This window comes from Marmota monax, unplaced genomic scaffold (genome assembly GCF_021218885.2).
Source record: "Marmota monax isolate L192 unplaced genomic scaffold, Marmota_monax_Labrador192_F-V1.1 WCK01_AAM20220418_F8-fsc00151, whole genome shotgun sequence".
Taxonomy (NCBI): domain Eukaryota; kingdom Metazoa; phylum Chordata; class Mammalia; order Rodentia; family Sciuridae; genus Marmota; species Marmota monax.
In genome coordinates, this window is record NW_026694226.1 from 1,692,207 (window position 1) to 1,934,975 (window position 242,769).

The 242,769-nt window shown below is 44.0% G+C and overlaps 11 protein-coding genes, 2 long non-coding RNA genes and 1 pseudogene across 27 annotated transcripts; 8 read left to right on the forward strand and 6 right to left on the reverse strand.

The window, feature by feature from the left end:
- Positions 1–31,734: 31,734 nt before the first annotated feature.
- Positions 31,735–56,355, forward strand: Ctdsp2 (CTD small phosphatase 2). Its single transcript, XM_046466752.2, has 8 exons — positions 31,735–32,099; positions 45,663–45,811; positions 48,757–48,795; positions 49,174–49,275; positions 49,809–49,865; positions 52,073–52,165; positions 52,305–52,490; positions 52,669–56,355. Exons 1-8 carry the CDS (start codon positions 32,036–32,038, stop codon positions 52,792–52,794), a joined length of 816 nt encoding a protein of 271 aa, XP_046322708.1. The 5' UTR covers positions 31,735–32,035; the 3' UTR covers positions 52,795–56,355.
- Positions 56,356–56,412: 57 nt separating this feature from the next.
- Positions 56,413–77,792, forward strand: Avil (advillin). Of its 3 annotated transcripts, XM_046466743.2 has the most exons (21): positions 56,413–56,533; positions 57,140–57,239; positions 59,405–59,489; positions 61,068–61,142; positions 62,266–62,462; positions 63,894–64,002; positions 64,095–64,205; positions 64,607–64,809; positions 65,258–65,336; positions 65,685–65,783; positions 66,521–66,674; positions 66,765–66,865; positions 67,631–67,768; positions 67,863–68,021; positions 69,266–69,445; positions 70,413–70,558; positions 70,697–70,841; positions 72,214–72,402; positions 73,016–73,084; positions 74,854–74,979; positions 77,199–77,792. In XM_046466743.2, exons 3-21 carry the CDS (start codon positions 59,424–59,426, stop codon positions 77,310–77,312), a joined length of 2,460 nt encoding a protein of 819 aa, XP_046322699.1. In that variant the 5' UTR covers positions 56,413–56,533; positions 57,140–57,239; positions 59,405–59,423; the 3' UTR covers positions 77,313–77,792. The 3 variants fall into 3 exon arrangements, with proteins under 3 accessions (XP_046322699.1, XP_058442091.1, XP_058442092.1); XM_058586108.1 differs by having other exon boundaries at positions 56,510–59,489; positions 67,863–67,949; XM_058586109.1 differs by lacking the exons at positions 73,016–73,084; positions 74,854–74,979; positions 77,199–77,792 and having other exon boundaries at positions 56,510–59,489; positions 71,106–72,354.
- An 826-nt stretch (positions 77,793–78,618) lies between these two features.
- On the reverse strand, positions 78,619–89,160 carry Tsfm (Ts translation elongation factor, mitochondrial). 2 transcript variants are annotated; one of them, XM_046466751.2, is made up of 6 exons: positions 89,021–89,160; positions 88,589–88,762; positions 87,745–87,873; positions 86,869–86,991; positions 81,097–81,184; positions 78,619–79,205 (listed from the first exon to the last, which is right to left on the reverse strand). In XM_046466751.2, the coding sequence occupies exons 1-6, from the start codon at positions 89,075–89,077 to the stop codon at positions 78,799–78,801; spliced, it is 978 nt and encodes a 325-aa protein (XP_046322707.1). In that variant the 5' UTR covers positions 89,078–89,160; the 3' UTR covers positions 78,619–78,798. The 2 variants fall into 2 exon arrangements, with proteins under 2 accessions (XP_046322707.1, XP_058442093.1); XM_058586110.1 differs by lacking the exons at positions 78,619–79,205; positions 81,097–81,184 and adding an exon at positions 81,200–81,752.
- Eef1akmt3 (EEF1A lysine methyltransferase 3) lies at positions 89,083–98,797 on the reverse strand. 3 transcript variants are annotated; one of them, XM_058586112.1, is made up of 4 exons: positions 98,621–98,797; positions 98,392–98,503; positions 91,463–91,554; positions 89,083–89,191 (listed from the first exon to the last, which is right to left on the reverse strand). In XM_058586112.1, the coding sequence occupies exons 1-4, from the start codon at positions 98,795–98,797 to the stop codon at positions 89,093–89,095; spliced, it is 480 nt and encodes a 159-aa protein (XP_058442095.1). In that variant the 3' UTR covers positions 89,083–89,092. The 3 variants fall into 3 exon arrangements, with proteins under 3 accessions (XP_058442095.1, XP_058442094.1, XP_046322712.1); XM_058586111.1 differs by having other exon boundaries at positions 89,083–89,194; XM_046466756.2 differs by lacking the exon at positions 89,083–89,191 and having other exon boundaries at positions 89,344–91,554.
- A 624-nt stretch (positions 98,798–99,421) lies between these two features.
- Positions 99,422–102,592, forward strand: Mettl1 (methyltransferase 1, tRNA methylguanosine). 2 transcript variants are annotated; one of them, XM_046466753.2, is made up of 6 exons: positions 99,422–99,560; positions 100,237–100,400; positions 101,292–101,476; positions 101,566–101,679; positions 101,830–101,931; positions 102,080–102,592. In XM_046466753.2, the coding sequence occupies exons 1-6, from the start codon at positions 99,448–99,450 to the stop codon at positions 102,197–102,199; spliced, it is 798 nt and encodes a 265-aa protein (XP_046322709.1). In that variant the 5' UTR covers positions 99,422–99,447; the 3' UTR covers positions 102,200–102,592. The 2 variants fall into 2 exon arrangements, with proteins under 2 accessions (XP_046322709.1, XP_046322710.1); XM_046466754.2 differs by having other exon boundaries at positions 101,608–101,679.
- Positions 102,593–102,719: 127 nt separating this feature from the next.
- LOC124108295 (25-hydroxyvitamin D-1 alpha hydroxylase, mitochondrial) lies at positions 102,720–108,593 on the forward strand. Of its 2 annotated transcripts, none has more exons than XM_046466747.2 (9): positions 102,720–104,085; positions 104,692–104,882; positions 105,367–105,569; positions 105,655–105,855; positions 105,941–106,113; positions 106,330–106,502; positions 106,677–106,755; positions 107,043–107,240; positions 107,576–108,593. In XM_046466747.2, exons 1-9 carry the CDS (start codon positions 103,900–103,902, stop codon positions 107,687–107,689), a joined length of 1,518 nt encoding a protein of 505 aa, XP_046322703.1. In that variant the 5' UTR covers positions 102,720–103,899; the 3' UTR covers positions 107,690–108,593. The 2 variants fall into 2 exon arrangements, with proteins under 2 accessions (XP_046322703.1, XP_046322704.1); XM_046466748.2 differs by having other exon boundaries at positions 105,742–105,855.
- A 2,803-nt stretch (positions 108,594–111,396) lies between these two features.
- On the reverse strand, positions 111,397–115,416 carry Marchf9 (membrane associated ring-CH-type finger 9). Its single transcript, XM_046466749.2, has 4 exons — positions 114,602–115,416; positions 113,388–113,543; positions 112,515–112,707; positions 111,397–112,256 (listed from the first exon to the last, which is right to left on the reverse strand). Exons 1-4 carry the CDS (start codon positions 114,956–114,958, stop codon positions 111,922–111,924), a joined length of 1,041 nt encoding a protein of 346 aa, XP_046322705.1. The 5' UTR covers positions 114,959–115,416; the 3' UTR covers positions 111,397–111,921.
- Positions 115,417–118,682: 3,266 nt separating this feature from the next.
- Positions 118,683–121,547, forward strand: Cdk4 (cyclin dependent kinase 4). Its single transcript, XM_046466757.2, has 8 exons — positions 118,683–118,897; positions 119,324–119,560; positions 119,719–119,854; positions 119,967–120,134; positions 120,282–120,391; positions 120,749–120,799; positions 120,929–121,064; positions 121,277–121,547. Exons 2-8 carry the CDS (start codon positions 119,343–119,345, stop codon positions 121,364–121,366), a joined length of 909 nt encoding a protein of 302 aa, XP_046322713.1. The 5' UTR covers positions 118,683–118,897; positions 119,324–119,342; the 3' UTR covers positions 121,367–121,547.
- A 131-nt stretch (positions 121,548–121,678) lies between these two features.
- Tspan31 (tetraspanin 31) lies at positions 121,679–124,580 on the reverse strand. 4 transcript variants are annotated; one of them, XM_046466758.2, is made up of 6 exons: positions 124,371–124,579; positions 123,692–123,859; positions 123,202–123,282; positions 122,738–122,866; positions 122,395–122,508; positions 121,679–122,300 (listed from the first exon to the last, which is right to left on the reverse strand). In XM_046466758.2, the coding sequence occupies exons 1-6, from the start codon at positions 124,431–124,433 to the stop codon at positions 122,226–122,228; spliced, it is 630 nt and encodes a 209-aa protein (XP_046322714.1). In that variant the 5' UTR covers positions 124,434–124,579; the 3' UTR covers positions 121,679–122,225. The 4 variants fall into 4 exon arrangements, with proteins under 4 accessions (XP_046322714.1, XP_046322717.1, XP_046322716.1 ...); XM_046466761.2 differs by lacking the exon at positions 123,692–123,859 and adding an exon at positions 123,885–124,042 and having other exon boundaries at positions 124,371–124,566; XM_046466760.2 differs by lacking the exon at positions 123,692–123,859 and having other exon boundaries at positions 124,371–124,580.
- Positions 124,581–126,824: 2,244 nt separating this feature from the next.
- Agap2 (ArfGAP with GTPase domain, ankyrin repeat and PH domain 2) lies at positions 126,825–143,478 on the forward strand. Of its 4 annotated transcripts, none has more exons than XM_058586114.1 (19): positions 126,825–127,082; positions 134,149–134,207; positions 134,749–134,836; positions 135,021–135,106; positions 135,255–135,402; positions 136,422–136,556; positions 136,889–136,998; positions 137,409–137,567; positions 137,725–137,811; positions 137,897–138,001; positions 138,391–138,553; positions 138,737–138,856; positions 140,017–140,145; positions 141,026–141,085; positions 141,315–141,463; positions 141,563–141,653; positions 141,770–141,992; positions 142,121–142,376; positions 142,562–143,478. In XM_058586114.1, the coding sequence occupies exons 1-19, from the start codon at positions 126,923–126,925 to the stop codon at positions 142,802–142,804; spliced, it is 2,571 nt and encodes an 856-aa protein (XP_058442097.1). In that variant the 5' UTR covers positions 126,825–126,922; the 3' UTR covers positions 142,805–143,478. The 4 variants fall into 4 exon arrangements, with proteins under 4 accessions (XP_058442097.1, XP_046322720.1, XP_058442096.1 ...); XM_058586113.1 differs by lacking the exon at positions 126,825–127,082 and adding an exon at positions 131,147–132,439; XM_046466764.2 differs by lacking the exon at positions 141,026–141,085.
- A 2,365-nt stretch (positions 143,479–145,843) lies between these two features.
- On the reverse strand, positions 145,844–173,463 carry Os9 (OS9 endoplasmic reticulum lectin). Of its 2 annotated transcripts, XM_046466765.2 has the most exons (15): positions 173,271–173,463; positions 172,670–172,840; positions 171,808–171,871; positions 171,317–171,393; positions 170,999–171,097; positions 152,733–152,943; positions 152,539–152,640; positions 152,229–152,329; positions 151,990–152,044; positions 151,242–151,330; positions 150,767–151,036; positions 150,318–150,507; positions 149,255–149,419; positions 148,974–149,086; positions 145,844–148,652 (listed from the first exon to the last, which is right to left on the reverse strand). In XM_046466765.2, the coding sequence occupies exons 1-15, from the start codon at positions 173,430–173,432 to the stop codon at positions 148,527–148,529; spliced, it is 1,995 nt and encodes a 664-aa protein (XP_046322721.1). In that variant the 5' UTR covers positions 173,433–173,463; the 3' UTR covers positions 145,844–148,526. The 2 variants fall into 2 exon arrangements, with proteins under 2 accessions (XP_046322721.1, XP_046322722.1); XM_046466766.2 differs by lacking the exon at positions 149,255–149,419.
- A 13,280-nt stretch (positions 173,464–186,743) lies between these two features.
- LOC131425023 (uncharacterized) lies at positions 186,744–192,463 on the reverse strand. The gene is made up of 2 exons (XR_009228807.1): positions 191,737–192,463; positions 186,744–187,982 (listed from the first exon to the last, which is right to left on the reverse strand). It is a non-coding gene; the product is annotated as an uncharacterized LOC131425023 (long non-coding RNA).
- Positions 192,464–200,031: 7,568 nt separating this feature from the next.
- On the forward strand, positions 200,032–202,313 carry LOC124108243 (tubulin beta chain-like; annotated as a pseudogene).
- A 10,056-nt stretch (positions 202,314–212,369) lies between these two features.
- On the forward strand, positions 212,370–219,286 carry LOC124108160 (uncharacterized). The gene is made up of 4 exons (XR_006856626.2): positions 212,370–212,644; positions 212,984–213,190; positions 215,421–215,518; positions 216,127–219,286. It is a non-coding gene; the product is annotated as an uncharacterized LOC124108160 (long non-coding RNA).
- The last annotated feature ends 23,483 nt before the right edge of the window (positions 219,287–242,769 follow it).

Sequence of the window (242,769 nt, forward strand, 5' to 3'; positions counted from 1 at the left end):
CCTTCATCTTACTTCTTTGGTTGAGCCAATTCCCTTTTTAGGGTCTGTATCTTGAAACATCCTACTCAGGGAACTAGCTTCCATATCAGTCAAGAATTTTAGCTTGGAAAAAAAACTGATTCAACTGGCTTAAACATTAGAGAATTTATTGACTCATTACTATAAAGTCCAGGGGAAGAGAGGTGGCTCTGAGCAAGTCTAGATCCAACAGTTCATACAATGTCACCAAGGACTCATTTTTCCCCCCTCTCCAAATCTTCCTTTCATGGTGACTTAATCATCATGTTTCACAAAGGTCCAGGCTCCTTCCTGATATTCAAAAAATGACCACTGCCAATCAGACCTTATATCTTCATACCATGAGCAGCTATTCAAGCCCTCAGATGTATTGTCTCACTGATTCAGAATGGGTCAAATGCTGGACTTTAACCCAGCCCCTGTGCTAATTTATTCCACCCAAATTATATAGTTGAGGATGTGAAACCTTAAAAATGGAAAACTGTATGCAATGGCAGGAACTAGGGAATAGATACTGAGTAGGAAACCAACCAGATTGTAACCAAATAGCCAGATATTAGTGTGATCTACTAATTTTTTTCCCATTCCTTAGCCAAAATGATTTTACAAAAAATGAGATTCCAGCCATTCATTGTCCTGTTTAGAGTCCTTTATGGCTTCCCATTTCCTTTAGAGGAAAGGCAATATTTAGACTTACACGGTCCTGCATGATCTGACCACTGTTTATCTCCAATTTCTCTTCTCTTCCTCTTTTATACTTCAGATTAACTGACTTTGTGTCTTAAATTTGCCATGTCCTTGCTGAGTTTTCATGCATGCTTATCCCTCTTACTGAACCATTGCATTGCATTGCACCCCTTTGTATGGCTAATTCCTACTCAATCCTCAGAGGTCAGCTCGGATGTCACTTCTTCCTGGAAGTTTTCCCTGATCAGCCGATACTGAGTAAGGCATCCATCTATTGACTCCTTAGCTCCTTGAACTTCCCATACACGTCATTTTTTCCATATCACTGATAATAAGAGACAAGAAGGTCATCACAAGTGTCCTCAAGATATGACCATCTGTATTCGTCAACTTTTCATCAAAAGTTGATGTGACTGAAATATCTGACAAGAACAACTTAGAGGAGGAAAGATTTCTTTTGGCTCATGGTTTCAGAGGTTTCAGTCCATCTTTGGCTGACTCTGTTGCAGAAATATCGTGGCTGAAGCAAACGGCAAAGGAAAGCTGCTCAGCTCATGGCAGTTGGGAATCAGAGAGAGAAAATGCTATAGGAAGGGGATAGGGGAAGATATAGTCCCCAAGTCCGTGCCCCCAGGGACTAGTCCTCTACTCATGCCCCACTGGCTTATAGTTTTCACCACTCCCAGTGAGGTCATTCACACTGTTAATCTATCAAATGGACTAATCTACTAATGAAGTTATAGCCCTCATGATCCAGTCATCTCCTAAAAGCCCCACCCCTGAACCTTGCTGCATGGGGACAAGGCTTTCAACATCAGCTTTTGAGATGACATTACAGATCCTAACCATAATACCACTGAGCTAAGGGGGTGGCTGCGAGATAAATAAGGGAGAAGAGTAGTTAGAGAAGCATTTAGAATGACAGGCCTGGGTAGTAGACAGACTCTAGTGTCATAAGGAGTTGAGGTTCAGCTTCAGGTGTGCACCTCAGATCCAACAGCAGCTGTAGTTGACTGCCCTACCCACTTGCCCATCCACTGGCAGAGTCCCTCCTTAGTGGCCACTACATGGCTAGTTTCTTCAGTTAGCATGCAGGGAGCCCAGAAACACGATTGTGCATGAGAGATCCAATGAATAAGTGCCCCAACCTCCCGTTCTGTGGGACAATCTGAAATGCATTCCACCCGGTTCCTTAGACCTCCAGCCAGGGTGAGCTGCAGCTGTTCCCAGTAGCAACCAGCTCCATGACATATACTTCAAGGCTTTTCTTCCTAGCCTGCCCCATTCCTCTTTCTCCCTTACTTCTGCTTTCCAGGATCACCTCCCAAAGAGACCCCCCTGAACCCAAGCCTAAGTTTTGGGTTCTGCCTTCATCCTACATAGGAACCATTGAAGTCACATTGATAGCATGCCCTTGACCTGCGTTTTATGTTCTCTATCAAGTAACACTGGCACCTTTGCTGCCCATCTTTCTTATAAGAAGCCCCTGGCTACCAGACCTCTGCACAACATACAGAACCTTTGGCCTGTATTTGTCCCTGTTGACCTCGCTCTCTTTGACATGCTTTATCGACACAATCTTTCCCTGGTTTCCCTCCCACGTTCCTGGCTACTATTTTCAGTTTCCTTTGTAAAATATAGTTGTTGGTGTTGAAGCTGGGTGATGGGTACATGGGAGGTTGTGGTAGTACTTTATACTTTTGTGTTTTAGACTTTCCAAAATACTTTTTAAGAATAACTTTTAAATGGGATTTCTCTTCTCATCTCTTCTCTTCTCCATCTACCTAGTGGCTCTCAAATGTGTGCAAAAGCTTACATAAGGATCACCTGGGGATCTTGTTAGAAGCATGCTCACCTCACCCCAGTTGACCTGGTCCCTGCTATTTTTCTGACTTTATCTCCCACTACATTCCCTCATGCCTACATCGCTCCAGCCACACAGGTCCTCCTTCTCTTTCTCAAACACACTAGAAAGTTCTCTATGCCCCTGTGACCTTTGCGTTTGCACAGTCACAATTGACAAAAGCAACTGCATGATCTCTGTTCAAATGTCACCCCCTCAAAGCAGTCACTCTAAAATAATATGCACACACACATGCAAACTTTCCATCACACTGACCTGTTTTAGTAGGTGCCTAATACTTATCACTATCTAAAAATACCTGAGAAAAAAAAATTTAAAGCCAGGTGTGGTGGCGCACACCTGTAATCCCAGAGGCTCAGGAATCTGAGGCAGAATTGTGAGTTCAAAGCCAGCCTCAGCAACTTAGAGAGGCCCTAAGCAACTTAGCAAGACCCTCTCTCTAAATGAAATATAAAAAGGGGATGTCTTTAAGTACCCTGGGTTTAATTCCTGGTAGCAAAACAAACAAATGAACAAACAAATAAATAAAATTATCTGGTTTACTTGTATCCTTGGATTTTGTCCACTAGCTTCATCTTGACAGGCACCCTCAAAAGGCAAGTTCCTATTCACTATTCTATCCCAACTCCCAACAGATTAAAACTGCTTCATCAATATTTGTTGGATGGGTGGATAGATATATAGAACTCAGGAGAGAAAGAGAGAGAGAGAGAGAGAGCGCTGGGCGGGGAGATTTGGGAGCTGGAATCCCAACAGTAACAATGGAAACCATTTGATGGAATCATTTGCCCAGTGAGGAAGGAAAGAAGTGAGGAAGACCAGAATAGAATCTAGAAGATCATCTAGAAGGGGGAAAGGAAAAGGATACTGGAAAGGAAACAAAAAGGAGTGGCCAGAGAGCCCAGGAAAGCATGGGAGGGAGAATTATCACAGAAAATAGAAGAGAACACAAAGGAAGAAGCAGTGGACAAATTCAGCAAAGAAGAAATTGGACAAGAAAGCACCCATTCAATTCCTGTCACGACAAAGCCACCAGTGAACATCCAGTTCCGTCAAAATCGGGGGGAAACAGGCTTCTAAATGGTAACCAATGAAAGTCATTGGATAAATGTCCCACCTTCTGCCATGTGGAAAGATAATGCTGATGCCCTTGGGAAGGTGTAACAAGCTCTAAAGTACACCTTCTCTGGGCCTTTCTTCTTTTCCTGATTCATTCTTCTTCCTCCCTTCTTTCTACTTCCTCTTCCCTGCTCCCCGGAATTCCCTCTCACATAAACAGTTAGCCTTTGAATCCTGTCTCCCGCTCTGCTCTCAGGGAAATCCAAGCCAGAACAGACTAGCTACTATTTCTTCATCTGTAGTTCTGTTTTTCATGGAAGGAACAAGACTTTTCCTTATATCCCACTGTCCAGAACTTGTGCCATGTCTAAATTCATCATAACCACAAGAGAAATGGATTATTATGATTGTTTAGACCAGTCAGACTTTGTTCCCTGGGGCTGGCATGCCATTCATTGAGAAGATCAAGCCCTAGATTATCTCCAAACCATCATGTTTACCATGATTAATGAGTGTGTGGTCTCTCATAAGAATGTCACAGCTCAACCCATGCATGTTTGTCCACCTGCACAAACAGCTATGGATTGCTGCACGTTCAGTTTACACCTCCACTCTGCAAGGCACCATGCTAGGTGCTGGAAGTCTAGAATGCAAGACCATAACCTAGAATTCCTAACCTGAAGGAGGTATCATCAAGATATATTTCATGTACATGCAAAGGCACAAAGGACAGCACAGTTGATTCCAACTCAGAGAAGGACGACCTAGTCAGGATAGACTAGGTTATGCTGAAAAACAAAAAACTGATCAGATTTATTTACCCCATATGGCCTAGCTTTCACAGATGCACAGGAGGTTCTATGCCCTGGCCTCATGCTCTTTCCAGAACCAGCTTAATGGAACAGCCTTTATCTGGATATTGCCCATCGCTGAGTCAGAGGGAAAGAGAAGTCAGAAGCGTTTTGAATTAGCAATTAGATTCTTGGCCCAGAAGTGAAATGTATGACCATCAACTCACAACCTATTGGCTAAAATTGGTAGTATGGCCCTATCTAACCAGAGAGAGCCAGGAAGACAGATCCTACCATATGCTAGAATGCAGGGAGACAGAGATATTTGGTGGACAGCAAAAAGACTTCTGGGCCAGCATGGTGGTGCACACCTATAATTCCAGTGGCTTGGGAGGCTGAAATAGGAAGATCACAAGTTCAAGGCCAGCCTCAGCAACTCAGCAAGGCTCTAAGCAACTTAGTGAGACCTTGTCTCAAAAAACAAAAAGGGTTGGGGCACTATACCAGATCTTAAACTATACCACAGAGCAATAGTAACAAAAATAGCATGGTTTGGCACGAAAATATACTTGTAGACCAATGGTACAGAATAGAAGACACAGAGACAAACCCACATAAATACAGTTATCTTACATTAGACAAAGGCATCAAAAACATATATTAGAGAAAAGATAGTCTCTTCAACAAATGGTGCTGGGAGAACCAGAAATCCCTATGCAACAAAATGCAATTAAGCCCTAATCTCTCACCATGCACAAAACTCAAGTGGATCAAGGACCTAGGAATGAGACCAAAGACCCTATATCTAATTCAAGAAAAAAGTAGGCCCAAATCTTCATCATGTTGGATCAGGCCCCAACTTCCATAACAAGACTCCTATAGCACAAGAAATAAAACCAAGAACCAATAAATGGGATAGATTCAAACTGAAAAGCTTCTTCTCAGCAAAAGAAACAATCGGTGAGGTAAAGAGAGAGCCTACAGAATGGGAGCAAATTTTTACCGCACGCACATCAGATAGAGCACTAATCTCTAGGATATATAAAGAACTCAAATAAACTTAACACCAAAAAAAAAAAAACAACCTAAATAACCTAATCAATAAATAGACCAAGGATCTGAACAGACAATTCTCAGAAGATAATATACAATCATGGAAAATATATGAAAAAAAGTTCAACATCTCTAGCAATTAGAGAAATGCAAATCAAAACTACTAAGATTTCATCTCACTATAGTCAAAACGGTAGCTATTAAGAATACAAACAACAATAACTATTGGCAAGGATTTGGGGGGGGAAGTCACACTCATACACTGCTGGTGGGACTGCAAAATGGTACAGCCAATATGGAAAGCAGTATGGAGATTCCTTGGAAAACTGGGAATGGAACCACCATCTGACCCAGCTATCCCTCTCCTGATCTATACCCAAAGGACTTAAAAACAGCATACTACAGGGACACAGCCATATCAATGTTTATAGCAGCATAATTCACAATAGCTAAACTGTGGAACCAACCTAGATGTCCTTCAGTAGATGAATGGATAAAGAAAATGTGATATACATATATATATATATATATATATATATATATATATATATATACACACACACACACACACACACAATGGAATATTATTCAACATTAAAAGAGAATAAAATCATGGCATTTGCAGGTAAATGGATGGAGTTGGAGAATATCATGCTAAGTGAAGTAAGCCAATCCCAAAAAATCAGACGCCAAATGTTTTCTCTGATGCTGATGCTGATCCATAATGGGCATCAGGAGAGCATGGGAAGAATGGAGGAACTTTAGATAGGGCAAAGGGGAGAGAGGGGAAGGGAGGGGGCATGAGTGTAGGAAAGATGGTGGAATGAGATGGACATCATTACCCTAAGTACATGCTTGAATACACGAAAAAAAAATAAAAATGAATTTTAAAAAAGGGGTGGAGATGTGGTTCAGTGGTGAAGTACCCCTGGGGGTTAAATCTCCAATACAAAAAAAAAAAAAAAGTACTTCTGGAAACCTTTGAGGAAGAATGACATTTGAACAAAGGTTTGAAAAGTATTTGTCTTCAGTAAATACAGTTAAGGGCCAGGAAGGAGGACCTGCCAGAGAATTATATAAGAGAAGACATGGCCATGTGCAAGGGCCTGGCTAGTATGACCAAGCCTCTTCCTGAGGGGTGGGCACAGGGCTGGGATCAGGACTGGACAGGAATGCTGAGCTTCAACTGGATTCTGAATCACAGAACAAGGACTTTATATGCTAATGTATTTGGGGCAGTAGGAAGCTACTAAAGGGTTTTTAAGCAGGGAAGTGACATGGTCTGACTTGTATTTTGGGAACATAACTTTGGCAGCAAAATGGGAAGAAGATTGAGAGGAGAGAGACCAAAGGCTGGGAGACTATAAGAGGCTGTCGCAATAGTCCAGGCAAGTGATAAGAAGGGAGAGGCTGGGAGGATGCCGAGAGGAGACAGATGGGAGAGCCACTTCCAATCAAGAAAGGACCACTGCCTTTTTTTCTTCTTTTTTTTTTTTTTCACTTTTATAGAGATATTCAAACATATATGAGAGTAGAGAGAATAATTTAACAAACCTCCCATATACCATCACCCAACTTTGCTATCTACACATGGCCAGTTTTGCTTTGTCTACACCCCATTTCACCCCACTGAATTATCGAAAAGCAAATCCCAATTACCATGGCATTTAGTATATAATTTCTTTAGGAAATATCCTAAAATATTTTTTAAAAACTCTTTTGGGGGCCTGGGGCTGTAGTTCAGTGGCAGAACACTTGCCTAGTATGCATGAGGCACAGGGTTCGATTCTCGGCACCACATAAAAATAAACAAATAAATAAAGGCATTCTGTCCATCTACAAAAAAAAATTAAACTCTTTTGTAACATAACCACATTACCATTATCACACCTAAATGTTCACAATAATTGCTTAATGTTATCAGATATCCAATCAATATAAAAATTTTCCTGGTTGTCTCATTTTTGCCCAGTTGGTTTGTTTAAATTAGTATCCAAACAAGGTCCTCATATTTCACTTGATTCACCCTCTCTCATTCTTTATCACAACTTCTTGTCATTACTTGCTAAAAGTTCTGGATCATTTTCCTAAAGAATTTCCCCAATTCTGGATCTTGCTGATAGACTCCCCTGCCACCATTCACCATGCTTGTCGTCATTTTGCATTTACCATAAACTGGCACCAGGACCTAAAACTTCCCTCCTTTTAACAAAGCAGAGGAGAACAAGACAGTAGGGAAGGAAATAATTATTTATCAACACCAACTGCATCTCATTTAATACTCATTACAACCTTCAAGAAATGTATGTAGGGGCTGGGGATGTGGCTCAAGTGGTAGTGCGCTCGCCTGGCATGCGTGCAGCCCGGGTTCGATCCTCAGCACCACATACAAACAAAGATGTTGTGTCCACCGAAAAATAAATAAATAAATATTTAAAAAAAAAAAAGAAATGTATGTATGTATATATGTATGTATTTTTGGAGTGCTGGGAATGGACCCAGGGTCACTCATCTATCTCATCAAACCAGAAAATGAAGTAGTTAGGATTGGAATCTGGTGATTTCACTGCACCTCAGTGAGGGGGAGGACTTGGCACAGGAATACCAGGGAAAGGAAGCCTAGCTATCCTGAGTCCAGGGACAAGTCGCTATTAATAACAGACATTGTATATGTCAGGTACTCTACACCCATCGCAAGGACCTATTATTATACCCATTTTTCAGGTGGGGAAACCAAAGTCCAGAAAGGCTAACTGGTAAGCAGGTTTCACATGCAGGTCTCTGTTGGCAGAACCTATGCTTTACCCACCACCCTGGATGGTTTCTACTCATAGATGACTGCAATCTTCTAAGTGGCCTTGGATAGAGCTGGGTAAGGAGATGGAAATCAGCAAGACAGCTTTCCTAGCTAGAATACTGGAGAGAATGCTCACTATTGGCTCAGAGTGGATTTACTCCTTCCTACCCCATTGTCCAACCAAGGACAGAATACACCCAACATGCATTTTGGTGGCAAGGACTCCCTCCTAATGCCTCCTCAGGAGGCCCCATATCCTGCTGCAGCAGGGCAAGAATCCAAGAGGGGCCCACTCAAAGGGAGAGAGAGGCAATGCTCCCTGTGAACGGTTCTTCCTCCCCAGAACTGTCAGGGACAATTGGAGAGAAAAACGGGGACATTCTCCCCCACCAGGATATTTTGTATGCTTTGCACTTGCTGCTGCGTTTCCTTCATCTAAAAGCTCTAAAATTTCAAATAAAAAGGTACAATGAAAGCAGCAGCAGGATAAATAGCCACAGTGATCTGAGCTGAAACCCTGGAAGCTTTATTCACATCTTTAGAAAAACTCTGAAGGCTCCTAGTAGCAGCTGCAGTACAAAGCCTCACACTTTAATTCTAAGGCTGCCAGAAATAGGTCTGTCAGGCCTGAAATATCACTGCATTTCATTACTCTTAAATGTGCATTACCATCTCTGCTTCATTACCAGCTGGGGGGTATTCTCCAGATCCATTCCGGAGAGTAGTGGGAATATGGGACTTGTTGGAAGGGGCAGAGGATTGAGTTGGGGCTGGAACAGGGATAGGAAAGAGGGGAGATCTAGCAGTCTTAGAGGCTAGACTGAGGCAACAGTCTTGGAGGATGCTGTTATTAACAAGTCCCCATCAGTGGAAAGTAGGGTACTGGAAGAGGCTGATTTCACTGACTGGGGTGAGAAAAGACAGGAGGAGACAGTATAAGGCAGAGACAGGATGCCTGGGGTACAATGAGGACAGGGTTTGAGCAAAGAATGAGGCCTGAACATGCTCTGGGTAAAGGGAGCAGAGGATTCCTGCTTACCCAGCAGGTAGGAATCAGTCAAAGGCAAATTAGGCCATCCAAGCCAAGGGAAATCAGAGGCCCAAAGCGGCCATCGCAAAATCCTGGAGGGAGATGACCACTAGAGGTTTGGAAGTTTGAAGCCTGGAGCAATCTGCATGTTTATAATAAAACTGGCACTCAGGGAAGCTCTGAATAATTCAGTAGGCACTGTGATCTCGTTTCAGTGCCTGTCCCTGGGGTACAAAGGGAAAGGGGATGGCTCGGCCCAAGCCGGCTGCCGTTGCCTGGCTCTCTGAAAGGGCGTGACAGATGGGCCAACACTGGCCACCACCCAGTCACGCTTCACATGGTGATTGGTTTTCAAAGGAGGACAGGGTTTGTGAATGGAGCCAGTTTGTTGCTTACTGCCTTCAAATGAATGCTGCTGGGTCGCGTGGCTAGTCAGGCCTTTTGTGAATGAGGCATCTCCAGTGGGTGGTGAACAGGCCAGAGGTGACTTGCCTCTCCTCCATCACTGATGAAGCAGAGTGGGGGAAAAGGGGAGAAGGACCCTTTTCTCTGCTGATGAGTTTAATCCTTGCTTGGTCCTCCTCTGCTCTAGCTCTCTATCAACTAGGATTAAGTTTAGGCATATATATCAAAAAATTAAAAGTTAAAAAGAAGATGGGAGTTTCTTTTTTCTCAAGAAATCCAAAGGTTATCAGCCTGTACCTAATTTGTCACTTCCACCACTATTAGAAACGCAGGCCTCTTGCATCTCACTGCTCTGCCCTCCTTAGTCCTTAGCATGTTGTTCCTGGTCCAGTATCATCTGCTGCTCAAGCGCCACATTCCAGGCATCAGGGAAAATAAAGATGGGAAGAGAGTGCCCAGGGATCATGAAGCCATTGAGATTTCCCAGAAGCTGCCACACAAAAGGTTATACTGAATAGATGACAGTTTAACTACATGGTTACTCCTAGCTGCAAGAGGGGCTGGGCAATGTAATGTTGGTTTTGTATGACCATGTGTTTGTTGGCAGAGAATTCTTCATAGTTCTGTTCCATTTCTGTACATCTTGCAAGGGAGGCGTTGACCATCCTTTGTTTCAGATTACCATTCCAGGATATACCAAACAGCCTTGGAAGCTATATAGTGTCTCTCTCCAGAGGAAAGGGCAGGCATGGTGCCCATTATCAGACTCACACAGAACCAGGCGCAGTGGTGCGTGCCTGTAATCCCAGCAGTTTGGGAGGCTGACGCAGGAGGATGGAGAGTTCAAAGCCAGCTTCAGCAATTTAGTGAGGCCCTAAGCAACTTGGCGAAACACTGTCTCTAAATAAAATACGAAAAAGGGCTGAGGATGTGGCTCAGTGGTTAAAGTGCTTCTGGGTTCAACCCCTGGTACAAAAAAAAAAAAATTTGGTTCCCTACATTCAGGGCTCCTCTCCTGAAATACAATCCACTATGTGTCACCTGACCCTCTCTGCAAATCCCTGTGAGAATGGGAGCTGACACTCTTACTACTATTATTGCTGTGAGTAATAAACTGTCTTTTGTCTCTGATCCAGGAGTCTTGGCTTCTATCAGAAGCCATGACACTTGTCAGCTACTTTGTTAGCATACAAGTAAAATTTCAGGCCCTTCACATTACTTGTCACTGTTTGGCTATGAATCACGATTTCTATAAGGGTAGTTATTAGAAATCTGCCATTGACCACTTCCTAGCTACTGAATTTCTCACAAGGATGCTTCCAGGCACCTAGATCCCTCTCACCACCAAACAGAGAAGATGACTTCCAATGAATTCCAGCCATCCAGAATTCTAGCAGGTCTTGAAATGCCTAAAGACAGGGACGTGCCTGCTCACCTCCTCAGCTCTGAGTGTTTTCTTGGGAACCCAAGAGACTTCCTTGTCTTCAGCCAGCTTAGAGGATGCTGAATTCTGCTCTGCCTTATGCACCTTGAATGATTCAGTGTCTTTCCTTGGTTCCCTAAGACCAAACTCCCTCTTTCTCCAGTCCCCAACTTTATCTCTCCTAGGTGCTTCCTCCCCACTCTCCTCGCCTCCCAGTCCCAATGCCTCCCAATCAGACACCTCTGGAGCCACGAGTCTCAGTGGGTCTGTTCTGCCTCCCTACCTCCCAGCAACTACCTCCCTCCTCTGAACAGTGAAGGTGGGGCCCAGCCAGCCAATTTGTGCCACACATTGTCCCCATGCCCTACTCAAGGAGTTCCTCTATGTAGTGGTGGGGGAGACTGAATAATTCCACCTCATTCCACTTCCCCTTCAGACTCTCCATCTTCTTTCTGCAAGTCAGACACCCCACCACTATTCAATCTCTAAGCACTGTCTCATGCATTCCTTGAGTTTTTCCTCTGCACCCTAATCCCATGGCCCTAGTCCAGATCACCTGGATTCTCATGTATGCAACTACCAGGTGCCTAACCCCCAGTCCACACTTCACAGAGCTGCCCAAGTAGGGAATTCTAGGGGGAAAAAATGGCTCATAGTTCTCAGTGGCTTCCCACCACCTGCTGAATAAAGTGCAGGCTCCTTACTATGGCACCTAAGTCATGATGATCACCTGTTCAATTCTTTTCTCTCCTGCCACATGCTCAAGCTGCCTGGGCTACTCTGTGTGTCCCTCACATGTCCTGCCTTCAAATGCTCCTATACCTGCTATTTATTAAGTCAGAAATACCCATCTCTCCTCATCCTGGTCCCTTCTTGTGCACCTGCCACCCCCTATCTATCTTGCAAGTTCTGAATCATCTGAGAAGTAGTTCCTGTGCTCTTCCACAATCCCAGCAGCAAGCTCTGCACTCTGTGTGGCCACTCAACTGTGCACACACATCACCTCCATTACAGCATATCCCACCATGTATGCAATTATTTGTATGCACTATTTGTGACTCCATCTAGACCATGAACTCCTAGAGAACAGAGGCCATAATTGTTCATCTTTGAGAGTGACAAAATGAATTGTCCTTCACTTCATTCATCTCCAGTTTCAAGGCTAACTCAATTGTGATCTGTGACCAAGAAACCTAGTCCAACATAGAGATTGTTTCCCTGAGGGTTTCAGGGAAGGATGATGATTCCAGGACAGAAAAAAAGAAGCAGTAATGCTGGGGAGAGGTGAATGAGGTTTGTCTCTTATGAAGATCAAAGAATATGACACAGGTGATGAGGGGCACTGAGGAATCAGGTCCCAAAGGAAATGCAGACTGGAGTTGCATCACCAGGAGCAGCATCTTGGTCTCATTTCCGGTCTGCATATGTATGGAGGAAGGGGACAGGGAGGAAGACCCAGTGCAAGCCTCAAGTTCTAGATTTGAACACCAAGGGCTACCAGGGCCATCAGGTAGACCCAGCAGGAATCCCTTAATAGAAGTAGCAGGAAATCCAGGGCTCCAGGGTTTCCTAGGACCCCTGGACAAGGAGCTCAGTCAGTGCCAAGGACTCTGCTTCCTGCCTCACCTCTGAGGAGAAAGACTCTGCACAATGAGATCTGGATTACATGATAATGTTTCAAGCCCTGAATAAAATGCGGTCTCCCAGATTGGATCCTGAGCTTTCTCCCAGAGATATGTTGAAATTCAGTAGGCATGAGAGTGTGCTGAAAGGATAAAAGTGCTTGTATTAATATAATTAGGGTAAATATTTAGATTTAGTTAGGAACCCCCTTCTGGAGTTATTACAAACCCTCCTCTGTTCCTTCTCAAAGAATCCCAAAGATCAGAGTTAAAAAAAATAAGGACATAGTGGAAAAACATGAAATCCAAATAGTCTGTAGTTTGGTTAATAGTATTGTACCACCGGGTGCAGTGACACAAACTTGTAATCCCAGCAACTCAGAAAGCTAAGGCAGGAGAATCACAAGTTCAAGGCCAGCCTCAGCAACTTAATGAGTCCCTGAGCAATTCAGCAAGATCCTGCTTCAAAATAAAAAAGAACTGGGGTTGCAGTTCAGTGGTAAAGCACCTCTGAACTCCCTCTAGACCACGAGCTTCTAGAGAGCAAAGGCCATAATTGTTCATCTTTGTGAATGATAACAGTTATCTCCGGGTTCAATTCCCAGTACCAAAAGGGGGGGGGGGGGGAAGTATGGTACCAATGTTGACTTCTCCATTTTGGCAAACGTACCATGGTTAGATAAGAAGTCACCTTAAGAGGAAGATATATGTAGGGAATATGGGAACTCTCTATATTACCCTTTCTACTCTCATGTAAATCTAAAATTTTTACATTAAAATAAAACTTTAAAAAAACCTTTCAAAATTTAAACTTAAAATTTTAAGAGCCAGGAAGAGAAAGAAGGTTTAAACAGAAGGTAAAGGAAGAAAAAAGAGAGGTTACAGTTCTAATTCTTGGTTAAGAATGTGAAGACTTATTGTATTCATTCAAGAAATATTTATTGAGCAACAGATATTTATTGAGCATCTGTTATGTGCCAAATATTGTTTTCAGAGCAGTGGATACAGCCATGAACAAAGGAGTGCTGAAGGGATAAAAGTGCTTGTATTAATAAAATTGGAGTAAAAACTTAGATTTAGGCAGGAACCCCTTCTGGAGTTATTACAACCTTCCTCTGTTCCTTCTCAAATAATCCCCAGGGGAGTTAGGGATGTGACTTAGTGGTAAAGCACTTGCCCCGCATGTGTGAGGCCCTGAGCTTGATCCCCAGCATCACCTAAAAAAATAAAAATAAAAATAAAAGGATTTGACACCAGGAACCAAATTCCTTCTTTTCTGGAACTTACATTTTGGTGGATCTGGAACTTAGTCTGCTTATCTAACCCCACTCTGCCCTACAGGATCAGGCACCCATCTCTCAGGACTGGAAGTGGGACCAGTTTTTTCAGGGTCACATCAGGGTCCAGGAAGGACTATTACTGACCCAAGAGAATCAGAAGACTTGAGGTGACTCCAGAGGATGCCAGGTTAACTCCTTCTTGTCTTCTAAGTCCTCATGGAACTCTGTGTCTGAGCTTATTCAATTATAAAATGAGCAAAATAATTAGAAATGAACTTTCTCCCAGAGATATGTTGAAATTCAGTAGGCATGAGAGTGTGCTGAAAGGATAAAAGTGCTTGTATTAATATGATTAGGGTAAATATTTAGATTTAGTTAGGAACCCCCTTCTGGAGTTACTACAAACCCTCCTCTGTTCCTTCTCAAAGAATCCCAAAGATCAGAGTTTAAAAAAAAAAAAAAAAAAAAATTCTTTTTTTTTTTTTTTAAGCAAACACTGTGTGCTCACCCAGTGCAGGGCGTCAGACTGGTCCGTCTGCGTGGACCAGCTCCAAGATCAAGATCAGAGTTAGGCCCACACACCCATTTGGTCTTTCGGCAATTCTGCTTCTACTACAGGATGGAACCTGGACCCTCAGTCCCCAGCACGCCAACGTGTCTCGTGGCTCCGGAGACAGGGGCTCTCGACTGCTCTCCTCTTTGGCCAGCAGTGCCACTGGAACCACCCGAGACCCTGTGCGCGCCCCCAAGAGGCCCTGCGCCGGCGACCCGCCGCACCCCGCGAGGGGCCTAGCGCAAATGACTGGGTCTGGCCGCGACCCAGCCTCCCTCGGAGGGAAAGTTGTTGCTCAACACTGAGGAATGCGGAGCCAAAGCAACGGCTGGAGGAAACGCGGGAGATCGCAGCGGCCGGCAGGCGGGACCGCGCGGGGGCCGCGCGCTGCACACTTCGCCCTCACGTAAACAGTAGCTCCGGGCGGTGGCAGCGGGGCGACCGACGACCCCAGGCCTGGCTCACAGCCCGGAGTGCAGCCCCGCGGCCTGGGGTGCGGCGTGCGGCTAGGACAGGCAAGCCAAGGCTCCTGCCTCCTGGCCATTTAGGAAGGGCAGGGAGGCAGGCCCAAAGATGGGGGTAGCAGCGTCCGACGGAAAACTCCAAGAAAACAGTTTTGTCCCTTCCTACCCTCCATACCGGGATACTCTACCACTGAGCTACACCCCCAGCCTTTTTTATTTTTGACACAGGATCTCGCTAAATTGCTGAGGCTGTCCTCGAACTTGCGATCCTCCTTCCTCAGTCTACCGACTCGCTGGAATTACAGGAGTGCCCGGGGAGTTTTTGTCTCTAATGTTAATAATTACTTCTGGCAATCAGTGTGTACCTTGAACGTAGTAGGCTTTCAATAAACCTTTTTGAAAGAATGACCTAATCCCCGCTGGCCTCAGTTTCCTCCTGTGTACAAGAACAGGTTTGATCTCTGAGGCCCCTAGCCTCTCTGAAATTCTAGGATCCTGAGATTAAGTCCCATGTGTACTGCTGTGGTTTTGCTTTTAGTTTTTCAGGGACATTTTTAGTGCTACCCTTTATGATGTGCCAGGAGTGAATTTGACACCAGATGGCTTTTTTTTTTTTTTTTAATAAGAAAGAAGACAAAGGGAGGGAGAAAAATATTTTCCAACTGGCAGTGCTGACAGCATTTTGGAAGAGAATCCAGGGAAGCAAGGAAGAGCTGCTTCAGCCTGATTCTTCCTCCTCCTGCACACTGCCACCCTGGCCTCTCCAGAAATGGGGAGGATCATATTGGAGCTTTTTCTGGATGAAGCACAGGGAGCATCATCCCAGGAAACTCCACCCCAGGAGTACTCTCACCATTCTTTTTGGCCAGCAGAGGATTGAGCCACAGGTTTATGAATTCCAGCTATAGGCAGGGTTCTGGCTAAAGGCTGACTCTGGTATTAATTAGAAGAACAGAAAGACACCTGGCAAATCAAAAGATCGAGCTGTCTGTCCAAGGAACATTCAGGAAAAATAGCCAAAGTGGCAGTGTCTCTTCTGGAATTCCTCTTCTTTCAGATCCCACCTCTCTCTCACTGGCCTCAGGGTGGGGTTGGGGGACTGGTTCTTGCTCAAAATGGCCTCTAGCTCAATTTTTAACACATTGTGGCATGGAAAAAGGAAGTTCCTAGAATAAGCAATTTGGCAGTGTCACAGTGGTGTCAATAGGAGATGGTGTCATCAGTCTGCTTGGGTTCAATCAGATCTTGGCTCTGCCACTTAGTTGTTTGACTAGGCCAAGGGACTTTACCTCTTTGTGCCTTAGCTTTCTCAGCTGTAAAAATGGAATATTTAAAATTCCTACCATCAGCCGGGCATGGTGGCGCACACTTTTAATCCCAGTGACTCCAGAGGCTAAGGCAGAAGGATCACAAGTTAAAGCCCATCCTCAGCAACTTATGACCCTGTCTCAAAATAAAAAATAAGAAAGGTCTGCGGATGTGGTTCAGTGATAGTGTGCTAAGTTCGAATCCCCAGGATTGCAAATAAATAAATAATAAAATAAAACAAAATTCCCACCATAAAAGATCATTACATGGATTGAATGAGATAATACAAGAAAAATGCCTTTGGTCTGCCTCTTCAACAGACCCTGGCACAAGGTAAGCCCTCAGTATTTTCTTATCTGTTCAGCTACAGGACCCTTGAAATTAAGACTTCATTCTGGGCAGGTTCTCAAAAAGACTGTCTTTGAAGAGTCCCATCGTGGTACTGTCACCCTTGGCAAAGGAGTTTCAGTCCATCTGACTGGTTCCTTCCCACTTCTCCTTCACATCCCCAGGAGAGCGAAGGAAGACCACATACAAGATGAGCAAAAAATTTGCATTAAATTTCAACTTCCTCTTAGATACTGGGGATTAGAAGGGAAGAATGGGTGAGCCCAGGAGTACTGTGGTGGCCACTGGGAGGTTGTGACCAATGCATTATATGTCACAGGTGGCTTGTGATGGCCATCCATGGTCTATAATTCTGCTGATGTCTTTGATCTTCTACTGACAAACTGTTTCCTGTTTTAGTTGCAGTGTTGTGGAACCTTGACCAGAGTGCTACTGGAGGTGAATTCTTGTCTTTCTCTCATAGCATCCACTGTACACCAACACCCAACAGAAGCTGCTCACAAAGCAGACTTCAAAAGTGCTGGCTGAGTCGGGCATGGTGGCTCAGACCTATAATCCCAGTGGCTTGGGAGGCTGAGGCAGGAGAATCTTGAGTTCAAAGCCAGCCTCAACAACTATCAAGGCCCTAAATAATTCAGTGAGACCCCTGATTCTAAATAAAATATTTTAAAAGGGCTCAGGATGTGGATGTGGCCCATTGGTTAAGTGCCACTGAATTCAATCTCTGGTACCAAAAAAAAAAAAAAAAAAAAAAAAGAAGAAGAAGGAGGAGGAGGAGGAAGAGGAAGAAGAGGAGAATGAGGATGATAATAGTAGTAGTAGTTATTGTTATTGTTCATTTGATTGGACTATTAAAAGGAAGAAGCTTGAAACTCCAAACTTGGATGAACAGGAAGAGGCAGGATGCATCTGAGCACTTGGGGGCCAGAGGTGTGGGTCATCTACTGGCCCCAAGTTATCTGCCCTGCAACCCTCCAAATACTCCATTCAAAATTTTTCAGCCTCTAGAAAAGTCAGTGATTCCAGAAAGTCAGGGAGGGTTCCCAGCATGCCCTATCACAGGAGAGGTGATTTCCATGCAAGTCCTAGGAAATACAGTATCTTCAACTGCTCTGTCACTCCTGGCTACAGAAGCCTCCAAACTGTGGTATCCTCTCTTTCCCTTCCCTGAATGAACACTGGCCTCTCTTGTGCTAGCCAGACATAGCAACTGCTGCCCTGAACCGTCTTCTGCAGTCTTCTTATGATTCTTCTTGTGCTGGCTCATGAAGCCTTGGGTCTCCTTTTCAGAGGGGACTTACTTTATTTTTTTTATTTTTCTTTCTTTCTTTTTTCCCCCCATGGGTACCAGGAATTGAACTCAGGGCCACTCAACCACTGAGCCACATCCATACCCCTATTTTGTATTTTATTTAGAGACAGGGTCTCACTCAGTTGCTTAGCATCTCGCCATTGTTGAGGCTGGTTTGAACTCGCAATCCTCCTGCCTCATCCTCCTGAGCTGCTGGGATTACAGGTATGCACCACCATGCCTGGCCAGAGAGGTCTTTCTTGACCACCATCTATCAAAATTAACCACCCCCTAAAATTGCCTTCCATTATCTTATTCTGTTTAAGTACATGTCTATCATCTCTCTACCCTACCCAGATTGACCTTGTCTCTCCAACTATCACTGTATCTCAGCACCTTTCATGGTGTCTGATGTAGAGCAGGTGTCTGCTTACTGATTAGTGGCTTTCTTCTCCCTGATTCAACCAACTCTTTTCTATTAGGGAATTCTTCTGTTTCAACAACAACAACAAATAAGTCTCCTTTTTTTGCAAACTATTTGTTTTTAATTTTTATATTACTTTTACCTATTTTATTGTTTTTGCTTTTTCATAGGCAGACAGGGTTAATTCCATCAGTTTATTTTCCTCTCCTTTACCCCCCAGGTTGCCCAAGAAAGAGAACTGGCATTTACACATGAGTTAGAACTTTTCAATTATAAAAACAGCTGAAAAAATGAGCAAATCTATCATTTTTCATAGGCCAAGGGTTAATTCCACCCTTCAATAAAGTCAAATTCTCTTTGATTCTTTCCCAAATCCCTGACCTAGTGGGCTTCCCCTTAGGATTCCCTGGCCAGGGTTGCATCATATGCCAAGGCCTAAACCTATCACTAGCCAGGAGGCAGGAAGCACCCTGGTTGGTCATTCCCTGTGGCTGAGGATAGGGCCTCCTTCCCTGAGAAATAGGCAAGTAAATTCCAGAACAAAAACCAAGGCTTTATCAGAACGAAGGTGTGCATGCACAGAGGGAGTGGCTGTTGAATCCAGAAGCAGCCCAATAATCTTCCAATAAATTGTTTTTCTACTTCAGTTACCCAGAGTTGGTTTCTGTGGCCTGTAACCACAGAACTCTGGCTGATCTTCACTCTCAGGCTGTGCAATAAGAAAGACAGGGGCATCAGTCATGACCAGGAGGATCTATGTCAGCACATATCCATGAGATAAGATGGAAAATAGCCACACAGACAGAGATGCCAAACAACCCAAGGACCTCAGGAGTCTCTGTGCTTGACAGCTGGTTTGTTAGGTCTTAGAGACCTAAGGCTGTGTAGGTCAGGGAACTTTACTATGATTCTACCCACAGGCTGGATAACCAAGGGCAGGCAATCCAGGAGGATGTTCATAAATACTGAAGTGGACTGAAGTGACTACCCTTTCTTTTAGTTTTTTTAATTTTGTTTGTGCAGTATTGGGAATTGAATCCATGTGGGGCAAGTGCTCTACCACTGAACTACATCCCCATCCCCTCACCTTCCCTTTTAAAAATTCTACCATGATGCCCAAGAAGCCAACTACCTAGATAATAGGCCCCTCCCACCTCCCACCTTTCCAGCAGAAGACTTGAACAATTACACCACCATTTTCCCCACTTCACCTGTCACCCTCCTTGGGGCTCTGCACAGGGTTCTGCACTTGAGTAGAACTCTGAAGAAGAGATTTCATCATCACTCAGACCTACCCCTCTCACCCCTGAAACCTGAGACTCTGCCCTTCCTTCTCTGACCTGGAGTCCCATCCATTCCTCTTCCTGGCTCCCCACTCACACTCAGCCAGCTCTGAAGAGGCTGATTCAGTGCCTGGTAAGGAATCAACATTGGATCAGCGAGTGTCAATAGTGTCCCATCCTCTCCTGCCTCATGGCACATGGCCTACCCCAAAGCCAGTCACTTCACTGCCCCCTCACTGTGGCTCTAGAACAGTCCCCACCCTCTAAGCTGGAGGCCAGCACTCACAGCTCATTGCCTCCACCAATGTTCCCTGCAGTGCTCACCACTGATTCTGTCTCACCTCCACTAAGCCTCACTGGCACTTGTCCTCTTTAGGAGGGTTCCCACAGTGGTTTTTCTAAGTTTCAGAGGTTCCTTTCCTCCCCTGCCCACTTCCCAACTTCTTCCTGATAGATAACCTGCTCCCTGCAACTTTATAAGCAAGATTATCTGTCATGTGACTCGACACTTCCACAAGAAAACACATCTGACTTCTGGGTACAAGAGGGTAGAGCAAAGCTCCCTGTCTCAAAAACTGCCCTCAAAAGGATAAGAAAAATAAACATAAACCTTAAATCTATCTTAAACAAAATTGTGAGATGTTTAGAACCCTGATCCCCAGGACATGAAAACAGAAAGCGGATGAGAGAGTGACAAATGACCTCTGAGAACTCAGGATCAGAAGTAGCAATTAAGCCAAGAAGTCAGGGGTGAAACAGGGTCTGAAATCTGGGATTTGCTTGAAAAAATCTCCTTAAAAAGCAATCAGACTGTTAGGAAACTCAGCTATACCCAGCACAATCAGGGGACTTACTATGTCCCCTTCCCCACTCACACAGGAGACAGAAAGATCCATTCTGGAGATATTGAAACAGAAGGATTCTGGACTTTTCTTGGGGAGGGGGTGAGGGTGGAGAAAAAGGAGTGGGATCAAGAACTGAGTGAAAGTCAGCATCTTGAACTGGATCATCCAGTCTCCCTGCCATGCACCTCTTCCCTTCCAACACTATACCTGGCCCTGGAACTCAGGGCAGGTTGGCTTACAATCTTGGAGCAGGAAGACTGCGCTAGAGGGTCTTTGTTTTAGAAAACCCAAGCTGTGCCAGAGAAAAAGGGCTCTTGACAGGGCTGGGGTTGTAGCTCAGTGGTAGAGCGCTTGCCTAGCATGTGAGAGGCACTGGGTTAGATCCTCAGCACCACATAAAAATAAATAAATAAAATAAAGGTATTGTGTCCAGTCACTTCACTGCCCCTCACTCTAGCTCTACAACTACAACTTCATTTACATATATATATATATATATATATATATATATATATATTTTTTTTTTTTTTAAGGCTATTGACATGGATAATGGTGTTCCCCAGTGACAGTCCAGTTCCCCCCACCCCATCCCCATCACTTGATCCTGAGCCCACATAGAGAACACTTCCACCTGACTCTCTAGTGCCTTCCTCTCAAAGATGAATGGATAGAATGATGGATATCCCAGGCACACCACCCAGCTGAGGAAAGTCTCCAACATGATACAAATCCAAGCCACAGAAAACATGGAATCAGAGGACACCGGGAGAAGAAATTTTCAAAGTAATATCCTCAGAGAGATAAGATATTGCATGTATCCAAAGAATGTGAAAACTACCTAAAAAAAAAAAAAGAAGAAAGAAAGAAAAAAGAAAAATCAGAGAACATGAAAACACAGATTCTGAAATTTTAAGGAAAGAAAAAAAAGAAAAAGGGCTATTACCAATATACTTAGGGAACAGATTAGGGTACAACAGAGAGGCTATTTTCCAGAAAACAACACAAAAAGATGGTTTATAAGAGAAATAATAGGAAAATTAAAAGGCCAACCCAAGGAGTCAGTACCAAAATAATAGAAGTTGCAGAAAGAATGGAAGAGAAAATGGTGGTGAAAGAAATTTCAAAGGAATAATAAAGAAATCCCCCAGAATAAAGGACATAAATTGTTAGAACAGAGGTTCTTTTGTGTACTGGGGACTGAAACCAGGGGTTTGCCCATGCTATACAAGTATCCTACCACTGAGCTACATCCCCAACATTTTTAAATTTTGAGACAGAGTCTCACTAAATTGCCCAGGCTGATCCTAAACTTGTGATCCTCCTGCCTCAGACTCCCAGGTAGCTGGAATTATAGTACAAACCTGTGCCATAGTTCCTGCCTAGAACCCAGAGGTTCTTTAAGAATTAGCATAAGTGGTGGGGCATATTTTTATTAAAGCACAGATTGGGATAGGGTCCCAGAATTTGCATTTCTAACATGTTCCCATACGTGACAGTAATGCTGTGGGGCTACATTTTGAGAATCACTGTTTTAGATTAAAAGGACCTATCAAATGTCCAGAAAATGAATGAAAAAAATGACCCATGCCACTATATTGTGACATTTCAATAGAGATAAAAGGAAAAAAAAATTCCTAAAAGTGGGGGCAAGCAGGGAGAGATGAATTCAAAGTCTCAGGAATCAAAATGGAAAAATCTTTTCAACTTAAAATGAGAAGCTGGAAAACAGGGGAGCAATGTCTTTAAATTTTTGAATAGATTGGCAGTGGTGCACACCTGTAATCCCAGTGACTCAGGCAGCTAAAGCAGGAGGATTGCACATCTGAAGACAGCCTGGGCAATTTAGCAAGACCCTGTCTCAAAATAAAGAGTGCTGTGGATGTAGCTCAGTGGTAGAGCACCTCTGGTTTCAATCCCTAATACCCCCCCCCCCGACACACACACACACACACACACTCTCTCTCTCTCTCTCTCTCTCTCTCTCTCTCTCTCTCTCACACACACACACACACACACACACACACACACACAAAACTACATAAAGGATGCTGGGACAGCAAGTGAGTAGGTTCTTGGGTACAATCAAAAAAAAATGTGTGTGTGTGTGTGTGTTTAAAAATTCTGAAGGAAGATGATTTTCAACCTAAAATTCCTTACCTAGACAAATTATCAATTTTGTGTGAGGATGGAAAAAAAGTGGGAGGATGAAATAAAACCATTTTAAGTGTGGAAAAGTCTGCAAAATGTTATCCCACTCCCCACCCCAGCACTCTTTTGCAGGAAATTATTGAAGGATAAGGTTCATCAAAATAAGGGAGTTGGGGCTGGAATTGTGGTTCAGCGGTATCCTCAGCACCATAAAAAAATAAATAAAGGCATTGTGTTATGTCCATCTACACCTAAAAAATAAATATTTTTTAAAAAAGTAGTAAACTAAGAAAGAAGAAAACAGTGGGTCCTGGAAAGGGAAAAAAAGCAAAGGGATGGACTGAGGGTGTAGTGCAGTAGTAGAGCTCTTGTTCAGCTGCATACATAAGAACCCAGATTCAATCTCCAATACAAGAAGGACAGTCTGCACAGGGAATTTTTCACTACTAGCAATGAGAAGTCCAGAATGACAGAAATACCACAGGCCTAGTGAGCAACACAACCAGATAAAAATGCCAGGATGCAACACCTTGGGACAAAGGCCTCCAAGGGGGAAAATGTAGTAGCAATAAAACTGTATGATAGGTCAGGCACAGTGGTACATGCTTATAATCCAAGCAACTCAGAGAGGCTGAAGCAGGAGGATTTTAAGTTCTGGAATATTCCAAGGTCAAGGCCAGCCTTAGCAAAGCCCTAAGCAACTTAGCAAGACTCTGTCTCAAAATAAAAAATAAAAAGGGTTGGGGATGTGGTAGAGCAACCCTGGGTTCAATTCTCAGTACCAAAATAAAAAACAAAAACAGGGCTGAGATTGTGGCTCAGCGGTAGAGCGCTCGCCTAGCACAGGCGAGGCCCTGGGTTCAATCCTCAGCACCACATAAAAATAAATAAATATGGGGCTGGGAATGTGGCTCAAGCGGTAGCGCGCTCGCCTGGCATGTGTGCGGCGCAGGTTCAATCCTCATCACCACATACAAACAAAGATGTTGTGTCCGCCGAAAACTAAAAAATAAAAAAATATATATATTAAAAAAAATTCTCTCTCTCTCTCTTTCTCTCAAAAATTTTTTTTAAAAAATAAATATTGTGTCCAACTACAACTAAAAAATAAATATATATTTAAAGAAAAAAACAGGTTTAGCCATATGCAAAATTGTACTGACGAGAGGGTATTTTGCAGAACTGTTAAAGGGTATGAGAAATAGAGTCAGATATTCAAAAAAACCCACACGAATAAAAAAAATGAAGTAATTAACGGGGGGGCATATAAGAAAGGAAATATAAACAGAGTAGACAATAAAAAGTTAATATTAGAAAAGGAAATGTAACCAGAATATTTGCCTGAAGAATGAACAGTATTTACAAAGTCAATAATGAAATCATCAAACACAGATGCAACCCTAAATTATGATAAAAACTAATGGGATGAGGGCAGGGAAAGAGAGACGAGCAGAGAATCAAAACCCTCCTGTTCCAAAACAATAAGTCAACAAATTAGATAGATGAATCCAGATTGGCAGTATGTATATTATTTAGAAATAAGAAAGGAAACACCAGGAGAAACAGCTAAGAGTTGAAAGTGGTGGCCCCTAGGGACTAGAATAAGGGATGGGAAAAGGACCAGGGGGGACTTGTTTTTGTTACGACCCTTTTAGTACTATATGATTTTTTAAAATCTATGTGCATTATCTCAATGATACAAATATTAATTTTATAACAAAACTCTAGCTGGTGCCACATCCTTATAGCATGCCTGCAGGACTTAGTGTGTGGATTCAGAGGGACAGGGGCTTTCCCCACCCTCATCCCCTTCAGGGTGGGCCCTATTCATCAGCTCACCTTTTTTTCCCTCTCAAGTACAATTTCCCTCACCTCCTCCTGTTCCTCTGGCAGTCATACTACTAACTGTACTAACATGCTTGTTTCCATAAGATGCCTCTGGGTCTACATGCGCTGTCCCTTCTATGTGAAAGGCTATCCTTCCCAACTGATAAACTCTGTTTTCTACCTCATGCCTCAATTTAGATAAATTTCCTCCCCAGCTGTCCCTTTCTCCTCTAATTTGGGCTAAATACTCCACTGTGTGTCCCCTCCTCACTTCTAGCTGTAGCCTTCAGCAAACTGTATTGTAAATTGCTCCTCAGTCTGGCTTTCCTACTGGATGGTAGTAGCCCCAAGAGGGCTAAAAGAGTCAGTAATCACACAATCACACAAATGAATCCATGACTCACTTTTAGTAAAGGCTCAACAAACATTCAAATGAATGTTTCATGAAAAAAAATGCAGACCGCCATCCCATCCTGACTGTTGTCTTTGTCTCCCTTCTTCATTCTACTGTCTACTCTTACTCCTTTCTATAATGTCATACTTCTCAGACAAGTTAGCTGTGGCCAGTACTCAATTCCCAGTCCCTGCACTCCAGCCTCAACCCCATATGGAAGTGAGAGCCCCTTCCTGTGACCTGAATCAGCTCCAGTACAGGGCTGAGTTTGCACTAGATTGGAATGAGCTGCTTGTGGGTGTTTGTCGGTCCAGCTAGGAAGAAAATCAACTCCCTCTCAGTTTCCCTGTGCCCAAGCCCAAAGTACATCTCCAGAGGTCTAGGACCCGGGCTTAACAGGGGGGACCAGATTCAGCTCTGGCCTTTGCCTGACAAGGATGGATCTTGGCCTAAACTAAGCCGCTGGCCCTACCCAGTGTTCTCACTTCCCTGTCCATTTTTTTGCAGGCCATCAGCCAAGGTTCCGGCCCTTTCAGCTGGCATGCCCTCCTGACTCGTGACTAGCTAGCGGTCAGTGTCTTGAGTGGGAAAGTATGAGGGCAGAGCCCGGGGTGCTGGGAGGTGTGGAGGTAAGGAGCGGGCGTGCTTAGCTCCGGCTGGCCACACACACTGTAGGCGCTGGAGGGTAAAAACCTGCTGCGGCTCTCCTGGAGGTTCTCGAGGCCAGTACAAAGCTGGCCTCTGGGTGGTCAGAGGGAGAAGGGACCAGAATCTACTTCCCGGGAACGCCTCAAGGTCGCCTGCCCGGGTCAGGGGCGTCCTGCCTCCCCACCCCCACAGCGCCACGTGACCTCAAAGAGCCGCCAGGGCTTTGGAATGCAGCGACCTAAATGGTGCCCCTAGAGGGGCCGGCCGAGCGGCCCGGGAAGGAGAGGCCTCACTGGGGGCTCGCGGGACTGGAGGGGTGGGGGTAGGGCGCAAAAGGGGCCCCTTCTCTTCCTTTCACCACCGCGTGAGCAGGGAGGAGCACGGGAAGAGGGAGGTTTGGCTTCGCCCAGGGAACCTGTAAATACCGACTGGGAAACTCGATCTGCGCCTGTCGCTGCCTTATTTAGGAGAAGGGCTGGAGCCCCGCGTTTAGTGGCTGCCTGGGGCTCGGGTCACATGACTTACCAGGACCAAGGAATTTGAGCTCCCAGAGAGAGGAGATCTGGAAGCGGGCTGGCCCCAGTCCCAAATAGTTCTGTCTTTATCTCTCTCTCTCACACACACACCCCCATACTGAATGTCGGGGTGGGTAGGTCCGGGATCTGCCCGGCTTAGGGTTTCTCCACTCCACGCACCCTTTCTGAATGTTCAGGCGAGGTGTGTCTGTCCGATTCCCCAAGTCTCAGTTGGCTTGAGTCTTGTTTTGGAAGCCCAGTGTCTTGTTTTGGAAGTTGGGGGGCGGCCCAGCCTCCTGTGCCTGAGGTATTGGGCCGGGTATGGGCAGCTGGGGCTGGGGCTTCCCTGGCCTTGGTGGAGAGGCGTTGTCCAAGGAGCGGGCATCCTGTCTCCCACCCTCCCTGGTTCAATGTCCCAGGTTCACCAGCAGTGCCCAGAGAGAAAGGTGCCCTCTGGCACTGGCTTCCAACAGAGCAATGGGTGCCAGGTTATTTGAGAGGCATCAGGGGTGTGTGGGGAAAACAAGGTAGTGTCCACCCTGAAGAAGCTTATGCAGTAAAAACCAGATGAAGATACAGTGTGGGAACTCAGAGAAGCTCTAAGTCAGCATCTGAGAAGGTTTGAGGAAGTGGCACTTGAGTTGTACCTCACAGAGAAGGGAAATAGTATCCAGGCAGAGAGAACTGCCTGTGTAAAAGTGTGGAGGCACAGGATGTCAGGAGCAGAGCCCCCAGGTACTTAGTTCTTTCTTCCTGACACCAGCACAAGTGATTGTAGGGAAAGAGCAGGAGAGAGAGTGGGCAAAGCAACAGAAGCTAGATCTCAGAGCCATGTGTACCCAGCGAGGCATCTGAGCTTCATCCAGATAGGCTTGGGGAACTGCTGAATCATTCCATCTAGAGGAATGAATCAGATTTTCATTTTCTAAGAGAGCTAGGGATGGATTTGGATTTGGAACCTAGAGAATGAAAAATGTTGATCAGGAGCCTATTGCCAGCTTCCCCTGAGAGAGCATGAGTGGGATAGGAAGAAAGTAAGGACCTGACAAATGCTTGGAGAAGCTGCCTGGGTTCCAAACTCATTGAGGGTGGGCACAAGTAGGGGGGAGACACTGGGGTAACTTTAGATTCTGGCTTGGGGAAGTGGGCAGATGATGATGCACAAAGAACAGGTTTGATAACAATGAGAATAATATTTATGGAGCCCTTACAGCATGTCAGGCACTAAACACTCACTTCCCCCCCACACACACACCCCCAGTACTGGGAGCAAAACCCAGGGGCACTCTAACATTGAGCGGCTTTTTAAAAATAGTGTCTAAATTGCCCAGTCTGGCCTGGAACTGGTGATCCTCCTGCCTCAGCCTCCCAAGTAGCTGGAATTATAGACGTGTGCCACCACACCTGGCAACACTTTACTAACATTTTAAATAAGGTTAAGTTTTTTTTAATTCTCACAATAATCTATGAAGTAGGTACTACTGTTATCTGAACCTTAATATAGGGCAAATGAGTAAGGAGTCAGGTTGGGATGATGGGCATATGCCTGAACTTTGCAGAACGAATTGTGCAGAATCTGAAGACCCTGCGAGATTTTCCCAGGCTGCTCTACCAAAAATCTGTGCTCCCTACCACTAACTCCTCCCTTCTTCCCAGCCTTCAGTATCCAGTGTCCTCTCTTCCCCCACAGTTTCAGTCACTGTCACTGGTCTCCTCTCTCCCTCCCTCACCTACCCCACCTCAGCCAAGGACCTTGTGGAAGCTAAGCCTTGTGACAGGAAGACACAGGGCTCCAGAACCCTGGTACTGAGACCCCACCTTCCCAGTTACAATACAGGATCAAACTGAGACTGCAGGAACAATCAGAAAAACCAAGAAAATGGATGTCTTCCGTTTGTAATTGAAATAAATGAAACAAACCAAAAATAAAAGTTACATTTGGATGACATCAGAGAGAGGGTCATGAAAGGTCTCCCTCAGTACACTCCCTGATTACTTTCTTTCAGAAAAGGGCATGGTCCTAAAGCAAGCATGCATGGCCCTAGAGGAAGCTCCTCCAGCTCCATTTCCCTTTCCGCAGCCTAGGTTCTGGAACACTCAGTCTGACTTCAATAGCCATAGGAGACAACAGGACAGCCACTACATGTGAGCCCCACCCACCTGTTCCCAGTCCCAGCACTGGGGGCAGGGCTGTTCTGGGATTTCCAAGTTGCCTCTCACCAATCTTGCAGACTGATAGGCTAGGGAGGAAAGGGATGGAGTGAGTAGGTATGCGGGAGAGAGCCAGTGGGTTTTCTCTGGAGAGTTTTAGGCATAGAGAGCCTGGCTTGAACCAGGTTAAATGGACTATCCAAGTTACACAGAGCAAGTGGCCCAGGACATAAGCTGTTTTAGGCAGAATTTAGAATGACCACTTGTTTCCCACCTCCCTTACCACTTTTTTTTTTTTTTTTTTTTTTTTTTAAACCCAAGGGCATTTTGAGACAGGGACTTGCTACATTGCTGGAGGTCTCACTAAATTGTTGAGACTGGCCTTGAACTTATAACCTTTCTGCCTCAGCCTTCAGAGTAGTTAGAATTAGAGACCTGCTCCACCATGCCTGGCCCTCAGCACCTTAAACATAGGAAAAAGGCCCACTAAATCCCAAAGAGCTTTCTGGAATGGTGACATATTCCCAGTAATCTAAGGGCAGAGCAGTGAGAAGCCCTGACTTCTGACATCAAGAGGTGGGATATTGTCTGTCTGTATTTTGGGGTTCCAGGCTCCAGTAAGCTGCCATTACCTTTGTAGGGTCTAGGGACAGGAGGGCCTTTACGAGGCCTCTCCTTCACTCATCCTTCTTTGCTGGATTCTCTTCACAGGGTTGTGCTTCTGTCTTTGATAGGATTTCTGCCTGTTATATGGGAATCTTTCTTTGGTCTCAGAGCAAGAGGTGCTTGAGGCCATCTCTGCATTGTTCAGGACCTGCCAGAGCCCTACAAACATACAGGAGGCACCACAACATACAAGAGGTGAAAGCAGTGTTGTGCCAGTACCGAGTCACAGCCAAAAAGTGGAGAGATCAATTTAGAGAACACCTTAAAAAATGAAAAAGACTACAATATATGCAATAAAAAATATAAGAATATATGCACATAGCAGGGATAAGTATTGTTCTGTGAAACTTTTCTTTCAGTTATCTCACAATATAAAATGTGTTTTTTGCTATGGGCCACTGAATCCCTGGACAAAAGAACACTGGTTAAGACAGTAAAGTCAAGATGCATAAAGTGAACACATATAGGCTGTTCTGTGTCTGGCACTATGCTAGGCACAAGAGATCCATTAGTAAACAGGATAGCCCGTAATCTCAATGTGCCTTCTAGTTGGGAAGGCAAAAGGCAAACAGTTCCAGAAAAGGTGCTAAATACCCCAAGAGAGTATGTAGGAGGCTATAAATTCCTCCTGTGATAGTGGAATCCGGGGAGGGCTTCCCAGAGGAGGTGGTGTAGAATTCTTAGCAAGACTATGACTAGTTCTAGTACTGCCTCCATATTATAGGTAGAAAGAAAACAATGTAAAGTGCCAAGAGTTCAGGTTTAAAAGTCTAAAGACAACTCTAGTCCTGCCTTCTCAACAAGCTGTGTGGCTGTGGATGAGTCGGTTAACCTTTCCAGACAGTTTTTCTTCACCTTCAAAATTGGCATGATATTTGCTCTGTTATCTCAGGGAAGAGAGAGATCAAATCAAGTAGAAAATGTATATGAAAGTATGTTGTAAGCTATAAAAAGGGATGGATTGTATGTCTATATGTATGAAGAAGGAGAAGCAGAAAAGTGAAGAGACCTACTCAACATTATTGATAATGGGATAGCAGGTCCCCCTCAGTCCTCAGTCCTCCACTCTTATCTATACAGTCCCCGCTCTAACTGAACTGACCTTGCAAGAGAGCAGAGGCAGGGTCCAAAAAAGCCTCCTGGCAACCTGACTACTGAAGATTACCTTAAGGATCCTATTGTTTTAAACGGTGGGAGGTAAATATGTCATAACTCCTCCGTTTTCCCTTCTGTTAATGAATTAGAATCTACCCAAACTCAGTGTTTAAAGTTACATAAGCATCATTCAGATCTTCTGTAACAGCCACTTTCATTTTGGAAAAGCAGCATTTCCATTAAAATGGTGTTATATAAAAAGGTTTTGTGTATGTGCTCAGGAACAGCAGGAACAGGCAAGCATGAGCACTGTTAAGGCACACAGGCACATACATATTATGACAATGTCAAATTAAGTTTTGACTACCATGGCAAATTAAGTTTTGACTACTTGTCCTCTGACCACTAGTAAGACCCTATGCATGTTGGGCAATAAGAACTTCAGCATGAAAGTCATCAAACATACCCAATTCCCAGAGAATAGAGAAGTTCCAACTCTTCTGGAAGCCCCTTAACTGGCAGAATGAGTTCCACTGAATTAGGCACATTAGGGCTTGAAGTAGGTCAGAAGTCACTCATTGTAAGCTTACTCTATCCCAGACTTGCCCACCTTGAACAGCTAGCTCCCTTCCTTCCAAGACAGTCCATGTCACCTGTGGAGAGATGTAGGTAACTGAAAAAGACCTGATATTGAGCTGAAACCTGCCTTTTTGGAGCTACCACCTCTTGGAGACCAATGGAAATCCCTTGCTACAATCTTAGGCAAGGATCTCCTGAGAGTTTAAAGTCCAAGAGAGTGCCCTAGGAGGGTATCCTGGGGTCTGAAAAGCAAGGAGATTGGGCAGCCTGAGCCCACAGGGTTGAAGCTCCTCCTTTAAGAGACCTCTATTCAGCTGAGGATAAAGCAATTGGGAAGGGGAATAGATTGGGAGGATGGGGTGCCTGAATAGGAATAAGTGAATGGCTGAGTAAAGCCCTGCACTTCAGGTCTCATTTTAAATGTGGAGGTCACACAGTCCTAAGGCCAGTTCCAGCTATGACACTCTAGAGTACTAGGTCCTCACCTGCTCCCCATCCCTTTCTGAATTTGATGGTTGTACTCTTTTGTGTGAATCAGTGGGTACTAAGCAGGGCTAAGCAGGAAGTAGGTTAACTGCTCCAGACCTCTGCCACCATAGCCATCCGAGGTTAGGCTTCTCGTCTAGCCCTTCTTCTTCTTGAGAGAACAGCAGTGACAACAACACCCCAGCACCTAGCAGGGAAACGTGAGCTTTGGAGTGGCCTTTTAAGTAGTTGGCAAGGGGGTGTGGCCGAGGAGACTGGGAGGCCGCTGCCGGGAGAGGGGGGAGTGGCCCGGGGGCGTGGCCGTAGCGATTGGAATGTTGTTGGGTCTTCGCACCGCATAGTAAAGAGGGGCCACGCCTCTTTTCTCCGAGAGGACCAATCGGAACGCCGGAGCGGTTTCAAGTCTCCCCCGCCAGCCTGCCCGCCCGCCACCCCACCCCCCTCGGGGATTCGCTTTTTCGGTAACAAAATAGCAAAGCTCCGGACCGTCTGCAGTCCAGGCCGCTTACAGGTGGAGGGTCCCCGGGCCTAGGACTCTGGCCTGGAGTGGGAAGCGCCGGCAGGCCGTGGAGAGACCGGGTCAAGATCCGGGAGTCGCGCGGGGGTGGGCGCTGCAGCCGCGGGTTGTTTATCTGGAGTACGGAGGGGAGGGGGGAGCCTGGAAACCGCCCCGTGTCCCATTTCCTCCTCTTGTTTTCGCTCCGGATTCTCCATGTTGGACCCAAACTGAGGAGCCCGGAGCTGCCACCGGGGGATCGGGGCCGGGGGCACCCGGGGGAGCCACTGCCCGGGCCGCCCGCCCTCGGTACAGGCCTCCTCCCTTCCCGGCCCGGGGAGGAAACGAGAGGGGGGATGTGAACAGCTGTGGGAGTCGGAGTCTCGGGAGCCGGAGCGGGCCCCCGCCCAGGCCCCCCAGCCCTGCCCAGCCTGCGCGCCCGCCGGTCCTCCCGCCCAGCCAGCCCGGGCCCGCGGAATTGTTAGATGGAACACGGCTCCATCATCACCCAGGCGCGGAGGGAAGACGCCCTGGTGCTCACCAAGCAAGGTAGGGGTAGCAACTTCCCAAAACTTTGAGTCGCCCCCGGGCGGGGAGGGGGCTAGCACATCCCGGAATCCGCGTCTCGGCCCCTGACCTCTTGGGGCTCAGGACGGGTGATTCCAACCTGACACCCGGGTTCATCTGCCCCCGCGTCCTGGTCCGCACTCATACCGGGTGGGGGCCACGCAGGGCCCGAGCTCCCCGCACCCAAGGGGGAGGGGTGTCATCGCGCAGCTGTCACCGCGTCCTGCAACCCTCCCCCAGGGGCAGAGACGGAGAGGTAGAGCTCCAAGCTCTAGCCCACCGCGTCCGCCCCCTCCAGAGTTGAGGCGGAGGAGGGGGGCGGGTAGTCACTTTCCTGCAGCGCTGCGCGCAGCTGCCCCAGCACCAAAGGAAAGGGTGAGGAGGGATAGAGGGGTCCCAAGCTGGAATGGAGCCGGCACTCTAGTTCATCACTTTCCAGGTCCCCCAAGCTTTAGGTCGCTCGGACAGCAGGCGTTGACTGCGTCCGGTGGGACTTGGGACCAAGTTCACCGTCTGGAGGCGGGGGCGGCCGTGATGGGGGAGGGGCCCGGGCCCTGGTGGACCAGACTTAGCCAGCTCACGGCTCTGCGCCGGGCCCGGGACCAAGGTGGCCCAGGGCTCTTGCACGGCTGCCCCCTCCGGTTTTGCTGAGCAAACAAGCCCGACCCGAGGCCCGGCCGAAGCCCCTCCCTGCCCCGGTGCGCTCCCCCGGGGCCGCCGCTGCACACACAGAGCCGCGTTTGTTTAGCCCGGGAGCGGTGTCCCTGGTTACATAATTCGCCGGATGGCATCAGACCCGGCGTGTTTCTGAATCGCGCAGCGAAAAAGTGCGAGTTCTCTGTGGGCTCTCTACCTTTGCCTTCCTGAGGGTCAAGTGGAGAAGCAAGGGGGATTTTGAGGGGTGGGCTTGGGGACGCGAGCAGAGTGAGGCCTCGTCGGCCTTTTGCGGGGGCGAGGTGAGGGTTGGGACGCGAGGATGGACTAGCTGTTTGGTCACAGTGAGAGTCCTGAAACTCTCCCCTTCCCCCATGTTGTTCTGGCCTCGAGGAATGTGTCCAAAATAATGGGCAGAATTTCCGTGGGGAGTAAGAATTAGTGTCGCCTTTTTCTGGAGAACTCCAAGGACTGGGGCCACCTGGCCCTGAGAATGAGGAGAGAGCACGCTCTAGGGACCTGATCGGAGCATTCCTGCCCTCCAACCCCCCTCCAACAGGGCATGAAGGACCCGTGCTAAAATGAGGCCTAGAGGCTGGTGGGCAGCCAGGTGCAGGGCCTTGGTGGTGTCGCTCCACATCCCTGTTTGGCAATGGTAATCAGCAGTTCACCTATTCTCGGGGTTCGTGTTCCCATGGAGCTCCCCCCAACTTGCCTAAAGGCAGAGCAGCTGGGATGGTGTGTCAGCCTCTTGGAATTCCCTTAGTGGAGGGGGAGGGGCACTGTTTGCTTCTCGCCTCTCTGGCCCTTTAAATAAGCCTATCCCGAGAACGGAGCCTTGCCTACTCGGATCCCCAACCCCAAGAAGGCCCCTGCCTCCCTGACCTTGGCGTTGCCAGGATCCCTGCTCTCCTGGATGTATCACAGATCTGGCTGTGTGACCCAGACAGCAAATTCACCGTTTCTGCTGGCTGCTCTGCTGTGCTGAGCCTACAAGGGGAGGCTTCCTGTGTTTATAATTCACTGCCAGACTCTTCCCACTCTCCCCAGCTTCATCCCCAGGAAAGGACCCTAAGCACTAGCCAGCAGTGAAGAAAGCTGGATGTGGAAGGATACAAAATGGGGCTGTGGTGAGAAGCCAGGAAGAACAACCCTGTGCTTCCTCCTTGATCCTTCTCTCCTGGATGGTGGGGCCACACCAAGAGGAGGGAAAGCTGAACTGTGAAGTGGGATCTTACAAAGCAGAGCTGGAAGTTTCATCCACCAGGGCAAGTGGCAGGCCAGATAACAGCAGAAAGCAAAGCAGCTGGCTCCTTGACAGTGTCAAGTTGCTGGTGTTGGTTGGATTTTCTTAGAGTTACGTATTTGTTTTCTTTGTGTGTGTGTGTGTGGTTTGTCCTTCAGACTTATCCCTGGAAGAATCTGAATTCTGAAGCCAACACTGGGTCTCACCCTCCCCTCCCAATGAAATTTGACTGCATTCCAGAGAAGGCATACCTCTTTTCTGAACTGCTTGGGCACCCAGAAACCACCAAGCCAACTTTGTTGAGTCCCACATCATTTACAAACAGTACTGCATCTTAAAACCAAAACTAGGCTGAGGGGGCAAATGTTTTAATTAGCTCCTTGAAGAGTTCCTACCCTCCTCCCTCTCCCCCATATCCCATCCCCAAGCCCTGCTTAGAAGGAGTGTGAGGCAGTTTATTAAGTAAATTTCTGGAAAGAAAGAAATTGCTCTTAGCTTGAGTAGCTTTTTAGTGAAGTTGTTTTCCATTGCAGTTTTTTCCCCCCTTCATTTTTAGCATTCTCCTCTCTGAGCTTTAAGGCTGTCTGGGTGTGTTGATGATTCAAAGGTAATTACAGTAGGGGAAGTAGAACAAAGTTGCTGAAAGCTTCGATGATAAAAGCACCAAAATTGGATCATCTTCCCAGACAGATGGATGAAATGGCTTCCTGGTACAGCAAGGACAGGATTGTGTGTAACATCAAAAATAAAAGAGAAAAGTTAATATCAGTTTGGCAAGAATGGCCACTTATTGCAGCCCCATAGGAGTGTGTCACCCCCTTACTGGGAGGTTGTGCTGTAGGTTTTGTGCTTTGATGGGGAAAAGCCAAGGGATTGGGGCCCATGCTGTGACCTACCAGTGTGAAATAAAAGGTAGGCAGCCTCTTCCCCAGCTCGTGACCTGCCCCCCTGGGGAGGGGGGTGGAGTCAGAGATACTTTCTTGTGGGAGAGACCTGATGATGCCCCTTCCCAGGGAGGGATGATGAACCTTTGGATTCTCGCATGTGAAACTATGCATGTTCTGATAGATAATGGTAAGACTTCCTCTCAGACTCTCTGACATCCCTAAAAATTAGGATGGCAGCAAGTTTTTCTAGCTCCTGCTTTCTCCACAGAAGGGAGAAATTCTGCCTTATTCACTCAAGAAACTGTCCAAACACCTTTTGCTATAGAGGTAGCTAAGCCCTTAATTTGGAAAGCCGAAAAAGAAGTCTTGCTGGCCCTTCTTCCTCAGCTGGCTCTGTGGGTGGGGTGCTCCTTGGCTGAGCTGCAGGGCCAGGGTGTATGCTTATGCTTTCTCCTCTCTCCAGTCCAGCCTTGGTCTTTTCTAAAGACCAGAGACCACTGAGGCTTACCCCTGTTTCTCCTTTGGAGCTTTTTCTCCACTTTGGTGTGGGGCCTTTGTGGCTATTTCAGCTTGTGTCTGCTGAGTTAGGAGAGTGTTCCTAACTCAGCAACAAAGTTTATAAGTTTGTAAATGCTCAGCATTCAAAGCTGGAGCTTCCCAGGTAATTTAGAGTCACTGAGCAGGACTTGGGAATTTCTGTGAAAAATTCCTCAGGGGGTTGGCAGAGGTGGTAGTATTCCTGTCTCCTCCCTCTGAGCTAGAGATAACTTGAGAAAAGTTAAAAAAAAAAAAAATGAAGTGGTTGTTTCTTTTTTGTGGACCTCCCAAATACTTTAGTGTGGATTTGTTAAAATGGTACATACTATAGAAGTCACATTCCTAGCCCAGGTGGAATCCATGTTCCCAACCTCTCTGTGAAGAATTAATAGAAATGCTCTTAAATATGGGAAAGACAATATACAAATATACAGGCATTGTGTGTGTGGTGTGTGTGTGTGTGTACACAGTTTCTCTTCACTTTTCTTCCTCAACTCTCTTCCTCCTAGCTTTTGGGTAATTGTTTCTTATTTACACCCTGGGAAGTTTGAGTCTTGGATTGGGCAAAATGGTATCAAGGTAATATGCAGAGGCAGTAAAAAAAATGTTCACTGTTATTGGGAATAATTGTCCCAGTTGGTTCAGGCCTGGGTTCAAATACTGTTCTACCTATTCACAGTGAGATTTGACAAATTACTTTAGTATTCCAAGCAACTTATCTGTAAAATAGGAATAATAATATCTACCTTTCTATAATGCCAGCACTTAGTAAATGATTAATAAATGTTAATACCTTTTTTTTAATGTAGCTAGACTGCCACACTATTCTCCTTCCATTCCAAGGACACATAGGTTGAACAGCAGTCAAACAGGGGGGTTTGGGCCTTCTGGAAGAATCAACCTCTAAGGCTTACACATAGCCTTCCTGCACAGACCCCTTCTTTATACCACTGTGACTCGGAATGGGATTTTATCTGCACGTGCCTTGAGTAGCACTTATACCTTGGAGCTTCAGCCATTCTGTCTGGTGCCTGGGCATCTGGGAGGAGGCCAGGGAGTAATATGCCTCATATAAGTCTCTGAAGTCTTAACTAAACCTTCATGGCAGTTGTGGGACCTCCCAAAGATGGCTATAACAATACTCAAGAGGACAATGTGCCACATTCTCTTACAGTTTGCATTTGCTTTGAGAGTTAATGAGCTCTGAGAAATTCAGATTATTTTAAGGAATCTTAATAACAAGATGGGAAAAGAAACAGGTTTTGAAGAGAAATAGATATTCTTAAACTATGCCTTCGCAGCCTTGGTTTGGAGGTAGAACATTGAGAGAGCACAAAGTAGCATTAAATTGCTTTTCATTCTGTCTCAGCCTGGCCAGATCTGGGAAGCTTGGTAATTAATTCACTTGTGGGGGGTGGGTAAATATAGGGTGTGGCTCTGACATAATTCTTTCCCTCTTCTGAAGGGGGGATAGTTCCCAATTGGGACACAGATGAGCATGTTAACATGCAAATCTTATGAAAGAACTAGTAGATTTCTTAGAACTGGAAGCCTCTCTGGACCAGAAATCAACTAAAATGCAGTTTCTTTGTCAGCAAAGTGCCTAACTCTTAAGGTCTGGATGTGCCTGCACCAGGATCTGTTATTGCACAATGAGTATTCTAGTGGGCACCACAGTCTCCCTCTGGGCTGGAGGTGTGCATGTCTTGTTTTATTGGTTAGCTGATGTGTCCTTTCTCTCCCAGGAGCTCTTAAGCCCATCCCCTCTCCCACCCCCCAAACAGGCTTTGCTCTTAATCTGTATCTTCCTCTTCCCCCCCTCTCTTTCTCTCTACTGGAGATTGAACCCAGGGCACTCTACCACTGAGCTATATCCCTAGACCCTTTAAAATTTTTTTTGAAACAGTCTCTAACTTGTGATCCTCCTGCCTCAACCTCCCAAGTGACTGGCATTACAGGTATGCACACTCCTCTTAGTCCTACAGAGGCCTACCACACTTGACTCTCTTCTTTCTCTTGACATAGCTCTTCCATCCTCTCAAATTTTCTCTTTCCCACCTGCCCTGTTTCCAGGGAACAGACATGGTCCCAACCCCAGTGAAATACCAAGCAGACTTATGGAGAGTCATAAATTGCATAACACAAGCTTATGGGAAGGGACAGTGTAAGCCAGCTCTTCTGTTTCCATAGCAGAATAGGGTGGGGTCCTTCCCACAGCAACAGGGACCTGCAGGGAGAGCGGGCTCAGATCTTTTGATTTGTGTATGGAATAGAACAAGCGACCCTAGAAAGGCAAACCAGACCCTGGACATGGGTTCTTTGAGACCTGAAGATACTCTAAGCCCTCAGATATGGTGGAGAGGGGCCAACAGGACTTCAGCTGAATCATGTTCCAGTCCTGGAAGGGCTGGTTGAAGACCCTTGGCAACTTTTAGACCCTGACACTTATCCAGGGACATACATCAGAGACTCTTGTGACACTTGCTAAAATTACTGACCCCCACCTGAGACTTACTGAATCATCAGAGCATGACAGGTGGGCCAGGCATGCATGTGTTCCAAATGCTCCCTGTGATTCTGACAGGTGTCCTCGGAGAAGAGCCAGGTAAGCACAGCAGTAGCTCCAACTGCCTGTTCAACCCTGAGGAGGAAGATTCCCCTTGGGGGCTGAGTTTTACTGTTTGTTAAAGATCCTGTGTTCCTCAAAGAGAGTCCTAAAGTTTTCTGAGTGAATAGATAGTATAATGATCCTTACTTACCCAGTAATGGTCACAGCCAATATTTATAGAGTATTTACCATGGGCAAGACACTGAATTTTCTAGAATTTTGTATCTAGTACCTCACTTAATCCTTGTAACAACCTTATGAGGTAGCAATTACTTGACAGATGAAGGGAAGACCTTTGCCTGAGGACACAACCCTGCAGTCACCCAGACTCTTCACTAAGGAGTCCAACCTTAACCAGCCCCATAAGCCTTTCATTTATATTGGCATTTCACTTTTTGAAGTGCCCTTGACTTCACACCCCAGGTGATCTGAAGCCACCTTATAAAGGACCAGGTAGGGGAGACCTCTTCCCATTGGCCTGTGCAGGAACAACCCTAGAGCAGCTTAGAAGCCACACTGGGGCATAAGCCAGGTTTCCGGACTTCCAGCTCAGTGCTCTCTCAAGTGGACACAGCTTTACTGGTTGTCTAGACCTAGGTGAAGCTGAGGATTATTGGGAGGAGCAGGTGAGTGTCCATGGAGGTAGATGCTTCCTTGGCACACTCCTAGCATGGCACACTCCTCTTAGTCCTACAGAGGCCTACCACATGAAGAAGGAATTTGTTGGCCAATCTCAGTGTCTGTGTGCATGAGAGAGAAGGAGAGAGAGAAAATGATTTTGGTGGAGGCTCATTTCCCACACTTGGTCCTGTCACTACTTCTGCATGACCTCTGAAATGAGCTAGAAAAAAATCTCTATGGTCCCTTTAAGTGTGAACATTTTGAGATTGAAATTGAGATAAGAGCATGAAAGTGCTTTGCTCTTAATACTAGCAGCTGACACTGAGGAGGAAGATTTTTATTAGTGCCAGGACACTCCCTGAGTTCCTGTAACTCTCATGCTCTGAGATACAGGCATCTTCATTTTACAGATAAAGAAACTGAGGCCCTGGCTACATTGCTTATGCATGGCAGAGCTGAGGGGTTTTTTGTTTGTTTTGTGTGTGTTTCGGTGCTGGGTGGGGATGGATGTCACACTTGCTAGTCAAGTGCCCTACTTCTGAGCGGCGCCCACAGAGCCACTGTTTTGTTTACCAGTCAGAGGGTTCCCTTACTTTCCTGTGTCTGTTCTCTTTCCATCTCACCATCGTGCAACCTAGAGTAGGTGTATAGCTGGAGGAGAAAGAGGCACTGGTTTCTTCTTGGTTTTTGACTAAAGCATTCCAAGAGTCAGGGGCAGAGAGTCAAGGCAGGAATTGAAACAGCCACCATAAGGGTGTTTGTTGTGCCCTATGTAACAGGTTTCTGTTAGTCCCCAGGAACCTGCTTAGCACCTCCTCAGGAGAAGACAGGCTCAAGATGGCTGATTCTAATCCCTTACGATATTGCCCCTGCTCTAGCTGGTGCTACGTGGGCTGGGGTGTCCCCAGAGGCAGAGGTAAGATCTAACCCTTGGAGTTTTCTTTTTTTCTCACCCCCTTCTCCCCCTCCGTGAGAACTACATCTCCCACCCTTTTTTAGATTTTGAAATAAGGCCTCACTGAGTTGCCCAGGCTCACCTTGATTGGGATCCTCCTGCCTCAGCCTTCCACGTAGCTGGAATTACAGGCATACACCACCATGCCCACCCTACCAGCCCTTAAAGTTTTCTTGGGTGACATCTTAGAACACTCCTTAGGATTCCTCTGAATCGGAGCTAGAAGGCTGAGCCTGCTGTTGACATATCTGTGAGAAAATTCCTCCTCTGTTGAGGGTCCCCTACTTTCTGGGGACTCTACACCAGTACATTTTCAAAGAATGTTGAAGCTGCCCAAGAGACTGTTTTGCCAGTAAATCATTTTGAGCCAATTCTGAAATCAACAGAATATGTTGATCATGCTTTAGAAGTTGCCAGGGTCCCCTCCTCCCAAAACTAAATCTTTGAGAGAAGGTCCCTAAAGAAGATCAGAGACCAGATTGCTAAAGGGTACAGGAAAAAGACAAGAGGCATGGTAGCATGTGACCTGTGACCCCAGCCTCATTCCACAGATAGCATTAAGGATCCAGGTCTCAAAGAAGTCCTTTCTTAGAAAGGAGACATTCAGGGAGCAGGTCTATCCCAAATGCTGACTGCAGGGAAGGCACTAGTGTAGAATGTGCTGGTAAGAACCAAACAGTATAGCTTAAACTGCTTTAAAAAAAAAAGAAAGAAAGAAAGAAAAAGAAAAAAAAGTCCATGCAGTCGGTCACAGCTACTTTTTTAGAACTTTGGGAGCTAGTCCTGAGTTGGGTGAGGCCCTGCTTGCCTGTTAGCTGAGGAGTGCTTGGGGGAAAGAGGTCATCCATCTTCCCTGTTGTTTCCAGGCTTTTCTCTGTGTGGGATGACTATACCTACCATCTTTTGTCCCTCTGCCCACTCACCTGCTGGTCTAAGAAGCCCTTCCATCCACCTGGCACTTTAGCTCCTGCCTTTAGCCAAGGCACAGATGTCCTTTGCCAAGAACTTGGGAGGACTCCTCTCCATGGGGAGCCCCAATCAGATGTGTCTTGGCCGCAGGGCCCAGGCAGCTGGCCAAGAAGGGCCGGAAATGCTCCAAATGCTTCCTCCAATAGCTAAGGAGAGAGGCCCCTCAGAGAGGCCATTTTATAGCAATAGCCAGACTAAACCTTTCACTGTGGAGGGATGGGAAGTAGTGGGGAAGGAAATACTTCAGGGGGGTAAACCAAGAAAGTATACTTGGATGTGAATGGGCTTGCTAAAATCCAGTATAGCTTGAGAGGTTTCCTTCTGCCCAGTCCTGAGTGGATTTCCTGTGAGGAGTTCCTTTGCTGGGATACCAGGCTGTGTTGTTGGCAACAGTGATATGTGGACTTGGACCTGACCTTCAAAAGAAGGTTAAAAATAGTGTTGTCCTATTAAGGCTGGTATTCATCTGTGTGTGTGTTTATGTGTGCACGCACGCGCATGTACTGGTGCACCACACACATTCTTCTTTGAGGCAGAGATCAGTAGTGTTCTTATCTGGTGCTTCTTGAAGCAATGAAGGGGATATATAGGGAGAGAGCAGTGTTCACAATAAATGGGACAGCCTTTCCTCTCATTCGTGGAGTACTAGTCAGGGGCTTATATACTGGGACACAAATTGTGGTGGATTTGGGAGAACGTATAGAAATTGTTTTGACTTTTTGAAACCTGCTCATAATGAGTGTTTCCAAGTGTTCTCCCTCATCTTGTATTCTTGGGCTTCAACCACACAATGGATTGGGAGGGCTCCTAGTTCACTGTCGCTGGTCTCCTGAAATAAGACCCATGATGTCACCCATTAGTGATCCATGAATGAGGCGCAGGATGTTGCCAATTAGATAATAATTAAACCAAACATAGCATTTGGTCTTAGAGTTTGCACAGTGCCTCACTCTTGTTTTGTTTATCCTTTCAGTCCTGAGTGAGGTTCTTGCTGTTATCCCAGTTTATGGATGAGGAAACTTGGCTCCAAGAGGCTGTATGGTTGAGTTAGTAACTGGCAGAGCCTGGACCTCAGCCCAGGCAGTCATCAGAGTAGAGGGAGAACTCTTGCATCCCCCTGTTTTCCACATCCTGCCTCCGTAGGGAGGCTCCAGCAGTAAGCTTGTGGCTTGGTTTCCATGTCTTCAGCAACAGTGCCCACTTTCTTCTTGCATCAGAGGTGGCTCCTTCATCAAGTCGGTGATGCTCCTTTTAGACATCTAGCCCTAAACCAGATATTTGGAGCAGTGAGAACAGATGCACATTATCAGCTGGGCAGGAGAAGGACTGAATGTCCACAAAGAGGGTAGCAACAGGGAGATGAAGGAGGGAGAACAGCTGACTGGAGTTTCATGATACCCACTGGATCCTGCCTTCCCTCATTGGGAAAGCCATATGGAATAAAACCCCTTCAGGCCTGTAAATCCTTGTGTCCAATGTTTCCCTTCTGGGTAGAGAGGCTGGTGCCTCTCCTCATCATACAGAGAGGTTAGGGAGTGAGTGGCCTGCATGCACCTAGATGTTAGAGATACAATGCTGAGTGTTGGCTGAAAGGAGCCATTGAAAGGCTCTTTGACACAACTTTCAGATCCCACTCTGTGGGTGAGTGGTTCCAAACCCACTGAACAAAGTGGGTCTTGGGCCAAAGCTCCTGGTTCCACCTTCCCACATCCCCACCTCAGTATTTGCTGGTCAAAGCAGGTACAGAAAAGGGATGGGAATGGATTCCCTTGGAGTGGAATCCCAGAGCCTTGTACCATTATCCCTGTTCCTTTGATGGGCTGCCCAAGAGAATGCAAGAAAGTAGGGGACTGGACCTCAAACTGATTTTTCACCAAGCCAGCCCATCCTAGAGAGGAATAGAGCAAAAGTTCCCAAGAAAAGATCTTGAGAGTGCTCCCAAATTTCCCAATTGTTGCATGAGTAAATGTGCACAATGGTCTTGGAACTGTCAAAGGCCCTACAGGGTAATGGTTAAGAGTCTTAGCTACATTTATGATTTCAAATCCTGGCTCTGCTGTTAGACCACCTCATGACCTTGAGCTGGTTACTTAACCTGTCAGTGCTTCAGCTTTCCTTCTGTAAATTGGGGCATTAGTGCCTCTAAATGAACTTGTAGTGATATCAGGTGTCCAGCAGAGGCCTGGCACATCATGAGTGCTCAGTTAACATGACTGAGGCCCAGAAAAACCCAGCAGTTTGACTTAGGTACTCAGCTCCTTCAGTGCCGCTTTGCTCAAGGCGTTTTTGTTTCCAGCTCTTTGGGGCTATTGCAAACTAGTAGGTTTCCCAAGTCCTAGCTCTGTAGACTTGACAGAGACCCCTGAGTTATTCACACAGCCAATCAAAAAGTTTTTGCACACCTGCTACATAGAGGTCAGAGACTCACAAATGTACTGGGCTGAGGCTCTTGCAGGCCCTATGGGGAGGCAGCCATATTGTGGGAGGCTGAAGCAAGCCTGGATGAATTCTCAGGAGTGGTGTTTGTAAAGGTAAGGAGGACAGACAGCCTGGAGAAAGGAGGGGAGAGAGGCCCACAGCAGAGGGGGAGTGAGGGACGATGGGAGTATTGACCTTGCTGTTGTGGGCCTGGGGTATTCTGCTTTGAGCGCCTGCCCCCAGGGTCAGAACATTTGTGATCTCTGAGGCACAGGGGCTCCCAGTCATATTGTGTTTTTGAGAAGACCCTCATTCTCCACAGAATCCAAGCTCCCTGTATAAGACCAAGGCACTTGTGCCTGTTGGGCCTCCCGCAACGGGCACAGGCGAAGCCTCTGCATGGCCCCAGCCAGCTGGCCCTTTCACCCTGCTGCCTCTCAGGATTACTCAGTCTTCACAGTGTCTGTCACTAAGATGCTGAGTGCATTCCTGACAGCCTCTCTTCAGGAAAGACCCAGGCTGTGTGGCCTCTTAAGAAAGGCTACGTGCCGGGTTAAGCCTTCAATTGTGGTTCTGCATGAAGAAACCATAAACCAAAGGAAAAGCAACCGCTCAGCTTTGGTCTTGGAGCTTTGTGTTGGTGTCTGCCTGAGTTCCTGGACTTGGAGTTTAATGTGGGCCAACAGGCAGGTGTGGAAGCTGCCCTTTCCTTCTGATTTCTACATAGATTTATAAGAATAGTATGTGTATGGGGGTGGGGTCCAAGGAATCTCACATGTCTGTAAGTACTGGGCTCTGCTCTGAATTTGGTCTCTGAATCAGAGGAGTTTTGAAGAATTCTCCAGCACATCTTTATAAAAAAATCCCTTACTAGCCCTAACCCCTCCCCCTGCCCCCGGACCAAAATCTTGGTTTTTCAGGGCCAGGAGCTTAAGCATGACAGCTAGGCTTTGGGGCTAATTGCTAGAAAGACTGTCGTTTTCTAAAAGGTTCCCAATGGTATTACTAGTGTCAAGGGCTCTGGCTTAACCAGGGAAGAGGAAGGAGAGACCTCTGGACCCAACTGGAGAGGCCTGGGCTGCACCTGTGGAAAGTATCTGCCTTTCTCTTGAGTTGGAGCTGAATCTGTTGTCTTTTGAGTGGTGTTGATTTACCTTGACTGTTACATAAGGACCACTTCCTCCCCTTGGTCCTGGAAAGTTTGGTTTTCTCTCATCCTCTCCAGGGTCACTGGCTCTCCCATTACCCATGTGTGCAAGGACTACCTCAGTGAGGGCTCTGAGGACTGAACTGTGCTGCAGGAGCTCCAGGTGTCTCCTGAGTGGCCTCCACCACATTACCTTCCCAACGAATAATACATGGAAACCTCACTGGTGTATTCTCTTTGCTTTTCTTTCCCCCACAAAGACTTATAGGCATTTGCCCTCTGTTTAAACTGGAATGGCTTGGGCTTAATTTCTTAGGCCAGTCTCCACTCAGGCTCTGGGAAAGACCTGTGGTGGGGACCATTCTGAGAGTGGTTGTGCAGCGCCACCTCCTGACCACAGAACCCATTGTGTCTCCCCAATGTTGCACAATAGTTGTCTGAACAATTCATCTAAAGAAAAATGAACTTGCAAAAGATATTTTGAAGTCCAATTCTGATCAATCCTATAATGCCATATCTTTTAAAATGTCTCTGCTTTGCCTTTCTGGGACTGCTTTGCCAAGCCTTATTTCCAAAGCCCAAATTGCCAAAGTAGGGCTAAGCAGCTGCAGTCTAGAAGCAAAGGCCTCACCCTAGGACTAGGGGTTGGGTGCACTTGTCCCATGGGCTTAATCCACCTATGTTTTACCAATAGGGTCCTTATCTCTGAAGGGAGGGAGCATTAAAAAAAATGTGTCTGTGGGGCTGGGGTTGTGATTCAGGGGTGGAGTACTTGCTTAGCACATGTGAGGCCCTAGATTCGATCTTCAGCACCACATAAAAAATAAATAAAGGTATTATGTCCAACTACAATTAAAAAATATATATTTTTTAAAAAGTGTCTGTAATGTTGGACAGAGATAAGAGTGTAAACAAAAAAAAATGTACCTTCTTCCTTGGGGCTCTGGCCATTTGTGAGTTTCTACTCTGGAGTTTCTATGCAAATTGGACTCAGTTCTGCTGCCGTGTACCCAGCATCTAGGGAAGATGACACTGAACTGAATGTAGCTCCACTAACTCAAAGGGAACTAGGTTACTTCCTTGTCTAAGATGGTACTGCTGGGACCTGCTGTTAGCCAGGGAGGATTTATATCTTCGAGAATTAAATTTGAGGACACCTTCGTGTGTTGTCACCAGAGCAACAGAACATCTAGGCTGTATACCTGGCTTATCTCCCTCCACCTCCACTGCTGCCCATAGAATGAATAACAAATCTTCTGCAGCTCAGGGTCTCCTGTTGTCCAAACTAAACAGGTTTCCTGCCATTTCTGCTTTAAAGAGAAAATGGTAGGAAGAAAAAAAGAAAGAAAGTGATGAAATAAAAATATGCATGTTCCACTGTTAACTCTATGTGGTTGTTCAGCAGGCATATACTGTGTGCCTTGGTAGGGCATACAGACTGGAAGGGATGCAGGTAAAGACTATGTTGTATAGCTGATGCCTCTGTCATTCTTTCTTCTTTAGGCCTGGTCTCCAAGTCTTCTCCTAAGAAGCCTCGAGGACGTAGCGTCTTCAACGCCCTTTTCTGTTGTTTTCGTGCCCAGCATGTTGGCCAGTCAAGCTCCTCAACTGAGCTTGCTGCATACAAGGAGGAAGCCAACACCATTGCCAAGGTAGCTAGATAGGGTGGTGTGATGAAGTAAAGCAGGGTCTGCTGGTGGAGACTCCTGTAGACCACAGCAAGTGGACAAAGTAGCCTTGCCTGAGTTTACAAAGATCTCTGATTCAGAGACTCCCCCTCTTTCCATCTCCTTGCTCTTACTTCCTGTTTGTGTCATGAGCCATCCAGATGCCCCTTTGGTTTCCGAGGGCCCCTGCAAGGTGCTTTGCATATATTGTCTCCTGTGATCCACACAGCAACTCTGGAGAATTCATGGGATTCCTACTTTGAAAATACAGAAACTGAGACCTAGAGGGTATGCAGTGCCAGAAGAGTTTATAGCTAATCAGTGGTAATGCCAGAATTCAAACTCAGATCTCTCTGACTGTAAAGCCCATGTTTGTTGTTTTCTACTATGCAAAGCTGCCTTCCAAGTTTTACCTGATTTGCAGGGAACAAAGGAATTGAAATTCTGCCATGCTCTCTTTTTTTGTTACTGTTGTGTTTTTTTAAAATAGTTTAGTGTATTTTAATAACAACTTAGAGGAACGGCACAGAAGACATACAATATTAGAAATGTATTTGCATGTTGGACCACTCACTTAGAAAAGCATAGAAAATGAATGGAATCTTCTTTATGATAAAAATGATACAACATTTAGTTGCCATCAATTAGCATCTTACTTGTTTTAAAATAATCCAAATGCTAGCATTGCCCAGAAAAAAATCTAACAGGTTTATTTATAATTGTTATAATGTTGAGCTACTGAAACTTATTCACTGGAACATTTTGACTTGATTTAATCTTTTACATCCCTTTGTTAAAAATTCACACAAATGAAAATGGAAAAACTGCCAATACTTGATTTCTGTTCCCCATTTCTCCACTTGCAATCATATATGTGGGTGCTTTTTGACCCCATTGCGGGTGGGGGTGGGAGATGGGGGTTTCTATTACAGGAAGAAGGTGAGAAAAATACTATTTTTTTTTTATTTTTTAATAAGAGAGGGGAGAGAGAGAATTTTTTTTAATATTTATTTTTTAGTTATTGGCAGACACTACATCTTTGTTTGTATGTGGTGCTGAGGATCGAACCCGGGCCGCACGCATGCCAGGCGCACGCGCTACCGCTTGAGCCACATCCCCAGCCCCTATTTTATTTTTTTGAGAATGAAATTTCACATCACAGTGGATTCTTAAACACACTCCCCATGTATATAGCATGCTACTTGGATATCTTTTGGCATAATTGTCACACATTTGGCATGGATAGCACACAGATTGGTGTCTTCAAAAAATCCAACCAGATAAGCCTCACTTGCCTCCTGCAAATTACTAGTAGTTGTACTCTGGAAGCACAGATCTGTTTTGAAGTCTGAGCATTTTATCAGATATAGGAAGGGGAGTTTACAAATCAGAAGTTCAGTGGACTTCTGATAATGTCTAATTTCATGGAATGCCACCTTACCACCCTGTAACAATGAGGTTTCTTTGCCTCTCCTGTAAAGGGTATACTCTTGGGAGTGGCTCTTATAACCAGTTGTTGCCTAGGTGCTTTACTACCAGTCGACTTGTAGGCAGTCGGCTTCATACAAACCATAGTAGATAGGCCTCCTTAATTTACCCGCCCCTTGTCCTTCAGCTGGAGCTCATCGACCTCTAGGTGGTGCTGTCATTAAAGAGTGATGGCTCTGCCATGCTCTTAATAACCCTTTCTGATATGTGTACAATTTGGCAGGGGTCGGGTGGGGTACTGGGGATTGAACTCAAGGGCACTCAATCACTAAGCCACATCCCCACATCCCTAGTTAGACAGGGTCTCACTGAGTTGCTTAGCACCTGCTTTTGCTGAGGCTGGCTTTGAACTCGTGATCCTCCTGCCTCAGCCTCCCAAGCCACTGGATTACAGGCATGCATCTCAGTGACAAGCATTGTGTCTACAATTTTGAAGGTGAAGCCAGCCCTGACGAATAAATATTATTTTGCCAGTGGCACCTCTGTGAAACACCAAGGTCTAGCTGTTCTATCTCTCAAAATCACACTAAAGGGCTGGGGATATAGCTCAGTTGGTAGAGAGCTTGCCTTGCATACACAAGGCCCTGGGTTTGATCCCTGCACCCAAAAAAAAAATCAAAACCATATTAAAGGACATGTTTATCAGTGAAAAATCATTTCATTATCCAATGGCGAGAAATGGTTACATGAAGTGCAACATGACAGTATTACTAAGCAATTAATTTTTTTTGGAGAGTCTCACAACATGGAAAACTATTGAGTCGCAACACTAAATGAAAAAGTAGGTTGTGAAATTGTATAGTATTAATATTATGGAAAAAAGACTGCTAAAACACACTTGAAGAAAACATACTAAAATGCCAATACTTGATTTTTGTAAATGCTGGGATTTTAATTTTTTTCTTCAAGGTTTTCATTAAGAATAGTTATAACAATTTTTACATCATAATGTTTTTATTAAGCAAAAGGTGGGAGGGGGTATCTTTTTGATCTCTGTATTCCACCTCCCTTCACTCACATTTTGGGTACCCATAATTGCTTCACAGTGGCTTATTTGATGTTTTGTGGCACCTGATGTGCCCCCTGTCTCTCCATGGAAGGCATAGAAACTGTTTTCGAAGAGAGGCTGGGTTTAAGGACTAAGCAAGAGGCTAAACAGCCACAGTAGGAGTTCAGGATTTGGTTCTGCCTCTAACTTTATGTCTCTGAATCAGCCATTCAAGTTCCTTGTTTCTTACTTTGTCAGCTGAGAGGCAGTGACAGCCAAGAACAGGGACACTGTCTTCTCTATCCTTTATCAGGTTTAATGTGGAAAGAAAGCTCTGGCCTTGACAAGATCCTTGTAAAAAGGCACTGTTATTATGTGACTGGTTCTTTAGGAGGCAGAAGCAGTGGTTTGGATGTGGGTGAGTTGGCACTGACCACCTTCTTCTCTCCCCTAGTCGGATCTGCTTCAGTGTCTACAGTACCAGTTTTATCAGGTATGTGACTCTGGCCAGGCCTCTGATCCCTGGCTAGTGGTGGGCGGGGCAATGCCCTTATTCCCTATGCTGAGAAACCATTCATTCTAAATATTTGATGAGAGCCCACCATTAAGTTTGGGTGATAGCTGGTGCTACACATCCTCTTCTTGCAGTTTTTAGCCCTAGTTGCCACCTCCAATGTCAAACACTAGGCCCCCTGGGAGGCTAAAACCAAGGACTCAACTCTACCTCCTTTGTTCTCTGCCTTTAAGTGGTGCCTGTCCTGGGTTGGTGATTCCAGTTCCACAAACAGCCCTGCTTTTCCCACAGTTCTGCAGCAGGGAACTTTTGGGCTTTGCTGGTGGGTACATCTCAGCATCCTGGCTCTGGTTTTAGATCCCTGGCACCTGCCTGCTCCCAGAGGTGACAGAGGAAGATCAAGGAAGGATCTGTGTGGTCATTGACCTAGATGAAACCCTTGTGCATAGCTCCTTTAAGGTAAGTTGACATCTAAAGCTCTTCCTATACCATCTTGGGCCTGTCCATGAGTCTAACAACAATTGCTGTGAGGCAGCCTAAAGGTGAGGATAGAAGTGAGCAGAAGGGAGAGGCCAGGCCCACTCTGGTGTCACAGATATCTAAGGATGTTATTCCCCCTAATCACTGCCAACAGGCTAGATCTGCCCCCAGCCACATAGCACAGATAGCTGCTAGGACTCCACACAGGGGAGACATAAAAGCATGGTTCAATCAGCTCTGGCCTTGCCCCTGTATTTATTATCTGGATATTTGTTAACCCAGGGAAGCCATGTAACTCTCAGCTCAGGTAAAATTTGGCTGAGGAGGGAACTGAGTAGTAGGGAAAACCCGAAGGGGATGTGGCATCCAGTACTGTGGCAGGAACCCTTTGTGGGCTGGCAGTAGTTTCCTGGAGTCTTCCAAGATCTGCTTCTCCCCACCCGCCCCAAGAATATGGTGGGGCTTCCTGTCTCTTTCACCATGCTGATATTATTAATTTTTCTACCTTCCAGCCAATCAATAATGCTGACTTCATAGTGCCTGTAGAGATTGAGGGGACCACTCACCAGGTAAGTTGCCTGCCTGGTCACACCCAACCCAGACAGTAGGGAATCTGCCTTCTGCTCCACCTGAACTGAGGTCCTCTGCCCCACTCAGGGTTTTATTCTATCAATTGATCTCTTTTCTATAATTTTAGCTACTCCTATTTTATTGGTATCTTTGACACTCAAGTCTTTGTCCTCTTAAAAACAAACAAACAAACAACCCTTCAGCCCCTAGCTGTCACCCTTTTTTGTCTTTGTAGCCAGGATATTTGAAAGAACAACTTACATTATTTAGTATAGTAACTATTGTTTATTAATCACCACTTCTCACGTGGCCAACACTTAGGGATTTATTGCATTTGTGTCTATTCCTGAATAGTTGGTGTGTCTGCCTCATAAAGGCAAGGAAACAGTAGTGGTTCTCTGCCTGGAAGGCCCATATCACCATGCCACCTGTGAGGAGCTAGTAAATTTCTTCCTCCCCAATCCAGGCATCTCTTGGAAACCTTGTCTTATTTCCCTCCCCTTAGGTCCCTATACTGGATGCTGCCCAAGTAACTGCTCTGTAGACATTTGTCAAAGAACACATGACTCTAAATAGAACTAGGCTCCAGCCCTATATAACCTGCTCTATATGGGGTTGAGGATCATGTGAAGTTTGTAGGGAAAGACCTTATGCTTGCTCAGAAGGCCTGCCAGTTGGCCTCACATCAGAGGCCATTGGAACCTGGTAGCCTATATATAGTTGTTTTCATGACCTGGTCAAACAGTAGAGGAGGTTTGAGGCTTCCATAGGTTGTCACATGTCCCACCTCCATTAGAAGGAGGTTTCTGCATCACCCCAACTAAGAGGCTCTTTCAAACCCAGCAACCCTTTACAGTCTAATTGAGGATATGGAGATGGCCTTCCTCTTTTCTCCATGGATTTTGCATACTTTGAAACAAGTATATATATATATATACATATATATATATATATATATATATATATATATATACACACACACACACACACACACACACATATACACACACACACACATACTGTGACCTCCTGATTAATGAGGAGGTCATGAATAATAAAAAAGGGATGAGATTAGGTTGAGTTTGTGGCTCAGTGGTAGAACACTAGCACGTGTGATGCCCTGGGTTTGATCTTCAGTATCACATAAAAAAATAAATAAATAAAGAGTGGTAAGGAGAGATCAAGCTTGATAAAAAAGCCAGGAAGAGGGAGGGGCTTGCTGTGGAGGTTGAAAAATTGGCAGACTAATGGGAATAAAATTGTGGCTTCTTGAAAGAGAGTGGTTCTTGCAGAGTTAAAAGGAGCCAAATTAGTTGGTGGCCAAATTGGATCGGCTCTAGAAGGGAGTTAGGGTAGGTATGCACTGTTTAAGCTAAGGAGTGGTATGGATAAGAGGACTTTGAGGATTTAGTTCTAGAAGCACCTATGTAGGCTGATAGCAGGAAGCAGTAGGACACAGACTGTAATCAAAGAACCTTTTAGAGCAAAATCTGCAAGATTGGGGCTGGGGTTGTGGCTCGGTGGTAGAGCGCTCGCCTGGCATGCGGGAGGCACTGGGTTCAATCCTCAGCACCACATAAATGTAAAATAAAGATATTGTGTCCACCAAAAACTAAAAAAATAAATATTAAAAAAACCCTGCAAGATCATTAAAGGTGGACACTGGTGTTTGCGATGGCTGGTAGGTGTGAGTTTAAAAGGGGGCAGTAGGGTGCTATAGCATGACACAGTATCTGTGGTCATCAGGGAGAAAAAAGTTCAGAGAAGCCAAGTGAAGGCAGAGGTTTGCCTGATGGGGACCTGGATGGACTGTCCTGCTGGAGCCAACGACAGAAAGCTCCCACAGAGGCTGTGGCTGGATTCAAGTAATCCAGGATAGGCTGTTTCCATCCGTGAGGCCTATTCTTGATTACTTGTTTCTGGAGGCAGCTGATAGTCTACCGCTGGAATCAGAGATGGCTCCTGGGACATGGTGTATGCATTTCTTCCTGAGCTGGGTTAAGGTTGGGACCACTGAACCAGCACAATACTGATGAGGGAATGATGCTAGCCTGGGCTGGAGCAAAAGGTTCCAGCCCACTGGCCTAAGAAACTGGGATGGGAAGTTGACCTGTTTGCTACTTTCTGTATCCATGGCAAAGGAGACCAACACATGCAGCTTCTGCCTCAGAGGGCATCTCCAACAAGCCCGTCTGCTTCTCCTCAGGTATATGTGCTCAAGAGGCCTTACGTGGATGAGTTCCTGAGACGAATGGGGGAACTCTTTGAATGTGTTCTCTTCACTGCCAGCCTGGCCAAGGTACCTGTGGGCAGAAGGGGAGGAAAGAACAGGAACAGGTGTGGCAGCCACAGGTGTGGTCCAGCAGCTGCTTCCTGGCCCTTAGGATACCATAGGGGTACCATAACTGCATCCAAACCAAGGCATCCTCTCCTTCCAGTATGCCGACCCTGTGACTGACCTGCTAGACCGGTGTGGGGTGTTCCGGGCCCGCCTGTTCCGGGAGTCCTGTGTGTTCCATCAGGGCTGCTATGTCAAGGACCTCAGCCGCCTGGGGCGGGACCTGAGGAAAACTCTGATCCTGGACAATTCGCCTGCTTCTTACATCTTCCACCCAGAGAATGCAGTGAGTGGTCCAGACAGGCGTACAAAGTAGGGCTTGAGAGAGGGTGTGGGCTGGGGGACCAAAGCCTTCACCAAAGGAGCACACTACCCCAGGTCAACCCAATAGCCTGCAGGGGATCGAGGGTGAGAAAGGGAAGAAGCGGTAGCCAGGAGATTGACATTCCCTTTTTCCTGCCCAGGTGCCTGTGCAGTCCTGGTTTGATGACATGGCAGATACTGAGTTGCTGAACCTGATCCCAATCTTTGAGGAATTGAGTGGAGCAGATGATGTCTACACCAGCCTTGGGCAACTACGGGCCCCTTAGCCTTCCTGCTTCCAAGCAACGGCCATCCCAGTAGGGGACTTTGCTACACTGTGCCTTTCTGATCAGCCTGACAGACTGAGCGGAAGCTGGGGCACCTCACCAAATGGGGCCTGGAAATAGGGAAAATTGATTGGAAAGCTTTAGGGCAGGTTAGGTGCCCAGTGGGCAGATCAGACCAACGATATCCAGAGCTATCTGCTTCCTGAGTTGGGTTTCCAAGATGAGTGTGTGTGAGTGTGGTGAGTGTGAGTGAGTGTATGTATGCAGGTGTGTATTGCGGTGAATTGTGGCCTTGGGATAATTCAGTGTTTCAGTGGGGGAGAAGCTGAAAGATCAAGACTCTTCCCAAGTTAGTTCATCTCTTCTCCTGTCACCATATGAGCCACTGAGCTTTACAGGGATGAAGACTATCACAGGCTCCATTGCCAAACCACAGCCTTCCCTTAGTGTTGTAAGGCCCATGCCAAGGAGAAAGGAAGGGCCAGAGGCTGCCTTTGGATGCCCCAGGCACACTCCTTCCTAAAAACTTTCTCCAACCAGCTGCTGCAGACAAAAAGATGCCATTTCTGGGAAGATGAGAACTTGTTTCCAGAACCAGTATCCCCGCGACCATCAGGTCCTGTGGCCCACCAGCTGCTTCCCTCCAACTGACTGTCTGCCGTGGGCCCTTTCTATCTCCCCAAGGCTCAAGCACTGGGCTTGCCTTCCTCACCACCTAGCCATAGTCTTGATCCTCTGGGGAAGGAGGTCTTCTCGTTGCCCTGGAAGAGGACAGATAACTTATTTCCGTTCTTGACGCCATTTTAAAATTCTCTTTCTAAACATGGAGAGTTGGGCCTGGTTTGTTTCTGGCAAAGCTGCAGTTCTGGGCCTGAGGTGAATGTAGGCAGTGCTGGAGGCGCAGGAAAGATAAACCCCCAAAGCATGAATGTGCATCCCCTTGGCTTTGTAGATCAGCTGAGCTGCTTTCCTAAGTCTGCTCTTCAGGGATTCTCTTTGGTGCTGGCCAAAGCACTTCTATTTCAAAAGCTGGGAAGGACTCTCTAAGCTGTCCCAGCCCCTCCCATTGCTTGGGCAGCGCTCTTTCCTGTTGTCCTCTCTTGGGGCCTGTCTTATGCCAAGCTTTGTCTGTTCCAACCTTCATCTTTCCTAGCTGTCATCTTTCTCTCCTGGGCCTAGAACTCCTGCGTCTCCAGGACTGAGGGGAAAGGGTCGTCTTATCATTTGGTTTGTCATCTTCCTGAACTTTGGGTGTCTCTTGTTTTCAAAGGTTCTTAATCATGAATGCTTTCAAGGTCACAAAATGGAAGTTTCCCCATGGCAGAAAAGGGGAAGTGCTGCTGTAATTGGGAGCACAGGGGGCCCCCCAAAAGGGCCTCACCTCAGCATCACTGCCTTAATCATGGCCTCCCCAGGGGCTGGGTGGGGTTCTCTCCTCTCTTCCCTCCTCCCTGGAGTGGGAATGAGTTTCTTTCCCCATCTCTGTTTTCCCTGGAGGCAGGTGTCATAAATCATTAGTGAATTGCTTCAGGTGCAGGGACACCGCCCACTCAGGACTCATCCTATTTTCCTTTTTAGTTTCCCCACACTGGTTCTACCCTGAGAAACTAACCAATCTGAAGAAAGCCAGGTGGTGGAGTAGCAGCTCAGGGTTCTGAGTGGTAGCTGGCTGGCTAGCTTCTTTTTGCAGTATTCCAGTGCAGCCACTGTCCCTCCTTGTCCCAAGTTTGTGAGGCTTTGTCTTTTAGCATCACAGAATGGAACAGAGCCCCCAAAGCTCATGTGGTCATTTCCCCCAGCAGCATTCCCAGATCCCTGTGGGGTCCTGGCACAACTGAGGGGGAAGAGTGTTCCAGGTGCTAGTAAGGAACGCCATCTTCTGATGGAAAGTAGAAGCTTGGACTCTTAAGGCCAGCTGTGGCTTCAGATCCAGGCCCTGGCCTCAGTGCCTCCTGCCTGGTGTCAGGAGAGGCCTCTTTCCGAAACCCTACCCTGAGGGTTAACCGGTGGCCAGGTCTTCTGCCATTTGACCCAGCCACGCTTTTCTTATTTAAGCAATAAGAGGCTCAAAGCCGATTGAATTTTAAGAAACTTTTCTGCCCTCCTTTGAATCTTCCTGTTTTTCCACATGGAGGAAGAGGCTGTGCCACTCCCCACCCCCTTTTCTCTCAGACTTAGCTGAGTGCTTAGAGCATTATCCATGACCAAAGCCCAGGCTGGCTTGGGGAGAGTGTCCTGCATGAAGCCTTGCTTTATAGAACTTTCTTGCCCACACACAGTTCTTCCACAGAAATGCCATCTCCACTTACCCGTCTTTATTTTCCCAGAAAAGCAACTTGAACAGACCTAAACAGAACATCGGTGTGAACCAGAGCCAGCCTGAAGCCATCATTGCCATCCACTTTCTAGTTTCACAGTGCGTTAAGAGCAAGTGATTGCAATTCCTCAGAGGAATCAGGCAGACTCATTTTTTGAAAGAGGGCAAGATTGGAAGGGAGCCAGTTCATCCCACTATCTGTCGAAACTGGATTTGGGAGTCAGGCCACCGTGCCTGGTGTCAGCACCAACTCAAGCCATGCCAGGAATCTGCCCCCTGCCAGGTTCAGTTCTTTAAGGTGCCTCTTCAGGGACACAGTGTGTCTCTCTGATTGGGCTTCTAAATCAAAAGCCTGATGTTCGTGTCCCTCTTATAGGGGGAGCTTTGGACACAGGACCAGTTTGGTAAAGGGTCAGGTAAGGGTTTTCACTCTGCACATTGTAGAGGGGACACTCTGTAGGCCCATGGGTCCCTTAATAGAGAGGTTGAGTGAATTTGCCTTCAGTTAACTTGGGACCTTCTATTTAGCTCCCTCTCCTGCCTCCCAAAGATTTTTTTTTTTTTTTTGTATGTTTAAATGTGTAAACTCACCTCTTAACAGTGGCCCAGAAGCTTCTTTATACTAAAGCATGGGAGTCTGAAGGCAGTCATTCCCTGGGAAATGGATCCCATGCAATTCTGCTTTCCCTTTCTTATTGGGAGGCCTCATTAGTAGGGCAGCCCCACGAATGGCTGTTTATGTAGTTTTCCTGCCAGGCCAAGTGTATGAGAAAGGTAAGCCTATTTTCCCTTCAGATCTTCAGTTGGTTATTTAACCACTGTGGCCCTTAAGTCACCTTTTTTGTGAAACGGGGACTTAGTTTTGTCTTTTTCCTTTTTCTTTTTTAATGCCAGTAAATATCTGCATATTCAACTGTGGGAGAGGTCAAAGGTCTAGCCATCTGCCCCCCTCCTTTAATGTTGTGGGGCCTGTTCCTGGAACAGACCCTTCTCTTTGGCCCATGAGCTTCTTTGCTTGTAATTACCCTAAGTTTGCCACATTCCCCTTTCAAGATGCCATTTGAAGGGGAAGTCTGCTTCCCACTGTGACTGGGCTATGGGATTCTGACTACCTTGCTTCATGATTTGATAAATTTGTTGTATTCAAAAACTTGAAATGTAGGACGCCATTAAGTGTCTGTTTATATTTTTGGAATATTTGTATTACTTACAGTTAATTAATAAAAGCAGGTTTAAAAAACCTACCTGGGAATGGGAGCTGCCTCCTTAACTTGCCATTGTTCATTGGGCACTCAGAGGGCATTACTCTTCTCACAACCCCTTCAATCATGATGAAGTGGAACAAGCACTGGGCTCCAGACAAGGTTACGGCAGTAGGATCTTCCTGGGCCCCTCTTTGGCACCAACTCCATTTCCATCCAGGTACTTGACAAACGTGTGCTTGGTGTCCTATCGATTGCTGGGCTCAAACCAGAAACCCTGAGGAAAATGAAGTCTGGATTTTCCTATTGCCCCTCCCACATGCTACCAAACTGGAAGCTTTGAAATTTCCTGGCAACACAGTAGGCACTCAAATACTGATTGGACTGATGGAGATTGCAAGGAGCAAAATGTTACTGACCCCTCTCCTAAACTGTCCCTTCCTTTGAGAAATGCCAGAAGCTTCTCAGGCTCTGCCAGTCTGGACTTCCAGGTACATACCAGGCAGCTCCAGCCCCTGCCTCCTGTCATCAGTGTAATGCATTCATATCTACAATATGGCAAATTTCATATCCTCCCTCCCTCTTCCCTGCATTATTGATGGGCTGTGCACTTTAAAAAAATCAATAGATCAGGGCGTGGAGCTGGAGTTAAAAAGAAGCCTTTAAAAGTCTGCTCTTGTTTTTACTGTTTTGAATAGGAACAGATAAAGCTTTCCCTCTGGTTTGAATAAGTCAAGCCCAGGGCTAGGTTGGCTGTGATTGGCCAGGACTAGGAAAATGTGGTTAAGATGCAAACACAAGCAAATATAACCCAGTGTCTCTGCAGCCATTGCTAAGTCCTCCGGACCTGAAGCCTCCTGCATTGGGGTAGCTCTTCAATACTACTGCTGCTAATTCACCAAAAAACTAGGAATTCACCAGGCAAGGTAAGATCTCTGGCTTATATAAGGGTACTCATTAGTGAAACAATCCTACTAAATGAGGCAGAAAGGAGAAAAATTCCTTTCGCTTTTTCTTCTGGGATAAGAATTTTTAAGTGTTGAATCAGGTGTTTGTGACCAGTTTTACAAACTTCTGTTGAGGTGAACAGGCCTTTTTAAAAGACCACTGAACAAATAGGGCACATTTTCAAAGCAGGGAAAGATGAAGACCGTGTGTTTTATCTTTTTGAGGAAAGTGGCATGGGGCAAGGCAGAAGTAAACCAGCTTCCTCTACTTGGGGTCCATCCATAAAGGTATCTCTGTGAGATTCAGGACCACTGACTTTTAATCTGGAATTTCAAAACTCGAATCCCATTTCAGAAATCTCTGCAGTCCTCTCAAAGGATAGTGAATTATAAATTAGAATTTGGGAAGGGTGAAAGGGAGGGATCCAGCTTTTTTGGAACTTTGTTGTTGCAGATGAAATTAGATTTTGGGGGGTGTTCCAGTGTAGTGAGAAGTCCCTTTTTGGAGTATATCATCACCTGCATTCAGGGTCTCCAGTTGAGTGAGCACCTTCCCAGTTCTGAAGTCCCTGCTGGGAAATAGGACTGCTTTGGGGATCTGAAACTCAGCTCAAAATAATGCCAGTTAGCTTGGCATTTACCAGGTTGATACGTATCCATCTCCAAGGAATGGATTTGGCCTTGGTCCCTTTCCCCTTGCTGGGTCATGTATTTGCCTTTAATAACTGAAATCCAGGGTCTGAAGAAAGCTCACACAAATATTTCCTGGCAATTCTGAGCAGCAGAGGGTGGGGCAGCATAAGTTATCAAATTAAATCCTCAAACACTGGCTGCTCCGCATCATTGCTCTGCTTTAGTCCTGCTCTAGCAGTACACAAAACAAGTTTGCTCTTAGTTTCTTCTTTTAGTTTTGCTTTGCCAAAGTCTATACTAGATAATGGCACATATTCTCCAAACCTAGCTTCATCCATCAAAGCTGAAGTATCCTTAGACATGTTTTTTGTTGCGGGGACGGGGCATGTAGGGGTTTGTGTGTATGTGTGTGAGTGAGAGAGAGAGAGCTAGAGCCTAGGCAACTGGTCTAATACTGAGCGACACTCCAGCCCTGACATGTTCCTCGTAACAAACACAATATGCCTCCAAATAGCAAAAACCCACATAGTCCTTCCTGGATGATTTTTTTTTCCTATGTAAATCCACTAATCTCATCCTTTTTCCTTAGAAACTAATCTAACATTCATTAGTTGTCATGCTGTCAGACTGCAATCTCCTTGAGAGCAGCAACTACCCAGGGAGGCACTTAAATTATTTAAAGCCTCTAAGTGACCTTGGACATGTGCAGGTGCTTAATAACACAAGCCATGCCTGGACTTCAGAAAACCTGCGATCCACATGGACACATGGACTACTGTTTACCACTTCCTCCTTTTGCTCAGGCCTGAAGGAACTGAAGACCTCAGGGCTGGGGGTGAAAGAACTCTTCCAGAGTTCTAAAAAGGTTGAGTTTTAAAGTAGTTTATTTAAAAAAAAAAAAAAAAGGTAAAAACAGAAAGATGGAATCAAAGAGGTGACTATGAAGAGAACCTTCAAGCAGAGAATCTGGGAAGAGTTAAAGAGTAAAAGAAGAAAACCTTGGGGGAAAAAAATTTTTTTAAAACCAGGTTTTCTTTCCACAAGCCAGTGAACTTCGATAAATTTAGGAAGGGTTGCTGTATGTCAAAATAGCTAAAAGCACAGATTTTAAAATCGATATGGATCTCATTCTAGTATATATCTTTGGGCAAGTCATTTAACCTCTAAACCTCAGCTATACTACAAGATGAAGAAAATATGCTCACCTTCTGAGAATTAAATGAGATAATGTATGCAAAGTGACTCAACATAAGACTTAAAATATTCATCACTCCTTTAGAAAATAATCATAGCTAATACCAGAGCTCTTAACAAAGGAAGTGGCAGGTGGATAGCAGGACTTGTGGGTAGGGACTAGGCCAGCCAGACTCACCACATAATGATGAAATAGTGTGAGGATGCACCACAAGGACGTGGCAGGATAACTGTTCAAGATTGGGATGTGATTTACAAGAAAAACTGGATTGATGCCCAGTTCAAGGGGTATCATCTCTTGCTCTATGATGTTTCAGTCCTGGGAAGACAAGCACCATGTCTCTGAGCAGCGCCTTCAGGGCTGTGGGCAACGACCCTGGGATCATCACCTGGAGAATAGAGGTGAGCAGGGTGGGAGGCACATCCTACTCCTGATTGCTGGGATCTATTAGCCAACTGCCCAGGTCTGCTAGATGACAGCCCTTCAATCCTCCTGATCCTATGGTTTGAGAACAGTGTATATTTTCCCATCCTTGTTCCTTCCCTGATGCTTAAAGCAGATAGGTGGCAGGAGGGAAAAATGTTTTTTAGTTCTGGAAAATGGGACTCCTAACAAAAATTAGCTTGTCCTTTTCCCAGCCATTTCCTAGGAGTCTGCACTTCCAATAAATGCTCTGGAAAGATGGATGGAACTTTCCCAGGAGACTCCTGGTTGCTCCAGTCAGATAAATGGAACATGTCTTCTACAGGGCACTCTAGTTCTACAAAGAGTTGAAGGATGGTGGTGAGGGCACTGCACGGAGGAGGCATTGCTCATCTCTTCTCCCCCTGCGTTTGTACCCCTCTGGGTGACTAAGCTCCAAGCTCTGGCCTGGGTGGCTCTGCCTGCCAGATGTGAGGATAACCCTCCCCAAATCCAGTCAGTTACTACTGCATAAAATCCAGAGGTGCCAGTCATGGTGGTGCATACCTGTCATCACAGCTACTTGGGAGGCAGAGGCAGGAGAATTACAAATTCAAGGCCAGCCTGAATGACTTACTTAGACCTTGCCTCAAAATAAAATTTTAAGAGGTTGGGGATGTAGGTCAGTGATAGAGTGCTTACTTAACATGTGCAAGGCCCTGGGTTCAATCCTCAGCACCACAAACAAAAATCCAAGAGATGATGCCTCCTTTCACTCTCCTTAATCAGGAAGGAGTGATAGCAAGCCTCTCAGAGTTTGTGAAAGACCCAGACCATTTCCATTGTTTTAAGGCTCCCGGTTTACTTAAAATATAAATTAGTACTAAAATGGAGTTTTAAGAATTATGATATACTTCTTTTTGAGATTTAACAGACACATCTCACATAGAATACAAACATGCCTACAGATTTACCTCACTTGAAGAGACTGAAAATTTACATCAGAGGCTATGTGAATGGCCCTCTGGGGACAAGCAATGCATGCAGTGACAAATCAAGGCCCCAACCCAGATATGGGACTCAGCTTGGAGTTCAGCTCCCCAATGGCACTTCCAACTGCCGTTAGCCTCCTCCTCACCTCCACAAAGTTCCAGCACCCTTTCTACATGGCAGGCCTGCTGGCTTTGGGTGATCAGAGAATGGGACAAGAGTACTGGAGGCATTGGTACAACTGAGAATTTTTGCTTCACAGTCTATATCCAACTCTGCCCTGCAAAGGGCAGCATGTGACTCACAAGGTTCCTCACAGTATGGCGAGATGAGACCAAGCAGGACATGGGGATAACAGGGTCAGGGAAACCAGTACTGGGCCCAACTTCAGATCCAAGGTGATGCAGGTAGAACTCACAGAAGCCAGAGGGGTGACCACATAAATCTTGTGCTGGCCACCTGGCCCTGTAAGGTCATGGAAACACTTCTCATTTCTCCCCTACCACCTGTGTCAAAGGAAAGAGAAAGAGGCTGTGGGTAAGGAAGGAGGAGGGAATGCAGATTATCTATACCCCTTGTCCTTCCAGAAAATGGAGCTGGCACTGGTGCCCCTGAGTGCCCATGGCAACTTCTATGAGGGGGACTGCTACATCATCCTCTCGGTGAGCGCCATACTCCCCATTCCTGTGAACATCTCCCCTGAGAGCCAGTTCCTGGGGTTTGTTGAGAGATCTGCTGGTTAGGGAAGGAAATAGGGTTTCTTGGTATCCATCTTACTTCTTCCTCAGTGCTGTGGGAGCAGGCCTCCAGTTTGAGGCCACTGATAGGCCTGGGTTTAAAATTTTACATCCAAAGGCAGGTATGAAGCCCTCAGTCTAAACCCACAAGCAGCACTTCTCCCTCCAGAGACCCAGGCCTCATACTAAAGTGGTGAGGCAGAAGGCCAGACATAGAAAAAGGCCTAACTCTTCCCATTCTAATGAAGGACAGAACATCCTACATGAACAGCACAAACAGGTCAGCTGTGCATGATCAGAGGTTAGGTGCAGGTCACAAGGAGGACCTGCAAGGTAAGTCTGCAATCTGTGTTAGTCAGCTTTGTGTTGTTGTGACCAAAATACCTGATAAAAACAACTTAGAAAAGAAAAAGTTTATAATGGCTCAGAGTCCCAGAGGTTTAGTCCATGGTCACCCAAGTCCATTGCTCCAGGCCCAAGGTGAGGAAGAAATAGGGCAGAAGGGCATGGTGGAGGAGTCTGCTCTATTTGTAGTGGCCAGGAAGCTGCAAGAGGAAGGACCTGCAGGAAAAATGATCCCTGGAAGGATGCCTCCCCCTGAGCAACCCACCTCCTCCAGCCACACCCTACCCAGTCAGTCTATTCAAAGTAGGATGGACTGATTAGGTCACAGCTCTCATAATCCAATCATTTCACCTCTGAACATCTCTGCATTAACACAAGAGTTTTGGGGGAACACATATATATCCAAACCATAATAATCCAACTGAGAAAAGATCCCCAACGGTATCCATTTATTTTGGGAGCAAAAAGTTGTCAGTGTTCCCAAATGTGGGGAGGAATTTGGGCTGTCAAAGCTTGGGCCACAATAGCTGGTCTTCAAAAAGGACACGGCAACCCTAGTACACTGCAGGGATAGGGGAGGAATTCTACTCTGCCAAGGGCAGAGCACAAACAACTTTATGCCACATTCTTCCCATGCCAGAGGAGCCAGCAGCAAAGGGGAGGTAAGCTGGCCCCTGACCTGCTCTCTTTGGCTACATCCCAGACCCGGAGATTGGGCAGTCTTCTCTCCCAGAACATCCACTTCTGGATCGGGAAGGACTCCTCCCAGGATGAGCAGAGCTGTGCAGCTATCTACACCACACAGCTGGACGACTACCTGGGAGGTAGCCCTGTGCAGCACCGAGAGGTCCAGTTCCATGAGTCTGACACCTTCCGAGGCTACTTCAAACAGGGCATCGTGTAAGTAGTAATATCAGCACTGAACAAGGACAGAGACAGCCATTAACAGAAGAAACCCATAGGGCCAATTCACATGCTGGACCTTGGGGCTCAGTGGTAGAGAACTTGCCTCGCATGTGTGAAGCTCTGGGTTTCTTCCCGAGTACCACAAAAAGAAAAAAAAAAAAAAAAAGAAAGAAGTAATCTGAGAAACACAAAGCAAAACAAAGCTGCCATTGACACTTATTAAATTAGCACAAATTAGAGAGCTGGGTGGTGCCAACTGCTGGTGAGGCCGCAAGGAAATGGAGCTTCATGCCTGCTGATGGCAGTGTGGACTGACACTGCATTCTGGAAAATAGTCAATGCCACCAATGCAATTTTTCACTTGGGGGTATACACCTCAAAGAGAGTTTTACATACTCAGGACCATAAAGGCACACAAACCAGAATGTTCATAGTTGTGTCAGTGGTGGTAGGAAGCTGTGGGCAGATTGACTGGGAGACTGAACATGTGCACCAGAAGCAACAGATTAGATTACGTACCTAGCACATGGACACATCTCACAGACATGGTGCTTACAGAACACAGTATGAAATAGACTACTACATAACAGAATCCAACTTCTGTTTTATTAAAAAAAAAAAAAAGCACATAAGCAACAGGACACATCTTACTGAAATGAAAATGAAAAGAGATGTTAAACTGGGCTGGGGTTATAGCTCAGTAGTACAGCACTGGCCTAGCATGTGCAAGGCCCTAGTTTCGACCCTCAGCATCACATAAAAATAAATAGATAAAATAAAGGCATTGTGTCCAACTACAACTAAAAAATAAATATTAAAAAAAAAGAATGAAAGAGTGTGGTGGGAGGAAGAAGGGGAATGGGGCACACAGATAAGAAGAGGTACATAGACACTTAACACAAGAGGGGCTTATAAGGCCAATGATGATGTTCCATAAACTGAGGAGTTACATTAATTTAAACTTTGTACCTAAAATTAAAAACAAAAAATTCCAATGAAGTTTCCCTCTGTCTGGAACACTATTCCTTGTGTTGTTGGCTCCTTCTAATTGTAATATTCCAGCTCAAATGCCAGTTCTTTTTTGTGGGGGAGAGGGTTCCAGGGATTCAACTCAGGGGCACTCAACCACTAAGCACTTCCCCAGCCCTATTTTGTATTTTATTTAGAGACAGGGTCTGAGTTGTTTAGTATCTCGCCATTGCTGAAGCTGTCAAATGCTAGTTCTTCAGAGACATTTCCCTTGACCCATCAGAAAGTCAGTCACCAAGTCTACTTGTAGGAAAACAGCTACTGCCATCTGTATTTACCTAGTTCATTTGTTGTCGTCACTCATCCGGGCAGAGGATGCATCTGTATAATTCACAGCAGTCTTCTCAGAACCTTAGCACAGATGCTCAATAAATAACTACATGGATGTCCCCTCAGTTATAAAAAGGGAGGTGTAGCCTCTGGGATGAAGCATGTGGAGACCAACACATATGATGTGAAGCGGCTGCTACACGTGAAGGGGAAGAGAAATATCAGGGCCACCGAGGTGAGTCCTGCCTACTGACTACCCTGGGCCCAGGGCTTCCCTACCTGGCACCTAAGAATATCTCCTCAACAACGTTTACCTCTCACCTGCAGGTGGAAATGAGCTGGGACAGTTTTAACCAAGGTGATGTCTTCTTGCTGGACCTTGGGAAGGTCATCATCCAATGGAATGGTCCGGAGAGCAACAGTGGAGAGCGCCTGAAGGTATGGTATGGCCTTTCAGTCTTAGAGCTCTCTCCTCTCAGGCCTGGTTATGAGTCTGGGCCCTCTCAGACAGTTTTACCCTTTTCCTTCCATGTTGTTTGTTCTCTAAGATTCAAAGTGGACCCTGCGTTTTTTTTTTTTTTTTTTTTTCCTTGAGACAGGGTCTCACTAAGTTGCTGAGGCTGGATTTAAACTTATGATTCTCCTGCCTCAGCCTCCTGAGTATCTAGGATTACAGGTATGCCTAGCTGGGTCCCTGTCTTTGAGTAGTCTAGGCAAAATGCAGGACTCCTCGGCATCAGAATAACTCCTGTGTCTAGAATTAAGTTTGCTCCCCCTGAGCCTATCAGGCAGAAAGGGGTTCCAGATGAGCTGAGTGCTTCCTTGGGCTTCTTTAACAGGCTATGCTTCTGGCAAAGGACATTCGAGACAGGGAGCGAGGGGGCCGTGCTGAAATAGGAGTGATCGAAGGAGACAAGGAGGCAGCCAGCCCAGAGCTGATGAAGGTTCTTCAGGACACCCTTGGTCAACGCTCAATTATCAAGCCTGCAGTCCCCGATGAGATCATAGATCAGCAGCAGAAATCAAATATCATGCTATATCAGTGAGTAGATAAACTCGGCTGCTGGTTAGAGGCTGGGTAGTGGAAGGTGTCCCCTGAAAAGCCAGGCACTCACCTTGGCTCCTTGTTCTGGGTGCAGGCACCTGTTTTTTTTCTCTGTCCTTTTCAAATGCAACAACTCCCATTAAGAGCTCAGAGACTCCCCTCTCAAGGAGGCAGCTATCTTCTGTTCTTGTTAGCAACTCAGTCCTGCTCTCTTAGGGAGACCTTGCCTGTACGCTGGTCTATATGTGCTCAGTGATGTGGAAAGAATAAAGTCTGGGACAAAAGTCTCCTCCAGAGAACAGAGTCTGTATATTCCTGACTGCATCTAAGTCATGTCTATCTTAAGAAGTCAAACTCCTCCCAGATACACCCAACTGAAACATCAAATTGACTACAGGATTCTTTGTAGAAGAGAAGGTGCAAGCTAACCTCTCCCCTTCTCCAGTGTCTCAGATTCGGTCGGGCAGTTGGTGGTCACAGAGGTAGCAACGAGGCCTCTAGTCCAGGACTTACTGAACCATGATGTAAGTACAGCTTGAAGGGGCTTAGCTCAGGGCAGCCAGACCTGGCTTCAAAAATGAACCTTGGAGCCAGGTATGGTGGCACATGCCTGTAATCCCAGAGACTTGGGAGGCCAAGGCAGGAGGATCAGAAGTTCAAGGCCAGCCTCAATGAGGCCCTAAGCAATTTAGCAAGACCTTGTCTCTAAATAAAATGTAAAAAGAGGCTGGGGATGTGGTTCAGTGGTTAAATGCCTCTGGATTCAATCACTGGTACCCCAAATAAATAAACAAATAAAAAACAGAGCCTAGGCAAAGTCCTTCCTTCTGATCTTGAACAGCAGTAACCACATTTGTTCCTGACTGCTTCAGGACTGCTACATTGTGGACCAAAGTGGAACCAAGATCTACGTGTGGAAAGGAAAAGGAGCCACAAAGGTTGAGAAACAGGCAGCCATGTCTAAAGCCCTGGTAGGAGCTACAGATATGTGGTAATACATCTACTAATATCACTTCAGATATGTGCAGAGAGCCATGCTAAGCACTTGCACATATAATACTGAGGTAACATACATGAACTTCAAAGTCAGACAGACAAACCAAGATTCAAATCCAGGTTTTACTTTTTCCTGTTGAATATTCTGGGGCAAGACACTGAATACTACCAAGCCTCAGTTTCTCCACATCTAACACAGGGGTAATAACTATCTCCTAGGTTGTTGTGAGGGTTAAATACCATATGTAAAACATTCAGAACAGTAGTTGGCACACAGCACCTGCTCCATAATAGGTGACTGATGTTATTGAAGGAGATATCGCATGTCAAGGTTAATGGTCCTTTCCTCAAGGAGCTTATGATATTCATGCAGACCCAGCAAATAAGATGTACTTACAAAGCAATAAATGAGCAAATGACAGTAATACAAAGTCAGTAGAGCTATATAAGTGCTGAAGGAACACAGCATACAGGGTCTTACAAAAACAGTAATCATCATAATCATGATAGGCCTATGAAGAGATGCTAAGATGTTCCACACAGGCAATTTTTGAGGTAGGTAATTTGGTCCTTAGACAGAAGTGAGTTAGAATTTTGACTCTCAGAGAAGAGGGATCCTACCAACTAACTTCAAAGGGGTTAATTATCAGAGAAGCAAAGAGCTCGATATATTCCCCAACTGACCTGCCTTTGTATTCGGGTGCGTCTACAGGGCTTCATCAGAATGAAGGGCTACCCTAGCAGCACTAACGTGGAGACCGTCAATGATGGTGCTGAGTCAGCCATGTTCAAGCAGCTGTTCCAGAAGTGGTCAGTGAAGGACCAGACCACAGGCCTGGGGAAAATGTTCAACATTGGTAAAATTGGTGAGATTGCCCCCAGAGAATCCTGTCACTACTAGACAGCCAGGCATAGGTGCTCCTCACTCACCGCTCTTCCCAACTCTTCCTATGCAGCTAAAGTTTCCCAGGACAAGTTTGATGTGACTCTGCTACACACAAAGCCAGAGGTAGCTGCCCAGGAAAGAATGGTGGATGATGGCAGTGGGAAAGTTGAGGTGAGCCCAGTGAGGGCAACACTGGTCCTCTTGCCTGCTATAGAGGAGGCAGGTGATTCTGTCTGCTCTCCTTTCCCTTTCCTCTCTGGTTCCTCAGTATTCTATAAGAGGCTTGCAGGTTGACAGTTTCCCCACAATGCTTCAGGGAAGTGAAAGACACATCCCCAAATCTGCTACCAGTAACTCACCTGACAGATATATTCAAATCATTGCTTGCCTAGCCTACAAAAACCCAGCTGGACAGGATACACCCAATAAGGATAACTCAGCTTTTTGTTTGTGGTTCAGGGAATTTTTTTCTTATTTTTTTTTAAACTGGGAATTGGACCTAAGGGCAATTTACCACTGAGCTATATCCCCAGTCCTTTTTTATTTTGAGACAGGGTCTTGCTAAGTGGCTGAGGCTGGCCTCAAACTTGCAACTTTTCTGCCTCAGCCTCCTGAGTCACTGGAATTATAGGTGTGTACCACCATACCTGGCCGATGCTGGGGATGGAACCCTAAGGCTTCACACATGTAAGGCAAGCACTCTACCACTGAGCACACACCTCTAGCCCCATGACCTAGTTCTCAGGATTCAAATCATGCATATGTGACAAGCCCTCACCACTGGCAGAGAAGAACCAGAGAGGAAAGGGGTACATGGAGTGAATGTTAGCACCTCACCCACCTGGTACTCCACTAAGCATGGCCCAGTTCCCTTTGGGTAATGCTCTCTGAACAGGATACCTATCTCTAAGGAACTGTGCTTCCTTCTGTTCACAGGTCTGGAGAATTGAAAACCTGGAGCTGGTCCCTGTGGAACATCAGTGGCACGGCTTCTTCTATGGAGGAGACTGCTATCTGGTTCTTTATACATATGAGGTGAACGGGAAGCCAAATTACATCTTATACATCTGGCAGGTACAGGCTCTCAGCTTTGGATCCAGACGTGCTTCCTCTGGCCACTGGGCTGGGGCAGGAAGCAGGGCCCATGGCTCCCCTCTCACTGCTGCAGGGCCGCCACACCTCACAGGATGAGCTGGCAGCCTCAGCATACCAGGCAGTGCAGCTGGATCAGCAGTTGGACGGGGCTCCTGTGCAGGTTCGTGTCAGCATGGGGAAGGAGCCACGCCACTTCATGGCCATCTTCAAAGGGAAGCTGGTTATCTATGAGGTGAGGGGCTGTTTTAGTCAGGTTTTTCACTGCTGTGATTAAAAGACCTGACCAGCACAATTGTAGAGGAGGAAAAGGTTATTTAAGAGCTCCTAGTTTCAGAGGTCTCCATCCATAGACAGCCGGCTCCATTCCTAGAGGCTCGAGATGAGGCTGAACATCACAGCGGAAGAGTGTGGCAGAGGGAAGCAACTCACATGATGATTAGGAAGCAGACAGAGACTCCACTCTCCAGATACAAAATATATACCCCAAAGCTATGCACCCAATGCCCCACCTCCTCCAGTAACACCCCACCTGCCTCCAGTTACCACTCAGTTAATCCCTATCAGGGGATTAATTTACTGATTGGGTTAAGACTCTTACAATCCAATCTTTTCTCCTCTGAATCTTCTTGCTTTTCTCACACTTGAGCTTTTGGGGAACACCTCACATTCAAACCATAACAGAAACTTGACTAAAGCACTACCAGGCCACATTCTAGATATCACATCTGTCTGGGGTCAAGTCCTAGTCTTTTATCAGCCAGGTTTCTAAATCTCAGTTTCCTTATTGGCACCATGGAATAATAACACCTACTTCATTACTACTTCATAGAGTTAAGAGTTATCATGAAAATCAGGATCAGCAAAGTATTAGTAAGGCCCGAATCACAGAGCCTGGTACAAAATACAACTCCTCTTCTTCTCCTTCTCCCCTCCTCCTCTTTTTTTTTTTTTTTTTTTTGTGTGTGTGTGTATGGTACTGGGGATTGAACCAAGGGCTCTCAACAACTGAGCTGCATCCCCTACCCCTTTTTATTTTATTTTTGTCAGTATTGGGGATTGAGCCCAAGGTATACTATACCACTGAGCTACATCTTCAGCCCTTTTATTTTTTATTTTGAGACAGGGTCTCACTAACCACAACCAGCGACAAAGCCTTATTCTTTTATTTTTTTTAACATTTATTTATACCTTTATTTTATTTATTCATTTTTATGTGGTGCCAAGGATCAAACTCAATGCCTCACACATGCAAGGCAAGTGCTCTACCACTGAGCCACAACCACAGCCCCCAAAGCCTTATGCTTTATAAAAAAAAAACAATGAAAGCTAATATTATTGTGCCACAGCCCCAGCTCACCCTAACCCTTTCCTATTAGTCTAGAAGTTCTAGAAAGACTAGCATCAAATACATCCACATTTCCCACAACAGCCAGCCTAATGCAAAATTCCGGACTTTCCCTTTCCTCTTTGCTCTAGGGTGGGACTTCCAGGAAAGGAAATACCGAGCCTGACCCTCCAGTAAGACTCTTCCAGATTCGAGGAAATGACAAATCTAACACCAAAGCAGTGGAGGTTCCAGCCTTCGCCTCCTCCTTAAACTCCAATGATGTCTTTCTGCTAAAGACCCAGGCAGAGCACTACCTATGGTATGGCAAGGTAGGATGGCTGGGCCCAGTGGTCAGGCCAGTCCCTTGGAGCCCAGCCTTGCTGTGGCCTTGATCCTAGGTCAGCAAGGTCAAAGGAACTAAAAAGTCGACTGGTGTGGTGCTCAAAAGGGGGATCCTTTTCCCTAAAGAAACTTCAAAGGAAGCACCAACATTCCCCATAGTCAGGCCTTCACCAGAAAATCACAGATAGCCCGGCTTACATCCAAGAGACATTCCGTAACTACAAACATGATGAAGACTAGATAAGTCAATCTTCCCACACGAGTTTGCTGACCTATAACAGGAAAGATGCTAACAGAACAACAACAAAAAATGATGTTGTCATAATTCATATTGCATTAGTTCCTTAAAAAGCACTGAAATTGGGGCTGGGGATGTAGTCTAGGTAGAGTGCTTGCCTAGCATGCATAAAACCTTAGGTTTGATTCCCAGCTCCACCAGAAAAAAAAAAAAAAAACTGTAATCGTTTTACACAGAAATGAAGTTGGGTATGGTGGCAAGCATCTGTAATCCCAGCTATCATGGCTACTTGGGAGGCCATGGCAGAAGCATCACAGAGGAAGTGGAAGTTGGAAATCAATCTGGGTAACTTAAGGATACCCTGTCTCAAAAAAAAAGGCTGGGGCTATGGCTCAGTGATAAAGTATCCTTGGGTTCAATCCCTAGCACCAAAAAAAAAGTAGGTGCTAAAAATTCCAGCTGAAGCTGAAATAAAGGTGACTGTTACTCTTGTCTATATCCACTGCAGGTTTCAGAGTGCAGCCCTGTTCTTTGCCCGCACATTCTGTCTTCCTTCTTCTCTTCCCACCACTAGAACAAACCTGTCTTCCCTTATCCTGAGGCACTGTGTCTTGGCATCTAATCCTGATTACACCGAGTTAGTCTTGAAACTTCTCTGTCCACATCAATGTGTCCACATGTGACTAACATCTGTGCCTTCCTTGCCCGACTCTCAGGGATCTAGTGGAGATGAGCGGGCAATGGCTAAAGAGCTGGCCAGTCTTCTCTGTGATGGCACCGAGGAAACTGTGGCAGAGGGCCAGGAATCAGCTGAGTTCTGGGACCTACTGGGAGGTAAAACTCCCTATGCCAATGACAAAAGGTATGGGAATACAGTATTCTCCTCTTCTTGGCTCCCCCTGCCTCCAAGCTTGTGAACTGCACACTCTTAAGATCTCTTTCAGATTTAAAAACATGATTTCTATGTTACATCAGTGCCTCTAAATGGACTGTGTTGTAGACTACAGCAGGAAACCCTAGATGTCCAATCCCGTCTCTTTGAATGTTCTAATAAGACTGGCCGGTTCATTGTCACTGAAATCACAGACTTCACCCAGGATGACCTGAACCCAGGTGATGTGATGCTCCTGGATACCTGGGATCAGGTAAGACACAGCTACAGAACTCTGAACAAATAACAAGGATGCCCACAGTTTAGGTTATTTTTGTATATGTCGACACTCAGAATAGGCCCTGGATAACCCTATATCATCCCCAAGTCAACATGTGTTAGTAGAAACCAAAGAAAGAGCCTGCTTTTTGCCATGGTCACAAAGTACAGAAAGATGGTTAAAATCACCTTGGAAATTTTCCCACCTTGCTTTGGGAAAATCTGGTCATCACATCATCCTGCCCTTCTTTAATCTTAGGATCAATAGCAACAGATTCCAAATCCAGATAATGTGGACCTTTTAGGGAACCAAAGGGTATGGATGGATATTTTCAAGGCAACCCCTCCTCCACATACCATGTTCTTCTGTTCAGCTCAGCAAACACTTTGAGCACCTCCTCCATGCCTAGTCATTGTACCAGGTGGGTGTCATCAAGATAAAGGGTTCCACTCTCAGAGTTTACAAGCTGGTGGGAGGAGCCAGAGAAATATCATTGAGCCATGATGAGGAGCCACAGAAACACAAATTAAGGGCACTAAATACAGTTTAAGGGTGCTAAGAAGACTTCCTAGAAGAGATGACTCTCAGGATGAAACTCAACGGATGAGCAGGCAAAGGATGGAGAAGCCTTGTGGGAAAAGAAAATTGCACATGTAAAAGCAAGACATGAAATATTATCAGAACATAAGCTAGAGTTAAGGACCACCTTAGAAATGAAGCTGAAAAAGTAGGTATGGGCCTGACCTACCATGTCAAGAAGTTTATCCTGAAGTTTAAGCAGGTAAGTGACATAGTCAAATTACACTTTAGAGAGCTCACTCCTGTAAGTTCCAGTTAGAAGTAGATGAGGGTCAAGTAAGAACTACTGTGGGTCTGCAGAGGGCAATGGAGTAGGGATAGAGGAATGACAAATTTGACAAAGGCAGAGGAAGTCTAGTTGACCAGCACTGGTGACTCACTGGATATGGAGTATTTTTTGGACATGCCTCCCAGAATTCTGCCCTAGATGAATGGATGAATACCATTTACTTAGAGTGGAGATACACATTTAAAAAAGAGGAACTATATTTTAGGAGGGTTTTATTTGAGATAGTTGGAGACGGCCAAGAGGAGAAGTTTTGCAAGTTAGATTTAGGAAGCTGAGGTTCAGAGAGAGCTCAGATTTGGTGATGTAGATTTGGGAGATACACATAGCAATTAAAACCAAAAATATCAAGCTGATTCTGGGAAAACCTTTCTCTCTGCTGAACAAATCAGGCTGAGACATTTTCTGAGGCTGTAAATTACTGAGGGGGATAGATACATGATCTAGTACTTAGTCCTTGGTCTGACCTCATTAACAAATGTTAAATCTGTACCACAACAGGTGTTCTTGTGGATTGGAGCTGAGGCCAATGCCATAGAGAAGGAGAGGGCCCTTGCTACTGCCCAGGAGTACCTGCACACTCACCCCAGTGGCCGAGACATCCATACACCCATCCTGATCATCAAACAGGGTTCTGAGCCTCCCACCTTTACAGGCTGGTTCCTGGCCTGGGACCCTCACATTTGGAGCGTAAGAACAGAGATTGGGGAAGTTATTTTGTTCTTACAGTTAGAGAGCTCAGAAATAAGAGGAGATGGGGTATACAGATTTAGGAGCCAAGTAAAACCAAGGACCTTATTTCTCCCATTCCCACTCCAATCCCTGCTTTTTACTTTTCTTCTCTTCCCCTTCACCACCATAGCAGTAAGTTCCGTTAGAGCATTCACAGCTTGACTCGGCAGTAGGCACTGTGAAGTAATACAGTTTATAAAGTGTATTTACACACATCAACTTTCTGATCTTTATAAACTATTCTGATAGAGCAGGTATTGTGTTTCCTATGTTACAGATGAAGGCACTCAGAGGACAAGTTCAAAGTCATAGTCAATAAGAAGAAGTCAGGCTTACTAACTCATTCAACTGCTCTTTCTTAAATCTTACAGGGGGCATTGAAGGAATACTTTCAAAGAATGTAAATTAAAGAATCTTTGTAGCCTGCACGGATCCAAACCAAAATTTTTGGTCTTACTTATGTATTATCTGATTCTTCAGACTTTTTGCTTTTCCTGAAGGTACAGACCAGGCCTAAGATGTTTCTCCCCTATCAGCAATATTGCTTCCTGTGTTTTCTCTCTCTTCTCAGGCTGGAAAATCATATGAACAGTTAAAGGAGGAGCTGGGAGATGCTGCTACTATCATGCAAATCACTTCTGTGAGTTGGGTTTGCTCTTGAAGAAGCCCCAGAGCCAAAGAAAAAAGCAAATGCTAGTGGTCAAAGCTCTACCATGTCTTTCTTAGTATTGCCCTAGTTGTCTATCCTTGACCAAGAGTGTTTTGTTTTGTTTTATTTCAATAGTGGGGTTTGGACTCAGGGCTTGATACATGCCAGGCAAGTGCTCTACCAGGAGCAACCCCAAGATATTTATTTATTTATTTATTTATTTATGCAGTACTGGGGATTGAACCTAGGGATACTTCACCACTGAGCTAAATACCCAGCCCTTTTCATTTTTTTAAATTTTGAGACAGAGTCTTACTGAGTTGCTGAGGTTGGCCTTGAACTTGCAATCCTCCTACCTCAAGCCTCCTGAGTTGCTTGGGATTACAGGCCTTTGCCTCTGAGCCTGGCGCCAAGATTTTTTCAGTTGACTGAAAAACAGATCTCAGACCTAAGTTCTTTATCTTTCTGCCTTCCAGAACTTCGAATAGACTTGCTGTTTAAAAAAGAACAATTAAAAAAAAAAACTAATTTTATTTTATTATTTGCCTCTCTGCCATTTAGGAGAGATTAAAGTTATTGGCAGTTTTGGTGAATAAATTTCTCATTCAAATTATATTTTTATCAGTTTCTGACAGTTAAGCCCACAGAATCGCAGGTCATTTACCACTGTTTTAACAGATAAAAGAAGTGGAGCCTCTAGTCAGGAATCCAACAGCTCTTTAATATCAGGATGATTGGTTGGGCAAGTAGATGCACACCTATAATCCAAGGAAGTCGGGAGGCTAAGGCAGGAAGATCAGAAGTTCAAGGCCAGCCTAGGCAACTTAGTAAGACCATGTCTCAAAGTAAAAAATAAAAACAACTGAGAGGAAAATAATGAAAGAAAAAAAAAACAAAACTGGGGATGCAGCTCAAGGGTAATGTGCCCTTAGGTTCAATCCCCAGTACAACACACACATCTACACACACAAAATTAGGACAAGTGTTGTATGGTACCAGGAGTTCAAATCATCTGGCAATGTTCTTTGTGCTCTACAAAGTCAAATTCCAAAGATAATGGTTATGTAGAGTCTTTTAAATTGTTTTTAAGAAAAATAAGACTTCCATCTGAAGGCATTTAAGCCAGGCACACCGAAGCAAGCCTATAAATTCCAGAAGCTCAGGAAGCTGAGACAAGAGCATCACAAGTTTGAGGCCAGCCTCAGCAACTTATCAAGGCTCCATGCAACTTAGTGAGTCCCTATCTCAAAATAAAAAAATAAAAAGGACTGGGGATGTGATTAAGTCCCCTGGGTTCAATTCCCAGTACAAAAAAAAAAAAATTACTGGAAATGTAGGACCTAAATAAAAGAGTCAAGGGAAGGTATGTTACCATAATATTTAAAAGAGCCTTAGGGCCGGAGTTTTAAATCAGTGGTAAAGTATTTGCCTAGCACACACTAGGCTCTGGGTAGGATCTCATTATTATTTTTAGGTACCTAAAAATAATAATAAAAGAGACTTAAAATACAGCATGTATTCCAAACTGGCTATGAGGACTCACCTTAGGCTTAGTGAATCAACTTTCCCAAGAAGAATCCAAACTCTGAGTATTTTTGATTCCCAGATGACTTTGACATGCAGCCAAGTTTGAGAACAAAGATGACTATGAAGGATGAAGTGGTATAAAACAAAATGTTAAATATTATATACATGCAAAACTGTGATTGCCAGACACTGTACTGAATAGTCTTTTCCCATGTCTATACTTTTATACCTAGGACATGAAAAATGCAACCCTTTCCCTGAATTCTGCTGGCAGTGAGCCAAAATATTACCCTATAGAAGTTCTATTGAAAAATCAGAATCAGGAGCTTCCTGAGGATGTGAACCCTGCCAAAAAGGAGGTGAGTGGCTAAAGGAACTGGGATAAGTGGAGCTGTCAGTAAAGCACCCATCTCAGTAATGGCCTAGGACATTGTGCACATTGTAGGCACTCAGTGGACACTGGAGCTACCCAGTGGCTCAAACCAAGAGCTCCTTCTTGATTGTTTTTCTCACCTCTCACATGAATCCATCAGTTAGCCTCTGTTACTCCTCTCCATCTATCTGCCACTGATTTAATCTAGCCATCATGTACTACTGTAATCCAAATGATTTCTACCTCATCCCTATAATTTGTTCTCCACATGGCCATTATAGTAGCCAAAGGGATCTTTTTTGCAATATTGAGAATTAAACCCAGGGCATCACTCATGCTAGGTGAGTGTTTTACCACTGAGCAATATCCCTGGTAGTTTTTTAAATTTTATTTTTGAGACAAAGCCTTGCTAAATTGCCCAGGCTGGCCTGGAACTTGTCATCTTTCTGCCTTAGCCTCCTGGGTAGTTGGGATTACAGGAGTGTACCATTGTACTTGGCTATCAAAGGGACCTTTTAAAGCAGATGCCTACTGTCCTGTTTGAAACAGCTCAAATAGCTCCTCACTGAAGGTCTACATAATCCAGGCTCCATCACCCTCTGGGATTTTCATCACTACCCTCTTATTACCCTTAAACATGCTCATCCCAGCCTTGGAGACTTTACACTTCCTAGTGCTCCTGCCTAAACAAATGTTCTCTCAGACAGTCACAAAGCCAGCTCCTTCCCACTGGCTCAGCTCAAACATCACCACCCCAGGAAAGCCTTCCTTAACCACCCCATCAAACACTGCTTCCCTCATCCCCTCCAGTCCCCTTAAATTTGTTCATTGTCTATATTCCCCACTAGTAATATCCTTAGGAGGAAGGACCTTCTCTGTCCTGTTTGCCATCATATTTTCATTGTTTTGTGTAGTTCTGGTACAGGGGATTGAATTCAGGGTTGTTTAACCACTGAGACACATCCTTAGCCTTTTTTAATATTTTATTTTGAGACAGGATCTCATTGATTTGCTTAGAGCCTCGCTAAGTTTCTGAGACTGGCTTTGAACTTGTGATCCTCCTGTCTCAGCCTCCTGAGCCACTAGGATTACAAGTGTACATCACCATGCCCAGTCATATTCCCATCTTTTCAACCCCTAAAAAGATGCCTATGAGATAGGATACAGTTTTGGATGAATGAATTAACATGTTCATGTTGAATTAATTAAATACCCCTTGGAAGAGTTGATTTGGGAAAGGGCTTTGGATTTATTACAATGTCCTAACTAAGTCTTAAGTATCTGGACTACAACATTTTTGAAAGTAGAGGCCGCATATTAATAAGCTTTACTTGGATACAAAATAATCATTACATCAATAAATAAATGTTAGGAGAACTATAGGGTCTCAGTAAGATCCCCTTGAAATATTCTGGGAGTCTGAGGATGTAGCTTACCGGTAGAGCACACGCTTAGCATGCATCAGGCCCTGAGTTCAATCCCCAGCACCAAAAACCAAAGTTGATTAAGTCTGGGCCTAGTGGTGTACTACTGTAATCCCAGGGACTTGAAAGGCTGAGGCAGGAAGATCACCAGGATGAAGGCCAGCCTAAGCCACTTAATAAGACCCTATCTCAAAAATATGCCTGGGGCTATAGCTCAATGGTAAAACACCCTTGGGTTCAATCCCTAGTAAGCCCCTCCCTCCCAAAAAAGGGTAGTTAAGGACATTAGTATAAGGAAAAGCACCACTCAGTTTAGTTGTCCATTCCTCCAAAATCTAATCTCTATAATTTATCCATTTTTTAAAAATATTTATTTTGTAGTTTTCAGTGGACACAACATCTTTATTTTTATGTGGTGCTGAGGACCGAACCCAGTGTCCCATGCATGCCAGGCGAGCGCATTACCGCTTGAGCCACATCCCCAGCCCCTATAATTTATCCATTTTATATAATCCATTTACTGTCTTTCAGGAAAGAAACTGGGATCATGAGAGCAGGGAATCCAGTCAGTTTCTTCCACAGGCCACCTTGGGGATCCACTACCTGAAGAACAATTTGACCTTGAATAATTTAAGTCTAGTATAGCCTTCCTAACAATTCATTCTACTTCTCCCTCCAAGGATCTACATAGGCCTCCCTCTTGCCCCTACTCTTCCCCCTCTGTTGGCACCAGTAGGTACCATATCTTCCTACTAATCAGAAACTTTGTTTTCTCTCTTAGAATTACCTCTCTGAACAGGACTTTGTGTCTGTGTTTGGCATTACAAGAGGGCAATTTACTGCTCTGCCTGGCTGGAAACAGCTCCAACTGAAGAAAGAAAAGGGGCTTTTCTAAAGCAAGAAGACCTATTAGAAGAACACAGAAGACAGTAGATAGTGCCAATGTTGGGAAAGAATTTACCTACCAACTTTTGCCTGCTACTGATTTAGACACATTTATAGAATCTGAAAATCACAGCATGTTCTCCATTTTTTTCTCATGTATCTCTTGTTTATTATATATCTAAAACATTAACTTATACACTTTTTGGCTTTTGTGGTCTTCTGGCTAAAGTCTTAGCAGAAAATACTAAAACTGCATGAATTTAGAGAAGCCAAGAGAAAGAGAATCAAAAACTAATCTTAAAATATATAACACCATGCAAAGCCCTACATTTGCTTTAAATTTTAAGATCAGTACTTCTGAAGTCTACTCAACCCACAAAGCATTGAAGTTATTTGCACATATATCTCAGGGTCAAAATCCAAAGGCTCAGATCCATTACATGCCACAGCATTTTTAACTTTTCAAATAAAAATAACCTGTATAAGCAAATGGAGTTCTTTTCTGTATTTGGGTGCTTGTTATGGTAATTTTATATTATGTTGGGAAAATGTTTTAGTACTGGGAAAGTAAAGAGACAGTGTTGATTGAACTCTCTCAACAACTGGACCACTGTAATAACTGTCATTAGTACAAGAATGTCAAAATCTGACTTGCATGCAGATGTGTAGCACACACTGTAATCCCACTAACTAAGGAGGTTTGAGGATAACAACTTTGAGGCCAGACTGGACAATTTAGGAAGATCATGTCTCAAAATATAATAATTTTTTAAAAGAACTGGGATGTAGCTCAGTGGCAGAGTGCTTGCCTAGCATGTGTAAGGCCCTGTGTTTAATCCCCATTACCACATCCAAAATAATATTAAAATTAAAATAAAAAAATAAGCCAGGTGTGGTGGCACACGCCTGTAATCCCAGTGGCTTGGGAGACTGAGGCAGGAGGATAGCGAGTTCAAAGCCAGCAATGGCAAGGCATTAAGCAACTCAGTAGACACTGTCTCTAAATAAAATACAAAAAAAAATAGGGCTGGGGATGTGGCTCACTGGTCAAGTGCCCTGAATTCAATCCCAATACCCCCCAAAATAAAATAATAAACAGCTAAACCCAGCAGGGAGTGGTGGCACACGCCTGATCCCAGTGGTTCAGAAGATGGATCACAAGTTTAAGGCCAGCCTTAGCAATTTAGCAAGACTTTAAGCAACTTAGACCTTGTCTCAAAATTAAAAAAAAAAAAAAAAGGGCTGGGGATGTGGCCCAGTGGTTAAGTGTTCCTGGGTCCAATCCCCCAAGTATTATGCAAACAAGGAAAATCCAGTAGCATGCAAACAAGGAAAAAATATTTTATTTATTAACTTTACCCCATGAACTATATAATTTCATTAAAAATTCAGTTGACAAATTCTGGGTTTAAAGAGGCTTGGGCAATTTCTTCTTTTTGCTATGATGTCCAGAAATAAAAATAAACATTTTCTCCTAAGCCAAAAGTGTCTAGAACCTATTCAGCCTCTGTTGCCTCTTCAAGTTCTCCACATTCAAACCGCACAAAGTCTACTACAGAAACCCCATGGGGCTGCACGTACTGTCCCAATGTGATGGAGGGATCCAGCAAGTATGGTTGGGACAGCATCTTGGTCTCTGCCTCTCCCCCAGGTTCATCATCCAGGGAGCCAACAGAGAGAGGAGCCATGCCCACCACATGCTGCCCAAGGCGGCGGCCAAGGTCTTCAAGGTTTGCTTTCTGTTCAGATGTCTCACAGATGACCAGGGCCCCATACTTCCCCAGCACCAGGTTGTGGAGCGAGGGACTGTGCATTGCTCCATGGACATAAGAGCCAACGTAGAACCCAGATGGCACCTTCACCCACGCAGCTCGTTTAAGAGTCATGTTTTCTCCAAGTTTCCCTATTAAAAACAAACAAACAAACAAACAAACAAAAAACAACACATCACCAGAATATGATACCTGTGGTGATACTAATGTTTATGCACAAAGAGTCTAAATTTGGAAGGTGATCCTTCCTCAAAGATATATAATTTTCAGTTTTGTTTAAAGAGGAACAGGGGCATGGTAGGGGCGTACTTGAAGATGCATTATGTGATAGGTATTCTAGTATTTAAAACAGAGGCTATGGTGTCACAGACACAGGTCTTAGTTCTATCTCTTGCTAGCTATATGACCTTGGGCAAGAGACTTAACGACATACCCCTATTTACTAATTTATCAAGCCTTAGTTTCCTGGTCTATAAACCTTCAGGGTTATAGAGAGAAATAAATAAGGTGATATATGTAAAAGTATTTTATTATTGTAACTGGCACATAGTGAGCACTTAAAGGCTAGCTATTATTAATACATTAAACTTAGGTTTAGACTAGTGCTTAAGTAACCCACCCAACAGTACATGGCAGAGCTGGAATTAAAACTGAGATCTGGGCTGTGGATATAGTTCAGTTGGTAGAGTGCTTCCCACGTATGCACAAGGTCCTGGATTGAATCCCCAGCACCACAAAAAATCAAACAAACAAAAAAAAACACCTCAGATCTGACTCCAAAGCAAATAAGTGATTTTTCCCACTGAATTACCATCTCTACCCTATAACCATAACTGACATCAACAACTCCTCATCATTCACTGTATCAGGAAAAGGTCTACAACTAAAAGTCCCAAAAAATCCAAAAGCCATGTCATCTGATAGTTTTGACTTCCTCTCCTTAAAAACAAAAGGATGACATTATCAGAGTTATGAGAACCAAAAACAGATAGCAGTTTTCTCCTTTCTCTCAGATGCCATTCTCAGAAGTCCAAATAAACCAAAAAGTAGGAAGGAGCAGGAGGATAAACAAAGTGGTCTGGATAAATATGTCTGGATTAACCACAACTAAAGCTAAAAGTTATGAAAAGGGAAAATCCAGAAACCAAAACAAATTTTAAAATATCTTAAAACATCTACCCAATTGTTAATTCTCTGAAATTGACAAGGCTGATGCACCCAGTTCTTCCAGAATTTCTTAATAAGCCCTATTTCTTAATATGTAACAGTCTGCTGGTTTCTCATCTAGGACTCACTGGAATATCAAAAATACTATGATCTGATAAAAACAGAACTAACGTCTTGACTGGAAACTGCAGAGGAGCAGAAAAATCCCAGTAATTCCAATCCCAGCCCTCTTTCTTTCCTCCACTAAGGATACAGAAAACAAGCAAATCCCTGCTACTCCCACCATAATGATCTAGATTTGATTCCCAACATCAGTGAGCTCTAAAAGAACATACCTTTACAAATTCAGAACCAGATACCTTGAGATCAAATTCCTAAAAACAATGACCCTAAAAATTCCTAGAACTGTTTATAATGAAGAAAAACTTACCTTTGAAGTACTATTTTCCCTATGTTATATAAAGAGGTAGTCAATTGGAACTTAGCCACACTTTGTTTGGCTGGCACAATGATGAAAATAATTTTAGTTTGCAAACAGTTAAAAACTGAGATTTCTGCCTATAATTCTGAATTCTTTTAAGGAATCCAGTAATCACTGGAACTCCATTTACCCTAAAATATAACAGGTGGCTAGAGTTTGGTGCTAGTGCTAGCTTCAGCAGAGAAGCTCTTCAATTCAAACTGCCTATTGCTCCCTAACACCTAACACAACCTATTTCTTACATTCATATCATCTGGCTCCTGATGAAAGGCACAGGAGCTTGCAATTCTCCATGGAAATATTGGAGGAACAGCAAAGATACCAAAAGATCTAGTCATTAATTTCCAGTTTCCAGAATCCTTACAAATACTCACCTATTGCTAAGGCCAATTGATCCTTGAGAGAGTGTTCTCTGTCAGGCCCAGCTGGAAGTCCAGAAAGCTCAGAGGAATTCAGGAAGCCCTAAGTGCACAAGAAAACAAACATGAATCAGTTTTGCACTATTAAAATTATTAATAGGCACCAGGCAAGGTGCGCATACCTATAATCCCAGCAGCTTGAGAGGCTGAGGCAGGAGGATTGCAAGTTCAAAGCCAGCCTCAGCAAAAGCAACACACTAAGCAACTCAGTAAGACCCTGTCTCTAAATAAAATACAAAACAGGGTTGGGGATGTGGCTCAATGGTCTAGTGCCCCTGAATTCAATCATTGGTACCCCCCACCAAAAAAAATTATTAATAGGCAAAAATAGTCTATTTCTAAGAAAATGGTTAAGATAACTAAGCAGAAACAGATAATATTTTCATTAAGCCAAAAATGTTAAAAATTGATAACAGTTCAGGCGTGATGGCACATATCTGTAATCCCTTTTTTCGGCTTGGGAGGCGGAGGCAGGAGGATTGCGAGTTCAAAGTCAGCCTTAGCAACTTAGTGAGGCCCTGAGCAATGTAGAGAGGCCATGCTTCAAAATAAAAAATAAAAAGGAGGACTTGGGCTGTGGCTCAGTGGGTAAGTTCCCCTGGGTTCAATCCCTAGTACAAAAAAAAAAAAAAAAAAAAAGTTAACAGTCTTGTTTTTATGAATTATTTTATCACTATACTATCCCCAATTCCATTCCACTCCCATCCCCTAACCTAACTTCTTAAAATATAAATTACTAAAAACCAGGCACAATATTTTCACACAAACATTAAACCTAGGAGAATTACAAATTGTTGGTGGGAATACAAAATATTCCAAATCCAATGGAAGAAAATTAGATAATAATTAACAAAATTACATATATGTTTACCTTTTGACACTGCAGTTCAGTTTCTGACATTTTTCCCCCTTTTGGTACTGGGGATTGAATCCAAGAACACTTTACCACTGAGCTACATTTCCAGCCCTTTCTTAATTTTTTAGTTTTCAGACAGAGTCTGAGTTGCTGATGCTGGCCTCAAACTTGTGATGCTCCTGCCTCTTCCTCCTGAATACATGGGATTACAGGCATGTACTGCCATGCGTGGCTGTTTCTAGGAATTTTATGATACACTTAAAACTAGACATAAGGGTTAGGAATATAGCTCAGTTGGTAGAGTGCTTGCCTAGCAGGCACAAGTCTCTGGGTCAGCACCACCCCAGCACCACCAAAAAGAAAAAAAAAACCAAAATACCTAGATATAAGTACATATGTACAAGATTACTCATTAAGCAATTATTTCTAATCATGTGGGATTTTCTTTGTTTGTTTGTTTTTTGCAATATGTAGTACTGGGAATTAAACCTGGAGTGCTCTATTACTAAGCTACATTCTAAGCCCTTTTTATTTTTATTTCGAGACAAGGTCTCACTAAGTTGCCCAAGTTGACCTCAAACTAATGATCCTCCTGGCTCAGTCTGAATTACTGGGATTATAGGCATGTGCCACCACACCCAGCTCTAATCATAAAATTTTGAAATCAGAGCTAGGTCTGATGGTGCATGACTGTAATCCCAGCAACTTTGGTGGCTGAGGCAGGAGAATAGCAGATTCCAGGCCAATTCCATCAACTTCTCAAGGCCCTAAGCAACTTAGCAAGACCCTATCTCAAAAAGGGCAGGGATCTAGTTCAGTGGTAAAGCACTCTGGGTTTAGTCCCCAGTACCAAAAAGAAAAAAAGGAGTATTTTGGAATCAGCCTCAATGCCCACAGAAGAATTGGTTAAATAAACTATGGCATATCCATACAACAAACTGCTATGCAGTTGGAAAAAAAAAGAAACAGAAAGATCTCCAGAAGCTGCTATAGAGTATTTCTAGGATATATTATTAGTGATAAAAGCAGATTAAAAGTATATATAATTCCAGGATTACACTTATAATCCCAATGATTCAGGAGGCTGAGGCAGAAGGATCACAAATTCAAGGCCAAGACTAGGGATGTAACTGGGTGGTAGAGCACTTGCCTACCATGCATATGGCCCTGAGTTCAATTCCTAGCACTGCAAAAACAAACAAAAAAACAGGAAAACCAGTTCAAGGCCAGCTTCAGCAACTTAGAGAGGCCCTAAACAATCTAGCAAGACCCTGTCTCAAAATAATTTTTTAAAAAGCACCAGGGCTATAGCTCAGTGATAAAGTACCACTGGGTTCAATCCCCAAGTACCAATAAACAAATAAAAGTATACATAGATGGGCCTGGTGGTGCATGTCTGTAATCCCAGCAACTCGGGAGGCTAAAACAGAAGGATCACAAATTCAAGGTCAGCCTAAGCAACTTAGCAAGGCCCTCAGCAACCTAGTGAGAGCCTATCTCAGAATTAAAAATAAAAAGGGTTGAGCTCAGTGGTAAAGCACCCCTGGTTCAATCCCCAGTACCAAAAAAGGAAAGGATATATACACATTATATCATCATTGTAAGAAATATCTGTGGGGGGGGGAAATATATATATATATATATATATATATATATGCATGTGTGTGTACATATATATACACACATGTTTAACTTTGCAAAAAAAAAATACTGAAAGCATAACCATAACCCAGTGAAGTTGGTTATTTATAGGAATAATGAGAATTGGATAGAATGGGGAGTAGGACTTCTGGGTATACTTCTTTTCTTTAAATAATTTTAAGCTTTTGGAACTTTGTTAACGTTTTCCATAGTCAAAAATCAAATCAAATTAACAAAGATCTGGGATGAAAACAAAAACTGACTAAACAAACAGAAAACCCCAACTGTATTTCAAATGACTAACATAACCTCAAAGAATGGGGGAAGAGGACAACACTGTAGCACACACTTATAATCCCAGCTACTTGGGAAGCTAAGGCAGAAGGATCACAAGCTCCAGGCCAGCCTAGGCAACTTAGTGAAATTCTGTCTCAAAGGAGAATTTTTAAAAAGTTTGGGACATAGTTTGGTGGGTAGAACTTTCCTGGACACAATCCCTGGTACCACTAAACAAAAATCATGGGCTGGGGTTGTGGCTTAGTGGTAGAGCACTTGCCTAGCATGTGTGAGGCACTGGGTTCAATCCTCGACACCACATAAAGCAAAATAAAGATATTGTGTCCACCTAGAAAAGAAAAGGACTCCTTGGAGAAGTGGCCAATTCCATGGGTGGGGCAGGGAAATAAACTCAGAATATTTTGTTATGCCAAAAAGAAGGTAATACTCAGAAAATAATAAAGACATCTCAAAAAGACATTAAAGCCAGCTTGTACAGGTTTGACTTGCACTGGTCAAATTCATAGATTATTATAGCTCAGTGTAGAGAGCTTGCCAACCCCCAGTAATCAAAAAATAATTAAAATTAAAATAAGAATCCATGAGTCAATGTTGGTACTAAGTAAATCATTAAATAAGGGAAAAGGGGGAAATTCTAATGGTAGAATGCAACTAATTAGTGCATACAGAAGAAATTATAAAAGAAAAATAACCATTAAATGACCATTGTAGTAAAAACTGATCCTGGCAAGAATAATCAATGAATGCTAAAACTAGCATTATCCAAAAGTCTTCTGAGGAACAATTGAGTCTCAAAGAATCTCTCATACACATTATTTGTCAATTAAAAAGAGGAATGTGGCAACTACAGTGGAGAAATCTGGCAAATACTACCTTAACCAAGGGATCAAAGTTAACATCACCAATAATGAACCCAACAGTCACTATGTGCCTTGTCATGTGATGATCTGAAAAAAATACTATTTGATATTCCTACAAAAAGGAACGATAATATGTATATAAAGAGATAAAGCAAATGCAGTAAAATACTAACAAATGGTGTATCTGAACAAAGAGTACACTGGAATTTATTGCAGAACACTGGCAACTTTTATACAAGTTTGAATTTTTTCAAAATACAAATTAAAAAAAAAAATTAGACCAAAAGAAAAAAATAGATATAGAATTTAGGGGGACGCCCATGGTTAGTGGTGCACACCTGTAACGCTAGCAAACTTGAGAGGCTAAAGTAGGAGGATCCCAAGTTGGAGGCCAGCCTTGGGAACTTAGTGAGATCCTCAGCAACTTAGCAAAACTCTATCTCAAAATAAAAAGTAAAAAGACTAGAGATGAAGTTCAGTGTTAAAGCATCCCTGGGTCAATCTCCAGTACCGCCTTCAAAAATAAAAAGAATTCATGGGGATGGACGTACAGCTCATAGCATAGCTCAGTGGTAGAGCACATGCCTAGTATTTGTGAGATCCTGGATTTGATCCCTAAGCACTTGTGTCTCTAAAAAGGATGAGAATTTATACTCCAAGTGATCCATCTATGCATACAATTGGAAAAAAAAAAAAAAAAGAGTGTTGTTAGCCAGGCACAGTAGCACACGCCTATAATCCTACCTACTTGGGAGTCTGAGGCAGGAGGATCTAGTCCAAGGCCAGCCTTAGCAACTTAGCAAGACCCTGTCTCAAAACGTAAAAAAGTTAAAAAAAAAAAAAAAAAGCTGGAGATATAGCTCAGTTGTAGAACACCCCTGGATTCAATCCTAGTATGAAAAAAAAAAAAAAAGGTGGTGGGGACCACTTACCCTTTATAATGTCCTGGGTTCAATCCCCAGCACCCAAATAATAATAAATGCAACACAGTTTTCATATAATATACATTTTTTTTTGGTACCAGGGATTGAACCCAGAGGTGTTTAACCACTAAGCCACATCTCTAGCCCTTTTTTATTTATTTTGAGATAGGATCTCACTAAGTTGCTTAAGGCCTCACTAAGTTTCTGAGACAAGGTTTGAATTTATGATCATCTTGTTTCAGCCTCCTGAGCCACTGGATTACAGGTATGCATCACTAAGACTGGCTAAATGACATTTTTTTTTTTTTGGTGGTGCTGACGATTGAACCCAGGGCCTTGTGCCTGCAAGGCAAGCACTCTACCAACTGAGCTATATCTTCAGCCCAAATAGGACTTTTTAATTAGTGCTGTAACAATTAATATTTACCACACAATCTCAAGAGAAGGAAAAATAAGAAAGAAATGATAATGAACACACAAAAAAATGTAATTGAATGGTTGGGTCATTTTTGTCTTGATAATAATACTGAATCAAAGGCAGACTGATTAATTCATTCCTTTACCCGTCTATGAATCAGAATATGCTTACTCTCCCAAATTGTGCTTCTTCCAATCTCCCCACTTGGAAACACTTTCCTCAGGGCATTCCAGATTTCTGAATAGGAAGCCTCAGATGGTTTTGCTTAATTTGAGTGATCCCATCCAATGGACATTCATTCATTCATTCAACAAAGGTTTACTAAGCTCCAATTGAATGCTGCCCCCACTTCTCTTTCACCAAAGATATAGCAGTGAAAAAACAAATTCATGAAGCTTACATTCTATGGGGGGAGACAGACAATATATAAGTAGATAAATGTAACATATGGGCACTATAATAAAAAAATTTTAAATAAGGCAGATAAGGAGAAAGAAAAACAAAAGGGAAATACACCTCCCCCAAAGAGATAACATATAAGCAGCAATGTGAAGCAAGAGAGTGAAATCAGAGAGTTTGGGGTAGTGGGGGTAAAAAAACAGAAAAACAGCAGGGGCTGGAGGATTAGTACAGTGGTAGAGCACATACTTAGCATGCACAAGACCCTAAATTCCATCCCCAACACCAAAACAGGAACAAATGCAGCATGCTGAAGACAACCTCCAAACTCACTTTACTGTACGTGGAGAGTTGATCCTTTAGGCTCTGACAATGCAACATGGTTCCCAGGGCTACCTGCTGGACCAACTGTTGAAATTTTAAATTTCTGGAAACAAAATCTGTCTCACAGTTTACCTGTAAGGATAAATGATGTTGTATAAATTGTTTACTGATTGTTTCTAAAAGTGCCCTAAGGTTGTGCAGTAAACCAAGATGTTGATAGAATCAGCTTCAGACTCAACAAAAATAAATGACTCCAGAGTTTTAAAGCTTCAGTTCCTCTTTTGCTTGAGGCCAGAAACTAATGAAGTGATTCTTTCTGTTCCAATGAATTAGCACGAACATACACATTCAGAGGGGGTTCCATATGTTGTGAAGGGCTCACTACAAGTTGACCACTTGCCTATGGCTGCACACCATAAACACCTCATTTCTCCAGCCTCCTTCAATTCCAAACCACATTTGCTATCACCCTGCTTATCCCCTTCTCTTACTCTAAACTAATTACACCTACTTCTTTTCACTAGGTAAGGCCCCCAAACCTCCTCTAAAACAGATACTCTCTACTATCAACTAATTAATATAGTTACTACTTTAAAATATAAATTTTCAGGAAATAATGACAAGGTACAGACTGCACTAGACTCACAGTTAGGACTAATATTCTAGACTAATATTCTAGAATATTAGGACTAATATTCTAGACCACACCTGTGCATTTCTATACTTAAATGAGTCCATAGCTAATAACTAAGGTCTCTAAAGTTTAATTCCAACTACCCTTTATGATTCTCAAACAAGTTTCTTATTTTAGAATGCAAAAGGTCAACTATAAGCCTTACACTGAAGGACCATCTATTCTTGATATGTGAAATTCCAACAACTTACCTCTACTAATACAGTAGTATTTCCTTCTTGCAGCAGCCCAATCAGTCCTTCTTTAGTCTTTCTCCCACTGAGCTTGGTAGCTTTGCTCCAGCCCTCCTTCTGGGCCTGCTTGTGAAGCCAGATCTCTGCCTATAAATTGGAAAGAAGAAGGGCAGATGATGAAGTCACAGAATTTATACTGAATGATGTTCTAAAATATGTTCAAGTTCCCTGATGCTTTCTGCTTCCCCTAAATTCTATAATTCTAGTGGCAGTACACCACTAAATGCTGAGTATAGATTGCAGAAACTGGTGCTCTGGACAACTTTAATCTTCACAACAACCCTATGGAGGAAATGGTATTATTTTCATTATATAGACAAGAATGACTCAACTATGGGGGCTGTGCCAGTGACTCAGTGATAGAGTGCTCATCTAGCATGCTTGAGGCATTGAGTTCGATCCTCAGCACCACATAAATGTAAAATAAAGACATTGTGTCCATTTAAAAAACTAAAAATTGAATATTTTTTAAAAGAATGATTCAACAATGAAAGATTAATTTAAATGTCCACAAAGTATTGATGTGAAGGCACCATAATTTGAGTCCTAGAGGGTCTGACTCCTGAGTGCACACAGGTCCCTGCGGCAGAAAACACCAAGCAGTTTCGCATGATATAGGGTTCGTTAACCCTGGGTCAATTTCTCCCCACTAACACAGGCTGAGGTGGTTGTTTAAGCCAGAATTCCATCTAGGTTTCTGCCGTTATGGGCCACTGGTCATCAGGTCTCACCTACGCTCCCCAGTATCACCTCTCCAGACTAAAGTTGGACCCTAGTACCCTACACTGCATCCCCTTCCAACCTTTTTGAGATCTCCACCACAAGTTTCCAGAGCTTTCTTGCAATTTACAAAGGAGTAGCCTGTTTTCTGCCGCAGCTTCATAAGGAGCTCCTTGCTGGAAGAAGAGGCAGACAACCAGGACGCAGCGTGAATGGTGTGCCATGGCTGGGGCGACTGAAGCTGAAGGGACCCGGCCTGGAGAGGGTAAGAAGACAGGGATGAGAAGCCAGAAGCAGCTAAGAGACGGGGAGGGGAGCACTTCAGCTCCGAGGCAGCCTTAGGGCTGGGGAGACGAGGACAGGGCAGCGACTGAAGCTGGACACAGAAGAGTCAATGCCAATGGAGGAGGTGGAACCGAGTTGAATGCGGGTCGGGATAAGGGAAGGGGTGCGCTCGGGACGCACAGGAAAACTACAAGGAAGGCAATGTGAGCATCGGGCCAGGTGTCCTCACCGGGAAACTCCCGGTCCGCACGTCCAGGAACAAGCGCAGCGACCGCAGCAGGGACATCTCGCCAGCTACGGCTCACTCCCGCCAGCTGACGTACGAGCCAAACGACCGACTACGACGTGGCGGGAGGGTCAAAATTCTTCCCCAGAACGTGGCAAACAAGAGTGGCTCCACCTGCTGGCAAGAGGAACACAGTCGCCTCCATTCAGCTTAAATTCATGGAGACAGCATAGATTCAGACACTTCACAGGGAGTTACCCGCGACAGGAAAAATAAGAAAAATCAAAGGATAAAGTTGTCACAAAATAATAATGTAAGACGAATGGTTGACACTTGTTTTTTCTTTTTTTATTTCCAATGTAGCTTCACATTCATTATCCACTTATGACTCAAGACAAACTCCCTGAGGCAGGTAGATGGGTAGAGTCCCTCCAATAAACTTAGCAAGTATTTGTTAAATCAGCAAAATATCTGTGGAACACTTGTGTGCCAGGAACTGTGCTAACCTTCGGGGAATTAGACATGAATAAACGAACCACAGCTCTACCCTCCCAGGAAATCCCACAGTGAGAAAACAAGGATAAGACAAATGTTCACACAAGTCAAAGTAAGGTCCCATAAGAGGTTAAAGGATCTCAGAGGGAAAAAATCGCATTCAAACAGGAGCTGAAAAGCTTTTTTTCAGGAAAGAGGCAAAAAGCAAGATTTTTTTGACAGGTAGCAATAGCCCTTCCAGGCAGGGAATCATCATAAAGATAGAAGAAGTCAGGAACTCTTATATGGATTTAGAGAACAAAGAGTAGACCTTTTACAATCTGGTCAGAGGCCCAATACGTGTAGGAAAAGAATGGAAAATGAAAGAGAGAGGTAATTTGGGATTAGATGGAAGTACTAAGCAGCTTGTTCTTGCTTCTACAAGCAGTGGAAGCTAATCAGAGCTGATTTGGAAGATTCCAAGTTTGCAGACTGGCTCCAAGGCGAGAGAAGGTGGCAGAGGGTCCAGAAGAGGTGACTATGTGCCTAAGCAATAAGAGATCCTGGACCAGAGAAGCTAGCATGAGAGGAGACAAAAACTGAAGCAAACACATTAGAAAAGAATGACTAATGGAGCTTAGAAAGGAAAACCAAAGGTGAGAAGAATCTAGCACTTAGTCCATGTTCTGCACTGCACTATGTTCTGATATCAGGAATCCAGCTCTGAAAAGGAAAAAGAAGCTATAGCCCAAAAGACAGCTCTGCTGCTTTTCCCCAGCTTCAGGATTGGGAGGACCTGACCCAGTTAGAGCCATGACCCTACCAGATTATTGTTGGGGTGTGAGGGGGTACTCCATAAATTTTAGATTTGGGGGTTTGGGGTTTTTTTTTAGTTGTAGATGGACACAATATCTTTCCTTATTTATATTTATGTGGTACTGAGTTTTGAACCCAGTGCCTCATGCATGCAAGGCAAATGATCTACCATTGAGCTATAAACCCAGTCCCAAAGATTTGGGGTTTTGTTTTTGGTACTGGGGCACTTTACCACTGAGCTACATCCCCAGCCCTTTCTATTTTTTATTATTTTTTAAAATTATTATTCTTTTTTTGGGTGTACCAGGGATTGAACTCAGAGGCACTGAGCCACATCCCCAGGCCTATTTTGTATTTTATTTAGAGACAGGGTCTCATTGAGTTGCTTAGTTCCTCGATTTTGCTGAGGCTGGCTTTGAACCTGCGATACCCCTGCCTCAGCCTCCCCAGTTGCTTGGATTACAGGCTTGCACCACCATGCCTGACTAGATCTTGGTTTTTTAAAAAGTCCATTCTGTATAAACAGGACTGGAAGTCATCCGTGACAGTCTCACTGCAGCCACTGTTCTCATATCTTATTTACCTTCTTTACTTCTAAATATCCCAGGGACCCTTCCAACCTCCTTTGTGCAAAACCCCTTTATGCTCTAAAAGCCAATCCTTCTAGGACTCCAGAATTCTTAGCAAACAAACACCTCCCTTCATCTGTTCAAGCATAACTGCGGGAACAAAGAAGGAAGGGGGAGAGAGACACCAAGGAAATCCTTTTTTTTTTTTTTTCGTTAGTCCTTGTGTTTGTGACTCTGGAGATACAGCTTTGGAGAAATGCAGTTCCTTTACTGGAATGGAATGACGTCAAGCAGGTCTTGGTTCCCTGTGCCTGGCCCTATAGATGTTGACATTCTTATCCTCATCCCGCTGGGCCAGCTCAAGTTGGAAGTGCTGGGGAAGAAGGTGCTGAAAGAAGTTCTCTGTCCCATGTTCCTCTCTCATCTTGGAGGCCAGGTAGATGGTGCCATGATGCCCACACAGATGTTGGAGGGTTCCCAGTAGCAGTGGGAAGGTGGGCTCCATGTACACGATATCAGCCCCCAGCACTATGTCATAGTCTCCAGGGAAGACATGCTGATCAATCCCCCAGGACAAGGCACAAACCTGGGCCCGGCCTCCGGCTGGCACGTTAGCCTGGACATTGCCCTTGATCTGCTCTAGGGCCACTGGCAGGTCAGTGATGGTAACATCCCCCCCTGAGAGAGAGCAAGGAGGAGAAATGCAAGTCAGAGGGACCAACCACCGGCTCCTGGTTGGAAGGTCCAGAGACCTCAATGCCTAGAGGGCAATGTCTTCACAGCCCAAAGTCCACACTTTGACTTTTAGTTGCCCTAACATCCATCTCATCGACTGCTATTCTCATTACTCCACATTCTACAACATCAACATTCCCTCTGAGCTAATCTTCAACCTCTCTGCCAAACACAACAATCAGATGTCAGCAGAAGCCTGGGCACAACTGAGCTGGAGACGGGCTATGCACCCACCCCCACTGACACAAGCCTGCCTTCAGGGATCTGGAAAGCTTCCCAGAAGACATGACCTCAGCTGAGTTCTAAAGGGCAAGCAGGAGTTAGTCAGGTGTTGCTTTTCAAGCAGAGGATAGTGAGTATGAAGGCCTGGCAAGAGAAAAGTATGACATGTTCAAAGAAGGCTGTAACTTAAAGGTTGTAGAACAGAAAAGTGTCAAGACATGAGAAAAGAGGACCATAACATGCTAAGGAGATTCAAGTTTCATAGAGGGCAATAGGATTTAAGATGAGAAGCAGGGCTGGGCATGGGGGTGCACACCTGTAACCTCAGCGGCTTGGGAGGTTGAGGCAGAAGGATCGAAAGTTCAAAGCTAGCCTAAGCAACTTAGCAAGACCCTGTCTCTGAATAAAAATATTTTTAAAGGGCTGGTGATGTGGCTCAGTGGTTAAGTGTCCCTAGGTTCAATCCCCAGTACCAAAAAAAAAAAAAAGCAGGGTGAAGACCAGATTAGCATTTCAGAAAGCATTCATGCAATAAATTGAGCACCCAGAAGTGCTAAGGATACAGTGGTGAGCAAAACAAAACCTCAGCTTTCCTTGAGTTTTATTCTAGAGGTAGAAATGCACTATGTACTGCAAAATTAACTATTTAACTATAAATTAAAAATCATTATTTAACTATAATCATGATGAGTATTATGGAAAGAGATGTAGGAAGTACTAAGGATGCATTTATTCATTTTTATCATGTGCTTATATGCCAGGTGTTGAGACTACAGCAGTGAACCAGCCAGACAAGTGTCCCCTCCCTATGGAGCTTACAGTCTAGTAGCAAGAAACAGATGACAACAATTAAAAAAAAAGGAAATGCAATATACCATATGTCAAATGGTAATAAGTGTTATGGTGAAATGTCAAGCAAGAAAAGAAATAAGAAATGCTTAAGGGTCAGGACAGGGAGTGTTATTTTAAATTGGATAATTGGGGAAAGTCTCCATAAGCAGGTTATGTTTGGGCAAAGACCTGAAGGCAGCATAAAGCAAATCACGTGGATCTCTCAGGCTAAAGTCTACCAAGTGACAGAACAGCGAGCAAAAAGACCTTGACGTAGGACTCTGCTGCCTGATTCGAGTGAGGAACAGCGTGTCAATAGCTAGAGCAGAGAGTAAAGGGGACAATAGTAGGCACTGGATCATAGTAAGGGTCTTATAAGAAGATTGAGAAATCTGGCTCTCAAATTTCTGGGATACTGTGGAAGAATTTTAAATGGAAGAAAGGCATAAACTGATTTAATGTTTTAAGAGATGCATTTTGGTTGCTGCAATTAGAGGGCATTGGGGGATTTGAACCTGGGGTACTTTACCACTGATCTACATCCCCATCCCATTTTATTTTTTATTTTGAGACAAGTCTTGCTAAGTTGCTCAGGCTGGCCTCAAACTTAGTCCTCAAATTTAATCCTCCTGCTTTGGTCTCCCAAGTTGCTGGGATTACAGTCATGTACCATCAAATGTATTTTTAATATATTCAAATATCAAAAGAATATATTTCTGAATATATTTTGGAGATAGAGTCCACAGTATTTGCCAACAGATTGAATATGAAATATGACAGAGAAAGAGGGAAAGTTCGGATAGTTTTCAGACATTTGACCTAACTAGAAAACCAAATTGCCATTCATCTGAACAAGCAGTGCTACAGCAGGTGGTATGAATAGGAAATTACAATGTTGTTTCTGGACACTGCATAAAGATAGAGTAGATAGTCACAAACATGAAAAGGACATTCAAAGCCACAAAGTGTTGAGAGTGCTCAGGAGGGAATGTAGTCAGAAAAAAGAAAAGGTCAAAAGATTACTACCTGAGCTCTGGGGCACTCAAATTTTTAGTTGCGAAGATGAATAGGCACTGACAAAAGAGAAGGGAAAAGTGTGCCAGTGAGGCAGGCAGAAACAGGTGTGGCACTCCAGAAAACAAAGAAAGTTTCAAGGAGGAAGTGGCAATGTCAAATGCAGAGTCGACTGAGGTGGGCTGAGAACAGACTCCTGGGTTTAACAACACAAAGTTGAAAGGGAAGCTCATAACCTTAACTAGAGCCATTGGAGTGAAAGGCATGGTGCAGTCTGAATTGGAATGGATGGAGAAAAAACATAGAAGGAGAAGAAGCAGAGACAGTGGACAATAACTCTTTTGAGGAATTTTTTTTTAAAGCAGAGCAGAAAAAATGGCTTGGTATCTGGAGGAAGCTGTAGGATCAGAGTATTTTTTTCTGAGATAGGAGAAATTACAGTATATTTATGTATGTATGTGTATATAATAACATAAAATATGTGTAGACAGTAGACATAATTATACATAGACATAATCACATATAGAGAGAGGGGAGGAGAATAAAACCCAAAGAGAAGGAAAAATCAACAATACAGAAGATGCTTGGGGGCTGTTGCTGGAACGGTGTCTTTGAGCTGGTGGGAAAATTTAGAATCTTTAGACAAATGGAGGGTTTGACTATAGCTAGCACAGTGTGTTGATCCATGATAACAAGGCAAAAGGCAGCCAGGTGTGGTGGTGGACACCTGTAATTTCAGCCACTTGGGAGCCTGATGCAGAAGGATCACAAGTTTAAGGCCAGCCTCAGCAACTCAGTGAGACCCTGTCTCAAAATAAAATAAAAAGGGCTGAGGGTATAGTTCATTGGTAGAGGGTCCCTGAGTTCTAGCCCTAATACCACCAAAAACAACAACAAAGCAGAAGGCAATGTATCAGACTCAGACATAGAGAATAGATGTTGCAACAGGAACATGTGGACATTTTTTGAGAAAATACAAGCAATCAGGAGATGGGAAACAAAGTCATCAGCTGAGGGTGATGATAGTGGAAGAGGCACTCACAGTTTTGAAGAACAAGAAGGGAAGAAACAGATGTTTAAGGGAGTGGAAGAATAAGCAGAAAAGGGGAAGTGTAACAGACTAGCATTTAAGACCCACCTGTCAGTGATAGCAAATTTAAAATGAGACCAATGAGTACAGATGGATATGTACTAGAAAGGCCTAAACTGGCCTGGGGTGGAATTATCAAAGAAGCTTTTCCTTGGAAGTGATAGTTGAGCTGAGCAATGAGGAATGCATATGCATTAACCAGGTAGCAAAAGGGTTTCAGACAGAAAGTGCAGCCTGTGTAAAGTCCCCAAGGAAGGGAACATCAAAGTAGGTTTGTGGAACCAACAAAAGGGCAATAGCATAAAGAGGACAGGAGGGAAAGAGAGAAACAAAAAGAAGTTGAGAGCTAGGTGCACATCTGTAATCCCAGCTCTCAGGAGGCTAAGGCAGAAGGATCACAAGTTCAAGGCCCTGTCTCAAAATAAAATAAGAGTTGGAGATTTAGCTCAGTGGTAGAACTCTTGTTCAGTACATGCAAAGCCCTGGATTCAATCACTAGTACCTCCCTGCTGAAAAAAGAAAAAAAATATGAAGAAAAAAGAGGAAGAAAGAAAAAGGCTAGAGAGAGAGGTAAGGCATCGGAGGCCATACTAAACGTATTTGTTCTATCCTGAAAACAAAAAGAACCCACTAAAAGTTTTGGCATGGGGTGGGGTGTGATTACATCTGCATTTTTTTGGTATTGGGGACTGAACTCAGGGACACTTTGTTAGAGTCTGTAAACAAGTCAAAAATAACACCTGGCATTTTGCCAGGGGAATGTTAGAGTTTGTAAACAAGTCTGGATGGTACCTGGCAAAATGCCAGAGGGAGTGGTTTGAGAAGTAACAAAAGCGAGCCATTAAGTGTGGAGATTCCTTATTGGTTGACTGATGTATCTAGTTTATGCTAATTAGATAAGCTGTGTGGAATGTATAAATACTGCTCCTGTCCTGCAATAAACGGCTCCTACTCCTGCTGTATCAACGTTCACAAGTTGTTCGTCACCCCCCGGTTATTTTGCTGCAGCCGGACTGCGGCACACTTGACCACTGAGCCACCTCCCTAGCCCTATTTTGTATTTTATTTAGAGACAGGGTCTCACTGAGTTGTTTAGTGCCTTGCTTTTGCTGAGGCTGGCTTTGAACTCATGATACTCCTGCCTCAGCCTCCCAGACTGCTGGGATTACAGGCATGCACCACGGTGCCCAGTTCCACATTTGCATTTTGAAAGTCATTCTGACTGCTGAGTGGAGTGGGCAGAAGTCTAAGTAGGGGCAAAAAGTCAAGGTAGGAAGACTAGTATGACTATGTTGCAGTCCAAACAAGTGGTGATGGTGGCTTGGACTGGGAAGCTATCAGTGGATATGACAATACATGAAAAAATCCAGGAGATTTTTCAGGAGATAAAATCAATAGGACTTGAATAATGATATAGGGGTGATAAACAATGACATGTGAAAGGTGATGTCTAGGTACATTGGGTGGATGGTGGTTTGATTCACCAAAATGAGGAAGCCTGAGGGAGGATCACAGAATCTAGGTTGGGTATGCCAAACTTTCGCATAGGGAAGCATGAAGGCTCTTGTGAAAAACCAGGCAAGAAATGGTAATGGCCTGAACTCAACATGGTGGGAAGTAGAGCAGACAACTGTGGAAGAGCTAAGGACATATAATGCAAGGACTGGCTGATTACCAGGAATTCGAGGGAAAGGGAAAGAGACAAAATGACACTCATAGCTGGGTGTGGTGGCATACACTTGTAATCCCAGTGGCAACGAAGACTGAGGCAGGAGGATTGTAAATTTAAGGCCAGACTCATCAATTTAGAGAGGCCCTAGCAATTTAGTAAGACCTGCTCTCAAGATAAAAAAATAAAAAATATATATATAAATATATATATTTATATTTATTTATTGATTATTATGTAGTGCTGAGGATCGAACCTGGGGCCTCGCGCATGCTATGCTGAGCCACAATCCCAGCCCAAAAAGCATCCATATAATGGGAACACTTACCTTCACTTGCTACCAGACTAGCTTCTTTTCCTTTGCTCCCTGTTAAGTTGCCAAGTTAGAAATCTGAGTGTTATCTATCTTTCCATCTATTTATCTATATCTTCTATCTATCTCTCTTTTCTTGGTATGGGAGATTGTACCCAGAGGCACTTAACCACTGAGCCACATCCTCAGTCCTTTTTTGTATTTTATTTAGAGACAGGAGTTGCTTAGGGCCTCACTAAATTGCTCAAGCTGATCTTTAACTTGCAATCCTGCCTCAGCTTCCCAGTCACTGGGAAGTCACTGGGATTACAGGCATGTACCACTGCTCCCTGCAGTTTCTATCTTTTTGCTTTCTGTGATTTCATGGGGGATTTGTCAATTAAAATTCCCTTTGGCATTTGGGAGGCTGAGGCAGGAGGATTGCAAATTCAAGGCTAGCCTCAGCAAGGCCCTAAGCAACTCAGTGAGACCCTGCCTCAAAATAAAAAATAAAAAAGGGCCAGGGATGTAGCTCAGTGGTTAAGTGCCCCTGGGTTCAACCCCTGATACCACTCCAAAAAAAAAAAAGTTTTTAGATAATTGCTTTCAGTGTAGGCTTTTCTGTTCCTTAGATTATAAGAGACTTTTGTTTTTGGTTTTTGGTTCTTGATACAAGCAAACTTTTCCTTACCCTTTCCTTTTCCAAGTCTGCCATGCTTAATTCCTACCCCCACTTCCCAAAAACCCAAGGAATCTAACATATATTAATACATCATGAAGTCTAAAGCAGTCACAAGGTTTAATACCCACAGGTCACTTTTCTACATGATACCCCCACATATGCATTTTGACAGAAGACCACCTCCAAGCCAAAGAGGATTTTTTTTTTTTTTTTTTTGGTCTTGTTTTTGTAATGGAGATTTAACTCAGGGGTGCTTTATTACTAAACCACATCCCCAGCCCTTTTTATTTTTATTTTTTGAGATAAGGTCTGGCTAAGTTGCTTAGGGCTTTGCTAAATTGCTAAGGCTGGCCTTACACTTGCAATCCTTCTGTCTCAGCCTCCCCAGTCACTGGGATTATAGTCATGGGCCACTATGCCATGCCCAAAGGGGATTTTAATTGACAAACTCCCGCATGAAATCACAGAGAGCAAAAAGATAGAAACTATCTGGATTGGTGGCACATATCTGTTACCCCAATGACTAGGGAGGCTGAGTCAGGAGGACTGCAAATTCAAGGTCAGCCTCAACAATTGAGCGAGGCCCTAAGCAACTTTAGCAAGACCATGTCTCAGAATTCAAGATAAAAAACAGAAAGGATTGAGGATGTGACTCAGTGATTAAGCACTCCTGGGTTCAATCACTGATACGCCTCCCCACCACCACCACCACCAAAAGTAGAAACTACTTCTACAAGACCTGCCCAATTTTTATTTCTTGCCCTCAAATCAACCATCCTGGGTGCTCTGACAGCTAATTAGCGCTTTCTGTCACAGAAGAAGGCGGCAGGGGTGTGGGTGGGGGTGTCGGGTGGGAGGTTGTTAAAGAGAGGGACTGGGCTGAACCCAAAGCACTGCCCTCTCCCAAGAGTCCACGGAGTAACAATTTCTCCACATTCCCGTTCCCCTAACCCCTCCCTCCGCAATGCCAGCTCACACACCCTGCAGCGCTGCCAAGATTCCCACGATGCCGGTCCCTGCGCCCAGTTCGATCACCTTCTTGCCTCGAAAATCGACATTTTGACTCTCGAAATAGTTGCACAAGCTCAGAGCCTATGAGGGGTGGGGGAGAAAAAAGAGAGTGGCAGAGATGACTCCATAGGGAAGACTAGGAATCGAGGGTCGGTGGTACCTCCCAGGGACCCTCAACTGGCATAGCCCTTTTCTCACCGAATCCCACACGCCTGCAGCCACCCCGAGTCGTGAACCAAAATTCTGCGTGATGTTCAGTACATGCCCACAGAAACAGAACCGGCTTTTCTCGGAGTAAGAGTCGGTAAAGAGGCCGACTTCGTGAGGGAACACTGACTCCGGCTCTGATTCAGGATCCCGGCGGCAGTTCGCCATCCGGCAAGAGAGTACCCCGGAGCCACCGCGGGTGCTCGGATCCCGGGTCCGTGGCGGAGTAGAGGTTGAGGGCCGCCCCCGCACCCCCGTCTCGGTTTCCCCGTGGCATCGAGCCCCGCCTCCCCGAGTCAGCACTCCTTTCTCCAGATGGACTTCCTGGAGGTGGAATGAGGAGCTGCCCCTCCTGCCTTGGTAACCTAGTACATACCCAACAGGACCTACTTAGGAACAGACAGATGTGTGTGTGTGTGTGTGTGTGTGTGTGTGTGTGTCTCCTCGCCAGAGGGCTCGGGATCTGGGAGAGGAAAGAGAAACGTGCTTGATTCCACTGTAGGAGGCGAGGCCCCCAGATCCCTCCTACCTGTGGGGTGCACAGGTACCTGCAGCCAGGAATGGTAGTCAGACCGTGCAGAAACAACCTAAGAGAAGAGGTTGGTGTCCGGACTGGCCTTTGCCAAACGGCTTAGAAACTAGCGGTGCGGAGGCCAGCTCCGGCACTCGACCCCTGAGCTCCTCCCAGCTCAGCCCAGTCGAATCTGCTCTTGGGTCTTTAAGGGGGCGGGACCTGCTTGCAGCATGCTTATGCGTCATTACCTTGCGCCTCGGCCTCGGTCTCCACGTGGATGCTGTGAAACCCGTGACCCGGCATCATGGCGGGAATCGAGACTGGAAACCCAGTGGGAGCTGAGGCCCCGCAGCCTCAGAAGCGCTACTACCGGCAACGCGCCCACTCCAACCCTATGGCGGACCACACGCTGCGCTAGTGAGGAGCCGGGCAGGGGGAGCGGAAAGAGGGCTGGAGCCTCCGAGCAGCCAGGGAGAGCAATTGTGCTGGGACTGTAGGGAGGATTGGGATGGACCCGGGAGAATCGACTGGGTGACGTCAGTTAGGGGGTGGATTGGAGAGATTTGGCTGAGGGCAGAGCTGGCCAGTTGGAAGGGGGCGTGGCGTCCTAGTAGCGGTGCCAAATCTGGGAAGAGAGTTACTGAAACTAGAGTTAAGAAGCAGGTTGTCGTTTCCATCTTTCACTTTTGTTTGCTGGGTTTAACAAAAACAAAACAAAAAACCACAAACATATACACAATCCTACACTCCTTATCTTACTCTCTCCTCGCAGAGCACACAAAATAGGAGGATCTCAGTGCCTTAGGCAGTCCCTAGGAGAAGGGGAACTTGTGTCCCAGAAATGAGAGCTGCCCAGTCAGAGTCATATCAACCCCAGAAGTGGAGATGGGCAGATCAACAATTGTGGGCCTCATAATGGGCCTGTGGTTCACACTGAGAGCGAGGGGGCTTTCCATTGTGCCTCCTAGGGTCTAGTGTTACAGAATTTTGAGAAATCCTCCTCTGTATACCTCCCACCCATACACATGCAATACCACTTCTGAAAAATTGTATAACCAATCTTCTTACATGTCTTATGTCTTCTTTCCAATAGCCCTGTGAAGCCAGAGGAGATGGACTGGTCTGAGCTATATCCAGAGTTCTTCGCCCCACTCACTCAAAATCAGAGCCATGATGACCCAAAGGATAAGAAAGAAAATCGAGCTCAGGCCCAAGTGGAATTTGCAGACATAGGCTGTGGCTATGGTGGCCTGTTAGGTAACACTGGCTCTTTCTCTGGAGTGAGGAGGGGCCTAGGTTTTGCTACCTCAGCAGGTTTGATGGGGGCTACAGGTGACCTTTCCCCTTAAGACATTGGTGACATCAGTGTGGAAAGCCTCCCACCTCCCTTCTACTGTGGATGTGTGGCCTTTGCCTTGGAGAAGGGAGGGGGTTGCCTCAAATTCCTCTTAGAACCTCATTTGTTCTGTCTGGCCTCAGTCCCTACATGAGCCCCATTTTGCCTGCCAGGTGCTGGGTCATTGAACCGGTCAGCACAAGCGTCAGAGATTAGCTGCTGTGGTCAGTGATCCTGAACTGTCTTTCTTAGGGATTCCACCACTTTCCCTAACCCCCACCACACCTTCAACTAGTCACATTTTTTCTTCTCCACTCTTATGTTTTTGGGTTCCTATTATACTGTCTGTGTTGTTTCAGGTATGCATATCAAGCCACTTCCCTAGTTTTAGATCTTCCCATACAGATAACAGCCTGATAGGGAGAAGAACATGGTACTTAGAGGTAGAAAACCTTGGTTTAAGTTCCAGCTCTACCCCTTGTTAGCTCTATGATCTTGAACATTTCTGGCCCTTAGAGTCCTCATCTTCTCAGTCTACCGTAGAATCTTATAGAAATTAAATAAGACCATGTATGAAATCACTGTGAAAATTGTAAAGGAAATTGTATATGTAACTCAGCCTTCCCATTGTAATCCTGGTGACAATTTTTGTATCTCCCCCAACTCATCCCCAGCAGAGAATAATTCATATAGGTATATCATACCCATTCCTGATTTTGGTAGTTGCAGATTGAGTCCTCCTTTCTTGTGTTGACCCCTTTGAATTTCCACAAGTATGAGGTTGATGATCCCATTGCTATTTCTGTTTCCAGTGGAACTATCACCACTGTTTCCAGACACTCTGATTCTGGGTCTGGAGATACGTGTGAAGGTCTCAGACTATGTACAAGACCGGATTCGGGCACTTCGCACAGCCCCTGGAGGTGGCTTCCAGAACATTGCCTGTCTCCGTAGTAATGCCATGAAGCACCTTCCTAACTTCTTCCGCAAAGGCCAGGTGGGGAGGGGACCTGGTGGGTTAGGCTGGTAAGCAGGCCAGGCCTAGAGGCCAGGTCTCAACCTTGTTGGTGCCTATCTGTCTCACAGTTGACAAAGATGTTCTTCCTCTTTCCTGATCCACACTTCAAGCGAACAAAGCACAAGTGGCGAATCATCAGTCCCACACTGCTGGCAGAATATGCCTATGTACTAAGAGTTGGGGTGAGTTGGGAAGGAGGAGGGGTGAGTGGCTTACTTGGAATCTTCACTAAGAATTAGTTGGAAATGTATTTAGGAACTTCCATCATCACTCCCATCATTTTGCTTCTCAGTTGCATACAGCCCTTACCTAGGCTGATTTTGCCTATGCAGGGGCTGGTATATACCATAACTGATGTGCTGGAGCTACACCACTGGATGTGCACCCATTTTGAAGGGCACCCCTTGTTTGAGCGTGTGCCTCTGGAAGAGCTGGTAAGTAAAGGGCCTAGGGGAAATGTAAGGATGCAGGTCCTTTCCAGAGTGCTTCTGTACTCTTTGAACCAGGAGGATGGGATGGCAGTCTAGGGGTTGGGGAGTCTGAAAAGTGGGCAAGGACTTATTGGACTATTCCTTCTTCCAGAGTGAAGATCCCATTATAGGACATCTAGGCACCTCAACAGAGGAGGGAAAGAAAGTTCTACGTAATGGAGGAAAGAATTTCCCAGCTATCTTCCGAAGAATACAGGATCCTGCCCTCTAGGCATTGACCTCCAATTCTACCCTGCCTGGTTACTGACTGCCTACCCTACCTTAGCTGATCCCCATCTTCCAGGGACAGGAAAGAAGATCAGGCCTCTTCCAAAGAGATTGGGGCTTCCCACCTGAGCCTGGTGGGGCTGGGAGACTGCATTCTCTCCAAAAGTTGGGGAGGTGCTGGTGTTCACAACTACCCTTCTCACTTTCTCATTCCTCCAATGCCAGCAGAAAGCACAAGTAGATAACTGGGAAGGACAAAGGACCTTGGCCAGAGGAGACATTAGGAAGGGTGTGGGGTCTTGTCCTCCTGTAGTACTCCCTGCTCCTTGTGGGGACTCTCCTTATCTGGGATGCAGAATGCAATGTCCCACTGTCTAAACTCTCTACTCAACTCAAATCATTTGTCCACTTGTGTTTTCTTTGCAGTCCTGGGGAATAATGTGTGTGCATGCTCATGCATGCCCGTGCTGCTATTTCTCGGGAAAGATTGGTGGGGGGTGTATCAGGAGCCTCCTCTCATCTTCTCCCTGCCTAAGACTTGACTGGGGCAATCTCTGCTCCCTTTATTGTTGCTGTCTCTGGAGAATCCCTGGTGGTGAGGGGGTGGAGACCCTCTCTTTTTCCATGTAAACCTTTGATTCCAGAACTTCAGAGCTGGCTGACACAGTGCCAGACATGGATAGTGAGGGGAGTGAGATGTAAGGAGCAGAGATCTAAACTATGGAGAATTCTCTTAAAAAAAAAAATAGATGTTGATGGATCTTTATTTTATTCGTTTATTTATATGTGGTGCTGAGGATCAAACCCGGTGCCTCACACATACTAGGCAAGTGCTCTACCATTGAGCCACAATTCCAGCCCTAAACTATGGAGAATTTTAAAGCTAAAAGTGGAAAGGAGCAATTGACCAGACAGCTACTCAAAAGGAGACTGAGTCCGCTAGCAATTCGGAGCATGCACTCACCCCTTGCTCATCCAACAGTCCAGAGAATTTCCAAACTTTTCTACTTTGCAAAAAGTTCTTTCATTTCTGTTCCTCAAACTCCAGATTCCCATGGGTAGAAAGAGAGCACTTACTGACCTAAGAGACCCCTCCTGAAGAAACAGATAAGGTGCCTGAAGCCATTTTAACTCATTAACCCACCTGCCTAGTATGAGTATGATACAATAGGAAAGGTAGACTTGGCTAGTGCAGGAAAATCCTGCTCATCTGCACAGAGAACATGCACCCCAACAAGGCAAAAATGTGGGGACAGTTACAGCCTTCTTTTCCTTTATGGAGAAGCTGGAGGTTGAGGAATTCCTAATGATGGCTCAATAGGGGCTTGGTTCCCTGGGGAAGTGGGAATTACCCCCAAGGTTGTCTCCTGTAATTTAAATAAATACTAAATAACCTTTCCCCAGAAAAGACCTTTAGCTGTTGGATTAGGGCACTAACGACCAAGGAGAAACTGAGACAGGCCTCCCCTTCCACAAGGGTCATTGCAGCTTGAGATCCAAAAAAAGCCACAAAATTAATCCCAGACCTGCTTACTGATCTTGAGTGCTAATCTTGAACATAGACCACTCAGGAACACGGGATTGGCTAAGAAGCTCTGAGAAGGGGTGTTGTCACTGCCTTGTCAGGGCTTAAATAGGGGTTCAGGCAAGTAGTCCAAATGCGCCAGAGAAGGGCTCTCTTTCTCGGGTTCTCTGAACTGCACCATGACCCAAACCCTCAAGTTCACCTCCGGAGTGTTCCATCGCGTCCGCTGGGCTCCTGAGTTGGGCGCCTCCGGAGGCTCCAACTCAACGCCCCGGAGCTTGGCGGACATCCCTGGCCCCTCTGTGCCTGCCTTCTTAGCTGAACTTTTCTGCAAAGGGGGACTGTCGAGACTACACGAACTGCAGGTAGGAAGGGACAAGTCTCTGTTCCTGGGGCTGGGGGAACTGGCTTTGATAACGCCAGCAAGGACGGAACATAGGACAGTTGGTGAGAATGGATGCCCATGAATTATTTAAAAAAAAAAAAAGGCTCGATGGGACTGGGGTCGGGGAAGGTATTTCGAGTGCAGAATCAAGGGGTTGCCCTCAGAGCTTTCTCTCTGTACAAACGTTTCCTGACCCTGTAAGATAAGAATGCCGGAAAGGTAGTGCTGGGGATCCTCCGTGCACATTTGGCTGTAAATCTACGCGTTCACTTTCATTCGCTAGGGACTCTTTCTGAGATAGACAGCTCAGGTGGGGGAAGCTTTAGGGATTTCTCCTTGGTTTTGCCCAGATGACCAAAAAGAGGTCCTGAATGTCTGCATGACACAAAATTCCTCCGTTTGGCCCACCACATTCAAACTTTCCAAGACGGTAGAGAAGGAGTTTCAAGCATTGGGGCCATATACTTAGCTGGGCACTCAAGAAGCTCGTGGGTCCCAAGCCTAGTTAAGTGCCCTTGGCATTGGCACAAGCCAAACTCAGTGCCCGTCCAGGGTATCCTAGTGTCTGCTGCATGGGTTTTCCCAGGTGCAGGGCGCTGCGCGCTTCGGCCCCATGTGGCTGGCCAGATTCGGGACCCTGCGCACAGTGTATTTGGCCTCCCCTGCACTCGTCGAGCAGCTCCTGAGACAAGAGGGTCCTCGGCCAGAGCGTTGCAGCTTCTCGTCCTGGGCGGAGCACCGTCGCCGCCACCAGAGGGCTTGCGGACTACTTACCGCGTGAGTCCTCTCTGCCCTCAAAGCTCATACTCCTGACAGCGAGTCCTAGTGAGTTGCAACCCAATATATGCAGAGGCTTAGAGAAAGCTCCGCTGTTTCTTGCAACCTTCCAGCATCTCGGGGTTCTCCAGTCTGTTCCATCCAAAACTCAGGTTGAACCCTGCCCTCGATCTCCACTCACTTCCTTATACTTAGAGACCAGAATCCTGGGAACCGAGGTAACAGCCGGAAAAGGCGAGGGTACAGAATCTGGATAGAATGTAAGATTATTTTGCTCAGGTTACCCGGGAACTCAGTCCTCCCCGCCCCCGGAGGAGGGGCGGGCAGAAAATGAGTAAAGAAGGTAGAAACATGGAAGATGGGCACAGGCAGGGGTAGCTTTTTTTTTATCTGGAAGGAGGAGACACAATACTTGGCCACCCCAGTCAAGCCATCTTCAGATATCCCCACCTCCCTTGTGCGCCCTCTCTCTGCACCCCTGCAGGGAAGGTGGAGAATGGCAGAAGCTCCGTAGTCTCTTGGCGCCGCTTCTCCTCCGGCCTCAAGCGGCTGCTGGCTATGCCGAAACCCTGGACAAAGTGGTCTGTGATCTTGTGCGACGACTAAGGCGCCAGAGGGGACGTGGCACCGGGCCGCCCGCCCTGGTTCGGGATGTGGCGGGAGAGTTTTACAAGTTTGGACTGGAAGGTGAGTGCCAAAACAAAATTAGGGGTAGGTGTGGGAGACACCCGGGAGATCTCCCAGTGCCCTTACAGCGCCCCCTCCTGGCCAGGCATAGCCGCGGTGCTACTGGGTTCTCGCCTGGGCTGCCTGGAGGCTGAAGTGCCCCCGGATACCGAGACTTTCATCCGCGCGGTAGGCTCGGTGTTTGCGTCTACGCTGTTAACCATGGCGATGCCCAGCTGGCTGCATCGCCTAGTGCCGGGACCTTGGGCCCGCCTCTGCCGAGACTGGGACCAGATGTTTGCGTTTGGTAAGGCACAGAAGAGGGTTGGGAATGGGGAAAAGTACAACTTCTCAGAGGTAGTGAGGCATCAGGGTGTCTTTTCCCCATGTAGCCCAGCAGCTCGTGGAGCGGCAAGAGGCCGAGGTAGCCACGATGAACCAGGGAAACCCTGAAAAGAACATGCCATCTGGGGCACACCTGACCTACTTCCTTTTCCGGGAGAAAGTGTCTGCCCAGTCCATCCTGGGGAATGTGACAGAGCTGCTACTGGCTGGAGTGGACACGGTGAGGTTCACCCTCTACCCTGAGAGACCCACTTCCGGAGTTTATCCTCCCCAATCTCTGGTGCCACTTTTCTGTTTCAGGGAATCCCCTATGGTCACGAAGGGGCTCAACTAATCCCTTGATTTAGCACATCCTTGGCCCCAGACTGCTTCATATTCTGCTGCCTCTACTAGGCCCCATATCTAACACCTAAGATGCTCTCTCCTGCCCCTTCAGGTGTCCAACACACTCTCCTGGGCTCTCTATGAGCTCTCCCGGCATCCTGAAGTCCAGAAGGCACTCCATTCTGAGATCACAGCTACCCTGGGCCCAGGCTCCTGTGCCCACCCGCAAGCCACAGTTCTGTCCCAGCTCCCCCTGCTGAAAGCTGTGGTCAAGGAAGTACTAAGGTGAGGCGGGGAGGAGAAGAGGAACTAGAGGAAAGGCTAGGGAAGCAGGGAGAAAGGAGAAAAATGGTATTCTATGGCTGGCCAAAATTGGGTTTGGAAGTTGGAGGCAATGAGAAAGAGGCTATCTCCCCTAGCCTCATCTTGCTTTTCCCTATCTTTTGCTCTGCAACCTAGACTGTACCCTGTAGTACCTGGAAATTCCCGTGTTCCAGACAAAGACATTCATGTGGGTGACTACATTATCCCCAAAAATGTGAGTATAGTCTATGAAGCCCCTTTTTCTGAGCCACTCCTTACTATCTTGGGCCCCAGTCCTGTTCTCAGACACCCTTCAAACCTTCCCCTTGATCTGAATTCCTTTCTCTTGAGTACAATGGGGCAGCAGAGAAATAATTCCAAAAGTAGCCCCAGAAAACTTCTCTGTCAACCAGAACCTGACTTTATCCCAGTCCATAGATTTTCTTTTTCATAACTATCCCCACTCTACCCAACTCTTTGCTTCTGAGACCAAACTGACAAGTTTGATTCCACTCCCACCAGACGCTGGTCTCTCTGTGTCACTACGCCACTTCAAGGGATCCTGCCCAGTTTCCAGAGCCAAACAGTTTTCTCCCAGCTCGCTGGCTGGGGGAGGGCCCAGCCCCCCACCCATTTGCATCTCTTCCCTTTGGCTTTGGCAAGCGCAGCTGCATGGGGAGACGCTTGGCTGAGCTTGAGCTTCAAATGGCTTTGGCCCAGGTAAGTGTTAGAGAGCTTATGTACCCAGACTGAGAAATTCAACCCCTCTAAACTGTGAGCTCTTGTCATATGATGAGCATAGGAAAACATGTAAAACCTGGCAGACCTAATCCTTGAAAATATGGCAATGCCATTATAGGTCTGAAGTATAAGCAAGGATATTTGGACTGTCTTTTTGCCTTCTATAATCCCTTACCCTCACTGACCAAGAAGGCCCCTACTGTCCACAGATGCCACCCCAACTATTCTAACACTAATAAAGCCCTTTGCCAGTTAATCCTCCCATTATAGATTCCCTCTCACCCATGGTGATAGCCTTCTTCTTCCCTTTCCAGATCTTGACCCATTTTGAGGTGCTGCCTGAGCCAGGTGCTCCTCCTGTCAGACCCATGACCCGGACTGTCCTGGTGCCCGAAAGAAGCATCAACCTACAGTTTGTGGACAGATAGTCCTTTGAAAGAGGCTGTCATCAACACAATTTCTTTCATCATAGGGATTTTTTGGGTGGAAGATCAAGAGATACACCTGTTCCCAGACAAGGCCTAACTAAGCTGAATATAATGATCGTAGCAAAGTGCAGGAGGCAGCCCTGACCCATGTGTGAAGTATGCACTTGACCTATCTCAGTAGGTCCTGAGCCAACCACAGTCCCTCCACTTGCTTGGCTCTTTTCCTGGTCATATACAAATCCTTCAGAGCTAACTCAGATTTTAACAGGTAATCTGGGTGGCCTGAGATAGGATTCAACTACTGCTCTTTTGGTGCTTCCACAGTGCTCACTGATGCTGCTGGCTAAGCATTTCTCACAGCATGAGCAAAGAAATTGTGCATCTGCTCTGTACCTCGTTGGTCTCCCTTTACATATGTGAGCTCTTCAAGAGAGACGGATGAGACTTTATTTGGTCTTCATATTCCATATCAGGACCTATCTGATTAGGTGACAAAACACACATTCTCATATTGAAACTGGACCATGTAGAGAAGGGATAAACAGCTTACCAGGCTATGTCTACTCCTCTTCCTTCCTTCATCTTGCCCCAAGAAGATGAATCTGCCCTAGACTGGTTGATGATTTAAAAAAAAAAATCTTGGCTCTCTAGTCACTTTTTCTTCTTTTTCTTTGAAACAGTGTCTTACTATGCTGCCCATGCTGGCCTTGAACTCATGATCCTCCTGCCTCAGCCTCCCAAGTAGCTGGTAATACAGGTGTACACTACCATGCCCAGCCTCTCTGGTCATCACTTAATTTCCAGGCAGAGATATCTTTGGGCCAGTCTTGTTTTATTTTTTATATTGAACATTTTTAATATTCTTAAGTTTTCGAATAAAAGAATCCAAATGTTTTATCCTTGACTTTTGACTTAATCTTCTCTTACCCTCACTTCTTGCAAGACCCTGATCCCCATCTCCTTCCTTGGATTTTCAGATCCCAGGAATGACTGCCAAAGCAATGGGAGGTCTGGGTCCCTGGAAGAGTGGTTTGCGATCCAAAGCCTGACATGTTTCTGTCTGCAGTGGGAACAGCCAAGTCTAGTCTTGCTTTCAGTAAGAGGTCAAGGGGGTGGTAGTGAAAAGTAATTGTAGGAGCTGAGTTTAAAATGGGTTGGGGAGCTAGGCAGAGGCAGCTGACTCTTTGGTGAGAGAAGTCTTTTGGAACCTGAACTACCAGAATTGAAGGATATCCTAGAACAACTACTCTGCCCTCTCTGGAAACAAATTACTACAAGATAGTTTGCTTCAGAGAAAGAGGGTCATAGGAAGGGAAATGGGGAGTCTGACAGCATGAAAGTTGAGTGGGAGAGTGACCAGAAGCCCGGGGCACTGCAGTAGGAACACTAGAATGGGCAGAAGGAGCTAGTTTCTTAGTCAGCATTCTGGCCCCCAAGAGGCTGGACACAGTACTCCTCTTGTAATGTGTGCAGGTTAACTCATCTTCCATCCAGATAAAACTCTCAACACCCTATGCAGCTCCTCTGCATTCCAAATTACCCTTCCCTTGTTAGGGCTTGCCCCTTTCTCCTGTCCTTCCCCCCATTCCAATTACTTGGGTGTTGGTGAAATTTCATTTCACATGTCTTTCTCCTCTGCACTTCCTCTGCCCCATCTTAGACATGGCTCCCTGACCACAGAAACTCCATTAACCATCGGACCTTCTATGAAGGGAACAAATCATGCAAGATCTACGGAAGGGCATGGTATGCCCAATGCCTTGTGCAAAGACCCAAGAGACCCCTCCTCTCAACTCCCTTCTCTACTTAACACTCAAGTCTCCACTTGAATTCCCTTATCACCAAACCCAACTTAAACCTAAAATGACCTGATTTTTAGCACAGTTAAGCTTTAATAAAGCCCAGCCTACCCATACTCTTTCACAGGTAAGAAGGAATGAACAATCGAAGAGGACAGCAGTGCTCATGACCTTTTTCCTGGAAAAGGATCTCTTTAAGTTAGAAAAAGGGAAGGAGAGGACACCACATTGACCTGGTCCCAACCCCCATCTACAGACCTTCATTGGTGCTGAAGGGTCCCAACCCCCATCTACAGACCTTCATTGGTGCTGAAGGAGAGGGAAAAATACTGTCACTGTGCCCGGCTATAGGACCCAGGGTGGAAATGGAGATTGTGTAAGCATGCCTATTATTACTGGATGTGTCTAAGTTTCTATATAGCTCAGGCTCTGCACAGAAGTTCCATGTATGGCACTGAGCCCTACTGGCCAGTATGAGTATTAGTAGTCACTCTGATTTCTAGCTCCCATGTAGCCCCCACCAGCTCTTCTGTGAATAGTCTATCTATAAAGTTTGGCCCTCTGTTCCCTCAGGTGGAGGCATAGAGGGATATATCCCTAGGGAAAGCTTCCCACTGAAGCTTCCCACTGAAGCTTCTCTCTCTGTTCTGATCTCCTCAGAACTTGGAAGTGATATGCTTCCACATTCCAAGGTGAATCAGACCCCAGTTCAGCTTTGATTCCTATACTTCCAAGTGCATCTGTATCCCAGCACCATGGACAGCACCCGGGACCCTTTCTGGAGAGGATCAAGGTTTCCTGCCCAAGGATATGTGGGCCTTTAGAAGAGAATAATTTTCTCCAAAACACCCCAAGTGAGGAGGAAGCACAGAATCTTCCCTAAGAGAAGGACCAATAATAAGAAAGGCCTCTGGATCTGACTTTAGCAATAATAAGAAGGAATTATTTTAATGTTGATGAATGGTTCACTTGAAAGACACCATCATTCATATAATACACAACCCCCAGGCCTCAGGAGAAGGGTACCAGGCTTTGGATTGACCCATTTTCTTTTTCAGTGCTGGGGATGGAACCCAAATTTCCCATAGAGCCCTCTCTATGCTTCTGCCTCCAAGAACAATACCTTCCACTTAATACTACTAACTGGGCAAACCAGGATCAGACCTGTGATCCTGAACTGCCATCAAAATAGGTCGGGGGGACTCCCTCCATGGGTCCATATTCACTTCATACCACTTTTCTGAGGAAGCACAGTACCTGAGAAGAATAGAATTCAGATGACCTCCAGAATAAGATGGACATCTCCAACCTTTCCCCACCACCAGGCTCTAACGTTCAGAGAGAGGGTCTGAAGAGTTCTCAAGCAAGTGCTATACCCTTGAACTACATCCTTGGCCCAAGGAGTTCTTATTCTTACAAACAACCACCATCCTTCACATTTGCAGTGTCTATTACCCCTCATGTTTCCATATCTATTATAACACTCAAAACAAAATTCCAAGGTTCTGTGCAACTCCTGATGAAAAACACATTTTGGAATTTGTTATACCAGTTACTATTTGAAATAAATGAACCATCAACTAGTCTAGAAATATTTATGCCATTGTTGATTTTCTTTGCAATGGCATCCAACCTGTCCCTCGTTTATCCTCATTCCAACTCTATGAGGTAGACAGGAAAACTATAGCTTAGAGATTTTTTCCTAAATCACACAACTTAAAGGTGGCAGGTCTACCCTCCTTAGATAGCATTGAGCACTGCCATCTAGCAGCCAAAGTGACTTATTCTCTAGCAAGTGGGAGTCACAACTTCAACTCAGAACCCACTGCTGCATTTAGAATTTGCAACATGTGAACAGAAGCCTCCCAGCCCTCCAGAAAACCCCCAGATGAGAAAGGAGTCTCCACGTGCATATAAATGATTCTTTATGCCCTTCCCCCATGCAATGGGGGATGGAGCAGGGGGAAGTCCCCCGCCCTCATGCAGGGAACGGGAGGTCAATGTATACTAGTCTTATTGCCAGATGCCCTGTGGCCAAGGGATGGGGAATGGGGGTCTACAGCCCCTTTCTTCTGGCATTGGTCCCCCTTTGCCAAGTCACCATGGTGGAGCTGGGGTGAGGGGGGCTGGAGGCCCTAGGAGCTGAGGTAAAGACGGTTCTTTCCAGGGAAGAAAAGCTGCTCTCCCCACCTGCCCACTGACCATCTCAGGATGAGTATGAGGAGCTGTCAATGGTGGCTAGAATGTCATCCAGGTGTCTACTCAGTGGGCAGTAGAGAACAGACAATGTCTCCAGCCTGAGGCTGCCCACAAAGATCCTCAGTGGTGGGGGCCACTGCCCCAAACACCTTGTCCAGGTGGTTCCTCCAGCAGCCATGAGAGCTTGTGTCTGGCTGATGCATTGACTTAAGATCCCTGCTCTTGGAATCCAGATCAGACGGTGGTGACCCTCATGACAACTTCTCGACCAGAATGGGAGCTGGAACGGGCATCTGGTGGCCGCAGCTGTCCAAGGAGGTGCAGGATTGTATAACCACAGCGCTGAGGCAAGAGCGTCCGCATGCGCTGGGCAGCTGGGGGACGGCTGGTAGCCCCATTGGGGGGGCCCGTCCGTGAGGTCCTGGGGCCTGGCTTCCCTGCTGTCCCTCCCCCTGCATCTCCTCCTATGTCTTTTGTCTTGTCATAATTCAGCACCTTCCACTGCTGGTTCACTGCCTGCCAGCGCTTGAAGATTCGGTAGACAGAAGAACCTTCATGAACGATGAGGCCTGAACAAGAAGGATAAAAAATCTGGGATCAACTGCTGTTGAGACGGAGGCCAAAGGTCCTTAAAACACACATAACAGAGTGAGATGACACAGCTGCAAAGGATCCTGAAGAAGCAGGGAAGGGAGGGATATCAGGATACCTCTAAGGACCCCAATGGCAGAAAACAAAGCCATGAAACTGAGGGGATAGACAGGAAAGTTAAGTGAGTGACTAAAAGGAAGATGCTAAGCACACAAGGGAGAGAGAGGTGCCCTCACCTATGCAGACAACATCCATGAAGCCGTACATGCCGTAACAGATCTGAAAGAGCAGATCTTGACGTTGCCACTTGGCTGAAGGGCTGAGTGAGGACCAGATAAGCCAGGAGATGCTGGCGACGAGGAAGAGCGAGCCCAGAACTATGGCTGCAATCTGGACTTTCTCGATGACTGTCAGGGAGATGGCCTGCCACTGTGTAAGAGAAAAGACTCCAAATGGTCACAGAAAGGGACAGAGTACTGGGTAATGGGCAATCCTGAAAAGGAGGAGGCTCAGGGGCCTTCTCTACATCCTTTAGGTAGGATTTACATCTGTCTTCTCTGTGATGTAATCAAACCTAAAATGTGACACTCACCTGACACTATTTATCTGTCTTATTTTACAAAGGCAGAATCAGGCAAGTGCTCTAAAGCCAAAACATCTAGGTATAAATTCCAAATCTTAACTCTATCCCTTACTGGTTGAATAACCTTATGCAAGTTTTTAAATCCCTTTGTGCATCAGCGTTCTCATCTGTAAAATGGGGAAAATGTATCTAATTAATAGGATTATTATGAAGCTTAAAAGAACTAAAGAGTTAATGTATAATCACACTTGATAAACAGAAAACACTGCATTTGCTATCATTATCATCATCATCAACTTTCTTTTCCTTTTCTGTTGTCCCAGTGCCTGAAGCAGTGTCTGGAATACAAGTGGCACCCAATAAATGTCTTTGTGAATAAATGAATAAAGGATTTACAGACAGGAAACTTCCATAATGGTGGGGAGGAGTGTCTTTGGAAAAAAAGAGTAAATGAGATAAAATAGGCTCCCTGATCCCTATAGCAGAAAGGCCTTCCCCCATTCTGAGTCCCCTCTTTGCACCTCACCTGCAATGGGTTCTTGGTGCTGATCGCCAGGACCTGGTACTTGAAGTAGCAGAGTTCACAGCTCCAGGAGCCCCTCTCACTGATCCAGCGGATGAGGCAGGGCTGGTGAGTGCAGCGCACCGATCCGTCACAGCGGCAGGGGCTCAGGAGCTCCCCCTGGAGGAAGTGTGAGGAAAGGCCCTGTCAGTCATCACCATCCCACCTGATTCTGTGCTCCTGTTGAGGGAAACCTCTTAAATTCAGACCTGGACTAGGGAGGTAGCTCAGTAGTAGAGCGCTTATTTAATATGTGTGAGGCTCTAGGTTTGATCCCCAAAAGTGGGGGGGGGGGGAGACAAAAACCCGTCAGGTCTTTCACCCAACACTGGGCAAAAGGCTAACGCTGCAGCAGAAAAGAAGGAAGTCAGAGTTCAAGAAACACTTCCCATACTAAAGTAATGCGGTATAGGGGTTGGGGATAAGACTGGTCCTTCTCTTTTCCTAGAACTTGCAAAAGGTAGTTTTCAATATTTCCTAGAGGGAAGGCTTTGCCCTAGGATGCGGAGGGACAGAAGGGTGAGAGTTTCTGAACCATGGTTTCCTTCCCCCATCCTATCATTGTAAAGTACAGCATTTCATAGATCTGATGGAGACTAGAATGGATTATTGGTCTTCATTTCCACAAGGGTAACTCTTGAAGGTGGGAGTGAAGCATGTTCCCCTTTAGTCAAGGAATCATTTCTCATTACACAGAGACACCCTCTGGCACTATCCCGGGACAACTTTGTCCATAAAATTTAACAAAGGCGGCTCTTTGGAATGAGAAAGTTGCAGAATGTGAAGTGAAAAGTGCCCCAGCGGGAGAAATAGTGAGGCAGGGTTCTAGTTTGGTCCCTCCCCTGAAGATGGGAACAGATGCATTCTCCATAGGTCCCCTCAGTAAATGGCGACCCTGGCTAAGGGGAGCAGGAGACAATGCTGTCCCCATTAATGGGAGAGAGGAATCATGACCCCTCCCAGGAAAAAGCCCCACCTCTTCCTAAGGACCCCCGCCACCCCAACCCAAACACACTCTCCAGGAATCTCCAGCCAGCTGCCCCACCTCGCCCTATTCCCACCCAAGTCCTGGGTCCCGCCCAGCCTCCTCAGGCCCCGCCCCCTGCTCACGGTCCCCGCGGACAGCCCAGGTGCGCGCCCCCCACCCCTCCCTGTCCAGCCAGGTGCCCAGGCCTGACCTGCTCTGGGCCCTGGAAGCAGATCCGGCACTGAGGGGTTCGGAGTCCGCTATCCAGGCTGCTGCTGAGCGACAGGGCATCCAGTGCGCCCGGGGGCGGTGGTGGCGGCGCGGGCGGCGGCGGGGGTCCGGTCCGCGGCTCCTTGTCCCCGGCCAGGCCCCGGGCCCGCGGCTCCGATCCGTAGTACTCCTCCTCGTCGCCGTCGCCGTCCCGGGTGGAGCAGCCGGCGAAAGGCGCCCAGCGGCAGCCGCCTCCCCCGCCCCCCCGGGGCTGCGGCTCGGCCCGGGGCCGCCCCCCGCCCGTCAGCACCAGCAGCTTCAGCTCGTTCAGGAACATGCGGAGCCGAGACTTGAGCATCGTCCGGGCGCCGGGGGGCGGGGGGCGGCGTGCAAGGGGGGCTCTTGGGCGGCGGGGGGAAGGGAAGGGACAAGGCCGGGAAGGGGGCGCGCGCTGGAGAGCCGAGCCGGGCTGGGGTCTTCCGGGCCTGCAAACGCCGTTCACTGCTGACACCACCGGAGCTCCGGGGCTCGCGAGGCCGAGAGGGCTGGTGGCCCAGGGGCGGCAGGGTAGGCAACCATGACCGGGGCAGGGGGCGGGGAGGGGGGCTCAGGGTGCCGCGCCCTGCGGGTCCGGGTCCGGAGCGGGCCGGGCCCCCGGAGTTACGCGCCCGGGTCCTCCTGCGGCGGGGCCGCCCCCCATCGCCGTCCTCCGGCCCCAGTCCCGCTCCGGCTCCCGGATCCGGCTCGGCTCGGCCCGTGCGCTCGGCGGTGGCAAATGGCGGCTCCTTCCGGCGGCGGCGGCGGCGGAGACCCCCCCGGAGCGGCGGGCGGGCGGGGCGGGCGGGGCGGGAGCCGGGGAGCCGGGGAGCCGGTGAGGGATGGAGGGAGGGGCGGGGAGGGAGAGAAGGATAAGGGGCCGCGGCTGCGCATCCCCGCCCTGCCCCACACGAGCAGGTGTCCCCAGGGGCGGGGCGAGTGTGCTAGCCCCGGCAGGGTGGAGGGAGGGGAGTGGCCGAGGAAGGGGAGTGTGCACATGGGTAGGAGAATAGGTGTGTGTGGGGGAGTGGGTGTGTTTTGTGCGAGAGAAAATGTAAGAAAAGGTAAGTGGTGAAAGGATGCAGGTGTACCGGGGGAGAGGTTTATGCGAAATGTGAGTGTGCACAGAGCTGAGCAACGTCTGAGGTTGAGCAAGGGATTGACTCAAGCAATAAACACTCTTATGCAAAAGACTGAAAAGTATGCTAGGCATTGGACTGTAAAAGAGAGCTGTGTGTGTAAGGAATAGAATCGGATTATGAGAGAAACAGAAGCGTTTCATTGTAACCATTGTAACACGTCAGAGAGGTGAATGAGCAAGACAAATAGTAGTGCCAAAGGGATGGGAGTATATTTCCCGATACCTTCTTGCCCTCACCTCCACTACACTGAAGACAGACACACTCTCTCTCTTCTCTCTCTCTCTCTCTCTCTCTCTCTCTCTCTCTCTCTCTCTCTCACACACACACACACACGCACACACACACACACACACACCTTTGTTTTTATGGGGGCCTTGAGCCTGAGAAACAATTCTCCCCAATCCCTTTTCTTTCTTTTCTTTTTTTTCTTCCTGTTTTACACTTAACATCCTCCCTCTCACCCTTTTGCAAAGCTGAGGGAAAAGAGATTCCAGGGGAGCCCACTGGGTCAAACATGCTGGGAAAAAATTAATTAGTAAAAGAGTAATTAACAGGAGAAAGGAGGAGATGGAGCCAGGGACAGACTGCCAAATTAAGGCTCCCAACAGAAAGTGACAGAGAAGAGGCAATGTTTTTATGAAGTATTCAAATGTTTTGGATGGACAAATGAATGAATCAGAAAGAGAGGCTGGAAATCAGGCAGACATAGAGGATAGTTTCTGTTTTAGAGACAATAAGCTGCAGTAGTCTTAGTAGGGGGAAGGTAAGGGAACTAGTATATGAAGGGAGTTTGACAAACTTGCAGACATTTAGCTTAGACTTCCAGAAGCCATATAAACCAACCATCCCTAGCAAGGAAGCCAATAAAATATTTACCTCTCCAGCCTGGGCATGGGAGGTGTTTGTTGTTGTTTTGTGTTTTTGCAGTTTGAACCCAGGAACCCATTACTACCTAGGTACATCCACAGTCCTGTGTGTGTGTGTGTGTGTGTAATTATTATTTTTGAAACAGGGTCTAAGTTGGCTAGGCTAGCCTCAAACTTTCCATCCTCCTGCTCACTATGGTGGCAAACACCTATAATTCTACTGTGGAGGTTTTTCTTTTGAGTGTCCCAGGTGCCCTTGCCAGCTGCATCAGAATGAAAAGCAAGAAGAAATCTATAGCAACATGTCTTCCTATTTTACCCTGAATCATGGCTTACATTTCTCTTTATATGAACTCTTACATTGTTAGCCAGATAGTTAGGGAAATTACAAATTTGGATAAAAGAAGTGGCGAATGCAAATGATAATAAAATAGTTACAGACTTTAGGGCTAGGGGTGCAGTTCAGTGGTAGAGCACATGCTTACCATTCCAAGCCCTTGGGTTCAATTCCCCAGCAACCAACCACCCCAATTTTTTTTTTTTTTTTTTTGCCGGTACTGGGGATTGACCCAAGGCCTTGCACATGCTAGGCAAGTGTTCTACCACTGAGCTATATCCCCAGCCCACCAAAAAATAATTTTTATATGGTTCCATATTTTAGACAAATTCCCACAAATGGGATAGTAATCCCTTAGTCCCACACTCCCAAAGAGCTCAAAGATAATAAAGTTGGAGTTAATAATACAAGAGAAGTCAGAGATGGGCTGGCACTGTAGCTCAGTGGCAAAGGGCTTACTTAGCAGGTGTGAGGCACTGGGTTCAATCCTTAGCACCACATAAAAATAAACAAAATAAAGGCATGCTGCCCATCTACAACTACAAATTTTTTTTTTTTAAAGAGAAGTCAGAGAAATCTTCCTCTATCTAGGTGTGTGTGGACAGGATCCTTTTGAAAACAACAACAACTACTTCTGGGCAGGGATAAGGGATAAGAAAGCTGCACTGGGAGAAGAGAGGGAAGCAAAATGATCTCTCTGAGTAGTCATAAGATTTGCAGAGGGGCACAAGTCATTCTCATATTACGTAGTGGTCTGTGGGGAGGATGACTTCCTTGGACATGCACACCCCTATATCTACCTGTCTGTATACAACGCACACATCACAGAACCGCAGAATCTTAGTGCCGAAAAGAACTTTTCAGGTCAAGTATTCCAGTTCAGCTCATCGATAACTGTCTCTGCCAAGGGACATCTAGTCTCTGGCTTTAACACCCCCTAGGAGGTTTGGGAGTTGGGAAGAGGGGAGGGAATTACCTTGTCACTCTTCCTATTAGATTATTGTATTATCTCCTGTCCATTTTTTAAGTCCTACTTTGGTCCTCACATGGGAATTGTCTACTCTATTTTATAAGATCACACGATTGGCTGCATCTTTATAGACAGCCTTATCACTACTTCGGAGAGCTAGTGACTGAGATGCCAAAACCTAACCAAAACAAAAACACCACCTACAAACTGGAAGCAAGCACTTAACAAAAATTTTGTTGAATGAGTGAAACAAAGACCCAAATGAGAATCTGTTTTCCCATGGCGATGGAGCGAAAAGATGACAGCACCACCTCTAGTACTCGGATCCCTCATCCTCACACGGACCACAACCTGGCCACCAATACGGAAGAGACTGAGAGACAAGCAAGAGACTGGAGTAACGCTCAGGTTCGGCCTTCAGCCAGGAGTTGAAAGCTGGGTGGCCCAGGTTGCCATGGCACCGCCTTGGGCTCCACCCTCCCTCGCCCCCGTGCGCCCCCCCTCCACAGACCGGGTTTTGTCAGCCAGTCATGTGTCTCGCTGCGTAACCACACCTCTGCTCCTCCGAGCAATGTTAAGCGGTCACGTGTGATAGCAACAGGTCACGTGGCTACCGTCGCCCCTCGGCCCCCTTCCCTCATCACTCCCCTTCCTTCATCGCCCCCCTCTCAAAGAGGCTCCGACGGACTCTCTGCGCATGGGTAGCAGTCACGTGTCCCGAACGTCCGGCGTTCGCCCCTCCCTCCCCGTTTCCGCGCGCCTATTTGGCAGCTGGTCACATGGTGAGGGTGGGGGCGAGGGGGCCTCTCTAGCCTGCGGCCTGTGTCTATGGTCCCGCCCGTAACGTCCAGCTGCCCCGGACGGAGCTCGAGTGTATGGCGCCGAAGGAACCGGCTCCGGGGTCCCGATAACGGGCCTGCCCTCGTAGCTCTTGGCCTGCAGTGAGGTAAATGCAGCCACTTCTCAGGAATGGGGGCCAGTCTCCGCCTCCCAAGACTTCCGATGCGTGCGCCTGGCGGGCTGCTTTTGGAAGGGTCGCCCAAGGGCGGGAAGTGGGGCCTTTGTGTTGGTGGAAAGGTGTAACTTTAGGGACTGGGGTGTAAAATCGTCGATGCTAGATGTGCCATGTGTGATCTCCTTTGTGCACGGCACAGTGGTCCCCAAGAGAAAAGCGTATATTTTTCTTTCAGTTTCACGTGGCCAGAGGAGTTGCTGGTAGAGTCATTGTGTTACCTGAGCGCGGCCTCTGGACTGTTGGGAAGGGGATGGGATGCTGATGATGGTGTTCATGTGGGAATCGCTTTACTGCTACATGCTGCTATTATCCTAACTCTGGAAGGAATTTTAATGGTAGATGTCTCTGTGATTGTAGGGTCTCCCCTTATCTGAGAATGGCTACCTCACGATATGAGCCAGTGGCTGAAATTGGTGTCGGTGCCTATGGGACGGTGTACAAAGCCCGTGATCCCCACAGTGGCCACTTTGTGGCCCTCAAGAGTGTGAGAGTCCCCAATGGAGGAGGAGCTGGAGGGGGCCTTCCCATCAGCACAGTTCGTGAGGTGGCCTTATTGAGGCGCCTGGAGGCTTTTGAACATCCCAACGTTGTCCGGTGAGAAGAAGGTGGAAGGGTGGGAGTGGGAGTAAGGGAAAAGACAACCTTTAAGTGGGATGCGTGGTCAGAAAAAAAGTGGGGAACCTGAGAGAATATGGGAAACTGTTATCAGATCAAAGGGGATTGAGCAATATGTGACCATTTATTCTGGCCAGGCTGATGGATGTCTGTGCCACTTCCCGGACCGACCGGGAAATCAAGGTGACCCTAGTGTTTGAGCATGTTGACCAAGACTTAAGGACCTATTTAGACAAGGCACCACCACCAGGCTTGCCAGCCGAGACCATCAAGGTGAGTATTGTGGGTAGATCTTGAGAGATGGATTGGGATCTATGTTTAGAGCTTGGAATTTCAGGTATGGTGTCTGTTTCCAGTGAGTCTGTACCTCCCCCTTCCAAACCAGGATCTGATGCGCCAGTTTCTAAGAGGCCTAGATTTTCTTCATGCCAATTGCATCGTTCATCGGGACCTGAAGCCAGAAAATATTCTGGTGACAAGTGGTGGGACAGTCAAGCTGGCTGACTTTGGCCTGGCCAGAATATACAGCTACCAGATGGCCCTTACACCTGTGGTCAGTAGAAAGATGGGAGCTAAAATGGGTTCTGGTTGGTGGTAAGAGAGTATGTATAGTATTTGAGAAGTTCTGTGCTTCATGTCTTCAGTCACACAGTTGTGATTCATAACTAGGAGCACCCTCACCCACTCCTGTTCCCTTTAGGTTGTTACACTCTGGTACCGTGCTCCTGAAGTTCTTCTGCAGTCTACATATGCAACGCCTGTGGACATGTGGAGCGTTGGCTGTATCTTTGCAGAGATGTTTCGTCGGAAGTATGGAACCCCAAAATCCTAAACTGTATCGAATTCTCCAAACTTTTTATTCATCAGCCATTATCTATATATACCATTCCCATATTCCCCCCCATGCCCATTGATCCCCTTAGTGCTGGGGATCAAAACTAGTGCCTAGTGTGTGCTTGGCAAGCATTCTGCCACTAAGCTATGTCCCCAGTTCACTCTGCCCTTTGTTTTACTTGAGTATTACTGACCACCTTTATCTTTAACCAGAGACACTGAAATTTCCCGGAGTTAGTAATTTACTATCACTGTTCGTTTTGAACCGCTTAACACTAGTCATTCCACTACTTTCTTTGAAAATGATCACTACTTAAATCTGTTTCACCTCAGGCCTCTCTTCTGTGGAAACTCTGAAGCTGACCAGTTGGGCAAAATCTTTGAGTAAGTACCCAACAAGGAGAAAATGAATTTCCCATTTTGAGTCCTATTTCTGCTGAGCTCTAGATAGCAACAGGCTCTTTCCCTGGGGAACTGGAAAAGGTCCTGACCAGATTTCTTCTGTCCCCACAGCCTGATCGGGCTGCCTCCAGAGGATGACTGGCCCCGAGATGTATCTCTACCCCGAGGAGCCTTTCCCCCAAGAGGACCTCGCCCGGTGCAGTCAGTGGTGCCTGAGATGGAGGAGTCTGGAGCTCAGTTGCTGCTGGTACTAGTAACAGGCATGGGGTGGGATTGGGATGAGAAATGTAGTAGGTAAGAACCCAGATCATTGTAGTTCATGAGACCTTATTGGTGGATGGGCTGCAGTTATTACTGCTGTGAATGGCCAGAAAGGGGCATAGAAGTAGCTCATTCCAGGATGTTGGAGGTGCAGGGTTTTTTCCCCCATAGCTTTCTAACCTTTGCCTCTCCCCTTAGGAAATGCTGACTTTTAACCCACACAAGCGAATCTCTGCCTTCCGAGCCCTGCAGCACTCTTATCTACATAAGGAAGATGATCCAGAGTGAGCATTGGAGTGGCTGCCACAGAAGGAAGAGATGATGCCATTTTCCCTCTTCTGGACACTTGAGTGGAGAAAACGCCATTGAGAAGGCGACCTCTGCCTTTCTCTCTGAGGCTGTGAAGACTCCTCCAACTTTTCACAGAGAATTTTTTTGCTGCCTTAATGAAATTTTATACTCACCCTTCCTTTTGAGGCTTATCCTTCTCCTGCCCCCCCCTCCCATTTCTATACACTAAGGGGTCTATCTTTCCTCCTCTTCCCTACCTTGATATTGGGGTCCTTTTTTTATACAGGAAAACAAAACAAGACAAAGAAATATGGTCTTTTTTTTAATGTTTCTTACTCTGATTGGCTTTGCCATTGGGTGATTTGAAAAACCACTTGAAAGAAGGAACTTCCCTGCACAACTATAAAGACTCTTTCATTAAGTTACACAGGGCCTAGGCTGTCAGTGGAGCTCTTTGACTGGAGGTTAAGGCGGCTTATGTTCACTAAGCTTTCTCAAAGTGGGTCTTGCATCTGATTTACTCTTGGAGCCAGGCCAAAGCATGTTGAGGTGGTCTAGCATGCAGAAGAGTGAAAAAAAAGAAAAAGCTATGAGTGAGTGACTCTACCCCACATCCATGCACTCCCAGGCTCTGTCTATATCCACTTGGGGAAACAGGGAGTATTTCCTCCTCCTTACTTACTCTTGTTCCAAAATATGTCAGGACTTAAAGCCTAGCCATTCAATTAGTTTTAGGGAATGTGGCAAAGGGCCTTTCCTTTTTCTTAAACAAAAAGGGCTTTAGACCCTAAATTTTCCCAAAGGGAGGAATAAAAAGCTGAGAGAAAACAGGGAAAAGTCAGAAGGGTCCTTAGTCTCATAGAAAGGCACTAGGGTTAGCTCGAGGGTCCTTCTGATTCCGAAATCTCATTGCTAGCCAAACGCCAAGGATCTATGGAAACAAAGGAAGAGAAGCACAAGTTAGTTTTGAAATTTGGGGGATACACTTACTAGAGAAAGTGTATGAGGGAACTGAAGAATATTACCTCCGTAAAGCTAAAGAATAATCCAACACCCCCCAGGATTTTCAGGGCTTCGTCTGAATGCTTAAGAAACTTTTCTCCACACATCTGGCATGTGGAACTCCTGTTCTTGCAAATCTGAGGATTACAAAATGTGTTTACAGATAATGCAAAGTCCCTAGTAACAAAAATCCCACTTAGCTATATTCCCAGCATCCATATCCATATCTTCTCTTGTGCCAGTACAGTCCCAATACAAAGCTGCTAAAGAGGTAATGAGATTCCAATTAAATCGGCCAATGTGGGCATTGTCCTGATCTAGGTTGCTATTTTTCTCCCTGTTGTGCTTCTCCATCCACCAACTCACTGCATTGCAAGAAGGATCATCTTGGTACACAGTTGTGAGGTTGAACAAGCCACAGCAATCAAAACTTCTTTCCAGTTCATGCCTGGTGCTGTTGCTCATGACCCACCAAGAAGCATTGATGACATCTGTCTAGAGAATACAAGCAAGGGGAAGTTATCTCCTATTCCCCTACATCCTGATCTTGGTTCAAGTGTCTCAGTTTCCCTGTTCTAACAAAAGAAGTCAACATCCTTTGGAAAGGAATGTATGTCACAATTACAGTGATAAATGTCTGCTTTGTCAGGTTCTCTAGATAACCCTCATGGAGAATTAACCATGTATCTCAGAGGAAGCGCATGGCTGAAGTAGTGGACCTAGGATGATTTGGGGGAGCAAAGTCAAGACTTAAAGTAAGGAGTTACATCAGAATCCCACTTGGTAAGGTGGGGAAAGGCAAGCAAATACTTGAAAGGGCATCCCCTTACCTGTTTGCTTCGGTTAATAGCCAAACATGAGCAAGAAATTCCAAACTGGAAGATGAAGACCAAACCAAGGATGATCATGTACTGAGAGGAAGAGTTAATGGAATAAAGTAACCAGATATATTTTTTTTAATTTGACCTTTCTTTACATATATTAGTTGTAGATGGACACAATACCTTTATTTTATATAACTGTGGTGCTGAGGATCGAACCCTGTGCCTCACATGTGCTAGGTAAGCATTCTACCACTGAGATACATCTCCAGCCCCAGTAACCAGATTCTTTTATGTTCCATTTTAAATAACCATCTGGTCTCATATGTTCATAGAAATTACACAATCATGTCAAGTTGAAACATCAGCTTTTGCTGTTTTGCAGACTATGATACAGGGAAGGTCAAAGAGACATGTCCCTACAATCAGAGTCCCATACCCTTTCTAACTTATTCCTAGACAAGAGCCCAGGTGTCCCTATCATTTCACACCAGGATACAAAGAATAGCAGGACTTGGTGGTGGTTGACAGCACCCACTAGTCCTGCAACTGCAATTAGGAGAAGGAAGACTCCCACAGCAATGACTCCTCCAATGATGTGGATGCTGGACACCAGACCCAGGCCCTTGCCCCAAGCAGCCACTCCAATGAGCAACAAGCCCACCAGCTATAAGAAACAGAAAGCAGGATACATCTCAAAAGAATTCTGGCATACAGCACAGTCAAAGGCTATCACAAAGGGAATCTGGCAAAAACTGGACAATCCAGGTGCCTGAATGGTGGGGGGTGGGGGAACGGATGCTACAGAAACAGCTTTCCTGGGTTCTCTTTCCAAAGTAGGTCAGAATGGCTGGGATAGGGAGACAAGGGAAATAATATACACATTGAATCCTTAGCGCTGTCTACCAGTTGTTTTGGAAAGAGACCGGTTCACGAAGTGAGGGATGGGACTTTATACCCACAGCCTTCACTTCTTACCCCCCATCCTCAGACAAGACCCCTGATCACCGGAAGTCTCTCCTCTTCCACGGAAATCCCCAGGAATCCCCTCCTCGCCGGAAGTTCCTGGGAATCTTCCCGGAACCCCCAGTACACCCCTCTCCCCACCGGAAGTCCCCTAGAGGTTCACCCCACTCGCTTTTCCCCCGCGAAGCTTTCCCCCACTTCCAACATCTCACCATGTAGACCACGTTGAGAGCGCACAGCGCATTCTTGGAGCAGGCAAAGCCTCCGCAAACCATCTCCCCAGCTCTGGGGACCCAAGTGGTCCCAAGGACTTGGGGGGAGGGTCTTAGGGGACCGTCTTCAAGGACCCCAACAGCTTCTGTCTCTTTAAATCGAAGACGGCCAAACTAATTCTCTGCGCCTGCACGGTCCCACCCCTGCCTGTGGATTGGCGAAGCTCGAGGCTAATCCAGGACGTTGATGGCCTGAATGCCAATCAATCTGCTTTACGTCACCGACCCGCCTCCCGGTCCCTCCTTTAGTTTCTTCATTGGATGAAATTTATAACTGGGGGCCGGGTTTCTAGACAGTCTCATACCCACCGGAGCCTAAACTTCAAAGGCCCGGATTGAAAGCTGAGCTTTCAATGCTTAGGGTTGAGAGAGGGCTGATCTGGGGTGGGAGGCTCTGGAGAAGCTCAGGGGAAAAGCGAGAAAAGGGGTTTCGAAAGCTGGACGAAAGGGCTCTGCCCCTCGAAGGCGAGCCTTTCCCCCCGCCCCCCGCCTCTTTCCCCTTGTCTTGCGGTGACCTCATGATGACACCATTATCATGTTATTGCGTCACACTGGGGAACGCCCAAAGGAGACAAATATTGAGCTATTTGGCCAGGCCACTCAGGCCTCGGGTTGAGCATAGCACCACCCAGCAAACCCTCACACGTTTTGTGTACACTAGTACACAAGTTCTGTTCGGTATCCCCGATTACCAGGGTGTGAATATGCAAGAAATTCAATTTGGAAAACAGCGGCCTTCGACTGGTGCTTTCCTGTTTGTGACAAAGCCACAAGAACACACACGGGTGTGCTGGGCATCTTGCAAGCCTGATCCAGGGCTTGTGTTGGCGCGGGGGGACGGGGAGGGGGGGCGGGGACATAAAGGGAGGAGTCCGGAATATGAATAAATATGAGAGGATTCTCACGTTATCACTCAGAGGTGGGTACAATGGTTGGTCAATAACCGTCTTTTATTGCATAAATGCTTTGACACACCTACACACCTCCCTTTTCATAGGAGTGGGGAAAGACATAATCCCTTTCTCCCCCAGGAGAAAGGAGCAGTCTTAGTGGGAATGATTTGTGTGTACTTAGATTCTATGTTGCCTAAGCAATATAGTCTCACTGAGTCCGACTGCACGGGTTCCAACTTTGCCAGTTCCTAACCTTTGGCTAGGTATTTAAACTCTGTTCCCATTTCCTCATCTGTAAAGCATAACAATACACTTACTTTAATAACACACCTCTAACAGTTCTGGATTGTTGTGAGGATTACCTGGTTACCCCCCACACACACTTTATGTGTGTGTGTGTTTGTGTGTGTGTGTATATATATATTTATATATTTATTTTATGTATGTATTGTAAACTATTATACATTATACACGTTAATTATGAAACTAATTGAACACACAACACAATAGTTTTATCTGGTTATAGGTTACTTTCCTTCTTTATAACTCATTCTACACACACATACACACACACACACACACACACGAGAAATTGGCAGGCCGGCAGGTTTAAGTCTTGAAACAAAGTAACTAAGTCACACTACCTACCAACTTTTACCCCTAATCCTACCCTCCACTTCCATTTCTCCTTCAGTTCCTTATGCACCCTCTTCTCTTACAGGTTCTAATTAAAGGTCTGACTATATTAGGGAGAAGGGAAACTGTCTGGCAGGCATCTTGGTGTTGTGTGTGTGTGATGAAAAGGTCATTAAAATTGTAATCAGAAGACCATATCTTTGTTGAAAAGCTCACCTGTTTCTGGCCTCTCTGAGCCTTAGTTTCCTTTTCTATATAATAAAGATAAATAATCCTTCCCTTTGGGCCTGTTATGAAGACAATATATATGAAAGTATTAACTATTATACATTATACACGTTAATTATTATGAAAATAATTGAACACACATCATGATAGTTTTATCTGTTTATTGGTTACTTTCATTCTTTATAACTCATTCTCCCCATAACTAAAGGGTTACAAGATATTAGTCTTCAGGGCTCATTAAAGGGTGTGGAGAGTGGTAAGTATAACTGTACACTAGAATTCAGGGCTATGAGTAATAGACTACTTGTGTATGTATTTCTGTGTGAGTTTGAGACAACACAAGTTTGCAGATCCCCAACTTTGGATTTGTACCCGAGACTGGCTGGCCACATTTTCCCACAACTGACACCCATCTTAATTAGCCACCTCCCACAGGAGGCTCTGGGACACTTACTAAGGTTCTCCCTCTACCTGACTGGGAAATCATACCAGGGGCTGGCTGGCAGGGCTAATGAGCCAACGCTAGAGGGAGTGGGAGGTGCAGGAGGTAGTGCTGTCCCAGGCTGTGGGTTTGAAACTCACCAGTCAGGAAGTGAGGCCGACAGACGGAAGGGCAGGCAGGGGCGGGGAGTTCTGGGGCACAGCAAAAGGGGCCTTCTAAGGTTTGGGGGCTACAGAATCATGGGCTTCAGGGCCGGAGGTTGCTGTTAGTCTGGCAAGACAGGTCTGGGCAACATGCATGCCCAGAGGCAGTTGGCTATAGCCACAGTGAGAGCAGAAGTCAGACGACATGAGGTGGCCAAGCAGGCTCTAAGCCACCTCAGGAAGCTGGCAGAAAGAGTGGGTGACCCTGATCTTCGGGACAGCATCCAGGCCTCGCTGAACAACATACGAGGTAAGAGAAGTATCAGTCCCCCAACTTGGATGTATCGGGAACCAGCAAGGGCATAGAAGAGCTAGCAGTATCATGTATTGTTTCTCAATCAGCTACTTCCTAGTCCCCAGGACAGAGCTAGGACTCTAGGGAAGAATACATTTGGGGAGGATTGAAAAAGACACGGGAGGTTATCATCCTTCCTTTTCCACAACTCTAATCCTTCTCCCAAGAGAACAAAATACAGGTCACTGTTGACCTGACCTTCTTGGCAATGGGGAAGCATGGGGAAGACAGGCTGTGACAGACCCATGGTAGATGTATTCCCTGCTTAGGGAGTATAGAACAGGAAGCAGTCGGGGCAAGAGGTTCTGGGACTGGATGTTGTGTTCATTCCCAGGACCCACTAAGGATAAATGACCTCTTGTTTTCCAGCTGTAGACACACAGACAGACACACATACACACACTCTGGCTTCCAGGCACATTTAAAGACCATGCTCAGCACAGCTAAAGTGAAGAGAGGGTCCCTATGACTCTCCTTGGTCCCCTCTCCTCCTCATGTTCCTGTTCCTGTCTTCCCCCCACATACCTTCCGCTCTACCTCCTTAGTGCCATTAGAGCAAGTGATGACAACACAGGGAGGAAGTGCTGCCATGGCAACACCATCCGCCACATCCTCCTGCCCACCCCAGCCTTCAATCCTGTGGTGGGGCCCTGGCAGGAACAGAATCTCTCCATCCATAAGGCCTCACCACTAAGGAACTGGTGGAACTGGATGTCACTTTCAGCTTGTTCTCATCTCATTCACCTCTGATGTAGCAAAGAACTCACAGAGGGAAGCTTCCTAGCTCATGAAGGGTATCTGGTAGAAGCATATCTTCCATCATATCCTGATCTTTTCCAGTCACTTCAGTCTTTCTCCATTTTTTTTTTTTTTTTGTGCTGATCCCAGGCCCTTGTGCATGCAAGGCAAGCACTCTGCCAACTGAGCTATATTCCCAGCCCTCCATTCTTTTTTTTTTCTTCCTCTTCTTCTCCTCCTCCTCCTTTTCCCACTCCCACCCCCAGTAATGGGGAGATTGAACCCAGGGTCTCTCACATGTTAGACAAACATTCTACCACTGAACTACATCCCCAGTCCTTTTTCATTTTGACACATGGTTTGGCTAATTTGCTTAGAGCCTCCTTAACTTGCTCAGGCTTGCCCTTTAACTTTTGATCCTCCTGCCTCAGTCTCCTGAGTCCCTGCGGTTGCAGGCTTGCACCACCACACCTAGCTAGTCCTCTCCATTCCTAGATGCTACTTAGGGACTCAAGAGAACATTCTTTCCACCATGGATAGCTTCTGCCACATCTCTCTGATGGGCCACCAGAGCATGGGGGAAGAAATGGTTGGTTTGGGTTCCTAGTAGGACGGTATGATTCCCTTCCCATGTCTCCCTCTTTCCATTGTCCTTCTGAGGCTAGTGCTCCTCTCAGCTTCTGTCCCCACCCTTTGATAGTAACTACACCTGACTTTTCCCCTGACAGCCTTTGCATTTGGAAAGGCAGACCTCAGGGGAGTGGCACATGGGGCCTCCTAGGAAAGAACTCTTAAGGTCCCCTGACTTTAAAAGGGGGGCTCTGATGTTATAGTTCAGTGGTCAAATGCTTGCCTTGCATACACAAGGCTTTGGGTTTGATCCCCAGCACTTGGGGTGGGGAGTGTCCGTGGAAAGCATGCAATGAAAATATCCTTTAAAAAAAAAAACAAAGGAGGAGAGAGGTGTAGGCCAGGTAAAGAAGCTCCCTTTAGCTCTGGAAAAGGAGAGAGAAAGGAAGGTAGAGGCTGATGAGACTCTGTGTGTGTGTGTGTGTGTGTGTGTGTGTGTGTGTTTTTACTGGTGATAGAACCAAGGGCCTCAAGCAGGCAACTGCTCTACCACTGAGACCCCTAGCTCAAGGCTGTATTCTATATAAGTGATTTGTTCTACTCCTTCCCCGAGTCAGAAATCTGTTACTATTGAATCCTCAAGGAAAACTGAGGCCATCAAAAGAAGGAAGATAAAGGCAGAGCCAATCATTGTTCTTCACCTTCTCCTTCAAAAAAGACCAGTGAAGGGTCTCCTGAAATGGGGATGGTGGTGTCATGGTTCTACAGGGTGTGGGGAAGAAGCTGTTGACCTCCAGGACAGGACCTGGGAGGGACTGGATACAGGCCTCTTGAAGAGCAAAGGGCTCCTGGCATCCTGGTTCAGCCCCCCCAGACCGAGTGTGCCTTGGGCTCCTGCCTCCAAGAGCCGCCCACGGCAGCACTTAATATAGTCTCTGCGTCAGGAGGGTGGGATGCCAAATTAAGGGACCGCTTAGACTCTCCAAATCCTTAGGAGGGGGTCTCCAAAAGGCTGCAGGGAGACCTCCTCCTTCCCAGCCCACTCCTGCCACTCCTGGGGTCTCAGCCTATCTTCCTCATAGGCCTAATTGCTCATGCTTCTTTTTCTCTGGGGCTAGAGGACAGAAAGCTTTGAACTCCAAGGCTTCTAGAAGGGTGGGGGACACAGTAAATGATGTCCAGTTTGCTCTGCCTACTTCCTCTTTAACCTTCTGAAAGAGCCCTGCCCCATAAACCTCAGGAGACTGAATGGAAACCCAGAAGAGGCTGGCTCTTGCTGCTTCAACTAAGGGGTCTTTATATTCTAGGAGCAAAATCCCCCACAGGTGGGTAACCAGGGGTGAGGGTAGTACCTTCACTAACCCAGCATCCCCTGTCAGGTCCCCCACCTACTCTACACACTGATCCCTCCTCTCCCTCTCATCCCCACGTTTCTGAGGCACTCTTGGAGCTGCGGTTGCTATGGAGACTGGATGCATTTTGGTATTAGGGGGGGCTGTCAGTTCTACATGTATTTCTTCTTGTTTCACCTTGAGCTGGGGCCTTTGACTCACTGGGCAGCTTAGGCTCCTGAGCCCTCAGATCTCTCCACTACTCACACACACACACACACACACACACCCCTTTTCTTATCCTGCTAAGTCCCATGTTTGTCCCCATCCCTAGGGAACACTTTCCAAGTTCACTTTGGGGCCATCAAATCAAGTTGGAACCCGTCAAAGAATTAAATGTAGGGGTATAGGTGGAGAGGGAGCTGGGTGAATGAGAAAGGAAAAGCATCTGGTCCCCTGGGAGGGTCCCGGGAAAGGGATTTCAGGGTTCCCCACTTTCCCACTTCAGCTTCCCCAGAATTTTCAGCGACCCCAAGTTTGCTATGTTCCTGGCATCTGCCCATTCAATAAGTCTATATTTACCCCTGTCCCTAAGTGCCACACCCCACAGTGTTGCTCACCAGCCTCGGTGTTCAAGAGGAGGGGGCTAGGTTGTTGGATATGAGTCCAAGTCCCAGGAAATCCAGCCCAGGATTTGGGAGGGAAATCCAGTCCTGGATTTTGCACCGCCCTCGCAGACAGCGGTGCTGCTAGAGAGGTGGTGGGGGGGAAGGGGTAGGGGGGGCCCGGGGGCCGCCTCCTCCTCAATGTGAGGGGAGCGCCCGGACACAGCGCGCATCCGGACCCAGCCGAGCCCGGGCAAGGCCCCCCGGACTCTTCACCGGGATCTCACGCCCCTTCCCTCCCAGACCCCAGATCCGTGGGTTCCCACCCCCTCCTGTCCCCTCCTTCCACCCCCGCCGCCTCCTACATCTCCATCCCCAGCATCCTCCCCGCGCCCCTGCGAATCCCCAGCACCGCAAGCCCCACTAGCTTTCCACCCTCCTCAAGACCCCCTCTCACACCGCATCCCTGGCCCCTGGCCCTTCAGTCCCCATTCCATTCCCTTGCCTCCCCCGCATTGGTTCTTCTCTCCTAGCCTTCGGTCCCCTTTTCCTCCCTCTCCCTCATTTGCCCCCACTACTGTCCTCCCCGCCCTCCTCCGCCCATCTCAGCGCCCCCACCCAGGCCGGGGTGCAGGGTCCGGCGCGCCTCCCCGGAGCATCACCAAGGTCCCGGGGCTCTACGGGGGTGGGGGCGCAGGGTGGGGAGCATGGGGAGGGGGAGCCCCATGTGATGGGAGGGGGGCGCAAGCGGAGGCGGCGGAGGCGGCGGCGACAGCGGAGCCGGACTGTGGGCTCAGCGGGGTCCGGGGGCTGGGGGCAGCGAGCAGGGCGGCCCCATGGCCGGGCCCCCCTGAGGCAGTCCGGGGGAGTCCCCTCCCCTCCCCAGCTCGGGGGTCTCCGGGCCCCATGAGCCGGGGCGCGGGCGCGCTTCAGCGCCGGACAACGACCTACCTCATCTCGCTGACCCTGGTCAAGCTCGAGTCGGTTCCTCCGCCGCCGCCTTCTCCGTCTGCTATCGCGGCCGGCGCCCCTGGGGCCAGAGGCTCCGAAACCGGGGATCCTGGCAGCCCCCGAGGCGCGGAGGAGCCGGGCAAGAAGCGGCACGAGCGTCTTTTCCACCGACAGGATGCGCTGTGGATCAGTACTAGCAGCGCGGGAGCGGGGGGTGCGGAGCCCCCAGCCCTGTCCCCGGCTCCGGCCAGTCCGGCTCGCCCGGTCTCCCCCGCTCCGGGCCGCCGACTCTCCCTCTGGGCGGCCCCTCCGGGACCCCAGCTCTCCGGGGGACTGAGCCCCGACCCCAAACCCGGGGGCGCCCCCACCTCCTCCCGACGCCCTCTACTCAGCAGCCCGAGCTGGGGGGGCCCGGAACCCGAAGGTCGGCCAGTCGGCGGCGTCCCCGGTTCGTCCTCCCCTCATCCTGGCACAGGCAGCCGGAGGCTCAAGGTGGCGCCTCCTCCGCCGGCTCCCAAGCCTTGCAAGACCGTGACCACGAGTGGAGCCAAAGCCGGCGGGGGCAAGGGCGCCGGTAGCCGCCTGTCATGGCCCGAAAGCGAAGGCAAGCCCAGGGTCAAGGGGCCAAAGAGCAGCGCCGGGACTGGAGCTTCAGCCGCGGCCGCTGCTGCCACCGGCGGGGGAGGGGGCGCTGCAGCCGCGACCTCTGGTGGGGTCGTGGTTGGGGCTGGAGTCCGAGGGAAGCTGTCCCCTCGAAAAGGCAAGAGTAAGACCTTGGACAACAGTGACTTGCACCCAGGACCGCCTGCCGGCTCTCCTCCTCCTCTAACCATCCCAGCAATCCCGGCTTCTGGCGCTGCAGTTACCGCCACCTCCGCGCAGCCCCCCGGGCCAGCACCTCCAATCACTCTGGAGCCTCCAGCTCCGGGGCTGAAACGGGGCCGGGAGGGGGGCCGAGCATCCACTCGCGACCGCAAGATGCTCAAGTTTATCAGCGGTATCTTCACCAAGAGTACAGGGGGGCCTCCTGGCTCAGGGCCCCTTCCAGGTCCCGTGGGCCTGTCTTCTGGCAGCGGGTCCAGGGAGCTGCTGGGTGCTGATCTCCGCGCCTCCCCCAGTGAGTAGGATCAGAGCCTGAGAACAAGGAGGGGAGGGCACCTGGAATGCTCAATTGGGGGTGGAGGAGCAGAAAACTAGGAAAGCTTTTCCCTTGGGTGGACGGGGAACCAGGCTCACTCCTCTGCTAAGGACTGAGGCAAATAAGAGGTCCCTGACGCGGGAGGAGCAGTTACACTGTGCACCGTGAGTGATGACTTGATTTTGGAGGGATTCAGAGAGCCTCAGAGTTTTTTTTTTTTTTTTTTTTTTTTTTTTTTTTTTTTGGTGGTGGTGGTGGTGTGGGGGGGAATGCCCTTGGTCAGAGTGACTGTAGGAAATTGCTACCAGAGAAGTCCCAGATCCCACTTTCATCCTCCGCTGGATTCTGGGAGCGCAGAAACGTGCTTTGCCTTGTCTAGAGGGGCACTGAAGGTGAAGGGGATGAGAAAACCTCAGTTTTCCCTGAGCACTTAGGGCAGGTGGCATGATAGTGACCTTGCAGACAGCTCCTCGCCAGGAACAGGTCTTCTAGGTTGAGAGCAGGCTAGTGGTGTTTTCCGTGCAGGAAAGGCGGACTGGGCGGTCCGCAAGTGCGCGGGGGCTGGAACGTGCTGAATATTCAAACGTGAAGTGAGAGAACGCGGATAGGAAGCCTCACTTCCCCCACTGCCCACCCCCGCTCCACAGCAGCGTCGAAACCCGCCCGGGGCTGACCCCGGAGTGAGTGGGGTGGGGGGCGGAACTGTTGCAAAGGCAATTCTTACACCAGGAGAATTGGGAGGCCGTACAGGGGAAGGTAGTGCCACCCAGGGGTGTCTTTATTATTATTATTTTTAACTGAGGTAAACAGGCAGGGGACTGAGTTCGGCTCACAAGCTCACACTCCCCTGAGGGGAGGCGGGTCTGGAAGCGGGGGCGGCCCCTGGGGTTTGGCTCCGGAGCGGGTGGGAGCAGATGGCTCCGGATCCCAGAGTTCCCGCGGCAGCTGTGGCGCCCTGGGAACGTCCGGCCAGTGTCAGGCGCGGGGGCTGGACCTGGCGGGGCGGAAGGAGCATCCTTCCCCCCACCCCACCCTAGGTCTGTGGTTTCTCTAGGTCAGGGGATGGATCCTTTCCCCATAGTTCTTTTAGAGGGTGTTTCGAGGGAAGCCGTGGGAGAGGGAGGTATAGGAAAATCCAAGCCCTATCCCTTGGAGTGTGTGTGTGTGTGTGGGGGGGGTCAGAGCCACTGTGCGATTGACCTTGAAAAGGGGGAGGGAAAGCCCTCACCTCAGTTTCTCTATGTGAAATAGAGATTGAGGAAGACTCACTCCCTTCTAAGTGCCAGAACCTCCTCCCAGGATCGGTCCTGGGAATCTTTCCGTCAGGGAGGAGCCCCTCCTCTTTCTTCCAGAGGGAAGAAGTTGCCACCGTGAGAGCCTTGTCTCCTGGTCTGGGGCAGGGACCCACCGTTTAGGGTTGTGCTTTAAGGGAGATGCCAACTGAAGTATTTTTGTCTTGCTAGCTCTGTTGCTAAGCAACCACTGAGCGGTGGCAACAGCTGTGGGGAGAGCGGTTAGGATGGGAGGACTGGGGACCACTCTCAGACCTATCTGTTGCACAAACCTCTCCAGAGCAGGCAGGCAGGGTCCTGGGTATTAAGGGACACTCAAAGAGAGGAGGGGTTGATGAGGGTTTGGAGTCCTCCTGGGCAGCAGCCTCCCCTCTTACTGCCCCTCTTTCCTTACAGAGGCTGTGGTCAATAGCCAGGAATGGACTTTGAGCCGCTCCATTCCTGAACTGCGCCTGGTAGGTAACCCAGGCCCTAGGCCGCCTCATAGGACCTGGAATGGTTTTCCAACTCTCCTGGGAGTCTACCTTCATTGCACTATTGTGGGGCTTGATACACCCTCACAACTTTTTCTTCATTTTTTATGCTCTTGTTTCCCTGTTTGTCCAGGGCCCTCTTCCAGGCTTCTCATTTCTGACATCTGCCCTTTGTACCATTCATGTACCATTGCCTAGAATTGGGTACTACTTTCCAACTAGTGTCTAGGCCTGTGACATGCCATGCACACACAGGTCTAATGTTTCCTAAACAACACAAAAGAACTGGCACTGTGCTGCTTATGTTTTTCAGTGATGCACTTCAAGCTTGAGTTTATTTCTTACCCTACTTAAGCCATACTTCTCACAACTGCTCTCTCTTAACTGACAGTTGTGCAGGACCTCTAGGACCTACTTGGGTGATTTAACACTGCCAGCCCCTTGGGAGTCTCTGGCGTGTATAGACCCAAGCATTTCCCCCCTCATAATTCCCATTGTCTCTGCCTCACAACCTTGCTTTCAGGGTGTACTGGGTGATGCCAGGAGTGGAAAGTCATCGCTCATCCACCGATTCCTGACTGGTTCTTACCAGGTGCTGGAGAAGACTGAGAGTGAGTTCTCAGGAGCAAGAGTAAGCTAAGGATTGGCGTGGGGATTCAGGAGTAAAATCAATGTCTGGGTAGTTGTGAAGACCATGGGAATGGTGAAGCCATAGTAGCTAAAGTACAAGCAACTGGAAAGGTTTGATGACCTGGCTACCTCTGACCTATTAATCCTTTCAACTCTTCTGGACAGGTGAGCAGTACAAGAAAGAGATGTTGGTGGATGGACAGACTCATCTGGTGCTGATACGAGAGGAAGCTGGGGCACCTGATGCCAAGGTGAGGGGCAGAAGCAGTGGGGAGGGTAGATTGATTGAGGACAGCACTGAATACGGGAGAGGACTCTGGTTTCCTAGGTCTCCCTCTGGGTAGTCCAGAGAGGTAGTGGACCTGTATGACCCTCCATTTGCCACTTCACCCCCGCAAGTTCTCAGGCTGGGCAGACGCCGTGATCTTCGTCTTCAGCCTGGAGGATGAGAACAGTTTCCAAGCTGTGAGCCGTCTTCACGGGCAGCTGAGCTCCCTTCGGGGGGAGGGACGAGGAGGCCTGGCCCTGGCACTGGTGGGGACACAAGGTAAGGAGGGGTTGAAGAGATAGTGCTTTCAGGGGAGGTCTTGGGATGCCCCTAGGATATTGCCCAGTGCAGTTGAGTTCAGTAAGGTGTAGAAATGGCTACTTGAATTTCAGTAAACCTCTGGAGGGAGCCTGATCTTTCAATAAGGAAGTCATGAAAGCATCACAAACTTTCCAACATTTGAGCAGAGAAAAGGGGACTGCCAGGGTGGAAAAGGCAGCCATAATGGCCATCTCTGTTCCTTTCCTGAGATGTCACCTACCTTGTGTTCTCACACTGCCATTTCCCAATGCCACCACCAAAGCACATAGAGAATCCCAAGTAGGATAGATACAAAGCCTTTTCCATTTCCGCCTTGCTACAGATGGGTCAGGCTGGCACCTTTTGAAGGAACTTATCTGAAAACAAAGAGAAAGCACCTGGAGAAAACAGAAGGGCAGAAAACCCCTTTTAGTTCTCAAAGTAGTGACTCAGGCTCTCAAACTTCACTGGGACAGGAAAAGCTTTGCCAGTACCCACCTGTATCTACCTGGCAGGCTCTCTGTCTGGATGCCTGTGCTGCAGGTGCCAGCCTCCACCTGTTGCTTTCCTCTTGGTTTCTCACTATAGAATGAGCAGTGCACCTGTTACTGATGGGCATACAACCTTTTCCTCATCTGCACTGCCATGTGATCTCTCGGATCATGGTTCCATAGATTTCCAGGGCAGGGTAATTATCACTCACAAGTTTCAGCCACTTCAGATGGGGTCAGGAAGCTACCCTGTCAGGATAGCTCCACTCTCCTCTGGAGTATTTTTTGAACTGCTTATGCCTTGCCTTCTTACTTGCAGCTGCGCATATGACCTGGGCCCTACACTCAGAACTTACATACTGCCATTCTATTTGAGCAAGGACAGATGCTCTTTGATACTCTGCCTTCAGTGGGTTCAGCATAAGCCTGGAGCATAGATAAAGAGAATCATGAATAGTGGGGGGAAGGGGCCCCTCATCATATCCTGCCCCTTTCCTATTCCCTCAGACAGGATCAGTGCTTCCTCTCCTCGGGTGGTTGGTGATGCTCGTGCCAGGGCTCTGTGTGCAGAAATGAAACGCTGCAGCTACTATGAGACTTGTGCAACCTATGGGCTGAATGTGGATCGGGTCTTCCAGGAGGGTGAGTGTGGCTATCCCCAGTGTATGCAGGAAGCAGGGAGCTGAGAGCCTGGGATATTCTAGAGGACTGGAATCCAGGCCTCTTTGTCAGCCAATGACAAAGGAAATTAGCTTCTGTGGAAGGGAGAGAGACCAGGGAGACCAGAGAAGTTTTGCTTTATAGCACAAGATCTTTCTGGGCTCAGGAACTGGCAAGGCTACAGGGGGCATAGGCCACAGTGACAAGGAAGTTGGAGCCTATGTTATCTGCTGGGGATTTCTCAAAGCTGGACATGGAAGGGTGGTCTTGTGTATCTGCTGTGCTCATTCCTCTCCCTCACTCGTTCCTTCAAGTGGCCCAGAAAGTGGTGACCTTGCGCAAACAGCAACAGCTTCTGGCTGCCTGCAAGTCCCTGCCCAGCTCCCCAAGTCACTCAGCTGCTTCCACCCCTGTAGCTGGGCAGGTGAGTTGGGGTTTGAGGGACAACAGAAAAGGGGCTGGGATCTGAAGATAGACACAGAATACCAAAGAGGTTTGGGGAGCAGGAGAAAAAAGAGGGAATGGTGGTGATACTAAGTGTAGAAAGTGCATTTGAGGAAATCAACCAAGTTTGAGTCACCATTTGTCCTTGAGCAAGTCGCCTCACTTCCCAAGATTATCTAGAAAATTGTATGGCATGATACTTGTGAAGTCAACCTTTGCAAAACTTAAAGCACAGTAACAATGCTAGTATATATTTTTACTATTAATTATAATGTAAATGAAGAGTGAGAAAATCAAGTAATGTCTCCAGTTCCCCAGAATCGGATGTAAGAGTAGCTTGTCTGGGGGAGGAAATAGCTCAGCTCTGCTGACCCCTCCATATGTCCTCAGGCTAGTAATGGAGGCCACACTAGCGACTACTCTTCCTCTCTACCATCCTCACCCAATGTTGGTCACCGGGAGCTTCGAGCTGAGGCAGCTGCAGTGGCTGGATTGAGCACTCCAGGGTCCTTGCACCGGGCAGCCAAGCGCAGGACCAGTCTTTTTGCGGTATTGGGCATACTGACTCCTTATTCTCCTGTCCTCTGTTACTTGCACATCTTTCCTCGTCCTTAGACCCCTCTGTTGGACCCTTCTTTATTTGTCTTCCCTGTCCTTCCACCAGTGTATCTCTCTATCAATCCTCTGATTCCAATAATCATTCCAGAATCGTCGGGGTAGTGACTCTGAAAAGAGGAGCTTGGACAGTCGGGGAGAGACAACCGGAAGTGGACGAGCCATCCCTATCAAACAAGTGTGTAGTCTAGGGATTGGGGGAAGGCAGGGAGTTAGTTGGTGTTAGCTGGCTTTTCTTTCACACCCCTTTTTCTGTACTCCAGAGCTTCCTACTAAAGCGAAGTGGCAATTCCTTGAACAAAGAATGGAAGAAGAAATATGTGACTCTGTCCAGTAATGGCTTCCTACTCTACCACCCCAGCATTAATGTGAGTAGCAGAGACTGGGCATCCTGGCCAGCCTCGGAATACCCTTCCAGCTCTACCTGTCTGTGTTTCTGATAAGCACTAACATAATCTCTGGGGAGATCTAGTTCTATTCTTTTAAGTTTAGGAAGCATGTTAAGAACCTGCTGTCTGCCCATGCTGGCAGTCTAGAGAGAGAACACTTAGGAAGGGCCTGTTCCTGGTCTGCCACTCAGACAATGCTTTATGGAGGAAATAATTCTGGAACAAGTCTGATGGGCTCCTCTCTTAGAAGTTCATTCCAGTCCTGTCAGTGCCTGGGGCCCCCTTTCCATCCCATACTATTGACTGCTTCCTAGAACCATCAAGGATCCTAACCTTCTCCACACTCTCAACTTTCTGTACCCCTCCAGGATTATATCCACAGTACCCATGGCAAGGAGATGGACTTGCTACGAACAACAGTCAAAGTCCCAGGAAAGCGGCCTCCAAGGGCCATATCTGCTTTTGGTCCCTCAGCCAGCATCAACGGGCTGGTCAAAGACATGAGCACTGTCCAGATGGGTGAAGGCCCTGGTGAGTGGGGCTCATGACAAGGGGGAAGGAGAGGATCCAGAGATGGATAAAAGAGAGGGATAAGAGGGGAATAGGGGCTGACCCTGGATAAGTGGGAAAGTAGGTGATCAGGAGGGACCAAATAAGGAAGGGTACAGGAACATAGAAGTTCACTGACATTTTATCCTCTTTTCCTTCCAACAGAAGCCACGACTCCCATGCCCAGCCCCAGCCCCAGCCCCAGTTCCCTGCAGCCACCACCAGACCAGAGCACCAGGCACCTGCTGAAACCAGATCGGAATTTGGCCCGAGCCCTCAGCACTGGTCAGTGGGATCACCCTTCATCCACTATCTTTCAGAGCCAAATAGGATGTAGATGGGAAGTACAGTGGGGTTAGAGGCCTGGATTTGGAATAAATGCACAAGTGGACACATGGAGTGTCTGCTGGGTGCCCAGCACCAAACAGCCACACTGTGTCTATCATGATGGTTAAGACACATGGGCTCTAGAGCCAAACTGCCAGAACCCATATCCTGACTTATCACATGGGCAAATTATTCAAACTCTCCATGTCTAAATTTCCTCATTGTTAAAATGGAGATACTAGTTTCTACCTCATGGGCTTGAGACTTAAACAAACTGAGAACATTGTCCAGCATCAACATTTAGAATGTCTGAAAATAAAAAATAATATCTACATATGTATGTATAAAACATTGTAATAAATGATCCTCACAACAACTTTATCAGGTCAAGATTACTCTCCACGTTTTAGTGATGAAGAAATTGAGACTTACAAGATTAAGTAATTTACTCAAGGTCTCAAGGCCAATAAGTGGCAGAGTGAGGATCTCAGTTCATATCTGACTCTAAACATGTCCATCTCCCCAGGAATGATCCAGGGGGCTTCTCCTGGAGAGGGACATTTGAGGAAGGACACCCCAACATGCCAAAGCTAGTTCAGAGGAGAAGACAGGCTATCAAGAAATCAGGGGTGGGAATAAGCTCAATGGAAGAGTAACTTGCCTATTATGTGGGAGGTCCTGGGTTCAATCCCCAGTACCACCAAAAAAAATAAAAAATAAAATAAAATAAAATTTAAAAAGAGGAAGAAGAGGGTGTGGTGGCACATGCCTATAATCCCAGCAGCTCTGGAGGCTAAGGCAGGAGGATTGTAGGTTCTAAGTCAACCTCAGCAACTTAGCAAGGCTGTAAGCAACCTAGCAAAAGCCTGTCATAAAATTTAAAAAATAAAATAAAATAAAAAGGTCTGGGGATGTAGCTCAGTGGTTAAGTGACCCTGGGTTCAATCCCTGGTACCAAAAAAGAAAAGAAATCAGGAAATCTGGGCAGGGGCTAGAGCTCAGTGGTAGAGTGTTTACCTAAGCATCCTCAAGGTCCTAAGTTCAATCTCCAGTAACCCCCCCCAAAAGCAGGAAATTTGTGGAGGGGCAACTGAGGTAGCTGTGTCCCCCTCCCTAAGACTGTACCCCATCTGGAGACCTGAGCCCCCTGAGTCGGGAACCCCCTCCTTCTCCCATGGTGAAGAAACAGAGGAGAAAAAAACTGACAACACCATCCAAGACCGAAGGCTCGGCTGTGCAGGCTGAAGGTGAGGCTCTGGTTGGCCATTCCATTCCCACGCTGGACCCTCATCCCCAACAGCAGATCCCTGGCCTAGTTCCTGCAGCAGGAGGAAAAGTGCCTGAGCTGAGTGCTTGACTCTCATTACCACTGCACATAAATGAGTGGAATAATGGATGGACTTTTCTCAGCCCATCCTTCCCCTGTTCCTCAGCCAGTGCCTTTCCCCCAGTAATCTCCAGCCCCTGTTCTCAATGACATTATAAGTCTGAAGCGCCTGCTCCCCCTCCTAATGACTCTCTAGTGCCTGTTCCTATCCTCATCTCTACTTATGACCCCATCCCCTGTACCCCCAACCCTAATGACTCAGCCCCTGATCTCAGTGTCCCCATTGACTCCCCAACTCCTGGACTCGGGCCACCCAACCCCTGCTTCAATAACTTTAAGTGATCACCAGGCTCCCTCAACAAACCTGTCCACAGCAATACCATTCCTGTCCCCCAGTAACCCACCCCAGGCATCAGTGATTCCTAGGTCCCAGGGACCTCTCATTCCAGCCTGTGTCCCAGCTTCTGTTCCCTCCCCCATGTTCACTCAGATCCTGACCCTCCCTCCTCCTGCAGAGACCCCAGGCTCCTCTCTGATCATGATAACTGTCCCTACTGCCCCTGCTTTCTGCCGGGTGCTCAGACCCGGGTTCCAGATCTGCCTACTCTCATGGCTCTTGGCTTCTGCTCCACTCTGCTCTGGGGCCACTGACTTTAGTTCTGCTTTCTCTCCCCATCTGTCTGTCCTGCTTTGTCTCTGGCACTCTGTCACTCTCTCCATCTCTATATCTGCCTCTCTTTTCTTGGTCTTTCTGTTCTGCTCTCCATTCTATCTCTATCTCCTTCGCTTCGGGAAACCAGCCAAGCGCAAAATGTGGAAACTAAAATCCTTTGGTAGTTTAAGAAATATTTATAAAGCAGGTAACAAGCGGGAGCCTGGAGGGGCGCTCAGCTGGGGTGCAGAGGGGTGGGGGTACCCCTGCCTCTCCCTGCATGTGCTCGGGCTTCCTGCTCTCCCTGACCCTCTGCTTCCCCTTCCCCCACTGCCCCACTCCCAGGGGCTCGGGATGGACATCAGGGAGGAAGGGTCTGAGAAGGCAGCTCCTGCTTGAACTCTGTCCCTTATGCCACCATCCCATCCCCCACCCAGAGGAAAACTTTGAGTTCCTGATCGTATCCAGCACTGGTCAGACGTGGCACTTTGAGGCAGCCAGCTTTGAGGAGAGGGACTCCTGGGTCCAGGCCATCGAGAGTCAGATTTTAGCCAGTCTGCAGTGCTGTGAGAGCAGCAAGGTCAAGGTAATGGTTGAGGGGATGAGAGGAGAGAGGGGTGAGAAGACAGAGGGAGGAGAGGGGAGTTTCTTTAAGAGTCAATAGTAATCCTAGCCCTCTCTGCAGCTGCGCACAGACAGCCAAAGTGAAGCCGTGGCCATCCAGGCGATCCGGAACGCCAAAGGAAACTCTATCTGCGTCGACTGCGGGGCCCCCAGTGAGTGCAAAGGGGCAGCAGAGGGTCCTTGGAGGTGGTGTCTCTGGCTAGGGAGTATGGTTCGCTGTAGGTGTAGTCGGTAAAACCGGAAACCGACCCCCGCACTCCGTCCCCAGACCCCACGTGGGCCAGCTTGAACCTGGGCGCACTCATCTGTATCGAGTGTTCTGGTATCCACCGGAACCTGGGCACACACCTGTCTCGCGTGCGTTCGCTCGACTTGGATGACTGGCCGCGGGAGCTGACCCTGGTGCTGACGGCTATTGGCAACGACACGGCTAACAGCGTGTGGGAAAGCGACACTAGGGGCCGCGCCAAACCCACACGGGACTCTTCGCGGTAGGTGTGAAGGAACAGAGGCGTCGGGGACGGGCAGTTGCTGGGGCCCGAAAGGATCCCCTGAGTAGAGGACAGAGGTCCTAGTTAGAGGTTTCTAGAACCTTTTCCATTGCTCCCTGGTTCTGTAGGGAGGAGCGTGAGTCATGGATTCGCGCCAAATATGAGCAGCTGCTGTTCTTGGCGCCGCTGGGCACGACCGAGGAGCCGCTGGGCCGCCAGCTGTGGGCCGCTGTGCAGGCCCAGGACGTGGCCAATGTTCTCCTGCTTCTGGCCCATGCGCGACATGGGCCGCTCAACACCAGCGTAGAGGACCCACAGCTCCGTTCCCCACTTCACCTGGCGGCCGAGCTTGCCCACGTCGTCATCACGCAACTGCTACTGTGGGTACGTGAATGGGGGACGAGTAGGTAAAGGAATCTTTGAGGACTCCCATCTCAGAACACGACTAGCGCGGTAGAGTCCGATGTTCCCAGAGAAACCCTGGAGGTGGGCTTGGAACTCTTGTGGTGTCGGTGTGTGGGTGTGGGCCCCTCGGGGACGCGCGGTCACGCGGCGATTTCTCTCTCTAGTATGGCGCGGACGTGGCGGCCCGCGACGCGCAGGGCCGCACGGCGCTGTTCTACGCCCGTCAGGCTGGAAGCCAGCTGTGTGCCGACATCCTTCTGCAGCACGGGTGTCCAGGCGAGGGAGGCAGCACAGCCACCACGCCCAGCGCGGCCACCACGCCCAGCATTACTGCCACGCCCAGCCCCCGCCGCCGGAGCAGCGCAGCCAGCGTGGGCCGTGCGGACGCCCCGCTCGCGCTGGTATAGTTGCCCAACAGCGGGAGAGACACCCCTACCCCCATGCGGGCCGGGCACGAACACACCGGGTGGACAGCTGGACAGATGCACTCACTCACCTCTCCAATCCGCACCCCACCCCACGGGAGCACTTCCTACCCTCACGAGGGCACCGCCCCCACGCCTCCCAGAAGACACAAACTCACCTCCCTCTCCCCAATGAGGCATGGAGACACCCCAGCTCAACACGCTCCCTCTCCACTGTTTCCACCCTCGGATTGCTCTGGGTCTACCCGCTCGGTGTTTGCAGAAAGGGACGTCCCTGCCGCGGTACCGGTTCCAGGGCGCTTGGACATGCCCGCCCGCGCCCTCTAGGGGCGGGAAAAAGACCCAGTCCTGCCTGCATTCAACAATCCACGGCAGCAGCCCAAACCCAGGCTGGCTCCTGGGGCGACGCCACGCCAGAGGGAGGGGTTAGTACGTGGAGCGCTAGCCCTGGGACTTGGGGCCGATACCGGGGCCCCCGACCCTTCAATGCTGATCTCACTGCCCAGTAAATGGGGGAAGGGCAGCGAGGGGCAGGACCCCTGCTGCCTGTGGAGGTGGAGGGGTCCCCAACCCTTTCCGTGAAAGGGACCATGAGGAAATAAGGATGTTCCCCTACACCTACCCATGGGTAAAAGTAAAAGGCCAGGGGGAGCCAAGATCCTGGGTCCTTCCCCTAATATCTTGGGAGGGAGAAAGGATGAAGCAGGAGCAGGCTAAGGGGGCTGGGGAGGGGCCTTGTAATTTATTGCTTTGTTCCCCAACATGGGAGTGGGGTGGGCATGGGCGTGGGGAGGGCGTTCTGGGGTAGGGGGAGCCAAGGGTGGGCAGGGGGTGGGGTGGGGTGGGGGTGCTCTCGGGTTGTGTCTGTGCCTGTGACTGCGTACCTGTGACTGTGCAGCGCCCATGGTGATCTGGGGTAGGGGGCACCCCTGAAATGGGACCCCTCCCCCATTATTTCTTTCTGTCCAGCCCCTCCCTCCCACTGGAGCAGCTCCAGACCTGTCCCTCACCCCAGTGCTCTCTTCCAGCCAGGGCTGAGAGGATGTGCAGTGGTTGGATTTCCAGGCCCCCGCCCCATCCCCAGAATGGGGGTGGTGGGGTGAACTTAACCTGAGCCCTGCCTCCCTCAATCAACCCAGTTCTTGGGCTGTCTGTGTCAGTGGTTTCCGGTCTTTTTTTTTTTTTTTTTCCTGGCTAAAATAATTTGCAAAAGACCAGGTAATTGGGGAGGGAGCGGGGGTGGGGGAGCAAGGGATGCCCCCCTCATCTCCTCTGAGGCAGGTGGTGTGAAACTTCAACGGCAATTAAAGAGGAAGTGATTTTGTCTAGGGGGTGAGCTGCTGGTCTGTTCTTGAAGAGACAAGTCAGGGTACGGCCTTGGTGAAGGCCCAGAACTGGAGGTGGGAAAGGGCCAGGCAGAAGTCCCTCCAACTGACCTGAAGCAGGGAAGTACCAATGGGCATGGAGGTGGTTCCCTCTTGTACAACAGTCCTGGGTTCATGCAGTGGAAAGAACTGTGGGGAACTTGGAAGCAAAGAAGTCACATTTAGAAGATGATACCAGTTCTGGAAGAGTTCGAATGTGATGCTTGGAGGAACAGATAAGGCTGTGGTAGGTGGTGGGTGTGTGGTGAAATGACGTGGTCACCCTGGTTAAGAGTAGGAACAGATCTGATTTTGAAACCTGACCCTCCATTCCCTAACTAGGGGACCTGAGGCAGTTGACCTTGGAGGCATCTATTTATTTGTGATCTGAGAAATCCATTCAGAAGACACCTGGTAGGCGCTCTAGCCCTGGAGGACTGCCCTACGCCAGCCTACTCACCTTGAGTACCAAGTACTAGAGTAGAGCTAATAATAGGGATCCTGTTCCTGGCCCCAGTCAGGGGGTGCTAGGGAGAGCAGGGTTGAAAGATCTGGGAATGATTTCCCAGCCAGTTGTAGGTCCCTGATGTCCATAAACTCCATACTAGCTGATGCATTTGCCCACCTGTGTCATCAGTGGGGCCACCCTTATCACAGTTGCTGGAGCTGCTGTACCGCCTCAGTAGCCAGTTCCACCATTTCCTGTATATAGCTGAAAGCATCTGCCCTGATGGAGAGGCTGGGCAGGGTGGTGCTGTAGGCCACTAACTGGTGCAGGTTGGACACAGATGCCACATGTTGCATTCCATCACACGTTGGTCGCACCAGTATCTTTGGGTAGGGTAGTTCCAACTTATGGTGCCTCTCAGCCCTCAGCTATAGATATTCCAGCAAGCTGATGAAGTATAATTGCAGTGCCAGGCCCAGGTCCAACTCACATGCTGCCTTCTGCTGTGTAGCATGGATGATCACCAAGGACCACAGAGAGGTAGATTCAGTGATGCAGGGACAGGGACAGGTGTGTGGTCTGGGTGAAGTGAGAGGAAGATGGTCCTCCTAGAGGACCTGGTCATTTGTCCCTTAGCTCAGACCTGAACTCCCTTACTTCATCTTCACCTTCCTTCATCATGGCTAAAGCTCACTCACTTCCTAAAAAACTCTGAGTGTGAGTACAGGGAGGAAACAAGAACCCCAAGAGAATAAAGCTACCTGCAAAGGGAACCACAGGCCAAAGGGAAGGTCCTTTTATTTCTAGACAGCAAAAATGGTTGAGGTGTTGGCAAACTGCACAGCAGATCCCACCAACAAATAATCCACCTGACCCTCTTTTTTTTTTTTTTTTAATGTCCTGTATTTTTGGTCTTGAGGAGAGATAGATGGAGGTGACAAAAAAATTAAACCTTCTAGGTTATGGCATAATAAGACTCTAGAAGGGGACGCCCTAGGTGGGTGAAGGAGAGTTGCTGCTGCCCCTTTATGTCTGTGTGCCTCACAGCTCACCATGGGTTTCCTTGCTTGGGTTCCTGTTGCCATCCCTCAACCCACTCCTCATCCCCTCCAAGAAGCCATCTGACACACACCCTGTTCCCTTCCTTCTGTTTGCCTTAGCACAGCTGGGGCAGACTGACTTCCATGGGAGTTTTGCCAAAAGCCAAAGGAAGTAAAAAGGAATTTATTATTGAAAGTACAAAATGATTAAATACAGTGATGTTTCCAGAATTCAGTTTTCTGATCTTGCTAGGACTCCATCCCCGTCAAACCAAAGATAACCTCCTGTCCCAGCATCTCACCTTTCCCATTCTTAAAGATTCTACTGTAGCATCTGATCAACTTTTGGAATTCCTTTTAAGACTCTCCTCTACAAATACTCTATATCTTGTGAACTTGGAAGCTGGTTTATAAGTTACTATGGACAGATCCTGTGTGAAGGGCATGAACAGTAGGGCCAGTGATACTTCTAGCCACAGCGTACCAATGAGGAAACACAATTTGAAAAATGAAATGATGCACACGTCTAATCCCAGCGGCTCAGGAAGCCAAGACAGGAGAATGGCAAGTTCAAAGCCAAACTCCCTCAGCAGTTTAGCAAGACCCTAAACAACTTAGTGAGACCCTGTCTCAAAACAAAAAATAAAAAGGAGGCTTGTAGCTCAATGGTAGAGTGCTTGCCTAGCATATGTGAGGCACTGGGTTCGATCCTCAACACCACATAAAAATAAACAAAATAAAGGTATTGTGTCCATCTACAAGTAAAAAAAATTTTAAATATAAAATTAAAAGGGCTGGAAGTGTGGCTCAGTGGTAAAACACCTCTGGGTTCAATCCTCGGTATAAAAAAAATGGTGAAATGACGTGTTCAAGGCCCACTTACGGAGATAGAAGAGTAATGATTTGAACTTAGTGCTCTGTCTATAAGCCATTCCCAAGGCATTTCTTTTTTGTTGAGACAGTTCTAGCTACATTGCAGAGGCTGGCCTTGAACTCATGATCCTTCTGCCTCAGCATCCTAAGTAACTGGAATTAAAGGTGTAAGCCATTAGGCCTGGCTCCAAAGGACAGTTTCTAAATTCTTGCCCAGCTGAAGCACCCCTCTCAAGATACACACATGAATCTCAGGAAGCAGGATTTATAAATCTACCCACTTACATTTAAAAACAAAACAATTTAAGCATAATGCACACAATAACCACTAGTCCATATGAAACTTCCTTCAACAACTGAATCCCTACCCTCTCACTTTTGAAGACATTCTGTGTCTTCTGTCCCTTTCCTTATCTTGTAAGCCAGTGGAGACTTCAGCAGGAAGGCTGTACACCTCTGAGCTGTGGAGCAACAGGAGAGTCTCTGCCCTTGGAGAAGGAAGAAGGAATGTGGGGGGATCCATACCTACACTTGGCAGGCCCACCTACCCTTGGCATATTAAGAAGCAGGCATGCATGAGTGTCAGCCCTCTCTGGAAAAAAAAGGTTGATGTTTTTTGGTTTCAACAACAAACAACTGCCTTGGGGGCTGGGGAGATAGCTCAGCGGTAAAGCACCTGCCTACCAAGCATGAGGCCCCGAGTTCAATCCCCATCACCACATAAAAAATAAACAAAAATAAAAAATGATATTTAAAAAAATCTGCCTTGGAAATGGCTTATAGGCAGAGCATTAAGTTCAAGTCTTCACTCTTCTATTTCCTAAAAGTGGGCCTTGAACAAGTCATTTCACTATTTTTCCCCTCTGGGGAACAGCCATGAGGAGTATGGGGTGTGGCTGGCAAATGGAACCTGGAATATGCTGCAGGGAAAGAGCTCAGCAAAAGGAAGATGTCCAGGTCTGGGGTCAGGGGTACAACTCCACAGTGTGCATATGGTACATGATGTCAAGGGGGAGAAGATAAGGAAGGAGTTGGTGCTAAGGAAGGGAGGGAAGTGAGCTGGAAGTACAGCTTAGTGGTAGCATGTGCAAGGCTCTGGATTAAAGGCCCAGCAAGGCAGAAGTTTAAAAAAATAAAAAGGGAAGAAACAACAGATGAAGATATGGAGAGAGAACAGTATTATAGGTCTTTAGCTCCCTGCCAGGTGGCTTTGTCGTGGTCTGTGTGTATGTATACCACGCTCACTGATGATACCACCTGGGATGTGTGCCCTCTGGTCTGAAAAGAACAGCAAGCCTCCCTATGAGAGCACCCTCCACCTACCCCCTCCCATCCCCCAAAAAGGCTGATGGACTGATGGTCCAGTTCTTTATTTAGAAACCTGATTGTTGAAGAACATAGCGGGTGGGTCTGCACCCCACCCTCTTTGCTGGGACTGTGTCTGAGGTATGTGCAATGGTCTCCCATTTCCTCAGCAACAGAGGTGAAGGATCCTCGACTCAGAATTGCAGATTGTAGAGGACAGTGGGAACAGGGAAAGGGAGAAGGAAATCCCAAGTCAATCCAAGAGATGGGGGGTAAAACAACTCCACACAGCAACAGGGCAGGGGTGGGCAGCCACTTTCTTGGAGCCTGCTAAACGCCCTGCTAGTTCAAAAGATCTCACTGAATCTCTAGGTAGGAGGAAGAAAAAACCAACAAGTTGGGGGATAATAGCAAGGAAAGCTGAGGAAGAAAGAAAGAGCATATGGGGGAGCCTGGGAGAGCAAAATCCCAAGCCCGATGAGGTGTGAGGCAGCTGGGTAGCTCCAGCAGAACTCACCCCATGCCCTCCACACCCTAGAGCTGGGGGCTCAGATGCCTACAGCTCAGCTCCTCTTCACCATTTTGCCTTCAGGGCCCCAGGGGTGGGAGATGAGGAGGAGGCAGGGCCATTCAGGAAGACTCTGTACTCTTTGGAGGGTCTTGTTGTGGTAGTTTCAGAAGTCAAACTCATCCAGGTCCCCTGTGCCTTCTCCATCTTGAGAGCCCCACACTCGGCGATAGTTGCTCTCCAGTTCTTTTTGCCGCTGGCGCTCTTTGTGGGCTTCTTCAGCTCCCTGCACCTGGTGGGAGGATAGGGGTGAGCAGGAGATGCTGTCTGGGGGCTAAGGGAAGTGCTGGGTGTTTCAGGATCCAGAGAGGTACTGAGACTGGGAGTGGTGAAGGCAGGGACTAGGAACACAGATTCCTAAGGGGCTCTTCCTGAATGGCAGGCAGCCCATACTCAGCCAGAACATTAGCTTTGCTTTACAGTCTTACAGACCACAGTTCAGCATGGGGCAAGGCTGGGACATGCCATTGTGACTCTAAACCATACTCCCAGCAGCACAATGTGCTAGAAGAGGGAAGGCTGGAGTTGGGGACTTTGGGGTAGGATGCCTCACCAAAATATTGAAGAAAATCTCCTTGAGGTTTTTCGTGTCCTCATCAGTTAGCCAACGTGCATCCTCCTCAGTCCCTTCAGCCCCAGGGCGGACAATTTTGATCTCAATTTTCCCTGTAGAGCAGCAGTATGGGTAATGAGGAGGGAAGGCTGGGAGCCTAAGGGCAGGTCCCCTGCCCCCAGGTTCCCAGCTGAAGTTTCCAGTCCACCTTGACCCAGCCCCTCCACTTCAGCGGCAAGCCCTTCCAACAGCTCTTAATCAGCCCGCCCTCCAGGGCCCACCTTCAGCTGTGAGTCCCTCCCTCTCCAGCAGTTCTTTCACCAGCCCCTCGATTTGTTTCAGTTGTGGGTTTTCCCGTTTCATCTCGAGGACAGTCAGATCCTGATTGGGGCCTCCGTGACGGAGCTTGGTGACCCGGACCCGGACTCTGTGCTCAGGATCCTCCTCTTAGAGGGGGAGACACACAGGGAGACACAAAGCAGAGCCGTGACTCCAGGGTTAGGGGCTAGGGTGGTCACCTCTTCCTAAGCCGTGAATTGGTTTTGGTGGCTATATATGTCAACATGTAAGTGAGCCAGGGCTCAAAAAAAAAAAAAAAAAGCCGTCCCCCACATCCCCACCCTGGCCATCACTATAGCATTGTTTCTTCCCATCCCAGCCAGTAATTCTGCTCATCATCTACAGGAAAATGTCTGTTTTCTGAAAGCAAATATCAGGCTGCCTGCACCAACAAAGAAGTTTTGTTTTAAGGAGCAGGCTGGAAAAATGTAGTTTGGGTCTCCACATTCTGGAACTTTACAGACCTTTCAATGTTTACAGAAAGAATGAGGAAGGTCTGAAACTAGAATGTTCCATCTGGAATGTCTGATCTCCACATCTATGGAATTCCCCTGTGGCATGAACACAAGGGGATACAAGAAAGAAAAACTTTAAAAAGTTTTGTACAGCCTGGTGGCTTATGTGCCACTGGGCTTGCCTATTCATACCCTGACAGCTGGGGACTCTCCCAGTGCAAAGTCCTAAAGTTGACAGACTTCACAGATTGTGGTTTTCAGCATTTATGCTCATGGCCAATCAGATTATATCTATGAGCCAGCCAGAGTGGTAGGCTCTGGATGCACAGAAAGCAAACCAGAAATCAAGACAGACATACTTAAAGGCTGCTTTCCAAAAGCATGACTAGGAGGTCATGCAAAGGGAAGACAGTGGTAAGAAGTGTTCTAGAAATCAGGAAGAGAATGTGCACTCTCAGAAGGGAAAGAACACGGTGCCCTCCAGGAACAGCACCAGCTGAGGGATAGAGACAGCAAACCCAGCTGCTCCTTCTTATCTGACAGCTCTCACCTGTAGGGTGGGGTGAGGGTGGAGGCTTTTTGGGGACAACTCTCTTTTTCTTGTACTTTTTCACCAGCTCTGGACTCTGTTTTTCCTCCAGCTTTTTGATGAGTTTGTTAAGTGTGGATGTCAGAGCCAGCATTGCCCGATCACGCTCCGACTCCTTCTTCAGCCCATCTGGGTCCAGCTCCTTTTCTGTCTGAAATGCCCAAGACAGGGCAGAGAGTCAAGGGCCTGGGGAGTTGAGGACAGTGGGTTTGCTTTTCTCTGCAGGATTCTAATAACTGGGTCTTATCCCTTTCTCTATTGTCTCTTCCCTATCACCCCCTTTTAATTAAGTAAACAACCATCATGTTGAAGTGCCCTGTGCCATGACCTGAGCTGTGCTCGGTGCTGTACCATCCTGCCCCATAGGAGCTGGCAACTGTGGGAGCCTCAGGAATAAGAGCTGGACTTGCCTCCTGGATGATATTCTCCAGCTCCCGTTCCATGCCAGCCTTCACCTCTGAACGGAACCGCTCTCGGTCTGATGGGAGCAATATCCCTTCCAGTTCCTTCTCAAATTCTCCCAGTAATTGACGTTCATCCTCATCCTCATCTTCATCATTGTCCTCTTCTTCTGCCTCACCCTGACGTTCTGTGTCACCCTTTCCCTTCACTACAGGTTCCTGTTGAGGGGCTTCCATAGCATCATCTCCAGGCTGCTCTTGGCCAGCATTTGGCTTTCCCTGGGTAGAAAGAAAGAAAAACAGTTTTGGTGTTCTAGTAGCAAATCATAGGGGATAGACAGGCAGTGGTGGGGTGTATGGGGGGGACTCAGAGTCAAATACAGGAGTCAGCTCTGTCAATTCAGTTCAGATTACAGGAAAGGGGTGTCTTTAAATGCTCCCAACCAAAAGGTATGACCACCCCTCCCCCAAGCAGGTACCATACCTTTTTTGTTCCACCTTTCAGCTCTTCTATCAATCGAATCAAGTCTGCAGGACTCCGAATAACTTTGACCTGTACGTTGTTCTGAAAATCTGAGATGAGAGAATAGGTATGGACTTGTGTTTTAAATTCTGATTCCTTAGGAGAGTCAATGAGAGACCAAAGAGAGGGGCATGGTATCTGTCTGAGAGCTGAGATGGGGCAAACACATCCTACAAGGAGTACTGGCTTAAGATGGGCTCTAACAGGGAGATGGATACTACAAGGTGCTAAGTCTCCAGGTCTTCCACAAACTTCTGAGTCCCTTTCTTTGCAAACTCTGGCTTTTGGGACTACAGAAGAAATTCTGGGGCTAAAGGCTCTTCTTCTCTGGACCTTCTCTCTCCCCTTTCCACAAATATTAACCATTCATTATCTGTTCAGTTCTAGGCATTCTATTATGAATTAAAGATCCAGGTCAAAGTCAACGAGTGGTGGAGCCTCTGAGCTTTGCTATCTCCCTCAAACAGTGTTGCTGTCCATAATGAGTACTAACTCAGGTACAAGTGAATTCCCTGGGGCTGGATGTAGCTCAGTGATAGAACATCTGTTTAGCAACCAACACACACACAAAAAAATTTTTTTTCCTGCTGGCCTGTCTAACCTCCCTCCCAGGGGTTAGCTATACCTCTGCTCTCCCCACCCCCAGTCCTGTTAATCCTACATTACACTCAAGCATAAGCTGTAAAAGAGAAAGAGAGGGTTGATTCACCATCAGGAGGGCCTGGAGCTGGATCCACTGCAGCCTCAAGGTTCAGGTCTTGCTCCTAATTAGGAGAAAAGAGCTGATTCAATCACAAAAGCTTGTTTATGCCTAGCATGCTCTTCAGGAAATGGTTCTGAGGCTATCCTTACATCCCTGAACATATGTAGGTCACCTCATAGTGACCTCCCCATCCCAAAGCCCAGATCCAAGCTCATAAAAGAAGTACATGGGAAGATGGTTCTCACCTCTGCTTGTACCTCTTCTCCTCCTGGAACCGGGTCCTCTGGTTGATGAAGCATCTTCCAAAAATCAGATTCCTTACTGTCATCCTTGGTTGGGCTTGCACCTGGGAAACAGAGAACAGAAGGGAATCTAGAAGGAGGAGAAAAAGGAAAGGAGAAAATAGGATGGGGTATGCTGCCTCCTCAATTGCCAAAAGGTGAGAACCCATGACAATCCTTCAGCCCAGCCTAATCAGTCAGTACAGACCAGTAAGATTAGAGGAAAGGAAGCAGTAGAGGTCAGTTTCATGGAACAAGTAAAATCAGGTCTTACCTGCTTTCTTTGGAGGCACTGCCTCAGACTTGGTCTCACTCCACATTTGGGGGTCCAGGTCTTGGAGCTCCTCTGTGATTTTGTCGTCATACTGCTTTGACTCTACCAAGAAACAACATGCAACAGGATAGGGACACATTCTTATCTTACACCTGAACCTCCCTACATCTCTCCTTCCTCTTCCAATCACTCACCAGCTTGCCTCTGAAGGTAGGCCATGTACTCCTCAGGCTGCAGGGAGGGGTGACAGAGAATGGCCTGAGGAGCAGCACTGGGTGGAGGACGGAGGAGAGGGTGGGGGCAGAGCCGAGGAGTCCGAATAGTTAGCACATAAGAGCAGGACAAGGGCTCATCCACACGATCAATGTAGTCCCCAGAGATACTTGCACCCTCATCACAAAGGAACTGCCAGGACAGAATGGAAAATATATTGTAATTACTGCCAATAAATGGCTTTAGTCCTTGGAGTAGCTATCTTTTATTATATGCTTATTATGTGTCAGGCACTGTGCATACACTGTGTATATGACACATTACATAGATTAGCTCATTTGATTGTCATAAAAACCCAACAAGGCCGGTATTAGTATCAACTTTGTGGCTTAAGAAACAGATTTGATGTGAGGAAGAAACTTGTTCAGCTTGACTGGCTCGTAAATGGTAAAATAGGAACCAAACTCAGGCAGCTTAATTGTAGGTAACCAGCCAATTTTTGTTTTTTTACTTATATTTTTTATGAATATATATATATATATACACACACACACACATACACATATATATATGTATACACACACACACACTCTCTCACACACACACACACATTTATTTAGAAATAAGTACAAGTTGTTTATGGTAAAAAACAACTTCAAACAGTTCTAAGGTCCTAATTATCATTCAGAAAGACAGTGAAGAATTTGGCTCAATGGCACATGCCAACAAACCCAGCAATTCAGGAGGCTAAGGCAGGAGAATTGCAAGTTCAAGGCCAGCCTCAGCAATTTATCAAGGTCCTAAGCAACTTAGGGAGACCCTGTCTCAAAATAAAAAAATAAAAAGGGGCTGGAGATGTAGCTTATTGATAAAGTGCTTCTGGGTTAAATCCCTAGTAGTCCCCCCCGCCGCCAAAAAAAAGAGTGAAGATACTGATTAATGTTGGCCTTTAATAAATTAAGCACACATTATTGTAATTTGTGTTTACATGATGAGGGGGAGCTGGGGATTGAACCCAGGAGCTATCTATCACTGAGCCACATCCTCAGCACTATCTACCTGTTTGTCTATCCATCCATCTAGCCATACTAGGGATTGAACCCAGCGGTGCTTTAACACTAAGATACATCCCAGACTGCACCCCCACACACACTTTTTTTCTTGAGACAGGGCCTTGCTAAGTTGCTGAGGCTGACCCAGACTTGCAATCCACCTGCCTCAGCCTTCTGAATCAATGGGATTATAGCTATGTGATACTGCCTGCCCTGCTCTTTCTTTTAATATTTATTTTAAAAATTACAATGGCCATGCTAGGGTGGATATGGTGGTACATGCCTATAATCTCAGTGGCTGGGGGACTGAGGCAGGGGAAAGGAAAGTTTGAGGCCAGCCTGGGCAGTTTAATGAGACACTATTTCAAAATGAAAATCAATCAATCAATCAATCAATAAAAGGCTAGGAATGTAGTTAGTGTTATATCACCCCTAGCTTCAATCCCTAGTACCAAAAAAGGTAAAAGAAAGAGAGGTCTTATAAGGTACTACTTCTGTAGCATTAGGGGCTGGGCAGTCTTGCTTTAATTTGATAACTGCTAAAAATGTAAAAAAACAAAACATCCCAAGTCCTTGGAGATTTTCCTAAGAACATATAACAAATGATGAAATATTTAAGAAAATATACTGAATCTTTAACAATAGGAGTTTGTGGCACTTGAGCCATGACCTACTCCTTCCCCACCCCACAGCTCAGCAGCTCAGTCTGACAGAAACTCCACTACAGGTGAGTATAGTATGGTCAGAAAAATGAGGCTTCCACATTAGTCACAGATGTGGTATTTTACAACGAGGCATAGGCTGTCCATATTGCTCAAATCCTCCCCAGATTCAAGTCTTGGAGACTAAATCCCTGGCAAATTTGGCCATGAGATCAACAGTTCTCTTCCTCCACTCAGCTCCACTCACAGGGCAGAGGCTTCATCTCGAGTACAAGAGGATAAGAATCTGAGGACCCTGATTACATTCACTTGAGCTCACTCATAGGGTGAAGGTTTCACATAAGAAGATGCAAACTGAGAGATCAGAGGCTCTCATCCCTGCTCAGTTCCTTTCTAAAAAAGCAGGACGGTCACTCCTGCAAACTACTGACCCTGACACCAGCTCCACAGCAAGGTCTCAAATTTTGCCCAGGGAGAGAAGATCACAAGAACAGGGAGCTCCAAATCTGTCCAATGGACATGACTTTAAGTGAAACAGAATAGGAAAATTCAAGGTTGCCAAGATAATTCAATAGGATTAATCTTTCCAACAAATGATGCAGGAACATCTGCATACCTGCATGTAAAAAAAAAGGAAGGTGAACTTCTGCATAATACTACATGCAAAAATTAACTCAAATGAATGAAAGATGTAAAATTTAAAACTCTTACACGAAAAGATAAGTGTTAAGTCTTCATAACTTCAGATGACACTAAAGTTGAATAGCTACGATGTCAAAAGCAAAAGAAACAAAATAAATAAGTAGATAAATTGGACTTCATCAAAATCTAAAGATTTTGTGGTACAGAGGGCACCATCAAGAATGTGAATTTAGGGCTGGGATTGCAGCTTATTGGTAGAATGCTTGCCTAGCATGTATGAGGCACTGGGTTTGATCCTCAGCAGCGCATAAAAATAAATAAATAAAATAAAGATATTGTGTCCATCTACAACTAAAAAAAAAATTTTAAGTGTGAATTTATAACACACAGAATAGGAGAAAATATCTAAAAATCATGTATCTGATAAAGAACTTGTACCCAGAAGATATAAAAATGCTTATGCCTCAATAACAATGAGACAAATACCCAAATTAAAAAACAGGAAAATTATCTGATTAGACCAAACAGTAACTCATTGAAAGCTGTTAATATATATTAATATCACATAAGAGATTTTCAAAAATTACTAAATTAGGTCACTTTGTAATATTAAAAGGTTCAATTTTGGAAGAAGTTTAATTTTAAAATTGTAATTCTTTATCTTGTTCTTGTCTGTCTCTCTCAATTTACAGCAGGAAATTTTGTCTGTTTTGTTTACTGAAATATTCCTATAGCAACGAGAACAATGCTTATCACAGAGAAGCACTTCATAAATATTTGTTGAATAAATAGCCCAAAGATACAAAGAATAACAATTGACAGTATAAGAAGGAATAAATTGAACAACTAATAAGGAATAATACACAAATCCATAATTATATCAGGAGACCAATAAGGATACAAGAGATTTGAGCAATGTAATTAACAATTATGATCTGTTAAAATGCATAGTCTACATAGTAGCCAACATTAGAGTACACATTCTTTTCAGGCACAAAAAACAGTCACAGAAATTAATGTATATTGGACTGTTCTACAAACTCAACAAACTTAAAAGGCCTCAAGTTAAATGGTACAACTTATCTGACCACAATTTAATTTAGCAAGAAATCAATAAAAGATAATTAGAATGAACCCAATTATTCAAAGAAGTAACTTACAAAAAACTCACAGTTCAAAGACAACAGTGATGGGGATGTAGCTCAGGAGCAGAGTGCTTTTGTGCCTAGCATGCACCAGGTCCTGGGTGTGATCCCCAGCACCACAGAGGAAATAACAGAAGTAAAAATAATACATCAATATTTAGAATTGAAAATTATTGTTCATCAAAGCTATGAAACGAAAAGAGAAAGAAAAAGAAAGATATCTAAAATCTGATCAGGACCTACCAGATCTACCAATTTACAGGAAATAACAGGAAGACTAAAAAATACATTAAAAGAAATTCTTGGGGCTGGGGTTGTGGCTCAGTGGTAGAGTGCTCACCTAGCATGTGAGAGGCCCTGGGTTCAATCCTCAGCACCACGTAAAAATAAAGATATTGTGTCCAACTAAAAAATAAATATTTAAAAAAAAAGAAATTCTGAGGATGCAACTAGCAAAACCAGACTATGGAAAACTGTTGTATTTCACCATGTAATAGTCACAGACTTTATTTTACCAAAAAAAAAAAAAAAAAGGGGGGGGTGGGATTTTAACCATTATGTGAAGCTTTTTGTGAAAAACAAAACAAAAAACACCTTTTCTCCTCCTGAAAACTCTTTCTTCAGCTGTTTTCATGATGTTTAGTGAACATAATCACTTTCTGCTTGAAGTCCGCAGAATAGTTTTTTATTTACCCACAATCAGAAAGAAATGCTTCATACATTAATGTATTGCTGGTAGACAGAAATGTAGTTAGCCGTTGTGGGAAGGTTTGAGTCTTACCATATCATGCAACTTAGGCGTGGCAGCTTCGTCTGCCCACCTGCTCCCTTTGCACCTATCTCCGCTTGAGCCTACAGCTCTTCATTAGGTTGGGTGACAATAGAGGTAGTATTCCAAGGCTCTAAACCACCCAAGTCAGCTTTTGGAAATACACTTAGATTGTGCATCTGCTAAGATCCTAGGTTCATGGCTCATAGTGTAGGAGAAGACAAATGTACATCCATATGCCATTGGTGAGTACAGTGCTGCACTGTTTACCTTTTAAGCAGATGTCAAATAGAATCATATCATGCCAGATTATGCAAGTAAGGGTTATAAAACATTTTTTGGACTGAAAAAACAGGATGTTACAATTATGCAGTGAAATACGGTACAGTAAAAAGTTTCTTCACCAAACTGTGAGGAAATAAGAAAAGATGGAGGGGCTATCAAGATATTAAAGACTTAAGAGCCACAATCTTCCAATATATTAAATTAACCTTATTTGGGTTGTAAGTCAAAGAAGCCTACTTACCTACCTACCTATAGAAATATGATAATTAAACTTAGAAAATATCACATATTGGATGGTCATAAGAAATTATTATTTTAAAAAAATCTTTTCTTTGTATTTTATTAATTTTTAGTATGATATGGCATATACTTAAGTTTTTAAGAGTTCTTAACTTTTAGGGTTATAGAGATATTTATAAATGAGCTGGGCTTGATAGCACATGCCTGTAATTCCAGCAGCCTGGGAGGCTGAGGCAGGAAGATGCCCAAGTTCAAAGCCAGTTTCAGCAACTTAGCAAGGCCCTGAGCAACTTCGTGAGACCCTGTCTTAAAAGATAAAAAGGGGCCTGGCATGGTGATAGACACCTGTAATCCCAGTGGCTCATGCCGCAGTCTGGCTGGGCACAAATAACCGAACGGCCACGAAGCACTTGTAGGTTCAAACAGCAACTCTTTATTCCCAAACTCCACCAGCACACTCCACACAGGCTCACCGGGGAACACTCTCACCCTCCACCAGGCTCCGGCGCACTCCAAAGTAGTGGGCGCCCTATTGCCAGACAGCAAAGGTCTATATACAACTGAATACATAGCTTAACTTAACCATCATCATCTCAATGGCTCGCTGGCGTCACCTCTTAACCACTCCTTCTGGCAAAATGCCATGCGCCATCCCGACCCGGCTGTGGCGCTCAACAGGCTCAGGAGGCTGGGACAAGAGGATCTGGAGTTCAAAGCCAGCCTCAGCAACAGGAGGTGCTAAGCAACTCAGTGAGACCCTGTCTCTAAATAAAATACAAAATAGGGTTGGGGATTTGAGGATGTGGCTCAGTGGCCAAGTGCCCCTGAGTTCAATTCCTGGTACATCCCCCTCCCCCCCAAAAAAGATAAAAAGGACTGGGGATGTGGCTCAGTGGTTAAGAGCCCTTGGGTTCAATCCCTGGTACCCCCCAAAATGAAAAAGAAATATTATATTATTATATTCATAAATGAAATAATATGATGTCTGTGATCCACTTCTATATTTTCTGGGAGTAGAGGTGGTAGTGGGGGGGAGGTAGGCAAGGGGGTAAATGAAATGGCTTGGCCATATTTGTTGAAGCTAGGTAATACGCAGCCTGTCACAGCACAATTATCTCTGACTTTATGTGGTTTTATATTTATTTTTGGGGGGGAGGGGTTTTACTATATTGCCCTGCTTAGCCTCAAATTCCTGGGCTCAAGTGATCCTCCTGCCCTTCTGCCTCAGTCACCCAAGTAGCTGACATTATAGGTATATAGAATCATCCCTAGTTTGATTTTTATAATTGTTCCTTTCTTTATTTCTTCTTCTTCTTCTTTTATACTAGGGATAGAACACAGGGCCATGCACATGCTAGGCAAGTGCTATCCCACGGAGCTACATGCCCAGCCCAGTAAGATTTTAAAAACTAAGCCTTAAATATACATAACCTACACCCAGAAATTATACTTAGGATATATTTACACATGCACAGATGTGTAATATAATAATTTTTTTTGTACCAGGGATTGAACTCAGAGGCACTTGTATTTTATCTAGAGACAAGGTATTGCTGAGTTACTTAGGGCTTCACTAAGTTGCTGAGGCTGGCTTTGAATACATTATCTTCCTGCCTCAGCTTCCCAAGCTGCTGGGATTACAGTCATGTACCACTGTGCCCAGCATCTATAATAATCTTTTTAGTTGTAAATGGATGCAATACCTTTATTTTGTTTATTTTTGTTGTTGTTTTGTTTATTTTTATGTGGTGCTGAGGATTGAACCCAGTGCCTCACATGTGCAAGGCAAGCACTCTACCGCTGAGCCCCAGCCCCTATAATAGCAAGGCCCTAAGCAACTTTGAACTCGCAAGAGATTAATTTTTTAATAAATAAAAGAAAAAGTAGGCCCTAATCTCCATCATATGGGATTACGCCCCAACTTCCTTAATAAGACTCCTATAGCGCAAGAATTAAAATCAAGAATCAATAAATGAGATGGATTCAAACTAAAAAGTTTCTTCTCAGCAAAAGAAACAATCTGTGAGGTGAATAGAGAGCATACATCTTGGGAGCAAATTTTTACCCCTCACACATCAGAGAGATCACTAATCTCTAGGGTATATAAAGAATTCAAAAAGCTAAACACCAAAAAACCAAATAACCCAATCAATAAATGAGCCAAGGACCTGAACAGACACTTCTCAGAAGATGATATTCAATCAATCAACAAATATATGAAAAAATGTTCATCATTGCTAGCAATTATAGAAATGCAAATCAAAACTACTCTAATTTTTCATCTCACTCCAGTCAGAATGGCAGCAATTATGAATACAAACAACAATAAGTGTTGGCGAGGATGTGGGGAAAAAGGTATGCTCATACACTGCTGGTGGGACTGCAAATTGGCACAGCCAATATGGAAAGCAGTATGGAGATTCCTTGGAAAACTAGGAATGGAACCACCATTTGACCCAACTATCTCTCTCCTCGTTCAATACCCAAAGGACTTAAAAACAGCATACTACAGGGACTCAGCCACAACAATGTTTATAGCGGCACAATTCACAATAGTTAACTTGTGGAACCAACCTAGATGCCCTTCAGTAGATGAGTGGATAAAAAAAATGCGGAATTTATATACAATGGAATATTACTCAGCAATAAAAGAATAAAATCATGCCACTTGCAGGTATATGGATGGAGTTGGAGAATATAATGCTAAGCAAAGTTAGTCAATCCCCAAAAACCAAATGCTGAATGTTTTCTCTATGGGAGAAATAGAAGAACCCCAGATAGGGCAGAGGGGTGAGAGGGGAAATGAGGGGGCATGGGATTAGAAATGATAGTGGAATGTGATAGTCATCATTATCCAAAGTACATGTATGAAAACATGAATGGTGTGAATATACTTTATATATAACCAGAGATATGAAAAATTGTGCTCTATATGTGTAATATGAATTGTAATGCATTCTGCTGTCATATATAAATTTTTAAAAAAATTAATAAAAATTTTTTTCAGTGATGGGGATTAAATCTCATGAACTCTACCACTGAGATACAACCCCAGGCCCACATTTTTTTTTTTTTTCAGTTGTAGATGGACACAATACCTTTATTTATTTATTTATTTATTTATTTATTTATTTATTTTGTGGTGCTGAGGATCAAACCCAGTGCTTCATGTGTGCTAGGTGAGTACTCTACCACTGAGCCACAACCCCAGCCCCCCAATCCCAATTTTTATTTTAATGACGTAACAATTGTTCATATTTATGTGATATAGTGTGAAAATTTGATACATGTAGACAATGTGTAATGATCAAATCAAAGCAATTAGCATTTCTTTATCCTTAAACACTTTTTTTTTTTTTTTTTGGCACTTAGCCACTAAGCCATATCCCCAGCCCCTTTTAATATTTTATTTAGAGACAGAACTTGCTGAGTTGCTTAAGGACTCACTAAGTTGCTGAGGCTGGCTTTGAACTTCTAATCTCCTGCCTCAGCCTTTTCAGCCATTGGGATTACAGGCGTGTGCCACTGTGCCCAGGTAAACATTTATTTTATAAATAATCTTTGTGATAACAAAATATTGGAGGAAAAGCTATTTAAATTAGTACAGTAATGGTGACAGGACAATGGAACATACATGTAATGGAATATTATACAGCTGTAAAAAACAAATAAGAAAGCACTAGATGTACTGCTATTGAAAGATCCCTAAGAATTATTGTCAAGGCAAATAGAAACAAGGAAGAGGTGTACTTACTATATTTTGTGTATGAAGAGAGAGAAAGGAAATCAGAATCTTTATTAATAACTGCTGGAAATAACAAAACAAAAAAACTAACTAACTAAACAAAAACAAAAAGAAGCTGGAAGAAGACATGAAAAACTAAGAACAGGGGTTCCCATGGGGCAAGGGCAAGTTGAGAAATGAGCAAGTGAGAAATAAGTCTTGGAAGGATACTTTTCACTGTATGTCTTTTTATACTTTCTGGGTTTTATATCATGGGAAAATAATATCTATTTAATAATTAGATAAGGAATTTGAAATAGCCATAAAAACTTGTCAGAGATATAAGTAGTACTTGCAGAAAAATTTATAAGAGAGCTATTAGAGAAAAAGAAAAGGTAAAAATGAATGAGATAGGCATTTCAATAAGTTAAATAACAGTAAAAATAAAAAAAGTAAAAGGAAGGAAAGATTGAAGATTAGAGTGGGGACTGAAGGGCAGGAGGACTGCAAGTTGGAGGCCACCTCAACAACTCAGCGAGACCCTCAGTAACTTAGTAAGAGACTCTTTTTCAAAATAAAAAATAAAAAATGCTGGGGATGTAGCTTAGTGGTAAAGTTCCCCTTGGTTCACAAAGAAAGCGTAGTCCAAGATGACTTTACAGGTGAATTCATATATTTCAAGAATAAAAAGTTCCTATCTTACATAATCCTCAGAACATAGAAAAAAATGAAAAGATTTTTGAATTTATTTTTTAAGGTTACCATGATCATTCTAACCAAACATTAGAAGAAGAGTACTAAGAAGGAAAATTACAGGTCAATATCTCTGATTTACTTATATATAAAAGTCCTTTTATTTATTTATTTAGGTACTAGAGATTGAACCCAGGGGCACTCAACAACTGAACCACACCTGGAGCCCTTTTATTTTATTTTATTTAGTGACAGGGTCTCACTGAGTTACTTTGAATTCTCAATCCTTCTGCCTCAGCTTCCTGAGCTATTGGGATTACAGGTGTGCACCACCACACTGGGCATAAAAATCCTCTTAAAAATTAGCAAATTGAAACAGGTGCAGTAATCCCAGAGACTTGGGAGGTTGAGGCAAGAGGATCGCAAGTTCAAAGCCAACCTCAGCAGTTTAGCAAGGCCCTAAGCAACTTAGTGAGATCCTGTCTCAAAATAAAAAATGAAAAGGGTTGGGGATGTGTTTCAGTGGTTAAGCACCCCTGGTTCAATCCCCAGTACCAAAATTTTAAAAAAATTTAGCAAATTGAATCCTGGAAGATATGAAAAGAATAATCAAGGATAATACATATGACTAGTTGGGTCCATCTCAAGAATGAAAAATTAGTTCAACATTAGAAAACCTATAAATCATTTCTAAATTAAAATAGGCTCAAAACATATGGAGGAAAAATTAATAAAACCACCAAATCCACCATTATAGTAGGAATTTCATCATACCCCTTTCAATAATGTTTGATCAATTCAACATAAGATTATAGAAAATTTGAACAATATGATCAGTATCATTGGTTTTGAGACAGGGGTTTGCCATATTTCCTAGCTAGTCTCAAACTTCTAGGCTCAAGAGATTCTCTTGCTTCAATCTCTTGGGACCACAGGTGTACTGCACCCAAGCACTGATTAGAGAAGCCTGAACTGAGTTATTAGAAAAAGTATATGCTGGGGCTGGGGATATAGCTCAGTTGGTAGAGTGCTTGCCTTGCATGCACAAGCCCCTGGGTTCGATCCCTAGGAACAAAAAACAAAACAAAACAAAACAAAAAAAAGAAAAAACATATGCTTTCAAGCACAAACATACCATTTTTAAAAATTCATCACAAAGAAAGTTTCAACAATCATCAAAGAATCGTTGACAAAATGGCACATTATAAAATCAACAACAATCTTATAAAAATAACAAAAGCAAAACATACTTGTTTAGAAATATAATAAGCATAATTTTAAATAAATTCTGAGCAAGGTCAAGATGAAAATGGAAGTACCACATGTCAAAATTTGAGAGATGCAACCAAAATAGTACTTAGAGTGAAAAGAATAGCTATAAATGTATAATTAAGAAAGACTAAAACCAGAGAGGTAAGCATCCCACTCAAGAAGTTACAGAAATAGGGGCTGGGAGTATATAGCTCAGTGGTAGAATGCATGCTTAGCATTTGCAAGACACGCATGCACACTTGTACACACACACACACACACACAGAGTTACAAGAATAGTTGTAAATCATAATACAGTCAAAAGATTGATCTTTATAATGCATAAAAAGTCCTTATAAATTGAGAAGAAAAAGCTCAATAAGCCAATAAGAAAACAAGCAAAGAACATGGATTATTGAAAGAAAGGAATAAAAGAGAGACAAACAGCTCTTAAATAAGATTACATCTTTTCATAAGAGAAATGCAAATTAAAAACACACTAAGAAATAATTATCATATCCCTGATGATTGGCCCAAATCCAAAACTTTAAAAATACACCAGGTTGGCATGGCTATAAAGAAATTGGCATTCTCATACATTGCTAGAAGGAGCGTACTTTACCTAAGCAGGGTAATTTGGCAGTACATACCAAAATTACACAATTCTACTTCCAGGAATTTGATCTACATATATTCAGTAGATACAAGATTATTCATTGCAGCACTTTTGTGTTAATAAAGATTTAAAACAGGGGGCCAGTGTTATGGTTCAGGGATATGGTTCAGCAGCAACTGATTGAGCATTTGCCTAGTATGTGTGAGGCACTGGGTTCAATCCCACATAAAAGATAAATAAAATAATGGTATTGTGTCCATATACAACATATATATATATATATATATATATATTTTTTTTTTTTTAAAAGATTTAAAACAGGAGGACTGGGATAGTAGCTCAGCAGTAGAGTGCTCACCTAGCACATATGAGGCACTGGGTTTGATCTTCAGCACCACATATTAATAAATAAAATTAAGTTATTGTGTCTACCTAATAGCTAAAAATAATTAAAAAAAAAAAAAAACAGGGCTGGGTTTGTGGCTCAGTGGTAGAGCACTTGCCTAGCACATATGAGGCACTGGGTTACATCCTCAGCACCACATAAAAATAAAGAAATAAAATAAAGGTATTGTGTCCATCTACAACTGAAAGATATTTTTTAAAAAAATGTAAAATAAGCTAAATGTCCATCAATAGGGAACTGATGGTACAGATGTATAACAGAAGAGCAGCAACTGAATATAAGAACAAGGGAGGTTTTTATATATTAATCTAGACAGAGCTCAAAGAAATGCTTATAAGTATATCTTTAACAATCTGAGAATAGAAAAAGAAACTAGCAGTGGGGGTTGGGGAAGTAGATCAGTGGGAGAGCATCAATTTAGCACGCATGAGGCACTGGGTTCAGTCCCCAGAAACACACACATACACACAGAAAACTACAATGGTTACCCTTTTAATGAAAATGAGAACAGGCTGATGAGAGCCAAGGGGTGTTGAGATTTTTCTCTGTATACTTTTAAAGCACTTTTACATTTGAGCTATTTTAAAATTATGAAATTTTTAATTGTTGAAAAATACAAAAATCTAGAATGAGAACAGAATACACAGATAAAAAAGGAAAGGAATAATTAATATAAAATAGTGAAGATATTAATAAAATAATAAAGAAACAACAGAAAAGATAAACAAAATCAAGAACGGTTCTTGGACTAATTAAATAGATAAGTCTCTGGCAACAAAACTGACAAAAGGAGAAAAGGCAAAATCAACATTAGGAATAAGAAAGGGGAAACAGCTATAAGAACAGATTATTAAAAAATAAAAATACTATAATTTTATGCTAATACATTTGAAAATTTAGGCAAATAATGGTTTTTGAAATTATAAAAACCTTCATGTGTAGCAAACCTAAAAAGCCTCAATCATTAAATACATAAGTAGTAAAAAATTATACCTCCAATATAACAGTTCTGTTATATACTGTGGGGATAGAATAGCCTTACAGAGTTCTATCAGATCTTGAAAGAATATATTAATCTCTACCTTAGCAAACTATTCCAGAGAACTGAAAAGGAGGGAAATTCCTCAAGGCAGTTTATGAACTCAATATAACCTGATATCAAAACAAATAAGGATAATATAAGAAGAGAAAATTACAGATCCAAATTACTTATGAAAACACCCATAAAAGCCAATTACAGTATTAGGATATTGAATATAGTATCTGTTAAAAAACATTTTATGATATCAAACTAAAAAGCTTCTGCATAACAAAGGACAGGGCTGGGGCTGGGACTCAGCAGTAGAGCGCTCACCTGGCACGTGCAAGGTGCTGGGTTTGATCCTCAGCACCACATAAAAATACATAAATTTAAAGGTATTGTGTCCAATTACAACAACAAAAACTTAAAAAAAAAAAAAAAGCTTCTGTACAACAAAGGAAACAAGAAAAAAGAGACTCTACAGAATGGGAGAAAATATTCTAAAACTACATTTGACAAAGGGTTAATAACCAGAATATATACGGAACTCAGATAATTCCACATTAAGAAAATCAAATAATATGACTAAAAATAGGCAATAGACCTAAATTGACTTCTCAAAGAAAGACACACATAGCCAACAAGTATATGAAAAGATGCTCAGCATCACTAATTAATTGGGAAATGCAAATCACAATGAGATATCACCTCTCTCCAATTAAAAGTTATTATCAAGCCGGTGCAGTGGCACATGCACATGTGAGCCTGGGTGACTTGGCAAGACCCAGTCTCAAAATAAAATTTAAAAAACAAAAACAAAAAAACAGGCAGGGGTCAGCCGTGGTGGCACATGCCTGTAATCCCAGTGGAGGCTGAGACTGGAGGATCTCGAGTTCAAAACCAGCCTCAGCAACATCGAGGTGCTAAGCAACTTAGTGAGACCCTGTCTCTAAATATTAAAGTACAAACTAGGGATGGGGATGTGGCTCAGTAGTCAAGTGCTATCCTAGGTTAGTTCAATGCTAGGTTACCCACCACCACCAAAAAAAGAAAAAAAACTGTGATATTACTAGAATCATGAAAGAAATGAATAGGGATCTAAATTTATTTAATTCCATATTGCTAACAATTTGTATCCAAGCCCTTATGAAGACTGCTCTTTCAACAAATACTATGCACTACTTCTACTAAGGAGGCATGGGGACCATGAAACTTCACCATGCCTGATGGAGTTGGAGGATTTACCCAATCACACAGAACATTAACTTGGGAGTCCATGAGGACATAAGAACTAAAAATGAAAAGCAACCAGACAGAAATGCCCTCAGCGTTCTGCCATCAAACCTCCAGAGTCACCAGCAAAAACACCATCCTTTCATTTTAGGTACAACCCCAGAGCCCTCCTCCTGAGGCCAATTGTTCTTCCTGTGTTCTGTTTCTTGGTTCTGTCCATATTCTCTTCTCATTCTTTCTTCTGTACATCAATCTCTCCTGTCTACTGCAATTAGTGCTTACCTTTCCCCCATCCTTCACATCCAAACTTCTTCAAAGATTCCCACTTCACTTTCCTCAACATTTACCTTCACTCCATTGAAATTGTTCTGGCAAAGATCACTGAGACTTTTGCCATTGAGTCCAACCAATGGGCTGGTCAGGGGCGATGCGATATAGAGGATTCATACTTTTCATCGGGTTCCTTTTCCCCACTAACTGAATTTTTTATTTCCATGTAAATATTTTGCTTTTAAAATAATCCTTGTCATCACCTCCATATTAATATGCCCCTCTGTGATATTATTTATTCTGCTTGTTGTATTGTTTACTTAACATCTATCTCCTGAGGGCAGGACCAGATCTCTTGGTCATCCTTTTATCTCCAGAAATACAATCATAAGCAGTTTTCTTTTTTTGGTGGGTGGGGGTGGGGTGGGGATAGGGTACCAGGGATTGAACCCAGGGAACTCAATTACTGAGCCACATACCTAGCCTTTTTTTTTTAATATTTATTTTTTAGTTTTCAGTGGACTATTTTATTTTTATGTGGTGCTGAGGATCTGAACCCAGCGCCCCGCGCATGCCAGGCGAGCGCGTTACCACTTGAGCCACATCCCCAGCCCCCATACCTAGCCCTTTTTATTTTTCATTTTGAGACAGGATCTCACTAAATCTTTTAGGGCCTAAGTTGTTGAGACTGACTTGAACTTGTGATTCTTCTGCCTCGGTCAGCCGTCTGAGTCACGGGGATTATAGGTGAACACCACCATGCCCAGCTCTTAAGCAGTTTTCAATCCTCCTCTTCCTTGAAAGTTCAGAGCAGTCAACACCATGGATCTGTCTTGAGACTCTTTTTGGGTTCCATGTCACTGTAGTCCTCTGTGACCTCTTCTTAGTGAAGCTCTTTTCTGTCAATGTTTTCTATGATGGCTTCCTCAAGTTCTGTCCCCCTTTCCTCACCATATACTGTTTATATGAAGATTTCATGGATGCCCATGTCCTCCATCACAACTGAGATGATGATGACCCCCCATCTCTGGCCTTTCTCCTGAGTTCTAGATCCTGTAGATCCATAGTATCCTCAGAAATCTCTACTTGGATGACTGATGGCCTCTATAAGTATCATATTCAAAATCAAAGTCATCTTGTTCTTTTACAAACATTCCTTTTCCCACTAATCTCAGTAAGAGGAAATACCATCTATCCAGGAATCATTCTTGACTCCTCCTTCTTATGCTATTGATCCCACCCCCTCCCGGAAATATCTTTCTCAATAAATCACTTCTTCATCCCCAAGCCACCTTTATTTCTCACCTGGATTTCTACAGTGTCTATAACTAACCTCTCAAACATTTGCTAATACTCCATCTAGAGTGAGCCTTCAAAACCAAAACTGAATGTCATTGTTAGGTTTACAATACTTCATGGCTCTCCATTATCTTGTGGTTATCCAAATTCCAGTTACAGAGCCCTCATGATCTGTGATCTGTCCCCTAATGACTGCCCAGCCTCATTTTCCACATCTTCTTCCCATGATTATCCCTCCTGTGGACTTTTAGGACATGCCACTGGCTCCTGTTCCCCAGGCCTTTTGTACTTATTGTACCTTTCACCTGGCACTCTTCTTACCCTCTCCTGCCCCACCACATCTGCTGGGCTGGCTTCTCATCCTTCAATCATCAGTTCAAAAGTCACTTTCCCACAAGGACTTCCCTTTATCCTATACTCAGTTCCTCTACTGTGTGCTCCCTTGCTGTGCATTTCACCAGTCACAATGTTTATCCCGCTTAGTTGTGATGGAAGCCGTGGGTATCAATGAAATACTTCTAAGAAACAGTATATGGTAAGGAAAGGGGAACAGAACTTTGAGGAAGCCATCATAGAAAGCATAGGCAGAAGGGGGCTTCACCAAAAGAGGATAATACAGTGATATAGGACCCAAAAAGGACTTACCTCAAGGACAGACAGGACCATGATGTTGATCTATCTCCTAAAGGCAGGATGAAGGCTCTCAGTGCACTGGGTATGTGTTCAATAGATAAGAGGAAGATATGGTCTTTGACCTCAGTTACCAGCCTACCAAAAGTACAAACACTGAAAGAACTCATTAGAACACAATGACGTTAAATGCTATGATAGTCATGTAGATGCTGGAGGGTATACAGATGTGAATGTCTGTATGTGAAGGACCAAAGGAACTCAGCTTTCTGGGTTATTCAAGAAAGGTGACATTTGAACTGGCTTATAACTCATTCCATTCATTCAGTGGAAAAGTGGATACTACTTGGTGCCAAGCACCACTGCAGGCACTGAGGATACAGCAGAAAATAAGGCAGACTGTCCCTTCCTTCTTGGATCTTATTTTAATAGGGTTATGCAGAAACAGATATTAAACAATTTCAGATAATGATACATGCCTTGAAACACTATCATTGTAAAACACTGTAGCTGCTCACCAGGATGGGAGTGGAAATGTGTGTGTATCAGATCTCCCTATATAGGTGTCATTTAATTATATCTTGAATGAGGGGATAGAGCCAGCCTTTGGAATACTTGTTGGATGAATGTTCTAGGCAGAGGGAACAATGAGACACCTTGGTTCAAAGGACAGAAATAAGGCCAGTGTGGCAGAAATACAATGAGTATTTTTATCTCCAGCCTATATCTTGTCCCTGAATTCCTGAGTCACAGAGCTAACTACCAAATGAAAATCACTACTGGGATGTCTAACAGGCATCTCAACCTTCATATGTCCAAAACTAACCTAATTTCTTCCCTTCGCCCTGCTCCTTCACACTTCAATAAGAATAATTCTATCATTTCAGTTGCCCAAGTTAAAAACCTGGGAATCATACTTACCTCTGCCCCACAGTCAACCCATTAACAAATTTTATTGGCTCTACCTTCAAAATATATCTAGAATCTGTTTCCCACCACTTCCACTGCTACTACCCTAGTCAGTGCTAAAGCTTTGGATAGTATTCTTTGTACAAAGAATCACTGAAGGTTTCTAGCACTGAGAAGAAACAAGTGCCTCTAGTGATATGTTAGAGTTAGCTCAATTAGCTCACAAGAGCCAAGTGGTAAATTTTTGCAAATGTTGCAAGATGGATTATATCACATTGATAGGAGGGAATATTTATACCACAGATATTGATTGGCAAAAGCTGCAAATCAGAACTTCTCGCCAATTCGGGGATATGCGTATTCAACACCTTCCAGCACCCAATTGCCTGTGCAAATCTTTATTACAGAAAAATAACTGATTGGTGCCATGTGGTTCTCTACAGGTGTGTATGTTTTTGACTGTATTAGAATCACCTGAACTTTTTCTACCATATAGCTGCTTAACTGCCTACCTGCCTGTCTCCACTCAGTTAAGGACTACCAGATTAGAACTGCTTGTTAAGAGGTTACTGATAGTGCTGCAGATGAGAAATGAAGACACCAATCATAAGAAAGGAGAATTTTAGAAATACCTAGTTAAAATCATGAATGGGCTTTGTCATTCACTCAGAGAACTATATTCCTTTCTTTCATCTTGGTTCTTAGTAATTACAGACACCAGCACACAATTGCCTGTGAAAATCAAAAGACTCTGATTCTTTTGTTAGCCATCTGTCTTCCTCTCTAGATGGTGCATTACTGAAGGTCACTAAATCTTCACATCTGAGACCAATGCCTCAACACCCAACTATAAGACCTTCGTAAAGAGATGTTAAATGAAGAATGCAGAACAATGAAGCCAAGTGAATTGGCACATGTCTGTAATCCCAGAGATTCATAGGCTAGGAAGGAAGATTGCAAGTTCAAGTAGCCTTCAGTTCAACTAGCCTCAGCAACTCAGCAACATCCTGTCTCAAAAATTAAAAACAAAAAGGACTACGGATGTAGCTCAGTGGTAAAGTGCCCCTGGGTTCAATCCCTGGTACCAAAAAAAAAAGAAAAGGCAGGACAATGAAAGAGGAAGAGTCAAGAACTGACACCCAGGTTTACAGCTTATGTGACAAAAAGGAGGAATGTGGCTGAGGGTACACTAACAGGAGGGGAGGATCTGGAAAATGTTGACTTGAAATACCTCTGAATAGTCAGACAATGACATCTAGCTAGCAGGGAAATGAGTCTTAAACTTTGGGTTCAGGCTCTAGGACAGACCTTCTCAACTAAACATGCAACACTACTACCTCCCTCCCTTAGAATGTGGATTGTCAATGAGGTAGTATCAACTTCCCTTCCTCAAGACTCACCCGAACCTCAGCCTCCCGGGGCCTTCCATTGAGGTCACACTTGGATCCGTTACCATAGGTCTGGCTGTGGTAGCGTTTCAGCCGATGCTGCTTGGAGGCCTGGAGAAGACATCAGGTGGTGGTGGGGGGGGACATAAGAAAGACAGCAAGGTGGAAAAAGGCACTCTGCCCCCACAGGGACTTTGAGAATCCAAGCCCTAGGGGACTTTGTCTTGATGGCTACCAAGCCCCAAGAAACACATCAGCTAATCCTCGCCTTGTCCCAAATGTCAGTCTGCAGTCAGACCCATCTCTCTCCCAACCCCACACTTCTCCCACCTTGGCTGTCTCATCATCCCAGTCGAAGGCCGATTGGTAGTAGCCGAGATAGAGGATGTCACCTTTGATCTCTGAATCTGCAAGAAAAACCACAATGAAGTATGTCATTCTCTCTCTCTCTCTCTTTAAATACTAGGGATCAAACCCAGGACCACATGCAAGTGCTCAGCCACTGAGCCACATCCCCAGCCCCATGTCATTCTCTCTTAAGAGGACAGAAAAACCATAACCAGGCTCAAAATAACATGGTGAGTGCTCAACAGGATAGGAAACAGTGTTGAGCATCCAGGTGAACATAGGCCTCGATTGTACAAGTTTTTCAGAGCACAGAAATTGTTCAATATCCGCATATGTTTAAGGATCTTATCCTTAGTAAATCTTGATAAAAATGAATGGAAAAAAAAAAGACTAGAAGAGAAGGAGACTGGGGAGGTAGGTCACCTTCTATATTAGGGTGCTGAGAACTTAGGGAAAATGTAGGAGTGATTCACCTTCCATGTGATACTGCTGGATGTGGCGTCCATAACAGAATTCATAGGTCCACCAGTCCTTGGTCTGACAATTAAAAAATGAAAAATCAGGGGGACAGAGTGCAGATCCCTTTTCTTAGAACCAGAATCTTCTGGCTTATCTACTTCTCTCCCTCTACTTCCACACTAATTTTTCAAGACTCTCAGTGAGCAGGGACAGCTGTTTTCTTTCCACGATTGGAGATATACCTCTAAAATCTGGCTGTTTTCCACCTGTAATCTTTCCATTTCTCCTGTTTTAACTTTTTTTAAATACTTCCCCCTCCTCGTAAAGAAAAGAAGTCATGGTATCCTAGAAGCATTCAGACCAGGGAAACAGAGAAGGCCCTAAAATCAAGTATTACTTGAACTTCTACCACATTTCTTACACTATTTTAGCCACTAGGGATACAGCTTTGACAAGATAAATTCCCTGACCTCATTAGTGCTAGTTTTCAGACCAACAATAAACAAACTGATTCATCTAATAAAATGACTTTGGATCACGAAGAATGATATGATGAAAATAAAGTAGGATACTGGGGCACAGGGTGATAGGATAGGTGGTAACTTATGTGGGCTTCTCTAATGAAGGGCCTGCCCGTTCTACCCACACTGACCTTCTTTAGGCACCTCAATCTTGATTTAACCTAGTTTGAGATATTTTATCCTCTCTTCTATATTTAGCAAAGTGTTATAGAGTCTTTGCTTCTTTCTTGTCTGGATTATTATGTCTAGTCCAACAAAAGCCTCAACTCCTACAGGTCCTCTAGATCCTGCTCCACTGTTCTCAGATGGACTGTTAGTTCCCAAGCCCTCGTTCCATTCATCCCAATTCTTTCACCTTCAGCAGGCAGGGAGCATCTCTCATTGGGCTCAACAACTCAGGGATCCCAGGCCCTTGGTAGGCAGGTGCCTCCTCCTCCCTTTCACGCTGGAAGTGAATAGCTCCAGCTGGCAGGCGACACTCGTAGCGCTGTTTGTACTTAGAAGAAACAATCACCACGTCCGAAGCCTGGGTCAGGGAAAGAAGGGAGGGTCGGAGACATGGAAGCAAAGAGAGGCTGGTATCAGAGAGAACAACGAGATCCCTCTTCAGACCCTGGGGAAGAGCCCAGTCGAAGACAAATCCTCCAGCTGTACTGGGGTATGTGTGTGTTGGGGGCGGGTGGAAGGATACTCCCACTTATCCACTGGGGCGGAGTCTCAGTGTTTTCTTGAGGAACTGGAACCTGAGGCCGACAGTAGGAAGCCCCACCCCTCCCATGCTGGGTCTCTGGGGGAATGCGTCTGCCTGAGATCCCCAGGTGTCACCGTAAAAGCCCTACCTACGCTTCCGGACTCCCTTAGTCTCCTACCCCAGATTCCGCAGCTGCCCTTTCTCCTCTACCTTTCCTCCTCTTTCTCTTCTCCCCAGGACCCTCGTCCCTTCTACGCCTCCTCACCTGCCCTCCCAAGACAGGCAACGGCAGGATCTGTATTCCATATCGCATTTCACTCAGTTCTTCCAGGTTCAGGCTCCCAACACCGCCTGTCAGGCTTGCAGGTAATATGAAACCCAGAAACAGCAGCCCCAACAGACTGGACAGCAGCGTTTCCGCCGCCATCTTTCGTTCCCTTTCTTATCCCGACACTCCTTCCGCCCTAAACCTGGCAGCAGCCTCACCGCGCCCATTAGCGCCGCAAGCTCTCATTGGCTGTATTTTCTGTCCCTCTTACGTATCCTATTCCCATTTGTAAACGTGGCCTCAAACCCTTCGGGGAGGTGGATCCAGACGATAAGCAAAATCAATTGCTGCGCATGATTGGTCAGAGAGATCAACCAATCATCAGCGAGGTTAAACCCCCACCCTCTCTATCAGTTTCAGAGAGGCGTGGCCTATGCTCTCTCTGGGTTCTTGTAAGCCATTTTTCTCTGGCCTAGCCCAGCTGTCATGCGCATTTTTCTTATTTTTTCAGACCGTTTTTTGCAATGTATCCCGTCCCCGCCGGGCGGAGTATTGAGGCGGATGGATGGGTGTGTGGAGCACCCCTGGAAATTATTTAATACTTTTGCAAGACAGTTACCATACAAAACCATACCTTTTGTCATATATCCATATTACTTACTCTAGGGCAATCAGATAATTGTGTCAGTACCTTTCTACACGATCCTGCAGTTGTCCTCCAATAAAATTATCCTAAAGAAATAATGGGTCTTCCATTATTTGTGAGGATTAGGGCTTTGTGTGGGCAAATGCACCTAATATTATCCAGGCCACAAGGTAGAAACCCCCAAGAATAAGGAGGGAAAGGAGACAACAGCAACAACATTTTGGAAACTGTAAAGCAAACAGGAATAGTAACTGGTTTAGCAAACCTGAGAAAATGGATTCCTAAAAAAAGATTAACAAGAGCATGAATATAGCTTTGGAAAACCTTCTCTAGGGAATCTCACCAGCCCAGGAGAAAAATCCCAAAGATACTCTCATGAGGATTTTCTTAATGAAATAGACAATGAATCCTACTATTAAGCCCTTGACTTTTATACCGCAGCCCTCACACACTTTCCAAACAGCTTTTTAATGTCCTTACTTAACCATAAGCAGACAGCCAAGCATCACAAGATATTTAAGAAAAGTCTTTAATATACAAGAAAGAAACCCAGAAAACAAGAAAGAAAAAAGCAAATTAGAGGAAACAGATATTGCAAAGGAGAAAAAAAGACTAAAAATAAAAAAGAAAAGTTCAAATATGTCATCAATATATTCAGAAAAAATAATACAGTGAATTTATAAAGTAACAATGAAAAGCTATTTTTAAAGTAACTCCTATTCAGATAAGCAAAAAGAACTCTTGAATATCAAAACCACAATAAGAGAAAAATTCAAGAGCAAGAATATAGAGAATAAAATTTGTTCTACTTTAAGATAAAATTGATAAAAATTAGAGGATCAGTTCAGAAGGTTAAACATCTAAATAACAAGAATGCCAGAAAGCAAACAGAGAATTGAAGGGAAGAAATAAGTAATTTATAAGTAGATTGGTAGCCTTCCATGGTGACTCATGCCTGAAATCCCAGCCACTCTGTAGACTGAGGCAGGAGCATACCAAGTTTGAGGCCAGCCCCTGTATCTTAGCGAGATCCTATCTCAAAAAAAAAAAAAAAAATATATATATATATATATATGGACTGGGAATGTAAGTCAGTGGTAGAGTGCTTTTGAGTCCAATTCCCAGTATCTATAAAATAAAATATAATAATAAATGTCTTTCCCTGAAGAAATGAGTCTCCAAAGGCAAACTAGGTATCCAGCATATCAAATCAATCCCATTCCAAGTCACATCATTATAGAATTTCAGAACACAAGAAGACAGAAAAAATTTTAAAAGCTTACAGAGAAAAAGATCAAGTTGCAGAAACAGATCAAAAGTCAGAATAGCAGTAAGCATATCAACTCATCAATACTGGGATCTAGAAGATGATAGAAATTGCCTTCAAATTTTTGAGGAAAATTATCTTCAACCTGGAATCCTACACTGAGCCAAACTATGGGTTAATTGTAAGCTAGACTACTGCAGATATGCAATATGTCTCAAAATATTAATATTCCATGCATTGTTTTTCAGAAAGATTGGAGAGGATTTATTACATCAAGACAAATTAGCAAACGAAAAAAGAGAATAAGGAGGGAAAGGAGACAACAGCAACAACATTTTGGAAACTGTAAAGCAAACAGGAATAGTAACTAGTTTAGCAAACCTGAGAAAATGGATTCCTAAAAAAAGTTATCCAAGAATCAGGATCCAAAAGAGATACAAAAGAAATCTCCAAACCAGGAATGGTGACTCACAGCTGTAATCCCAGCTGCTGGGAAGGCTGAGGCAGGAGGGGATCCAAGTTCACAGCCAGCCTCAGCAACTTAGTGAGGCACAAAGCAACTCAGTGAGACCCTGTCTCTAATAAAATATAACAAAGGGCTGGGAACGTGACTCCTTGGTTAGGCACCCCTGGGTTCAATCCCCCCACTAACCCCCTGCCCCATACAAAAATAGAAAGAAAGAAAGAAAAAAGAAAAACAAAAGAAATCCCCAGTGCAATGATGAAAGTAGATATCAAAATGTACTACAGAACTAGATATCAACTCATCAAAATTAGAGCAGTTCAGAAAGGTTTGGAAGTGCTTTCTTTAAGAAAATAAAATTGATAGGATACCTATTGCATTACAACTTATAGAGAAGAAATTTGCCTAATCAGAAGACAGTTCAGAGACATATTGGTGATAGGTAGGTAGAAAACTAAGGAGGGAGAAACTGTGAAGAAAATAAAAAGGTTGGGTTGGAAAAACAACAGAATTATGTTTTCTTTGATGTGGTGGGTGTTTCTGAAATAACTAAAAATTATAGGAAAATGGAAATTTCTTCTGAAAAGCATACAAGAATCCAAAAAGAAAGTAAATAATTAATGGGTCACAATCTCAATGAAGTCAGGAAACTAGAGGTATTCAAAACAATGCAGTCATATTTAGCAGGGTAGATGATGAACTTTGCTTACCTGTCTGTGTTATAGAGGAAAGGATGAAAGAGCCACTTGAGCTGCAAAATTTAAGAGATCCTCCCTGCTGGGAACCTTCCCTCCCCTCTGCATTCTCAGGGATCTTCAAGAAAAATTGCCTTGGTATCCAATGGAGAATGGTGGTATTAATAACCACAGTAGGTCCTTAAAGAAACTTGAAGGGGGATAGGGTTATAGCTCAGCGGTAGAGTTCTTTTAGCATGTGTGAGGCACTAGGTTCAAGTCTCAGCATTGCATATTTTTAAAATTTTTTAAGTCTAATTTGTTATATATGACGGCAGAATGCATTACAATTCATATTATACATATAGAGCACAATTTTTCATATCTCTGGTTGTATACAAAGTATATTCACACCATTCATGTCTTCACACATGTACTTTGGATAATGATGAACATCATATTCCACCATCATTTCTAACCCCATGTCCCCTCCCTTTCCCTCTCACCCCTCTGCCCTATCTAGAGTTCCTCTATTTATCCCATGCTCCCCCTCCCTACCCCACTATGAATCAGCCTCCTTATATCAGAGAAAACATTCGACATTTGTTTTGGGGGATTGGCTAGCTTCACTTAGCATTATATTCTCCAACCCCATCCATTTACCTGCAAATGCAATGATTTTATTCTCTTTTATTGCTGAGTAATATTCCACTGTGTATATATAATATACATTTTTTTCCATTCATCTACTAAAGGGCATCTAGGTTGGTTCCACAATTTAGCTATTATGAATTGTGCTGCTATAAATATTGATGTCAGCACTGCATATTAATAAAATAAAATAAAGGTTTACTGATAACTAAAAAAAAATTAAAAAACAAACTTGAAATCTGAATTTGTGTGTGTATGGTGCTGGGGATTGAATGGAAGGCCTTGTGCATGTGAGGCAAACACTCTACCAACTGAGCTATATCCCCAGACCATAATCTGATTTTATTTATTTATTTTTTATTTTACTGGAGTCCTATTTATTTATTTATTTATTATTGGTTGTTCAAAACATTACAAAGCTCTTGACATATCATATTTCATACATTTTACTCAAGTGGGTTATGAACTCCCTTTTTTACCCCGTATACAGTTTGCAGAATCACATCGGTTATACATCCACATTTTTTCATAGTGCCATACTAGTGACTGTTGTATTCTGCTGTCTTTCCTATCCTCTACTATCCCCCATCCCCTCCCCTCCCCTCCCATCTTCTCTTTCTACCCCATCTACTGTAATTCATTTCTCTCCCTTGTTTTTTTCCCTTTCCCCTCACTTCCTCTTATATGTAATTTTGTATAACAATGAGGGTCTCCTTCCATTTCCATGCAATTTCCCTTCTCTCTCCCTTTCCCTCCCACCTCTCGTCCCTGTTTAATGTTAATCTTTTTCTCATGCTCTTCCTCCCTGTTCTGTTGTTAGTTGCTCTCCTTATATCAAAGAAGACATTTGGCATTTGTTTTTTAGGGATTGGCTAGCTTCACTTAGCATGATCTGCTCTAATGCCATCCATTTCCCTGCAAATGCCATGATTTTGTCATTTTTTAGTGCTGAGTAATACTCCATTGTGTATAAATGCCACATTTTTTTTATCCATTCATCTATTGAAGGGCATCTAGGTTGTTCCACAGTCTTGCTATTGTGAATTGTGCTGCTATGAACATCGATGTAGCAGTATCCCTATAGTACACTCTTTTAAGGTCTTCAGGGAATAGTCCAAGAAGAGGAATAGCTGGGTCAAATGGTGGTTCCATTCCCAGCTTTCCCAGGAATCTCCATACTGCTTTCCAAATTGGCTGCACCAATTTGCAGTCCCACCAGCAATGTACAAGTGTACACTTTTCCCCACATCCTCGCCAGCACTTGTTGTTGTTTGACTTCATAATGGCTGCCAATCTTCATAATCTGATTTTAAAAACAAAAAACAAACAAAATCTCAGTCTGTGAATCGAGTTTAAGGTGATTCTGCAGAGGAACGTGGAATGCTCCGAAGCACTTTGCAGAAACAAATGCAAATCTACTCCAGGCAAATGTCCTCTCATCCTAGGTACCAAAGAACTATAAATAATTTTCTAAGGAAAATTATTAACTCATAATAATAATAATAAAATCTAAATACACAAGGAACAAGACACCATAAATTATAACCAGAAGAGAAAACAAGACTTCAGATATTGTAATCATATGACATGAGTTATAAAACAATTATGCTTACTCTGTTTAGAAATAAAAGAGAAACTTGAAAATATATTAGAAAAAAAAGAAATCACAAAAGCAAATATAGCACATTTAAAACAAAAGCTCTAGAAATGAAAATGAGAAACAGTGGAATGAGAGGGACATTATTACTCTACCTGCATGTATGATTACACTACCAGTGGGACCCTACACCATGTTCAGCTAGAAAAGTTGTGCTCCATTTGTGTACAATGTGTCAAAATGCATTCTACTATCTTGTATAACTAATTAGAACAAATTTTTTAAAAAAGCTGAAAGGATAAGGTAGCTAGTTTAAGAAGCAATTATTCACCCAGCATGGTGAATTCACAAGCCTGTAATCCGAGCAACTCCAGGCCTCCGGGAGTTCCAGGCCACAGCCTCAGCAATTTAGTGAGACCCTGTCTCAAAAATAAATAAATAAATAAATAAATAAATAAATAAATAAATAAATAAATGTGACTCAGCAGCAAAGCACCCCTGGGTTCAATCCTAATTATTCTTCATAGAAGAATTCCAGCTAGTAAGTGTAAAAAGTGTAATATACAAATCTAATCTCCCTTATCTGAAATGCTCAGGATCTTCAGAAGTATTTCAGATTATGGGTTTTTTTTTTTAAGATTCTGGAATATTTTCAAATATATAATGAGATATCTTGGAGATGGGATCCAAGTCTAAAAATGAAATGCCTTGTTTCATATACAATATATAAAATAACCTTAAACACATTGTCTGAAGATAATTTTCTACAATACTTTCATTGCATCTGCATTTTGACTGCAACCTGTCACATGTTAGAGTCTGTAAACAAGTCAAAATAACACCTGGCATTTTACCAGGGGAATGTTAGAGTTCATAAACAAGTCTGGATGGTGCCTGGCAAAATGCCAGAGGGAGTGGTTTGAGAAGTAACAAAAGCGAGCTATTAAGTGTGGAGATTCCTTATTGGTTGACTGCTGTATCTAGTTTATGCTAATTAGATAAGCTGTGTGGAATGTATAAATACTGCTCCTGTCCTGCAATAAACGGCTTCCACTCCTGCTGTATCAACGTACACAAGTTATTCGTCACCCCCTGATTATTCTGCTGCAGCCGGACTGTGGCAGTCACATGGGGCTAGGTGTGGAATTTTCTATTGTGCAAGTCATCATCATATTGGCACTCAAAAGTTTTGGATTTTGGATCATTTCAGATTTTGAATTTTGGGATTAGTCATGCTCAAACTGTAATGCCATGATTTCACAATTCTAATGGAATAAACGATCTAGGTGGCAATTTTCAATGATGCCAAAAAATAAGAGACTTAAGGGTGAATCAAGCTGACACTGTGTGAATACACTGACCAAACTTAACATCATGAAAGGAGGGAATCAGTGCTTCTTGAGGAGATAAATTAGGAAGTATAGGTGGGAATTCTGATGCATGCTTGTAATCCCAGCAACTAGGGAGGCTAAGATGAGAAGATTCTGAGTTCAAGGCCATCTGGGCAACACAGCAGGACCCCATTTCAAAACAAAACAAAACAAAAAAAAAAACAGAAGGAAGTATGTTCCATTATCTATGAAGGACTGTTGTTAAAAAAGGAAGACTAAATATAACCACCAGTTTATAGGAAATATGAGAAACAGGAGATTGTGTTAAATGACACCACAGAAATGTAATAAGGAACAAATAGGATCAATGTCCCAGTTTTTTTTTTCAATAAATACATTGCAAAGGAACAAAAGAGGGAGAATTTTATGCATTAAAAGAGAATCAAGCAAATATAATATATAGATTTCGTTTTGAACCTAAATCACACTAGCTATAAAAAGACTTCAAAGGATCTGGGTATAGCTCAGTGGTAGAGCACCTACCTAGCATGCACAAGACCCTGAGTTCAATACCCAGTGTGCATGTGTGCACACACACACACAAACACACACACAGTTTTATGAATCAATTAGGGAAATTTGGACACAGAATGCTATGTGATTTTAATAAATTATTAAATTTTGTTAGATGTAATAATAGTTATTGTGGTTATGTTTTTTTAAATGATCCTTAACTCTTAGAGATACATATTCATGTCTATCAATAGAATGGCATAATGTATGGGATTTTCATTAATAATCCTGTGGGAGTCTAAGGGGAAGTGTTGAGGTATAGATAAGACAAAATTAAATATATTTATCATGGTCGAAGCAGTGAACGGGTACTTAGGGGTGCATTATACTTTTGACTGTGAATTGTTACATTTAATTTTTCCTCCAGCACTAGGGATTAAATCCAGTACCTTGCTCAAGCTAGACAAGCACTCTACCACTGTTGTGGTTTAGGTCTGGAATGTCCCCCCAAAGGCTCATGTGTTGAAGGCTTGATGTCCAGTGCAGCAGTGTTCAGACTGAGGCTCTTAGGAAGGGATTGGCTCATGAGAGCTCTGATCTCAATAGTAGATTAATGTATTGGTGAATTCATATTTGATGGCATTATTGCAAGGTGTGGAAACTGTAGGTGGTAGAACCTAGTAGAAGGATGTGAGTCCTTTGGGGCATGTCCTTGGAGACTATTATCTTGTCTCCAGTGTGCAAAATGTTGTTCTCTCTCTCTCTCTCTCTCTCTCTCTCTCTGCTTTCTGGATGTCATGAGGTAAACAACTCAGCTCTACCATGCTTTTTCAGTCTCTGCATTGATGCTCTGCCAGACAACAGGCTCATAGATCATAGAGCCAGCTGATCATGGACTGAAACCTCTGAAATTGTGAGCCAAAATTAAGCTAGTTTTTTTTTTTCGGGTTTCTTCATCATAGCAACAACAAGCAGACTAACACTGAGTTATATCCCCAGTTCTTTTTTATTTTGAGACAAGTTATTCTAAATTTCCAGGTTGGCCTCAAACTTGTGATCCTCCTGCCTGATCCTCCCAACTAGCTGGGATTATAAGTGTGTACTGGCTTAAAATTTCCTTTAAAAATCTCAAAGAAGGGCTGATGGGGGTTCACAGCTCAGTGGTAGAGCACTTGCCTCGCATGTACACGGTCCTGGGTTGGATCCCCAGCACCACAAAATAAACAAATAAACATGAACTTTAAAAAATAGTTTAAATTTAGCTCGAGATAACATTAATGAAGTAGAAGATTGATCAGAAGAAATTATCCAAAACGAAACACAGAATACCAAAGAGAAGAATGTGAGAATAAAATATATGAAGAGTGAAAAACCTAATAGGAGTTCCAGAAAGAGTACAGAGCAAAGATATATTTTCCAGAAATAATGAAAAATACAGGGGGTAGGAAGGGCATCAGAATAAAATAGACATTATTATTGCTGTATGTATATAGGTGACTGTATGACCAATGTGATTCTGCCACCTGTACAATCAGAAAAGTGAGAAATTATACCCCATTTGATTCAATTGTATGAATTGTCAAGATCATTGTACTGTCATGTGTAACTAATAAAAAAAGAAGAAAAATAATAATAATGAAAAATACAAATCACAGATTCAAGAGGTGCAACTTATTTCAAGCAAGATAAGTATTTGTAGGGGCTGAGGTTGTGACTCAGTGGCAGAGCACTTGCCTAGCATATGTGAGGCACTGGGTTCGATCCTCAGCACAACATATAAATAAATAAAGAATAAAGGTACATCAACAACCAGAAAATATTTTTTAAAAAATTTGAAAAAAAGATTAGTATTTTTAAAGCCTATATAAGGCTGGGGTATTTTAACTCAGTGATAAAATGCTTGCTAAACATGCACAACACCCTGGGTTCAATTCCCTAGCACACACACAAAAGAATCTTTATATAGACAGAACACAGTGAAACTGAATAATACCAAAGGATAATAGCAGATCTTAGAAGCAGCCAGAGTGTGGGTTACATGAGCATATGGCCTTTATCAAAATTCATTGATACATCTAATTTCAGATGTATTAAAATATGAAAAAAATTATATCTTTGAATCAATGATATATATGCTACTTACAAGGAAGAATACCTAAAGTCTAAGAATACAAAAAGATTAAAAAGATAAAAATATAATATAATACCATGCAAACTATAAATAGAAAGAATTTGTTTTTGTTTATGTTTTAATTTTTTGTTTTTTTTGTTTTGTTTAATGGCAGAGACGATGCAATGTTTTACCAAACTAGTTCTACGGTCTCCTGATCACATAGACAAACTTCCAGCCACTTGTTTAGGCCATGTGATCAAGTTCTGGCCAATAAGATATGAACAGTAGTGATGGACATTGCTTCCAGGCCTGCCTTCTAAAATACTCTGTGCTTTCTTCCACATTCTCTTCATCCCCTACCTGCAGACTGGATTACAACTCCCAGACATTTTGGCCACTATAATTTTAAGATGGTGGATGGCTGTCAATCTAGTCCCTGAATGAATGCTTGGAGCAGAGCACACTAGCACTTCCACTTCCAACACATGCCAGACTCTGTAATGAACAATGAAATAACTTTTGTTAACTCACTGAGTTTGGGGTCTGTGATTGGCATTTCTAACCCTAACAAATATAGATATTGATAGAGCAAGTGGAATACTGCTATAACAAAAACAGCAACAACAATAAAAATATTTGGCATTAGCTTAGCAACCAGGTGGCTGGAAATTATAATATGCATATTGGAGATTCAAAGGATGTCAATCAATTTGTGTCAGTAAATGAAATTTGTGTTAGGAAAATAGAAACATTTCTAAGTATTTTGAATACAGGGAATTTAATACAGATAATCATTTAAGAAAGGGTCACAAATGATGGAGCAGTGAAAAGAGACGTTAAGATGACTTAAAAAATTAGTAAAACAGGAAGCCACAGGGGCTGAGGATGTGGCTCAAGCAGTAGCACGCTCGCCTGGCATGCGTGCAGCCCGGGTTCGATCCTCAGCACCACATACAAATAAAGATGTTGTGCCCGCCGAAAACTAAAAAATAAATATTAAAAAAATTCTCTCTCACTCCTTCTCTGTCTCTCACTCTCTCTTTAAAAAAAAAACATAAACAAAAAAACAGGAAGCCACAATCACAGGGAGCAAAAGGGGAAATGATGTTAACCAAGTCCAAGATAGCTGTGCTGCTGAAGCTCCTGGTACTATTAAACTAAGCTGCCTGAACAGGAGCCCAGGAGTCCCTTAGTCACTGTTATCACCACTGCATCTCCAGCCATCTAACTGGACCTAACAGGAAATCAGACAGGAAGTCTGAGAAAAATTCTTACTGGCCAGTGGGGAAGATATTGTGAAAGAATAAATGTTAAACTGAAAGACCATAGACTCTTTGTAGAACATCACATTATGCAATGACAAAATATTTTGTAAGCTGGCACCTGAAATAACACAAAATTCACACCATATGCTCTTGAGCCTAGAGCTCTAGGGGAATGGGTTGGAAAGAATAAAATGGCCAGCATGTATCAGCAACTCTTGGCTGCATTACAGACATAAAAATGAGCTTAGGAGGGAATTGTCCTTTTTCCTCCTAGCAAAAATGAAAGGCAATCACATGTTCTGAAACTTTGGACCTTGAAGTATTGGAAATTCAATTGCTTTAAGACCCAAAATAGTAGGGAATAAAATCAAGAAAGCCTTTGACCAAAAAGGCTTTCAACCTGTGACAAATGTGTCTTCTCTTAACAGAGAAGAGCATAGAAGTGGGGAAGCAAAGAAATAAGGCAGATTTAAGAACTAGTCATAGGAAAGAACTCTGGATATTGTTATTAGTAGTAAATGGAGCCCATTCAAAATAAAAAACCCAGAAACTAGAACATTTTTGTTTTAATGATCTTATATAGGTATAGTTGACTTAAAACACACATATTTAATGATTACCATTTGAGTTTCAATATGTATACACTCATGGAACCACCACCACCATCAAATTGAGGAACATGTCTATACCTTCTGAAAGTTTCCTATAATTTTTTTAAAACATATTTTTTAGTTGTAGTTGAACACAATAACTTTATTTCACTTATTTATTTTTATGTGGTGCTGAGGATCAAACCCAGTGCCTCATGTATGCCAAGCAAGCTCACTACCACTTGAGCCACATCCCCAAGCCCTACTATATTTTAAGGTTTGTTTTGTTTTAGTTGTAGATGAACACAATTCCTTTATGTTATTTATTTTTATGTGGTGGTGAGGATGAATCCCAGGGCTTCACACATTTTAGGCAAGCACTTTACTGTTGAGAGCCACAGCCGAGTAGGAATGGCCCCTGGCATTTTGCCAGAAGTAATGGTTGAGAGGTGACTCCAGCAAGCCATTAAGATGATGATAATTAAGTTAAGCTGTGTATAATTGCTGTGACTGAATGATGCCGGATTGAAACAGGCTGTGTATTCAATTGTATACAGACCCCTGCTGACCGGCAATAGGGCGGCTCCAGCTGCCTTGGGCGCCTGCTACTTTGGAGTTCTCACGGGGATTCCTGAAAAATTCAAGTTGGTTGGTGAGTTTCCGGTGGAGGGAGTTCCAGTTTGTGTGTGGTGTCCCTGAGAGGGCACGTGGGTGGCGTTCCGGAGAGTTCGGAAATAAAGTTTGTTCCTGCTTGAGTGGCTCATGATTTGTGCCCAGCCAGATTGCAGTACTTTACCACTGAGCCACAACTGCAGCCCATTCTATAAGTTTTTGAAGCATTGTATTGCAAAAAAGCACAAGTTAGTACTGAGAATGTCTTTGATAGCTCAGATGTAAAACAAGCACAATGCTTTGTGATGGCTAATTTTCACAGTACTGGAGAAACACAGAGCCTTGTGCATGGTAGGTAAATGTTTTATCGCTAAGTTACACCCCTAGTCTGTGATTGTTTATTTTATGTGTCAACTTGACTGGTTTGGGTGTTGCCCAGAAGCTGGTAAAACATTATTTCTGAGTGCAAGAGTGTTTCTAGACAACATTAGCATTTAAATTGGTGACTGAGTACAGCAGGTGTCCCTGACCGAAGTGGGTAAGCATCAACCAGTCTACTGAGGGCCTGAATACAATGAAAAAGGCAGAAAGGCAAATTTGCTTTCTCTTCTTGAACTGGAATATCTTTCTTCTCTGCCCTGATACATGAGTGCTCCTAGTTCTTGGGTCTCTGTACTCAGATCAGGACTTACACAATTGGCTCACCTCATTCTCAGGCCTTTGGGCTGGGAATGGAACTATACCACTGATTTCCCTAGGCCTTCAGCTTATCAGTAGCATACTGTGGGATTTGTGAGCCCCAATAATCATGTAAGCCTATCCTTCTGTAAGGGACCGGCGAACGACGGAGGAAGAGACCACCAAGAGACCAACTCATGCAACCGCAAAAGGGGGTTTATTGAGGATCCAGCATGCTGGGGCTCCGTGCTCACTCAAGAAGGGAGAGCGGCCAAGAGCCCCGAGCAGAGGTTAAGCAGTGCTTAAGTACACTTTTTGGGGAGGGCGGGGGCTTTGCATACATCAGAGCAAATCATCATGAGGCGCGGGAATATCGAACAACAACTCTCAAACTTGATTAGCACATTCATTGGCGGGAACAAGTTGGGCGGGGGTGATAGGTTAGTCCTAAGAAGGGGGGTACATTCAAACTGATTGTTTGGGCCCTGAATGCCTACGTGCCAAACTGCACAGGGCCCAGGTTATATAACAACTAAATGGTCAGGGGGAATATCTACTGGGCAGTCCAGTGACTTATCCTAATAGCTACAGGAATTTCAGGTTTTGAGTGTAGCATAGGAGCTTAACAATACCTGGTCTTTTACATTTTAACTCAGGCTTTGCAGCTTAGAAGCTTTACAATGCCTGGTCTTTAACTTCAGTTTCTTTTATCCTTTCACTTCATAGTAAATCTATTTCTATTTATCTCCATATATGCTATTGGTTCTGATTCTCTGAAGAATCCTAACACAGCTCCCAAATTTCCACATACAGGAAGAAGGCTAAAAAACTTCTATGGTTCCTGAGGAGGGAATATTCTCTATAGTTTACTTGAGATGTGACTATGGAGAATAGGGAATAAGGAAGCCTCTACCTACACCAGGAGTGAATCCATGGGTTATAGGGAAAACAGACAATGATGTTTATTCAAATTAAAAAATCAGAGTCTAATGAGAGAACTTCACTGCACAGCAGGAAGGCTTTCTGTCAGTTTGGGCCCAAACCCTCTGAAAGGAAAGTGACCACAACACTCAGAGCAACCAAAAGATCTTTATTGCAGCAGTGCAAAAAAGAGAAAGGAAAGAAGGAAAGAGAGAGAGAGAAAAGAGAAGAGATGAACAGGGAGAGAGCAAGAGCAAGAGAGAGACAGAGAGCGCGCGTAAGAAAGATAAAGAGCAAGAGAGAGAGAGCAAGAGAGAAAGAGCAAGAGAGAGGGGGGCCTGGCAGGAGGGAGGTTTTTATAGCCCAAATCTAATGGGGCCTCTGAGTCTGCATGCTGCCTTGTTGGCCCAAGGGGGGGTTAAGTGTTCAGCCTTGAGCAGGGTTGAATGTTCAGACTTGAGGCAAACAGGTGATAAAGGACCAGATAGAGGGGGGTTTGAGTGCGTGGGCTATCTTGCAGCCAACATCTGTTCAGCCTGCCCTGCAGACAACACAGTTCAGCCTGCTCTGCACCCAACATTCCTCCCTTTTTGGTTTTCTAAGTGACATGGGGGACGGCGTTGGACCTAGAAGGGGAAGTGGAGGAATGTTCGGGGGACAGGTCTGAGAACACCAGAGCAGAAATAACACTCAGTGGCTACAGACAACTACTGTGGTAGGGGTAAAGTCCATAAAAGTTCCTTGAAGCCACAAGTCCTCAATGGCATCAAACCAGTCCTGGATGGAGGAGATTCTTGGTATCGGCCACTTGTCCTGTAGCAGGGACTCTAGGAAGTATTGGAGGTGGCTTGGTTGAATCCAGTAATGTTAAGAGTGACAGCCTGATTGCAGCCAGTGGAAGGGCAATCGCCTTAACCCATAAACTGAGAGTGGGTGGTGTCATGTCGCTTGTGGTTTGAGATAAAAACTTGAGAGAGAATAATGTTTAGTAAAAGAAGAAGAGGGTTGGCAAGAAATTTTGAGTTTGGTGGGCATGGTGGAAGTCCAGGACTGGACATTTGGAACAAGTGCCTTTTTAAGGTGGGAGACATGGTGGTACCAGGGGGAGTTTAGGTTTGATGCTTCCTTGTGGGGATACTGTAGAGCAGACAGAATAAGCAGAGTGGACGTGCTGGAGAGTAGTTCTCATTCCTAGGAAGTGAAAGAGGGGTTGTGAAAATTGGAAAAAGGGTTAGAGAGGGTTTTAGATGGGCACAGAGTCTCTGGAGCCAGAGGAGTTGGTCATGAGTCGTAGGTGTCCATCTTGGGCATCAGGGCTGGTAGTCTTAAAGAAGTAGTTGATTGACCAGCTTGCTGGTGAATTTGTGTATCTGATCTTGCATGAACTTCTGTAGGCAATTTAATAGACATGGTTCTATTAGGAGAAACATAGAGAGGACTAATAGGGGTCCTGTGAGGGGGAGGAGCCAAGGCCATACTTGACTGAACATTCCCCATGGAGCCTGTTGGCTTAGTTGCTGTCTCCTCTTTTCTAGCTGTTCTTGTCCTTCATTACTCCCAGGAATGACTGGTTTTGGCTTAACTGGTTTTGGTAGGTGTTTAAGATCAAGTTGGTCAAAATTGACTTTGTTTCTATTTATTGTTAAGAGTCAGCCAAGTTCCCATAGGGGTCACTCGTGGGGGAACTTGAGAGCAGCTTCTTAGTTCTGCTAGTGCCATTTGTGCTAGGATGGGTCCAGGTCTTGTTTGACCATGTGGCTTCCCTTGGAAGCATCAGGGATGTCTCCTGTCTCCAATGACCCTCCTATTCACAGCAAGTGCACTGATTGGCTTTTCATTCTCCAGTGGTCTCAATAATCTCCCTGATCAGGAGGTTATGAGGCCCAAAGTTGCAAAGCTCTTTAGAGAAGTTCCCTGTTCCCTGGATTCAGACTGTATCAGAGGGCCAGAGCCAAATATTGGTTTTCTTGGCCATTTTAGTTTAACTTTAATCTTGATCATAAACATCCAGCAAAGTCAGTTTCACCCTAAATTAAGAGTATTGGGCTTTAGCTGAAGTCTGGCCTACTTTGGAGTCATTCTGACATGTAGTAAGATGGGAAGCACAGCCTTATCCCAGGTAAGCCAGGGCTCTTTATAAATCTTAGGTAAAGTGTTCTAGTATTGAAGCTGATCTTTTTTTTTTAATATTATTTTATAAAATTTACATATATTGTTGCTTGATGTCACATGAATACTAGGTAATAGAGTATATTACATTTAAATTGTACCCAGTGTATAGAACTTTATATTAATCTTATTGATGACAGGTCCAGTTATAAAACATTAAATGATATAAATAAATCTCTGATATGTTATTTTTATAAGCCTAAAATAACCATGCAACCTTTTGGAGAACACCAGCTTGATATATATATATATATATATATATATATATATATATATATATATATATATATTTTAAAGCTTCTATCTTAATGACATATACCTGGAAAATATGAACACATTTAATATACAAAGAAGAGTAATAGTACCACAATTACTACTGATGTTTTTATATTGATCAAGTTTAGCTTTTAAAGAAATAACATACTACAATATTGCAAAATAACAGTTGTTGTTTAACCATAGTTGTATATACAGACCTTCTTTAGCACTTACTTAAACCCTCTTATTTACTTAATAGACTCTCTTATCCAGAAATACATTTTCCTTCTATTAAATCCATACCTAGAGCCTTCTAATTTCTCTTTCCTATTTGTTAACGCTTTCTTTTTTTACATTTTTAAATAATCCTTGTAAATTTCTGAATTTAGGCAAATTATTCCATTTTAATAAGAGATACTTTGTTATTTGCAGCACACAATTAATCACAACTGTTGACCATTTCATGAAAACATGAACAATGTTTAAGTATATAGAATTATACTGTTGTAGGAACAGACAAGGCAAGGCACCTAAGATAGCACTAAAGATAGGGAAATAGTTTTATTTGGTTGCAGCCAGATTTAGAGGGCACATCTTCTGCTGTAATCAATTAATCCCCTGAACCCCAAGTTTAGGTTGTTTCAGAATTTTGTACCCAACATGTAAGGGAAGGGGCTCAGAAGTTCGCAGTCTGCAGAAGTTCACAAAAAGCAGGGTTTTTTTTTCCCTCTGTTCTGGGCAAGTTAACCCTTCAAGGACACTTGGGAGGGGGAGAGCTTTTTCTTCCCTTTCTCTCCTCTTCCCCCCACCCTCCCCACCCCTGCCAGCTGTTATCATGGAGCCCAGTTGGTAACCTCCTTATCTTAGACATGTAGCCTTCTCTGTGAAGCCCCAGCTCAAAGCCAGTGGCCTTGTTTTACATATTTTGTGAAAAACTAGTAAGGGGGTGTCCAGCGCCTGGAGTGCTGATTTTTCCAGCCAGTGACCAAGTAAAACAGGGCAACAGGAAAATAGGAAGTTTATCTACATTGAACTTTTTGTAGAGATTCTTTTGCTGAAAGTCCTAAAATCAGCCATGGTGAAGATTTCTGGAGAAGGTCAGTTAAGCCTTTTCTGTGGGCCTGGTAGGGAGGGGAAGACAGGAAGGTGGGGCTGAGAGCAGCTGTGGATCTGAGAATGAGGAAGGAGTGATGTAAAAGAATAGGATTTTCCCTAGCAAGGAAAACTTGAGCAGTAGAACAGGTAGAGCAGAGGGGAGGATGGGAGTGAATATCCCAAAAAGCCTGTAAGGGACAATTCTTAGTAACCTGTTTTCAGTGATGACAAACCAACTTTAAAGGCCATTTTCACCAGATCTCTGATAGGGGTCCAAGGGCTCTCCTCAGCTGGTTTGAGCTTTGGGTTAGCTGGTAAGAGGACCTGGTGGGACCCGGTGTGGGCACTGACAGGAGAAGAGAGGAGTGAGTGGGTAGAGGGATTCCTTCAGTACTTGCTACCTCAGAAAAGAGGCAATGTTTTGAGGAAAGACGGTTGTTTAGGTTTTTGATCTAGTGAGTGGAGAGGAGAAGTCAGGTTGTTCAGGTGGGGGAGACAGTGGAGGGGCTGGGGCAGAAGGTTGAGGGTGAGGACCTATTTGAGCCGGGCGATAGGGTGGAAATTTATCAGTAGGGTCAAAAGTAGTGGATGAGTCTGGAGGAGGAGGAGATTGGGGATCAGTGGTTGTGGGTGTTGGTTTGCAAGCTAGAAGAATTTGCAGAGGTCTGCAAGAGGTGCAGAGAGCACAAGCAAGAAGAAAGCTTTGATATAGCAGCTTTTTACCCATTTTTTTGAATGCTCACAGTAATTGTAGAGATCCCTTAGAATGGAGGGATCCAGGGACCCAAAAGGAGGGCCATCTGCTTTGGTTGTCTAACGAATAAGTAGGCCAGGCCTGGGTGCTATATTTGATCAATTTTGGGGGTTTGATGTCTGGTGTCAAGGAGAGGGTTTTGAGGTTATCCAAGAGGCATTGTAGGGGAGAGTCGACCGGCAGAGAGGACACATTACCCATGTCGCAAAGTAGTATAAGGAGGAGGGAAGGGGATGCAAACTTGGTATAGAGGAGAAGGAAGGAGACGCAACCGTAGTATAAGAGAGAAGGAGGAAACTGATTTATTGGCAAAAGGGGCGTCCCCGCTAGAGCCAAAAATCAGGAGTGCCTTAGTGGCAGGTTCGAGCTGCAGAGATTGGTCGTCACCGAATCCTGACAGTCGAAGCTCTCGTCCTGGACAGAGCCAGAGCCGTGGGAGACCTTGGCCAAGGCTTTTCTTTTCGGGACCCCTCCTGGAGAGGCCGGAGACTTGCAGTGCCAGAAAGAGGGGAAAGAGAGAGACAGGGGAAGAGAGAGGAAGGGGAGGGTAAGTGTCTGAGGACTAGGATTTTAGGAGAGCCACCAAGATGGTGAAGGTCTGGGTGGACTGTGATGTTCAGTTCTCTGTTATGTGTCCCCAGAGGTTACACAGTCCTTCGAGGGAGACCTACAAAGCCTACGCTGGTAACTAACAGCTGGGAAGGGAAGGGAATAATTTTGAACCCAGGAGTCTATTCTGCCCTAGGAAGGAGTCCCTGAGGGCCACCGTAGCCTTAAAGGCTGTGGTGGGGTGTTTTCCTCCCCGCAGGTGGGGAATCCTCCTGACACCACCATTGGGTTTAGGACTCCAGGAAGGGGAAACTCACCAATCGAAGGCTGGTGGTGGATGGAGTTCTGGCAGTCGAGAAAATGGGTTCAGGCCTGGGTTCAGGCCATCCAGTGAGTGGCATTTCCGAAGGAAGAGGGACCCAAAAGTGGGTTTTAACCCTCTCCCGGGTTTCGGCACCAATGAAGGAAAGTGACCACAACACTCAGAGCAACCAAAAGATCTTTATTGCAGCAGTGCAACAAAAAGAAAGGAAAGAAGGAAAGAGAGAGAGAGAAAAGAGAAGAGATGAACAGGGAGAGAGCAAGAGCAAGAGAGAGACAGAGAGCGCGCGTAAGAAAGATAAAGAGCAAGAGAGAGAGAGCAAGAGAGAAAGAGCAAGAGAGAGGGGGGCCTGGCAGGAGGGAGTTTTTATAGCCCAAATCTAATGGGGCCTCTGAGTCTGCAAGCTGCCTTGTTGGCCCAAGGGGGGGTTAAGTGTTCAGCCTTGAGCAGGGTTGAATGTTGAGACTTGAGGCAAACAGGTGATAAAGGACCAGATAGAGGGGGGTTTGAGTGCGTGGGCTATCTTGCAGCCAACATCTGTTCAGCCTGCCCTGCAGACAACACATTTCAGCCTGCTCTGCACCCAACACTCTCAACAAACCCCCTAGTTTAGATTGTGACACCAAAAGACATTTTATATCAGCGGGCATGGTGGTGCTTGCCTGTAATTCCAGCAGTTCGGGAAGCTGAGGCAGGAGGATTGCAAGTTCAAAGCCAGCCCCAGCAATTTAGTGAGTGCCTAAGCAATTCAGTGAAGCCCTGCCTCTAAGTAAAATACAAAAAAAAAAAGGGCTGGGGATGTGGCTCAGTGGTTAAGTGCCCCTAGGTTCAATCCCCCATACAAAGAAGAGAAGAGAGAAAGAAATTTTATGTCAAAAATTTTAAAATTTTTTAAAAAGAGAAGAAAAAAATAAAAAATAAGGGGTTGAGGTTGTGGCTCAGTGGTAGAGCACTCGCCTAGCATGTGTGAGGCTAGGTTCGATCCTCAGGACCACATGAAAAATAAACAAATAAAATAAAAGGTATTGGGCTGGGGATGTGGATCAAGCAGTAGTGCACTCACCTGGCATGCATGCGGCGCTGGGTTTGATCCTCAGCACCACATACAAATAATATAAAGATGTTGTATCGCTGAAAACTAAAAAAATATATATATATATATATATTAAAAAAATTCTCTCTCTCAAAAAAAATTAAAAAATAAAAGGTATTGTGTCCATCTACAACTAAAAAAAAAGTTAAAAAAATATGTCAGCTTCTGAGAATTGTGGAGAATTGTTTCCACAATAACACATTGATGTTACCTTTGTTATTAAGCAACATTAATACAAATATATGCTGCTGAAGTAGCTATGCAAATATCAGACAAAATAGACTACAGGGGGCTGGGGATGTGGATCAAGTGGTAGTGCACTCACCTGGCATGCATGCGGCGCTGGGTTTGATCCTCAGCACCACATACAAATAAAATAAAGATGTTGTGTCGCTGAAAACTAAATATATATATATATATATATATATAAAAATTCTCTCTCAAAAAAAAATTAAGTGCATGCCAGTGCACTCACCTGGCATGCGTGCTGCCCGGGTTCGATCCTCAGCACCACATACAAAGATGTTGTGTCCACCGAAAACTAAAAAATAAATATTAAAATTCTCTCTCTCTCTCTCTCTCTCTCTCTCTCTCTCTCTCTCTCTCTCTTTTAAAAAAATAGACTACAGGGCATGGAGATAGAGAGGATGACTTCTAATGTTAATATATTCTATTTGCTAGCAAATGTACTTTAAGCTTGCATTCATTTAATAATAAAACTTAAAAATATAAGCTGGGGCGAGGCTGGGGTTGTGGCTCAGCAGTAGAGCACATGCCTAGCATGTGTGAGGCCCTGGGTTCAATCCTCAGTACCACATGAAAATAAATAAATAAATATATATATATATATAAAAGCTGGGCCCAGTAATGTGTAACTATAGTCCTAACTACTCGGGAGACTCAGGCAGGAGGATCACTTGAGCCATGAGTTTAAGGCCAACCTGGGCAACACAGCAAGACTCCATGTCAAAAAAAAAAAAAAAAGAAAAGAAAAAGAAAGAAAGGGGTGGGACAAGCAGAAGGAGATGAATATATAATCTAAGTGGGTGATTTTGCCTCTGACAGATAGAAATATATTTGCAACCAAAGGGCAATGGAGGTGGGTAAGAGCAAAGTTGTATTGGATTAAGCAAAAAACACCAGATGGTAAATGGAATCCCCAGGAACAATGGAAAATAATAGAAATGGTAACAAGGTTAATACAACAGATACCATAAATATACTTGCTCTCCTTCTTTCAAATTCCTTAATAGAACTAAATTACATAAATTAATAATTATAACAATATATTTTTAAAAACCCAAAATATTATTGGGTTTGTAGCATATATACATGTAAATATATAACAATATTACAAAAAATGGGTGGGAATAGAGCTATATAGGAGTAACATTGCTATAACTTTCTGGAATTAAGTTAGTATAAATATGAGGTATATTTGAATCAGTTGAGATGTATATGATGAGCTATAATACAGTAAAAGACTAATTAAAGGAATTAAAATGCTATACTAGAAAATATTCACTTAACGAAGAACAAAGAATCGGAGAAATCAAAGATGAGCCATATAGATAACACAAAGTAAAATGGCAAAAATAAATCTCACTAAATCAATAGCAATACTAAATAGGAACAGATTAAACAATCCACTCAAAGGGAAAATATTGTTAGACTGGATTTTAAAAAATCTAAAATCCAAAGATACTTTAGGTTCAAAGATACAAATAGATTGAAAGTAAAAGGATGAAGATGGTGGAATGAAATGGACATCATTACCCTATGTATTGAAGATACAAATGATGTGACTCTACTTCGTGTACAACCAGAGAAATGAAAAATTGTGCACTACATGTGTATTATGAATTGAAATTCATTCTGCTGTCATGTATAACAAATTAGAATGAATATTTTTTTAAAAGGAAAGTAAAAGGATGAAAAAATATATCATGCAAGCAGCAACATAAGAAACCTGTAGTGTCACAGAATGGGAGAAAATTTTTGCCACCTGCACCTCATATGGAGCATTAATGTCCAGGGTATATGAAGAACTCAAAAAAAAAAAATAACACCCCAAACCCCCACATAACCCAATCAATAAATGGGCAAAGTAACTGAAAAGGCACTTCACAGGAAGAAACACAACTGATCAACAAATATATGAAAAAATGTCCACATCTCTAGTAATTAGAGAAATGAAAATTAAAACTACACTGAGATTCCCTCTTACTCTAGTTAGAATGGCAATTATCAAGAATACAAGTAACAACAACAAAGAATACAAGTAACAACAAATGTCGGCAAGGACATGGGGGAAAAGGTACACTCATACATTGAGAGTGGGACTGCAACCACTCTGGAAAGCAGTATGGAGGTTCCTCAGAAAACTTGAAATGGACTCATCATTTGACCCAGCTGTCCCACTCTTCGGACTATACCTAGAGGACTTAAACTCAGCATACTACAGTGATAATGTTTATAGCAGCTCAATTCACAATAGCTAAACTATGAAACCAACCTAGGTGCCCTTCAACAGATGAATGGATAAATAAAATGTGGTGTATATACACAATAGGATATTACTCAGCAATAAAAAGAGTATCTTTATGACTTTTGCCAGAAAATGAATGGATCTGGAGACTATCATGCTAAGTAAAATAGGCCAATCTCAAAAAAATCAAAGGCTGAATATTCTCTCCAATATGTGGACACTAACACACAATAAGGGAGGAAGGGTGGAGAATAGCAGTTAAGTGGATTAGACAAAGGGAAATGAAGGGGAAGGGGAATGGGAATCAGAGAGACAGTGGAATGAATTGGACATAACTTTCCTATGTGAATATATAAATACACCACTAGTATTTATATATCCACATCATGTGTAACCACAAGAATAGGATTCTAATTAGAATAAGTTATATTCCTTGTATATATAATATGTCCAAATACACTCTATTGTCATGTATATCTAAAAAGAACAAATTAAAAAAATAAATCTGTAGTGTCTATAATAATGCCAGACAAAACCATATGCATGTGTATCAAAGTGCATTCTACTGTCATGTATAACTAATTAGAACAAAGAAAAAAAAAACAAATGCATGACTAGAAATAAAGAGGTACATTTTATAATGATAAAAAGGTTAATCCTTCAGGAAGATATAAACATATATATGCCTAACAATAGAACTCCAAAATATGTGAAGCAAAAACTGACAGAACTGAAAGAAAAAATAGACAATTCAAAAAGAAGAGTTGGAGACATAAATACTCAACTTGCAGGAATGGGTAGAAGAGAAATACAGAAGATAAGCAAGCAAACAAAAGGCTCAAACAACATAATCCAGCTAGATTTAATTTTTTTCTTTTTAAAGTCATGTTTGTTGAGATATAATTTATATATGGTACAATTTACCCCATTTAGTTTTATAGTTATATGAATTTTGATAACACAAATATAAAAAATGACAACATATATATGGATATATAGTACTACCATCAAGATTCAGAATGATGGGCTGGGATTGTGGCTCAGCAGTAGAGCCCTCGCCTAGCATGCGCGGGGGCCCTGGGTTTGATCTTCAGCATCCCATAAAAAATAAATAAATGGAATAAAGATATTGTGTCCAACTACAACTAAAAAATAAAAAGATACAGAATGTTACCTTGTTCTCCTTTACTTCTTTTTTAAAAACAAATAGAGAAATTAATTTTAATATATTTTCATTTAACCCAATGGATTACCAACAAAATTTGCAAAGAAAATAATTATTAGTAAGATATTTCATATTCATTTTCTTTGTCCTAGTAATTCTTTGGAATCTAATGTCTATTTAACACTTAACACACCTCAATTCAGACTAGACACATTTCAAATACTCGGAGGCCTCATGTAACCAATGGCTGCCATATTGGCTCCTTTCTCCATCTTTCACCTTTTGGTGAGACATATGTTGTAGGCTGCATAAGTCCCCTTGTTATGTGGTTTCTTGGTGAGTTGCATCAGAAAGGGACACCAAAGAGATGAACTTAGAATATACAAGAGTACAGCAAGGTGTTTTATTCCTCCATATAAGACTCTATTAGACTGTGAGTTGGTTTCTACATGCTTTTGCTGGGAATAACTTCAGTTAGGTCCTTCTCCTACAAGTTTGTCATAATGGCTTTCTCTTATTTCATCTCCTACCTCCCCAAGTTTATAGAAGGAAAGGTGCTTCACAAAATTTGTTAGTTTTCCTCAACCTTGCCCTTACCTTTATAAATACCTTATTAAACAATTTTTACTCTGATTGATCTTTTTATCCTTGAATCTTGAATAATGGATTTTAAATTATAAGAGAGTAAAATATACCTCATCTCATATCACAGGCAATGTATAGACACATACCAGATTAATTATATATTAAGATATAACATATAAAATGCTAAAACTTTTAAAGAACATATTTGTATAACTTTGTGAAGAGAAATGGAAAACAAAAAATGTGAAATAAACAAAAACATGAAAAATTAGATGATATTGTAGTTAAAATTTTTATGTGTAAAAATTTATCAAAAAGAGTTGAAAGATATAATGAATTGTATTACAGGTCATTTTTGTTTATTTTTGATACTTAGCTTGACTTTGTTTCTCCTTTGGTTGGCTTTTCCTTTATTGTAGTTCTTCCCTTTGCAGATTTTCATTGGTGTTTTTTATTTCCTCCTCATGGAATATTTTGCCAAGAATGTTCTGTAGTGCAGGCTTTCTTGCTGTAAATTCTTTTAGCTTTTGTTTATCATGGAAAGTTTTTATTTCATTGTCAAATTTGAAGCTTAAATTTTCTGGATATAAGATTCTTGGTTGGCATCCATTATCTTTTAGAGCTTTGTATATGTTGTTCCAGGATCTCCTGGCTTTGAGAGTCTGGTTGAAAAATCTGCTGAGATGTGAATTGGTCTTCCCTTGTAGGTAATCTGATTGTTCTCTCTTGTGGCCTTTAAAATTCTATCCTTATTCTGTATGTTAGGCATTTTCATTTTAATGTAGACCTGTTGTAATTTTGTACATTTGGTGTCCTATAGGCTTCTTGTATTTGATTTTCCAGTTCATTCTTCATGCTTGGGAAATTTTCTGCTATTATTTCATTGAAGAGATTGTGCATGCCTTTGGTTTGAATCTCTGAGCCTTCCTCTATCCCAATAAAATCTTAAATTTGGTCTTTTGATGGTATCCCATAATTCTTGGATATTCTGTTCATGGTTTCTTACCATCTTCACTGTGAAGTCAACTTTATTTTCAAGATTGTTTATTTTGTCTTCATTGTCTGTGGTCCTAACTTCCAAGTGATCTAGTCTATTGGTGATGCTATCTATTGAGGTTTTTTTTTTTTTCATTTTTTTTAGTTATAATTGGACACAATACCTTTATTTATTTTTATGTGGTGCTGAAGATTGAACCCAGCACCTCGCATGTGCTAGGCAAATGCTCTACCACTGAGCCACAATCCACCCCCTATTGAGTTTTTTAATTGGCTTATTGTTTCTTTCATTTTGAGGATTTCTATTTGTTTGTTTGTTTTTCAGTATCTTTCTTTCTTGAAATAATCTCTTGCAACTTGTATTTGCTCTCTTATCTCTTTGTTGGAGTGATTGATTTTTGCCTGTATCTGCTCACTTAGGTCGTGATAGATTCCCAAATCATTTTATTTATGTATATTCTGAACTCCTTCTCTGACATTTCACCTACTTCACTATCTATGGATTCTATTGTTGTAGTATCTTGGTTTGTTTGGGGCACTTTCCTCCCTTGTTTTTTCATGATGTCTATGAGTCTTCCTCTCTTGCAGTATAGATCCGAGGTATGACAGCTTCTGGCCTATTGTCTTATAATATCCTATAGTTTACCAATACCTCACTTTTAAGGGAGAGACCAATATTACAGCATTCAATGTACCAAACATGCAGCTATATATAAGTTAGCTTCTATTTTTACATTTACAATTTTGTCACTATTAACAGAAATGATGCGTTCGGTTATTTTCTACCTTATAGTCAATAGGTTTGTGTAATGGTTTACAGTTCCTAATGGTAGAAGGGAGACTGGGGGGTTGGCTGAGATGTTTATGAGGTAGCATGTAAGAATATGGAGGTATTGATTATATGACTAGTGAAAGGAGAGGATAATCATAAGAAGTTGGCTATTAGTAGGAGGAACAAGAGATAGGCAACCCCACACAAGACTCCTGTTACCTCAGCAACAGGATAACTGTAAGCACACCTAGAGATACCTTTTGTGCAGCTAGGCCCATAGGGACCTTGATGATGTCTTATCAGGTCCTTACTGTTATCCCTTGATACAAGTGGTGATATCCAGTTTTATGGTGGTGGCAGCCTCAAGCCTATATGTACCCTAATGTTGGGCTGTGGAGCCATGCTTTGGTGAATAAGAAACCCCAGCACGGGTTTGCTCACCACATATCTCTGGGCCTGGGACAGGCTTCTCCTCCAGATCTCCGCCAGCTAGATTTAACAACTATATGTATAACATTCAACAACAGCAGAATACATACATTCTTCTTTAGTGCACATGGAATATTTCCCAAGATAAATCATAAGCTAGGCCAAAAAACAAGCTTCAATACATTTTATTATTATCATTATTACTATTAGTAGTGGTACTGGGGATTGAAACCAGAGGTGCTTAACCACTGAGCCACATACCCAGCCCTTTCAAGTTTATTTTGAGATAGGATCTCCCTAAGTTGCTCAGGGCCTTTCTAATTTGCTGAGGCTGGCCTTGAACTTGAAATCTTCCTGCTACACTCAGCTTTCAATACATTTAAAATACTCAAAGAGAATCTTCCTGCCGTTGCACTTGGATCTGGCTGCTCCATCCTCCCAGCACGTTCCTTTTTTTCAGCACGAGACCAGCACAGAAAACTAATTACATATTTCCTTGCCCCTAGCATATATTGAGGCAAGCAAAAATAAATTAAAATAAATTCTTGGGCTGGGGATGTGGCTCAAGTGGTAGCGTGCTCGCCTGGCATGCGCAGGGTGCTGGGTTCCATCCTCAGCACCACATAAAAATAAAATAAAGACGTTGTGTCCACCGATAACTAAAAAAAAAAAAAAGAAAGAAAGAAAGAAAAGAAAAAGAAAAAAATTCTCTCTTTCTCTCTCTTTAAATAAAATTAATTAATTAATTAATTAATTCTAGCCATGAGGGAAATCGTGCACATCCAGGCCAGTCAGTGTGGCAACCGGATCAGTGCCAACTTCTGGAAGGTGATCAGTGATGAACACGGCATCGACCCCACCGGTACCTATCATGGGGACAGTGACCTGCAGCTGGACCTCATCTCCGTGTATTACAATGAAGCCACAGGTGGCAAATATGTTCCTCGTGCTATCCTGGTGGATCTAGAACCTGGGACTATGGACTCTGTTCGCTCAGGTCCTTTTGGCCAGATCTTCAGACCAGACAACTTTGTTTTTGGTCAGTCTGGGGCAGGTAACAACTGGGCCAAGGGTCACTATACAGAAGGGACTGAGCTGGTTGACTCAGTCCTGGATGTGGTGCGGAAGGAGACAGAGAGCTGTGACTGCCTGCAGGGCTTCCAGTTGACCCACTCACTGGGAGGGGGCACAGGTTCCGGAATGGGCACCCTGCTCATTAGCAAGATCCGGGAAGAGTATGCTGACCGCATCATGAACACCTTCAGTGGGGTACCCTCACCCAAAGTGTCCGATACTGTGGTGGAGCCCTACAATGCTACCCTCTCCGTCCATCAGTTGGTAGAGAACACTGATGAGACCTACTGCATTGACAACGAGGCCCTTTATGACATCTGCTTCTGTACCCTCAAGCTGACCACACCAACCTACGGAGACCTGAACTACTTCATCTCAGCCACCATGAGCGGAGTCACTACCTGCCTCCGCTTCCCTGGCCTGCTCAATGCTGACCTCCGCAAATTGGCAGTCAACATGGTGCCCTTCCCACATCTCCACTTCTTCATGCCTGGCTTTGCCCCTCTTACCAGCCGTGGAAGCCAGCAATATCAGACCCTCACTGTGCCTGAACTCACCCAGCAGGTCTCTGATGCGAAGAACATGATGGCTGCCTGTGACCCCCGCCATCGTCGTACCTCACCGTGGCTGCAGTCTTCCGTGGATGAATGTCCATGAAGGAGGTAGATGGGCAGATACTGAATGTGCAGAACAAGAATAGCAGCTACTTCGTGGAATGGATCCCCAACAATGTCAAGACAGCTGTCTGTGACATCCCAACTCATGGCCTCAAGATGGCAGTTACCTTCATTGGCAACAGCACAGACATCCAGGAGCTCTTCAAGCGCATCTCAGAGCAGTTCACTGCCATGTTCCGCCGAAAGGCCTTCCTCCACTGGTACACAGGTGCGGGTATGGACGAGATGGAGTTCACCGAGGCTGAGAGCAACATGAACAACCTTGTCTCTGAGTACCAGCAGTACCAGGATGCCACCGCAGAAGAGAAAGAGGATTTTGGTGAAGAGGCTGAAGAGGAGGCCTAAGGCGGCTCCCCCATCCTTTCATGCTTCTCAGTTCCCCAGCCTTCTGCTGCCCCTTTCTTCAGAATTTGTGTTCACTGCCTTTTTTTCCCCTTTTTTATTCCCTTTTGGGAGGCATGCAGAACAATACCTGACCCATATTAGGCGCTCAATAAATATTTGTTTCTTGAATGTCTCCTCTTTCCACTCTGGCAAACTTAAATTTCTTCCATTCTGGATTACCCTGCATTTCTTTCTGGTACCCACTTTTCACATCTGTCCAGTTAATGTCTTCTGTTTCCAAAATGATTCTCCCGAGAGCTGGTTCTTGTCCAGATCCCATTTAGAACTAGCCAGGTGCTTTCAGTGGCCACCATCCTAAGGCAAATTAGCACCAGGTAGAAGGTAGCAGCAGGTAGAAATCACTTGTGATGGGGATTGGATTTTTCATCTTAGGACAGTTTTTTAAAGAGGGGAATCTATGCTTTTACAGTCATTTTTAGGCATTTCCATGCTCCATCTCTCAGCTTCAGGAGAGGTGTTAACAGTATTATTTCCATTTGCTGCCTCCCTCTCAGCTGTCCCGAGTTGTGCTCTCCCTTTGGAGGAATCTGCCCCACTCTGGGAGGTGTGAATCCTTCCTCTTTCTGCTTTACCTCTCTCAAAAAGGAGAAGGCCAGCCTTGGTCCCTAAGCTTCCAGAATTGCCCTCCCCAACCCCCACCTTTTCACCCCACTCCAAAGAGTAACATGCCTGATATGTGGAAAGGTATGTACTATCACCTAAATGTGAGTCACTCCAGAGGAGGGGCAACAAAACCCTTTTTAAAAAATGTTCTCATTTCTTTTGCTATTGCTTTTTCCTTCCTACTGTTGATTTTGTCCTATCCTACCCTTCAGATTTCTAATTTGTGTTGAACTTGCTGCTTTTTTCATATTGAAAAGATGACATTGCCCCAAGAGCCAAAAATAAATGGGAATTGGAAAATAAAATAAAATAAAATACTCAAAGAACACTTCAATATTTTAGAATATACATGTTATTAGAAAATAACGGAATGAAACTAGATATTAATAACAGAAAACTTAGGGCTGGTGAAAGGAAAGTGACCACAACACTCGGAGCGACCAAGATATCTTTATTGAGGCGGTGTCGGATTAGCAAGGAAAGGAAGAGAAAAAAGAGAGAGAGAGGAAAAGAGAGTGAGAGAAAGTGTGTGGGGGGAGCAAAGCAAGTGAGAGAGGAGAGAGTAAGAGAGAGTGAGAGAGAGGAGGTGAGAGAGAGTGAGAGAGAGAGAGAGAGGGAGGAGTGGAGGGGACCGGGCAGGAGAGAGTTTTTATAGCTATAGTTTTTATAGCTAATGGGGTCTCTGGGTCTGCAAGCTGCCTTGTTGGTGTACAGTTGCTAAGGGTGTCATCTTCTGCCCTCAGGCAGACCGGGCAGGGGTCAGATTTGGGTTTCTGTTGCACTAGACAGGTGGGGGGTTGAGAATTCAACCTTGAGTTGGGTTGAGTGTTCAGCCTTGAGTGGGGTTGAGTGTTCAGCCTTGAGTGGAGTTGAGTGTTCAGCCTTGACACAAACAAGTGATAAGAAACCAGATGGGGGGCTGGGAATGTATGTGGCTCAAGCAGTAGCACGCTTGCCTTGCATGCGTGTGGCCCAGGTTCGATCCTTAGCGCCACATACAAACAAAGATGTTATGAACGCCGAAAACTGAAAAATAAGTATTGAAATTCTCTCTCTCTCTCTCTCTCAAAAAAAAAAAAAAGAAAAAGAAACCAGATGGGTGAGAGTCAAGTGTTCAGCTCACCCTGCAGCTAACATTTGTTCAGCCTGCTCCACAACTAACGGCTGTGACTGTAGCTCAGTGGCAGAGTTATGTATTATGACCAAAAGTGACTTATGTCAAGAATGCAAAGTTGGGTTAGCATAAAAAACAAATTAATGGGGGCTGGGGTTGTGGCTCAGTGGTAGAGCACCTGCCTAGGATGTGCAAGGCCCTGGGTTTGATCCTCAGCACCACATAAAAATAAATAAATAAAATAAAGGTATTGATAATTACAACTAAAAAATAAATATTTAAAAAAACAAATAAATGTAATACATGCCATCCATGGAAAAAAGGACAATAGATACATTGGACAAAATCCAATACTTCCTCATGATGAAAACATTTAAGAAACTAAGGACAGAAAGGTATCTAATCGAGCTGTTAAAAGTCATCAGACACCCACTACACCCACAACTAAAATTAGACGTAATGGTAAAAAACAAGTGGTTTTCCCCTCCTGTCAGGAACAAGACAAGAATGTCTTTTCTCATCAATTTTTTTGATATGGCAATGAAGTTTCTAAACAGGGCAATTGGGCAAGAAAATGACATACAAGCCACACAGATTAGAAACGTAAATTTTATAAATTATCTTCATTTACAGATTACCTGATCTTATATGTACAAAATCCTAAGGAATACTCTAAAAAAATCTATTAGAACTAATAAATAAGGCTGTAGCTGTAGCTAAGTGGCTATAGCTTAAGGCATTCTGTCCAATTACAACTACAAAAAAAGAACTTTTTTAAAGAACTAATAAACAAGTCTCATAAGGTTGCACTAGACAGAAATCAATCGTAATTCCATACACTTGGCAATGAACAATCAAAACATGAAAGTAAGAAAATAATTCCAAACAACTGGGCCCAACACCTACTTAATAAATAAATAAATAATTTTTAAAATGAATAAATAAATAAACAAATGGGCCTAACAGATATTTACAGAACATTTCATCCAATAATTGCAGAACACACGTTCTTCCCATTAGCACATGGAACATTCTCCAGGGTAGACCATATGTTAGGACACAAAGCTAGTCTCAACACATTTTTAAAAAATCAAAATCAGCCTGGCACACCTCTAGGGAGGCTGAGACGGAAGAATCACAAGCTTAGGACAAATCTCAGCAACTAGAGGAGATCATCCCAAAATGAAAAGGAGCTAGGCATGGTAGTATATGTCATAATCCCAGCAACTCAGGAGAGTGAAGCAGGAGCATCACAAGTTCAAGGCCAGACTGGGCAACTTAGTGAGACCTGTCTCAAAATTAAAAAGGGATGGGATGCCACAAAATAGTAAAGTATCCCTGGATTTGATCCCCAGTACTCCAAAAGTAAACTAATTACCTTAAAAGGGCTGGGAGTATAGCTCAGAGGTAGAGAACCCCTGGGTTCAATTTCAAATACCAAAAAAAAAAAAAAAATCAGTAACAGTATGTAAATTCTCTGACCACAATGGAATAAAATTATCACTAACTATCATCAACAAAAGGAACTTATAAATTGTACAAATACGTGGAAATTAAACAACATTCCCTTGAATGACCAATGTATCAAGGAAGAAATCAAAAGGGAAATTTTAAAATTTCTTGAAACAAATGACAATGAAAACACAACATACTAAAACCTGGGGAAAAGAAGCAGGTGCCTACATTAAAAAAAGAAAAAGAAAAAGAAAAGAAGAAAAACTGCAAATAACTAGATTAATGATGCAACTCAAGGAATTAGAAAAGCAAAAATAAACCAAATCCAAAATTGGTAGAAGGAATATATAATAAAAATCAAAGTAAAAATAAACAAAATAGAGACTAAAAAAACAACAAAAGATCAGTGAAACAAAGAGGTTTTTTAAAAGATAAAATTGGCAAAACTTAGCTACACTAACCAATAGAAAAGACAACAAATAAAAGCAGAGATTAGAAAAGGAGACGTTAAAACTGATACCACAGAAATACAAAAGATCATTAGGGACAGCTAAATATCAAAAAATTGGAAAACCTAGAAGAAATGGACAAATGCACAAATCTCTGGACATGTGTAAGCTTTCAAAAAATTGAACCATAGGGACATTAAAAAACCCTGAATAAACCAATAACAATGAACAAGATTATATCAGTAATAAAATGTCTCCCAACAAAGAAAATCCCAGGACTGGATGGCATCACTGATGAAGGCCAATTCTTTTCAAACTACTCCAAAATATTGAAAGGGCAGAAACTCTTCCAAACTCATTCTACAAGGCCATCGTTACCCTGATAATAAGACTAGACCAAGAACATGACAAAAAAAAAAAAAAAAAAGAAAACTGCAGACCAAAATCCCTGATGAATATAGATGCACATATTCTCAACAAAATACTAGCAAATCAGGACTGGGTTGTGGCTCAGTGGTAGAGAGACCCTGGGTTCGATCCTCAGCACCACATAAAAACAAATAAATAAAATAACGGTATTGTGTCCAGCTACAACTAAAAAATAAATATTTTAAAAAATACTAGCAAATCAACCCAACAACACATAAAAAATTTTTATACATAATGATCAACGGCAGTTTATCACAGGGATGCAAGGGTGGTTTCAAATACACAAATAAAATACAACATATATCAACAGAATGAAGGACAAAAACTACATAATCATCTCAATAGATACCTTTTCATGATAAAATTCCTCAAAAATACATATTGGAAGAACATAAGTCAACACAATAAAGGACATTTATGAAAAACTCCCAGCCAACATTATATTCAATGGGTAAAAGTTAAAAGCATTTCCTGTAAAATTAGGAAAAAAGACAAGGTTGTTTTTTCTCATCACCTTCACTCAATATATTATTGGAGATCTAGGCAGAGCAATAAGGCAAGAGAAAATAAAGAGAGGGGCATCCAAATAGGAAAGAAGGAGATCAAATTATCCCTGTTTGCATAGGACATTTTTTTTTGAGATTGATTCTTGCTACATTCCCTATGTTGCCCAGGCTCACCTCAAACATGAGTCTACTGCTTCAGCTTCTGAATAGCTCGTACTACTTGATGACATGATTGGATATGAAGAAAAATCTGAAGAATCCACCAAAGATTGTTAGAACTTACAAATAAATTTGATAAGGTTGTAGGATATAAAATCAACATACAAAAAAATCAGTAGATTTTTTTCATACCAATAAAAAAAATTGCTGAGAAAGAAATGAAGAAAACAATCTAATTCCCAAAAACTACAAAAAAATTAAATAGAGTATATAGACATAAATTTATCCAAGGAACTGGATAACCTCATGATGAAAATTATAAATACTGATGAAAGAAATTGAAGAAGACACCAAAAAAATGGAAAAGAAATTCCATGTTTATGAATTGAAAGAATTAATATTGTTAAAATGTTCATACTACCCAAATCAATTTAAGAATTTGATGTAATTCCTATCAAAATACCAATGACATCTTCAAAGAAGTAGGGAAAAAAATCACAAATTTCACATGGAACCACAAAAGACCCCTAATAACCAATGCAATCCTGAGCAAAAAGAACAAAGTTGGAGGCATTACTATAGTTGACTTCAATACATACAACAAATAAAACATCACGTTGTATCCCACAAATATATATAATTATTATTTGTTAAATAAAAATAAAACTTAAAATCATAAAACAAAGTTATAATAACCAAAACAGCATGGCACTGGCATAAAAATGGACACATAGATCAATAAAACAGAATCAAGAACACAGAAATAAATCCATGTATTTGGAACCAACTGATTTTTAACAAAGACAGCAAGAACATTAGAAAATGGAAAGCCTCTTCAATAAATGATGCTGGGAAAACTTGATATCCATATGCAGAAGGAAAAATACTAGATCCCTATCTCTCATTATGTAGGAAAAATATCAGCTCAAAATGGATCAAATAATTAAATGAAAGGCCTGAAATTATGAAGTACTAGAAGAAAATATAGGGGAAATAGGGGAAATGCTTCAGGATATTGTTCTGGGCACAAATTTTTATATATATATAATCCTAAAAGCATAGGTAAAAAAAGCAAAATTTGACAAATGAAAGTACATCAAACTAAAAACCTTCTATACAGCAAAGGGAACGATCAGCAGAATTAAGAGAGAACCTACAGAATGGAACACAGTAGTTTCCATTCATCCAACAAAGGACTAATTTTTAGAATACATAAGGACTCAAGTGAAAAAAAATCAATAATAATAATAATCCAATTTTTAAATGGGTGAATGACCTGAATATACATGTCCTGAAAGAAGATAAGCAAATGGCTAATAAGTATATGAAAAAATGTTAAGCATCGCTAATCAACAGGGAAATTCAAATCAAAACCACAGGGACATATTATCTCACCCCAATTAGAATGGCTTTTATCAAAAAGACAAAAAATAATAAAATTCTGGGGCTGGGTTATAGCTCCAGAGTAGTGCATATGCAAGGCCCTGGATTTCATTGAAGGGGGAAAAAAAGCAAAAACAATAACAAAAAACAAATCCTGGCTAGAATGTGGAGAAAAAACTTTCATATACTGTAGTTTCAAAAGTAAACTAGAACACCTATTATGGAAACAATATGAAGGCTCCTCAAAATAATAAGAACTAGGACTAGAATATGATCCAGTAATCTTACTACTGAATACGTATTCAAGGGAACTGAAGTTATTATATTAAAGAGACACCTGCATTTACATGTTTCTTCAGTATAATAACTTCAGTTCCCTTGGAGCACCGTTCACTATAGCCAAGATCTGAAATTAACCTAGGTGTCCATTGACAGATGAATGAAGAAAATGTGACACTCTCTCTCTCTCTCTCTCTCTCTCTCTCTCTCTCTCTCTCTCTCTCTCACACACACACACACACACACACACACACAGGAATATTATTTAGCCATAAAAGAATGAAATTCTGTCATTTGCAATAATACGGATAGAACTGAAAGACATTATGTTAAGTGAAATAAGTCAGACACAGAAGGGCAAATACCACATATTCTCATTCATATGTAAAAGCTAAAAAGATAATTTCACAGAAGTAGAGAATAGGATAGTGACACCAAAGCCTGGGAAGTGTGTGTGCAAGGAGAGAGGGGATGGTTAAGGGGCACAAGGGTGCAGTTAGATAGCAAGAATAACTTTGTACATTCTACAGCACAGTAGGATAATTATGGTTGATGAGAATTAATTAAATATTTCAAAATATCTAGTAGGAAGGATTTTGAATATTTCCATCACAAAGAAATGATGTTTGAGGTGCTAGATATGCCAATAACCCTGATTTGATCATTACACAATGTATATATGTATTGAAAGTCACACTGTACTCCATATTATGTAAGTATGTATCAAATAAAACAATTTGAAACAAAAATAGAAATATAGAAAGTTGGAAGGAACTGGGAGCATTGGTGCATGCCTATAACCCAGCAACTTGGGAAGCTAAGACAGGAGGATCACAAGTTCAAAGTCAGTCTTAGCAACTTAACAAGGTCTCTAAGTAACTTAGTGAGAACCTGTCTCAAATTAAATATAAAAAGGACTGGGAATGTAGCTCAGTGGTTCAATCCCTGGTACAAAAAAAGAATTAAAAAAAATAAAGAAAAGAAGAAGAATGTAAAGAATATAAAAAATATTTTAAATAATAGTAATTAAATATAAGCTGTCATAGCAATATTAACATCACATGAATCAGAGTATACATTAAGCAGGATGTGGTGACACATGCCTCTAATCCTAGCTATCTGAGAGGCTAAGTTAGAGGACTACAAGTTTAAGGCCTGTCTGATTAACTTAAACCCTGTCTCAAAATGAAAATGAAAGGCATTGCAATGTAACTAAGTGGTAGTGTGCCCATGGATTCAATTTCCAGTACTGCAAAGAAAAAGATTAGATGACACTTAAAAATTATTAGGTCACTTCATGATATTCAAAGCTTCCATTTAAAAAAAATAATTTCAAAACTGAATGCAATTATTTATCTTGCTTATCTGACTCTCCCAACTACTGCAGGAATTTTTGTGTTTGGTTCACTGCAGTATCCCCCTGGCAACTAGAACAGTGTCTGAGACATAGAAGGCACTCAATAAATATGTGTTAAATAAATGAGTAAGTAGCTCCAATACATAAAGCAGCAAGCTAACAGAATAATAAAGTATGTGCACAAATCCATAATTATAGCGGGAGACATAAATTAGTAAGGATACAAAAGATTTGAATAGCATATTTAACAATCATGACCTAAGGGACATACAGAAAACATGATAATCAACAAAAGAATACACAATATTTTCAAGCATAAAGAAATAGTCACAGAAATTGACATATACTGGACAATATGTGAAGTTTCAACAGATATAAAAGGACTCAAATCAAATGTAACAAGTTCTCTGACCACAATGTAATTAAGCTAAAGTCAGTAACAAAGAGATAACTAACATAAATGCAAATGGTCTGAAAAGAAGAAATTTCTAAAACTCAATTAGTTCAAAGTACAAATCATAACATAATTAGAACATATACATAATAACAATAATATTTCATTGTCTGGATGGAATGACTTATATATCCATTTACCCACAGAAGGGCATTTGATGGCTTTTAAGTGTTGGCAACTAACCACAAAGTTTCTATAAATATCCATGTGAACATTTTTGTGTGAACATAAGTTTCAACTCTTCTGGAACAAGATTGCTGGATTATGTGGGAAGAGTATGATTAGTTTGGTAAGAAATCACCAAATTATCTTCCAAAGCAGCTGTACATTTTGTAATGAAAGATAGTTCTTGGTGCCCTACAGCGTGGCCCACATTTGATGCCGTCAGTGTTTTGGATTTTGCTCATTCTAATAGGTGAAGAGTGATATCTTATTGTTTTAATTTGCAGTTCCTTAAATATACATAATGTAGAGCATCTTATTTAAAAATACTATCTGTATATCTTTTTAAATGGGTTTGTTTGTTTTCTTACTTTTTTAGTTTTAAGTGTTCTTTGTGTATTTTGGAGACGAGTTCTTTGTCAAATATACCTTTTCAAATATTTTCTCCCATTCTGTCTTCTTATCCTCTTGAAGGATTTAGTATTCTTAAATAGAAAACATTACCCAGACTGAACTGTGGTACAAATTCAATGCAATCCATATCTGAACCCTAAAGGAATCTTTTGAAGATATTAACAAGACTATCCTAAAATTTATATGGAAATGCAAAGGCCCCTTAATAGCCAATCTGAGGGGGTACTGGGATTTGAACCCAGGGGCACTCTACCACTGAGCTACATCTTCAGCCCTTTTTATTTTTTATTTTGAGACAGAGTCTCACTAAGTTGCTGAGGCTGCCCTGGAACTTGTTATCCTCCTACCTCGGCCTCCCAAGTTGCTGGGATTACAGGTATACACCACTTGGCCTGGCCAAAATAATTTTTATTTAATTTTTTTTTACAAAATAATTTTTAAAAAGAAGAAATTCAGAGGATTTACCCCAATCCATTACCCAATTTAGTATAAAACCTCAATCATCAAAATTATCATCAGGGGCTGGATGTGATGATGAATGCCTATAATCCCAGCAGCTCAGGAGGCTGAGACAGGAGGATCGTAAATTCAAAACCAACCTCAGCAACTTAGTGAGATTGTAAGCAACCTAGTGAGAACTTGTCTTAAAATAAAATAAAAAGGCTGGGCAGGTGCTCAGTGTTTAAGCACTGTTGGGTTCAATCCCAGGTCACCACCCCCCAAAAAATTGTCATACATGTGGCTGGGCATGGTGGCGCATGCCTGTAATGCTATCAACTCTGGAGGCTAAGGCAGAAGGATCACAAATTTGAAGCCAACTTCAGCAACTTAGCAAGACTTCTGTCAAAATAAAAAATAAAAAGGACTAGAGATGTAGCTCAATGGTAAAGAACCCTGGGTCTTCAATTCACAAAACCAATGAAAAAAGTTGTCATCAACTTGAATCCACACAAAAACTCCACATGGATATTTATAGAAACTTTATGCTTAGTGTCCAAGACTTGAAAGCAATCAAGATGCCTTTCTGTGGGTGAATGGATAAATAACCTGTAGTACATCCAGACAATGGGATATTATTCCATTATTGTGTATATGTTCTAATTACTCTATGATTTCTACTTTGAACCAATTAAAGTCTTGTGAAATGTCTTCTTTTCTAAACATTTGTGTTTATTCTGTGGGGGGTTGGGAGTATAGTTCAGTGGTAAAGTATTTGCCTATTATGCAGGAAGCTCTGGGTTGATCCCCAGTGTCACCCCCCAAAACACAAACACACAAACACACAAAAAATCACAAAAAACTACCATACTGGGGTAATATAGGCATACATATAGATTAATGAAATATATTTGCAAGTCCAAAATAATCTTCAATTGATTTTTGGCAAAGATGCCACGGTAATTTAATGGGAGAAAGGGTGAACTTATTAACAAATGGTGCTGGGATAATGAGATATTCACAAGCAAAATTTAGACGCTTGACACACACAGAAATTAACTCCAAACAAATCACAGACCTAAATATACAAAGTAAAACTATAAAATTTCTGCCAGATGTAGTGGTGCACGCCTGTAATCCCAGCAACTCAGGAAGCTAAGGCAAGAAGATCACAAGTTCAAAACCAGCCTTAGCAACATAGTGAGCCCCTAAGCAACTTAGTAAGACCCTGTCTCAAAATAATAAATAAAAAGGCTGGGGATGTGGCTCATTGGCAAAGTGCCCCTGGGTTCAATCCCTGGTACCAAAACCAAACAAACAAAAAACTATAAAACCTCTAGGTTTTATTTTAAAAAAATCTTCATGCCTTACATTAGGTAAAGATTTGTAGATGTGACACAAAAATACGACCCATAACATTAAAAATTATTAAACTAGACTATATAAAGATTTAACCCTTTGGTGGAGGACAGTTCTAACACTTTCTTGCTTGCAATTCTCAAGAATAACAAAAGAATGTGCCGCAGTCTGGCTGGGCACAAATCACGAGCCACTGAAGCAGGAACAAACTTTATTTCTGAACTCCACCAGCACACTCCACACACACTCCCCGGGAATTCTCCCGCACCACAGGGCTCATCCAGCAACTAGCAGCCGGAAATATCTCCTCCGGAAATCCCTCCTCCTGCACTTCCCCAACCAATGGGAACTCTCCGGGAATCCCCAGGAATCCCCAGGAGAACTCCAAAGTAGCGGCTGAGGCGATAGTAATGCCTTGCCTGTCAACCAATACTATTGGCAAAATGCCAGGGGCCATTCCGACTCAGCTGTGGCTCTGAGCAAGAATGTGCTGGGAGTGCAATATCTGGAGATAGCGAGAAAATTCCTGAGAAAGCCAGGACTTATGCCTGCCCTGCCTGGAAAATGTAGCATTTTGACATAAGGAAGAACTGCCTGGGACAGCCCAGGCTTGATTCCTCTCTCCTTGGAAGCAGGACATCACTCAAAACCTTACCAGGTAAGTCACATGGACCCTGAGGTAGATAAACCAAGTGGGTTACCCTTCCAGGTCTGTTAGCTGCGGTGTCAATGGGATGCATGCAATCAAGGTTCCATCCATACCTGGCACCTTTTTTTTCCCGTCCAATTTTGGAGTTCTGGGATCAAACCCAGGGCCTCTCAAGCTAGGAAAGTGTTCTACCACTGAGTAACAAACAGCCCCAGCCCCTGCCAGCTTTCTTGAGTCTTGGGAAATTAGCTCACATGGATCTTAGGCTTCTGTTGTTCCTTGCTATCTATGTGAAGTAATAAGCCAGATCCATGTAACTTGTTGTGTATGTGTGTCCTGTCTCATCAGACTGAGTCACCTTTGTACCCAGTGCACAGTGAGCCTGCTTCACAAAATTGGCACAGCTTTCTCTGCTTGTACTGATTGGGAAGGCAATGGCCTCAGCCTCAATACGCAGAATAACCCCAGGTGATATCATGAAGCTTCGCCAGTATCAACATCATTGACCACAAGGACCACATGTTCATCCAGAAGAACGTGGCCAAGGTTGACAAGGTATTGCAGGTTTAACTGCCAGTTTAAAATGTAAGCTATCTTCAGAGTTATCGGCAGGATGAGTGACTCAGATGACTCCATTCTCCAATTGGCCCAGGCCAGTGACATCATCTCAAAGAACTTCTGACTAGAGAGAATTGTGAATATGGAATATTTGTCATGAATAAAAAGTGAGAAACAGAACAAATAAACAAATTTTGGTATAGTGAACAGAAAGGGTCTGACAGACAGTAGCTCACAGTCAAAAAAGAGGCAGGCACTGATATCCACTAGTACCTGGCCTAGGATAGAGACCTCAGCCTGGGAACACAGGGCTAGCCGTGCAGCTGGATGACTGATGAGAAGGAAGCATGATAAGTGGGACATAGGTCATTTACATAGACATACTCCTGCAGATGTGGGTGAGCTGACTGGGCCAGAAAGAAAGCAATGTGGAAATGGGTGCAAGGTGCACCCTTGATTGCTCATTTCAAGGGCTGAGAGCTTGGAGAGTGAGCACTCAGATGGACCTTGAGTTATGAGAAAGAGGGACTCAAATGGCCCTTGAAGCATCTGAGAGGGAACCAACACACACAATGTGGGTCTTCAAGAAAGGATACTCACTATCCAAAAGAAGGACATGGAGGCAGACCATGGAAGTTTCATGCAGCCTAACTGGTGTGTTTGTTTGATAAAGAGGCATTGCAGATCCAAGTGCATCTGTCTCAATAGTGCAAATAGAAATGAGGCCAAGGTCTCTGGGTCCTCACTGGAGGACAATGACCCTATACTTCTGTCAAAATAAAAGAGGAAATAAAAGGTGAATTCAGATTTTTCTGAGGTTCTTATATACTGGAGCCCACACAACAGTATTTCCATTTCCCTTAGGAGAAAAAAATTAAACTGAAGACAGTGACAAGTTTCGGGATGGATGTGGTAACTGATAAATGATGCTTATCTGGTTATTGACATTATCTGCTTATTGGTGGGGCTCTGTGGGCCATTCTGTGTGCCAGTGACTGTGACTCCCACCACTGAGAGCATTATAGGCATTGAAATTTTGGCTGCTTGTGTCACAGGACATCACCACCCCTTGAGGGGGTATGCTCCTCACAGCTGAGATCAAGCCACAACAGTGACACATATCCACTCTTACCTGCTCCAAAGCTATCCAAGCCCCCATGTGTTATTCAACAACTGCAGTATTAAAAGCAGATCTTTCAGCTGCTTTTATTTTAATTTAATTTTAGCTTTTTGAGATGGGGTCTTGTTATGTTGTTCAGGGTAGCCTCAAGTTCCTGGGCTCAAGTGATCCTCCCACCTCAGTCTCCAAAGTATCTCAAGGCCTGTGCATGCACCCAGCTGATATCCCCTTTTTGAATGGCAAACACTTGCTTTCTGCACAGGCTCAACAGAACTCAATAATCAAATGGAAACTGTACATTCATGATGGAGCTTTATCTGGGCATGGTGGTGCATGCCTATAATCCCAGCTATTCAGGAGACTGAGACAGGAGGATTGCAAGTTCCAGGCCAGACTGGGCAACTTTGCAAGACCCTGCCTCAAAATAAAATTTAAAAAGGGCTGGGGATGTATCTTATTAGTAAAGCATCCCTGGGTTTAATTCCCAGTCCATACACACAAAAAAGGATAGGGCCCAGCCAGGACCCCAAGGGACTAGTGGTCTCCATAAACAAATGTTTACCAGGAGGGATGAAGCAACCTATAAAGGATGACCAGTCTCCTCCTGTGGCTACCTGGAGTCCAAGACTCAGAGTCATGTCTACCAACAATGTAACATGGTTTACTCATGGCTTTGCAAACATTAAATATGGCCACCATCTGGCCAGTGACTGACCATTCTTTGACACTGGACAGAGATATTCTGCCTAATGGCAGAACTGTATGCCAAACTACATACAGTGATGATGACCATGCAGGCCACCTTTACCACCAAATCTTGCCAACACCCTAGCCATCTGATCAGAAGAATGGCAACTGAATGACTGACTACTAAAGGACCCCCAGTGTGCAGACAAAGACTATGGTAACAGCTTACTACCTAGAAGGGACAAAACATGTGTCACTCATGTGGATGGTGGGACTGCAATGACAATGAGAGAAACAGGTTACATTTTTGGATATCCCATGGGAGTTCACTCTTACCAAAAATCATCCTTCACTGTCCAAACAACATGACAATGGGCACAGTCTCATGGAGTGTGATACATTATACCCTGTCATCCACAGGTCAACAGAGCTTTAAGTGATGGAAAATCCATCACATAGCAACTGAAGAATGAACATCAAGTGGCTTTGTGGTGGAATGGCAACCTGTATGACAAGGAGTATGGACATTAAGTACTTCCCTCCAATGCAAGGGAAACACAACCCTATATGCGTGGTGGGGGTGGAGGTAGAGCAGGCAGCCACCAGACTAGGCTACACTTTCAAAATTCCAGTATTCCCAGCCATTCTTTTTCTCTTTTTGATCTTTGGAATGCATGCTCTCAGGATGGTTTGCAGTTTAGGTCACCATAATCCCCAGCCACAGGCCCTCAACTGTAATCTGAATATGATGCCTCTCAACCTTCTTCTCCCTTACCTTGCCTCACCTCTGTGGGATCTTTCAGGGTGGGAAATGGGACCAACGAATATAAGGGTGCTGGAGTCTCTTTAGTGGTACCAAGGCTATCTGGTCTTTCCTTCTATTAGCAGGCATATCAGGTTTGTACAGACTGAAAGCTCTCTTTCTGAACTGGATGGTTGAGTCTAAAAGGTCTGGGTCAAGAAACAAGAACAATGGATGTCCACAGAGGTAGTAGCTTCAGGACAGGGACAGATAGGCTGGGTCACTACACCAATGCAGCCCAACCCCTATCTAATAAGTAAGAAACACCTGAGACCTGAGGGGATAGGAGTGCAACATAACCTATCATTCTGCTTTTTCCTCAAGGATGAAGCAGCAGAAGACTGGGAGCATAATGCCCTTATTAAGTTCTCCTAAGCTGTGACCGCCAAGATAACCTGATGAAGTGCTGGATTTGCCATCCAAAACCTCATACTTTCACCACCAGAGTATTCTTCTCATCCTGCCAGTGCTAAACAACATCGGCATTCCTAATGCCACAGTGCACCTTGACTAAACCCTGGCTTACTGAGTGGAAATCTGACACCCAGTGTGCAGGACAGAACTGAAAGCGCCCTGTTATAATTTAATCATCTCTGTGGCAGAGTGTCACAACCACAACAACCTGTTTTAGGCAATTCCTCCTTATTTCAGGATATTGCTTTCCCAATATATTCTACTATTATTCTTGAGAACTACAAGCAAGATAGGGAGGAAGACTGGGCAGGTCCAAAGCTACCCGGGGAACTGTCCTTCAGACCCCTCCCCAACAAGATATCCTCCTTAGCAAAGCTAGTCCATTTCATGTGCCCATAGACCACCCAGTTCTGGAGGGAGAGGTTTGTCTTCTCAAATCCTTGGAACACTTTGACTGACACAGTCTCAAGGCAGCTCCATTAAGTCATAGTCAGGATACATTTTACAGACCCAGGAGAGCCACCTAGTACTACTACCACCAGCAGGACAGCCAGACCTGCCCAAAGAAGTGGTCTAGCCCAGGTTCTAGTGATTCAGTAAAAAGGCTGTAATGGTTAATTGAGATTGTCAACTTAGTTGGATTGAGAGATGCCTAGGAAATGCCTAGGATTAAAAGACTTCTAGGTATGTTTATGAGGGTATTTCCAGAGGCAACTGGCATATAGGACATCAAACTGAGGGATGAAATCCACCCTGAGTGTGGTGGGCAGCACAACCATTAGTCTGGGGTCCTGGGTTAAACAAAAGATGGAAGAAAGAGGAAGCTACAGGGTCTGCAAATGCGATTCTTCTGGAGCAGGTGAATATATTGCTGCCAGGGGATATCAAACTCACTCTTCAGTGTGAACTCTCACCAGCCATTCTCCAGGGAACTTCCAGGCCTTCTGTCTTGGTCTTGGACTGCATCAGGTCAAAGGATCTTCGGCCCCCTGTAACAGGAGTTCACTTGATGCTTTGACTATATCCCTTGTGGCTTTGAAACTAACATGCTTTTTTCTTTTTTCCAACCTTCTTCTCCCTGACCTTCTCCTCCCTGACCTTCTCCTCCCTGATCTTTTTCCTAACCTCTTTCCTGATCTTCTCCTCCCTGATTTTCCTTTCCCTAACCTTCTCCTTCCTGATCCTCTCCTCTCTGATCTTCTTTTCCTTAAACCTCCCTGATCTTCTCCTTCCTGATCTCTCCTCCCTAATTTCATTTTATCTGAATCACCCCTTTTAAAACCCCCTGTTTCTGCTGATGGGCAGAATCACACAGCCTTTGGGATGGGAGCCCCCTGTGTTTCTTCTTTGCTAGCTGTGTTTCTCCTTTTTCTCAAAACCTTGTCCTCATTATTGGATTGGCATTGGAGACAAGGACTAAGCTTTTGGCAACACCCCCATCTGCACCAGCAGGCCTTCTTTCAGAAAACTCTAACTTGTGTTTCAACAATGCTTGAGGTGTTGCTAGGCATGGTGGTGCATGCCTGTAATCCAAGCAACTTTGAAAGCAAGGCAGGAGGCTGGTAAATTCAAGGCCAGCCTGGGCAACTTAGCAAGACCCTCAGCAACTTAGCAAGACTGTCTCAAAATAAAAAATGAGAAGGATTGGGATGTAGCTCAGTAATAAAGTTCCCCTGGATTCAATTCCAAGTTCTGAAATAAAAATAAAATACAATAAAACACAATTCTTGAGGTGTTTATATAGGTACAGCAGGTGTTGACAATCCCACACACACCCTCCCAGAAAGTCTACAGCAATTCTGTTGTTTGGAGAAACAGTGTTGAGGGATTTCTGATGGACTGCCAACACAGCAGCAATGAGGCAGTGGACACTGGTTCCTATGTATGGTAACAAAGATCTCCTAAAGAACATAAGTCCAGTCAGTTACACCTCCTGGCAAGTCCCAGGAAAGCCTTATGTACAGCCACAGACTGCTGGCCCAGCAACATTTCTTTTTTCCTTCTTTTTTTTAAATTTTTTTTAGTGTTGATGAACCTTTATTTTATTCATTAATTTATATGTGGTGCTGAGCCACAACCCCAGCTCCCCCAGCAACATTTCTTATAAGGCCCCTGCTTAGCATCTGGATGGCCATCTTAAGTGACAATTGCCATTTTAAGGAAAAAGTTTCACTTTCCCACCCAAGGGCGTTTCTGAAAAAGGCTCACCACTCCCTCATACCAATCCAACCCTTATCTGCCCACATTAGGACTCGTCTAGCTATGATTCCTGAGCCTCCCCAATAAAAGTCCCAGAATTCAAGCCTGTTTTGCCTCTCTCTTCTATAGAGAGATGGCCTTTATTTGTCAGCTCTGACAAACTCTTGTGTGTATCCCTGCCTGGTCTCTGTCTTTCATTTCTTGCTTACCTGTCTCTCCTTCCTCACTTTCCCCTCATTTCTCACTCTCAGGCTTCTATCTAGGGACATTTCCAGTAAGCCTGCTTAATGTTTTGCATTTCAAAAGTTATCATTAAGAAAATGAAAACAGGGGCTAGGGTTGTGGCTCAGCAGTAGAGGGCTTGCCTTGCTTGGGTGAGGCACTAGGTTCAATCATCAGCACCACATAAAAATAAGTAAAATAAAACAAAGATATTGTGTCCATCCATAACTAAAAAAAAAAAAAAAAAGAAAGAAAATGAAAAGAGCTGGGTATGATGGCCCCTGTCTGTAATCCCAGCTACTCAGGAGGCTGAGGCAGGAGGATTCAGAGAGTTGAGAGTTTGGAGCCAGTCTAGAAAATTTAGCAAGGGATAGGCATGTAACTCAGAGGTAGAGCATTTACCAAGCCTGCATAAGGCCATAGGTCCATAGATCCAATCCCCAGCACAACTCAGCACCCTCTCCACCAGAGGAAAAAAAAAGAAGAAAAAAAACCACAAAAAAAGTCAGATGCAAAAGAATGCATATTTCATGACTCAGTTTCCACAAAATGTGCAGAAAAAGCAAATGTCCAGAGAAAGAAAGTAGAACAAAGTTTAGCTGGGCAGGGAGTGGGAGAGGGTGTTGACTGAAAATGGGCACCAGGAAAACTTTTTTGGGGACAGAATATTCTAAAATTTTATTGCTGGGTTGAGTGTACAACTATACATCAAATAAAAACCACAAAACTCACCCTATGTGCATATATAACCACCCGACCACTGTGACTACATCTGTACAACCAGAAGAAAGAGAAGTTATACTCCACTTATGTATGATGTATCAAAGTGCATCTGTCTGTCATGTGTAACTAGAACAACAACAACAAAAAAAAAAAACTCAAAAAACTCTACACATTTCAAGGGTGAACTTTATAGTTCGTAAATTATATCTCAATAAAATTATAAAAAAAATAAGAGTTGGGGCTATTGCTCAGTGGTAGAGTACTTACCTTGTACATGTGAGATACTGGGTTCGACCCTCAGCACCACATAAAAATAAATAAAGATATTGTACCAACTACAACTAAAAAATTTTTTTAAATATTTTTTAATTGTTGATGTACTTTATTATTTATTTATTTATATGCTGTGCTGAGGATCAAACTCAGTGCCTTACACATGCCAGGCAAGTGCTCTGCCACTGAGCCACAGCCACAGCCCCCTTTTTTTTTAATTATAAAAAAAATTGCCAATAACAGATTGTGAAATAAAAGGTAAAAACTAAAACTAGGTCTCAGGCAAGTCAATAGCATCTAGGAACTCACATTTGGAAATTTAAACTATAGAAAATATAAAAAGTGATTAGTACAAAGCTGGAAAAATGGTCAGTTTGGGGGAGAGTAGGGCTGAGACTGGAACAAGGCACATGGATGGATTTGTGGAGAGGCTGGCAAAATCCTGGCTTTTAACCTGGCTAGTAATTAGTTTCTCTTCTTGGAATAACTCAGGATTGTCTACATGTAATTTGTGTTGTATTCTTTTAGAATTATATATTTTTTTAATATTTATTTATTTTTTTAATTTTTAGGTGGACACGATATCTTTTACTTTTATGTGGTGCTGAGGATCAAACCCAGTGCCTCATGCATGCTAGGCGAGCATTCTACCACTGAGCCACAATCCCAGTTCCTATATTTTTAAACTCACAAAAAATTAAAGGAGAATATTTAGGCTGCTAAATATAAAAGTGATGTACCAAAATCAATCACATTTCCACATATCAGTAAGAAATTATGAAATTAAACATTTAAAGAGATATTATTAGCTGGGCATTCTGGTGGTCATCTTGTAATCCCAGCTACTCAGGAGGCCATGGCAGAGGACTTCAAACTCAAGGTCAATTTAGGCAATTTAGCAAGACCTTGTCTCAAAATATAATTTTTTAATAAAATAATAGAGGATCATAGCTCAATGGTAGAATACTTACCTATAGCATTTGTGAATCCCTGGGTTCATTTCCAGTACTTGGGGGGAAAAAAAGATATATTACAAAAACATAATGTACCTAGTAAATTTATCAAGTTTGTGAAGGTCTTTGGAGAGGAAAACTGAAAAACTTTATTTTCAGTCATAAGCAAGATCTACAAAAAAGCCAGACATGGTGGCACACACCTGTAATCCCAGTGGCTCAGGAAGCTGAGGCAGGGGGATTATGAGTTCAAGATCAGCCTGAACAATTTAGCAAAACCCTAACCAACTCAGCAAGACTCTATCTCTAACTAAAATACAAAAAAGTGCTGGAGAGCTGGGGTTGTGGCTCAGCAGTAGAGTTCTTGCTTAGCATGTGTGAGGCTCTGGGTTCAATTCTCAGCACCACATACAAATAAATAAATAAAAATAAAGGTTCATCCACAATTCAAATATATATATTTTAAAAAGGGGGCTGGGGCTGGGGATGTGGCTCAAGCGGTAGCGCGCTCACCTGGCATGCGTGTGGCCCGGGTTCGATCCTCAGCACCACATACAAACAAAGATGTTATGTCCGCCGAAAAATAAAAAAAATATTTTAAAAAATTCTCTCTCTCTCTCTCTCTCTCTCTCTCTCTCTCTCTCTTTAAAAAATAAAAATTAAAAAATTAAAAAGGGAGCTGCAGATGTGACTCAGTGGTTAGGTATCCCTGGGTTCAATCTCCAGAACAAAAAAAAAGAAAAAAGATACTCATTTCTTCTTTGACTTTTGAGTTACTACTTAATTTCCAAAGACATTGTATTTTGTTAGGCATTTTTGTTATTGATTTACAATAATATCAATAATTTACAACACTATCAATAAGTTGGTTGGAAAATGTGGATTTCTATGATATTAATCATTTGTTTATATTTATATAAGATTAAATACTGAGAATATATTAGTTCTGCACAAATTGATTTATCAATTGAAGTGAAATCCCAATCAAATTGTAAATTATTTTTGTTGATCCTAGCAAATCAATTCTATGGTATATATGTCTAAGAGTGCCATGAAGGTGAAGGAAAAGATGAGAGAATTTAAACTACCAAGTATCAAAACATCTTATAAATTTATAACAATTAAGACAGTTTAGGGGCTGGGGTTGTGGCTCCGTGGTAGAGCACTTGCCTGGCACGTGTGAGGCACTGGGTTCGATTCTCAACACTATATATATAAATGAATAAAATAAAGATTTTTAAAGATTTTTTTAACTGTAGATGGACAAAATATCTTTATTTATTTATTCCTATGTGGTGCTGAGGACCGCACCTAGTGCCTCTCATGTGCGAGGCAGACGTTGTACCACTAAGCTATAACCCCAGCCCTAAAGATTTTTTTTAAAGTATAATATTGATGCAGAGAAAGATAAATGAAGAGAATAGTATAGGGAGTTCAGAAACAGACACTTGATATACAGGAAAAGTATTACAGATAAACTTTTAATAAATGGTGCAGGGACAAGTGAAAGCCCATCAGGGAAAAACATTAAACCCTAAGGTACAGATTGGATTTGGAATGTCCCCCAAAGGTCCATTTGGTAAAAAGTTGGTCTCCATCTCAGCAGTATTGAGAGATAGAAGTAGGACAGAAGATGCTGGACACCCAAGGAATTTTCAGGAAGAAGGTTAATTGACTGCAGGGTTCAGAGGTGGCTCTCACCTAAGAATTCTTCCTCTGAACAAAGATTTTGGAAATTCTTTGAACTTTATACCCACTGGGGGAAGAGGTGCTCAGAGGCTCACATGATAAGTGCTCTCTGTTCCATCCTCTAGACCAGACAGGTTTCACAAGTTATTACCAAGAGAACAGAGATAATATATTTATGTACAACAAGCTTGCAGACTGGCACACCTTTTGTGTACAAACCTGGCATGTACAAGAAAGACGAAACTTCAACCCTAATAACTTCTGCAGATGGTCTGCTGACCTGACAAGAGAAGAAGCTTAATTATGGCAAGGGTGTTTTGGGTTGGGGTACCTGGTCTGCTTCAAGATGATGGAAACTTGAGCTGGGATTGTGGCTTAGCGGTAGAGCACTCGCCTAGAACCTGCAAGGCGCTGGGTTCGATCCTCAGCACCACATTTATGAAAATTAAGAACTTGGGGCTGGAGTTGTGGCTCGTGGTACAGCACTTGCCTGGCATGTGTGAGGCCCTGGGTTCAATTCTCAGCACCACATACATTAAATAAAGGTCCATCAATGACTAAAATAACATTTTTTTAAAAAGAAAGAAAATTAAGAACTTCATCAAAAGCTAGTGTAAAGAGAATAAAAGAGGCTGATGTGGTAGCACATAGCTGAAATCCCAGTAACTTGGGAAGCTGAGGCAGGAGGATCACAAGTTCAAGGCCAGCCTCAGCAATTTAGGAAGTTTCTGTCTCAAAATTTAAAAAGGACTGGGGAGGACCGGGGTTGTGACTCAGTGGTAGAGCGCTTGCCTAGCATGCGTGAGGCACTGGGTTCGATCCTCAGCACCACATTAAAATAAAATAAATATATTGTGCCCACCTAAAAACTAAAAAATAAATATTTTTTTAAAAAGGACTGGGGATGCAGCTCAGTGGTAAAGTATCCCTGGTTTCAATCCCTGGTTTAAAAAAAGAAAAGAAAGAGAGAGAACAGAAGAAAAGAAAAGAAAAAGAAGAGAAGCCTTAAAATTGAGAGATTTTGCAATGCTTGACCTAGAAATGACAAGTATCTATAATATATAATGAACTCCTACTACTCAAACTGAAAATATAGACAGCCCAATAAAAAACTGAGTAAAAGACTTCAATAGACATTTCCTGAAGTAAAAGAATACAAAAAACAAATAAACTTATGAAAATATTCTTAGCCTCATAAATAATTAAGAAATTAAAATTTGACATCAAAGTGACATTTCACTACCCAGTAAATAATTGAATGGTCTTACTATACCAAATGCTTCAAGGCCATGAAATAAGGCTGGGGCTGTAGTTCAGTGGTAGAGTACTTGCCTAGCATGTATGAGGCACTAGGTTCAATCCTCAGCATCATATAAAAATAAACAAATAAAATAAAGGTATTGTGTTCATCTACAACTGAAAAAGAAATTTAAACAAAAGGGGGGAAAAGGGCATGAAATAGTTGGAATTTGCATATATTGCTGGTAAAAGTATAAATTAGTGAAGCCACTTTGGAAAACAGTCTGGCTTTACTTCATAAAATTGAAAATGGCTTTATATATGACCTAATATATGTATACATACACCACCCCGAAGTAGTACGTGGCAGGAGTATAAATTGATATAACTTTCTGGATGACAACTTCACATTAACTATTCAAATTTAATATGCACATTCTCCTTTCATTTACAAATCCCGCTGTTAGGGGTTTATCCTATGGACATTATAAGTGTAATTTATAAATAAATTACTAGGTAATATGATATAAATTCAGAGTGATATAACATATTCTATCATCTTGAATTATTTGCTATGCTATATTGGATAGAGTGAAAGGAGAAATTTGTAAATAAAAATGTCATCTTAAGGTAATAAACACATTTGCAGATCCACGAGGATACCACACTCAAATATGTATTATTTATACCAGTTTACCACTAATAAGCACTTATTGCACACTTAAGATGTAAACAATTTGAAATTATAAATGTATTTATATAAAACATAATTGGTAAAGAAGTAACATCTGTGGTACACAGCCTTATTTACTAGGGACATAAAGCATATGCTAGAACATCGAACAAATAGAATGTCCAGCAATGTCTAAAATACTCAAAAATACAAGCTAATATTAAAATCCTAGGCTGGGGCTGGCAATGTAGCCAAGTGGTAGAGCATTTGCCTAGCTTTGGGTTTGATGCACAGCACCTCAAAAAATAAAAAATAAAATAAAAAGAAATGAAAGGAAAATCTGTGAGAGCATATTTACAAATCATGTATTTCTAATGGACTTGTACACAAAACACATTTTTAAAACCTCCAATCTCCTTTAACTCAATAGTAACTCAACATTTTAAACAAGTAAAGAGTCGAAAAATTGAATAGGTATTTCACCAAAGAAGATAAACAAATGACTAAAAGGTAGAGGAAATGATAGTGAATCAATCAGGGAAAATGAAAATTCAAACCACAATCAGATACCACAAGAATTACTATAATGAAGCTAGGTGCAGTGGCACACATTTGTAATCCCAGCTACTCAGTAGGCTAAGGTAAGAGGATCACAAGTAGGAGGACAGCTTTGGATACTTAGTGAGACCCTGTCTCAAAATAAAAATAGAAGGGACTGGAGATGTAGCTCAGTAGTAGAGTGCCCCTGAGTTCTGCATGGGCTCTCTCTCGTCCAGCAAGGAGGTCCACGGAACAGGGTAGAGGAGAGTATGGCTGCAGAGTTGCTAGTCAAGACCTCCGGAGACCAAGCGGGAAGCAGGTCTGATTTTATTGCGCAGTTACCATGTATATGTACTCAGGCAGTAGCTAAGCAGATTACAGGCAGCCACCAATGCAATGTCTGGCCAACTGTCCCTGCAGTAAGCAATCAAGGAGTAGGCCATGGAACAAATGGAGGTACTGCAACACACAGCCTCATTCCCAGGGTTGTGCCTACAAGGGTAAGTGGTTTGCCACTCACACACCTAGCATGGGGGAGTGGTTTGCCACTCAGACACCCTTAACGTATGCCATGTATGCAGTATTGCATGCACTTGTCCCACATCCCCCTCTGACTGCACTGAAAGGACTTCAGCCAGCATTGCTGTTTTTTTGTTCAGTGGCCTTTACATGGTTACATAAGCATCTCACAACACAAGAAAATATTATCGCTATTATAAACAGTAGAGCCAGGGTAATTGCATTATAAGGATTAGTTAATTTGGCTATCAGGTTTTTCCAATGTTCAGTCAATCCCTGGAAGAAAGAAGAGGTTGTCAAGATAGACACCTTAGTCTCATTGATTTTGACAATTGCCTTAGTAATGTTATGCATAGTCATAACATAGATAACATCCCAAGCACCCTTAATATACTGAGAAAAATTGGAGAAGTGTAAGGTTACATTGTCAGATAGAGCATATTGGGTGACACAAGATGAAATTCAGGGTCAGAAGTGAGCTTTTGCACATAAACAGAATATCTAGTTGTTTCTGGTGGAGGTCTAGTTCTTGCTTAATGTCTAAAATATCTATCGGCTCAAGACAGTTTATTTAAGTCATTTGGAATGGCAAAGGCTTCTGCTATGGCAGTAGACAAATTGTTTACTGAAAGGCAAGTGACTCACCTGAGACGAAGATTCAACCAAGAGATTTTATTGGGGGGCTGCCCACAGGGGAAGAAAAGGAGAGGCAGAGAACAGAGAGAGGAGAGGAGGGGGGCAGAGAGAAAGTGAAAGAGAGCAGAGAGAGGAGAGGAAGAGGAAGAGGGCAGAGAGAATGAGCTTGCAAGCTTCCACTTAAGAAGGGTTGTGTAGGCGATGTGGTGGGTGCTGATTGACAGAGTGACCCAGGAACAGCCAGTGAACACTGTGTCCTGCGGTGATTGATCAAGAAAACTTTTGAATTTGGCGCTCTTTGGCTTGGCACCCTTCGGAGAAGAGGGGGAGGGGTAAGGGGTTCTGTGATGTTCTCACAAGATGGAAACTTAACTTTAGCGGGGGGTCTCCCACACACCCAATATTTACAGTCTGAACAATCTGAATACTCTAAGAAAGCCAAGCAGTGGCAATGGCTGGGGCAGCAATGGCGGCTACCAGGGTAATAATTCCAGAGATGATGAGGCTAATTTCACACCTTGTCTGGTATAGGATCTCATTCAGAAGACTCTTCATCTCCATGTACCAAGGACTCCTCTACTTTCTGGACAGGTTCACTGGAAGCCAGATTGATGCTTTCATAGCAGGGGTTAGACAATTTGTGAGCCATCAGGATGTATTGACTGCACAAGGGATCTCTGTGTGAGTGATATTTATGCCATCAGTATCATTATTAGCATGGCAAAGGGTGGTATAACACAAGCTTGTGCATAGTGGGTATGGGTATAATTTGGCACAAAGGCAAATCCATGGTCAGGGTCTGGACTCAATATAGACCATTCATCCAGCCAGCTGCTGCCCATTTGTGGGTCTAGAAGCCAGCAATATTGGTGTGATAGCCATCATGCCATACTGATTTCCTGCATACCAGTTGGTAATGGCTTGTCCTGTGTAGCAGTTACTGCAGTAACCCATATAGTTTTGGGGCACATCAGTTACATTCCAGGGAGCTGTGCCTGACCAGGTGCATAGATCTTGTTCTTCCCCAGAGAAATTCCTCTTATCAAGGAGATAAGGTATGGCTGTGACAGATTGATTCCTTGGGATGCTATCATTATCTGAGGGGGGGTTGCCAAAAAGCATTGTTGGGCATGTTGGCAACAAGGGTTTCTTGCATTTGCCATAGGGGAGTCAATGGCTATAGGTAGCATTAACTATAACTCTAAGGTCAGTGAGAGATAGTCCAACATATGAATTATTATTTTTTAATGGAATTTTTATTTTAATTGTAGTTGGACACAATAACTTTTATTGTATGTGGTGCTGAGGATCAAACCCAGGGACTTGCAAGTGCTAGATGAGCACTCTACCACTGAGCCACATCCCTAGCCCTATATGAATTATTATAGTTATCTACAATAGTTTCATTGGCAAGAGCAAAACAGAGGGGACTGCCTGGATTATAGGTCTCATTATCTACTATAGAGAAATAAATAGGCAGAGTACATACGGAAATGCTGGTATTCCAAGGTACAGTTACCTCCTAGATGGATAACTCAGGATCAATAAGGTTGGAATTATTAGAGTTCAGGTAAAGCCCCTTCCCAATTAGCCACTGCTAAAGATGGTGGCCTAGTGACCAATGCTCAATTTAACTCATGGGAGATTTCACTGTTAGCAGTAAGCAATGCACACACTAGGACCATCATCATAGGCCCAGGGATGGGATTGCCACCGGCAAAGGGGCCAATCTGGTGACTTGTTCAAAAAGACCTTTAATATTACCCCAAGTAATTTTATATGAGGTCCATTTGCGTTGTTGAGTCCTTTTCTTGTGAGATTTCTCCTCCAGAGTTAGTTGCTTCATCTTCTTGGTTGGTGGTTCTGGGGATCTGGGGCTTGACTTTCTGGCAGGCACCCAGATGGGGTGAGGCTCTTGTTAACATATGCAAACCTCCACCCATGGTTAGGAAGGGCCCCAGACCATCCCCTGCATTTGTTATGGGATCCTTTCATATGACCATAGGTAGATGGGAGGGCCCTGTGAGGGGGTAGGGGGCTACCACCTGTGTCCAGCACTAACTAAGGTCACTCGGTGGAAACTCCTAAGGTATTAGAAATAAAACACAAGACACAATTTATCTTTAAACCAAGCTCCGGGATGACTCCTCTGCACTCGCCTCAAGCTCTCCAAACAGGAGAGTGAGGAACTACACAAGGGAGGGAGGGAGGGAGGGAGAGAGAGAGAGAGAGAGAGAACACTTTAGAGTGGACTTTTATTAGGGGGACTCTAAATTCTTTGGAATTCCCGACTAATGAAGGTCAAGGGGGGCAGAATTACAAGGACAGGTGAGGTAACTGGATCCCTGGGAATGTAAGAAGGCACGCCCATGCACAAAGACACAGTCGCTCACACCCTAGAAGACCGGTGCTATCCAGATCACAGCGTGACCGGCTGGATGCCACACGGGGCAGCAGGGGGTGTCAGACACAGTCATGTGCTAGTTTGGCCTCCCACATATTCCCCTTCTTTCTTTGAAAAAGCAGGTGATGATTCACTCTTTCGAGTCCCCAGATTCTTGTTTTGAAGGTTCGCCATCCTATAATTACAACACAAAAGAGAATTAACAGCAAAGAGAACAATGCAAAAATATACCAGGCAGAGTGTTTAAGAATGTTTCCATGGGCTGGGGATGTGGCTCAAGTGGTAGCACGCTTGCCTGGCATGCATGCGGCCCGGGTTTGATCCTCAGCACCACATACAAACAAAGGTGTTGTGTCCACCAAAAAACTAAAAAATAAATATTAAAAAAAAAGAATGTTTCCAGGGTTAAAGCCATTTAATTCTTTTAATATTTGATTAACTAAAGAAGAAGGATCCGAAAAATCAGTTTTACTATTTTGTATATCTTGAATATGATGATGGAGCTCCAAAAGATCCAAGCTGTTATTATTATTTTGCCAAATACCCAATAAAAGATTTTTAACCTTTTCCCAATCCCATTGGGAATCATTGTATTTGGCAGCTGTGACACACACGAATTTATAACTAGTGTGACATTTAAGTCTTTCTTTAAACTTTAAAGACGAAAGCTCATTACCTATATTTATGACAGTTGCCTCTAAGGCATTTAGCTTAGTCTCAATCCTTTCATCAATATTTATTTGATTATGAAGAGCCTTGGAAGTATTCTGAGCCAAATTATTGAGAAAATTCGCATGTTGAATATTTTGAGATATAGCCACCGAAGCTGTGACTGTTGAAGCAATAAAAGAAACCAAGGCAACACTCCCACTATTATGAGTCCAATAGCACGTTTAGCTCTTGCTATTTGGGCGTGTACTTGTTGTAAAACTTGAAAACCAGCATCAGCAAACCACGGCTCTGAAATATTAGCTGGCAATAAGACAAAAGAAGGCTGATGGTGTATCAGCGCTCGTTTTCCTCTATTATATCTGGTAATATAATTAGTTAGATTACATCTGTTACATGTTACAATATATCTATCATCTTTCCATTTAACTTTTACATTTCCAATAATTAAAACATAAGGAGATTGAACACAGACCCGTAAGCCATAGCAAGAACCTTTCTTACAGCTCTTGCCTACAAATTCTGGTAAAGACTTGTCTGTAAAATGTAAAAATTCTGGGCTGGGGATGTTGCTCAAGCAGTAGTGTGCTCACCTGGCATGTGTGCAGCCCGGGTTCGATCCTCAGCACCACATACAAACAAAGATGTTGTGTCCGCTGATAACTAAAAAATAAATATTAAAAAATTATCTCTCTCTCTCTCTTTAAAAAAATGTAAAAATTCTGAGGCAGCAATTAAACACAAAATATCCTTCTGTATACCACCTCTACTGAAGGTCAAAATATTGCTAACAAACCCTGCAGGGGTCATAGCAGTACTTTTGTGTAACTGTCTTTTGTCAATTTTAGACCAATCTAAAATATACCTACTATTTTTAGACATCTTATGTTGTACTGGTAAAGTATTTATACAATCTATCCATCTAGGAAAGGTGCCAATTTCTATTGCAGAACTGTTAGGACAATGAGGTATTTGTGGATGTTCTATGGAGATGACTGGTTTGTTATGAGAAAGTCTCATTTTAATAACTGATCTAGTATAAAGTTTTGTCTCCATTAATAGTACAATTAATTAGTCTACATCTCCCAACTTCTGTCTTTTCCTCAAATTATACTTTTAGACAGCCAGCATGCTTATTGTGGGACCAACACAAAGGTAATTGGGCACTATAGCCAGAATAATTAAATCCAGTCACATGACTGAAAGTAATATGAGTGTCTGTAAATCCTCCCATCATATATGAGTCATTAGTAAATACTGGGATGGATTCTCCAGTCCACACTGCTAGGTGTACTAAAGGTGGATCTGGAAAATATGTTCAATTAAGTGTCTGCTTGACTACCTTTTACCTGACAGCCCAATAGGGCTATTACTGAAGCAAGCATCATCATTGGAGTTTTATTTCTCCCAAGGAGTCGAATCATCTGTGTAGCTTGTGACATTATTTCTCTTAGTTCCTCCCACAAGATCAGCTTCTTCATTGGATTTTTCTGGGCCATTTTCTTCTTCCTTTGAGATTTCTTCCTTTTGAGGGAACGCTTCTCTGGGTCAATCTTCAGTCGTTTGAATCTTGGTTCTAATTCTTCCATGTCTGATTGGGTGTTCAGGCACCCAAATAGGACGAAAAGCATCTTCTGGAAAAATACAAGCAGAAAAGCACCTTCTGGAAAAATACAAGCATGACCTCTGCCCCACATAATCACTGGATCTGGTCCTTTCCATTGACTAGTCTGTAAGTCTTTCCACTAAACTCAGCCTAAAGGGCCTGTTGCTTTGAAATACATATGTCACTCAGCTGCAGTGTGACCTTCCGAGCCACAATTTTAAAAATTTAAAGCAAACAGAGCATGATTGAGGTTATTTTGGGGAGTCATAGTCCTATCTCCCCCTTTTAGTTTTTGTAATTGCAGCTTAATAGATAAATGAACTCATTCTACAATGGCTTGACCTTAGGGGTTATAAGGAATACCTATTTTATGGTCAATCCAAAACTCTTGGCAAAATTGTTGAAAAGAAGAGCTTAGATAAGCTGGTGCTTTATCAGTTTTAATTTGTAAAGGACTTCTTAATACTGCAAAGTCAGCTAAACCATGAGAAATAACATGCTGAGCATTTTCTTTTGTATGAGCTATAGCAAAGATAAATCTAGAATAAGTATTACATGGACATAACACTGTTTACCAAATTGTGGAATGTGAGTTACATCCATTTGCCATAATTGATTTGGTTTTAATCCACTAGGATTGCCCAGTGATGGGAAAGATGGAGTGTGTATAACACACTTGGGGCAGTGACGTACAATTTGACGAGCTTGTTCTCTGGTAATATTAAATTTTTTACATAAACTAGTAGCATTTTGCTGATGTAAAGAATGTGAGGCTTGTGCACAGTCATACGAAGACATTTGCTGACAAACAGCAACTAATTTATCAATCTTATCATTATCTGATGTTAAAGGTCCCAGAAGATTAGTATGGGCCCATATGTGGCCTATAAAACATGGGTGTTTTCACATTTGCACTGCCCTTTGTAGGTTATGAAATAAGTTAAATAACTCTTATGATGATGTATACCCAATAACTCAAGTTTCAATATTTTTAGTAAGTCTGACTGCATATAAGCTGTCAGAATAAATATTAATAGGCTCATTTGTAAAATAGTTTAAAGCACAAATGAGAGCTTGTAGTTCTGCTTGTTGGGCAGAAGCAAACGAGGTTTGTATTACTTCTGTATGAACGTGACTATAAAAACCTGCTTTACCTGAACTTGAGCCATCAGTCAACACTGTTAGCGCACCATCTATATGTCATGCACATACAATCCTTGGAAAAATAAATGGCATTATTAGTGCAAATTGAATAATTTTATCATGAGAATAATGACTTTCTATCTGACCAGGAAATTCAGCAAAAGCTACTTACCATAAATTAGAAGTTTGAAAAAGCCAATTATTTTGTTGAGCAGAAAAATGGAATGATTATAATATCAGGTTCTGATCCAACTAGTTGTAAAACTCTTGTTCTGCCTTTTATTACTAATTGAGCAATAGATGAAAAGGAATTAATTAGAGTGGGCAAAATTAATCCACTCATAGCATGAGCAGTTGGAAATATTAATAAATATATCAGCTCTTGAGAATTAATTCTAGTAATCTGCGCATTCTTTTTTAAATTTTTTTGTGGTTGTAGATGGACAGCATGCCTTTATTTTGTTTCATTTTTATGTGGTGCTAAGGATCAAACCCAGTGCTTCACACATGTTAGGCAAGTGCTCTGCCACTGAGCTGTAGCACCAGCCCATAAGCTGTGCATTCTTAATAGCAATTTCAACCTTTTTTAAAGCTGTTCTCACCTCTGCTGTCAGCTGATGAGAAGAAGTTGGAGAAGGATCTCTTTGTAATATCTGGAATAAAGGACTTAAGTCAAAAGTAGTTAGCTTTAAGGATGGCCTTAGCTAATTAATATCTCCTAGTAATTTCTGAAAATCATTAAGGGTGTGTGACTCTTTGACTCTTATTTGTAAGTTTTGAGGACGGATTGTATGTCCTTCAATTACATGACCTAAATATTGAAAAGGGGGCATCTTTTGCACCTTTTGAGGTGCAATGCACAAACCCATTGCTGTAAGTGAAGTCTCTAATTGGGCAAAAATTACTAAAAGTACATCTGGATTAGCATAAGCTAGAAGTATGTGGTCCATGAAATGAATAATATGTGCATCGGGAAAATTATTTCTTACAGGAGTCATTGCCTGGGCTACGAAATTTTGACATAAAGTTGGACTATTACACATTCCCTGAGACAATACTTTCCAGCAATATCTTTTGACTGGTTCTTTAAAATTAATTGCTGGGACACTAAAAGTAAATTTCTCACAGTCATCAGGATGTAACTGTATAGAAAAGAAACAATCCTTTAAATCTATTATTATTAAAGTATAATCTAAAGGAATAGCTGTGGGGGAAGGAAGTCCAGATTGTAATGCTCCCATAGGTTGAACTACATGATTTATTGACCTTAGATCCTGTAATAACCTCCAACTACCCGATTTTTTCTTAATAACAAAAATGGGTGTGTTCCAAGGGCTGATCATAGGTTCTAAATGACCATCTTTAAGCTGTTCTTCAACCAACATATGAGTTATTTTAAATTCTTCCCCTATTAGGGGCCACTGACTAACCCATATTGGCTCTTCTGTGAGCCAAGTGATCTTTTCTGCTGTCTTTTGGACTGGGGAGACGGTAAGGGCCCCTGCCAGAAATTTTGGTTGGGTTCATTTATTAATCTCTGTTGAGGAGACTGGTTTATAAGTAGATCTTTGTCCTGTAAATTTCTTTCACTATCCCTAGGAAGAAATCCTTGATTAAGTTCCTCAAATGACCTGGTAGGATTTAGAGTTATTAATAATAATCCTAATCTTCTTAGGACATCCCTTCTCCATAAATTTACAGTAAAGAATCTAACACATATGGCTTAAAATTTCCATTATTTCCATCTTGGTCCTTCCAGTGAAGGCAGGTTGTGATATCTGCCCTATTTCTTCTAAATTGACTGGCATAGTATGTAAAGGCCAGGTTTGGGGCCAAAATCAGCGAGACAAAACATTTATCTGCCCCAGTATCTTAATTCCTCGAAATTTTTTTATGATTAAATTTAAGTTCCAGTAGGGGGCGCTCCTGGGTACTAATTGGGCCCAGTATACTCTATCCGGTGGCCTGGGAGTTGAGGTTATATCCAGACAGTCTGCGGAATTACAGGGTAAAAGAATTAATTGAGCTAGTGCATCTTTAGTAGAAAGCCGAATGGCATATTCCGATTTTACAGTAACTGTTATCTCACCTCTAAAATAAGAGTCAATAACTCCCAGTAATACTTGAATTACCTCTTTTAAATTATTTTGTCCCAAAATTAATTCTATAGTTGCTGCAGGTAGCAGCCCATAGATTCCAGAATCCACTGTGGTCCCATTTCAGGCATTAAATCAACTACCATTGTTGGTCATAAGAATACCGTCTGGGGGAAGCCTGCCAGTAAAAATGGCGGTTCGCTATGGCTGGCTGTGATGACTTGAAAACCTGGGCCCCTCTCCCATTTTCCCTATTTGTTGGGCCTGGGGAAAGGCCCTTGAGAAGTTTTTTGATTTGTCCATAGCTGGAAGTGAAGGCCAAGATGGAGGCGGGAAGACGCCATATTGATCTCTCTCCTCCCTTGTCACGTGGCCTCTCGCCCTGTAATGGCACCAGTGCAGACTGGGAAAAGTCCTTGCCTTGTGGCATTGAGATTCACAGTCTCGCGCAAAATGGCCATTTCTCCCACAATTAAAACACCACCTGCGGGAATGACATACCCGAAGTTGTGGAAGAAGTACCTGTTTTAAAGCTGCTGCAAGTGTAAAACTTTGCAAATGAGTTGGACCAACATCCGGCAAAGGTGAATGAATTCTGAACTGGTCCCCTTTTTCGATGGGGTCTGAGAATATCCTGACAAAGTTTATTTGTATTTTTATTTTATCATTAAGCTAGCTGCTTAATGATAAATTCACAAGCACCTGGATCCCCTATTGATCTGTTAGCTGTTTGATGCAGGCAGTCCACAAAGTCCTAGTATAATTCTTCTGAACCCTGTTTTATCTTAGTGAAAACTAAACTAGACTGGTCCCGGGAGGTGATTTGCTGCCATGCGTGTTTAGCACATGAGGTTATCTGATCATAAACTTCAAATTCATAGTTTAGCTGTCTTTCCAAATCTGTGAATTTGCCCATCCCCATAAGCATTTCTAAGAGGGTTTCAATATTTTGCCTTTGGTTTCTCTCCACCTGCTCAGTACAGAAATCCATCCAATAGGATCTCCAGAGGAGGAAATCTCCACCACTCAAGCAAGACCTCGCCATAGATACCCAGTCACTTGGAGGGAGGGGGCTGATGACATACTAATTCCAGCAAGCTTTGTACAAATGGGGAATTAGGGCCATAAACATCACAAGCGTTTTTTAACTCTTTTATAGTTTTAAAAGGAATTATAGCATGTACGCAGACACATACATGGTTTTGTGAATAAGAATTACCGGATCTGTGTACTTGGGAGAGACTAGGGAGAAAATTACATAAGGCCTGTCTCTCTGCCAAATTCAGAGATCAGACACTGATCTTTCTCATTAACCTGTTCAAAAACTGGGAAAAACTGAAACTCGGTAATGTCTTCCCCTGCCTCCTGCACTCTCCTGAACCCATGTTGTAATGGTGTAAGCAAAGTGATAGCCAGTACGTATCAAAATTCCTTCTCCCAACTGGAAGCAGCCGAATTCGGATGGCTGGTGCCCCTCCCGCTAAATGTAGTCTAGCAAAATCCCCTGATAATTCCTGGACTTCGTCATCTGACTGAGATTGATCTCCTTCCAACTGGGATTCCTCACCTGCCTCCTGCCTGTTCAGTTCTTTGCCATTTTGAATCCGCCTCCCAAAGCTCAGAGGGGGACTGTCTAACTCTCTGGAATCTGCCCCTCAATGTTCCTTCGAAGAGTGTTCCTCTAAATTACTAATCTGATGTAGTTAGGTTGAGACTAAACCTTTATTTTTTGGTCTTGCCCCAAGGCTATCTGTCTGATGGGCGATTTGAATGGGATTCAGACTCAGTAGAGGAAGAGAGATTCTTTTTGAAGAATTAGCCTCAGGCTGTTTTTCTTGTTCCATAGACTTAATGGCCTTTTGGAGTCCTTTCAAGCAGTCCTCTGGGGGCCATAGACCTTGATCTAGGTCATCAAAAATGCCGCAGTCTGGCTGGGCACAAATCACGAGGCATTCAAGAGGAACAAACTTTATTTCTGAACTCCACTAGCACACTCCACACACACTCCCCAGGAACTCTCCCGAATGCCATGCCGCTCCTCCAGGAACCACCAACCGGAAATCCCTCCTCCAGGCACCTCCCCAACCAATGCGAACTCTTCAGGAATCCCCGCGAGAGCTCAACCAATACTTCCGGCAAAAATGCCATGCGTCATCCTGACTCGGCTGTGGCCCTCAACAAAAAAGACATATTTCTAATGTAGTCCAAACTTTCTGAATACTATCTATTGTACTTTTGGACAATTTGGCAGAGAGACAGGCCTTATGTAATTTTCTCCCTAGTCTCTCCCAAGTACATAGATCCGGTAATTCTTATTCACAAAACCATGGACAAAACTCGCTAACCGTTTTTAAAAACTGTGATAACTGGCTCGTTTTAATTTGCTTTCCTTTCCGGTTAATTATAGTTTCCAAAATAGTTAAATAGATGTCCTTATCTGTTGACACTGAACTTCCCATTATTAATCTTTAACATCCTTGGCTCTAAAACTGTCTGCTACATCTATGACCCTACAAAAAAATTTTTCATGGTCCAATAAATTTTTATAGCGCGCTTCTCAATTCTACCTGGAATTTCCCTTCTAGTGCCCTCACATTGGGCGCCAATTGCCACCTGCGTCCAGCACAGATGGCTAACTAAAGATCACTCAGGGGAAATTCCCAAGGTATTAGAAATAAAACACAGACACACAATTTACCAAGCTCTGGGACAGCTCCTCTGCCCTCAGCCTCAAGATCCCCAAGTGGGAGAGCTAGGAACTGCATGAGAGGCTGGAGGGAGATGGAGAGAGAGACAGAGAGAGAGACAGAGAGAAATGGAGAGAGGAAGAGGGAGGGAGAGGGAAAGAGGGAGAGAGAGGGAGAGAGGAAGAGGGAGGGAGATAGAGGGAGAGAGGGAGAGGGAAAGGGAGGGAGGGAGAGAGAGGGGAGAGGGAGAAGGAGGGAGGGAGAGAGAGAGAGAGAGAGAGAGAGAGAGAGAGAGTGAGTGCAAGCATGCTTTGGAGTGGACTTTTATTAGGGGGACTCTAAATTCTTAGGAATTCCCATCCAATGAAGGTCAAGGGAGCAGGGTTACAAGGACAGATGAGGTAATTGGATCCCTGGGGATGTGGGAAGGCAAGCCCATGCACAGAAGACACAGTCACTGGCACCCTAGAAGATCAGGACAATCGTCTTGGTTACCTAGGCAACCTGATCACAGCATCACCAACAAATGTGGCACTGGTCAGCAGGGGAGTCAGACACAACCATGTGTTAGTTTGGCCTCCCGAGAGCTGGCAACTTCCTCCAGGCTCTCAGAGCATAGAGCCACACCTGATGGAAATAATTTGGTGGACCTGTGGCTTATACTGCAGGGGAACTGTAGATTCCTTCTCCTTGCAAGCATTCAGCTGGGAGGTTCACATTTGTGGTGTGGTTACAATCCCCCTGCTGTTCACGTTCATCATAGAAGAATGCCTTCCATTCCACAAATGTTACAGGCTCAAGAGCTGCTCTGGCTAGGTCTTTCCAGTCCTGAGGGCAATAAAGTTCAAGACTGAGTGATTGGAGCATTTGCTCTGCAAATGGCCTCCTGGGCCCATCCTCTTTTACTGCCTTCTTTAACTCCTTCAGGGTACCCAATGTATGTGGATACCAAGTGGCAGGGCACTGTGGTGTGGGGACCGTGTTGACTGGGAAGGCTTATATTCCCTTACCCCACTTTTTATCTCTTATCCTACATAGATCTTCAAAACGATCCCTGGCCTCCTGGAATGGGTATCTGGCTTGGGCCAGGTTTGGGCCTGTCTGGCAGCCTGGTCATTTCTAAGCTGTCATAGTCTCTTGCTGGCTTTGGTGCTGCCTCATAAGGAGGCAACTGTCATTGATTCAGTGAAGGATATAATCTTTTCCTGTCAGTAGAAGGCACACCTGCACAATTTGTGGTCACCTCTTCCTGCACAATGAAGACTAGTGGTACCATTTCCCACCTCTCTCCCTCCTGAACCTGTTGTGGTTGTTTGCTTTCAAGAAGATTCTTGCCTCTGCTTTCCTGTGCCTGCTGCAGTTGCTTGCTCTGGAGTAGATTTTTGCCCCTGCTTTTTTCCCCTTTTCTGTCTCTCACAGCCTCATCTTCCCGCAGGGCCATCATTATATGGCAAGGGTCTGTTACAAGGCCCCCTAAACTTTGCTGAATGGCTGTCACAATAGGAAAATAAGTATACCCCTGTCTCACTTCAGCTTGCCACACATTTGCCATTATCTTGTTTCATCTCCTAGGAACAAAAACATCAGCAATATTGATCCACAGGTTAGTGTTTATATCCCAGAACTTCTGGGCTTCTCTCTTATTCAGGGTTAGACCTCTAGTATCTAAGAGAGTGTGCAGAACTTGTAGCTGTGAGTCTTTGATAGAACTTGGTAGGTTCCCCATTTCCCCTTCCTCACCACTCTGTGAGGGGCCATGCCCTGTCTTATAGGTTTACCTCAGGTCCCTGTTCGGGCACCAGATGTGTGGGCTCTCTCTTCCAGCAAGGAGGTCCACAGAACAGGGTACAGTGTTGCCGCAGTCCGGCTGCAGCAAAATAACCAGGGGGTGACGAACAACTTGTGTAGATTGATACAGCAGGAGTAGGAGCCGTTTATTGCAGGACAGGAGCAGTATTTATACATTCCACACAGCTTATCTAATTAGCATAAACTAGATACATCAGTCAACCAATAAGGAATCTCCACACTTAATGGCTCGCTTTTGTTACTTCTCAAACCACTCCCTCTGGCATTTTGCCAGGCACCATCCAGACTTGTTTACGAACTCTAACATTTGCCAGGCGTCATCCTGACTTGTTTACAGACTCTAACACAGTGTGGCTGCAGAGTTACTAGTCAAGACCTCCGGAGACCAAGCAGGAAGCAGGTCTGATTTTACTGTGCAGTTTCCATGTATATGTACTCAGGCAGTAGCTAAACAGATTATAGGCAGCCACCAATGCAATGTCTGGCCAACTGTCCCTGCAGTGACCAATTGAGGAGTGGGCCATGGAGCAAGTGTGTGGACTGACTGCAGCACGCAGCCTCACGCCCAGGGCTGTGCCTACAAGGGTAAGTGGTTTGCCACTCACATGCCTAGCATGGGGGAGTGGTTTCCCACTTAGACACCCTTAACATATGCCATGTATGCAATACTACATGCACTTGTCCCCACAGATTTCAAGCCCCCATGACCCCCCTCCAAAAAAAATAAAGAAAGAAAACCATCTCCTTGAACTGGAAATGAAAATATTGTAGATGTGGGGATGATGGAACAAGAAGCAGCAGCTGCCAAAAACCACAGCCCCTTTTGAGAATTCACTGGAGATTCTGCTGCATGACGGTTGACTGTATGATGTAGTGACCCCTAGCTGGGCTTTTATTCAGTAATAGCTGCTTGCCTGGACTGATTGCAAAGAGCAGAGAGGAAAAGGCTAGCCAGCCCTCACAGTTACCGTGATGAATGGGATCAAGCCTGCAGCTGACTGAGGGCAGAATCAGCAACATTCTCTCTGAAAGAAAAAAAAATTATCCCCCTCTACATGTCAAATTAAATTCTAGTCATGGATTGTGGAAACATTCTCAAAGCCATTCAACATGGAAGGTCATAGTTGGGAGAGAGGGAAAGGTGGTGTAATGGGTGCTACATGTGCCAGTCCCACTTACAACTCCAAATTGAACTGGCACATTTAGCACCCATGATACAACATTTTTCTAATGAATCTGGCTATGCTGGAGTGCTAAAAACTACATTTTCCAAACTCCCTTGCCGATAGTGTTCTTTGTGTCAATGAAATGCCTCCCCAAGAAACCTAAACTGGGTTAGGCCTTAAATTGGGGGATGAGGGAGGATCCTGAGTGGGAGGAATCTGCTTTTCCAAGGCAAATGGTGGCAGAGGCTTTGGGGTTCTGCAGTTAGTAGCTTCCTGTTTTCGGACTGCAGTTGTGACCTCTGTTTTTCTGACAGCAACGGTTGTGTGTTCCTGGAGGCTGGGATCTGTTCTTAGAAGTTCTGCCTAAAGCAGTGCCTCACAATTGTCTGTTGGCATCTAGAGAAGGGCAAAACTTTGTTACACAAGTTTTTTTTCTAGTCATTGTGGGACTTTTAACTCAGCTGACACCTGCTTGCCAATTGCTGGTATCTTGCTCAGCCATTGTAACAACAAAATGCTCCCCATATATTTCCAAAAATTTGGGATGCATTACCACCCATTCCAAAACCCAACCCCAGACTACATCATATGCCACCTAATGCCAAGCAAGAAATCCTCAGGGTGTTTCCTTTGCCTAATAACAAACCCTCCAAAACATTTGTGCAAGAAACTCACACAAAAGAAAAGTTAGCGAAGTAAAATTTATAAGTTCATTATGAAAATTAATACCAGGGAAGAGAACATGCTCAGTAAACAAAAGAATTCACACTATAGTAAATGGAAATAACTACCAACCTGAAAAAAATTTTAAATAGCTACATGTGTTTAAAATCTTCAAAGAAAGTGAAAAGACAAAACAATTAAATATAATAAGCCATCTTCAATTGAAATTTTTTTTTTTAGTTATAAAAGACTTTATTGAAGGGCTGGGGTTGTGGCTCATTGGTAAAGCACTTGCCTAGCACAAGTGAGGCCCTGGGTTCGATCCTCAGCTCCACATAAAAATAAATAAATAAAATAAAGGTTAAATTCATTTAAAAAAAATAAAAGACTTTATTGAGACAACTGGATTATTTAGGAAAATTTTCTTGTTGTTAGATGATACATATGGAAGTATCAGGAGTGAGAAGTCACAATGCTTACAACAAGAAAGAAAAAGAGTATCCATTAAGGCTAAATACCATTATAGAATAAAATGCTGAGATAGAATAATTAATATGAAAAATTAAAATTTTAATTATTATAATTCCATTATAAAAATAAAATTAATTTTGGGGGGGGTACTGGGGATTGAATTCAGGGGCACTTAACTACTGAGCCAATCCCCAGCCCTTTTTTGTATTATATTTAGAGACAGGGTCTCACTGAGTTGCTTAGTGCCTCACTTTTTGCTGAAGCTGGCTTTGAACTCTTGATCCTCCGGCCTTGGCCTCCTGAGCCATTGGGATTACAGGGATGCACCATAGTGACTGGCTTAACTGGGTCTTGGTGAGTTGCTTAGGGCCTTGATAAATTGCTGAGGCTGGCTTTGAACTCATGATCCTCTTGCCTCAGCTTTCAGAGGCACTACACTGGTCACTTTCAACCAGCATAAGTAGAAAAGTGATTTTTTTTAACGTTTTTATTTATGTGATAGCACATGCCTATAATCCTAGCAAGTAAGGAGGTCAAGACAGGAGGATCTCAATTTTGAGGCCAGCCTGGCCAACTTCTCAAGACCCTGTCTCAAAATAAAAAACAAAAAGGAATGGTGATGAAAAAATAAAGGCAAAGTGGGCCTGGTGAAGTGTCCCTGGGTTCAATCACTGAAAAATAAATAAGTGAATATTTACTTTGAAATAATTTCAAACTTAGAAATTTGGAGAATAATATAGAACACTCCTATGTAGCTTATATCCAGTTTCATCAATTTTTAGCATTTGTTCACATTTGTCTTATCATCCTCCTCTATGTATATATAATTTTATGTAATTCATAATAAATTAATAATTATTAAACTAACATACTTTTACTACTTTATGTATCATATGCATATTTTATTACATCTATCTCATATACATTATTGTTTTTCTGCATAATTTGAGAGTAGGTTGTATATATCATGCCACTTTACTGCTTAACATTTTATGGTATATCTTCTAAGAACAAGGAAATTTTCTTAGATCAACAAACAGGAAATTTTCTTAGATAATCATAATTATCAACTTCAAAAAATTTAACATTTACTGTTTATCTTGATCCCCCCATTACTGGGGATTGAACCCAGGGCCTCACACATGTTTGGCCAGTAATTACTCCTGAGTTATACCTCCAGTCCTCTTTTGTTTTGAGACAGAGCATCCCTAAATTGTCCAGGCTGGCCTTAAATTTGTGATCCTCCTGCCTTAGTCTCCCTTGTACCTGGAAATAGAGGTATGTGCTACCATGCCCAGCTCTTTATCTTTTAACAAAAATAAAACATTAACTGTTATCTAATCTATCATCCACATTACAGTTTTGTCACTTGTTCCCCAAAATGTCCATTATAACTTTTTATAAGTTAAAATGTCCATGGTGCATTTTGTTGTCATGTCTCTTTAGTCTTATTTAATCTGGAACAATTTCTCAGGTTTTCTTTGGAAAATGACATTTTTTAAAAATACAGATTAATTTCATATATAAAAATATTTCTCATTTGGGGTTTGTTCCTTCATATTTAGAATCAAGTTAAGTAACCCCAGCCAGAATACTGCATAAGTGATATTATGTCTTTCTCAAGATAGTATATCTGGAGGCAGACCATATTCTTTTGCAACTCATTAATTTTGACCATCTTATCAAAGTGTTGCCTAGTTTTTCATTGTGCAATTACAATTTTTCCTCTTGTGACTAATTAACCATCTATGAAGAGACACTGTAAACTATGTGCAGGGCTGGGATATAGCACAGGGATAGTGCCCTTGCCTAGCACTCATGAGAATCTGGGTTCAATCCCCAGCACCACAAAAATATAAATAAATAAATAAATAATAAAGATTAAAATAAGTCAGCTATGTACAAATCCTACTTCTGATCAGTCCCTCCCCAAGAATCAGGATTAATTGATGATTCTTGACCATATCTATTTTTATTTTATTTATTTATTTTTGTGGTAATAAGGATCAAATCCAAGGCCTCTTTACCACTGAGCTGCATCCCTGGCCCTTTTTTGTTTTTCATTTTGAGACATGGTTTCTCTAAGTTGCCTAAGCTGACCTCAAACTTGTGATCCTCCTGACTCGGCCTCCCGAGTTCTCAGATTATGGCATATACAATCACACCTGGCTCC

Bases quoted from the DNA above. Each gene is read 5' to 3' on its own strand.
- Ctdsp2 (XM_046466752.2), top strand. From the start codon at position 32,036: ATGGAACACGGCTCCATCATCACCCAGGCGCGGAGGGAAGACGCCCTG. The intron at 32,100-45,662 runs GTAGGGGTAGCA...TTTCTTCTTTAG, and splicing joins CCTGGTGCTCACCAAGCAAG to GCCTGGTCTCCAAGTCTTCT. The intron at 45,812-48,756 runs GTAGCTAGATAG...TCTCTCCCCTAG, and splicing joins AAGCCAACACCATTGCCAAG to TCGGATCTGCTTCAGTGTCT.
- Avil (XM_046466743.2), top strand. From the start codon at position 59,424: ATGTCTCTGAGCAGCGCCTTCAGGGCTGTGGGCAACGACCCTGGGATC. The intron at 65,784-66,520 runs GTAGGAGCTACA...GTGCGTCTACAG, and splicing joins CAGCCATGTCTAAAGCCCTG to GGCTTCATCAGAATGAAGGG. The intron at 73,085-74,853 runs GTGAGTTGGGTT...TTTTATACCTAG, and splicing joins CTATCATGCAAATCACTTCT to GACATGAAAAATGCAACCCT.
- Tsfm (XM_046466751.2), bottom strand. From the start codon at position 89,077: ATGTCCCTGCTGCGGTCGCTGCGCTTGTTCCTGGACGTGCGGACCGGG. The intron at 87,874-88,588 runs GTTGGAAGGGGA...TCCAATTTATAG, and splicing joins GTGGTGGAGATCTCAAAAAG to GCAGAGATCTGGCTTCACAA. The intron at 79,206-81,096 runs GTGAGTATTTGT...TGTTTTTAATAG, and splicing joins TCAATTGGCCTTAGCAATAG to GGAAACTTGGAGAAAACATG.
- Eef1akmt3 (XM_046466756.2), bottom strand. From the start codon at position 98,797: ATGGCGAACTGCCGCCGGGATCCTGAATCAGAGCCGGAGTCAGTGTTC. The intron at 98,504-98,620 runs GTGAGAAAAGGG...CACCCCTCATAG, and splicing joins CTGCAGGCGTGTGGGATTCG to GCTCTGAGCTTGTGCAACTA. The intron at 91,555-98,391 runs GTGTGTGAGCTG...GCTCTCTCTCAG, and splicing joins AATCTTGGCAGCGCTGCAGG to GGGGGGATGTTACCATCACT.
- Mettl1 (XM_046466753.2), top strand. From the start codon at position 99,448: ATGGCGGGAATCGAGACTGGAAACCCAGTGGGAGCTGAGGCCCCGCAG. The intron at 99,561-100,236 runs GTGAGGAGCCGG...TCTTTCCAATAG, and splicing joins GCGGACCACACGCTGCGCTA to CCCTGTGAAGCCAGAGGAGA. The intron at 101,680-101,829 runs GTGAGTTGGGAA...TTGCCTATGCAG, and splicing joins CCTATGTACTAAGAGTTGGG to GGGCTGGTATATACCATAAC.
- LOC124108295 (XM_046466747.2), top strand. From the start codon at position 103,900: ATGACCCAAACCCTCAAGTTCACCTCCGGAGTGTTCCATCGCGTCCGC. The intron at 104,086-104,691 runs GTAGGAAGGGAC...GGGTTTTCCCAG, and splicing joins CGAGACTACACGAACTGCAG to GTGCAGGGCGCTGCGCGCTT. The intron at 106,114-106,329 runs GTGAGGTTCACC...CTGCCCCTTCAG, and splicing joins TACTGGCTGGAGTGGACACG to GTGTCCAACACACTCTCCTG.
- Marchf9 (XM_046466749.2), bottom strand. From the start codon at position 114,958: ATGCTCAAGTCTCGGCTCCGCATGTTCCTGAACGAGCTGAAGCTGCTG. The intron at 113,544-114,601 runs GTCAGGCCTGGG...CACTTCCTCCAG, and splicing joins GCTTCCAGGGCCCAGAGCAG to GGGGAGCTCCTGAGCCCCTG. The intron at 112,708-113,387 runs GTGAGGTGCAAA...TCTCTTACACAG, and splicing joins GCACCAAGAACCCATTGCAG to TGGCAGGCCATCTCCCTGAC.
- Cdk4 (XM_046466757.2), top strand. From the start codon at position 119,343: ATGGCTACCTCACGATATGAGCCAGTGGCTGAAATTGGTGTCGGTGCC. The intron at 119,855-119,966 runs GTGAGTATTGTG...CTTCCAAACCAG, and splicing joins TGCCAGCCGAGACCATCAAG to GATCTGATGCGCCAGTTTCT. The intron at 120,392-120,748 runs GTATGGAACCCC...GTTTCACCTCAG, and splicing joins GCAGAGATGTTTCGTCGGAA to GCCTCTCTTCTGTGGAAACT.
- Tspan31 (XM_046466758.2), bottom strand. From the start codon at position 124,433: ATGGTTTGCGGAGGCTTTGCCTGCTCCAAGAATGCGCTGTGCGCTCTC. The intron at 123,860-124,370 runs GTGAGATGTTGG...TGTTTCTTATAG, and splicing joins CTCTCAACGTGGTCTACATG to CTGGTGGGCTTGTTGCTCAT. The intron at 122,301-122,394 runs GTAATATTCTTC...TTGTTTCCATAG, and splicing joins TATTCTTTAGCTTTACGGAG to ATCCTTGGCGTTTGGCTAGC.
- Agap2 (XM_058586113.1), top strand. From the start codon at position 131,278: ATGAGCCGGGGCGCGGGCGCGCTTCAGCGCCGGACAACGACCTACCTC. The intron at 141,464-141,562 runs GTAATGGTTGAG...CCCTCTCTGCAG, and splicing joins GTGAGAGCAGCAAGGTCAAG to CTGCGCACAGACAGCCAAAG. The intron at 142,377-142,561 runs GTACGTGAATGG...TTCTCTCTCTAG, and splicing joins TCACGCAACTGCTACTGTGG to TATGGCGCGGACGTGGCGGC.
- Os9 (XM_046466765.2), bottom strand. From the start codon at position 173,432: ATGGCGGCGGAAACGCTGCTGTCCAGTCTGTTGGGGCTGCTGTTTCTG. The intron at 151,331-151,989 runs GTGAATCAACCC...CTCTCATCTCAG, and splicing joins AGCTCCAGGCCCTCCTGATG to ATTTTCAGAACAACGTACAG. The intron at 150,508-150,766 runs GCAAGTCCAGCT...TGGGCATTTCAG, and splicing joins TGGAGAATATCATCCAGGAG to ACAGAAAAGGAGCTGGACCC.